At 45.8% G+C, this 288358-nt stretch overlaps 1 protein-coding gene across 1 annotated transcript; it reads right to left on the bottom strand.

Annotated features, from left to right (window-relative positions):
• Positions 1-55440: 55440 nt before the first annotated feature.
• On the bottom strand, positions 55441-214678 carry LOC144754198 (E3 ubiquitin-protein ligase TRIM39-like). The gene is made up of 6 exons (XM_078641783.1): positions 214132-214678; positions 164484-164579; positions 114405-114539; positions 99101-99123; positions 88925-88974; positions 55441-57119 (listed from the first exon to the last, which is right to left on the bottom strand). The coding sequence occupies exons 1-6, from the start codon at positions 214546-214548 to the stop codon at positions 56608-56610; spliced, it is 1233 nt and encodes a 410-aa protein (XP_078497909.1). The 5' UTR covers positions 214549-214678; the 3' UTR covers positions 55441-56607.
• Positions 214679-288358: the final 73680 nt, after the last annotated feature.

Genomic DNA, 288358 nt, shown 5'->3' with positions numbered 1-288358 from the left:
GTGACGGGCGGGGGGCGGCGGGCGGCTGTCCGGGGTGCGTTCGGGGGGTGGCGGGGGGTGCGCGGGGGGGTCCCTCGGGGGTCTCTAGGGCGGCCCCGCATATCTCCGTCTGGTGGGGGCTCTACATTCTCGCCCCCACCGTTGTCTTTTGCCATCGACACACGCCTGTTCCCTGCGCTGCCCATACCTTTGCTCCTGCTGCTACCTCCTCATCCTAACGGCCGGCTGGTGGCAGGATGGGCCCACCAGCCACAACGCGATGGAAGGACCCCGCTCAGAAGAAGCTCAGCTTCGATAAACCCCCCGTCTGCTCGGCCGACAATCAGACTGCCAGACCTGCTGCTTCGGCTAGCCCTGCGCCACCGGACATGGCGGGGATGGTGGCCGAAATGCTTGGTGAGATGCGGGCGGGGTTCAAGGCCATTGACTCCCGCTTTGACGCCCTTGATCAGAAGATGGCCGAGATGGGCGCGAAAATTCAGTCTCACGACCGGCGTCTGGATTTGGCTGAGTCCCGAGTCTCTGATCTTGAAGATGGTGCTACTTCCACGCTGAAACGACTGGAGCGTGTGGAGAAGATCCTCAAGGAGGTGGCCATTAAGAACGAGGATTTGGAGGCGCGCAGTAGGCGCAATAACATTCGCATTCTTGGTGTGGCGGAGACGACGGCCACTGGCCGCTTTGATACTTTTGTGGAGCAGCTCCTGATCGAATTGTTTGGCAGGGACACCTTTACAGCTAGCTTCGTGGTGGAGCGGGCGCATAGATCATTGGGCTCTCGTCCTGCCCCGGGCCTGCCACCTCGCCCCATCATTGCCAGGCTCATGAATTTTAGGGATAGGGATGCTGCCCTGAAAGCCGCTCGTGAGGCGGGCGAGGTGAAATGGCAGGGTGGGGTACTTTCTTTCTTTCCTGACTTCACGATGATGGTGCAAGACGCCCGTCGTAAGTACACTGGTGTTAAAGCCTCGCTGCGCAAGCTGGGACTGCGCTATGGCATGCTGTACCCTGCCAGACTGAGGGTGGACGTCGATGGCAAGTTTCGCATTTTTGACTCCCCCACCGAAGCGCAGGAGTTCTGCCTAGCCTATAAAAACAGAGGGTCTCCGCGGTCCTCGGACAGAGCGCAGCAATCCCCTACGAACATGGACTCGCAGGCTAGCGCTGACCTTTTTGCTGAGAGCGGGCAGGGCTGACTTCTGCCTATTCTTCGATAGGCCACTCGTTAATACACTGCACTGCTAGCTGCTCGACTCCTCTGGCAGGGCCCTTACACGTTGATATGATTTGAATGTCGACCTGATTGTTGCGTCTGCCCGGCGGAGCGTTGCCTCCCCCCATGGCGCGAGCCGTATGGCGCTCATTTCTGAGACTGTTTTTCTTTTGCAGGATTTGCATTGGACTCCTGCTTCTTTCTACTACTGTTGGTATTGTTTTTTGGGTCGGGTGGTGCCTCCGTGGGGTTTCCGTGAGGCTGGGTGGTGGGTGGGTAGGGGAGGGTGTTTCACGCATTAGTTGGAATGTTTCTGTGCATGCTTTGTTTTTTGTTTCGAGAGATGTCTGTTTTGCGGGAGGGTGGCGGCGGGTACACACAAGACTGTTCACTGATATCCTGTACGGTTTTGCATGGCTAGGGTAGGCCAGCAACCTGGTCCGTCCAAACTGGTGCTGATGTCGTGGAATGTCCGGGGACTCAGCGACACTAGAAAACGGAAGCAAGTCCTGAACTATGCGGCCCGACATGGGGTTGATGTGTTGTTCCTCCAGGAAACACACCTGGGACAGGCTGATTCCGCTATGGTTGCCAGGGGTTGGGGCGCGCACAAGTTCTTCGCCAACTACAGCAGGTATGCGAGAGGGGTGGCCATTTTAGTGCACCGACGGGTCCCTTACGTGCACTCTGATTGCATTCTTGATAAAGAAGGTAGATATGTGGTGGCCACTGGGACCCTTCTCGGCTTTAAGATTACTTTTGTTGTAGTGTATGGGCCCAATACTGACTCCCCTGCCACGCTCCAGTGTCTTCATGACGATTTGCTACGCATCGACACTGACATGTTGGTGGTAGGTGGAGATTTTAATTTGTTGATGGACCCAGCACGGGATAGCACCTCTACATCACCGGACTGCAAACCCCGCTCCCGTGCTGTGCTCTCAACCATGTGTGCACACTATCCCCTTATTGATATCGAGGCCCGGCTTCATCCCCAATCGCCCGCTTACACACATCATTCTGGATATCATAATACTAGCACCAGGATTGACTATTGGCTCCTCTCCCCGGGTGTGGTGGGTTGGGTGGATACTCACTCTACGCTCCCCCGTACCTTTTCAGACCACTCTCCTCTACTTTTGACTCTGCTTGTTCCTAGACTGGGAGGGTACGAGAGACAATGGCGCTTTCCTGGCAAGGCATTGGCTGACCCGGTTTTTAGGGAGGACATTCGCGAGGCGATTGAGGGCTATTTTGAGCTTAACCCCCGGCACTGTCGACACATGGGCCACACTGTGGGAGGGTTTCAAGGCCACCATCCGGGGGGTATGCATCACGAAATACGTTGGGTCATTGCGCGAGATCCGCGCCACCATGTCTCGTATCGAGAATGACATTGCGGCGCTGGATAGTTCTGGCCTCCCGGACCCTGATGGCGCCTTGGAGGCCAAACGTCTGGGATTGCTGCAAGATTTCAGGGATGCCCCAGACAGGGAACTACATTACTTGCACACTCAACACGCAGCTAGACAACACGGGGAGGGTGACAGACCTGGCAAACTCCTAGCACAGCTATTACGCCCCCCCCGGCAGGCCTCCTATATTACCGACTTGCTCGATGACTCTGGCGTTCGCCACCAGACCACTCCTTCCATATGCGCCACTTTCCTGTCCTACTATAAAACGCTATACACCTCCTCCTTGCCTGATGACCGCCGTGACCCTGGCCCGTACATTGATGAGATCGCTATGGTGTTTTTGGAAAAGGGCATGCAGGATTTCCTTGCCGATCCCATCACGCCCGAGTACATTATTGAGGCTATCGACGCCTTGAAGGGCTCCTCGGCTCCTGGGCTGGACGGCTTTTCGGCTGACTTTTATAAGGAGTTCAAAGACGAGTTGGTGCCCCACCTTGTGGAGATGTACTCAGAGGCATTAGAGACTGGCATCTTGCCTCCCACACTTCGGGAGGCGGTGATCGTGCTGCTGCCCAAACCTGGTCGCGACCCGTCCCACTGTGGCTCTTACAGGCCCTTATCGCTGCTTAACCTTGACTACAAAATCTTGGCCAAGGTTCTCGCTATTCGCTTGTCGCTCCTGATGGAGCAGATTATTTCCCTGCCCAATCCGGGTTCGTCCCCCACCGCTCCACCTCCCTTAACCTTAGAACTCTCTTTTCTGTCCTACACAGAATAGACCCGGACACACCGGCGGCGGCGGTGTTTTTGGACACCGAGAAGGCCTTTGACTCCCTGGAGTGGCCTTTCTTCCTGTCCGTCATGCGGCGGATGGGCATGCCCGCAATGTTCATTGCCACTGTTGAGCTGCTCTACACCGCCCCTCGGGCGAGACTACGCCTCAATGGCACCATCTCTGATAGCTTCCCCCTCTCGAGGGGCACCCGACAGGGCTGCCCTCTCTCCCCGCTGTTATATATCCTAGCCATGGACCCTTTGGTTCGGCACCTTCAGGAGCGGCATTTGCATCGTGGCCTCCAGTTTCGTACTGGCCCGCTCCTCGTCTCTTTATATGCGGACGACACCATACTTTATGTCCGGTTCCCTGAGACGAACCTGGAACCTCTTCTCCTCGAGATAACCCGGTTTGGGGAGTACTCTGGCCTTCGTATCAACTGGCGCAAGTCTGATATCTTCCCCCTTACGCCCGCCACGGTTCGTTGGGACAGTCCATTCCCACTGGACTGGAACACGGACTCGGTGAAGTATCTCGGTGTCCACATACACCTAGATGCGGTCTCCATGGTCCGCCTGAACTACGGTCGGGCCTTGGACTTTCTGGAAGATAGCCTTGCCCACTGGCTTCGCCTTCCTCTTTCCATGGCGGGACGCATAGCTATCATTAAGATGGTGGTACTTCCCCGCTTCCTATACCTGTTCCACAACTTGCCGATCCCACTGACCAAGACTTTCTTCACCCAGCTGCGCTCACTGTTGCTGCGGCTAGTCTGGGGGGACAAGAACCCGAGAGTCTCCTGGCAAACCCTGACTCTGCCCTATGAACGGGGCGGTTTTGGAGTACCGGACTTTCACCTTTATTATCTTATTGCCCAGTGCGCTTACGCACACCCCTGGTTTCACCCGGATGCCCGGATACCCCATTTGCGGCCGGAGGCGGACATGGCGTGGCCAGTTGCCCTCAGGCTGCTACTGCCCAAGGGACTGCCCCGTGACCCTCAGGATATCCAGACTGCCTCCACTACTTCCTGGGCTTGGATGCAGCTGCGTCGACTGCTCCGGAAGGAGGTGTTATACTCGCCGGCCCTCCCACTCCCGAACCCCCACTGGCTCCCCATCACTTCTGAAGCAGTGGTCTGTCGTACTCTTTCCAAATACCAGCTTAACACTGTGGGAGATTTGTTCCCGGAGGGACACGTCTTTTCGGTCTCAGAGGACCACCGTTTTACCGATCAAACGTTCATGGACTCATTCGTTCTTACCCGGTTGAGGTCCATGCTCAGAACTCAGTTTCCTACTTTCCCACTCCCTCCCGATGACTTGGAGGCCCTGACCTTCTTGATACAGTCCCCCAGCGGTGCGCATGTTGTGTCGAAACTGTACAAAATATGTGTGGCTGCTCTTCCTGCCCCAGACACGCGGGTGCGTGCAGCGTGGGAGACTGATCTGGGCGGACCCATTACTGACGACCAATGGTCCGCTTGCTGCCGGGCCACCAAAGACGTCTCCATCAACACTAGACACAAACTGATTCACTTCAAGTTTTTACGGCGGTTGTACTTCACACCTGCCTTGGCTCACAGACTCGACCCATCGAGGCCGCATCACTGTCCCAAATGCAATGCCCCACACGCTGACTTTGCCCACCTCGCCTGGACGTGTCCCAAACTGCAGGACTACTGGTTGCAGGTACACCATATACTGGGTAACATTTTAGATTGTGTCCTGAGTCCCCTGCCCGAGATTGCGTTGATGGGGTATGTTGTTGAGTTTCCCCGCTCCACGAGGAAACTGGCTGCCATTGGTTTTTTGCTCGCGAAAAGGGAAATTGCTATGCTCTGGGGTTCTAAGCGCATTCCCACCTCGAAGGCATGGCTCCGCAGTCTGGCCCAGTGTAACATGAATAATGCGGAATACTCCGCACAGCTCCCAACCGCTTCGCGCCCAATCGACATATGGGGCCCCTACAGACAATACATTTGCAAGCTAACACAGGCGGCACAGTCCCAGGCGGCGAGCTCTCTGGTTCCGGAGGGGGTGGGTTAGCTGCTCTTCCCCTGGCTGATCTTCATTGTCAGCTGTGCTCACGTTGGCTACTGTTTGCCGTGCCTGCTCTACTTACACTCAACTCTTGGTCACCCAGACATCTTATGACCACCCATGCAACCGATGTTACCATCTTGTCATGTTCGATGTGTCGTTGTCCGCTCCCTCTCCCTTGTAGGCGTCTCTCTAGTTGATGGTTTTTTTTTTTCTTGCATTTATCTATCTCTTTGCATCGCATGTGTACATGTACGTATTTTTGGCAAACTGGAAAACGGAAAAATGAAGTTTCTAGAATGTGTTGCTCTGCTCATCATATTGTTGGTCACATCTACCTATGTTTTCATTTTGTATTCCTGTTCATATTGTCACTGATTTTCTCTACACGCTTCATGACTGTTTGCTCCTATGTACCAACCTAATGCGAATAAAGAGATTTAAACAAAAAAAAAAGTAACCGTCACAGGCCTCGATGCCTCTCTGGCTCGCAGGGCGTCTCCAGAAGCTCGTCAGCTTGGCGCTCAAGGGAGCGATAAGTAGAATTCTGCAATGGATCGCACTCCGCTAGCCCCTCCTCCGGGTCGCCCCTAAGCACTCTGGTATTTGAAGTGCGTGTAGTTCGAAGAATAAAGTCAAGTTCATAAGTGGTTCACCAAAGTTGGTGCGAGTAGGTACTCGTTCCCAAAATCTCTAGACCCAAGACATGGCTCGGGTTTCGGGATAATTTCCCTCATCAGTAGAGAACAAGTATGGGGTGGATGAGAAGGCCGCCAAGTAACCGTCACAGGCCTCGATGCCTCTCTGGCTCGCAGGGCGTCTCCAGAAGCTCGTCAGCTTGGCGCTCAAGGGAGCGATAAGTAGAATTCTGCAATGGATCGCACTCCGCTAGCCCCTCCTCCGGGTTGCCCCTAAGCACTCTGGTATTTGAAGTGCGTGTAGTTCGAAGAATAAAGTCAAGTTCATAAGTGGTTCACCAAAGTTGGTGCGAGTAGGTACTCGTTGTTCCCAAAATCTCTAGACCCAAGACATGGCTCGGGTTTCGGGATAATTTCCCTCATCAGTAGAGAACAAGTATGGGGTGGATGAGAAGGCCGCCAAGTAACCGTCACAGGCCTCGATGCCTCTCTGGCTCGCAGGGCGTCTCCAGAAGCTCGTCAGCTTGGCGCTCAAGGGAGCGATAAGTAGAATTCTGCAATGGATCGCACTCCGCTAGCCCCTCCTCCGGGTCGCCCCTAAGCACTCTGGTATTTGAAGTGCGTGTAGTTCGAAGAATAAAGTCAAGTTCATAAGTGGTTCACCAAAGTTGGTGCGAGTAGGTACTCGTTGTTCCCAAAATCTCTAGACCCAAGACATGGCTCGGGTTTCGGGATAATTTCCCTCATCAGTAGAGAACAAGTATGGGGTGGATGAGAAGGCCGCCAAGTAACCATCACAGGCCTCGATGCCTCTCTGGCTCGCAGGGCATCTCCAGAAGCTCGTCAGCTTGGCGCTCAAGGGAGCGATAAGTAGAATTCTGCAATGGATCGCACTCCGCTAGCCCCTCCTCCGGGTCGCCCCTAAGCACTCTGGTATTTGAAGTGCGTGTAGTTCGAAGAATAAAGTCAAGTTCATAAGTGGTTCACCAAAGTTGGTGCGAGTAGGTACTCGTTGTTCCCAAAATCTCTAGACCCAAGACATGGCTCGGGTTTCGGGATAATTTCCCTCATCAGTAGAGAACAAGTATGGGGTGGATGAGAAGGCCGCCAAGTAACCGTCACAGGCCTCGATGCCTCTCTGGCTCGCAGGGCGTCTCCAGAAGCTCGTCAGCTTGGCGCTCAAGGGAGCGATAAGTAGAATTCTGCAATGGATCGCACTCCGCTAGCCCCTCCTCCGGGTCGCCCCTAAGCACTCTGGTATTTGAAGTGCGTGTAGTTCGAAGAATAAAGTCAAGTTCATAAGTGGTTCACCAAAGTTGGTGCGAGTAGGTACTCGTTGTTCCCAAAATCTCTAGACCCAAGACATGGCTCGGGTTTCGGGATAATTTCCCTCATCAGTAGAGAACAAGTATGGGGTGGATGAGAAGGCCGCCAAGTAACCGTCACAGGCCTCGATGCCTCTCTGGCTCGCAGGGCGTCTCCAGAAGCTCGTCAGCTTGGCGCTCAAGGGAGCGATAAGTAGAATTCTGCAATGGATCGCACTCCGCTAGCCCCTCCTCCGGGTCGCCCCTAAGCACTCTGGTATTTGAAGTGCGTGTAGTTCGAAGAATAAAGTCAAGTTCATAAGTGGTTCACCAAAGTTGGTGCGAGTAGGTACTCGTTGTTCCCAAAATCTCTAGACCCAAGACATGGCTCGGGTTTCGGGATAATTTCCCTCATCAGTAGAGAACAAGTATGGGGTGGATGAGAAGGCCGCCAAGTAACCAACCGTCACAGGCCTCGATGCCTCTCTGGCTCGCAGGGCGTCTCCAGAAGCTCGTCAGCTTGGCGCTCAAGGGAGCGATAAGTAGAATTCTGCAATGGATCGCACTCCGCTAGCCCCTCCTCCGGGTCGCCCCTAAGCACTACTGAACTACAAGTACCAGAATCCCGAGGGGCGATCCGGAGGAGGGGCTAGCGGTGTGCGCTCCATTGCGGTGGTTTTTACTAATTGGCTCTCTTGAGCTTTGAGCCGACGGGCTCCTGGATGCTGCCCTGCGTGCCGGTTTGGGCATCGAGGCCATTGACTGTTGTTTGGCGGCCTTCTCCTCCACCCCTAAACCATTTTCTCTACTGATGAGGGAAGTTATCCCGAAACCCGAGCCATGTCTCGGGCGATACCCAAAAACCCGGGACATGTATCGGGTCTAGAGATTCATCAGTCCAACAAGTACCGACTTGCACCCACCTGGGTGATCCACTACTGAACTACAAGTACCAGAATCCCGAGGGGCGATCCGGAGGAGGGGCTAGCGGTGTGCGCTCCATTGCGGTGGTTTTTACTAATTGGCTCTCTTGAGCTTTGAGCCGACGGGCTCCTGGATGCTGCCCTGCGTGCCGGTTTGGGCATCGAGGCCATTGACTGTTGTTTGGCGGCCTTCTCCTCCACCCCTAAACCATTTTCTCTACTGATGAGGGAAGTTATCCCGAAACCCGAGCCATGTCTCGGGCGATACCCAAAAACCCGGGACATGTATCGGGTCTAGAGATTCATCAGTCCAACAAGTACCGACTTGCACCCACCTGGGTGATCCACTACTGAACTACAAGTACCAGAATCCCGAGGGGCGATCCGGAGGAGGGGCTAGCGGTGTGCGCTCCATTGCGGTGGTTGCTACCGCCTTCATGCCTTGGGAGAACGAGTTCTTAGTCTCGGTAGTGAGGTGTTTAAAGGGGAAGAGGAGCTGGGTATCGTCGGCGTAAGACACCGGAATGAACCCATGAGTTAGCCTGGGGTGCCACGTAGATGTTGAAAAGAGTAGGGCTCAGACAAGAGCCCTGTGGCACCCCTTTTGAGATCTCAACCTCCTCTGAACAGTATGCCCCCATGGACACACGTTGGGTCCGATTGGACAAGAAACTCTTAAGCCAATCTAAGGCCTTGCCTTCCACACCAATACCGGACAGCCGAGTTGTCAAGATGTTATGTGACACGGTGTCAAACGCCGCAGACAGATCCAACAGTACCAGGACCACGGAAAAACCCTTGTCCTGATACATATGTAGATCGTCTGCGACTGACATCAAGGTGGTCTCGGTACTGTGCTTGGGCCTGAATCCTGTCTGAGAATAGTCCAATCCTCCAGCTACTTCAATGTAGCTGGATAGGTGGCGGTTGACATATTTCTCAATAAGTTTGCCCAAGAAGGGAAGAAGGGATATGGGCCTGAGATTGTTGAGTTCCGTCCAAGGGAGCGCAGTGTTTTTCCTAATAGGCCGGACCAGGGCTCTTTTCCATTCCTTAGGGACCACCCCGTTGTTAAGGGAGATATTAACCAGCTTTTGAAACCCGGGGCCAAGCTCCTTTGCGAGCATAGGTACAAGTCTTGCCGGGATGATGTCAGCTGGGCAGCCACTCTTAATCTGAGAGATTAAGGATGTTACCTCCTCTAGGGAGATAGGGGGAAACCGGTCAAGGGAAGGAATAAGTGGGGTTTCTGCAACCAGCCCTACAGCTAGACTGGGAGGTGGATTTCTTCCGCCCAAGGGGATCATACGACTGATAATCTTGTCATAGATTCCCTCAATTTTTTGGGTGAAGAATTTCGAGATATCGTCGCAGAGTTGTTGCGACGCCATCTCAGAACTTTCGCAAGCAGTAGGTTTCACGAAGGTTTGTAATATTTGAAACAGCACTCTGGGAGAGTTACCTTCAATCATAAGCTGGGATGCAATGTAGTTCTTCCGTGCAACACGAATGGCTTTATGATATGTGGTAAGAGATTGCCAGTAGCATTGTTTATCCTCAGCCAGCTTGGATTTACTCCATTTCTTTTCCAATTTTCTAGTTGTACGTTTTAATGATCTCAGGTGCTGTGAGTACCAAACTTCTTGTTTGTGCGCGGGGCGAGTTTTAAAATGTTTTAATGGAGCAATGTTGTTTACTGCTGTTGTAATTGCTTCTTCAAAATTGGCCAGAGCAGCCTCAATGCTTTCACTAGGAATCAGGTTAGGTTCGACATAACTATTAGTGAAGGACTCTAGTGTCATTTTGTGCCATTGTCTTCTTTCACTAGGTAAGGAGACATGACTAGATGACGGGGGTTTTACTCTAGGAGTATAAAATTCAATAATAAAATGGTCAGTCCACTCTACCTGGGAAGGAGGTAAACATTTGACCCACTGAGAGTTGGTCAAGACCAGATCTAGTGTGTGACCTGCCTTATGTGTTGGCCCGACATTGACTTGTTTCAGCCCCAATAAAGACAGATCTGTTAATAAGGATTGTGCCTCTTTATTTTCTACTAATTCACTATGAACATTGAAGTCCCGTACAAGCAGAAAATCTTCATGTTCTTGTACGTAAGGAGCTAGACCTTCTAAAAGTAACGTGGAGAAATTGGTACATGCACCAGGGGGGCGGTATACCAGTGCTCCTTTCCTGCTCCCTTTAGGCGTAGTTTTTATTTTAAAAATCATAAGTTCTAGTTCAGAGGTACACATTTCTTCAATCACCAGGATGCCTATTTCTTCTTTATGAACAATAGCAATTCCCCCACCTGTCTTGATGGGCCACTCTAGTCTAACTATTTTGTACCCTGCTGGAATTCCGAGGGTTATGGCTGGGACAGAGTGGGGCTTTAACCATGTTTCTGTCAGGAAACATATGTCTGGTTTTTAGAGTTAATAAGATCCCAGACCTCTGAAGAGTGTTTGGGCAGGGATCTAATATTGCAAAGTAAATTTTTACTCCCTAGAGAAATATCCATATCTGCCCTGCCACTATGAACAGTGTCACAGTGTACCAGCTCCTTCTCTAGTGCCTGAGACTGGCTACCCCTGGAGGTATGATCTCTCAGTTGTGTATTATACTGAGTCTTACAGTGAAGACAGGAAAATGGACCATCTAAAATAGTGTCTGCCGTCCTGCTACAACCTCTTGGAAGGCAATTGCTCATACCCAGCAATGCCTGGGCTGCATATGACCTCGGTGTGGTAGGCCATTAATGAAATGGGATGACCCAATTGATCTAGGACCTGGGTGACTAACGATATTAAAAAACAATGGTCCACAGATTATTATTCACAATGTTGCAATCAGTCAACAGTTTTTACTTTTTAGTCAGAGTATAGTCATCTACTCAAATCCACTCAATTGGATAAACTCAACAAAGCAACAGCTAAGATCAAACGTTCAGTGGTGATCTATTTATCCGGCTTCATCACGAGCCGGTTTCCATTTGGAAACCGGCTCGTGACGAAGCCCGGGATACTCTAAACAAATTATAATTTATTTATAATTTACTGAGCACTCATGGGAAGAGACCTATACGTGAAGGGGTTTTGCCGTATTGATGCCCAACTTATGCTCCCCTTGGTGAAAATTAGCTAAATTAAATATTGGCTCCAGCTGGGGGGTCTCTCTCTCCGACTGGAATACCGACTGGATGGACATTGATTGAATTCCATTCATTTGATAAACACAGAACCCTTACCGATCCTCCCTTTGGTTACACATATGACAAGGAGGACGTTTCGTTTCATTGACTGATCAATAAGAAAAACACATCAGAATTTTCTGCATCATCAGGGGTCACTCACTGGTGTAAGGTTGCCCGATACAGTCCTGATGAAGACTCGCAAGGCCCAGGTTTAATCCACCGCGAGGCCATAAGCCGAGTCGAAACGTCGACGCCTATTTAACATTGGCCTGGACCTATAGACTTTCTTTCGTGCATTATAAATTACCAATTTTTTTTTTTTTTGATCACCGTATAATTGATGTTTTATTTTTGGAAGGCCAGGGTTTAGTCTAAGGATGACGAGTGTATCCTTGTGTTCAATTACAATAATTGTTTTTATGTCACCAATCTTTGCAACTCTTTTCTTTTCTTATCACTGAATCTTTATCACTCCTTTCTATCTTTGCACGCTCCCTTCGGGGCAACCAATTTGACCCAGATGTATTTTTATAATTTTGTATAATTATGTACATCTCTGAAGAGTGGTAGTAAAATAAATAGATCACCACTGAACGTTTGATCTTAGCTGTTGCTTTGTTGAGTTTATCCAATTGAGTGGATTTGAGTAGATGACTATACTCTGACTAAAAAGTTAAAACTGTTGACTGATTGCAACATTGTGAATAATAATCTGTGGACCATTGTTTTTTAATATCCTCGGTGTGGTAGGTGCAGGGGAGTTTGCGTCGGCGGTGAGAGCCATAGACCCTGGCTCCTGGCCCCGTCCAGTCGCAGACGGGCTGGTCTTTGGCTCGTCTTCGGCGCGTTAGAAGGCGCCCCCCTGCGCGCAACCGCTGCGCGCTAGTGCAGACGAGTGGCTAAATAGCCCTTTGTGCAGAAAGGCTAGAGCGCTAACCGCTCGACTCGACAAACAGGAAGTGTGTGGGCGTGTCTCTCTGGCTCGTACCTGTCCCGCCCTCCGCTCAACGGTATTGGATACCGAGTCGGACCGGGGCGGGCAGGCTACAACACTGAGCACAGAGTTCCAAAGTGCGTCCTAAAGCCCCTGGCAGCTCCGTGAATGAGCGGGATACACAGAGGGTGAGTGTATTAAAATTTGTAGTCAATTAATAATACAGCAAAAGATTTTAAAATTCGCAATCAATTTAAAATCAATTTAAAGATTTAAAATTTTGAGATGAGAAGAACCTGCAAGCAGAAGGGATAGAGACTATGCCACTCAGGAGTGACCAGGAAGCACCGGAGACAAATGCCCACCAATTTCGATAGATGTTGGAGAGTTGACGGTGCCCTTAAGGTTGCAGCTGTGTGGACCAGGCGATGCTGTGGAAGACCAGGAGCCGTTTATGAGTTGTCCCATGTTGGATGTCGAGAGGTGGTCACACATCCAGGTAAAAGGAAACCTATTCTCCCGGCTTTCCAAGTGTGGCTCAGCAGCACAGGGGCAGAATTGTGTCTCTAGTCGGCAGCAGCCATAGCTTGCTGTCCAGATCTAGAAGACTGGTAACAGGAGCACTGAGGGCCTCTTGAAGGAACTTTACAGTGCATGGAATCATACCTCCAACACCGTGTATGATGTTGGGGTTTACGATGTTGGGGTATGATTCCAACATGTTTGATACGAAACATGACAGGGTTCGTTACAGCCAGTTTAGAGATGGTCATCACGCAATAACGCATGGCCACTCTATATGTCGTAATGGCTGATGCATTTAGAACCCGGGAGAATGTACTCCGAAGTTTGTAGGGGTGCCTGCTCATGCAGGGCCACCCTCTCACTTAGGACCCAGCACCCTGCCTTCAGGATTAAAAGGCCTGCCTTAGGTGTGACTTATAGGTTTTAAGCGCTGTGACCTCAGATATAAGGAAACATTTATCTGTTGTAATTGGTGCTAGCACCAGCTTACACAGGCTGCAATGTCAGGCTTGTAGTCTCAATTTGAGTGATGGGACCTAAGTACTCACCATGTCCAATTTACAGAGGTCTGTATGAGCCTGTGCCTCTGTGAGTTTTGCATGCTTAAGTCTGGAATTATAAATCTGTGAGATTTTAAATGCATCTGTGTGAGTATGTGCATGCGTGAGTGTGTCTGTGCCTCTGTGAGTCTGTGTATGCATGAGTCTAGAGTTATATATCTGTGTGATTTTAAATGTATCTCTATGTGCATATGTGCAGGCATGGGTGTGTCTGTGCCTCTGTGCATCTGTGTATGCATGGGTCTGGAGTTATATATCTATGTGATTTTAAATGCATCTGTGTGTGCGTATGTGCATTCATGGGTGTGTCTGTGCCTCTGTTAGTCTCTGTATGCATGGGTCTGAAATTGTGTATCTGGATTGTAAATACATCTGTGTGTGCGAATGTGCATGCATGCTTGCATGGATGTGTTTGTGCCTCTGTAAGTTTGTGTATGTATGGGTCTGGATATACATCTGTATGATTTTAAATGCATCTGTGAGTGGATATGTGCACGCTTGGGTGTGTCTGTGCCTCTGTGTATCCATGGGTCTGGAGTTATATATCTGTGTGATCTAAAATGTATCGGTGTGGTTTATGTGCATGCATGGGTGTGTCTGTCCCTCTGTGCATCAGTGAATGCATGGGTCTGGAGTTATATATCTGTGTGATTTTAAATGCATCTATGTGTGTGCATGTGCATGCATGGGTGTGTCTGTGCCTCTGTGAGTCTGTGTATGCATGGGTGTTAGACCTGGCATAGCTTGGCGTGATTACCCCTGACTTTTTGCCTTTGCCTCCTGTGAAGTTAGATTCTGTAGGTACTTGCCACTGCTAATCAGTGTGCAAGTACAGATGTTCCCTGTATAAATTGTAGTGGTGATTGGTTGTCTCTGATTGGTATGTTTGCCTTACTAGCAAGATTCCTAAGTGCTGTGCACTGTGTGTGCCAGGGCTGGTACTAAAGAAATGCGCAGAGAGGGAACATAGGTCTTCAGTGTAGGAGCTGCGTGCATTATGCTAAATTAGCATGTTGTCCTGACAAGTGCTACCACTTGTCAGGCCTTACTTTCACTTTTGCATACACATGGGGCACCCCTGTAGGACGTGCTGGGTAACCCCTAGGCAGGGTGCAGTGTAGATAAAAGACAGGACCTATGCCAGTGTGGGTACTAGGCCCTAACAGTGGAAAATACTCCATTTCATATTCCCTGGTGAAAGGCCATCCTGCCCATAGGACAGAATGGAGGAGGCTGGGTGTAGTATTGTTAGCCTAGTTTCCCAAGAATTGGAAATGAAACAGTGAAGTTTGGTATGTCTGAACTAACAGAGTCATAACACATCTTTTTGGGTAGATTGTTTTGTCGCTGGGTGTCCAGAAACCGCTGTTTGAGAAAATGGCAGAGTTTGTGCTTTAGACCTTTATGTGAGTCTCAGCAGAACATGAATTGCCTGCCTGGATCTGGGAGAGGTTAGAAAGGCTGAGGGAGGTCGTGCCCCAGGGGATGGGTGAAGAAGGTGCCAGGCTGCCCTGCACCTGGAGCGGGGAGAAGGAGAGGTTTTGCAAGGTGAAGAGGCCTGGTTTAGAGCCATAAAACAATAGACCCATCTCCCTGTGAGTGATTAAAGATCCAGGCCCCCCAGTATCAAAGGGAGGACGGTGACACTGGGATGGAGATAATCAATACTGATTTAGGGAGGGGTCAGGGACCCCTGAGCAGAAGGAAACTTCAAAGACAATGAGGGGTATAACTAGAAGAACTGTAACCCCAAGACTTTGGTTTTTATGTTGATGATGTCATCGAGAACAGTCTCTGTATCATTCAGAGAAGTGCTAGTAGCGCTTTGCAGACGCTGTGGACTGGTCGAGTCTCTGGCGGCTTTAACCTGTCCGTGATACGTGAAGAAAATGTATTCATCAGGAAGAGTTGCTGAATAGGCTGTGGGAGACACTTGACCCTTGCTTCGTGATCTGGGGCTCATGGCCAGTTTGTAGCTCTCGACCGAGGAGAGACTTAAGGGGCGCTGCCTGTATAGTAGTGACATAACTCAGGAGCACACCCCTCTACCTTAACACTGGTGACAATTCGCAGGAGCGCACCTACCTGTGTGCCTGTATACTTGTGACCCATCACAGGAGCATGACTCTCTACCTGTATACTAGTGACACAGCCAAGGAGCACAATCCTCTACCTATATACGAGTGACACAACCCTCTACCTGTATACTAAAGAGACATGACAGAAGCGCAACCCTCAGAGCTGTATACTAATGACACACCACAGGAGTGCGTCCCCCAATCTGTATACGAGTGACCTTCCTATTCCTGCTGGGAGAGACATACCTCCACTGATAACACACAGGCTCCTGCTCTAAGCCACAGAGTGACATCCCTCACCTGATAACACACAGGCTCCTGCTCTAAGCCACAGAGTGACACACTTCACCTGATAACACACAGGCTCCTGCTCTAAGCTGTGGTGTGACATACCTCACCTGATAACACACAGGCTCCTGCTCTAAGCCACAGTGTGACATACCTCACCTGATAACACACAGGCTCCTGCTCTAAGCCACAGAGTGACATCCCTCACCTGATAACACACAGGCTCCTGCTCTAAGCCACAGAGTGACACACTTCACCTGATAACACACAGGCTCCTGCTCTAAGCTGTGGTGTGACATACCTCACCTGATAACACACAGGCTCCTGCTCTAAGCCACAGTGTGACATACCTCACCTGATAACAAACAGGCTCCTCCTCTAAGTCGCGGTGTGACATACCGCACCTGCTAACACACAGGCTCCTGCTCTAAGCCACAGTGTGACATACTGCACCTGATATTCTGGAAGGAGACGGTGTAGTGAGCTTTGATGTCCTGGCCCAGCACTACAAAACAGTGTTTAATCTGTATTACACGCCGGCTAAATTATTTGCCTGGGGGGTCAGGGAAGATGATAGTTGTCCCAGGTGTAGGGCTGGGCAAGCAGATCTACTGCATATGTTTTTTAACTGTAGTCTGCTGATCCCAGTTAGGATGGAGATAGAGAAATTCTAGGAGGGGCTGCTAGGTCACAAGATCGATCTATCCCCTACCCTCATGATTTTGGGCACCGATTCAAATCTGAAGTTGGGAAAAGAAGAGGAAGCCCTGGTCTTTATCTCTGTGGCTGTGCTCAGAATTTTAATTTCTGCGTGATGGAAAGATTCTGTGGCCCTGTCCTTCCAAATGTGGCTTTCCATGTTTCTCGGAATACACAATATTGAGTCCTGTCTCTATGAACAAAAGGGTGTGAAAACTCGGGATTTTGGAAGAGGGGTCTGGGCTCCGATCACAAAAGGGAGGGAGGCTAAGTTGTAATCACCTGATTTGGTATGTTGCTTTTAATTAACTAAGTGTTTCTTGTTATTACGTATTAACTATAATGATGATTTGAATCCTCCCTAATTGCTATTTATGTATTCACCACTGATTGTATGACTCCAAGGACAAAGTTTGAAAAGCTTTTTTAATATCTAACCAGCTTTTCTTTGCTTCCGACAGAACAAGCTTAGAACTGAGAAGAATAAAATTGAATCTGATTTTCATAAACTGGAGCAGCTCCTGAAAGAAAATAAGCAAACACTGCACGGGAGACTGAAGGAGATTGAGAAGAAAAATACCATGGTAGAAAACACAAATATCACCAAACTGACCAATCAAGTCACCTCTCTCAATGCCCTGATTATGGAGATAGAAAAGAAGTGTGAGGAACCAGCTTGGGAACTCCTGAAGGTGAGATGCTGTTTGGTAAATACAACAAAAGAAGGAAGTAAAATATTCACATTTTCTGTGCAACATTACATGTCCAATTGGAACACATATGAACTCCTGGCTGGGTCAAGGAACAGTCACCCCATGCACTCTGACAGCTGCACACAATATACAGGCATGGAACATTTAAATTGTATATTGAATTGGGCTTTCAGTATCAAGTAGGGAAAAATAGTTGAATTTACAGTGTCCTTTTACAATGTTATATACAAGTTATTGCAACACACCAAGCAATTCCAGTGACTGTAATGAACATTTGGAGAACAAGGTGAAAAAGCTGGTAAAAATGGAAAGCATAATATGAGCCAACATCCTAGAGAATTTGAAAGAAACCAAATTCCTCCTTTTCTGAGAAGGTTGAAAACATTTCTGTTCTAAAGCCATTACTTTTCTCCTGAGACAGGTGGCCCTTTTACATTTGCCTGCACCGATCTCTTGTTAGGGTAAACAACTATATAATGAGGCATTTGGAATAGGTAATGGCAAGCTCACTGTTTTGTTGACACCCAAGACAATTTTATTTTGCAGGTAACCCATGATTATACTACAGAGTGTGCAACATGAATGTTGGCAAATTACTGCCTGGCAGCAAAATAAATTTGATTTGAAACTGAATTATCCAGACACCCTAAATGGCACCACCAGTATGGTTTAGGTTGGGATTAGAGGGATAAACCTCCTTATTGTTTTCATTAGCTGTCGATTCAATTCAATTCAAAAAGACTTAATTCGGCCCATAGCAGGCCTTAATAGTAACAGCAAGAGATAAAATATCATGTTAAAAACAGTTGCAAAAATAGTAGCAGAAAATCTTTCTCTCAAAGAACATTCTAATAAACAAGAATACACTAGTACAAAGACACATTTAGTACAGCTTGTGCATTAACTGCCCATATCCAACGCTTATATTGACTAACGAGTCTACAACAAAAAGCATATACAATACCAAAGGGTAAAGTATCATGACATTTTAAAAGGGTATGTCTAATCTCTCCCTATTGTCTCTCTATTATAAAAATTATATTATATAAAAGTGCAAACAGTGCCAAAATACAGAGTTTACATGTTATTTACTCACCATAGTCACACATTTAAAAAATATATATCTCTATTCTTTCACTAATGTCTGTCCATTTTACGGCTCACCATCATAATTAAAGTGTGAAGCGTGCTAAAGGGCTTTTATTTAAACCAAACCAACAGTTAGCCTTGCCGTTATGACGCACAAAGCCATCCACTTCAATACTCCCAGGTACCTGGCGCAAAAGCTTGAACTATCCTGTGGTGTAAGAGCCTCAAGAAGTGCCACAACTTTCCTCCTGAAACCACTTATCCTGAGCAAAAAGAGAACTTGTCACAGAGCCTTCGCTGGAGCTTCCCCAAAGATATGGAACTCTCTACCACCAGAAGTACGCAGAATCTCCGTAAAAACGGTGTTCAATTTGGAAGTGAAAAGGTTCCTTATGAATAAATTCCTTCCGTAAGTGGGCTAGGCTCTCCTTCCCGATGATTTTGTTCCTACTCCCATTGTACCATCATTTACTAATATGTTTCTTTATGACATATTATGCCCCTCCTTTGCTACCCTACAATAGTTTAATATGACCTACTTGTGGAATTTTTAGTGTAATCTGTGATCATGCTTGTTTTATCCCTACCTGTTGATGTACTTGCATTATTGTTCTTCCTATCCTTCCTAATGTAAAGCACTCTGATATCCTATGGGATCTAGTTCGCGCTATATAAAACTTTATAAATAAAAATAAAAATAAATAAATATCATCCCCTTTGGTATATAGGAATATTAGCGTTGTTGACCGTGAATGAGTCACAATCCGTACCTTTACCCTAGTTGCAGCGATTGAGTAATACAATTCAAAACAGAACAACAGATTACGGGGGATTTAAGACACTGTAGAAAGAGCATACCCTCCTGGTGATTCACAAAGGATCTTAATATGAATACTGGGCGGAGAAATTGTTTTCTATAGGCGGTATACAGGGTGCAAAATAAGGCAAAGTTGCATGGTAAACATGGTAATGAAAGAAGAAACCAAGTGCCTGTGACCGAAAAGGCTGCTAAATAATTTATAGTGTTTAACCTCAACCTCATAAGATAAATTCTATGCTCTGGTGTCTTTGTCCAGGTTAAATAACGCTTCATACCTTGAAGGGGTGAAAGAATTTATCTTCTCTGGCTGTTCAAAAAGGTCACTCATTCCTAAATCAAAAAGATTATTTTTAACATATTTTAACTAAGGAATAGCTCTCAGGGTATTTTTGGAGTAAAATCTAGCTCTTGAGTTACCCAAATCTTAATCCAAAGCAAATCAGAGACCAACCCTATTTTATCTTCCAAGTAATCCATTCAGAGTTCATTAAGAGGTATAAAACTTGGAGTAGGATTTGGGACCCCTAACAATCTATTTTAAAAAAAAATTCTCTGCACCTGTAAGGTCTTTGCTGGCGTGTGCCCCCAATCACCTGCACCGTACATGCTGGCGTTGAGACTTTTACTTTTATAAAGCATAATCATTTCTTTTATGGGGTTTTGTCCTAAATTCTTAGCAAACTGAAGATTGCTCCACAACAAGTCCTCCATCATCTGAGACCTCTTCGTAATTAATCTATCCCGAAGCATATCTTCATTGAAAAGGATTCCTAAATAACTAACATTCTTCATCTTTAGGATTGGAGTCTCCCCAATACATAATTTTTTAGAGTGGGTGTTTTTTGGGCCACAAGTCATAACATAAGGTTTTGAAAGATTCACCTTAAGCTTCAGCCCCAGCATAACATTATGAAAACTATCTGAAAAAAAACTGAAACCCATTTGCTGTACAAGCTATTAAAGCCACATCGTCTGCATACAAGAGCACAGGGCCTAGTCCAGAGCATTAATATAAGCTAATAAAAGGAAGGGGGAGAATATGCAGCCTTGTATAACGCATCAGCTAGCTTGAATGGGAGAGGTAAGGTCTCCATGCTGAGAGTAATGTACCCTCATATGGGTATCTCTACAAAGGTACTTTAAAATATGCATTAGAAGAGGATCAGTTGCTATCCACCCAAATGATATCCCAAAGGATGTCTCTGTCCACTAAGTCAAAGGCACAGGAGAGGTCCATGAACGCCATGTGAATGGCCCCTCTCCTGGCCCTGGCATAGTTACCTAGGATCAGAGACAAATAAAGGACTTGCATCTGTGGTACCCAGTCCCGGTGGAACCCATATTGTGTTTCTGCAAAAAAAATAAAATCTTCCGCCCAATCTTCCAATTCCATTAAAATAATCCTTCCAAATATTTTAACTGAAGCGTCAAGTAACGAGATGAGGAGGTAGTCGGAGGGGGAGCTTCTACCTCATTTCTTGAAGATAGGAACTATTATCAATTCCCTCCGTGACTCTATAAGTCCCTCCTTAACTACAGCTCTAAAGACATTAGTAGCCAAAGGAGCCCAGAAATCAAGAGTGGCTTTAAAGAGCTCCACTGGCCCCCCTTCAGAACCGGTGCTTTTCCTGTTGCAGAGTTCTCAATAGCATTATGTACATCCCCTACTGTGATGGAATTGCCAAATTCGTAAAGGTCTGAGAATAGAACAGATAAATCTGCTAATTCTGGGGCCTTTGAATCCCCACATGCTGGGTTAAGAATGTTTGAGAAATGATTAACCCAATCCCGTTTTAATATATGATAATCAATATTTGCAGACGTTTTATTGGAAAAGAAAGACTTGTTCACAATTTCCTAAAACACTTTTACCCCCATTAGGATGGCGGGCGGACTTTGCTCGCGGAAAACGGGACCGCCCGCGAGCTGTGCGGCGGTCCCGCCTAGCATATTATGATGCGCCCGCCACAATGGCATATCATGCATTTAGAACATTGCGGCGGACGGGTTTCACACCAGCACCCGCCGCAATGCTATAAATGCTTGTGATGCATTTGCTTACACAAAGCGGCAGGCACCGCGCGGTGCCTGCCGCATTGCGTATGCAAATGCAGGGGGGTACCACAGGTACCCCCCATGTGCACCCCCCTCGCCTTCACCATGAGGGACCACAGGGGGCCCCCAAAGTAAAGATCGCATGCCTTTCCGTAGCGGCAATGCCGCCACGGAAAGGCATCTGATCCTAGCCATCCTAATATGGCTGGCGGTGTCTTTCAGACACCGCCAGCCATATGAACCCTTTTCCGCGATCCGCCTGACATCCTAATGGGCCCCTTAATCTTTTAGACACATCGCACATCCTAAGTGGCTGCTTTCCTTTTCTCAATGACTTGATTATATTCCTGCCTTGCGATTTTCACTGCTACTGGTTCAGGTGGGATTGCATTAGCAGTTCTTTTTAAAACTTTATAAACCTTAGTAGAATCATGGTCGAACCAAGCTTTCCTTAGGCACTCTTTCTTAGGCTTAGCTTACCACAATGTATCTGGTACGGATATACAAATCTTAATAAAACTTTCCTGTATACACGCTGGTTCGACCATGTCCAAAAGACAGCATGAAATCTTTCCTTGATTTGTTAGGTCGAGCTTTAGCACTCATGCACCGTTTTCAAGACCTTTTGTAATAAAAAAAACACTTTTTCCCCGCCTGCTACTTACCATTGGCTAAATCCAGTCTCTTTTTGCTGCCTCCTAACTCATTCGCTTTACCGGTATGTCACTTCCGTTCAAGGTCGTGGTGGTGCAACGGTAAAGTTCAGTATCATTGCGTCTTCCTTCCTCATCTGTTTTGTGGGAGAACTTTTTTTTTTTATTTGATTTCTGCCTCCTGCTCCTCCTATGCTATATGTTCAATGTGGAGGTTTCTCCTGATATTATATATAAGTATATATATATATATATATATATATATATATATATATATATATTCACTCAGCAAGTTCCTACTCCTCACAGGAACCACTCGGACACTCCAGATGCTTGCAGTAAATTTATTTCGGCAAGGGAAAAACAACGCGTTTCGGTAATAAACCTTGATCACGCTCGTAAATTGAAGTGACCACCATGGTGGTCACTTGAATTTACGAGCGTGATCAAGGTTTATTACCGAAACGCGTCGAATAAATTTACTGCAATTTACTTATTCGACAGCCCGAAGTCTCTGTCCGGCATTAGTGGAGTGGGGATATATATATATATATATGTGAAAAAAACACAGGTTTCAGGGATGTTATAGTTAGTAGGACATTACACTCGTACAAAACCAGAGATATTCAGCCGTTATACTTAGTTGAGCTAACTATAACTCGCGCCCCCACAATGCACTGCTGATGACATCACATATTACTATCATTCATGAAATGGTCAGTGACATCACTGATGACATCATCCAGTGACTGTGTGTTTCTGTAAAGTTTAAATATGTATATATATATATTTATATATGTGTGTATATATATATATATATATATATATATATATATATGTATATGTCCTTCACCAAACACAGCAGCCGCTGTGTCAATGCACATCCAAACCAGTTTCTCTCGCAAAAATTTCCAAACGAGATAGCGTGAGTGCTCAATATGGTTTATTTCTTCATTCAAATTCCAGCATTTGTTATACGGAGAACATGGAACCAAAAACCCAACGCGTTTCGGCGATTTAGTCTCGCCTTGCTCACGGGTAATTCGTGTAACAGAAATGAAGTTTTTAAATAAAGTTTACACAAAGTGCACATGTGATTAGTGAAAACATAGACAAAGGACTTTAACCTTGTGACTGTGGCGGCCATCTTAGCCTAGTCTTTCCATAATTGATAGCAGGGATGAATTGTAACAAACAAACCATATAAGTTGAAAACTCTTGTCTGAATATTACTATCATATTCATGTACTAGCATAGTTACAATTTACATTCAAATTCAATTTCCCATTTGCAACATAATCCTCCAAGTCAAGTGACTGGCAGCGGAGCTTTTATGGTCATGGCATATTCATGTCATACCTGACTATAATACCTTCCTGGCATATCCATTTATATGAATATTATTGTCATATTCATGTCATCATGGCATCATGGCAGATGGGTCCCCATAACCACTTGGTATCTATTGTCCAAGTCCAGTGACAATTGGACCGTATAGCCATAATGTGCTACTTCATAACAGACTCAAATTCATACTCAGTCAAGTGACTATTGTTGTCAAGGTCCATATATCAAACTATAATGTTGGCTATTTGAGGCCCCCACGTATTCATATTCCAGGAATTACGTGCGTGTCGCTACAGAGCGTTTCTATATCTTCAGGTGACAAATCTTCTTAACCTGTATGGTAGCAGGAAAAAGTAAAAGAAAAGATAGCCTGTCAGGTATAGCCATTACATGCAGTGCCACAAACTCAAGACCAACCACGTCCAAGGTAGTTAACATATATGTCCTATGTCAAACTGATACTAGTGTGTTTAAAACAATAAAACAGTAGTTTCTTCGCAGGAGAAAAGGCATACAGTGTGAGTACTTAAAATCAAGTGAATTTCGCATTTTCAGAAGACAACATTAGTACCCCAGGAATAGATCAACTAAATCCAATACACATTAGGAAATTGAGATAAGAAGTTCAGACTATCGGTAATGTATAGAGATATAATGAATTGAGGTGCTCTATTCTCCCAGGTGCCATACCATTTCTTCCTCAGAGTTAAGGCCTCTTGGGATCAAGGTATCGAGGTTGATGATGTACCTGTTTTGTAGTTGCCGTAGCTTCCGGATTTTATCCCCCCCTCTTTTCATTTGTGGTAGTTTGTCCACCACAAAGAACTTGAGGAGGTTGCGGTTCCCTCCATGTAGTTCCTCGAAATGTCGAGCTACAGGTGAGTTTTGTTCCTTATTTTGTATTGCTCTCATATGCTGCAAAACTCTAGTCTTAGCAGGGAACATGGTACTCCCCACATACTTTTTTGGGGCAGGGACATGTAAGTACATACACGCAGTATTCTGATAGGCACGTCAGGTGTTTTGTGGTGGACAAACTACCACAAATGAAAAGAGGGGGGGATAAAATCCGGAAGCTACGGCAACTAGAAAACAGGTACATCATCAACCTCGATACCTTGATCCCAAGAGGCCTTAACTCTGAGGAAGAAATGGTATGGCACCTGGGAGAATAGAGCACCTCAATTCATTATATCTCTATACATTACCGATAGTCTGAACTTCTTATCTCAATTTCCTAATGTGTATTGGATTTAGTTGATCTATTCCTGGGGTACTAATGTGGTCTTCTGAAAATGCGAAATTCACTTGATTTTAAGTACTCACACTGTATGCCTTTTCTCCTGCGAAGAAACTACTGTTTTATTGTTTTAAACACAGTAGTATCAGTTTGACATAGGACATATATGTTAGCTACCTTGGACGTGGTTGGTCTTGAGTTTGTGGCACTGCATGTAATGGCTATACCTGACAGGCTATCTTTTCTTTTACTTTTTCCTGCTACCATACAGGTTAAGAAGATTTGTCACCTGAAGATATAATTATAGAAACGCTCTGTAGCGACACGCACGTAATTCCTGGAATATGAATACGTGGGGGCCTCAAATAGCCAACATTATAGTTTGATATATGGACCTTGACAACAATAGTCACTTGACTGAGTATGAATTTGAGTCTGTTATGAAGTAGCACATTATGGCTATACGGTCCAATTGTCACTGGACTTGGACAATAGATACCAAGTGGTTATGGGGACCCATCTGCCATGATGCCATGATGACATGAATATGACAATAATATTCATATAAATGGATATGCCAGGAAGGTATTATAGTCAGGTATGACATGAATATGCCATGACCATAAAAGCTCCGCTGCCAGTCACTTGACTTGGAGGATTATGTTGCAAATGGGAAATTGAATTTGAATGTAAATTGTAACTATGCTAGTACATGAATATGATAGTAATATTCAGACAAGAGTTTTCAACTTATATGGTTTGTTTGTTACAATTCATCCCTGCTACCAATTATGGAAAGACTAGGCTAAGATGGCCGCCACAGTCACAAGGTTAAAGTCCTTTGTCTATGTTTTCACTAATCACATGTGCACTTTGTGTAAACTTTATTTAAAAACTTCATTTCTGTTACACGAATTACCCGTGAGCAAGGCGAGACTAAATCGCCGAAACGCGTTGGGTTTTTGGTTCCATGTTCTCCGTATAACAAATGCTGGAATTTGAATGAAGAAATAAACCATATTGAGCACTCACGCTATCTCGTTTGGAAATTTTTGCGAGAGAAACTGGTTTGGATGTGCATTGACACAGCGGCTGCTGTGTTTGGTGAAGGGCATTAATTACAGGGCGACCTCCGCCCCTGGTTTGCACCGCAGTCAAAAGGTCCCGGTGAAACGGAGGAAGGAGATTTATGGATATATATATATATATATATCTCCCTCGAACACCAGGCACTTCTTCAGCTTGCAAGAATGAATGGCACACACGGAGTTCTCATTTAAAGCTTAAAAATGCTTTATTCGGTGTTTTAGCCTTCTCCCCCCTATCGACAGACGCGTTTCGCTTCGCGGCTTTTTATAAAAAAAAAATATATATATATATGCGCCAAGGTGTATTGAAGAATGAGTGGGTGTATAAGTGTCTGAATGGATGATTTAGTAGGTGCGTGACTGACATTATAAGTGAGTGATTAAATGTGTATTACTGAATACATGGGATAGTGACTAAACTGTGTGAATGTCTGTATCAGTCTGTCAGTTGATGTGTAAGGGGCTGCATGGGTTGGTGAGTAGCTAAATTAGTGTCTATATGGGTTATTGATTGGTTGTCGGAGTATCTGCATGGGTGCCTGTGTGTCTGTGTGGGTGGGGGTGTGCATAAATGTGTGAGTGGGTGATTCACTGGGATTTTGGGTTCAAGAGTGCATTTGTGAAGGGCTGTATGGGTGGGTGAGTGTGTGATGGGAGTAGGAACAAAATCATCGGGAAGGAGAGCCTAGCCCACTTACGGAAGGAATTTATTCATAAGGAACCTTTTCACTTCCAAATTGAACACCGTTGTTACGAAGATTCTGCGTACTTCTGGTGGTAGAGAGTTCCATATCTTTGGGGAAGCGCCAGCGAAGGCTCTGTGACAAGTTCTCTTTTTGCTCAGGATAAGTGGTTTCAGGAGGAAAGTTGTGGCACTTCTTGAGGCTCTTACACCACAGGATAGTTCAAGCTTTTGCGCCAGGTACCTGGGAGTATTGAAGTGGATGGCTTTGTGCGTCATAACCGCAAGGCTAACTGTTGGTTTGGTTTAAATAAAAGCCCTTTAGCACGCTTCACACTTTAATTATGATGGTGAGCCGTAAAATGGACAGACATTAGTGAAAGAATAGAGATATATATTTTTTTTAAATGTGTGACTATGGTGAGTAAATAACATGTAAACTCTGTATTTTGGCACTGTTTCCACTTTTATATAATATCATTTTTATAATAGAGAGACAATAGGGAGAGATTAGACATACCCTTTTAAAATGTCATGATACTTTACCCTTTGGTATTGTATATGCTTTTTGTTGTAGACTCGTTAGTCAATATAAGCGTTGGATATGGGCAGTTAACGCACAAGCTGTACTAAATGTGTCTTTGTACTAGTGTATTCTTGTTTATTAGAATGTTCTTTGAGAGAAAGATTTTATGCTACTATTTTTGCAACTGTTTTTAACATGATATTTTATCTCTTGCTGTTACTATTAAGGCCTGCTATGGGCCGAATTAAGTTACTAATTTCTAAACATTTATTAAAAAATGTATGAAAATACATTAAAAACATGTTTAACATACATATAAAATACATACTAAAATACATAACACTATTTTTTTAATATTATTGACAACAATATTTTTGCTTACGATACTACTTACTTCGATATTAAAATAAATGATAATATGTACCTCGGGATCGATATTCTGGTCAACGATATTCTTGACTTTGATATGCTGTCCCTACGATATTAAAAACTTGATAATAATGTAGGTCGATATTTACAAATCGATATTTTGACTGACCACCATGCAGAAAGAACCAACAGAGGTGTAGAAAGAGGCCTTGTAGCAAATTCATCTTTTGCCCTGGGTACTCCCAACTTTTTGCTGACTGGTACTGGTGGTAACTGACTCTGACTGACCCTGGGCACAGCCTAACCAGGCCTGGAGCCAGTGCTATGCTAAAACAAACTTAGAATACAGTGAAAACACCTATATACACTAGGGTACACTATGGGTTGGGGTACCCCTATGATTGGCAAGACCTCCCCTGTAAGGCCCTAGTTCATAATAGGGTGGGGGGATTACAACTACCTCTAAGTCCCTGGCATATATTAGGGCATGGCAGTTTAGAGGCCATCATCCCATTTCTGCACTTGCATGTTTGCACTGCTGAGCCTGAGTTCAGTTTACAAGTAGCCCTGTGTGTGCAGAAAGAGGCAAGAAAGGTGCAGAAAGAGGCTAGAGAGGTGCACAAACAGGGAAGAAGGGTGCAGAAAGAGGAGAGTGAGGTACAGAAAGAAGCAAGAGAGGTGCAGAAAGAAGCAAGAGAAGTACAAAAAGAAGCAACAGAGGTGCATACAGGCAAGAGGCGTGCAGAAAGTAGCAAGAGAAGTACAGAAAGAAGCAACAGAGGTGCATAATGAGGCAAGAGGGGTGCAGAAAGAAGCAACAGAGGTGCAGAAAGAGGCAAGAGAGGTGCAGAAAGAGGCAAGAGAAGTGCAGAAAAAAGCAAAAGAGGTACAGAAAGAGGCAAGTGGGGTGCAGAAAGAGGCAAGAGCAGTGCAGGAAGAACCAAGAGACGTGCAGGAAAAGGGAAGAAGGGTGTAGAAAGAGACATGAGGGATGCAGAAAGAAGCAAGAGAGGTGTAGAAAGAAGCAAGAAAGGTGCAGAAAGAAGCAACAGATGTGCAGAAAGAGGCAAGAAGGGTGCAGAAAGAGGCAAGATAAGTGCAGAAGGAAGCAACAGAGGTGCAGAAAGAGGCAAGAAAAGTGCAGAAAGAGGCAAGAGAGTTACAGAAACAGCAAAAAGATGTAGACAAAGAGGGAACAGGAATGCACACAGAGGCAAGTGAGATAGAGAAAGAACCAACAGAGGTGCATAAAGAGGCAAGTGTGGTGCAGAAATATGTAAGAGAGTAGCAGATAGAAGCAAGAGCTTTGCAGAAAGAACCACCGGTGGTGCAGAAAGAGACAAGAGGAGTGCAGAAAGGGGCAAGAGAATTGCAGAAAGAAGCAAGTAAGGCACAGAAAGAGGTACACAAAGAGGCAGGAGGGGTGCAGAATGAAGGAAGAGAAGTGTAGAAAGAAGCAAAAGAGGTCCTGAAAGAGGAGCGAAGGGTGCAGAAAGAGGCAAAAGAAGTACAGAAAGAAGCAACAGAAAGAAGCAACAGATGTGCAGAAAGAGGCAAGAGAGGTACAGAAACAGGCAAGAAAGGTGCAGAAAGAGGGAACAGGGGTGCAGAAACAGGCAAGAGAGGTGCAATAAGAGGGAAGAGTGGTGCAGAAAGAGGCAAGAGGGGTGCAGAAAGAACCAAGTGAGGTACAGAAAAAGGCAATAGAGGTACAGAAAATGACAAAAGAACTTCTGAAAGAGGCAAGAGGCATGCAAAAAAGGGAAGAAGGGTGCAGAAAGAAGCAAGAGATGTGCAGAAAGAAGCAAGAGCAGTGCAAAAAGAACAAATAGAGAAGCAGAAAGAAGCAGGCGGGGTGCAGAAAGAGGCAAGAGAAGTGCAGAAAAAAGCTAAAGGGGTACAGAAAGAGGAAAGAGGGGTGCAGAAAGAGGCAAGAGCAGTGCAGAAAGAACCAAGCGATGTGCAGGAAAAGGGAAGAAGGGTGCAGAAAGAGGCACGAGGAATGCATAAAGAAGCAAGAGAGGTGTAGAAAGAAGCAGGAGAAGTGCAGAAAGAGGCAAGAGAAGTGCAGAAAAAAGCAAAAGAGGTACTGAAAGAGGCAAGAGCAGTGCAGAAAGAACCAAGAGACGTGTAGTAAAAGGGAAGAAGGGTATTGTATTGTATTGTATTTATATTTGTAAAGCGCAAATTGCTGCCCTGAGGCGTCCAAGCGCTGGTGAGACCAAAACCTGTCAGAGACGTAGGTTGGTAGCAACAGAGGTGCAGAAAGAGGCAAGAAAAGTGGAAAGTTGTAAGAGAGTTGCAGAAACAGCCAAAGGAGGTACACAAAGAGGGCACAGGGGTGCACACAGAGGCAAGTGAGGTACAGAAAGAATAAACAGAGGTGCATAAAGAGGCAAGGGGGTGCAGAAATATGCAAGAGAGTAGCAGATAGAAGCAAGAGCAGTGCAGAAAGAACCAACAGAGGTGCAGAAAGAGGCAAGAGGGGTGCAGAAAGAGGTAAGAGAAGTGCAGAAAAATGCAAGTAAGGCACAGAAAGAGGCAAGAGAGGTACACAAAGAGGCAGGAGGGGTGCAGAAAGAAGGAAGAGAAGTACAGAAATAAGCAACAGAGGTGCTGAAAGAGGAGCGAAGGATGCAGAAAAAGGCGAGAAGTGCAAAAAGAGGCAACAGAGGTACAGAAAGAGGCAAGAGAGGTGCAGAAATAGGCAGGAAAGGTGTAGAAAGAGGCAAGAGAGGTGCAAAAGTAGGAAGAGTGGTGCAGAAAGAAGCAACAGAGGTGCAAAAAGAAGCAAGAGAAGTGTAGAAAGAAGCAACAGTGTGCAGAAAGAAGCAAGAGGGGTGCATAAAAAGGCAACAGAAGTGCAGAAAGAAGCAACAGAGGTGTAGAAAGAGGCAAGAGTAGTGTAGAAAAGAAGCAAGAGAGGTGCAGAAACAGGCAGGAGAGGTGCGGAAAGAAGGAACAGGGGTACAGAAAGAGGCAAAAGAGGTAGATAAAGAGGGAAGAAGGGTGCAGAAAGAGGAAAGAGGGGTGAAGAAAGAGGCAAGTGAGGTACAGAAAGAAGCAACAGAAATACATAAAGAGACAAGAGAGGCACAGAAAGAATCAAGAGTGGATTGCACACCATTGGTACCAATTTAATGCCCACATTTAGCAATAAGTAACAGGTGATCATTCTAGGTCTGCAAAGGGCCTTCCACCACTCTGTAACACTTGATGCCGATTAAAATTACAGGGGCACCCTACTTACTAAGAACCAGGGTAATTATATTATACTAAAGAGACAGCGGTTCTTATAGACACAATGAATAATAATGGAATAATAAACGCACAATGGCAATACATTTGTAAGGAAGGGGATAATGCAAGAGGGAAAAGAAACCACTACACAATTAAACACATTCAATGTTTATGTTTGCAACAGAAAAGAAGACATTGATATGTGAATATATTATTTTTTAAAGATTTTTAACAGTTCTAATATTTTGTGCAGTGCATCAAGTGAAACAAGGAACCAGTGCTCAATTATGTACAGTGATTTAGTAAAAAACGGTTTCCATATGTACAAAAAAAGAACCAATAGATATAAAACAGCGAAGATGTCTGATAACACCAGCTATTTGAGGTCTTTTTGTACTCGTGTCTACGGCGTTTCAACCCCTTGGTGGGTGTGGGGTTTCCTCAGGACAGTTGGTATTGGGGATATCTGAATTATGGGAACAGCCCAGGCGAAAGTGTGATCTCCCGTGTTTGTGGAAAATAATCAAAAAACACTCACGTGAGTACCCAGCCGTCATCGAACCGGATAGAGTCTGACTCGACCATACGCCAATACCTCATTGCAGGAGACCCCATCAATAGCCAAATTAAAATACACCATCTTGTGTCATTACTATCAAGCCTATAAGGCATACTTCATCATGGAGCATTCACAGAAGGCAGCTGGGTACTCACGTGAGTGCTTTTTGATTATTTTCCACAAACACGGGAGATCACACTGGTGGTGGTATTGGTGATGGTCGTATTGGTTGTGGTTTTGGTGGTTGTGGTATTTGTGATGGTGGTATTGGTGGTGGTGGCATTGGTGGTGATGGTATTGGTGGGGTTGGTATTGGTGGTGATGGCATTGGTGGTGGTGGCATTGGTCATTGTGGTATTGGTGTTGGTAGCGGTATTGGTGGTGGTGGTATTGGTATTGCTAGTGATATTTGTGGTGTTTGTATTGGTGGTGGTAGTTATATTGGTGGTGGCATTGGAGATGGTGGTATTATTGGCGGTGTTATTGGCAATGGTGATGGGGTATTTGTTGTATTGGTGGTGGTGGTAGTTGTGGTGGTATTGGTAGTGTTTATGGTGGTGGTGGTATTGGTGATGGTCGTATTGGTTGTGGTTTTGGTGGTTGTGGTATTTGTGATGGTGGTATTTGTGATTGTGGTATTGGTGGTGGTAGCATTGGTGGTGGTACTTGTGGTGGTGGTATTAGTGGTGGTGTTGGTGGTGGTGGGATTGGCGGTGGATGATATATGGTAGTGGTATTGGCAGTGGTGGTATTATTGGTGGTGGTGGTATTGGTTATGGTGGTATTGGTTGGACTGGTGGTGGTGATAGTAGTTGTGGTGGCACTGGCAGTGGTGGTATTTGTGGTGGTGGTATTAGTGATGGTGGTATTGGTGTTGGTGACTTTGGTGCTGGTGGTATTAGTGCTGCTGCTATTGATGGTGGTAGTGGTATTGGTGGTGGTATTGGTAGTGGTATTTGTGGTGGTGGTAATTGTGGTTGTGGTGGTATTGGTGGTGTTCGTGGTAGTGGTATTGGTGGTGGTGTATTGGTGGTATTGGTGGTGGTGTTGGTGGTAGTATTGGTGGTATTGGTGGTGGTGGTGTTAGTGGTAATGGTACTGGTGGTGGTGGGGTTGGTGGTGCTATTGATGGTGTTGGTGGTATTGGGGTGGTGGTATTGGTGTCAGTAGTGGTATTGGCGGTGGTGGTATTAGTGCTGGTATTGGTGGTGGAATTGGTGATGGTAGTATTGGTGGTGGTATTGGTGGTAGTTGTAGTGGTATTGATGGTGGTATTGGCAGTGGTGGTATTGGTGATGGTGGTATTGGTGCTGGTTTTGGTGGTGGTATTGATGGTGGTGGTATTGGTGCTGCTATTGGTGGTGGTGGGGATATTGGCAGTGGTATTAGGGTAGTGATGGTATTGGTGGTTGTGGTATTGGTGGTTGTGGTATTGGTGGTGGCAGTGGTATTGGTGGTATAGCTAGTGGGATTGGTGGTGGTGGTATTGGTATGGGTGGTGGTATTAGTGGTGGTGGTATTGGCGGTGGTGATAGGAATGGTGTTGGTGGTACTGGTGGTGGTGATGGTATTAGTATTGGTATTGATGGTGGTATTGGTGGTAGTGGCGGTATTGGTCATTGTGGTATTGGTGGTGGTGGTATTGCTAGTGGATGTATTGGTGGTGGTAGTGATATTGGTGGTGGTGGTGGTGGTGGTATTGGCGGTGGTGGTATTATTGGTGGTATTGGCATTGGTGAAGGTGGTATTGGTTGTATTGGTGGTGGCAGTTGTGGTGGTATTGGTGGTGTTGATAGTGATGGTGGTTTTGGTATTTGTGGTGGTGGTATTGATGGTATCGGTGGTGGTGGCATTGGTGGTGATGGTATTGGTGGAGGTGGCATTGGTGGTGATGGTATTGGTGGAGGTGGCATTGGTGCTGGTGCTATTAATGGTGGTGGTATTGGTGGTGGTGGTATTGGTGATGGTGATATTGGTGGTGGTTTTGGTATTTGTGGTGGTGGTATTGATGGTATCGGTGGTGGTGGCATTGGTGGTGATGGTATTGGTGGAGGTGGCATTGGTGCTGGTGCTATTAATGGTGGTGGTATTGGTGGTGGTGGTATTGATGGTGGTAGTGGTATTGGTGGTAACTGTGATTGTGGTGATATTGGTGATGGTAGTGGTTGTGGTATTGGTGGTGTTCATGGTAGTGGTATTGGTGGTGGTATTGATGGTGGTAGTAGTGGTAGTGGTATTGGTGGTAGTGGTATTGGTGGTGGTGGTATTGGTGGTGGTGGTATTGGTGGTGGTATGGGGGGTGGTGGTATTAGTGGTGGTGATATTAGTGGTGGTGATATTAGTGGTGGTGATATTAGTGGTGGTGGTATTGGTGGTGGTGGTATTAGTGGTGGTATTGATGGTGGTATTGGCAGTGGTGGTATTGGTGCTGGTTTTGGTGATTATGTTATTTGTGGTGGTGGTATTGGTGGTGGTGGTATTGATGATGATGGTGGCATCGGTGCTGGTGGTGCTATTGGTGGTTGTAGTATTGGTGGTGTATTGGTGATAGTGGAGGTGGTGGTATTAGGGGTGTTGGTGGTATTGGGGGTGGTATTGGTGGTGGTGGTATTGGTGAGGATGGTATTGGTGGTGATAGTTTTGGTGGTGGTGGTACTGGTAGTGATGGCATTGGTGGTGGCATTGGTGGTATTGGTGATTGTGGTATTGGTGGTGGTAGCGGTATTGGTGGTGGTGGTATTGGTATTGCTAGTGATATTTGTGGTGGTTGTATTGGTGGTGGTAGTTATATTGGTAGTGGCATTGGAGATTGTGGTATTATTGGTGTGTTATTGGCAATGGTGATGGGGTATTTGTTGTATTGGTGGTAGTTGTGGTGGTATTGGTAGTGTTTATGGTGGTGGTGGTATTGGTGATGGTCATATTGGTTGTGGTTTTGGTGGTTGTGGTATTTGTGATCGTGGTATTGGTGGTGGTGGCATTGGTGGTGATGGTATTGGTGGTGATGGTATTGGTGGTGGTGGCATTGGTGGCATTGGTGGTATTGGTCATTGTGGTATTGGTGGTGGTGGTATTGGTATCGCTAGTGATATTTGTGGTGGTTGTATTGGTGGTGGTAGTTATATTGGTGGTGGCATTGGAGATGGTGGTATTATTGGTGGTGTTATTGGCAATGGTGATGGGGTATTTGTTGTATCGGTGGTGGTGGTAGTTGTGGTGGTATTGGTAGTGTTTATGGTGGTGGTGGTATTGGTGATGGTCGTATTGGTTGTGGTTTTGGTGGTTGTGGTATTTGTGATGGTGGTTTTTGTGATGGTGGTATTGGTGGTGGTGGCATTAGTGGTGATGGTATTGGTGGTGGTGGCATTGGTGCTGGTGGCATTAGTGCTGGAGGTATTGGTGGTGGTATTGGTAGTGGTATTGGTGGTAATTGTGGTTGTAGTGGTAGTGGTGGTGGTGGTTGTGGTATTGGTGGTGTTTGTGGTAGTGGTATTGGTGGTATTGGTTGTGGTTTTGGTGTTTGTGGTATTTGTGATGGTGGTATTGGTGGTGATGGTATTGGTGGTGGTGGCATTGGTGGTGATGGTATTGGTGGTGGCGGCATTGGTGTTGGTGGTATTGGTGCTGGTGGTATTGGTGCTGGTGTTGTTGAAGGTGGTTGTATTGGTGGCGGTAGGGGTATTGGTGGTGGTATTGGTAGTGGTGGTATTGGTGGTTGTGGTATTGGTGGTGTTCATGGAAGTGGTATTGGTGGTGGTGGTATTGGTGGTGGTTTTGGTGGTGGTAGTAGTGGTGGTAGTGGTATTGGTGGTATTGGTGGTGGTGTTGGTGATATTGGTGGTGGTAATGGTGGTATAAGTGGTGGTATTGGTGATGGTGGTATTGGTGGTGGCAGATGTGGTGGTATTGGTGGTGGTATTGGTGATGGTGATATTGTTGCTGGGTATGGTGATTCTGTTATTGGTGGTGGTGGTATTGGTGGTGCTATTGGCGGTGATGGTGATATTGGTGGTGGCATTGGTGGTTGTGGCATTGGTGGTGGTCGTGGTATTAGTGGTGGTGGTATTGCTAGTGGTATTGGTGGTGTTGGTATAGGTGTTAGTGGTACTGGTGGTGGTGATGGTATTGGTGGTGGTGGTATTGGTATTAGTGATGGTATTGATGGTGGTATTGGCAGTGGTGGTGGTGTTTTTGGTCATTGTGGTATTGGTGGTGGTTGTGGTATTGCTAGTGGTATTGGTGGTGTTGGTATAGGTGTTAGTGGTACTGGTGGTGGTGATGGTATTGGTGGTGGTGGTATTGGTATTAGTGATGGTATTGATGGTGGTATTGGCAGTGGTGGTGGTGTTTTTGGTCATTGTGGTATTGGTGGTGGTTGTGGTATTGCTAGTGGTATTGGTGGTGGTAGTTATATTAGTGGTGGTATTGGCGGTGGTGGATTTATTGGTGGTGGTATTGGCATTGGTAATGGTGGTATTGATTGTATTGGTGGTGGTGGTATTGGTGGTGGTGATGGTGGTATTGGTGGTGGTTTTGGTGGTTGTGGTATTTGTGGTGGTGGTATTGATGGTATTGGTGGTGGTGGCATTGGTGGTGATGGTATTGGTGGTGGTGGCATTGGTGGTGATGGTATTGGTGGTGGTGCTATTGATGGTGGTGATATTGGTGGTGGTGTTGGTGGTAATTGTGGTTGTGGTGATATTGGTGGTGGTGGTTGTGGTATTGGTGGTGTTCGTGGTATTGGCATTGGTGGTGGTGTATTGGTGGTGGTGATATTGGTGGTGGTAGTGGTATTTTTGGTGGTGGTATTGGTTGTGGTGATATTGGTGGTGGTATTGGCGGTGGTGGTATTAGTGTGGTATTGGTGGCGGTATTGGTGATGGTGGTATTGGTGGTGGTAGTTGTGGTGGTATTGGCAGTGGTGGTATTGGTGATGGTGGTATTGGTGCTGGTTTTGGTGGTTCTGTTATTGGTGGTGGTGGTATTGGTGGTATTGATGGTGGTGACATTGGTGGTGGTGATGGTGTTGGTGGTGGTGGTATGGGTGGTGGTGGCATTGGTGCTGGTGGTATTGGTGGTAGTGGTTGAGGTATTGGTGGCGGTGGTAATTGTGGTGATATTGGTGGTGGTGTTGGTATTGGTGGTTGTGGTATTGGTGGTGGTAGTGGTATTAGTGATGGTAGTGGTGGTGCATTGGTGGTGGTATTGGAGGTGGTGTTGGTGGTATTGGTGGTGGTGGTATTTGTGGTGATGATATTGGTGGTGGTATTGGTGGTGGTGGTATTGATAGTGATGGCATTGGTGGTTGTGGTATTGGTGGTGGTGGTATTGGTAGTGATGGCATTGGTGCTGGTGGTATTGGTTGTGGTGTTAATAAAACAGGCTTTTGAAAACGACCCGTCAGGTGACTTTAGTGCAGATGACATGTAACACAGGTGTGCTGTTTTCAGCTTCAGCCCATTAGCACAGGATTATGTGCTACCTGGAATTCACATGAATTAATTTGTTTCTAAATCCATTTTACTTGGGGTGGGGGTGGAAGGATTGGGTTGATAAAGACACGGGATAATGATGGGTTAGATTTATGCAACGTGGGCGCCCGCGTTATGGGGCGACCGTGCTGCTTAAAAAAACACAACCGGTTTCAGCAGAAGCAGCGCATGTCGGGCCTACAGTAGGAGAAATTCAATAAAGTAAATAGTGCTTACAGACTAAATAACAGGTCCCGAGTAAGAACAAAAGTAAAAGGGCCAGTCGCCAGGGGAGGGTACATATGAAGACAAGGCCGTACTAAGGAGGGACTAACCAGCCTATTAACGAATCCGAAGGCAGCATTTATGAAAGACAATGACACAAGCCAGTGAAAAATATGGGAGGAGTGGGCACGGCTTCTCTCCCATACACTACAACAGCAGTCTCTCAGAGTGAGCAATACATGCGCGCTGCTGCTAGGCTCAACCTAAAAAGATAGAGGGGCATATAAAAGACATGGTAGAAAGAACAGTGAGAAAGCTTGAGGGAGAAAAGAGAGAGAATTGCAGAGACAATGGCAAGGTAGGGGAGAGGAGGAAATAGATACAGAAAAGGGAAAAGGAGAGAAAGAGGTTGAATAGGGAGTGAAGAGAGAGATTGTGTGATGGTTCACTTTGTAAGGTGCATGTCAGGCCTTTCACTCCCACTATTATACTTTGCAAGGGAAGCTGAGAGGGATAGAACACAATATTATCTGTGTAGACCTCTGCTTGAGGGTCTCGCACAGAGGCCAAAGTAAATAAAATATAATTGGAACAGCATTCCCAAGCTTTCTTAAAATTACAAAAACAGATTCCAAAATCTTGGTTAAACAACAACTGCTTCTCAACTGTTAACCCTGATCTGGGGTTGTGTCAGACTGAAAAGGAAAGAGAGGGTCTCCTGTGCTATGAAGCAAAAGAAGGGATAGTTAAAGAAGAAACAAGCCTTCTCTCCAGGGTTCCCGCTACCTGAAATAATAATCAGCAAGTCTAAAAGCTGTAGGAGAACCCATCTTATACTGTGTGAAGTGCAATTGACAGACAAGCTTACCAGACAGTTCAAGAACTTACAAGGAGTTAGAGCCTTACCACTGCCTATATGTAATTGCCTTTATTGTCAGTCACATTTGTTTCCTTATTATTCAATGACTTTCCTTGTCCCGGATTGTAAATCTTGTATCTGTCCCTCCCACTGAGCAGAGCCTGCCTACCATCTTTCTTATTAGCTGGCTTCAATTCTTCCACAGATAACTTTTAAGGAACCTTTTTCCTTTTCGGTTAAGCACTCTAAAGTGCATGTGTTTTCACCTCTCTTTCTGGCCCCTGTGTGCTCGCCCCACATGCCCACCACTGTGCTGTGCTTCTCTTTTGTGTACTTACTAACCACACTTATAGCGCTCAGTGTTTGTAGTGTAGTTCCTAAATCACCCATACAGGACCTCTGCTTTTGGATAACATAAACTGTAGGATTGGTGGCAGACTAACTCTGAGCACCCACACCGAGTATGTTAGCCTGTTTGCATTAGCTAGCTTACAGTGCCACTAGAATCTCCTCTTATAGGGGAGAGAATAGTGTCTAGCAACATTAGAACATGACAACAAGAGTCCTTAATAGCGAATTTTTATTGATTCGCTATTAAGGACTAGCAAAATTGAATGTAGGTAGGAATCGCTAGATTCCTTAGAATTCCTTAATAACAAATCGCGAATTGAGATTTGTTAATAAGGAATACCTACTCATTCATTCCTATGGGCTAGGAGGCCCATAGGAATGAATGGGCAGATATTCACTATTTACGATTCGGTATTAAGGAATCGCAAATAGCGGGAGCTATTTCAAGGGTGCCAAGGTGTCAAAAGGACACCCTGTTGCAATCCTGAAAAGCGCATGTGTGCACATGTGGCGCACATACATGCGCTAAGGGCATGAATGTGTGCCACATGGCACTTTTATAAAGCAATAAAGTGTTTTTTTAAAGGAAATCGCTAATTACCACCAACTTGAAGTTGGTGGTAATTAGCGATTCCTTAAGGCTGAAGTGTACTTTTTTGTGCTACATACATTGCATTTAAAGAACCGATATTTCCGATTCCTTAAATGCAACAGCAAAATAAGGAATCGCAATTTTGCGATTCCTTATTTTGCTAGTAGTATCCATCTTGGATGTAAGGCTTTCACATTTGGAACGCTAGCCTTTGTAACAGCTTCTAAAGCCGGTACCGGGGTTAAGCCGATGATACGTTTCCCCTGAGCCAGTGCTCTTTCTTTTGCTACAGCGGTCTGAACTGCTGTGAGGATTTTCTCTGTAGAAATAAAATGCATTTCTGCGTTTGTGTACAGGTGTGATTTGTATGCAATTGGTACTGTTTCGCCTTCATTGAAGGTTAAGTATGTGTACCCACATTGACCCGCTAATGCCCTGATCACCAAGTGGTGTACGTTTACGCGTGTTTGTAAGTGTTTTGAAGCTATCATGTCTTCTTGGAGTGAACGTAGGATATTTGGGTGCTGCTGTGTCCAATGTCTAACTGAAAAGTCGTGGAAATGTTTTACTCTTTCTGCGTAATCTAAAATGTATGTTCTGCTGAAATTTAGGGATCCCAGTATTGATTGTAATTTTTTTTAATGATTTTGGAGGTTGGAGCAGCGCACACTTTTCAAAAACTTTAGCTGCCCGGCTTTTCACCGCACTTGACAGCTCATATCCTAAAAACAGGACACTGAGGTGGTCTATTTTCAATTTTGTAAAGTTACATTTGTAGCCCTTAGAGGCATAATCCCATATTTATGGTGCTCACCCTGGTCAAGTGCCTCTCTAAGTCGTCGTCCGTCAGATAAATATCATCCACATAGGATAACGCTTCTTCATCAAATTTTTGGAGTAACTCAGTTACCCTTGCTGAAAATACCCCGGGGCTGTTCTTAAACCCCTGGGGGAGACAGCAAAATTGGCGCTGGGACCCTAATGCTGAGAATGCAGTCAAATACCTGCTTTCAGGTGCAGAAGAATCCATTTGAAATATCCAGTGTTGTTTTGAATTTTTTTCTGCACGTTATTCATTAATGCAGCACTGTGTGCATTCTGAACTGCAAATGTTTTAGTGCAAGTGTTTAAATGTCTGTAATCTAAAACTAGACGATATGTATTGTTCGGTTTGGATACGGGAAACAAAGGATTGTCCATTGTTGAGGTACATGTTTCAATGACCCCTTGATATTCAAGTTGATCTAAGATCTCCTTGACCTGTTTTTTAGCTTCTTGCTTTATAGGATATGGACTCTGAGCATTTGGTGAAACTTTTAACAGGATCACATGGTGGGTTGAATTCTCATACCATCCAGCATGATTTTAGTATAATACCGGAGCTGGGGCTACTGCCCACTCCCGTGCATATGTGTATTTAAGGTGAACGGAAACCAGGTCGGAGAGAGTTGGAAAAATTATATCTTCTCCCCTGAGGCACTCCATAATGAATGCTGGCGGCTAATCTTGTTCAGCTCACAGGATGTCATAACCAGATGATAAGATCTTCCAAAAGAGACCTTTTTATTTATCAGGGCCTGTTCCGCTCCATCCAGAGTGTTATTTCATGTAACTTATGTGGGACACTCACCCTTTTGTCTGGTGTTTCCACTGTGATGTAATTATTCAAGTCCGCTGTGACCAAAAATTCCTTCAGGTTCCGGCGAGCTATTGTTACCTCTGCCCCACTGTCTAGCATTGTCTGAGCCCATTCCCCATTCAGAAGTTGTGTCCTCAGAATTCTGGGCATGTTTGATGTTCAGGCCTGTAATTGTCTTCTTTTTAAACTGAGATTTTGATTTTGGCTTCTCTTCTTTTTTGGAAGTATAATCTTAAGCGTGCTGCTTGTCTCTGGACTTTGTACGCTCTGCTTTGTGTTCTGACCATCCTTCCCTCTCTGAGTTTTTCGATGAACCCTGAAAGGAACGAGAGGAGTGTGTAACAGTATCCTGATACCTGTCAAATTTCCTAATGTTATCCCTATTCCTAGGGTTGTACCTTTTTTCAGAGAGGTGCTGTTGAGGAGATCTACCTCTAAATTGAGAATGGTATTTGTTTGCGTTTCGTTGGCATTTTGCCCATTACTGCGTCTGATGTTTTGTGGAGTGATTTTAGTTGCTGTACTCTGAGATTGAGTTCCATTTGTTGCAACTGCTGGTTGGACTGTGAAAGTCCTCATGACTAATTGTGTCAAGTTTCTGTAGATTTTAATTAAATCTTTGTGTTGAGTGAGTAAGTCTGGCTCTGGCATTGTTTCAATGTCAGGATGAGGTGTGTAGCCTGCTAATATCAGCCATGTTGCTCCTGGTCTTCCTAATGGACCAGGTCTTACTCCTCCTCTTAAGTGGGGTAGGGTGCCATTAAACCAGTACATGTGTTCCTGGTAAGTGAGCGGAACCTCTATGTCTTAGAGCGGACAATATTCCGTTGGTGCATCTCCATCTGTATAGTAGTGAAATGTCTGTCTTCGTGCATCCGCTGCTGGGAATGTAACCCACGAGTAGAATACTTCTGTTTTATTTGATTTGTGTGCCTCAATCACGAAAGCTACTAAGACACCCATAGCTTGTAAGTCATATTCTAATAGTCTTAGGGTGATTGTACGTCTGTATTTAGGTGCAATTAGTATTTCGTCCACCTTGTCATCCCTTGTTGAGACGTGTCGAGCCACCACCGGGATATGTTCGCCCTCAGTTATTTTGTAACAGAGAAGAAGTTTGTTCAAGGGAACTAAGATAAGGCTTTATTGCAAAATCTTTAGGAACACTGTGCCCTGTCAAGCTTGATTACCCAGCAGCCAATATATAGGATATTTCGCCTACTCAGCTGTGGCGGAGTATTTGCCCACCCACTTCAGACGTCCCTGGCGTTTTGTGAGTAGGGGTCTCTGAGAATAGGCATGACTGAACAACTCAGATTCTACTGTTAAATAAGTACCCAACCAATGTTGGTGGTGCATGTAGTGTAGTTCCTATATTACCCATACAGGACCTGGGCTTTTGGATAACATAAACTGTAGGATTGGTGGCAGAAAAACTCTGAGCACCCCCACCAAGTATGTTAGCCTGTTTGCATTAGCTAGCACACAGTGCCACTAGAATGTGCTCTTATCGGGGAGAGAATAGTTTCTGGCAACCTTAGAACATGACAACCCTGATACCCCAGAATTGTGGAAACAATGTACCTTTCGCTCAGTGACTCGTGCTCACTTAGATTCTCTCAGAGAGTTTACACAGAAGAAACAGTCAGGCGTGTTTACAATAAGTATTTATTGTGCAGTTGTTCTTATAGTGTAAAATATATGTGCTGCAACAACTGTTAGACAGTAGAGGAGATATATCAATAGCAGGACAGTGAATATAAAAGGATAGTACAGTTCTACCATTTTGCAATAATCATGAATACATATATGAATATAAAATGCATGATAAAAGTGTGCATTCTCGTACGATATCTATCTAGATGTACTTAAGTGTACCTACCATGTGAGTAGGTGTAGAAGCCAAGAATCCCTCTAGGATTTAGTCATCCCCCATTACCTGAATAGAGAGAGTTTGAGACCCAGTCCTGGTCTCGAGTTGGACACCTCGCAAGGGATGTGTTAGACTGCTGTCAGCTGGAGCGACTAAAAGACCTTTGAACAGGCAGTGGTATTGAGCTAGGTGAAACTGCGCCACTCAGGAAAATTGCACACATATTAGTTTCAATAGATCCTAAATTCTGGACGATGCTGTAAGGTGAGAAGAAACTACCAACCTCCCCCAAAATTGCGGTCGAGGCCACTGAATACACAAAGGAAATCCTCAACCCACGTCTGTAGTGTATCTAAACAATTATCTGCACATTGCATGCATAAATATTAACACAGTATTTTGAGTTTGTTTTTCGTTCTTTATTCTTATAGTTTTTCTTTAGCCAACATGTGTTTCATCACATACACTAGGAAATCATCCAGCGACTTTCTCAAGGCTGTATAAACACAAACAAAAGACCGATGTAACACCATACATACACTGGTGTACATTATCACATTAGAAGTTCCCCATATCAAGAGGAATAATTATACACCTCTAAGGAGAAACATGTAATAAACACGCACAAGGTAGAAGAATTGAAAATGAAACTACTAGTAAGCCAAACCATAGGGGGTAAACAAGTGACATCCCTGATCACCTGCTGATTGGTGATGGAGGAAAACATTTGTGACGACAAAGTGAAAGAGCTAAATACCAATCTATGACTGTGTGCTGGTCAAAAAACCGTGATGACACTTATCTGACATTGATTAAAGAACAGCCTAAAATAAGAACTGTTAAATTGTCAGAAAACAGACAATAGGTGAAGGAAGTGATCAATATATCCACCTTAAAACCCACAGTCATGCGCATGTGAGAACGTATTTCAAACACCTCTACAATCTTTGGTATATTCGTCTGTAAAATTACAGAAACCTATCATTAGAACAAACTCCTCGTACACATGCCTACTTCCATTTCTAAATCTGACACACAGATGGAAAGCCTACTTCTTACGTGGTGATGATTCCAACCCACAATGGGTAAAATATCTGTCTTCTGCGTTAAAATCGGTTCTTCATTCAGGAAAGGTCTCCATCTGACCAATCAACAAGCCTGAAAATATATATATATATATCCGGGGATGTAATAATGTATAAACTCCTCCAAAGACAATACTCGTATCAATCATTAGGTCCGATCGATATAATACTGTAAACGCACATATATCAACTCTAGAGCCAGAAAACACTAGACACCAGAGCGCAACGCTGCCTTATTCATCTCAATAACTCAAGGGAGTGTAATAAACTCACTAACATAACACACCATCCAGCCACAACCTCTATGCGGTCATTCTTACTTGTTCAAAACGCAAACGTGTGTCCCAGCTTTGCATATCCATTACATTGTCAGAGTTGCAACACGTGTGTTAACATGTCTAACAATTGCTAACATCTCAGAGAGTGTCATCCATCACCACTATCCGACTCAAAGTCCAAGACTTAGCCAATGGAACCATGTATGTCCCATCAAGATCACAACACACATCCATATATCAACTCTCGACCCAGAACTATATCGGCACCTGTGCGCGATGCCGCCCTGTTAATCCCGATCACTAAAGGAAGTGTAATAAACTTGCTATCATAACACACCATCCAGCCGCAACCTCTATGCTGTCATGCTTACCTGTTCAAAACGCAAGTGTGCATCCTTGCTTTACATATCCATTACATTGTCAGGGTTGCAGCACATGCACTCACGTATTAAACTATTCCTAACATCTCAGAAAATATCAACCGTCACCACTATCTGACTCAGTCATCCGAGACTTAGCTAATGGAACAGTATATGATCCCATCACAATCCCAACACAAATCTATATGTAAAACAGTGACAGAGCACAGCACACTCAAGTGAACCGCTGACTATTCAGTCAGATTCGTAAATTTTTAAATACAAACACAAAATTAAAAAACATTTTTTGTAACACTTTGTTCAGCACATAAATCTTCACCACTGTTGCTAGGTTGATACAGCAATGGCACAGCCAACACGTGTTTCGTCGCCAATTGCGACTTTTTCAAGGCTTAACTATATGTAGTAGATGGTCTTTCTTAAAACCACGACCTCTCTATTTGTTCTAAAACAGCATGGAATATGGATGTTTGTCCAGATCCCTGTTGCGGCGTCAAAGTGTGGACCGACATAAATAGTAGCATATGTGCGGTTCACAACGTATAGTAGATGAAGTATACAGCTCCAGCTGCACGCAGTGTTGTCCCCGTCGCAGCTGCACAGGTATCGTAGCTTGTAGTGACAGAGGTATTGGTACTGAGTGGCTCAGTTATGACCGTTGCCCACCACCATCTCAGTATATGCTGCTGTTACTCGAACATGTGTGATGCTCTTTCTGTTTCCGACTTTTACCTCGCCTATTGGCAGGGCTTGCCTACTTGCTTTGGCATGATCTTATGCCTTCTTGTATACTGCCGTTGCTCTTTTTCGGGCCTTACGGTCTATACTCGAGCCATGCCATGTTCTCTTCTGACACCATTTGCTGAGCCTCTTCAGGTGAAAGGCAATGTTTTAGCTTCCATGTATTGTTTGCTAGCAGTGAACCAGAGAGGACCTGTTCTTATTGGTGGAATGTGCTCTCTTCGCGCTGGAGCCATTACAAACGCTTGGCCAGCTGCTGTTGTGTGCTTGGTACGAGGTGGTACAGGAATCCTATGAGAACAGTAGGCGGGATCTTCCAGAAGCTTCGAAAGAGAGCTACATTCTATATTCGAGAAAGTGGGTCCAAGTGAGGGTGAGATGCTGGTCTGGCGGTTTTGGCGGTCTGATGAAACATCACGGTGCAGACGTGCAGTCGTGTTTGTGGTACAGAGAGTCCTGACCCAACCAGAGAGGGAGAGACCCCTTTTCGACTACAATATGCCTAAGATTATGGTGAGGTGTTCCATGTATGTCTAACTTTTATCTAACTCTACCTTCATTTTCAGGTTCTATGTATATGTATGTGTTGATGATTGACAAATGTCTACTGTGATATTTAGTTATTTCTTCTTCCTTGGCATTCTGTTATCATGTAATAAAAACCCTTGGAGCATATAATTCGTCTTTATTCTTTGTGGAGGAAGGTCGGGCCCCTTTTGTACCAAGTACTTTCAGAGGGATGGGCTATTTCCCCTCTAATGGGCAATTGTAGATACGGAAGGGAAATCTACTCCGAAGCGGGAGTATCCAAATTGCAGGTAGGCTAACCCAACATAGTGTAAGAGGTATGTACTCATTTTCACCGGAAGGTGTTGCTCTCGCAGGTATGCGTTGTTAGTCGGGAGACGTTGCTATTCGTACTTAGGTGCGTTGCTCGTGCTGGTGTACGTTGTTCATCGGTAGACGTTGCTAATCGTACTTAGGCGCGTTGCTCGCGTAGGTGTGTTGCTCCTGCAGGTGCGCGTTGTTCGTGGGGAGATATTGCTATTCGTACTTAGGTGCGTTGCTCGTGCAGGTGCGCGTTGTTCGTTGGGAGACGTTGCTGATCCATCGGAAGACGTTGTGGTGCTATACATACCCTCGGAGCTATGATCTATAGTATCTTTAGCTGTTAGTATTATTTGTTTCTCAGATAGGTATTCTAAAAGTGTGGTGTTTCTAGGCATTCTGAGAAGGGACTGTGGTAAGTGATGACCCTATAGCTAACTAAGACACCTATATTAGAGAAAATAGTGGTCATTACATAGCTCTAGTGGACGGACTCCAGTTCCAAGTATAGCCAGAATGTTACCATTCTGACTGTGAATAGTCAGCTGTTCACTTGAGTGTGCTGTACTCTGTCACTGTTTTGTATTGTTTATATATATATATATATATATATATATATATATATATATACATATATGTGTGTGTGTATATATATATATATATATAGGAATATGTATATATTTGTTAGCGCTGTGGATGGCACGGTGCAAAGACATAGTGCACGCCATAAAGGCTTTGTAACTATTTAACCTATACGCAAACAAAATAGAGGTGCTGGCTACTATTCTAAACCACTGCCATAATTTTTCTATGTTTAACAAATCCATTTGTACTGCACCCAATTGGCACCAAGATATTTAAAAGATGCCTTCATAACACATGCCCAATTCGTATTTGTCCATCTCACAAGTATACTATCTCAAACTACCCGCGTAGTCCTTCAAAGTTTAACAATGTATCTATAGTCAATTATCTCTTACCGTAAGGACAGCTCCGTCATTGACGAAGCCCAAAACAGAGACTCTCGAGTGCGAGAACACAGAGGAAATGAGTGTTCCTGCCTTTTTACAATCTCTCACAACTAGGAGCCGTCAAAATAGAAGGACACATATTGTCTCCATCTTGAAATTCCCAATAGTCACCAAAATCCTCACGCAGCAGCACTGTATTCAAAGCTCTTACAGTGCTAACTGACCCCAAATATGTCATATGGTAATAATACTTATATTCTTCTGGGTAAGGTGCAAAATGTTCAGCAAATTAATCTTGCATTAAAACTGTACCAAAATGAGCAACTGCATGCAGGAGCCTCAGCGTCTCTGGTCAGTGTATCGGCCTAGAAGTCTCGGTTCCCTCTAACTAATACTAGCAAAAGATACTGTATTTATACAGAAAAGTATCTAGGGTTCCTTTGTTTCTTGTTAGCCATTGTTGGGTTTGAGGATGACGCATGGGATGAACCTTGTATGTAGATATTATGCAGGTTGATACAGCCCCTGCCTGGTTTCCAAGAACCCTTATGACTATTCATTCATACTGTGTAATCTAAAGATGAAGTCATAGAACACTATTGTTCAGGGAGACCCTTCTTCTGCGCCCAGGACTAGAACTAGGTAAAGGTTCAATCCTAAAAGGCTCTACTGTGTAGTGTAGGGAAGGTGATGTAGGTGAAAGGGTATGTTACCCGGGCCTATATTAGGATATCTATATGAAACATAACATGTTGTTACCGCCTCCATGTGCAACTTCCCCCTGCTTGTGATGCTTCTCCCCCAGCGTTTCGTGTTCTATTACCCCATTTCCTTGTACTGTGATTTTCACTTCTTGTGTGCTGCTTTCCCGTCTCCCATTGTTGCTCATGCCTGTGTGCGATGCTTCCTCTTCCTTACATTTATTCTCCCCTCGATTCCACAAACATCCTAAAAAAGTGGCTCAGATTTGCAGATTGCAACCTTGGGTGAAAACTACCTGGTATTCATCAGGAATATAAACTCATTTCCACTCTCTGGTCCTTGGAGACTCCTGCTCAGGGACACATCCCTGAGAATCCTACTCGCGCAATGAACCCAAGAGGCCTCTGCTCACTTTTAGGTGTCTTTGCAATCCTGCTCACTACCTGGTGTCTTGGAATCCTACTCACTCCCTGGTGTCTTGGAATTCTACTCAATATTAGTTTCTCTTGTATCTCTGTTCACTGTTAGCCCTGTATCTCCTGCTCACTCTTACCTAGAAACTCCTGCTCACCCTGAGGTCAGTGAAGGCCATGCCACCATGAGCTTCCCCGATGCTTCTTTAACTCTGTGCTCTGCTGGTACTCTACACACACAAAGGCCCTGAGGCTCCCACTCACCACTAGGTTTGCAAAGCTCCTGTTGACCACAAACCCCTGACGATTCACTGGTAGGTTACCAGCTAACGTCACACTCAATGTAAGTCCTTAAGGCACAAACATACACTCAGGCCTCATAACTGTGGACTCAATCATAGCTCCAAGAGGCTCCTGCTAGCCCTTAGTTCCAAAGAGCTTCTGCTCACCCTGCTTATACTCAACTTCTGTAACATCCCTCACGCTAAGGTTTCTGAGACTTCTCTTCATCTTCAGACCCTGAGGAAACTGCTCACCTGTGGGTCAATAAAGCTCCCCTCTTTCCTGTCCCTGAAGTTCCTCTTCACACTGAACTTCTTGGTCACTTATACATGTCCACAAACTCCATGCTGACACTATACACTCAAAGCCTCTACATGGTCTCCAGCTATTCCTTTACCCACCTCCCAGGTATTGACTGAAATGTCACTTCACTGCATGAGAATACCTTGTGGTCATCCTACAGTGCAGCAGGGCTGCTGGCTTCAGGCTGCTTGTCCTGTCTGAAGGGGCTGTGAGAATACCTTCTGTTCACCCTACAGTGCAGCAGGGCCTCAAGCTGGTTGTCCTGTCTGAAAGGACTGTGAGATCTACTAGTTAATATCATCTGCCTGTTATAGTTGGCTGCCGGAAGCTGGAAGCTTCCAAGACTCCCGTTCAAGTTGATGGAGCTGCTGAGAGTGTCCAAGAGCGGGACTGGTCATCTTCCCATTTGAATGACTGAAGCAAACTACACAAAATCCTGCGACAGTCAGATATATTAGAAAGCGATGGATAATACAGGTTATCCAGAACAGATTCATTACATTATTGAACAAATGCAAACACCCTGCATGATTTAAGTATCTGTTGCAGAAGTTTCTGGGCAAATTGTAGGTCACAGTTTGGCTCTGGCAGGGCCAACTCATCCTTGCAAGCCTGAAATTGTTACCACTGAAGAGAGTGATGCCAACAGATATATGAAGAGATTAACGATGACCATGCTAAGCAGCTGCATGTCATGTGTGACACCTCTGGTCATACACGAAAGTGAAACTACAATCAACTGCATGTCCCAGAATGCAACGCTCCAGTTGCGTAACAGAAAATAACAGCCCTTCCCCCTCCGCAGAACGTGATGAGGCAATTTAAAAAAAAATGAAATCCATCCAAGTCTCCAGCACAAGGCACTTGTCTGGCAGGTTGCAGGGCAGCATTAGAAGATTTGGAGATTAGTGCACACCACTGTGTTCTTTGTTCTCCATTAACACTAAATGTTGAAATAAAAACTGGACAGAAACAGGGATTACAATAAAATGAAATCCCTCCATTCATGGGCTATGCCTTCCTACCAGTCCATCTCACACTCGGCTCCTGAGGTGCTGTGACCTCAGGGCCTGGGGCACTGCCTAGGCTGCAGGAATGATAGCTACGCCCCTGGCAGGCTGGCCTTACTGCTGGTTGCACCGTCCGACAATCTGTTCTGGCAGCGCCCTCCCAAAGACATCCTTCTCCAAGGATTCCATCAGTGACAACACTCAACAGTGCCCCTCATCTCTCCATAGACCCTCTCCCATTGTACATCTAACTTCTTTTATAATGCAGCTCATCTCAATGTAAGGTGTCAAGAGTGCTTTACATCACACACACACACACACACACACACACACGCACGCACGCACGCACGCACACACACACACACACACACTTCAGAGACAATGACTAATATAAGTGTGTAAGTCAATGTAGAGGAAATGCTATTTAAAAGAATGAGGGCTGCAAGGTGTAGGAGTTAAATGCCATCCATACTGGTAAGCATTTTATGCAGGACCCCTGAACTTTTACGGCAGGGGTGCTTCAAATTATGCTGCAGGTTTAACAAAATGATGCAGCAAGAAAAGGCAAATTATGCCGCATAATGCAGCACATTTTATGACAGAACTGCTTTATTATTTTTTCATTTTAATACATGATAATACTGTCTGGCAAGATTTCACCTCATTAGTACCAGTCTCACTAAATACAGAAATAAGCATTTGAAAGATGACCAGTTAGCCTTTGTGAAGGGCCTTCCACGAAGCAGTAGACTGGAATACATATAAAGCTGAACAGGAAAAGGCTGTGGTAGACTTGCAATGGAAAGTGGAGGAGTTGGAGAATCGCCAGAGGCGCAATAACGTCAGACTTCTTGGTATAGAGGAAGGGGTGGAACAACAAGATCCAAGAGGCTTTGTCATCAAGTTGCTAAAAGGTTCTTTCCCCGATGTGCCATGGCAGTGGGACTTGGAAGTCCAAAGGGCCCATAGATTTCCATTTACCAGAAAGAAAAGACAGGAAGGGGGCCCAGATATACTTCCAAGGGCTATGCTGGTGTTCTTCGGGAACTTCCTTGCGAGACAAGAACTGATGGACAAAGCGAGGCCAGATTCCAGGAAATCTTTTGACGGGGTAACATTCTTTGCCAGACCTGACTTTTGCCACGTGACTGTGGAGAGGAGATGGCGCCTCAGACAGTTAATCCCAGCATTTCAGAAGCAAGGGGCAGAGGCGTACCTAATGTTTCCGGCAAAGTTAAAGATTATATCTGCAGGACGTATGAGAATGTTTTTTTCTGAGATAAAGGCGGGAGAGTACCTGACAGAGCTGACAGAACAACGTAGAGATAGGAACAAGGAATTGGTAAAGTGAGGGAGTGGGGAGGGCTAGGAGATGTTGTTGCTTGTAAGATTACCTGAGTCACCGTGGGTATTAAGAGAGGAAAGCGGGGAGGAGAGGGGGGGCGACACTGCAACGCACAGCGATCACGCATAGGTCAGTTCTGACCTATTTGCCTGTGTTGGGGGGGGAGGGGATCTCGTGGGAAGAGGGGTGGGAGGGGGTTAAGGGGGGGGGTGGTGAGGGGGGTGGTGGTGATGGAGTAGGAGAAGAGAGATATGCAGTACAGAGATGTAAGATATACAAAGGAAAGACACAACTAGTGTTTAAGTCTGTAAGAGGAATGGAAGCGATGGCAAAACTAAAATTGACCAATGGCCGTTAGGATAGCCACGCTTAATATATGTGGGCTAAATAATGCAGAGAAAAGGCAAAAACTAGCCGCAGCATTACGATTTTGGAGAACTGACATAGTTTGTTTACAGGAGACGCATGTGGCTAGGAAAGATAACTATATGCTTGAGCAAATGGGGTTTGAGGTGCTTGCCTACACAGGACAGGAAGACAGGAAAAAGGGGGTGGCGATATTGGCTAGAAAAGGAGTTTTAAAAGTTAAAAGGAAGAAAGAGGATCGAGACGGGCGATGGGTATTGTTGGATGTGGAATCAGAGGTCGGGAGACTCACAATTACCTCAATATATGGGCCAATTGAAGATGAACCTGAACTGATGGAATTTCTGGATGGGGAATTGGCACTCTGGCCAGAGCCTGTAGTATGTTGCGGGGACTTCAATATTAATGGCCTGGATGGCTTAATCAAGGGGGAGGGGGTTAAATACCGGGGCAGGAAGATAAGGACATACAAAGCAGTACAGAATCTTGCTCGACACAATGCCTTGGTGGATATGTGGGCTGAGAAAAACCCGATAGGTACAGGCAGCACCTATTACTCAGCTCCTCATAGAAAGGTTTCAAGATTGGACTACTTTTTCATTTCGAGTTCACTTTTGGGGAGAGCTGATATTGAACGACTTCCTAGATTAGTGTCGGATCATAACCCGTTAATTCTAAGTCTGATATCTGGTAGAGAAAGGGATAGGACGCCTAATCAATGGACGTTTGAACGGGGGTTACTAAAAGAGGAGGAGTACGTGAAAAGGATGCAGGAATGGATTGTACAATATTGGGATATAAATAGATACTCAGCATCGGCAGACATGGTGTGGGATGCTTTTAAAGCTGGGGTAAGGGGGGAGACACTAAGTTATACTATGCTAAGAAACAAGAAAGAAAGGGAGAGGACAGAGGGGAGTCTTAGAAGCCTGGCAAGCTTGGAGGAGGGCCTCGTGGGCGCAATAAGTAGACAAGCACCTATTGAACAGATATTATTAGACATAGAGTTACAGAAAGCAGAGCTAGGGGTAATGCTGGCGCAAAAAGCAGCAGGGAACTTTTTAGCTAAAAAAGAAAAATGCTATGAGTTTAATGAAAGAGTAGGCCACTTATTGGCAATAAGAACTAGACAAACGTTAGCTGCAGGGGAAATAAAAGAAATTAAGGACAGTACAGGGTCTATAGTTAATAAGGTGGAGGAAGTGCAGGAAGTCTTCAGGAAGTTCTATGAATCACTATATGCTCAGGAGGCAAGTAACGATACGCCAAGGATGTCAGAATATTTGTCACAAATACCAAACAGAGGGTTAAGTACGGAAGAAAGGGAGAGATTGGATCAGCAGTTAACACTACAGGAGGTAAGAGAAGCAACATTTAGCCTCCCCCCTGGAAAAGCAACAGGGCAAGATCAAATTCCGGTAGAATTTTATAGGACTTTCTGGGATGTATTGGGTACAGATCTCTGGTCAATATGCTGTATGGCACAGGGGGGAAGGGTGGTTCCACAGTCTTGGGCCGGGGCAGATAGAATCATAATATTAAAAAAGGATAAGCCACCAGTAGAGCCAGGGTCATATAGGCCAATAACGTTATTAAACGCAGATACAAAAATATTCTCTAAAACATTAGCGAAAAGACTTAGTAGGGTTATTGAGAGTTTGGTGTCCCCAGAACAACATGGCTTTATACCAGGTAAGGGAACCACCCAGCACACCAGACAGATGATCACCGTTCTGGATGCAGCAGAGGTGGCAGGAGACCCTGTCGCGGCTATTTTTCTGGATGCTGAGAAGGCCTTCGACAGGGTCTCCTGGGACTATCTGTGGAAAGTTATGGAATGGGCTGGGATAGGTGTAGGCTATATAAAGGCAATTCAAGCACTGTACAAACATCCAACGGCTAGAATAAGAATAAATAAATCATACACAGAGGCGGTACGGATCCGAAGGGGGACTAGACAGGGATGCCCAGCTTCACCTCTGTTATTCGCCTTATATCTAGATCCACTGCTAAGAAGACTAACATGTAACAACAGGATTCCCCCAGTTAGGCTACACGAACAGGAATATAAGCTGTTTGCCTATGCAGACGACGTAGCAATTATAACTCCAGAGCCAGAGGGGGCCCTAACAGAAATAGAACAAGAGGCAAAAAACTTTGGGACTTTTTCAGGGTATCTCATAAATAGTGGTAAGACGCAGATAGTGCAGAATAGGTTTGCCAATTGTCAGGATACTAGAATAGTCCCGGAAGCAACGTATTTGGGGATTAGGGTCTCAGCACAACTGGACAGAATCGTAGAGCTTAACATAGAGCCACTCTTAGGGAAAGTTAAAAGAAATCTAGAGAGAGTTAATAATCTACATCTAACGCTAATGGGGCGAATCAACATGATTAAAATGGTCACGTTTCCGAAAATTCTATATATCCTTAGAGCAATCCCATTATATATTGAGGGCACATGGTTTAATAAAATAGAAGCAGTTATGAATAGGTTTATCTGGGCTAAGGGGAAGACACGAAGGGCTTATCGTTTTTTGACACTATCAAGGGAGAAGGGGGGGTGGGCTGCACCGGATTTTAGACTCTACTATTGGGCAGCAGCTCTACAATATGCACAAGGACTATTAGGCGATAGTAGCCAGGGTGGAGAGAGCTCGGGCAGGGCGAACGCTTATGAAGCAGTCCTGGGCGAGGAGGCAGGGAACGCCTTGGTGAATACAGTGGACTATGCGTATTTTAAACATACTAGGTTTAAGACACTGAGTGCAATCTTTAAAATCTGGAAGGCTGTCGGGAAAAAATTAGGAATCGGGAGATATAATAGATATCTTAGGTTGCTCACGAACATTGACCTCCCCGCAGAAATCTTCAGAGATACAGTTATGAAGGAATGGGACGGAAAGGGGATTAAAAAACTAGGAGACCTGCTGGACGCAGAAGGGATATTTTTGTCATTTCAAGAGATTCAAATTAAGTTTAATATTCCAGGATGTAATTTCTTTAAATATCTACAAGTTAGGAGCTATTTTTATAAGAAACAGGGTGGGACAGCAGGGATGTCTCATTGTAGGATAATGGATTACTTGGAGCGTAGTACACGGGTAACAATTAGACAAATTTATGCGGAACTCTCTGCATTAAAAGCAGATGATAGAGAGAAATTCTCCAAGAAATGGGCGGAACAATTAGGGGCGCATCTTGACGGCCTACAAATCTCATTAGATTTAGGACGTTCGGTGCTGTGCTCAGCCACGCTGCAAACTCAGCACTACAAAACGATTTATTCTCTTTATCATACGCCGGCAAGAATTGCTCAGTGGGGGGGCATGACGGGCATAACATGCCCAAGATGTAATTCAAGTGGTGCTAACATTGTACACATGTTCGCACAATGCCCACAATTGTATACACTAAAGCTGGCAATAGAAAAATTTATGGAAACCTCATTAGGGATAAAGACTAAATTGTCGGAAGAACTGATAATACTAGGGGTGAATACAAGAGATTGCAATGAACACACTGAATTCTTGTTTATGGCCACAGCAGTGTTAAGGATTATTATGGCAAGGGCTTGGCTTGACAAGTCTGCACCCACATTTCAGACATGGATAGCAAGACTTCTCTCCACTTATAACCTAGAGAAGGCCATTTATGATAGGAAAGGTAGAAGGGCAAGGGCATTGGGGGGTAGGATCTGGTCACCTATAGAGAAATGGAAGAATAGGAGTAAGTAGAGGCCAAAAATTTATGAAGGCTGATTTTGATTGTATTTAAGTTTTGAATTTTGTACCTGTATCTGAATTTTGTGAAATGTCTCTATTGATATTCTTACAGTCATCTTCTGTACTGCTAAAATATATTGGTATTATTGGGAAAAAATGGGGAGTAAAACTCAATAAAAAAAGTTTAAAAAAAAAAAAAAAAAAAAATAACAGCCCTTCCCCCTCCGCAGAACGTGATGAGGCAATTTAAAAAAAAATGAAATCCATCCAAGTCTCCAGCACAAGGCACTTGTCTGGCAGGTTGCAGGGCAGCATTAGAAGATTTGGAGATTAGTGCACACCACTGTGTTCTTTGTTCTCCATTAACACTAAATGTTGAAATAAAAACTGGACAGAAACAGGGATTACAATAAAATGAAATCCCTCCATTCATGGGCTATACCTTCCTACCAGTCCATCTCACACTCGGCTCCTGAGGTGCTGTGACCTCAGGGCCTGGGGCACTGCCTAGGCTGCAGGAATGATAGCTACGCCCCTGGCAGGCTGGCCTTACTGCTGGTTGCACCGTCCGACAATCTGTTCTGGCAGCGCCCTCCCAAAGACATCCTTCTCCAAGGATTCCATCAGTGACAACACTCAACAGTGCCCCTCATCTCTCCATAGACCCTCTCCCATTGTACATCTAACTTCTTTTATAATGCAGCTCATCTCAATGTAAGGTGTCAAGAGTGCTTTACATCACACACACACACACACACACACACACGCACGCACGCACGCACGCACACACACACACACACACACACACACTTCAGAGACAATGACTAATATAAGTGTGTAAGTCAATGTAGAGGAAATGCTATTTAAAAGAATGAGGGCTGCAAGGTGTAGGAGTTAAATGCCATCCATACTGGTAAGCATTTTATGCAGGACCCCTGAACTTTTACGGCAGGGGTGCTTCAAATTATGCTGCAGGTTTAACAAAATGATGCAGCAAGAAAAGGCAAATTATGCCGCATAATGCAGCACATTTTATGACAGAACTGCTTTATTATTTTTTCATTTTAATACATGATAATACTGTCTGGCAAGATTTCACCTCATTAGTACCAGTCTCACTAAATACAGAAATAAGCATTTGAAAGATGACCAGTTAGCCTTTGTGAAGGGCCTTCCACTGCACACCAACACATCTCGCAATTTTTTTTGTAACTTTTGATCCATTTCAGTTAGAAACACATTTTCTTTTGTTAAAATCTGCAGATTATGTTACAGATAAGGCTTATATGGCAAATGCAGAAAATCAATAATTATGTGGAAAACAACACAGGATCTGAAGTGCATGATTCCAGTTGCTCTTATTATGTTTAGAGTGCTTGGTCTGGAGAAATACAAACTCAAGGTTAAAAACATAACATAGTGGTTGGGGTTGTAATTACTATTAACTATTTATTATTATCCAAAGGATCACACTGAACTATCTACATAAAAATAATTATTTAATCTGCATGTTACGCTTTGTTTTTTGCAGGAGGCCCATTATCCCTCGGGGCTACTTTATGATGAGTCAAAACTGAGATTAGTCAAAGCTCAGATATCTCTCCAAGACATACTTAATAACCAGAACTAATTTGAAATTTTTATAATGGCCTGAAAATTGCAGGCGGGCAAAGAACTCAGAAGTCCTTGTCGTTAGCCCTGTAAGACACTTCAAAGGTCAGTGCACCAGGAACCCCAAAGCATGGCTCCTGTTTCAGTGCCACTGGTCCCTGGACAAAAGCAGTATGCTGTGCCCTAGGCCGGTGCAGATGCACCACGTATTGTAACTGCAGCATGGCCCATTGTAAGCCTCTTCAGTTCAAAGAAGTGCGATCTGCCCCCTACAGAGAGTGCTCAAACTCTTGAGGCTTCTCACAGGGGGGCTGCACAGCTTCCTGCAATCCCCAGATTTACGGACAAAAGGCGTCCTGAAAAGAAATTATAATGAACAACGGACTTAGCACCGTAATAACTGCAGGTCTGTGAAATCTATGGACGGGTGGTCACCCTAGCCCTCCCATGAGACTTATCTCCAAACAGAGAGTTTCTTTATTTAAAGGCTTCTCTGCTTGTGCTCCTGGTCATATTGTTATCAGAGCAGGGGTGTGAGAGGGGGGGTAGGGAGTGAGGGATGAGGGGCTAACGCCTTCTGTAGCTCTCACATCACCCTCAGCTCCGCTCCAAACCAGAGGCCGAAGTATGGGAAGAGCCTCTCTGTGAAGGACACCTGCGGGAAGGTGTAGAGAAGCTTCATGGAGTCAGCATTGTACAGGGACAGCCGACCCCCCTCGTACTCTAGAAACATCCCCAGCTTCAGGGGCTTCCCACGGGGGAACAGTCGAGTTATCGGAGAGGTCATAGCCTTGTAGTGACCATCAAACACCTCCACAGCCCAGACCCCCTCCTCAGGTGACGATTTGAAGTACTCCTTCCTGTCCACAGACTCTGCTACAACCCCCACGGTCCACGCTACTCGCGCCGGCAGCAGCTGGACTTCCCAGTAATGTCTGCCAGAGGTGAACCCCTCACTCCCCAGCACAACGGTGTATTCAGTGAATCTCTTGGGGGTGTCTGAGAGGCGCTGTGCTTTGCCTTTGTCTCTTACATGTCTCCGCCCCTCAGACAGGCGGAGCTTAGGATGAGCTGTGTCGGGATCCAGAGTCACCATCACTGCAGAGAAGAGATTCAAAATTAGAGAATTTATGACAGAAATAAAGGCTGTAATTACTGCTTTCTGTTATACTTATGATTAATTTACACCACATCTGGAAGGAGCACGCTATACTAGAGAGCGCACAGCACTAGACTGCTCACTACACTCAGGCATGCATTCATCTAGAGCACACACTACACCAAACAGCACACAGCGCAACGTAGACAGGACATTCTACTACACTGCACCATATTACACTACACCACACTATAACACATGAGGCATATTACACTATATCACACTACCATTTCTGAAGAATACTACAATACACCACACTACCATGCATGAAGCATACTACAGTACACCAAACTACCGCACATGACGCATACTACACTACACTAGCACCTGACACATACTACACCAAATATGGCGCATTCTACACTACACCAAACATAAACAAAACTACACTACACTACCACACGACATACTACACTACCACATGAGAAGTATGCTATACTTAGGCTTTCCTGTTTTCAGTTTCTATTTTTGGTAAATTCTGGTGGTGTTTTGTCAGTGTTTTCCAGTGATTTCAATACCTGAAAAAAAACAGTGCTTTTCAGTGGTTACTCATTTTCGCACCATAAAAAACAACAGTGTTTTATCAGTGTTTATGGAACACTTTGCTTTTATTATTGCTGGCTTTCTTCAATGATGCATGGTATATAGACAGTGTACGTACAGTGTATATGAAGCCCAAATAAATGTTTAAAGGTCAAATTTATTGTAGTACACCATACAATATTTCTTCAGTGATTCTTTGGTCATTCGCACTCTCTCTTTCCTTCCCATGTACACTTTTATTTGTGAAAAGGCCCTCTCGACATTGGCACTTGAGACTGGCAATGCCAAAACAGCCAGTACAAAATTTGCCAACTCTGGCCACTGACGTAGCTTTCCATGCCATTACTGGTGCACCTCAAGGTTGACATTCTCTGGGCCAGGTTTTGCGACATATGTATTGAACTGGGTGCATATGGCCTCAGAGGTATTAAAGCGGTCAAAAATTAAGCTGTATTTTTCAAAGTCCGGAGAAAATTCCCCTTTACGGAAGGGATCTAACACTTGTGCAGAGTACCACAGTGAGGCTTCATTGGCTTCAAACGCCATGGTTGGTGAAGGGACATTTCTATGCATCATAGCTAGCCATTTCTCATGCATGGTAAAATAAAATTTCCTGAATTGGTCCTCAACACTTCTTTGCTTACCAAGTGGCAAGCATTCTAACAGGGAACATGTTGCAGTGCCAAAGTCACTAAAAGTGTAGCATAGCCTACTCTCGAGGAGATGTTTGACATCGACACCAATTATGCTGAACACTTGGTGGACAAGGGTTATTTCGGACTATAGTTTTTTGATTATGTCCACTACAGCAGTCATGTTTTCCTGTAAAAATCTAAGGATGCAATACAGTGTACTTTTTTTGACATCACTGTCAATATGCACCCGAAGATCCTCACATTTCTTGCCTTTTGCATCATCACTAAGCAAAAATTCAGTAAATGGTCGCCACATAGATAATATTGCATTCACAGCCTCTAGGACTGAGAACCATCGACTAAATGGCACAGTTGGGATGACTCTTTCTTTGCTGCCATGCAAAACACAAAATGAGAAATATTTACGTTTGAGTTCCTGCGCATAAAGAAACAGTGCGCCTGAATGGACTACAAAATCAATAGCATTCTTCATTAGCTCAGAAGATTGTAAAGATGACTTCTGCATACCATCTGGCAAGTGGCAAGGATCTCTCAAAGGGAAACACTTCAGCTCAGGTATTGCTTTTGACAGGTCATCCCATAACTTTTTCATATAAGTAGCTGAATCGCTGCAAATACAAACAATATCTCCCCAATCTTTGTTAAACTTGGTAAGAAATCTCTGCAGCAGCATTCCAAGTGACACTGCATTGCATGTTTCCAGTACATCTAGATCTGCCACGATGGTATGTCTGTACCATCTATTTTTTGCATCACAAAATGTGATTAGCACTGCCACTGCTGGGTCGCCATGCATCTCTGGGGTTTCATCAATGGTAACAGAGATCTTCACATCACTTGGAGTAACTCTGAAGTAAGTTCAATATCTGCAAGGAACACCTCTGGTAGGTATTTCTCATACATCTGTGTTGCTTTTGGTAATGTTTTGCATGCTGGTGCACGCTTCCGGAACAGATTCCCAATCGGTCCATCGGCTTGGGGTAAGCTGGTTCCAGATTGCACTAGGGGACGTACAAATTCATGTGCTACATCCTTTTCTTCCTCACGTTTTCTTTTGAAGCGTGTCATTGTTTCAGCAAGAGACATCTCGCATAGGCTGTCGCTATTAGGTGGCTCTTACAATTTCAAGTGAGTCTGGTGACAAGATGTTCAGCAATTCGGCTTGCAGTCTTCCCAGTTACTATTGAGACAGTCACTCTGCAAAACCTGCAGATTAACATCTTTTGCCCACGCACTTCTTCAACCATGAAATCTTTGTTATCCAGCACATAATCTTCTGCCGTCTTTATTCTGCGGGGCATGTTGTTCTGGGCAAACTAGATCAATAAAAAAAACACTTAGAAACCGGTTGCGTACTGTTGAGGAAATAATGAGAAAGACAACATTTTCATGGTCAGGTGACTGCTGTCCAAACAGGGAAAAGCGCACTTGTTTTGCAGTTCTCATAGTTCATTTTAGAATCAATGTGTTGTCATTTGAAGAAAGTGAGCATGATGGCACGGCTCTGAGTAAAGCTAGGCTGGTTTTCACTGCTGTTTTTTTCCCCTCAGAGATTTATATGGTGCTAACTCGACCTGAAGGTATTGAAGCACTTTACATGAGCACCTGTTGCGTTACACAAGGGCACATTCATTTTTGTTTTTGTTAGGGACGAGTAGATGTGATTTGTGATTTGCCCAGAATCACAGGATGTTGAGCGTCATTGCCGATATTCAAACCCCGCTAGATGTGGGGTCAACTGCCCTTATTATTATGCCTTCTTATATAGCGCTCGATTACCCGTAGGCATCTCGGCGCTTGCCTTGGGAACCCGTCCTGGTTTTTCCCTGTGAGATACCCGTACTGGGCATCCCCAAGGTGAAAGCCAGGCATCCCGCCGCGGGGGGCCGTAGTGGAGATTAAGCAAGCTATTGCCCAGAGCTGCAGAGTGTGAACCCGTGATTCAAGTAGGCACCGAAACGAGAATTATCGAGTCCGTGGATATTTGGGCTCAAGACCCTGCCGCGTCGGGAATTGAACCCTGGTCCCGGGTCTGACCTCTGCTTCAGGGTCTGCCTCCTCTAACCAGTGAGCCACACTCCTCCACACTGACCATTAGACTACATCCTCTCCTGCTGTTATTTTCAACGTTTATGGGAGAGTCTATGCTTTAAGTCTTGGAGTTTGTGAAGTTGAAATCTTTCCAATTAGCTAAACAATGCCACTGTTTTGGTATTGATGGTTATGCTGTTTATTGCTCTTCTGCATTCCACTTCCCATTATCTTTCCATCCTGCATGCTGATCATCTTAATTACAGACGCTGCATTTGCAATTACTCTGTTAGTGCGGCACAGGGCAGCCATTTGGCCGGAGCCCTGAAGTACACCATCCTGCTGTTGGGCCCAGCTTCTCTCCCCCACGTTAGCCAGGCAGGGGGCCCTTGCTCACAGGCCACATTAAGAGTTTCAAGGACACCCCCCCCCCTCCCTCTCTCTCTCCCTCTTTCTCCTTTTTCTCCCTCCTCTTACTTGGGGGAAAACGAACGAAAAGAGCGCGCATCCACAAATGGACTGTAGATAGAAAAAAACACCAATGTATACTCCACCTATATATATATTTTTGTATGGTTCTTTATTCTTGCTGATGCCAATAAAAGCTTTTGAAATAAAAAAAAATTAAAAAAAAGTAGGCAAAACACTTGAGCGTGATGCCGCTTTCCCCGGTACCCACCCCCCCAGTCGCCCAATAATTTATGCATTTCCTGCCTACTTAAAACATTGCAGGGGCTCGACGAAGGGGTGCAATAACAACAAAGCCTCATTACGTGCATGGTCATTTTACAGACCTGTGAATTAACCGGGTCCGGCAGACAAACGGCAGATTACAACAGCTCCTCTCCCCCACGAGGCTGCATAATACTAATGTAGAATACAATTCAAACAATCTACTGAGTACTCACCTTTTCTGTAATTTACGTGCAGAATGGACTAAAGGGTTTGAACTTCACTTAAAACTGCTCATTTTGCTCAGTACAGAAACTAGGGCGAAAACTCTCAATTTAACTAACTTAGGAGTTTGCTTTCTACAAGCAAAAATGATTCCAGCGCAGACACTTTAAACACGGTGAACGCACCGCACACTTCATTCATGTGAAGAGAGCTACCATAACATCGGCTCCCTTCACAGCAGAGAGATCTCAGGTAAAAAAAATCAACAAATAAAATCAACCAATAATAAGAAATGGTCAATGTCTTGGCCCGTGACGGACTCTTTGTTTAGTGAAAAGATGTCAAGTTACAAAGCAATCCTTCAAAATATTAATTCTGAAACTCTAGTACAATGGGTTCTAGGGACGATTCATGCCTGGTCAGCATTTGTAAGGCTGAACCCTCTTTGCCGAGTTTACAGCCTCTGGGCAATGAATGGCTCTGATATGTGCCCCGCTTTTCATTCTGAAGTGCCTGGAAATGTATATGCATCACGTTACGCACTAACATTACAAATACTTTGGACTTTGATAAAAAAATAAAAATGTATTCTGGGCTTTCCTATACTGAAGGTGGGTTACAATCTTTCAGAGTAGAAGGGTGTCGCAGTCCAGCAGCCCGCTGACGTAAAACACCCCAGGCTGATCTTCAAGGGTGTGCGGGGGTGGAGAGGGTTAAAATGTGCCCTGGCAGCCAATAAAGTAAACAGACAGGAGGCGGAGCAAACAGCTAAAGATCTACCTTCGAAAATACTCGGTAAATGAACAGCGAAGCCCTTTACCATAATTTCACACAATTAGATGCACACTCCGGGGCGGGAGAGGGTGCTGGGGGGCGCAGTGGGAGACATGCCAAATATGTTTTACTGTTGGTTGAGCCGAAGACACACATATAGAGGCACCAGAACATGGTTAAGGTTAATTAAAAAAAGTAAACAATTTTCTTAAGTAGAAGGTAATGCATTCTGTCAGCTCAGTATTCTTCACAGAAGTCCAACTTCTTCCTACCCTAGTAACCTCGGAACACGCCATCTAACAACAAAGCCTCGTTACGTGCATGGTTATTTTAAAGACCTGTGAATTAACTGGGTGCGGGCCACAGGCAGACAAACGGCAGATTTCTACAGCTCCTCTCCCCCGCGTTAGCCAGGCAGGGGGCCCTGGCTCACGGGCTGCAATAAGAGTTTCAAAGACATTTTAAAATGTAGGCAAAACACTTGAGCGTGCTGCCGCTTTCCCCAGTGCCCACCCCCAGTCGCCCAATAATTTATGAATTTCCTGCCTACTTAAAACATTGTCAATCCACTGCTGCCTAATTTAGCGGTCCTTTCGCAACTCCTATTTTGCTTCTTGTCCATTTATCCTTCACATTGCCTGCACATAAAAATTGGAACTGCACAACTCACCATTTGGGTGAGCCCTCGCGTCCTCTCGGCTCCCGACCGCCATTTTGGGTGAGGAACCAGGGACTCCTGCACGCTTCCAAGACGCCATCTTGGTTAGCGCACTAGTGTTGCAGGGATTAATGCCCAACACTATTTAGGGACCAAGAATGCAAGCGCGCTGACATAGAGAATTGTTAACACGCTGTTGCTAGCTGGAACGCTGCTCTTGCACTTTGTAACGCTGCTCTGGCACTTTTCTTATTGATGAATTAGCCGTTTTTAAGAGACTTTTTAATTTGAACTGTCAATCTTCTTAACTGCTGCCTAATTTAGCGGTCCTTTCGCAACTCCTATTTTGCTTCTTGTCCATTTATCCTTCGCATTGCCTGCACATAAAAATTGGAACAACACAACTCACTATTTGGGTGAGCCCTCGTGTCCTCTCTGCTCCCGATCGCCATTTTGGGTGAGGGACCAGGGATTCCTGCACGCTTCCAAGATGCCATCTTGGTTAGCGCACTAGTGTTGCAGGGATTACTGCCTAACACTATTTAAAGATCAGGAACGCAAGCGCGCAGCGGGCGTGCCGCTGGCGCGCCGGAGGCGCACCAGAGGCAAGCCCATCTGCGCCCGTCCGCGCCCCAACGGGCCCAGGGGCCAGGACCCCTGTCCAACACTATACTTATTCAGCAGATACACTTCTGGCATTAAAAACTGGCGGCGAGGTGTTAGAGGGCACCACGCGAGACAGGTTACGAGAGGAGTCACTACTGAGGGGAGTGAAAGGATCTACACTGACTCAGAAACATTCCCATATGAATACGATCCAGGGTCTAAAAGTAGCAGTGCTCAATACACGCTCTCTGCAAAAACACCATCTTGAAGTGTTCTCTCTCCTCTTTGAAGGGGATATTGACATCTTAGCCCTTACAGAAACCTGGCTGGGGGATACCTCTACCCCAGATATTCTGGCAGCATTACCTTTAGAATTTGATGCGCTATGGTATAACCGACCTGGGGATTCCAGAGGTGGGGAAGTTGCAGTCTTATTTAAAAAGACTCTCATGGTGACTCAAATTGTAGCAGAAAACTGTGACAGTGCAGAGCTTCTGGGAATAAAAATCTCCCTGAAATCCTCCTGTATTGTGTTGCTAGTAGTGTATCGCCCCCCCCCCCCCCCCAACCCCCCCATAGGCTCGCCAGATTTCAATGACGCTTTTCTGGAGCTCCTAACAGATCTTGGATCAAGATATAAACATCTCCTGGAGGTAGGGGATTTTAACTATCACTGGGATAAGTCACCCAGAGACCCTGTAGAGGCAGGGTTTGAAACTAACCTGTCCTCTCTGGACTTACTACAACTGGTAACAGGCCCAACTCATGTTAAGGGCCACACTCTTGACTTGATCTGGTCTTCTATTCCTCTGGTAGAGATAACCGACATCAGCCCTTGTGTTTGGTCAGACCATTCCTTGATTAAATGCTGGGTCCAGTGTGACTGCTTACCTCTACTGTCAGATCCTCTATGGAAGAAGGTTAGATCTTGGAAGAGAGTGGAGGCTGAATCTTTAGTCTCAACGCTTCTCTCTACTCCACCCCCAAGTAACTTAGACCATAAAAGTACAGCATTAATGTCTTGGCTCCAGGCTGCAATTGACACACTAGCCCCTGAACGGATAAAGAGGACCAGAGCGAAAGGGAAAAAAGCTCCTTGGTTCAATGACACTCTGAGAGAGAAAAAACAAGCTCTGCGCCAAGCAGAGAGGAGGTGGAGACTCAACTATAACCTAGCGAATTCTGATACCTATAAGGCGCTCCTGTCTAAATATAAGGCTGATATCCTACTCAGGAAGGCAGCCTTTCATGAGGACAGAATTGGCCGAGCTGGTAATAAGCAAAAAGAGATATTCTCTATCCTGAAGGAACTTATGCAGATGGAGGGTAAAGTCCCAATAAATGATCGCCTGGACTGTGACACCTTCCAGAAGTTTTTTCTTCAGAAAGTCCGGGATATCATCATGGACATTATTAGAACCTCGGCTGACCTCAGCGTACTAGATCCATCTAATCCCCCAGACCTGAGCTGGAATGTGAACAGCATTCCATGCCTCGATGAAGCGAGTTTGGCGGCAATAGCTCACCAGATCAAATCAGGCTCTAGAATGGACCCTCGTCCCCCGAGAATATTTCAAATGCCCTTGCCGGGCTTGGAAAAGCAGTTGCTGGATCTACTAAATGAGTCATTAGACTCAGGGTACCTGCCAGTGAATCTGAAGGAGTCTAGGGTTATCCCCTCCTGAAAAAAGTAGGGGCGGATACAAAAGCTTTAAACAACTACAGGCCCATCTCCCAACTTCCTTTCCTAGCAAAGATCCTGGAAAAGCAGGTGCTGAATACTCTGGTCAGTTACTTGGAGGAACATGGACTTCTCCATCCCAGACAGGCAGGTTTTAGATCACAGCACTGAGCTGGTGATGGCCTCTGTTGTTGACGACCTGAGAATCAGGGCCGATAATAAACAGCCTTGTGCCCTGATTCTCTTAGATCTGTCAGCAGCATTCGACACGGTCAGTCATGCCATCCTGCTGAACCGTTTATCGAAACTGGGATTAACGGGTCAAGCATTTAAATGGCTTAAATCGTTTTTAACTGGCCGGATTCAGAGAATGCAAATGGGAGATCAACTATCCGCTGCTAGTTCTGTGACCTGTGGCGTACCCCAGAGATCTGCCCTGTCCCCTCTTCTATTTAATACTTATCTGCAACCTTTAGTGGAAGAACTTACGCATAGAAACTGTCAAGTTTTTAACTATGCGGATGATACTCAATTGTTGGTCCAACTTGATGACACCAGCCAGGCGCTAGACTCAGTAAAGAATCTTCTTAGATTTACAGTTAACTGGATGGCAAATAATCTCCTGAAGGTTAACCCAGGTAAAACTGAGGTGCTCATCATCGCAACACAAGACAGCCCCTGGTGTGAGCTTTTCTGGCCCCCCGAATTAGGGGAGGTACCAACTCCGGGAAGAGTAGTAAAAAGTTTAGGACTAAAAATTGATGCAGATCTGTCCATGGCCCCTCAAGTCTCTGCGGTGGTGGGCTCCTGTATAGGCCTACTTAGGCAACTCCGGAAACTTGTTCCTATTCTCTCTGTTCCAACACTGCAATCCATTGTGTCCGCCACAGTCATCTCGCGGCTGGACTATGGTAACGCTCTTTATTTGGGTCTTCCTCGGAAGCTCCTTAGGAAATTGCAGGTGGTTCAGAATGATCCGGCAAGGCTGATTTTCTCCCTATCGAGGAGAACACGAGCGACGCCCCTTCTACAGAAGTTGCACTGGCTGCCCATCGAACATCGAGTGCAGTTCAAGTGTCTCTGTATAGCCCATAAAGCCATCTATGGAGAAGCCCCCAAATATATTAAAGACCGTCTGAGAAAGTACATCCCGGGCAGAGCCTTGCGCTCCTCCAAAGCCTGTAAACCACCCCCACTGAGATTTAACCTTAACTGAAAGGGTGGTAGAGCTCTGTCTGTCCTCCTTCCTCAAATCTGGAACGAGTTACCTGCAACCTTGCAAAGGGAGCCAGTGCTATTGCCCTTCAGAAAGGCGTTAAAGACCAACTTGTTCAAAAAGATAACATCTTTACTTTAAATCGTCAGTGTGGTCGCGGGCGGTCTACCGGTGGCTATTTGTTGTGTTCCTTTTCTTTAAAAGCGCTTAGAGACCAGTGGTGATTTGCGCTATATAAAACTATAGTAACATAACATAACATAGCATAACATTGCAGGGGCTCCACATAAAGGTGCAATACCAAGAAAGCCTCGTTACGTGCATAGTCATTTCAAAGACCTGTGAATTTACTGGGTGCGGGCCGCAGGCAGACAAACGGCAGATTACAACAGCTTCTCTCCCCCACGTTAACCAGGCAGGGGGTCTTGCTCATGGGCCGCATTAAGCGTTTCAAGAAAAACTACGCAAAACACTTGAGCGTGTCACCGCTTTCCGCGGTGCCCACCCCCCCAGTCGCCAAATAATTTCCTGCCTACTTAAAACATTGTAGGGGCTCTACGAAGGGGTGTAAGAACAACAGCATCACATACATTACAGATGGCGAACGCTTTATAGAACTGCACAACACTTCCAGCATTTACCTTGGATGGCTCAAAATAAAATAGGCCTTGGAACACTGGCAGTCGTCGTCTGGTCGTCGTCTCGTCCTGTTGCCTGAAGTATGGTGAGGAGTGTGGGGCTAGACAAACTCCGGAGAGTATTTTCAAGGCACCTGGCCACACCCTACAATCGTGCCAACCAATGTGTCTCCCCTGAATTTAATGGGGGTGACGCACGTTCGGAGGTGCTTCCTTCTCGGGCCTAAATTGCAGTTTGATCTGCAGTGCTTTGGCTCCATCAAGTGGACAAGTGGTGCAACAGCAATGAAAATCAGTGACACTCGGTTTCAACCGGGTCAGCTGATTTTCATTCGGTAGTGTACTTTCGGGCAGATTTGGTTTTAACCGAATTCCGGACAGCCTAACTATACTGTACCACACATGAAGCATACTCCATTACATCACACTACCACACATGATGCATACTACACTACCACACATGATGACTGCTACTCTACACCTCACTTCCACACATGACATGCTACATTACACCACAAATGACTCAAACTACACTAAACCACACTTCATCGCATGATAAATACTACATGAGAAACAGGGTCAGACTGATTTGCATATCTGAACTGGGGTGGTGGAGTGAGCTAAAGAATGGTGATGGATTAAACCCAGATCAGTTGACTGGGGGTGAGTGTTTGATTTGCTCAAACGCTCCGTCCATCATCCCCTTTGGTATCACTTCATTTGCCCCAAGTTGGCAGGGTATGCCCGTACGTGGGTCCCTTACTCACTCTACCACTGGATTCAAGATAGCCTGGCTGATGAGGATTATGAATCCGAAACCGGTCTCAGGATGCTTGTTTCTGGTCCAGGGAAGACATGGCTTGGCAGTTCAGGCTGGACTGTTCCCATGAGGCACAGGGTAAGACTGATTTGCATATGGCCATGTCTGAACTGGGGTGGTGGAGTGAGCTAAAGAATGGTGATGGATTAAACCAAACCCAGATCAGTTGACTGGGGCTGAGTGTTCGATTTGCTCAAACGCTCTGTCCATCATCCCCTTTGGTATCGCTGAATACTACAGTACACAACACTACCAATGACACATACTGCACTGCACCGCACATAATATACTACACTCCACCCCAAAACCACACATCAAAAATAATACAATACTACACGACTGTCTACAAGCCACTACTGAACACAACATACTACACTAAACCCACTACCACACATGAAGCATACTACATTACAAAATATATGTACTAAACTACACCACCCCACACATGGACCAAACTACACTAAACCACAACAGTGCATCACATGAACCCACTACCACACACGACACATGACACATTGCACAACACCCCACTACCACACATACGACACCACACTACTACATGATGCATAATACACTTCACCACACAGCCACACATGACATATACAACACTACACCCCCTACTACACATGAAGCAGACTACACTTCAGAATACATGGACCAAACTACACTACACTACCACACACAGCACATACTACACCACACTCCATTACAACACATGTTGCATATTACACTACACCACACACGGAGCAAACTACACTATGGGCAGTACCTTTGTGCCAAGAATAGCTGGTATGTATGTCCATCGTCTAGAGACCCACAGAATGGAATATGCTACTTACCAGTATGCATCTGTTCTTGGCATAGAGGGCTGCAGAGTGGTACATTTATGAATAGATCGCCATCTGGTGTTGGGCTCGGATGATTGCACTTTGTTTTTCTTCTGGAGAAGTCTTTGTCGTCATAGGTGACTCCTCCTCTCGGTGTTAGTGCGCATGGGCATCGGCTCCATCCTTAGATTGTTTTGCCATAGTAGGGTTAGATGGAGTAGTGTAGTATAGTACATAAAGATATGCCCATGTAAATGTATCTAAATAAGATAATGTTGGGACAGACACAGGTTTCCGGGGAGGCAGGGAGGGCATGTACCACTCTGCAGCCCTCTATGCCAAGAACAGATGCATACTGGTAAGTAGCATATTCCGTTCGAGGCATATGGGCTGCAGATGGTACATTTATGAATAGATTGTACAGCAGTTACCTCCCTAGCGGTGGTCACCAGTGTCTGTCGCAACTGTCTGAAATAGAGTTTTTAATACAGCTTGGCCCACTCTGGCTTGTTGTGCAGCCTGTACATCAACACAGTAGTGCTTTGTGAATGTATGTGGTGTAGACCAAGTTGCTGCTCTACATATGTCACCTAGGGGAATGTTCCCTAAGAATGCCATAGATGCTCCTAGTTTTCTTGTGGAATGAGCTCTAGGAGGAACAGTTAATGTTCTCTTTGCTTTAATGTAACATATTTGTATACATCTTACAATCCATCTTGCGATGCCTGCTTTAGAGATAGGATTGCCCTTATGTGTTGGGGAAAACGCTACAAATAGTTGTTTAGTTTTCCTGAAGTCTTGTGTTCTTTCTATGTAGTACAGAATGGCTCTTTTAACATCTAGTGTATGTAGAGCCCTTTCTGCCACCGTCTGTGGCTTTGGAAAGAAGACTGGTAATTCCACTGGCTGATTGATGTGGAATGCTGAAATTACTTTAGGCAAGAACTTTGGGTTTGTTCTAAGAACCACTTTATTCTGGTGTAACTGTAGGAATGGTTCTTGTATTGTTAATGCCTGTAATTCGCTTACTCTTCTGAGTGAGGTAATAGCTATAAGGAATGCCACCTTCCATGTAAGGAATTGTATTTCGCACCTATGCATAGGTTCGAAGGGTGGCCCCATTAGTCTGGTGAGTACTACGTTGAGGTTCCAGACTGGGGAAGGTGGTAATCTTGGTGGAATGACTCTTTTAAGACCTTCCATGAATGCTTTTATCGCTGGTACTCTGAACAGTGATGTGCGCTGCCTGTTTTGCAGGTATGCTGCTATAGCTGCTAGATGTACTCTGATAGATGTGTACGCTAGATTACATTGCTGTAAGTGTAATAAGTAGCAAATAATCTCCCTTGTTGATACGTCTAGAGGGTTGATCTTGTTATTAGTACAGTGTATAGCAAACCTCTTCCACTTAGCTGCATAGCATGCTCTGGTGGTTGGACGTCTCGCTTGTTTAATTATTTCCATGCAATTTGGGGGGAGATCTAAGTACCCAAATTCTAGGATTTCAGGAGCCAGATCGCTAAGTTCAATTGAGTTGGATCTGGGTGCATTATTTCTCCATGGTTCTGTGTAAGGTGCATGAGTAGAATTCGTAGCTTTTGATGTGGCACTTGTGAGAGTTGCAAGAGCGTGGTGAACCACGGCTGTCTTGCCCACGTGGGTGCTACTAGTATCATGGTCATTGAATGTTGTTGCAGTTTCCTGACCACTAATGGGATTAGTGGGAGAGGGGGAAAAGCGTATGCAAATTTGTTGGACCAATTTATCCATAACGCATTGCCCTGCGACAGGTGATGTGGGTACCTGGACGCGAAGCTTTGGCATTTTGCGTTCTGATGAGTGGCAAATAGGTCTATCTCTGGTTGTCCCCATCTTTGGAAGAATGGCTGCAGTATTTGTTGGTGCAGTTCCCATTCATGTATTTGTTCCGACTGTCTGCTTAAGATGTCTGCTATCTGGTTTTGAACTCCTGGTAGGTGTTCGGCTAACAGATAGATGTTTTGAGGAATGGCCCATCTCCAAATTTCCTGTGCTAGTCTGGATAATTGGAGAGAGTGCGTCCCCCCCTGTTTTTGAATATAATACATTGCTGTCATGTTGTCTGTTCTGATCAGGACTGCTTTGTGGATAACATGTATCTGAAAGGCTTTCAATGCTAGAAACACTGCCAGTAGTTCTAGGTAGTTGATGTGTAGTGTTCTTTCCTGCACACTCCACCTTCCTTGTACTGTGTACTTGTCCATATGTGCTCCCCATCCGGTGAGCGATGCGTCTGCTGTTATTGTCACCTGTGGAATTGGCTCTAGGAACGACCGCCCCTTGGTAATGTTTGTTCTGTTCCACCACTTCAGAGAGCGGTGTGTGCGGTCGTCTACCAACACCAGATCCGTAATCTGCCCTTGAGCCTGATTCCACTGTGTCGCTAAGCATTCTTGTAGCGGACGCATTTGTAGTTTTGCATATGGTATTAGCAGTATGCAGGATGACATCATGCCTAATAGCTGCATGAACACTCTTGCTGTTAGTGAGTGTTGTGGCTGAAATCTCTGAATGATTGTAAGCATTGCTTGGACCCTGACTGGGTTGGGGTACACTTTGGCTTTTTCCGTGTCTATAGTAGCCCCCAGATATTGTTGAACCTTTTTTGGTTGTAGGTGTGACTTTGTGTAGTTCACCGTGAACCCTAGCTGGTGTAGTAGCTGAATTGTCTTTTGTGTGTGTTGCAGACACTCCTCTTGCGACCTGGCTTTTATTAGCCAGTCGTCCAAGTATGGGAAGACATGAATTTGTTGTCTTCTTAGGTGAGCTGCTACCACTGCCAGGCATTTTGTGAACACCCTTGGTGCCGTCGTGACACCAAATGGAAGGACTTTGAACTGATAATGTTGTCCTTCTACCACAAACCTGAGGTATTTCCTGTGGGCTTTGTGAATAGGGATATGAAAGTAAGCGTCTTTTAGATCCAGTGTAGAAAGAAAGTCCCCTTTCTTCAGTAAAGGAAGTACTTGTTGGAGCGTGACCATGTGGAAATGTTCCGAATTTATGTATGCGTTGAGAGGTCTTAGGTCCAGTATTGGCCTTAGAGACCCGTCCTTTTTGGGGATTAGGAAGTATAGGGAGTATACTCCTGTTCCCTGTTGGTGCTGTGGAACCTTCTCTATGGCATGCTTTTCTAGCAGTGATATTACTTCCTGTTTTAATAGTGTCAGGTGATCTTGTTTCATTGGACGCTGTTTGGGGGGGATGTTTGGTGGGGTAGCTGTGAGTTCTAGGCAATAACCATGTTGGATAATTTGTCTTACCCACTTGTCTGATGTGATGTTTTCCCAGACAGGTAGGAACTGTGATAGGCGTCCCCCTACCGGTGTTATATGGTCTGGGGGAAGCTGTATGAAGTCACTGTTTTGGGGTTGGAGAGTTGCGGTTGTTGTTGTTTCCGCGACCTCTACCCTTGTTGTTGTTACCCCTGTATCCACCTCTAGAATTACCTCTGGGTGATGTAGGTGTAAAAGAGGTTTGCTGTTGGTTTGTGCCTGTACTTTTGGATCCTCCTCTATAGGTGGATCTACGAAAGGAACCTCTTTGTGTCGGCTGTTGCAATGCTCCCATTGATTTAGCCGTTTCTGTATCCTTTTTCATCTTTTCTAGGGCCTCATCTGTCCCTGTGCCAAAAAGTGTTTTCCCATCAAAAGGTTGGTTCAGTAACGATGTTTGTACCTCTTGTTTGAACCCTGATACTCTGAGCCATGCATGTCTTCTTAACATTATGCTTGTATTTGTCGACCTTGCCGCAGTTTCTGCCGCGTCTAGGGCGCACTTTATTGAAGTGTTAGTAATTAACTTCCCTTCTTGTATAAGTTGATCTGCTTTCTTTTGATGTTCTTTAGGGAGATGTTTGATGAGTGTTTCTAACTCATCATAATGCGCTCTGTCATACCTTGCAAGTAGTGCTTGCGTATTAGCTATGCGCCAACTGTTTGCCGCTTGAGATGCTACTCTCTTGCCAGAGGCATCTATTAGTTTAGACTCTTTGTCAGGAGGTGGAGCTTCTCCTGTAGATAAAGAGTTTGCTCTCTTGCGAGCGTTTGTGACCACTAGTGAGTCTAGAGGAATTTGTCCCTTAATGTATATTGGGTCTTTTGGAGCTGCCCTATATTTTTTATCAATTCTTGGGTTCAATACCCTAGCCCTCACTGGGTCTTTGAATATCTCCGATGTATGACTGAGAAGGCCCTTTAGCATTGGTAGTGTTCCTGATGTTCTTTGTGCAGTAGGTAGTGTTTCTAATAAGAAGTCCTGTACTAGAGGTTCTGTATGTAGGTCTACCTTATGAAATGTTGCTGCTCTAGTAATGAGTTGTGCAAACCCAGTATTGTCATCAGGAGGTGAAGGTTTTGAGGGATATGACTCAAGGTCGGTATCATTACCTGATCCCACATTATACTCCTCCCATGGGTCTGCCTCCTCTGGGATTGTGTCCTCATCATCCCCAGGGTGTCCCCCCTCCCCTGTGTCACTCTCTCCATCTGTTGTAGGTGTAGATGGACGTGTGGGAGGGATATCTGGCCTATTGTGAGGAAGAGGTGAAGATGGTGTGTGAGGTTTGGGAGAAGGGGGAGGAGTTGTATTCGTCCCCATTGTTCTCTTCTTTGGATGAGCCTTGTCGTCCAAATGTTCATGTTTCCTCTTTTTAGGTAGTTCTGTGGCTACCTTGCCAGTCTTTGGGTCAATAAACAAAGTCTTTTGTTTAGGATCCGTTCCGTGTTCCTGTGTCGGTACCGCAGTTTTCGGTTCCGAAAGGTGTTTTTTCTTTGAACTGTCCATTTGTATTTTCGGTGCCGAAGTTTTGTTCGGATCCGACTTCTTCGGTATCGCAGATGTCCCCGGTGTCGGGGGTGTTTTCGGCGCCGAAGCGTGCTTCGGTGTCGACATGGACTGCTTCGACTTCGAGCTTTCCTTGACCTGGTGCTTCGGTGTCGATGTGGCCGGTTTATCGGAACCGGAACCACTATGATGTGGGACCGAGTGTTTCGGTTTCTGTTTCGTTGCCGGGCTCGAAGGCGGGGCGTTGGAAACTTTTTTCGGTTGTCTGACCGGGCTCGAGGGTGGGGTCGACACCGTGCGGGGTCTGTTTTTCGGTAAAGGGACGTCGTCACTCACGGTTTGTTGGACGTCGATTTCCTCGACGTCGGACTCGTCCGCTTCTGACCCCGCCTCGTCGGCCTCTTCTTCCTCCTCTTCTGGGTGCTGGTCCTCGGATTGCTTGTGACTGCATTCTCGATACCTCGTGTCTTTGGGCTCGACGGTTTCTAATCGTCGATTTTGACGAGAACGCTGCACAGGCCTCACAGTCCCTGGATTCGTGTTCAGGGGACAAGCAGAGGTTGCACACCTCGTGTAGGTCCTTGTGTGGGAACTTAGCACCACACGTTGGACATTTTTTGAATGGAGTCCTTTCCATGGACCCCGGGCTGGACTACGTCGAGTTTCTCGTAGTCGTCGTCCTTCGAACCGCGTCGGTATGGAGTGAAGTCGCGTTCGATAACGATACCGTTGATTTGGAAAGGAATACGCGCCGGTTATAACCTTCTTTGTTGAAGTCGGTCCGGAGCGCTTCGATCCTCATCCGAACCCGATGGCGGAAAAAAACAATCTAAGGATGGAGCCGATGCCCATGCGCACTAACACCGAGAGGAGGAGTCACCTATGACGACAAAGACTTCTCCAGAAGAAAAACAAAGTGCAATCATCCGAGCCCAACACCAGATGGCGATCTATTCATAAATGTACCATCTGCAGCCCATATGCCTCGAACCTTAAGTTCCCATAAACCTTTTCTAAACAGGATCGTCCTTTGGAAAAGATAAATTGATGATGTCCTGGTCATTTGGATAGGGGATAAAGGGTCTGCGATGTCTTTCATTATGTGGTTAAATACACAAAATGAACTCCTTAAGTTCACACATAGCATGAGTAAGGAGGAACTGGTATTCCTCGATCTGAATTTAATTGCAGATCAGGGTGGTCTGAATACCACCACACATGAAAAACTTACGGCCAAGAATTGTCTGCTATTATTTAACAGTTTCCATCCGCGTCATGTTAGGGAAAACTTCCCTTTGGCGATACTCAGACGCAACTGCTCTGACGTGATTTTAAGACACAGGCATCCAATCTAGCTAAGAAATTCAAAGCTAGGAATTATCCCAAGAGGACAATGACTAGAGCAATGAAGAGGGCCCAGAACAACAACCGCAAAGCCCTATTAAAAGGCACACCACTAAAGAAAAAGAAGACTGATTTGTGTCACCACGTTCAATATGCTATCTGATCAAGCGAGTAAGATCATCAATAGACACTTGATGATCCTCAACAGTGGTTCCCCCAAATTACCCAAACCCATTTTCTCGCATAGACAAGGCGTGAGCTTGAGCGATGTCCTTGTCCACATACGTCCATACAAACAACCAGTCAATGTACAACAAATGGAGAGTACACTTCCCCTACTGTCAGGTCATCCCCATGCAGCAGTTGTAATGTGTGTGTTATCTCACAAAAGCGACAAGAATTTTGACTTTTCAGAATAACACAAGATGGGAATTATTATTTTTTTCCAACTGTAACACTCCCAGAGTGATTTACATGATCACTTGCGCTTGTAATCTTTATTGGTGAATAATCGAGTAATCAGAGTTGCGGCAAAGCCACTACCAAAATGTCAACACATTTCATAGAAGCGAAACACACAGCATTAGACTATAAGTGGGTCATCCTTGAATGTGTATATGATGTGGCAAACTGTGAAATGAGACTCTTTGAGAAAGACCAAAGATGGGTCTTTAAGCTGGATCCCAGATGATTCCAATGGGGCAGCGATGCTAATTCCTAAATCCTCCAGAGACTTGCCCTTGATTTAGTGGAGGAGACACTACTCAGGTGGCCAATTCCAGGAGGAAGAGGGTTGGGATGGGGAAAGCCTGTAGAGTGAAAGATGCTGTGGCTCGTCTACTCAACAGCAACACTGCAGCAGGCATTCACGCCAGTCTGATGGATGGTACCAGCACATATGAAACCTCTAAACAAACATTTAATAAGGCTTTGGTGTAGTATTACGTCTATCTCTTAAGGTACCACCTCACAAAAGCTTTTAAAATCTCAACAGATCTTTAGTTTTGTTTGTTTTGTTTTCATTTAGATTGTCCTTAGAGGCCCCTTCATCAAAGTTCTCAAAACTGTAGTGAGTATGGTTTCAGCATCGAACCCACAAGCAAATTTGGACGGGGTTAGCTTCACCCAAGTCCTCTCTGGCAGAGCCCTGCCAACAATATGTACAAGTTGAACAAAACACTGGTTACCTTTTTTTGCAGCATGATGTTGCGACTGAGCTCAGCGCGTAGTAAAATCAAGTCTGTTAATGCTTTTTTTCCTTTTCTTCTTGTTCTTTTTTCCATCCAGGCGCGAGATTAATGCGGGACGTTCTGAGCAGTGAAGTCGAAGCGAGAGGATAAGTTGGCAAGACAGAGTCTTGGAAGCCGGTAAACAGGTAAGTGGCAGGAAAAGAGGCTGAGCAAAGGGGAGGAGCATGGACGGTCTTTAAATAAGACTGCTTTAGAATGTCCATAAAGGTCACATTCTAATTGTTTGTAACAAGGAACAGGTGCAGATAATTAACGTAATGAGGCTGCCTTCTAGAAGGAGCTTTAGAATGTCCACAACGGTCACATTCTAATTGCTTATAGCAAGGAACAGGTGCTAATGATTAATTTGATGAGGCTGTCTACTAGAAGGTGTTTGAGAATGTTCACAAAGGTTACGTTCTAATTGCTAATAGCAAGGAACAGGTGCAAATTATTAATTTGATGGAGCTATCTTCTATAAGGTGTTTTAGAATGTTCACAAAGGTTGCGTTCTAATTGCTTATAGTAAGGATCAGGTGCAGGGCATTAATTTGATGAAGGCAGTCTTCCGGAAGGTTCATGTTGAGGTCATCTTTGCCAGTTGCTTGATGCTTATTCTGGTGGATTTTCTGAATGTTTCCGTGGCACCTGAAACCTGTCCTTGCATATGCATGGTAAAACATTTGTGAAAGCTATTAAGCCTTTTCAAACAAACCGGAGAACACCAGCTGCAGCTAGCTATTACCCTCACTCTCAGCGCGAATCTTCACCTGAGCAGGACACGCTCCCCTCGACTCCCAGGCTTTCATTTATTGAAATTTGACCGGCGCATGCACATTGCCACTCAGCGGCAAAGCGAGTCCTTGTTTCCGCCCCATGTTACCAAGCTAATCCCACCCCCTCGTTCCCCGGGGCAGCACTAACGCGCATTAACACGCAGGCTATCCTGGCCCCGTTTGGAAGCAAAGCGCTCTGCAGATGCCTACAGACACGTACAATTATTACCGTTGCAACACGCCTAATTCTAGTTGCTCACACTCTGTCCTGAAGATGAACTCGAATAATTGAGTTCGAAACGTCGTCGACCCCTTACAACATGAACTCCATAAACTGTGTAAAAAATCTTTAAAGGAGGTTCCACTACTGTTGTCAATGCGATATTTTTATTTTAAGTTCACCCTCACTTTTCACGTCACGCTTGTCACTCATTGTGTGAGAACCTGAATTCCATCAATGTGTAATAAATACTTTTCATACATTGACCTACATGTCCCTCCTTATATTACCTACTGCTCTCTCTTTTGAGAATTAAGTTCCTACACCTCTACTGACCTCATTACCCCTTACAGGGTAAATTCTCCCTGGACCTTTTAAGGCCAACTAGAACCACTGTTCCTTTCTAGAACTACTACCAACAGCATGTAATATGTTCAAAAGTCACTGTACAAGACGTTTGATTCATTCATAAGTGTTGGGAGGAATGATATAAGTCATGCTGGTATATTTAGATAGTCAAGAGAGGTGGGCTGTGGCAGGAATCCTGACAGGCTTGAACGACATTACATGGGGTCAGGTCGCACACTAAAACAATCTTCTTTATCTGGCTAGGAGAACTCCCATATATGTTTTCAGATATTTTTTCAGCTACTGCGTTCCTTTTTGGAAATACCTTATAATGGCATAATTGTTTCTGAATTTCATAGTGATACAAGTATACACTGCACATCTCAGATAACTCAGCACCTATGGATATTTGTGGAATTGTTGATTGCCTGAAATCCAATTAGGACTGTGAGGTGATTCATCTTTTCTAACAGAGTAAAATAAAGGTCTTTTTATGTGCAATTCCCCCTTCCTGGTACAGATTCCCAATCTACTGATATTGCTCCCTTATTGGCCTCACGGACAATACTATATTGATGATAAGTCTGTATTGTATTTATGGCTGGTAGTTGCGGTTCCCCATCCCTGTAGCTTTTTTCTTGAAGGAGATGCTTGTACCAGGAAGTAGTCCCGTGTACCCATCATGGTGTGCAGCAGTCTAGTCCTTTAACTGTGTGCACGCAGTGATGCCCGTCACGCGTATCAGCCGTGTCAGGCCTTGATTCTCGTATATATCTTGCTTGTGAGGGGCTGAAAAGGTAACACACTGATCCTGGTGGCCATTTTTAGACTAGCAGGCCAGGATGTAACCTTGGTATAGTAAGTACGACATAGCCGGTATTGGGGAACAATTACGAGCGACCACGAGTCATTTCCCTCACCATGCTTGGATGTTCATTTTAGGGTTTGACGACAAGTTCATCTTGCCACAGTTGGCCCTATGGGGCATTATTTATGACCTATTTTTGTATGTATTTGACTACTATATGTTCTTTTTGTCCATAATACCCAGTGTGTTATATATGGATGTGATCACTGTATATCACATCAAGGGTTGATCACAAGTGTTTAATAGATGTGTTCATGTGTTACACTTTTGATGTGAACATGCATATGTGACGCAGGTCATAGGTGGTATTCCATTTGTCACGAGTATCAATATGATCATATTTATGTGGGACCCTTCGGGATCTATTGCTGGTTAACCTCTCTCATTATCTATTCCAGATACCTACACCATACCCTATCAAGTAGGTGTTTATGCTTAAGCATGCAGAGCGTATGTATTGCTATCACCCTGCTATTTTGATTTAAGAGTGGATTCAGTGAGTTTAATTCCTTGACCTTTAAGATAGTCACTGGGAAGGGTTGCTTGAAACAAGTAGACTATACACAAACCTGGTGCATTTTAACCGTGAATACAGCAAAGTCTGCACATCCAACCCCTCCTACTCCTATTCCTCTGGTCTCCCCTTTCTTTCTCTATAGCCAAACTACACTACACCACATTCCCACACATGGCACATACTACACTACACTACCACACATGAAGGTTACTGCACTACATCACACTACCACACATGAGGCAACTTACACTACATCACAGTACCACACATGACGTACACTACACTACAACACACATGATGCATATTATACAACACCACAGTACCACACCTGAAGGTTACAACACTGTACAATACATGTACCACACTACACTACACCTCACTTGGCATCACTACTACACATGACACATTCCGCACTGTAACTACCACACATGAAGCATACTACACTACACCACACATGAACCAAACTACACAACACCACTCTACGACATACTACACTACACCACACTACCACACATGAAGCATGCTACACTACACCACACATGATGCATAACCCACTAAATAAGCACAACAGGCTGGACTGATCCCATGAGGAGCAGGGTAAGACTGATTTGGATATGGCTGGGTACAAACTGGGGTGGCATAGTGAGCAAAAGAATGATGGATTAAACCTAGATCTGTGACTGGGGTGAGTGGTTGAAACATTTCAGCACTCCGTCCATCATCTTGTGGTGGCTTGGTGGCTATGCCCGCCCTAAGTGGCCAAGGGTATGCCCAAACGTGGGTCCCTTGCTCACTGTGCCACTGGATTCAAGCTAGCCTGGCTGAAGAGGGGTAATACCCTGAAACAGTCCCTAGGATGCTTGCTTCCTGGTAAACTGAAGATTTAATTAGTAGAGTTGCAGCTTCTCCACCTGCTGCGGCGCTAAGATGCTGATGTGAACGTGCTACGGAAAAAGTAGCGAATAGGCATGTGGGGGAGCACGCAAAGTGATGCAAGCCGCATCTGGGTCCAGCCCGGCCGTCTGTGCACCACTCTGGCTCCATCCTGGGGTGTTGATTCTAACGCCGACACTGCGCTCATCTCTGACTGAGCTCACTCACGCTGTTGTACCTCACTTGCCGCGCAGCCTTTCTGGAATCTTCTGTGACTCCACTTGATCTTCTTTGTGGGATATAAAGTAGTCGTCTGCTCAGGGGCGATCTCGCAAACGGCTAGCGAGAGGGCGGGGGCAGGTGAACAGGTGGGGGACGGGTATGGAGGTCGGTGCAGTGACACAAACACAGCACAGCAAACAGGTGATGGCGGGCAGCAAGACACGTTTATGTAGGAGGGGAGCTCACCCCCAAGGAATACAGGAAGCGTAGTTGCAGGTAAGTAATAAACTTTATTTTACATGTGGGAAGAGCGCCGGGAGCACGTCTGTCTCTCTCGCAGGCTCTGCGCTATCTGCCCAAAATGGCCGTCTCGCTCTACGTCGTTGCGTCATACGCAACGACAGGAGCACAACACTACATATCTCCTTCCTTTACAGGGAGAACAACAAGGGAAGGTAAGGCTGAACAACCAAGGAAATAATGTCTGAGTCTAATAACCAGCTCACTCATTCAGCTCGCCCATCTCAAAGTCTCTGTACCTCACTGGTCTTACCACAGTTCTGCCAGAGTGAGTACGTCTCACCGGGGTACTGTGGGCGTCCTCCGTATGTTCACAGGGAGATCTTGTTCTCATTCTCTCCGCCCTCGGTGTGTTCTCCCTCTGTAGTGCTTCGCTAGAGCTTCCCTGGTGTTCCCGGCTGACCAGATCGTCGCTCTTCTCCAACTCTTCTTCTCTCTCAATTATTCCGGAGTTCGCTTCTTCCTCTCCCGCAGGTAGATCTTCAGTATGTTGATCATTGGGGTCTTCTGTCTGCGAGCCTTCCACTTTAGTCCACTGCAGTATCTTGTTGCACTTGGACATCCGATCTTGAGGCCAAACCTTACCATCACTCAGCAAGGCTGCTCTGCTGTAAACCTCCTTTACTTGAAAGGGTGCACTGAACTTACGGTCTCCCTTCCTTCTCAACTGGGCCAGTTAGACTCGGACCCACTCTCCTCTCTCTAACATCGCATCCTTCACGTTGCGCCTTTTGTTGAAGTGTTCCGTATATATTTTCTGTGCTTTTTCCAAGTTGTAGTGGACAACCGCAGGGGACCATTTTCTCGTGATGGTGCGTTTCTTCCAAGCAACATTGTCCTTCGTGAAAGGCTCTTGAGCTCTTAGGATTTTGAACGGGCTGTATCCCGTGCTGGTTTGGGTGATCCTGTAAGTCCATAACGTGCTTCTCAATTCTTTTTCCCAATTTTCTCCTGCTCCTATTGCTGATTGTATGGAGCCCAAAATTACCCTATTGAACCTTTCGGCCAAGCCGTTGCCGGCAGGGTGATATATCGACGTGTGTTTGATCTTGATGCCATTCCTTCCCATGTAGGTGTTCCATTTTTCTGACGTGAACTGAGGTCCATTGTCACTCAGGATGGAGCGTGGGCTCCCTTCCCTCAGGAATGTGGCAGAAAGGAACTTCAGCACATGCTCCATGTCCATGTCCTCTTGTACGTCGATTTCCGGCCACTTGGAATACCTCTCCATGAGCACCACAACATATTTAGGGACACCTTGTGCATCCAGCACAGGACAGAGGATGTCTATCGACAACTCCTCCCACGGGTTAGAGGGGTTGTCGAACTTACCCAAGGATGGGCGCATCATGCTTTGTGACTTGTCTGCATTTTGGCATTGTGAGCACTCTCGAACATGCCTTTCTATCTGCCTGTCCATTGCCGGCCACCAGTACGTTTGTTTCGTCCTCTGCTTCGTTTTCACGATGCCTAGATGCCCTTCATGAAGAATGGCAAGTAAGTGCAGTACCAAGGAAACGGGGGAATCACTTTATCTCCTCTTTGTAGGAAAATCCCTTGGTTTGAAATGGACAACTCATCCCTCACTTCAAAGAACTTCCTGTGTTCCGCCTTCAAGTGCCTCTTTTCCGGCCATCCTAGCAGTATGAATTGCTTGACCTTTATGATGTCTGAATCATTCTCGTAAGCTTCTTTCCACTCCTGTGCGCTTATTTTATTATTATTTTTTCAATTCTTTATTCACAGCTGGTAGACATCGATCTTAACATTACAGTAATTATTTTGAGTGTTACAGCCGGGTTTTATGTTTTCTCCCCAACTCAGATCTCCATTTCGTACCACATTAATCGTCATTTAGTGTGTAAAAACATTACATAGGTATCCTTCTCAAATTGTTTTCAACATTCACTGTACAAGGTAAGAAAAGATCATCAAACAACCCTCCATCCGCCCCCCACCCCCCACCCTCTTACAACCCAAAAAAAGCAACAAAAAAAACTGTTCGTCTCCCGGCAATCCTGTACGGGCAATCAATGAGATGATAGGCCGACCAAGGAGCTCGTCCCGGTAAGCATAAGTGCTAACGTGTGTTAATACGTGGACCACTTCACCGTATAGTATTGTGTGACATAGGGGTATATAAATGGGGGCTGGGCCAGCTGTTGCGTACCCAATGCAGCAGCTATTTCCAACTAAGTCTCTCGTTCAGTGTTCCCCAGTTGTGTTTGGTCTTCCCCCTCCATTGCAATAAGCATAGCCTCCCACTCCAAGGATATAGGGAACTTCCTGAGGCCTCTTGCTTCCTCCCTCCTGAGCATCGTCCCCTCCACCCGTCCCCACTTAAGTACTCCTGAGTGCCAGAGGTGTGCAGCGGGCAACCTGCGCAACTTCCACCTCATGGTGAGCGTTCTAAGGGCAAGCAGCAGTGCCATATCCAATAGTTTCAGCTGAGCCATCAGTTCTTTTGGCCTTCTGCGCATCCCCAAGAGGCAGCACTGTGCCTCCTCCGGCACCGCGAGGGTCGTAACTGCCCTCAATGTCCGGCACACTTCCATCTATCACGGAGTCGAGGACACGACCATAGCATGTGAAGGAGCCCGGCCTCGCTCTCGTCACAACGTGGGCAGGTATGGGGGGAGTTGGGGAACATTTTGTTTATGCGAGTGGGGGTCAGGTAAGCTCTATGTAAGATCATCCCTTGGATAAATCGGAACCGGACATTTCGGGAGACTCGTCTGGGATGCTCCAGCATTGCGGTCCACTCCGTGTCCGAGATGTCGCGGTTCAGATCTTGGGCCCAAGTGTTCCGAAGAGTGTTGAGTGATACCACAGCATGGGCCCTAACACCCACATACAACCAGCGTACCAAGTGCCCTCCCACTCCCATAAGATACAGTAAGTATACCAGTTGATGTTGTGGGGGCTGAAGGCGTTGAGGCACCCATCTGTGCTGTACATAGTGTGTGACTGTGGCGTGCAATAAGTACATTCTGGGGGGAGCTCCTGTGGCCTGTAGGAAGTCGTCATGTGTAAGAAGATGGTCGTCATTAAACAAGTCACCTACCACTTCCACGCCTGAATCAGTCCATGGTCTCAGCGCTCTATCCGTCAGTCTGCCCTGCGGTGTCAGTATGCCCAGTAGGGGAATATTGGGTGCATACGGCGCCGTCGCTCCTGCGCGCTTATTACTCTTTCATGATCCTCCATGAAGGCCACGCTGACCTCCTCTTCCTTAGGGCAATATGTAGCCTCCTCCATGGCGGATGCTCGGCTGAGGTAATCTGCTACTTTGTTTCTCGTTCCTGGGATGTATTCTACTTCATACCTGTAGTCAAGCAATTTTAATGTCATCTTTGCTATGCTTGGGGTTGCGTTCGCATGTCCGCCAGATGTGAGTACTTTGACCAGAGGTTTGTGGTCCGTCCTGAATCTCGTGCCCCAAATGAATTGGCAAAACTTCTCCACGCCCCAAACTGCTGCCAACATTTCTTTCTCAATTACACTGAACATCTGCTCTGTCGACGACAGGGACCTGGACGCAAAGCTAATGGTGGACACTTCTCCCTCCTGCGTCTCCTGTATTAGGACTGCTCCCAGTCCCCTTTCACTCGCATCCGTCGTTAGTATGGATCTTGCTAGATTATCAAATCCATGTAGGGGAACCGCCGTTCCGATGTCTGCTTTAATCTTATGGAATTCTTCCTGTGTCTCCTCCGTCCACACGAAGGATGCCTTGTCTCGGGGGAGTTGGCGCATGTGGTGCGTCTTTGTGGCGTAGTGCGGAACAAATTTACTATAAAACTCGGCCCTTCCTAGGAACGAGCGAACTTCTTCCTTGTTTTTCGGTGGGGTGCGTCACTTATGGTTTTGGCATTGACATGTTTGGGCGTGACACGCTGATCACTGATCTCGTGGCCCAAGTAGGTGACAGACGACATTCCAAATCGGCACTTCTCCCATTCTGCTGTGAGTCCATTACGTTCCAAGACCTTCAACACAGTGGACAGTTTTGCATCATGGTCAGCCTTGTTCTTGCCCATTATCAAGATGTCGTCTTGAAAGTTATGTACGCCTTCAGTGTTCTTGAACAGTTTGTGCATAGGGTTTCTGAAATACGGCCGACGCTAGTCCAGACGGCATCCTGCGGAATTGATACCACCCGAACGGGGTTATGAAAGAAGTCCATTTCCGGCTCGAGGGATGCAAGGCTATTTGATGGTATGCCGACGCAAGGTCGATGGTGGAAAACTATTTCACTCCCTTTGTTTTCGCCAGCTTTTCATCTATCCTCAGTAGCGGGAACTTTTCCACTATTATGTTCTTGTTCAGTTCTCTCAGGTCCACGCACAGGCGGACCTTGCCTGTGCGTGACGTTGGGTTTCCTCGCCACCACCAGCGGTGCCAACCACTCCGCACTATCTATTGGTTCAATGATGCCATTGTCCTCTAGCCTCTGTAACTCCGATTGCACCGTTTCCCTGATTGCCAACGGGATGTTTCTCACCTTGTGGCACACCGGCTTGGCGTCTGTTTTAATGTCGATCTTGTGCGTGAACATTTGTCAATTTTCCAACTCTGCCACCGAACACTGCGGGATAGTCCTCCTTCATTCTGGTGACATCCGGCGGTGGTTCAGGACTGGTAATCAGAACTTGCATTGTGCCACCCGGATTCAGCTGTATGCCTAAATCGCCTTGCTCCACCCATCCTAGCACTGAAGGGCCCTTTTCTGCCATGTATAGCGTGCATTCCGCACTGCGATCCTTGAAATCAAATTTCAATGTTCGATACCCTACCATGGGGATGGGTTCTCCCGTGAACGTGACCGGTCGAATGTCTGGTGGTTCCAGGTGAGGTCCCAGTTGTTGTTTGAAGCAATCCTCCCATACCTTGCGTTGTATTATGGTATACGGGGATCCTGAGTCCGCTACCATCTTTATTTGTCCTCCTCCAATGATCAAGTCACATTGTGGTTTCTTGGAGCGGTTGCAGTCGATGCCCAGTATGTGTTCTTCAATGCACAACACATTGTCTTCATCTTCTTCCGCTTCCCCTTCCACTTCTGACTCCTGTGCAATGTATTTGACTGCCGGTCTTCTCTGCTTGCGGCGGCACACTTTCTCATAGTGTCCCATTATTCCGCAGTACAAGCATTTGGCCCGGAAAGCCGGGCAACGTTTGTCTAGGGATGCGTGGGAGCACGTGTTCTTTCCGTCACTTGTGGATCTCTTCATTGGCGATGGCTTGGGCATCCATTTGGCCTGTGCCCTCGTTTCTCCTGCCTCCCCCTTGCCCCTGTCAGGTGGATCTTCTTCGGAAACCCTGTTGACCATAGGTCTTGTGGCAGTTTCCCTTTTTGACGCCTCTGCGCACCTTTTGGATAGTTCTGTTTCACCATGGCAATGACTTCCTTCAGGGACGCGTCTCCATTTACCCACAGCTTGTCTTGGATCGCCGAATTTGTGGTGTACATGACAATTTGGTCTTTGATGAATTGATCGTGCAAAGTGCCGAACTTACAAGTGATGCAGTACAAAAGGGGGTGGTGATAGACGGAGCATCACACCCAGTCAAAAGATCTGGGTTTAATCCATCACCGTTCTTTAGCCCACTCTGCCACCCCAGTTCAGACATGGCTATATGCAAATCAGTCTGACCCTGTGCCTCATGGGAACAGTCCAGCCCGAACTGCCAAGCCATGTCTTCCCTGAACCGGAAACACGCTTCCGAGGACCGGTTTCTGGCATTCCAGCCGTATTCAGCCCGGCTTGCTTGAATCCAGTGGCAAAGTGAGCAAGGGACTCATGTCCCTTGCTCACTTATGACGGCCAAAAGCGGTACAAAAGGGGGTGGTGATGGACGGAGCATCTGAATCAATCAAACACTCAACCCCACAAGTGATGGCCAGTTTCTTTAACGCTGCTACGTATTTGTCTATAGACTCCCCCACATCTTGTTTTCTTTGTTTGAAGTTGTACCCGTCTATAGACGTGCACACCGCCGGTCTATAGTGGTTGTGCAAGTCCTCAATCGCATGTTGGAACACGTCATCGTCAGCTGCCTGTCGTGGTGTGGGGACTAGATTCTGGAAGACTCTGATGCCTTCTGGGCCTAAGTTGTGGAGTAGTATTCTCCTACTTCTTTTGCTGGGAAATGCTTCCCCATTCTCATCCTGTAGCGCCTCCAGATAGGTCATGAAGTATTCCCTCCAGTCCTCCCATTTCATCGAGGGATCACCAGACTTGGGTAGGAAGGGAACCGGCGTCGTGAGCGAGGAGGCTTGGGCGCACATCACAGCTTGTCTATCAGGTATTTCTTCCACCCCTCCGGGACTCCCTGGCACTCTCTGTCCGTTCTGGCGTGTGGAGCTCTGAGGAAGCGCAGATCCGCCCCCGCGCCGTGCTGGGCTTGTTCCGCCAGGGCTTTAGGCGGGGTCGGTGGACTACTCTGGGCGTGGTGCTTGGTGTCACCGTGCTCTGATGGGTGTCTCTCCCTTTCCCTTCTCCTCCTGTGCGGGCTGACCTACTCACTGTGGGTGCTCTTCGCACTTCTGGATGTCCACGAAGAGTCTGTGCTCCTTACGCTGGCCTGGCGGTAGGCTGGACTCACTTTCTCCGCCCTCACCGGTGGGCACGACTCCCCCCCCCTTGTAATCATGGCGGGCTCTGCTGGCCGGACCCGGGGGCAGCTACCGCTTGTGGTGGGGCTGCGATGGCGGTGTGGCCGCGCTCTTCTGCCGCGCTCTCCTCTTCACACGGTGCCTGCCTGCAGCTTGTTGTTCCTCGTGGCCGTGGTTCGCGGCAAACTCCGGGGGACGCGGTTGCATGGGGCGCCTCTCGAGGTCCCTTCCAGACCTCGTCGCCAATTGTAGGAGGGGAGCTCACCCCTAAGGAATACAGCAAGCGTAGTTGCAGGTAAGTAATAAACTTTATTTTCCATGTGGGAAGAGCGCCAGGAGCACGTCTGTCTCTCTCTCAGGCTCCGCGCTATCTGCCCAAAATGGCCGTCACGCTCTATGTTGTTGGATCGTACCGCAACACTACAGTTCCCTCTCGGCCGACACCACACCTCAGCCAAGCGAAGCGGCTTTTGACCCCTTACCTCAAAGAAAAGAAGGTTTGTAGGTGCGATGCTTTGCGACTAGGATGGTGCCACAGATCTGGCCTCCGTACCCCTCAAAAGCCCTCAGGCCCCCTTCCCAAGAAATTCCCCATGCTTGGTCCTCGGCGCAGCAAGCTCCGTGCTCCGCTTCCCTCACCAGCTCTCCGACTTCTTCGGGGTCTGGCGTCAGGAGCAGAAACACAAAGGTAGGACTGGACACAGAATCTGTCCTAGAATGTAAACTGTACTAGAAATAATACTATACTAGTCGCCACAGACCACTGCACTACAGAGCACACAACTAAAGGTAGAACACTGCTTTAACAGCATTGTACCCTACAGAGTATACTTTACTACAACACACACTATACTAGACAACATACTACACCAGACACAACACAGTTACAAGTTGCACACTATATTATGCGGTAAACTGCACAGGACCATACCCACTCTGTATGAATTAGCCAAACACAGAGCTAGACAGCACATAGTACTGGATAGGGAAGTATACACTGCACTACAAAGAACACTACTAAATACAAAACAGTGCTAGATTGCACACTGTACTAGTAGCACACTGTGCACAGCACTAGTGAGCTCACTACACTGATTGGAATTCTGCATCATATAATACATTGTAATGGATAGCATTTAGGGCTAGACAAAACACTCTACGTAACAGAATAATGTTCTAGATGTTAGTACCAGACAGCAAACTGCACTAAACATCATAAAGTGCTAGGAAGTTAGTACAGCACACTGTACTGGAAGGCACAATGTACTAAAAAGTCACTATGCACTAGTCCTCACTTTGCACAAGAGAACAGAATGTACTAGAAGGTGCACTGTACTAGAAGGGACATTGCTCCAGGCAGCACAGTGCAACAGCCAATAATGTACTAGATGGCACATCGTACTGGAAGCCAAACTGAAATGCACAGAACACTGTAGTGGACAGTATACTGCACTAGTGACCCTACAGAACTTGGTGGTACACTGTACTAGGCAGGGAGCATACAGGAATCTGCAACCCGCACTAAAAGGCACACTGCACTAGACAGAATACTGTGGCACACTGTTCTAGCCGATACACTGTACTGAATAGCATTCTGTATTAAACTGCACACTGCACAAACCAGCAACCTGTATTAAAAAGCCTACTGATGGTGCAGAGAACTAAAAAGCACAGCTCACATGCCAGAAGTCTGTAGTAGATAGCAAACTGTGCAACAAAGCATATCATATTAGACATGACTTATATTAGGTACACTGTACTAGACTACACTGGATGACACACTGCACTAGACAGCACAACACACTAAACAGAACACCACCCTGCACAACACACAATACTACATCAGGCAGTGAAAAGCAGCATTCACAACAATGTATTTACCACACATTGCCTTTACCATTCCATTCCATGCCATACACTACCATACATTGCCATACTATACCGTGTCATACCATATTATGATATGACATACCACACCACATGACACCATACCTTCCCATCACATCCCGTCCAATCATACCATACAAAACCATAGCACACTATCCCATTCTATCATACCATAACATACTATCCCATACTATATCACCATCCCATCTTGTAACATACCATACCATACCATCCCACCATAAAACTCCATACCCTCTCATACCATGCCACCCCATTGAATCATATACAATACCATACCAACCCAATGCATACATACCACACGATTTTATGAACAGTAACATACAGAGCTAATCATCACAATGATATTTACCTTTATAACTCTTCACTGCCTCTGGGCTCTGAATCATCACATTATTACACCTGTAATAACACAAAAATCAACTTTGTATTAAAGAGCAATGATTTCTTGCAGGAACAAAGGATAAATATCACATAAGACCTGTATTTGAAATAAGATTCAGTATTAAGAGCAGCGGCTGCGATCAAGTGCTCAGTGTGAGTTACTGTTCATACACAACAGTCAAAGCTCTAACGATATCCAAAAGTGACGTTACTATCTTATGGCAGAATGTGGTGTTCTAAGGCAGATAGCTGAGTGAGACAAGCGTGCTTCATGTGATGTAATGGCGTGCCTCGTTGTGGGTCTTCTAGCATCGGCGGTTAACTTAGTGAGAGGGGGGCTGACTAACAGGTTACATATGCTCCTGGTGGGGTCTAGAGTATATACTTAATAAATACCTTCTCAACTGGGTCTCAAGTGTAGTCCTGTCAGGACCCACAACACCACACCCAATCACAGCCAGTGTAAACCTTGTCACTATTCCACTACAACCTTGGAGGGATTAGCACACAACCCCTGTTGCTGCAAACTCCATCATCCCTGCTCCAGAACTTTAAAGCACAAACCCATCTAAATGCTGGCATCTGTCTGACCTGTAAGACACAACTGTGAATTTCAGCAAGGTAAAGTCATCTTTTCACCCTTCTAGGGTTGTCACGCTGCACACCATCAATGTGGAAAATATCTATTTTATTAACAGCAATGATAAATGATAGAAAGCTGCCGTACTTTAGGAGAGCTCTGGCCAAATACCCTCACTAGAGAGAAAGACAGGAACACAATCACTGCCACTGTAATCACAGTCATCACTGCTCTAGAACCTTGGTGTGATTAGCACACAACCGCTAACAAGTATTCACTATCAATCACTGCTCTAGGACCTTGGTGTGATTAGCACACAACCGCTACCACTGTAATCACCGTCATCCCTGCTCTAGGACCTTGGTGGGATTAGCACACAACCGCTACCACTGTAATCACTGTCATCCCTGCTCTAGGACCTTGGTGGAATTAGCACACAATACCTACAACTTTAAACCCCTTCATTGGTGCTCTAGAACCTTGGATCAATAAACACACAATCCCTGTCACTGTAAACTCTGTCTTCTCTGTTCTAGATCTTTTAATGGGATTAGTGCACCATACTACATCTGCAGAGAGGAGAGTTCATGTCACTATACACTGTAACCTCCAAGCACTATTAAAGTCTTAGAGCTCAATGTAGCAGCTCTACCGGCCACTAAAGGCCCGCTCCACCGATTAACAAGTTTTAGCGGGCCTTTAATGGCAGGCATAGCCCACTAGGAGGGCTCTGAGTCGATTAGAAAATTCCGCCTCAAGAGGACAGAATGTTCTAATTAGTACAAGCAAAGGCCTCTCGGAGGCCAAAGGGGTTTAAATCCCCTCGGGCTCCGTGAGGCTTTTGCTCACAGCAGCAGCTGTGAACAAACATTGGAATGTTGATGCTTTGGGCTTCTACCAGCCATTAGAAGCCCGGAGTACGCCATTGTCTCCAATGAAGCGTTCAACATTCCAATGTTCTAATACTTCTTAGGATTCTTCCTTTCATTGTTGACTAAACTGGTCTACAGGATCTATCTGTTCATTTATCCTATGGGGGATCTATAGGATAGGCAAGGGCATTAATTTTATTAATGATTTCTATTACTCTCTGGACTCCTTCTTTATATATATAGTTGTGTATAACGAGATGTGTTAAATAAGACCCACCACTGTGCACTGGAAGTCCCTACGTGCACGAGGATGTGCATCCAAAGCCCGGCTGCGGTTATGCTACACTTAAAATGCATCCATCGGATTAACTTTAATGGGCAAAAAGTGGGGTGCAATCCATTGGGCTTTTATCTTCTTGGATTGTGCAGTCAGAACCCCCCAGCTCCCACTGATGCTCTCTTGATAACATATTGACATTGTTTTACACCTGATTGGTACATTTAATTAACTTGTAAGTCCCTAATAAATGGTACTATCTGTAGCCAGAGCCTGTAAATTAAACTCTACTACTGGTCACCAGCACTCGTTTCAGCCAGCCACTGCAGTTTTAAACTGACATTTTTAAAAATAATAAACTTTTTGCCAGGCCTAAACCTACTTTTCTTTTACTATAACCTGGTAACCAGTGCAACTCTAGTAAATACAAGGAAATGGCAGAGCGAGGGGAAACCTTAAATAATAGGCAAGCACCATTCTGCACCAGTTGCAAACACTGAAGAAGATAGTCTGGCAGGCCCAAATAAATAATGTTAGCATAATTAAGGAGCAAGATGACTAATGCCCGCACAACTGCCGTCTGAGCTTCCCAAGGAAGTATAGTAAGGAACGTATTCAGCATTCACATAATCCAAAAAATACGATTTTACTACAAACCGGTCAGTGGAGTAGCAATGGGGGCGGGAAGGAGTCCTCCCTAGGTGGCATGAGTTTTGGGGGGGGTGGCCTTCCAGATCCCTGGCGCCCAGCACTCTTACCTGCGGCAGTCGCGGGGCGGCCGCCACAGGAATCGCAGGCACCCCTCAGCGCTCTCACCGACAACCGCAGGGACCGCCACGGGCGGCAAAATAATCTAGCTACATCACTGGAAACGGTCCTGGTACTTAAGAGAGAAGATGGTCTCATTGAATGTCCTGATATCCAGAAACGACAGCTGGAGACGGAGGGCAGGAATATCTCTAGGCCAACAACCGTTCCAACCAGGAATCTGGTCAGCACCTGATAGAGCTCAGATTTCACCTATAAAATGTATGCATCATTATATGACAAACAGCTGCAGACAGCATTTCTAAAATGGCACACAGATTTTAGCGCAAGCAAAATGTAAACATAACATAAGGCCTGGTCTACAGCTGGAGACGGAGGGCAGGAATATCTCTAGACCAACAACCGTTCCAACCAGGAATCTGGTCAGCACTTGATAGAGCTCAGATTTCATCTATAAAATTTATGCATTATTATATGACAAAAAGCTGCAGACAGCATTTCTAAAATGGCACACAGATTTTGACGCAAGCAAAAATGTAAACATAACATAGGGCCTGGTCAAATGTATTCTTTTTAAGTTGCAGATTTAGTGCATGAAAGGTGAAAACATGAATCAGATGCTTTTAAAGGGTAACACTTTTGGTGCCTACAAGTGAAAATATGTTTAAAGGTGCTTTCCTTTTAAATCCATGCTCAATTAATTAAACAGCCATGTTTAAATGTGATTAATCAGTATGTAATCTCACTATAGAATGCACATTAATTAAAAAATTATATTAGTGTTTTCAAAATAGCATATAATTGAACTGAATTAACATGTATTTTTCTTTGCAAGAGTAGAAATGTGCTGAAATGTGTTTTTGCAGGGGAGAAAACCATGTGATTTCAGTTTGCTTTAGTGGACTCAGCTTACTGCAGTTTTTGCCCTTGAAGATTAGAATGGAATGTACTCCTCTTCCCAACCAACTTGCAATGAAAAGGCTTTGTTGATAAATCACGCCCTCCTGTTTCCGCTTCGACCTTCACTATGTTGCATATTTTTTTTGCATCCAGTTTAAACAGTGGAGTGAAGAGAAAACTCACAAATAATACTTTTTGTTACAGAAAAATGTAATTATTTTTAAAGTATAAGGATGTTAAGTCATTTGGCACAAGACTCAAATGTGAACAGGAACACACCTGATTAATGACGTATCCAGTCACCCCATGGGGAGAAGATATGTTTTGAAATTCTGATTGGACCAGCTACAAGGTCCAAGCAGGTGGACTTTTGCTGAAATATATCTTACAAGTGGAAGGGATGGCTTTTGGCTCATTTTTGCTGAGGGTCAGTCCCAGCTTCTGTGCTGGACACAGAAACAGGGAAGAGAGAGAAGGAGGGGCTGCGTCTTTGGGGGCTCTTTTGCAGCTCCTGAGTCAGAGAGACAGACCAGCACAGCGAGGCAGAGAGAGGGAGCTGAGAAGATCAGAACAGCTTTAGATTTTAGGTGCTAAACTTTAAATTTCATGCTTTGACTAATTGCTTTTGAAAAGATTAATTTGTCTTATGCATTTATTTCTCTTTATTGGAGATTTTTGCCAACTATTAATTATTGATTAGCCGTGCAAAAAACTCACTCTTTCCCTAAGGAACTCTTTAAGAGTTTTGACTGACATTTTGCGCCACATTTCCTTCCTACATGGGATGTTTTATATGCAAACTGTAATATGTTCTGTATTTTAATGCTATTTTTTCAATTCTGTAACCTGATTGATATTTGACTAATGAATAAAGAGTCAGAGAAAATTTCACTTTTAATTAGGAAAATAAAACTCTTTAAAATACTCACCAACTCTCTTCATTGACTTAAATAATAATTGTATTTTGATTTTTCATGTTTATGTAAAGTCTCCTGAAGGTAATATACAATGTCAAGGGCCCAACACCTTTTCAGCTGTAAAATATAGGTAGTTGAGGTTTTCCATTGAGAAATTACTGTTGAAATTATCGCTGGAACACAACAAATAACAAAACCTCAGTTTTGCTAGTGTTGCACTGAACATTAATGATTCTCATCTAATCCATCGCCACCCATGCAGGCAAAAAAAGCCTGCGTTACTCTACCAGCTCCATCCTCATATTTAGCAAGAGCTGCGTATCATCAGCCTATGGTATGATTTTGATGCAAAAAGATTCCACCAGCCCAGCCAGTGGATACAAATATTAAACACCCAATTTAAGTGTTTTAACATCTGAGGGAAAAGGATTCATTCAGACCACCTGCTCTCTATGGTCCAAAACTACTTAAACTGATTCAAGGCTGTCCTCCCCTCCCATTCCCAAATTAGTAAGGCGGTTCAACATTATCTCATGAGCGACGGTCATCAAAAGGTGTCTAGAGATCGAAGAGGATAAAGGCAGCCTTGTGGCCTGGATCCAGGGTCAGCTTAATCGAGTCCGCCGTTTCCAATAATGCTGCTTCCGTACCATTTCGTGGGCAGAAGCCTGACTGAGAGGGGTGTACTCATTTATTTGTCTCCAAATAATCTGAGAGCTGAACACTGACAATTTTTTGAAGACTTTTTGGAGCAGCAGGTAACAATGAAATAGGTGTGTAGTGAGATAACACTGACCTATTTGCTGATACCTATTTTAGCAGGAGAAGACCTTTCGCCTGTTTCCAGACAGTGGGGACTTCTCCTGTGCACTAAGAGGTATTGAACTAGTTGACGTATATATGATTTATGATATCGATAGCCTGCTTCAGAATGTGAGGCGGACCAGGATCTACAGGAGAGCCATATCAACAATTCAGAAAACCAGCCCTTAGCTCCTCCTGCTCAAATGTCTTAAATTGCAACAATATTAGTTTACCCAAAAACAAAGGATATTCAGAAAAGACAGAACTAAGGCCACTATCAACCTCATGTCTTAGCCATATACAATTTCAAACAAACAGTTTATACATATATACAGTGAAACAAACATGTATTAGACATTATAACAAAAAGGAAACTTTTTACCAACATGTATTGGACATTATACCAAAAAGGAAACTTTTTACCATAAATAAATATCACCATAAATACATTTAAAGAGCATGGACCACATGACCTTCTGTCTTTTCTGAATATCCTTTTTGTAAATTGAGCAAAAATTGAAAACATGAATTGTTTTTGGGTAAACTAATAAATTGTGGTTTACTTGCACATGAATCAGTGTGTACTCTAATTAGCTCGGAGGCATAGGCAATTGTTTCTATTTCATATTAGTGTGGCCCTGCCTACCCTCCTTCCCATTGGGCCCAGCCACCCTTGTTTTTTCTGATTAAATTGCAACAAAGCACATTCTCGGAAAGGCGGCGAGTTAAAAAACACAATGCCTTACACTCGAAGACTGAACTTTATAAAATTATTTCATCAAAGAAATCTCCATTCTTTGCATGTAAGTCTTCACTGACAGTCAGAGGAAGGTGCGCGATGAGGGTGGTATTTCTTTGAGAGCTCACCACCTTCAACTCCAATACAGCGGAGATAAAGACATTGGAGAAGCGTCTCATCCCTGGAACCGCTCAAAGAAATACCACTATTCGTGTTAAAAAGGAAGAGAGATATAAAAGACAGATTGGTTCATTCCAACACTGAAAGCAGGGATCCCAGTAAACCTGAGGAAACTACTGGGGCTACCGCCGATCCTGGGACCAAACACACTCGCTGATGTCTGCCATGCAAAGGATATATTAAAGGCCCATAAGTATATTAGTGACAATCAAAGATGATTCAAACGGTCAGCCATTCTGGAAATATGTCATATTGAGGAAAATTGTATTTTTTTATCAGAATAATAATGCTTAATATAGGTAGGGTTCAGGTAGCATAACTAACTAAACTGCATCAGGTTGGATATGTCTTTGTAGCTGGGACACTTTATGGGGAATCCCTGGTTGTGGGTACGCCGCCTGCCACTCGGCCAGTCATTTGTGGACCGCATCATAGGCCTATGGAGAGAACTGCCAGATGGCCTGGCTGTAGATGGCGTAGATTGGAATGACGTAATGTGTCCAGAAAGAGATAGATAGCGTGCGGACACGGGTGGTGTGGACACATGGGCGCCTCGGTTGCGGTCATTGGTGGGAGGAGTGGGTTGGACAGACACATGGAGGATTTACCATCTGGTAGAGGCCAGATACACCTATTACTCTGCGGCACATGGCTTCTTTTCTTGATTAGATCGTCTGTTGTTGCCGGCTGGCTCTCTACATAGAGTGTCAGGAGTAGACATACTACAGAAAGGGCTATGGTTCATTCCCCAATGCATTGTGGCTTCATATGGGCCCGCGGTGTCCCATGTTTAGATGACGACTGTCACCCTGGCACCTAAGAAACCCAATATATAGGGGACACATGTAGAGTACCTTACTTTCAATCTTGAGTACACCTCCACCCGGATTGTCTTATGAGAAGCGATGAAGCCTACTCTCAGTGGTGAAGGTATTAGCTTCTGTACAGCCAAGCGTAGGCATAGAACCCAGGAACTGTCCCGTCTGGAGGCACAGCTGTCTGATGTGGAGCAGCATAGCTGTGGTGTGGGAAATGCAGCGGCATGCAGACAGCTGGGCTTGACTCAACAGAATTTTCAACTGGTGCTCCGGGAGTAAGATAAGTGTGCATGGCAGGCGTCCAAAAGCCGAATATATCAATTTGGGCGACAAGTCCAGTATAATGTTGCACAGGCTCTGCCGGACATCCCTGGCGATTCCTCCGGTTCCAATTATTCATGACAGATGGAGTTATATATTATCTGACCCCGCAGCGGTAGCTCACAAATTCACAGAGTACTATGAAACCCTTTATGCAGAAAGCGAGGTCATCACAGTAGCCCACATTGACAACTTTATAACTGCCTTGCCCCCCTAGATCCCTTTTTCGGCGTCTGCCAGAGGACATCAGGAAAGTCCGAAGAGTTAACTGCGGCCCTGGCGGAACTATGTCCTGGGAAGGCCCCTGGACCCAATGGGTTAGCCTGCAAATTTTGAAGAGCATTCATGCCACAAACTGAATCACACTTGCTGGAGGCAATTAGGATGCGTTCAAAGAGATGTGTATGCCTCCTGCTTGGCGACATGCAGAGATTGTCATGTTTCCCAACCTGGGACGTCCTCTTCTTACCTCCCGATTTCTCATATAAACATAGAGGTCAAGCTTCTCGAGAAGGCCCTAGCAAACAGACTGATAGTGCATATGCCAGATCTGGAACACCCAGACCAGGCAGGTTTATGCCTCACCGTACTACCCGTCAAAACATACGTCGTGCATACAATGCCATGGCCCTCTCCGGTTTTTTGGTCCGACCGGCAGCGCTTTTATTAGCAGACATCAATAAGGCATTCGACCCTACAAGCTTGAAATACCTGTTCGCCCTTCTCTGTGCCTCAACATGGGGCCCAGATATCAATCTTATGTCTGTGTGGCAGGGGCAATTTCTACCACATTTCCGTTTAAGCATGGCACCAGACAGGGCTGCCCGCTGTCCCCCATGTTGTTTGCCTTGGCAATGGAGCCGTTGACTGCATGGGTCCGGGTGGACGCTCAGGTAAGGGGCTTCGAGCGGTCCCTCAGCTTGTTGGATAGAATAGCTCGATACGCTACTTGATAACATCTGCTGGACTTCTCTCTAGAGCTCTACACAAGCCACGTGCCACTCAGAAGAGTTGCGCCATTTGCCCGCCGAATCCACCCCCTGGTTGCAAGTAGTACAGGCGCACAGCAGCATCCCAAAGCTGTTGCGATCCACAGGAGAAAAGTGGGCCAGGCAGTTAAACTTGTGCTTAGGAATCTCGCTTCACTCCTCAAATCTCTAGGAGACAAGGGCATTCCATATTTCAAATCTCGTTCACATATAAATGTTGGCCAGCAGGAAACAGTTGTTTCCACGCTCGCTGATGGATCTCCCTTACTCTGCACTAAACAGCCAGGCTGTCTTTGAGCTCCCACATCCCTGCTCCGGTGAACAACACTTACAACGCAACTTTTACATCGCAGAGCCTTTACAACGCAACCATTACAACGCAAACTATTACAACGCATTGCTCTGGGGGGCGCTCTAGGATAGGGAATAGGTTAATTTACTATCCAATAACCTTCCCTAGTGTCCACGGGGACTGGAGTTGGAATAGTAAATTAAACTATTCACTATCCAGCGCCCCAAAGCACTATGCGTTGTAATGGACTGCATTGTAAAAATTGCGTTGTAAAGGCATGCGATGTAAATGCATGCGTTGTAATGTCATACATCCATGTAACTATTTTATGTGGTTCACCACCATCTTTATTTATTTCGTTAAGTGATCCAGAGGGCGTGTAGCTGTTCAGGCTTTGTGGAGATTGTTTTGTTAGCTACACAACAGAATACATCGTTGAGAAGTACAGTGTCTCATTAATCTCGATTAATAATGTTTTACAAGACCAGCCTGTAAATAAGCAGCACATATGTGAGTGTCACCTCATGGTGAAGGTTTGGAAACTTATTCACAGGTTTAAGGATTGATATGAGGCCGGTGGAAGGATCCCTCAGGAGTGGAGACACTCCACAGGAAATTAAGATGTGGGGGCAGACTCTGCAGGTGAGGGAAGGTGGGTGAGAGGGCTGGAGTCAACCCCTCCCCCTCATCCCACAGGAACGGAGACATGTGTGGAGTGACACCCTCGACAACAGCGTGACCACGATGCAATAGTTCCAAAGAAATGTCTCTTTAACTTATTTCATAAATGAAAAATGACAATGATTTGATGACTCAGAAGCATACCCCATGTTTTTAATGGTAGAATCTGTATTGTTACCAAACAATGATAAATAAAGTCCTTTAAAAACAGATTGGAATGAAATTTAGGAAGACACACAAGGACGTCTCCGAGGACTTTAAGACGGGTTTGGTGCCTGGGATGAGTGGTCAGGGACCTGGGCAGAGGTTTGAGGGTTGAAATGAGGCTTCTAAAGACTCAAGAGGATGTTACAGACCGGAGGGAGGTCACTGCAGACCGGAGAGAGATTTCTTAGGATTAGAAGCAGATGATGATTACAATGAGGTTTGTGAGAACTGGACGAGACCTTTTCCTCGGACGGAATTTACTAATGGTTGAGGCCTGAACATGGCTTTAAATACATTTCAATGATGTTTGGAAGTACAGAAGGGATGTTTTGAAGACTGGCAACGTAGTTAGGAAAATTTGAATGAGTTTATGCACAACTCAGAATTGAGGAAAACCCTAGGGGACTTTTCCAGAACGTGCTTGCGTTTTCTGTGTGTTCAATGTAAATTTTTAGAGTTTCAGGTAAGATTTAAAGATACAAATATGTTTTGTGAGGACAACAGCTCATTTCTGTAGCAATTATTACAGGGCTAGGAGGTGTTTTCTGATGCCTCTCAGGGTTTTCTGAAAATGTAAGACAATTTCCTGATGACGCAAGGGAGTTTCCAAGGACTTAACTTTTCAGGGAAATCAAAGGTGTTTCTGAGGACTTAAGGGGCTCTGTGAGTTTGCAAAGTGATTTTATGATGATCTGGGAGTTTCCTAACACTTCATGTGAGCTCAGTAGTGACATTTACACACAGCAGTAGCCGGGTCTGGTCCTTACACACTGAGAAGAGGATAATAAACCAGCCTTACCTGCTCAGGGTGCTTCCGACATCCTGCAAAACAGAGAAACAAACACAGTAAAATCAGTTTCCACAGAACATGTTAAAGTTATGGCAGTATTTTTAGGGGTGACACACTTATAACCATCTATGGTTAGAAAACAGTGACTTGGGTCACATGACGCAGCACATTCTGTGGCATCGCATGACTAAGCACAGACTGTGACATTCTGAATTACATCACATGACATAGCAGAAACTGATATTCTGAATGGGAATGACACAGCGCAGTGTCATTCTGAATGGACTCACAAAATTCAGCACATTCTGATATGTGGAATGGGTTCACTTGACACATTGTATGATGTTCTCTACAGGGTCACATGCACGGGCATCATTTAGGGATTGCCAGGGGTTGGAGCTAGGACTCCTGGATTTCCCCTTGTGACAACAACACTGCTTGTGCGACCCATTACTTCAGAGGTAGCAAAATCAGTGCCAAGACGAGAGAGCCAGTGCACCCTTATGGAAGTTGTGTTCCAGCTTCGTTTTCTGCCAAAAACCTATTACACTAATAGTAAACAATAGTTTATTATTCACTATTAGTGTAATAAAAAAATGGAGCACCAAGATCTAGAATGTGAACTTAAGTGGCAGATGTTGCAAGTAAAGAACAAGTTACTTACCTTCGGTAACCTGTTCTCTGATAGAGATACAGTCTAGTCGCAGATTCCTTAACTTGTGAATTCTCCCCCCCATGAAAACATTCTAGCCCTAATGTACTAGATGTAATTTAACATGAGGGTAACCTAAGGTAGGTGATGGCATTATTTGCAAAATTCCGATACTGGAATATTGTAGGTAATATGTGGCATACAGTGGCATGCATTGCATATCAGGGCACCCCTGGCAAAATGTTGGCCCTGGCACAATGGATGTGTTTTTCTACTTAAGGGGCATCCGTAGCAAATTTAATGTAATTTTATTTATGACGTTTATAAAGCGCATCCAAGAACATTTCTGTTATCAGAGCGCTGTACAATCGAAAATAACAGAAAGTTCACAGGGTAAAACATGGAATCATAGGATGGTAGCAAAGCGCTGTACAATGGGGAATAGCATGGAATGTACATAAAGTGACGCAAAGAGTCACAGGGTGATATCAATAAGCAAGACTATTTCAGGTAGCATGATTTTGTGAAGCAGTGTACCCCTAAGTGATGATGATCGGAAGATCGGCTGCAACATAATTGGCAGTGGCATAAAGGTAAACGTTAGAATGTCATACAACGGAAAACAACAAAAGTAATTGTCAGGAACAACTGGATTCAAAGTGGTACAATCCATTGAATGAGATGGGAGCATCGCTTTTATTTTATTTTTTTAAGAGAGTTCTGGAAGGGTTGGTCCTGATCTCCGAAGCAAGAGAGTCCCACATTTTTGGGGCAATTCCGGAAAAGGTTCGGTTGTAGGTTTTTCTTTTGTTAAATTTTTGGGGCTTCAGCAGTAGAGTGCTTGTGCTATGAGAAGTTCTATTCCCACCCAATAGAACCAGTTTCTGGGCCAGTTAGCAAGGAGTGTTGTGGTGAATGGCTTTGTGCACCATGCAGGCAAATTTTAGACAAATCCTGGCCTCAAACAGTAGTCATTTCAGAGTTTGTAGGACACGGGTGATATGATCCCTTTTTTGTGTGCCTGTGATGAGGCGAGCAGCCCCATTCAGGGTAGTTCTTAGAGTTTTCAGTATGCCCACAAGGGTAGCATTCCCTTATTCGAGTTTGTTGACCACTATTTTGAGATCACCAGTGGGCAGGAAGGGTTTAAGTTTTCTTAATGAGTCAAGTTGGTGATTGGCCTCTCTAGTGGAGGCACTGACGTGGTTCTGCATGGAGAGGTTACTGTCCAGTATAATTCCTAGGGATTTTGCGGATTCGAACATATAAGGTGATGCAATTTGCATGTAAAGCTGCGTATTGTCAGCATACATATGTTAGGATATGTTAGAGTTTGAGGATTTCAGTCAGGGGTTCATTGTAGAAGTTGAACAGAGAGGGAGGAAGCGTAGAACCTTGGAGTACGCCAATAGAAACTGGCATCTGGTTGGATAGGGTGTGGTTGATGTTGACTCTGAGGTCCGTTTTGCAGGAATGAAGAAAACCATTTTAATACGGAGCCAGAGATACCCATCCTGTGTTCTAAGAGGTTCACGAGAATCTCAGGTGTGACCATGTCAAACGCCACTGATAGGTCAAGTAGGATTAGTAAGCAGGGACTCGTTTTGACAGATTAAACGTAAAGCGTTGTCGACAATGTGGACCATGGCAGTTACAGTACTGTGACCCAGTCTGAAACCATATTGATGTTGGAATTGGGCAATATGATGCAGAGTTGCTGATGAACACATTTTTCCAAGTGCTTGGCTAGGGTTGGGAACCTGGAGGTTGGGTGGTAGTTATTGGGATCAGAAAAGTCGAAGTCGGACTTTTTTAAGATAGGGATGACTTAGCCACTTTTTAGGAAGTCTGCCATGGAGCCTTGTGTAAGAGAGGCGTTAATAATCCTGGTCCATAAGGGGAGCAGAAGGGGTAAAGTTTCATGGAGGAATTTGGAGGGAAGAGGGTAATTGAAGTGGTTAAAGTATTTTATAGAAGTCAGTAGTTTAGAGATGTCATTTTCATCAAATATCTAGAAGATGGACCAGGAAGTATTGTTTTTAGGTTTGAGGATATAGCTACTAGGGCATTCTTCAGGTGACATGGAGGAGCCAAGTGGTGGGGCTTCAATCAGTAGGAGATTCACAGTGTTCCGTAGAACAACATTGATTAACTTTGTTCACTAAGTATAGTGCTCTTACTGATGCAAAAGTAGGGGTCTACTATAACTGTTTTTGTATTCAATGTAAGAATTTTATTTTTGAAAGTTTCAGTAGCATGTTTGGTTAGATTTGGAAGGTAATTGATATGGAACAAATTGTGTCCTGCTGGGAACATTATGTGGTTCAATCTATTGATATAGGGTGGTTCCATGATAAGAGTTGAAGTGGAGAGATGAGAAGAAGTAGAGGAGGTTGAAAAATAAATAAGGAGGGGTCCGCTACAAGATGGCTGCCAATGTGAAAACAAAAGAGATGGCTACTTCTAGGTAGGGTGTGAGAAGGCATCTTTAAGTTTTTGTCTGGTGGTGGTTAGTCCTATTTCGCTGCTTACTTACATTAGGAAGGGAGAGGGTTAAAGGATAGAATTGGGAGCCATCTTTGAAAGTGTAGGCAAAGCCAGCAAAAGGGAGTAGGGGAGAGGGGGAGAGCTTAGGTGATAAAACCAAATGCAAATACACAGGATGGCAGCAAAACACTTGTAACACTGGGTCAAAGCAGCAGCATCGACACATCGACCATGGGCTTGAAAAACACAAAAAAACAAAAGTGACTGTAGGTCCAGAGCAAGTCAAGAGTATATAAACATGCTCCCTAGATGAGTGAGGGCAGCCTCCCACACAGAGGTCACTCACAGTGCACAAGCCGACTCACAGGTCGGGAGAGGCAGGAGTGCCTCCCTCTCGTCAACTATAAACCAGGGGGAGCGGTCGGGTTCAGGCAGAATGGGCTTGGCAGAAAGTTGGGGCGCCCTGCAGCTCAGGGCACCCCCACACCGCGGGAGCTGCGGGGGTCTGTGTTATGCCACAGGAACAAGCACGAGATGTCACAAAAGCAGTGCTCCGGGACCTTACATGCACCAGAATACCTCGTCCCTTCCGTTCGCGCACTGGAGGGGCAAAGCCACCAGCAAGCCCAGAGGATCAGCAGGAGTCTCGGTCAGGGGGCAGGGTGTGGCATCGGCGCCATGCCAGCAAGGAGTTCCGAGAATGCGGAGGGTCAGGGGTCATTGGCTTGACACACCTTGAAAGTACTTGAATATAAATGAGTGTCTTTTCAGTACTGCTGACTTTTTAACACATTTATGTGAAAATTGGGCTTTTTAATAGCTCAAATTTTCTTTAAAGTATTTCTTGGTGGGACAATCTCCCTCCACCCCGAGCCCACGAGTTGAGGTCTGGCTCACCTCAATTCAGGGCAAGTATTACATTCCACCACTTTCAAAGATCAGGTCTCAACCCTAATACAGGTGGATTCTAAAACGCCCATGTGTCTGTGTTGTGTATTACTAGCCTGCAGTTACTACAGAACTGCAGTGGTGTCAACTATTGTAATGTCTTCAGGGTTAAAGTCATGTGACAACTTCCTTGGGACATTTAGCGTCAAAGGTCATATGATATCACTTCCTGTGATGTCATTAAGGTCAAAGAGTGTGATGTCACTTCCGCTACCCAAAGCATTTTGGTGAATCAACATCCTTGGTCACACGACAGAGCCGTGGGTAATATGAATGAGCTCACTTGACACTGACTGATAGTCTAAAAAACAAGCATTTGCAATGCAATTAGTCTCACATTTGTGAAAGTTAGAACTATTGGCATTGTAAATGACAATGTTTTTTACTTTTGTTTTTTTTGTTTGCAGTGGAGCGGATTAACAAAAGAGACAGAAGGGGAGAAGACAGTGTTCTAAGGTGGCTGTAAAGAGAAAGGTGTGAAGGGAATGGACAGAGAGGGGCTATAGGGACTGCCTGGATGGAAAGAGTAGAATGGGAGTGGTTCAAGGATGTGGCTCGGCAAAGAGGAACAAGAAGTGGTTTGGGAAGAGAGTGACGGAGGCTGTGCATGGAAATGGGTAGAAGTGACAGGGAGAGGTTTGCAGAGAAGTGACATGATGAGGCTGGGCAAAGAGGGACAGGGGGAGTTGAGTGGTTATCAGAAACAGGGGACGCTGGTTAGAGTAGAACATAGGGTGCTGATAAGAAAGGTACAGGAGTTGGTAAGACAGTCATGAGGTAGCCTGACAAAGTTTTGAGGATTAGATTTGGGGGACTACGACGCCTAGGAGTTAGACACGAACAGATTGTTTTTGAAGGATAGACATTGTGTGAGTCCAGTCGCAAGGGCAGTAACTCGGCTGAGCAATGAGGGACGTGCAATATTATATTATTCACATATGCAGTAAAACCCTGATTTAGAAAATCTGAGGAGTTGTTTCTGAAAACGGCAGAGCTCAAAATGCAAATACATGCTCTTGGGGCATTTTTAACCGAGGTCTGCACATCTCCTAGCAGCAGTAATATGTCAACTTCGGACATATATGGACAGTAGAAGGCTCAAGACCCCGGAACTGGCGAGCCCGCACCAGTCACCGTGGTAAAAAAAAGAAAACAAGCATTTGCAATGCAATAGGTCTCGCATTTGCGAGAGTTTTAGCTATTGCCATTGTTAAATGACAAGGCCTTTTATTTATGTGTTTTGAAAACCTGCAAGCGGTGCGTAAACACACACTTTGTACTTTGCAGGTTTTCTTAACACATACATAAAAGGCATTGTCATTTACAATATATAAGCATTTAGCCAGTCAGGATTTTTTCTCTGCATTCTGGTAATTGTAATCAGGATTATATGAGCTAAACAGGACAGTACTCTATCAGGTAGAGTCATCAAGCATTTTTGCGAGCGCAAACGGTGCGAATCTCAAAAATCGGCCGTTTGCGCCCGCAAAAATGGCATTTGAGATTCATCAATGGTTCATGTAATGTAATGTAATGTAATGTAACCAGTTTTATAAAGCGCATGGTTACCCAGAGGCATCCCAGCGCTGCACTAGAATCAGGCTCAAGAAGGAGAACGGAAGACAGAAGGTCACTTGGGAAAAAGAAAGGTTTTCAGAAGCTTCCTAAAACGCGAATGGCAGGGTTCCATGCGCAGTTTAGAAGGAAGGGAGTTCCACAGTGAGGCCTCATTAACGGAGAAACTGCGGCCTCCTGTGCGTGCCTTCTTGAATCTTGGCACTCTCGCCAGGCACTCATTATCAGAGCGCAGGGGCCTATTAGCCGTATAGGGCGTGACTAGACTCTTCATGATAGAGGGTCCCTTACCTTGCAGAAGTTTATGGGCGATACACAAAGATTTAAACTTAATCCTTTCACGAATGGGGAGCCAGTGAAGCGATTTGAGTGCTGGTTTTGCTGACGTCCTAGCTGAGGTACCCATTAATAGCCTAGCTGCGGCATTTTGAGTCTGTTGAAGTTTATTAATGGTGGCTTCAGGGGCCCCCAAAAAGATGGCATTACTGTAATCTAATCTGGACAAAACTAGTCCTTGTACTAGCAGCTTCCTAGAGTACTGCGGAAGGAGGGGAAGAACTCGCAATTTGAAAAATCGCAAATAATTGCGATTTTTCAAATTGCGATCGCATTTAAGGAATCTCAATTTGAGATTCCTTAAATGCAATTCATGAACCATTTCAGAATTGCGAATTCGCAATTTTTGGCCGCTATTTACCACGAAGTCTGACTTCGTGGTAAATAGCGAAAACTTAGAAAAGTGCATTTTTCTAAGTTGTATGTTACACACACACATGTCCTTTGGACATGTGTGTGCGCAACATCAGCCTACATTTAAATTTCAAGGGTGCTACAGGGTGTCCTTTGGACATCCCTGTCACCCTTGAAATCACTCGCATCCTTATTTGCGATTAGCAAATTGCTAATCGCAAATAAGGAACAACTCCCCATTCATTCCTATGGGGCTTTAGGCCCATAGGAATGAATGGGGAGTTAGTCCTTATTTGCGATTAGCAATTTGCTAATCGCAAATAAGGAAGCTGTAGAAATCGCAATTTATTTTGCGATTTCTACATGAATCCCGTTTTGCGAGTCTTTAATAGCGATTCCTAATAATCGCTATTAAGGACTCGCAAAACGGGACAACGATGAATGTGGGGGTATATTCAGTATTTATCAGGACTTTTTTGGAGCTGTGAATTTGAAAATCATAACTTTAGGTAATTTAAGATAATTATCTTTCAGTAGCAGAAGGTTTGGCTACATAAGCGATATTGATTACTATATGTGGAAATACTTGCTTTGTCAATTGAACCAGTATGTATGTAGAGAGCAGGAAAGTGCATGGGTAGGGAGGGAGGCAAAGTCAGATAAGACAGAGCAGCACATGAGGGATAGAGTAGCATGAAGCACAAGGTTAGCGTGAGAAGCGAACATGATAGCAGCACACGAAGAGCGAGCAACACTGAGCATGTGCATGGGTGAGTATTTTAGGGATGGAAGCATCACATGCAGGAGAGAACTAGACATATGCTCTCTGATGAAGTGTTAAAGAAACAAGCGCGCGCGCCTTGCGTGCGCAGTCTGCTGCTTTTGGAAGCACTGCACTTGTGCATGTGGCGCACTCCTGCTCGCTCCCGCATCCTGGATGCCGCCACAAGCACAAGTGTGTGCTTGCAAAAACAGCTGAGCCATGGCTAAAAGTCTCCTATGCGCTGCATAGACAAGATCTAAAAATTACTGCACTGCTATGGCAGTCCCCACAAGGTCCTAAGAGAGCCAGGCTCCTTCTTACACTGTAAGGCAGGGGAAGGGCACCTGCTGGCGCCTGTGGGGAGCTCAGCATAGCACTATAGGCAGAGAATGGCTACCAGAAATATGGAAACACGCATGCGCCCCACGTGTTATGGCCTTCTTCTGGTTCTGTCGCAGTGAGGGCAGGATCGCTGTTTGCTGACAAGGTCCTTAAGAGTAGCTGTCGGAACTCACAATGAATGCAGCCAGCACGGGAGGTGTGGGGTCTCGGCAGTGGAGCACTAAGACTCATCCCTTACCTAGGGCACAAGTGCTAAAAAAAGAAGGGGGGGGACTAACCAGGTTAGTCAGTATGCAAGTGAAAGCATGACGCGTGCCATCACAGCACATGATGTCACGAAGCGTGACATTGCACGTGACGTAACAGGAAGTGACCTCACTGGATGTGATATCAGATATTAAGACCTCATACATGTTTATCAGGTATACAATGAGAACATTTCAGCACATGATGAGATTTGCCGTTGGGGTTGTGCCAAACAAGTGGCGCAACCCCAATGCAAAATCCGGGCCTCAACTAATATATTTATTTCTTTAAACCCTAACACAAAGAAATTGGCAACAAGGAGAAGCATGGCAGTAGATCTGTTCCGCTTAATTGGTTGCAAAGTCTGCATTTTAAAATATTTTATGGGTTAAGGCATCTGCTGTAAAGGTGACCAGTAAATATAAGGGAACAGTAATGATGGTGAGATCACTCTGGAGGCGAACGTGTTTGTTGGACAGGTCTGTGTTTTGTGAAGTCTCAGATTTAAATCAAAGTAGCATAGCAGGTTAATGCGTCCCCTGCAAAGCACATCACGTAACATGCAGATGACAGATTTTTATTTTATGTAGATAGTAAAGTGGGTTACTGCTTTTAAAGATGAGATCCTTTTGTTACATGCTGTTCATAAATTGTAATCCTTGTAATATAGCACAGTGAGCTAGAAGGACATGTGACTCCTACACCTTGTAACCCTGTCTCATGTAACTCGTGTTGTACATTGATTTACACATGTAGATGATTTATTGCCAATGTATAATGTGTATAGAGCTCCAACACCCTGCATTGGGTTGTGTAGCACTATAAAATAAAGCTACTGAAATTGTTATTTGTGTAACTACTGGGACAGACAAACCCACCTGACATTCTTACAGTGCATGCATCTCTTATGTACAAGAACTGAATAAAGGCTAAAGCAAGCCTCTCCTAAGTACCTGTGAAGAGATAACAAGCTGTGTGCCTGTGTTTCCCTTATGTGGTATTTACATTTAAGTGTGAGGTTCCCTGGTCACCTCCATTCAGGATATTCAAACAAAAGGAGGACTGATGGCCCCTTAACTTCAGTCCAGCTGGAGGTGAAAAGAAGCTCCCTCGCTACCTGCACGTTGCCGCTGGGAATATAAAGTAGACAACGTACAGGCACTGCTGAATGTGTGTACCGTTGTCTGATGAATTACACCCCGACAAGTTCAGCATATTTCTGTGGAGCCCAAGTTCTTATTGGCAGGGAGGACGGCGTCCACCCTTTGAAAATAGTGGGTGGACGATGTGCACCTGCGTGTACCCCCGACTTGTGCCGTGCACTTACCGCTACGGAGTTTCAAGCGGTTTGGACACAGATGACTGCGTCACCAGAAAGAAAAGGCCAAGCTGACTGGTGGGGCAAGGTAGAGGCGCAGCAAAGCGAGGAATGAGGTGGCCGAGGAGGCAACTTGTGGCAGACACAGACACAAGCATTCTATGGCCACTTCTGTGAAACCCTGCGCGAGCGCACAGCCCACTACTGCACAAGCGAAACGAGGGGGTTTTGTAGTCATTATTCCCAGCCTGGCAGACTAGCCACCCTGGGGAAAGGGGAGGGGGATTGCGGTTCATGGCTTAAAAAACTACTGCCTCATCTATTTACTGCCTTTTCCAGCCAAAGTGCTATAGAAAGGATTAAACCTCTAACTCACTGCCCGCCTGGAGAAGAACAACCTTCTAGCCACGTCCCAATCTGTTTTTCGCACAAACCGCAGCACGAGACCGCCCTGATTGCGGCCACTAATGACATCAAGACCCTACTTGACAGGGGAAAGACCGCTGCCCTTACACATCTCAGCATTCAATACTGTGTTTCACCACACCCACCTGCACAGTCGCCACCTAATGGGAATCCAAGGGAAAGCACTCACATGGGTCTACTCCTTCCTCTACGGATGAACCCAAAGTATCCGCCTCACACCTTTCACTTCGTGATCAAAAAACATAATCTGCAGCATCCCACAACGATCGTCACTAAGCCCTACCCTCTTGAACACTTACATGGCACCCCTGGCCACCCTGGTCAGATCACACGGCATGAACATAATCTCCTATGCTGACGACACTCAGCTCATCCTGTCACTATCCCCAGACCTGACCAACGCCAAATCTAATTTCCACAGGTGCATGACCAGTGTTACAAGCTGGATGCACAGTAGATGCCTCATACTCAACACAGACAAAAAATACTCATCTTCGGAACTAGCAACTCCCTGTGGGACAACTCCTAGTGGCCAACAGAGCTCAGCCTCCAACCCACACCAACGCAAGAAATCTCAGAATAATACTCGACTGCAAGCTCTTGATGAGGAAGCAGATAAAAGCTGTCTCATTCTCCTGCTTTCTCACCCTGCGCTTGCTCAGAAAAATCTTCAAATGGCTCACCTTCGACATCAGATGCACCGTCACCCAGGCCTTTATCACCACCCGCCTGGACTACAGCAACTCGCTCTACGTGGGAATCCCTGCACAACTACTAAACAGACTCCAGACCATCCAAAACGCAGCAGTTAGGCTCATCCTCGACCTTCAGAGGCACACCCACACCCCACACCCACCTCAAAGCCCCACACTGGCTCCCTGTCAAGAAACAGTGCCAGTTCAAACTGCTCACCCTCGCCTACAAAACAATCCCAACAAAGGGTCCAGCCTACCTCAACCACAGGGTAAACTTCCAACAACCTACGCGCATACTTCGCTCCTCATCCCTCTTCCTGGCCCACTCCCCCCACATCCACAGAAGCAGGAGCGGTGACCGCGCCTTCTCACACCTGGAGGTCAAATCCTGGAACAGCCTCCCCCTCCACCTCTGCACCTCCCTCCTCCCTGCAGGAGTTCAAGAAGGACCTTGAGACCTGGCTCTTCAACTAACTCGGCTCAGCAGCAGCATCATCATCCTACCCCCAGTGCCTGAATACCATCAGGAGCGCTATATAAATCCTGCGTGATTGATAGATAGAGGAGTGGCCTGCAGGGGGAAATATAAACAGAAGGGATGCTAGCATAGTGTTCTTCAGAAGAAGGAGGTACGAACGGAAGTATTACTAGAAGAGTGCCCTGAATTAGTAGTTAAGAGCTGAAAGGGTACTAGAAGAGTGCCCTGCAGGAGGAGGTACAGCCAGAAGGGGTACCATAAAAGTAGCCTACAGAAAGAGGAGGTACAAGCAAAATGGGTCCTAGTAAAGTGCCCTGCAGGAGGAGGTACGAGTAGAAGGGGGATAAGTAGAGTGCAATGGAGGAAGGAGCATGAGCAGAAGGGGCACTAGAAGATTGCCATCTGGGAGGAGGAGGTATGGGTAGAAGGGGTACTAGAAGAGTGCCCTGCAGGAGGAGGTACAGGCAGAAGGGGTACTAGAGGAGTGCATGTAGGGTGGCAGTCATCTAGGAAATGAGAACACAGCTGCAGAAGAAGAACAAAGAACTGTGACCACCCCTTTTGCAATTATAGACTGGTAAAGGATCAGCTTTTGTGAAGCTCCAACCAATTACTGGATGAATTCATCCCAGAATGGGGTGAGCTTTTGGAGTGAAGAGCTTTAGATGGGAGGCCCTCTATAAAGTTTTGGGAGAAGAACCAGGCATGAGCAAAGGATTTGGAATATTTCACTCTTTATGATAAGTTGTCTAAGGCCTGCGTGCGGCGCAGCTAAATTACAAGTTCCTCTCCGTATAAAGACTCAAACGCACTGTTTAGAGGATGACAGGTGGTAAATGGGAAGTATCCTCTTTAGAAATAACTAGAGAATAACTCTAAGAGAGTATGGAAACTACTAAAGAAATTATTGGAAAGGACTTTGGGTTCAATGTTTACAACCATGGAACACATGTTGGCTGTAGTGTCTATATTGATTCACAGCAAATGACTAAACCCTGATGACCACTCTAAGAGGACCAGCATTTGTGATATAATACTCTGTGACATCAGAGCTTTTAGGAAGAGCTGAACATAGGACTACTATAGTAATTCATGACCATCAATGATGTAATGGTGTAACCAGAGAGAGAGATGCTCCCTGCCACCCTTGGAGGGATACCCTGTGTCGCCCTTGGAGGGATGCTCTCTGTCACCCTCGGAGGTACGTCCTGGAAGTTCTCTCACCATCCTCTAATGCCCTTTACATGGAGCTACTTCACAGGAAACATCTTGGCTGTAAACAATTCAACCTATTTGAGCAGAGCATCATTGTTAAAGTGACAGCGTATGACCACAATAAGGAGCTCTATACCTCTAATCCTATCCTAAGCCATATGGGTGACGAATCAGGTTGCCGTTCAGGGTGTCATGATAATCCAGTAATAAATTACATGTATTTTACTGCCGGGCAGCAGTTTGCCGACATTCATGTCGCACACTCTGGAATATAATCAAGGGTTACCCGTAATATAAAATTGCCACTATTCTTCAAACTAAAGTTTTCTGTGGCAATCTCCGTCTTTATCTGGGGTGAAAAAAAACAACAGTGAAGCTTGCCATTACCTATTCCAAATGCCTAGATGTACTGTGGGCAGACAAAATATCGAAATTTAAATATCGACCTACAATAATATCGATGTAATAATATCGCAGGAACAGAATATAGAAGGTAAGTAATATCGATTTTTTTAATATCGAAGGGACATAATTTTGAAGGTTAGTAATATCTATTTTTAGTAATATCGATGTTCCTAATATCGATTTTTATATGATTTTATATGATTTTGATGTATATTATTATGGATTTAATATGTATGTGTTCTTTTTTTAAATGTTATTTTAAGTTAATTTGGTATTTGAGTACCGTAGCGGGTTGTGGGTTTAAAGGGGAATAGGGTGGGAAGTAATTTAATTATACTAAATTAATTATTATTTTTTAGGAATTATAAACTAATTTTAATTAATGCTTGTGTGCAAGTTCTGGGTTTATAGGGGAATATGGTGGGAAGTAATTTAAATGTAATTAAGTATTCATTTATTTTCATTAATTGGTATTGCTAATTATATTATTGTTAATTATTAATTGGTAATTAATTTTTATTAATTGGTAATAAATTGTACTTAATTGACTAACTGATAATTATGTTAAGTGTTTTATTTTATTACTGGAGTTTGTTGTGCGTTTATAGGGGATAGTGTGTAAAGTAATTGATATGTAATTAGGAAATTATTAAATTTATAGTTGGGTATTGAAAATTTCCTGGATAATAATTATTAATTGGTAATTATGTAAAAGTATAATTGTTTGGTTATGAAAATTAAATTAATGTATTGTTGTTTAAGCATTAATTGGTAATTAAATATTACTAAATAATATTTATTGGTATTTTTAATTAATATATTAATAAGTAATTATTAATCGGCAATTAATGTTTGATCATTAATATTTTTTGGTTTAACAAATTATTTAATTGTTCAATATTAGGTAATTGGCAATTACGTTTTAATAATTAATATGCTTTTGTTATAAAAATATGTTATTGTTCAATGTTTATTAATTGGTCATTAATATTTATTAATTATTATTATTTGGTATTCATTATTAATGTATTGTTACTTAATTATTCATTGGTAATTATGTTTTTAATAATTATTTATTGGTATTTGTAAATAGGTTAGATGTATTTAATAATTAATTTATTAAATATATTAAATATTAATGTATTTATAAGTATGATATTTTTAACTTCTACGCTATCCAACACTTTCCTTACTGTTGCACTCTCTGGAGTGGGAATAGTAATTTTTACCCCTACGCTATCCAACACTTTCCCTACTATTGCACTCTCTGCAGTGGGAATAGTAACTTTTACCCCTACGCTATCCAACACTTTCCCTTCTGTTGCACTTTCTGGAGTTGGAATAGTAATTTTTACCCCAACGCTATCCAACACTTTCCCTACTATTGCACTCTCTGGAGTGGGAATAGTAATTTTTACCCCTACGCTATCCAACACTTTCCCTACTGTTGCACTCTCTAGAGTGGGAATAGTAATTTTTACCACTACACTATCCAACAGTTTCCCTACTGTTCACTCACTGGAGTTGGAATAGTAATTTTTACCCCTACGCTATCCAACACTTTCCCTACTGTTGCACTCTCTGGAGTGGGAATAGTAATTTTGACCCATACGCTATCCAACACTTTCCCTACTGTTGCACTCTTTGGCGTGGGAATAGTGATTTTTACCCCAACGCTATTCAACATTTTCCTTACTGTTGAAATAGTAGTTTTAATTCCTCTGTTATTTAAACATGTTTGTATTATTTTAGCTAATGTAGTATATAATTAATTTTAAAAATATTAAAAGTACATTTTTTTATTTGCTTTACATAATTACTTAATTATTTATGTTATTATTTTATGTGTACAGATGCATTGTAATTTATAATATTTTTAATTTATTAAAATAATTATTAAAACTGATTATTAAGTATATATATTATATATTATATGTATGTTTAATACATTTTTAAATAAATTATGTATATTACTTATTAATTTGAAAAAGTATTATTCAGTTTATTTTACATATTTTTTTAATTTAAAAAAACGATTTCAAAACAATTTTTTTGACATCGATATTTTTTTTCTCGATTTTTTTGTACTTACCATGTTGTAGATAGGATGTCGATATTGTTGACATCGATATTATTGCTCTGATATTTTTGTATGTCGATTTTTGTGTCTTTCGATATTTTGTCATACTTTCTAGATGTACACCCTAAGAAGAGAGCAATGCACGCAAAAGTAAGTGGTCCCCTGCCTCAGGAGAAAAGTAACCACTTTAGAACAGAAATGCTTTCAAACTTCTGAGAAAAGGAGGAATTCTGTCCAAAGCTCTTACGCTTGTCCATGGTGCGCTCTACAAGTCTGGGCCTCAGTATCTCAGAAGTCGGTTCTCGTTTTATGTGCCACCCCGGCAGTTCCATTCTACTGGTGAATGCCTCGCTCTTGTTCCCAGGTATCGCCTGGCCAGAATGGGAGGCAGCTCCCTCTCGGTCAGAGCGACCATGGCTTGGAATGCTCTGCCCTTTGAACTGCGGAACACCGGCGACCTCAGGTTGTTTAAAAAACACCTGAAAACGTTGTTATTCAACTTTGTTGTTCAAGTAATCCTTCAGTCTGGCAGGTCTATCTCCGCCGACACCACTTGGCTATCGCGCCGGGACACTTACGAGTAGCTGTGAAGTAGTGGATACATAACATAACATTTGGTATAATTCTCCAGGATGTTGACTACCATTATGTTTTCAATTTCTTCCTGCTTTTTTCACATTTTGCTCCTTGGTCGCCATATGTTAATTACTGTCATTGGAATTGCTTGGTGTGTTCCATTAACTTGTATATAACACCGTAAGAGGTCACTGTACATTCCACTACTTGTATATTGAATCGAACTTTCAGCATCAAGTAAAACAATGTAAATTATCGAGGACTGTATATTGTGAGCGGCTATTACAGTGCATGGGGTCAGTATGCATTGACCCTACCCGAGAGATCATGTGTGTTCCGTTCATACATTTAATGCTACGCTCAAAATATGAATATTTCACTTACTTCTTTTGTCTTATTTCCCACACAGTATCTCACCTTCAGGAGTTCCCATGCTGGTGCCTCACACTTCTTTTCTATCTCAGTTATCAGGGCCTTAAGAGAGGTGATTTGATTGGACAATTTGGTGATATTTGCATTTTCTTTCATGGTCATTTTCTTCGACAGGGGTTTCTAAAACAAATAAAATAAACAGCTCAGCTGACCATGCAATACTGAGTATGCAACGAACAAAACATGAAAATGCATTCTGATTCTACTGAAACATTCTCTCTTTCCTCCTGATCGGCCCGTAATTTCAGGTGTGTGCGCTCATATGATCCAAAGTAAACGTGCTATCAACTAATTAACTCCCCGCCCATCACCTTTGACTCAGTTCCTAATTATCAAAACCGTTCAAAACTCAAACTCCCACAGTGCATTCGGCCAGAGTAACCAAAAACCACTCTCTCGTTTCCCAATCATTTAAACTCCCAAGTGTCCAAACGTAAAATGTCAAAAATAATATATTCTAAAAATACAGGCAGAAACACATAAATCCATCCATTTAACGAATCCACTGGTGTTGAGTTATATATGTTCCAGATACTGAATTGTGACTGTTCATTATAAATGTTCAATGGTGACACAGTGAACACCACTCCATTTTTTTCTGTCTCCTAGGTGACAAATATTTAAATTTCTCTGTCTTCAAAATCCCTCTGTTCTCATCATCGATGGGGTGTAAAACTCGTTGAGGCGATGAATTGCAAAAGCAGAAAATCTCTTGTTGCTGATGCACTCCTTCCCTTTAGTGTTGAAACTGTAATTTGAAAACTGTTTAGTAAGTGCGTGCGAACAGTGACTGAGCATCGCTTAGTACTTTCCCTTCTACTATCTTCTGCCCTTGAGCTATGAAGTGTGGTATGTCACACTGTGGCTTAGAACAGGAGCCTTTGTGTTATCAGGTGAGGTATGTCACACCAGGGCTTAGAGCAGGAGCCTGTGTGTTATCAGGTGAGGTATGTCACACTGTGGCTTAGAGCAGGCGTCTGTGTGTTATCAGCTGAGGTATGTCACACTGTGGCTTAGAACAGGATCCTTTGTGTTATCAGGTGAGGTATGTCACACTCTACCTTAGAGCAGGAGCCTGTGTGTTATCAGGTGAGGTATGTCACACCGTAGCTTAGAGCGGGAGCCTGTCTGTTATCAGGTGAGGTAGGTTACACTGTGGTTTAGAGCAGGAGCCTGTGTGTTATCAGGTGAGGTATGTCACACTGTGGCTTAGAGCAGGAGCCTGTTTGTTATCAGGTGTGGTATTCACACTGTGGCTCAAAGCAGGAGCCTGTGTGTTATCAGGTGAGCTATGTCACACTGTGGCTTAGAGCAGGAGCCTGTGTGTTATCAGGCGAGGTATGTCACACTGTGGCTTAGAAAGTGAGTGTGGATAGCGCACACCAATGGTAAACTGTATTTCTCTAAATTTAATTATTTACCAAAAATATTGCGTGCTTTGTGTGAATCATGTTAGCCTAACGTAGTGAACAGTGAAAGTGGCCAAGTCCCAACAGGCGACTTGGGCTGACACAAGCACAGCGTAAAGGGATAATACTGTCTAATCTTTCAGCTATTCTCTGTGTTTAATGCAATTTAACATGCAAGACTACGATAGTTACTTCATGGAATTTTAATCATTTCAGTATTGTTCATTTCACTTTTTTCTAAAGCATATTCAAAAGAAACAATTGTTATACATGTTTCAGTAAAAGTACAAACAGTCGAAATGCATTCAAATCAATGTAAAAAAACAAATCAGAAGAAGCCCAATGCATTTCGGGACTCCTGTCCCTTCCTCAGGGGCGAATCTGTAAGAATATGAAGGCATGAATCATTGATACATCTTCAACGCACAGAATTAAAAAGAAACAGAAACAACATCAGAAGACACTTGTATGAGCAATGAGCTAGTTAAATAAAATTAAATTAAATATGTTGGTTAAGTTCTCTGCGTGTCAAAAATTCTAGTTGTTTTAATTGTTGAGAAATTGTTCCACTCTGTGCGTCAATGGCCTTAGTTTCTTCGATTAAACCGTAGATGACATCTGCCTCCTCTGAAGAATAGGCTTTTGTATTCGCTCTATTGTCCGTAATATTGCCTATTGTTTCAAAAGACATTTTTAAGATTGGGGTGCGCTGGTCCAAAGCGTGGTTAGACAAATAATAGAAAGTGAGTGTGGATAGCGCACACTTATGGTAAACTGTATTTCTCTAAATTCAATTATTTACAAAAATATTGCGTGCTTTGTGTGAATCATGTTAGCCTAACATGTAGTGAACAGTAAAAGTGGCCAAGTCCCAACAGGCGACTTGGGCTCACACAAGCACAGCGTAAAGGGATAATACTGACTAATCTTTCAGCTATTCTCTGTGTTTAATACAATTTAACATGCAAGAATACGATAGTTACTTCATGCAATTTTAATCATTGCAGTATTGTTCATTTCACTTTTTTCTAAAGCATATTCAAGAGAAACAATTGTTATACATGTTTCAGTAAAAGTACAAACAGTCGAAATGCATTCAAATCAATGTAAAAAAACAAATCAAAAGAAGCCCAATGCATTTCGGGACTCCTGTCCCTTCGTCAGGGGCGAATCTGTAAGAATATGAAGGCATGAATCATTGATACATCTTCAATGCACAGAATTAAAAAGAAACAGAAACAACATCAGAAGACACTTGTATGAGCGATGAGCTACTTAAAAACAATAAATTAAACACGTTGGTTAAGTTCTCTGCCTGTCAAAAATTCTAGTTGTTTTAATTGTTGAGAAATTGATCCACTCTGTGCGTCAAAGGCCAAATAGCCAGCTTCATCAACGGAAAATCGTCTCGCAAGGGCCAGATTCTCAGAATCTGGCCCTTTGCGAGCGCAATTTTTGCATTTGGGATTCATCACCCCAAATGCAAAAATCGCAAATTGCGAAATCGCTAAATTGCGAGGAATTGCATTTAAGGAATCTCTATTTGAGATTCCTTAAATGCAATTCATGAACCATTTTTGAATTGCAAAATCGCTATTTTTGCCCGCTATTTACCGCGAAGTCTGACTTCGTGGTAAATAGCGAAAACTTAGAAAAATGCACTTTAGTGCATTTTTCTAAGTTGTATGTTACACACGCACATGTCCTTTGGACATGTGTGTGCGCAACATCAGTCTACAAATACATTTATGGGGTGCTACAGGGTGTCCTTTGGACAACCCTGGCACCCTTGAAATCGCATCCTTATTTGCGATTAGCAAATTGCTAATCGCAAATAAGGAATGACTCCCCATTCATTTGTATGGGCCTTTAGGCCCATAGGAATGAATGGGGAGTCATTCCTTATTTGGGATTAGCAATTTGCTCATCGCAAATAAGGAAGCTGTAGAAATCACAAATAATATTGCGATTTCTACATGAATCCCGTTTTGCAAGTCTTTAATAGCGATTCCTTAATAATCCCTATTAAGGACTCGCAAATCGGGACATTGATGAATCTGGCGGAAAGTTTCTTCGATTAAACTGTAGATGACATCTGCCTCCTCTGAAGTATAAGCTTTTGTATTCGCTCTATTGTCCGTAATATTGGCTATTGTTTCAAAAGACATTTTTAAGATTAGGGTGCACTGGTTCAAAGCGTGTCTAGACAAATAATAGAAAGTGAGTGTGGATAGCGCACACTTATGGTAAACTGTATTTCTCTAAATTCAATTATTTACAAAAATATTGCGTGCTTGGTGTGAATCATGTTAGCCTAACATGTAGTGAACAGTGAAAGTGGCCAAGTCCCAACAGGCGACTTGGGCTCACACAAGCACAGCGTAAAGGGACAATACTGACTAATCTTTCAGCTATTCTCTGTGTTTATTGCAATTTAACATGCAAGAATACGATAGTTACTTCATGCAATTTTAATCATTGCAGTATTGTTCATTTCACTCTTTTCTAAAGCATATTCAAAAGAAACAATTGTTATACATGTTTCAGTAAAAGTACAAACAGTCGAAATGCATTCAAATCAATGTACAAAAACAAATCAAAAGAAGCCCAATGCATTTCGGGACTCCTATCCCTTCGTCAGGGGCGAATCTGTAAGAATATGAAGGCATGAATCATTGATACATCTTCAAAGGACAGAATTAAAAATAAACAGAAACAACATCAGAAGACACTTGTATGAGCAATGAGCTAGTTAAAAAAAATTAAATTAAATACGTTGGTTAGTTCTCTGCCTGTCAAAAATTCTAGTTGTTTTAATTGTTGAGAAATTGTTCCACTCTGTGCGTCAAAGGCCTTAGTTTCTTCGATTAAACCGTAGATGACATCTGCCTCCTCTGAAGAATAGGCTTTTGTATTCGCTCTATTGTCCGTAATATTGGCTATTGTTTCAAAAGACATTTTTAAGATTAGGGTGCGCTGGTCTAAAGCGTGGCCAGACAAATAATAGAAAGTGATTGTGGATAGCGCACACCTATGGTAAACTGTATTTCTCTAAATTCAATTATTTACAAATTCGTGGCTTAGAGCAGGTGCCTGTGTGTTATCAGGTGAGGTATTCACATTGGCTTAGAGCAGGAGCCTGTGTGTTATCAGGTGAGGTATGTCACACTGTAGCTCAAAGCAGGAGCCTGTGTGTTATCAGGTGAGGTATGTCACACTGTAGCTTAGAGCAGGAGCCTGTGTGTTATCAGGTGAAGTATGTCACACTGCGGCTTAGAGCAGGAGCCAGTGTGTTTTCATGTGAGGTACGTCAAACTGTGGCTTAGAGCAGGAGCCTGTATGTTATCATGCGAGGTGTGTCACATTGTGGCTTAGAGCAGGAGCCTGTGTGTTATCAGGCGAGGTATGTCACTCTGTAGCTTAGAGCAGGTGCCTGTATGTTATCAGGTGAGGTATGTCACACTGTAGCCTAGGGTAGGAGCCTGCGTGTTATCACGGGATGTTATTTCTTAGGCCCATGCAATAATGCTGCACGTTTTCCTTACATTGCCTGCTTTTTACAATAACCTTTGCCATTTTTGGCCATAGCTGCATGCGTGACAATCTTGGACCAGTTTCTTCACCATGGAAGTTAAAGTCTCCCAACAAAAGAAATGTGTTTGAGGCGAGTACGTTGATGGCTATTTGTTCTATCAGCTGGTTCATGAAATTGGCTCTGGGTCCTGGAGGCCAATATATTAGTGCTCCATTCCAGCTATCTATGGGTGATAAAGTGATCTTAAAAATTCCCAATTCTATACTGTCGTTACTTAAGGTGGAAATCCAGTTCACAGTGAGGTGGTGTTTAAAAGCTATGGCTATACCTCCCCCTGTTTTTCCTTCCCTATCCCAATGTAAAAATGTATAGTTCTCTGGGATAGCCAAATTTACCAGTGGGTGATTGGAGGGATTCAGCCAAGTTTCTGTGAAGAAACATATTTCAGGGGAATGGGAGGTGATCAAATCCCATATTTCGAAAGGGTGTTTTGCTAATGATCGCACATTACATAATATACTGTTTAGTCCAGCTGCTTCTCGATCAGCACTCTGCCTAGAGTTCAATGAACTAACTGCCATCAGATCTCTTTGGAATAGACAGTGTCTACAAGCTACTGGACCTTCCTGCATACTAGGGAACTTCCGAGTACAGCATATGTCTGCTTGACGTTTCGCTTGTTCATGAGCTCTGATAGTAAGCAGGATTTTGGCCGAATATGATATGTGAGTCGAATATGAGGAATTTACCTTAGTTTGGGGAAAATCCCTGGCCTCTGGGCTCGGTTGGGCGCGGACGGGCGCAGACGGGCTTGCCTTTGGCACGCCCGCTGCCCGCATCTGCTGCACGTGCGCATTGATGCCCTTATTTATGTCGTCCGCTGTTGCCAAAAACTAGCCGGCAACCCTTCGGTAGCCTCAAGATGGCTGCTTGCTCCACCGGCTGAGTTAGGGGGAGGGGGGGGGGTACCAGACTGCAATTGTAGAGTTTCAATTGTGACAGTTTAAAAATAAGTGCAAAATACAACAACACAGTGCGGTTTAAAACAGCTCCCGGCTTTCCGCCTCAGGAGTTTCTAGTACAGTGCGTGCGCATTGGCGCCCTCATTTATGTCGTCCGCTGTTACCAAAAACTAACCCGCAACCCTTCGGTACCCTCAAGATGGCTGCTCGCTCCTCCGGCCGCCTCTGGGGTCGCACAATCCTCTCACCCCCCAGGCGCCTTAATCGGCTGAGTTACGGTGAGTGGGGGGTTACCAGACTGCAATTTTAGAGTTTCAATTGTGACAGTTTAAAAATAAGTGCAAACTACAACAACACAGTGTTGTTCAAGTTTGAACCCTTTAAAAGGATATACTCCTAAGTGAGCATACCTTCTTTATATTTCATTTTTTATCATGCCGAGGATGAAAATTCCAGGGCACTAAACATTGCAGTGAACGTCTGACAAGCGGTTACTCTAAAATTATTAAACTATGGTCTCCCAGCTAGGGGGGGAGAAATTACCTTCGTTGTTGAGGTACACGAAGCATACAGGACAGAGGTATTATATTCCTGGGTTACATTCCCGACTGCTGATAATGTTACAAAACTATTTCACACCTACACGGAGGATGAACTACCGGAGTAATACACTCCATACAAGGACATAGAGGTTCCTCTCACTTACCAAAAACATATTAATTGGTTTGAAGGTGCCCTCCCACACACTACAGAAAATGTGAGACTCAGTCCGCTCAGTAATAATGGAGCAACATGGCCAGTCTTAGCTGCATATACACCTCATCCTACTGCTGCCAATTTACCCACAGCAGAGATACAAACACTACACAAAGATCTAGGGCCAGATGTACAACCCTTTTTTGCGGCCGCAAACGGGTGATTGGCCCGTTTGCGACCGCAAAAAAGGTTCCAGTCATGTAAAAATGCTATTTTGCGAGTGACGGACTCACAAAATAGCATTTGCGACTCTTGCTATTAGGAAGGGGCATCCCTTCCTAATAGCGAGTCACCATGCCATGTACTGTTCTTTTGGGGCTGCAAATTACCACCTACTTCAAGTAGGTGGTAAAGCACTTGCAAACAGGAAGGGGTCCCCAGGGGACCCCTTTCCCTTTGTGAATGGGTGCGTAAAGATGTTTTAGGAGCAGGCAGTGGTCCTACGGATCACTGCCTGTCCTTACAAAAATGAAACTGAAAATGTTTCATTTTTCTTTTCTAAATGCATCCTGTTTTCCTTTAAGGAAAACGGGCTGCATTTAAAAAAGATAAAAACTGCTTTATTTAAAATGCAGTCCCAGCCAAGGTGGTCTGTTGACCCCAGCGGGCCAAAATCCCTGGGAGTGCTAGCCATTCCCAATGGGGTCGCAAATTGCGACAGCCTCATTAATATTCATGAGGAATGCAATTTACGACCCCATTGGGAATCGCACACAGTGTCTGAGACACTGTTGTATATTAAGTTTAGCGAGTTGCGAGTCGCAATTTTGCGCTATTTGTGACTCGCTAAACGTAATAGTCGTACATCTGGCCCCTAGTTACTATATATAGAAATCTTACACAATTCATTATGCGAACACTAACAGTTAACCCTGCAGAATTGGCTAACGCTGCACAACCACATTTAGCCACTACAGGTATCAGCCCACAAACACTGAATGCAGTTAGGGGAAGAATTCCCTCCAGTCAGGAGCAGATTCCGTTCTGAATTGCACAAAAAAAAGTCAACTTGAAGCAGTATTTCCTCATATGGAACAGCAATAAAACACAGAATACTGACTATTTGCTTGCTGATGGGGATGGCTCTCCCTGGTGAAGATTGTACAATTTGAGGTGCAGTCTTCGCTGCAGTGTATACCAGAACATATGGTACACCATCTATAGCTGTGTTACCTGAGGAACTGAAGCAGGTTCAGAATGAGTACAGAACAGCACTTGCCCTGGACTTGGGGATGAAACTGATGGCCAGCATCGCCACCGTATCACCATTATGTTGAGCAACGTAAAGGGGGGAGGCAGCAGCATTGGCTATACACCAACGCTTGAGGGATCTTACACCTGCACGACAGGAGTGAGAATTACAAAAAAACTATCAAAGAAACCTATGCTACGCTAGTTAGAGATAATTTGGGAGCCAAACCAGGGATACCACAACTAAAGAGTAATTCTGTAAAGGATAACTCTAAGCAAGCACCAGATTCTTCAACTAAGAAGAAGTGGGATAATAAACAAATGAATAATACAGACAAGACAAAATCACGGGTGAGTCTCCTCAACAGGAAGACACTGAAAATAAATATATTCTCAGAAACCGTGATAACAGACAGCCTGACAGGTATCAGGATACCAATACACATTCTTCTCGTTTGTTTCAGGAGTCATCCGATAAACGTTCGGAGAGACGTGGGCGGTCAGAGCAAAGATCGGAAAAGCATGTGAAACCGAAGGAGAAGTCACAACACTCGTCTGACATTACCATAAAACAGGAAGGTAAATCAAAGCCTCCATTTAAAAAGAAGAAGATAGCCGGAATTAAGATCAAGCATGCCCGGAACACTGAAGACTCTGCTTCTGAGCGGGGAATGGGCAGTAAGTTCCCCAGAACCTGATAGATTGTCTGCCCTTTTGTCTGTCCCTCATCACTGATTCATGAACACAGATGACAGTCAGGTGCAGAGATCTCACACTTCATTGTGCCACTCTTTTGGACACTCTTGCTTGATGACAGCATCTTTGCTGCCTCCTGTGAGTGTCATCACCTTGCACAAAGGCAGTGTCTTGGAGATAGCTAAAAAAAACAGTTCCAAACTCTAAAAGAGCGGGTCTGCATCCCCAGTCTGCAAAATGAGTACACAATAAAGCAGGACCCACTTTGTTTGGATTTCAAGTTCTTCTTGAACAAGGATGGGAGTGATTTGTACGGTACTCAGATTGCTGTGTGACCAGAGATGTTATCTGCAAAACAGACAGTCTTCCAGAGACGACGTAATTTCAGCCGAAGTCTGCATCGACTTGTGGGAAGAGCCGAAGACCTGCCTAGCACCTAGAAGTCAAAGCGATACAAAAGGGGATGATGGACGGAGCGTTTGAGCAAATCAAAGACTCACCCCCAGTCAACTGATCTGGGTTTAATCCATCACCATTCTTTAGCCCACTCAGCCACCCCAGTTTAGACATGGCCATATGCAAATCAGTCTGACCCTGTGCCTCATGGGAACAGTCCAGCCCGAACTGCCAAGCCATGTCTTCCCTGGACCGGAAACAAGCATCCTTGGACCGGTTTTGGATTCCTAATCCTCATCAGCCAGGCTATCTTGAATCCAGTGGCCAAGTGAGCAAGGGACTCACGTCTGAGCAAATCCTGCCACACTTAGGGCGAATAAAACGATACAAAAGGGGATGATGGACTGAGCGTTTGAGCAAATCAAACACTCACCCCCAGACAACTGATCTGGGTTTAATCCATCACCATTTTTTAGCCCACTCAGCCACCCCAGTTTAGACATGGCCATATGCAAATCAGTCTGACCCTGTGCCTCATGGGAACATTCCAGCCCGAACTGCCAAGCCATGTCTTCCCTGGACCGGAAACAAGCATCCTGGGACCGGTTTCGGATTCATAATCCTCATCAGCCAGGCTATCTTGAATCCAGTGGTTAAGTGAGCAAGGGACTCACGTCTGAGCATACCCTGACACACTTAGGGCGAACAAAGCGATACAAAAGGGGATGATGGACGGAGCGTTTGAGCAAATCAAACACTCACCCCCAGTCAACTGATCTGGGTTTAATCCATCACCATTCTTTAGCCCACTCAGCCACCCCAGTTTAGACATGGCCATATGCAAATCAGTCTGACCCTGTGACTCATGGGAACAGTCCAGCCCGAACTGCCAAGCCATGTCTTCCCTGTACCGGAAACAAGCATCCTGGGACAAGTTTCGGATTCATAATCCTCATCAGCCAGGCTATCTTGAATCCAGTGGCCAAGTGAGCAAGGGACTCACGTCTGAGCATACCCTGCCACACTTAGGGCGAACAAAGCGATACAAAAGGGGATGATGGGCGGAGCGTTTGAGCAAATCCCTGGACCGGAAACAAGCACCATAAGTGTGGCAGGGTATGCTCAGACGTGAGTCCCTTGCTCACTTTGCCACTGGATTCAAGCAAGCCAGGCTGAAGACGGCTGTAATGCCAGAAACCAGTCCTCGGAAGCTTGTTTCCGGTCCAAACCCAAGGAGTGTCCACCACTCTCCCCATACGAAGGGGGGGGTAACAAAAAGGGAAGATGCTGGTGACCACCAGGGCTTGTCCCGAAGCGGTCGCTCCCACACGCTCCCTTACTTGCTGCCTGGATTCGCATTCGCGTGCCTCCTTGCTGCCTGCTACCTTGCTGCCTGGACCCGTGACCGCACGCATTCACATAGCGCCTGGTATCGTAGCCTGCACATAGCTAATAGTGCCTATTTGCGCAGCATTGGCGAATCATAATTAACGTAGCCTGCTTACTTAAAAATTGTTATTGTACCTGCTGATTTGTATTGTGCACGTTAGCGCTGCATTGCTGTGAATAGCATTGCCGTAGCCTGCTATTATTATTCATTGCCGGTCCCCGGCTGTGCCCCGTTTCGCTTTCGGTTTAAGCAGCCATTTTGTTGTTGTTGTGTCCACTCCTGGCCCGTGTCTCCTCCCCGCTCCCGCCTCCCAGCTGACCCTCCCTCGCCCCCGCCCCCTCCACCATCCATATATGACAGATGCTCCCGCGGGCAGCGTCCACGCGCAGCGGTCGCGCCCCATGCGCGCCGAAGGTGCGCCAAAGGTAAGCCCGTCTACGCCCGTCCGTGCCTGGACCGCGCCCAGCGCCAGACCCCCTGGCCCCCGCAAAACCCACCCCACTCACTTAACATATGACGCCGCTACTCTCCTTGCCCTTAACCCCGGACGCACCCCACAATGCTGCGCAGCTACCCCAGGACACACCCACGGACCTTTCGCCTGCTACTCCTGCAAGTTCGCCTGCATCAGTACCCATGTCAACTCCTCCCCCTCCAAACAAAACTCCGTCTCAAACCACCTGAAGTGCATCCTGCTGAACACCCGATCGATCCACAAACATGCCAATGAACTCTGGGACCTACTCGACACTACTTCACCGGACGTCGCCTTCCTTACAGAAACCTGGATGAATGCCTCATCAGCGCCCGACATCGCCATAGCCATCCCGGACGGCTACAAGATCATCCGAAAAGACCGCACCAACCAAACAGGAGGAGGCATCGCCATCGTCCATAAGAACAACATCCAAATCACGACCAGGTCCGACGATAACCTCGCGACCGCCGAACACCTTCACTTCCAGCTCCACACCGACCCCAGGACCACACTCAGAAGCACCCTCATCTACAGACCACCAGGAACCCGCACACAATTCAATGAAGACATCACTGACTTCATCAGCCCACATGCCCTCACCTCCGAGAACTACATTCTACTAGGAGACCTCAACTTCCACCTTGAAAAGAAAAACGACAACAACACCACCACCCTTCTGGACAATCTGGCCAATCTCGGACTCAAACAATTTGTTGACACCCCCACCCACCTCGCCGGCCACACGCTCGACCCTATTTTCACCTCCAGCAAACACATCTCCTTCAATCACACCACAGCTCTCCATTGGACGGACCACAGATGCGTTCACTTCAACTACAAAAAGACCACGACCCACATCCCACCACAACCTATTCCTCGAAGAAACTGGAACAAAATCACCACCGACCAACTCTTCACATCGCTTAACCAAAACCCCCCCGCCATATCACCGGACCCAAACCAAGCTGCCACCAAACTAACACAATGGATCACCCACATCGCTGACGAATTAGCACCCTTTAAAATCCATCAGATCAAACAAGGTAACAAAAAGGCCCCCTGGTTCAACGATGACCTTAAGAAATCCAAGAAGTTATGTCGTACCCTCGAGAAATCCTGGAGAAAAAACCCAACCACTGACAACCTGACCACCTTCAAGGACGCCACCCGCAAACACCACCAATTGATCAGATCCACCAAGAAATCAGCATTCAAGGATCGACTCGACAACAACGCCCAAAACAGCAAAGAACTATTCAACATCGTCAAAGAATTTACCAACCCCACCGCCGGCACCAACGACATCACTCCCTCCCAAGACCTCTGCGACTCCCTATCCTCCTTCTTCCACAACAAAATCATCGACATTCATAACAGCTTTGGAAACCTGTCCGAAGAACAACCCACTCCACCCACCTCCGATCCAAAACAGCACTCTCACAACCTCTGCGCCTGGAACCCAATCACTACCGAAGACACCACCCGTCTGATGAACTCCATCCACTCAGGTTCACCAACTGACCCATGCCCACACCACATCTTCAACAAAGCAGACTCCATCATCGCACCCCATCTCCGTGATGTCATCAACTGCTCCCTCAACTCCGCTACCTTCCCAGAAAGCTGGAAACATGCCGAAGTCAGCGCCCTTCTGAAGAAACCCACAGCGGACCCCTCTGAACTCAAGAACTACCGCCCCATCTCACTCCTCCCCTTCCCGGCCAAAGTCATCGAGAATGCCGTCAACAGCCAGCTCACCGCCTTCCTTGAATCCAACAACTCACTCGACCCCTCACAGTCCGGCTTTCGAGCCAAACACAGCACCGAAACCGCCCTCATCGCTGCTACGGATGACATCCGAACGCTACTGGAAAACGGAGAATCAGTTGCCCTCATCCTACTTGACCTCTCCGCCGCCTTCGACACAGTCTGTCATAACACCCTCATACAACGCCTCAACAAAGTCGGAATACAAGGAAAAGCCTTAGACTGGATCATCTCGTTCCTCCCCGGAAGAACACAAAGAGTCCGCCTCCCCCCATTCAAATCAGAGGCCATCGAAGTCATCTGCGGCATACCACAAGGATCATCACTCAGTCCCACCCTCTTCAACGTGTGCATGGGTCCCCTCGCAGCCATCGCGCGACAACACGACCTCAACATCATCTCATACGCTGACGACACCCAGATAATCCTCTCCCTCACCAAAGACCCCAACACCGCCAAAACCAATCTACACGAAGGAATGAAAGAAGTAGCCGAATGGATGAACAACAGCTGTTTAAAACTAAACTCAGACAAAATGGAAGTGCTCATCTTAGGATCGTCCCCTTCTGCTTGGGACGACTCATGGTGGCCACCGGCTCTGGGTACAGCACCCATACCTACAGATCATGCACAGAACCTGGGCTTTATCCTAGACTCCTCCCTTTCGATGACCAGACAAGTCAACGCCGTTACATCATCATGCTTCAACATCCTACGCATGCTCAAAAAAATCTTCTGCTGGATCCCCACCGAAACAAGAAAAACAGTCACCCACGCCTTAGTCACTAGCCGACTAGATTATGGAAATACCCTTTATGCCGGAACCACAGCCAAACTACAGAAAAAACTACAACGCATCCCAAACGCCTCAGCCAGACTCATACTCGACATCCCCCGTCAAGCCCACATTTCCGGTCACCTTAAAGATCTCCACTGGCTTCCCGTCAACAAGAGAGTAACGTTCCGTCTCCTCACCCACGCACACAAGGCCCTCTACGACCTAGGACCCGAATGCCTCAACAAACGACTGTCCTTCTACACACCCACCCGCCAACTACGTTCATCCAATCAAGCCCTCGCGACTATTCCGCGCATCAATAGATCCACCATGGGAGGAAGATCTTTCTCCTACTTAGCGGCTAAAACCTGGAACTCTCTCCCCACTCACCTCCGCCTTACACAGAACCACCTCTCCTTTAGAAAGCAGCTAAAAACCTGGCTATTCGATAAGTAATGCACCCACCCTCCCCCAAGCGCCTTGAGACCCTCTGGGTGAGTAGTACGCTATACAAATTTCTGAACTTGAACTTGAACTTGAACTGGTCTGTCTGGAGTAGTCACGCTGTAAGAAAACAGGGCAGAAAATAATACTACTGAACAATAATGAAAATGTAGTCAATTTCTATCACATTGCCATGTGCTTAGTACATAGGTTCACTTACCCCAATTTAGTCCAATGGTGACTGGGAAGGATGTCCATGCCCGAAAGGAATGCCTGGATATTTTAACTCAAGGCCAGATAGAAAAACACCAGGCCCAGTAGTGCAGAACTAAGGAAAGGACGCATACATACACCATACACACATAACGAAATAAATGGGGAAAAAATGGAATTGAGGTGCACTGGCCGGCTCTCCTGGGAAGGTACAGCCAAGCGGAGCGAGCACACACTCATCAGGGCATACATAAATAAATGCTATGCAGAATTGTCCAATATGTCTAACAAATGCCCCAGAAGAGTGAGGAAATGAACAGCCAGAGAATCAAAACACCGGAGGGTGCAACCTCCGATGAACTCTGAGGGCGGTGACACTGAGATGCAGGTGTGGACGTGAGTTCAAGAGCATTGGTGCAAGCTGTGTACGGGGAACAAGCGCATATGGAGGTTTTAGAGGGAGACTCCGCACTTAGAGGTAAACGGGACCAGAATACGCTTCCGACAAATAGGAAATGTCGGAAAGCCAACCAGAACAAAATTACCCCACAGAAACAGGGCAGGATTCCGCTGTAGAACGGTAGCAGGACGAAGCAGGAGCAGAGCAGAGAGGCTGAGGGAAAGGCGCTGCTCGACAACCTGGAAGCAAGGAAAGGGGCGTGGTATCAATCCGAAGCCAAGCAGTGACTTGCGTTCAGACGTTCCCTTTACATTTATAAGGGAGCGTCTTGAAATAACGTGCTCCGATAAAAATGTATAAGGAGCCTAAGGGAGCGTATCTAAAGGCAATAAGAAAAACCCAAACCAAACACATGTCAAGGTCTGCGCCGCAAAACCCTAACACCCACTTTTGGGTAGCTTAACAACACCAAGTCATCGGCGTAAAGTAAATTGGTGATGCGGGTCCCGTCTAGTTGAGGAGGGTGGCAGTTTACACTGTCGAGTACTGGAGAAAGGTCAGATATAAACATATTAAAAAGGAGTGGGACCAATACACAACCTTGTTTGACGCCAGTTTCGGTTTAAATCTTCCTGGAGACGTGGAAGCCTTCACCCACCTTAATTCTTATCCATGTTTCCGTGTGGAGTTGGATTATTGCTTGAAGAAGAGGCTGTGGTATGCCCACGATTTTAGTTTCTGCCATAACAGACCTCTGGGCACATGGTCGAAGGCCGCTTTGAAGTCTACAAAGCAACAGTGCAGCTGGATTTGTTGGTCTGTCGCTTTCTCCATCAAGACTGTTAGTGTTAACAGATTGGTTGTAGTACCGGTGTTAGCCATAAAGCTCGTCTGATTAAAAGGAAGGCACGTAGTTGTTTCGGCCCAGGCCTGTAACTCCTCCAATAGAATATTTGCATAGTACTTAGACTCCACGTCGAGAAGTGAAACCATTCGGTTATTTTTTGGCTCATTTCTCTTCCCACTTTTGTAGATTGGGTGAATTATTGCACCTCGCCAGGACTCTGGGACCATGTTGATTAGACTGCAATAGAGAAACAAGGGGGTCAGGTATTCTGACCATAGGCTGACATCGGATTTGAACATGGCTTGGGGGAAGGCCATTCGGGCCTGGGGCTCCTTCGGCTCTGGCTTTCGTTATGAGGCGCGAGATCTTGTTTTTTAAGACATCAGGAGTCACCGTGGGCTCTAGTAAGGTATTGTTCCTATTCGTTGATTCCTTGTGTGTCGGATCTTCAGATGTCAATTTTACACTCCAGTCCTGGGGGGGGAGATCATATGGTTAACATGGCTGAAGGAATTTTTGCAAAGTTCGTTTATAATGGTGTCCCCAAAGTGAAGAGATAAAAACTTACTCCAAACGGCTTCACTAATATTTGTACTGCCTTACCCACTTGTACTATGTTTGCTAGAGACCAGAATTGCTTCGGGTTAGGATTTTTACTTTCATAGATGAGCTTTAGCCAGAATTGATCCGAGGCCGTGAGTTTTTCCTTTCGTGTAGACATTCTAAAAGCTGCTTGGGCTTGCTTATAGTTATTGAAGTTATTTTATTGCTTGGGTTCTTGCTTGATGGATGGAGTGCTCGGTTCCTTTCAGTTCTTAATTTCATTGTGGCTTTTGGCTGCTCTCTGTACCTGTTTCCCACCCCCCCTGTGCTGCTGACCTCTGCACCCGCTCCCCGCTGCAGATTCCCGCCGCCGGGGAGTGTAGCCTCGCCCCCTTCCTCCCCGCTCCCGCCTCCCACTCCCTCCCTGCACTTCGCCATAAATGGGCGCGCTGATTGTGCTTCGAAGGCGCGCCAAAGGTAAGCCCGTCTGCGCCCGTCCGCGCCTGGCCCGCACCCAGTGCCAGGACCCCTGGCCCCCACCGACGGACCTACGACGCCGCCGAACTCAACGCACTCAACACCGCCCGAACCCCGGGCTGCTACCGAGCCACACCGAGACGCACCCACGGACCCTTCAGCTGCCACTCCTGCAAGTTCACCTGCAACCGGACCCACGCCACACCAGCTGCCGGACCCACCAAGCCGAACACCAACAGCAGCCACCTGAAGTGCATCCTGCTCAACACCCGCTCCGTCCACAGACACGCCGTCGAGCTCTGGAACCTGCTCGACACCACAGCCCCAGACGTCGCCTTCCTCACGGAAACCTGGATGAACGCCTCCTCAGCGCCCGACATCGCCATCGCCATTCCGGACGGCTACAAGATCATACAGAGGGACCGCGTCAACCAGACAGGAGGAGGCATCGCCATCATCCACAGGAACACCATCCGCATCACGACCAACGCCGACGACACCCTCGCACCCGCCGAACACCTGCACTTCCAGATCCACACCAACCCCAAGACCACCCTCAGAGGCACCCTCATCTACAGACCCCCGGGACCACGCACACAATTAAGCGAAGACATCACAGACTTCATCATCCCGCACGCCCTCCTCTCCACTGACTACATCCTCCTCGGGGACCTCAACTTCCACCTGGAGAACAACAACGACCGCAACACCACCACCCTGCTGGACAACCTCGCCAACCTCGGACTCAAGCAACTGGTGACCACCCCCACCCACTACGCCGGACACACACTCGACCCGGTCTTCTCATCCAGCAAGGACATCGCCTTCAGCCACGCCACTGGACTCCACTGGACGGACCACAGCTGCGTCCACTTCAGCTTCAGAAGGACCACGCTCCACCATCACCAGCAACAGGTTCCCCGCAGAAGCTGGAACAAGATCACTGCAGACCAGCTCGCTACTTCCCTGAGCAAGAACCCTCCCACCAGCACAACGAACCCCAGCCAAGCGGCCACCAACCTCACGAAATGGATCAGCGACTGCGCAGACGACCTCGCCCCTCTGAAGACCCCGCCGAGCAGACCCGGCAGCAAGAAAGCCCCATGGTTTAACGACGAACTCAAGAGCTCCAAGAAGAACTGCAGAGCACTCGAGAAAACCTGGCGCAGAGACCCAACACCGGACAACATGACTGCCCTCAAGCTCGCCACCCGAAAACACCACCAACTGATCCACGTCACCAAGAAAACCGCATTCAAGGAACGACTGGACAACAACGCACACAACAGCAAGGAACTCTTCAACATCGTGAAAGAGCTCTCCAACCCCAACGCCGGTAACAACGACATCACCCCTTCGCAAGACCTCTGCAACTCCCTCGCCTCCTACTTCCACAACAAGATCGCGGACATCCACAACAGCTTCAGCACTCAACCGACGCACGCCACGACCGAACCACCGCCCCCCACCACCACCCTCCACCGCCTGGACCCCGATCAGCACCGAAGACACCATCCGCGCGATGAACTCCATCCACTCCGGATCCCCGATAGACCCCTGCCCTCACCACGTCTTCAACAAGGCCGACGCGGTCATCGCACCCCACCTGCGGGACATAATCAACACCTCCTTCGACACCGCCACCTTCCCGGAGAGCTGGAAGCACGCCGAACTCAGCGCCCTACTCAAGAAACCATCAGCAGACCCCACCGACCTCAAGAACTACCGCCCAATCTCACTGCTCCTGTTTCCAGCAAAAGTCATCGAGAAGACCGTCAACAAGCAACTGGCCGCCTTCCTCGAGACGAACGGTTCCCTCGACCTCTCGCAGTCTGGCTTCCGGGCCAACCACAGCACCGAGACCGCCCTGATCGCAGCCACCGATGACATCCGAGCCCTGCTCGACAACGGAGAAACAGCGGCCCTCATCCTCCTGGACCTCTCCGCAGCCTTCGACACTGTCTGCCACCGTACCCTAGTACAGCGCCTCAGCAATGTCGGAATCCAGGAGAAGGCACTGGAGTGGATCATCTCCTTCCTCGCCAGAAGGACACAGAGAGTCCGCCTCCCCCCGTTCAGATCGGAGGCCACCAAAGTCATCTGCGGCGTTCCTCAAGGCTCCTCGCTCAGCCCAACACTCTTCAATGTCTCCTACGCCGACGACACCCAGCTGATCCTCTCCCTCACCAACGACCCCACCACCGCCAGAGCCAAACTGCACGAAGGGATGACAGACGTAGCCAAATGGATGTCGAACAGCCGCCTGAAACTGAACTCGGACAAGACGGAAGTCCTCATTCTGGGATCCTCACCCTCCGCCTGGGACGACTCCTGGTGGCCCCCCGCCCTGGGCAGCGCACCCAAACCAACAGACCACGCACGCAACCTGGGCTTCATCCTGGACTCCTCCCTCTCCATGACCAGACAAGTCAACGCCGTCTCCTCGTCGTGCTTCAACATCCTACGCATGCTACGCAAGATCTTCCGATGGATCCCCTCCGAGACCAGGAAGACGGTCACCCAGGCCCTCGTCACCAGCCGTCTGGACTACGGCAACTCCCTCTACGCCGGAACCACCGCCAAACTCCAGAAGAGACTCCAGCGGATCCAGAACACCTCAGCATGACTCATCCTGGACATCCCCCGCCGCAGCCACATCTCCGGACACCTGAGAGACCTGCACTGGCTCCCGGTCAACAAGAGAATCACCTTCCGGCTCCTCACCCACGCACACAAAGCCCTACACAACCAAGGCCCAGGATACCTCAACAGCCGCCTCAACTTCTACGCTCCCAAACGCCAGCTTCGATCGACCAGCCACGCCCTCGCCGCCGTCCCCCGCATCCGAAGAGCCACCACAGGAGGAAGGTCCTTCTCCTACCTGGCCGCCAAGACTTGGAACTCCCTTCCGACCCACCTCCGCCTGACCCAAGACCACCTCGCCTTCAGGAAGCAGCTCAAGACCTGGCTGTTCGAGCAGTAGCGGACCCCCTCCCACCCCAGCGCCTTGAGACCCTCCGGGTGAGTAGTGCGCTATATAAATGCTTTGATTGATTGATTGATTGATTGAGATGTAGAATTGAGAAATTTAATTTCTCGGCCCCTCCTTATTGGCAGTTCATTCAGAAGGAGGTTTATAAGAGGTCCAGCCACTAACAACATGAGTATTTAGCTCTAAGGATTGATGTAACAGGGCTCTGCTTTTTTCCATTAGGGAAGGGGCCGTGGAGTCTGACCACTTTATCCGCTTTAGGTCCTCTGTGTGGCTGCCTGAGTGAGTATGGGCAAGTTTGTGTTATTATTTGTGCCCGGTGGTCACTCTCTCCTTGTGGTGCAATTTGATAGCTCTTGATGCAGGGCAGTATTTCTCTACTCCCTAGAGTCAAATCCAAAAACGAGAAGGATCTGCCATCTGACCGGGTCCATGCAGGCGGGATGTCGGTGGAGGGGCGCCCATTCAATAAGGTAAATCCTAAGCTGCTGAACTGCATTGCCACATATTCGCCCAATATTGAAGATTTGTTTCCAACAGTAATTGACTGGGATGCAAAGTGTGGAGGGACTCTTGGGGGGTCCGGTCCTGTGTCATCGGCAAGATTGCAGTAGAGATTGGTATTGAAATCACCTGAAATTATGCTTGGTGTGCTGCCATACTTGCCAATTAAGTCAGAGATTGTGTTGATCATGCTGTCCATTTTGGGTTTTTTCTTGGTGGTGCAGGGAGAGATATAGACGTTGAGGATGAGCAGCTGAGGATCCGTAAGTGAACTTCCCAGAACTATTCCAGAGAGCCAATACCCCTCAAATTTAATCTGTTTAATACATTTGGATAGTTTTGTTGATACGAAGCTCGAGAGACTGCCACTTAGTCTACCGAACTTGGACTGCCTGGTGGCGGGTGTCATAAACTCCAGGAAGCCCACTATTGGGATACATTCTCCTGCCCATGTTTCCTGTAAAAGGAGGATGTTGTATTCTTTTAAAAAGTCCAGGATGGTGGCAGATTGTTTTTCCTGCCCCAATCCATTGATGTTCCAGGAGCATATTGTTAGACCGTAATTAATGGTGGTTCAATCAGTCCGGTTTCTGGATAGAACCCCCGGCAGCCATAACCAATCTGCTCCATCGAAGTTTCACTGGTCGGTTGCGGACCCTGGGATTACTGTTGGTGAGCTGCCTCTTGCGGACCTCAGTACTGAATAGGGGGCAAAGGAGGAGCTAGATGTATGGCCTGATTGTTTTCCAGTATTGAGGAGTAACAAGGAGCACTTGGTATTATTGTTGTTATAACCCAGGATTTAAATTGGTCAGTTTTTGTCAGGACCAAATCCCGGGTTACTGGGTTACCAGTGTTACTTGCGTAGCTTCTTCACCCATATTAGATCCGGTAGATGTAATGAATTCAATAGCGATTATGTCTCTTGATTGTAGGTGGCTTAGATCTGGTAATGATTTGAAAAGTTTTAGTATATTCCCTTGATTGAGGATGTCGTGAGGGCCTCTAGAGGTAAATTCTGGAATGAGCAGCAGTTTGGTGTTTTGGGGGCTGCTTGGGGGCTCACAGGGCTCGTTAGACATTACTGGCTGTGTTCGCTTTTAGTTTTCTTTGATGGGATTTTTTGATGATGTGGATATAGTGAATGATTGAAGGGGCAATTCCCTATGATGGGTGATTGGGGATGGTGAAAGATGACTTTTATTTGTGGCCACCAACTTGCGACAGCTTGCTGAATTCATGAGATTCTTACGGCCAGGTTCTGTGGCTATACTCTGTTTACGTGATTTTTTGTCCTCGACGGTAAGAAGACGAGATAAACTAACTTCTTAAGCTGACATCTGGAGAGTTGCAGGACTCGGTTGCCCTGCTTCCAATGCTGGGTGCTTAGTTGGTGGTTGTTTAGGGCCGGGTTTTGCTTGTATTGATGGGTGCAGGGGGTGTCCCAAAGCTTTAGGTAGCCCTGACTGCTGACTGGTCTGGTGTGGAGTAACCCTGGGCGTAGTAGGCGTAGTGGGGCTACGAGAAGCTACACGAAGTGGGCAAGAAACTACGTCCACCTACGCACTTCGTGTAGCCCCACTACGCGCCACCCGCCTCCCTCCCGCCCTCCCTAAATACTACCCGCCTTCCTCCCGCCCTCCCTAAATACTTAAATAACATTTAAAAAAGAATAAAAACCACTTACCTTGTCCGCTGCGTCTCCGGGGCTCGCTCTCGTAATCGCGCCGCCATCTTGGATACTAATGCGCATGCGCAGCCGCCCGCGAATGCGCATTTCTCGTGAGAAATGCACATGCGCGGGCGGACGCGCATGTGCATTAGTGTCCGAGACGGCGGCGCGATTACGAGAGCGAGCCCCGGAGACGCAGTCGACAAGGTAAGTGGTTTTTATTCTTTTTTAAAATGTTATTTAAGTATTTAGGGAGGGCGGGAGGGAGGCGGGTGGCGGGCAACTTCGCTACGCCTACGGAGTGGGCGTAGTGTTGCCTGCTACGCCTACTTTGTAAATGGCGAAGTAGGCAACACTACGCCCAGGGTTAGTGTGGAGGTTCTGTCTATGGGGGCAACTGATTCGATGTTAATAGCGGGCTCGTCTGTTCTCCTTTCGAAGATAATGTCGAGGGGGCATTTCCTGGAAGCGCTGTGTCACTCATAGAGGGGTTACTCATATTTGAAGTTGTAGTGTCAATTTTTTGTTTATTCCGGCTTTTTCGTTATCTTTTCTTTTCCCTTTTCGACAGCCGATGTGAGTTATGATTTTGGATGGCTCGATAGGGAATGATTTAGCATCTGCTGTCTCCGTGAGGTACAAGGAAGGGGGTCGGGTTTGAACTTTCGGGTGAGATTGGCCCTGTGCCGGGCTTAGAGCCTGAGGTGAGGGGTCTGGGGGCTCGGACACCGAGGGCTTCTTTATTTCCGTTAGGACAGCTGAGAGAAATTGAGGCAGAGATGATAGGGAGTCAATTATAGGGGAGCACCAGCACACTTATTGCACCAGTTGAGTTTGGGATTGGGATTTTTTGATAAGAACGTTAAGCGCCTCCAATATTTAGTCAATCCAGGCGGTGTACACTACGAGTGTATTTAGTAGGTGCACCTGCAGGTCCATCTTGTCTGAATGATATGTTAGTGCAGCTGACGTTGTTTGAAAGGTTTGTAATAATTGGGACCATAGGTTATTAAGGTTGGCCGATGGAGAACTGTCCTGCCTTACAGACTCTTTGGGTTCAGTAGTAAAGAACGACAGGTCTAAAGAATTGTGGATTATGTTGTTGTTTGACTCTTCTCCGATGACCGTTGGGTCAGCTTGATCCCCTTGATCCACCTTGGCCAGAAAACATTCCGACTCTGGTTGGTCTGGATTGCTGAAAAAGGCTTGCGGATAGGCCATGACCTGTGGTAGTAAGACTTTAGGACTCTTTTGTAACTTGTCAGGTTCAGATTCAGTTGAAGAGTAAAATACAGATGGAGAAAGCAGGCTTAGGTTTAAAAATGGTTGAAAAGTTGACAGGTGGACGTCTTTAGAGATGATTACGTTGGGAGAAGTTTGTTCTAGTTGAGCTGTGTGTTGAGCTGGGGGTTGAAAGGGAGCCTGGTGCGATTGAGTGATGCTCAGGGCTTCAAAGGCGCCTTTGTATAGAAATTCGCTTGTTAAAAAAGCACTGGATTGCATTGAGTTATCAGGCCCTCCGGCGACCCCGTGGATCAGTGGCAGAACCATAATTTGATGTGGCAATAGCTCGGAGGCTACGAGGGGGGGTACCAGCGGAGGGGGTACCTGCTGTTTGTCCAAGGTGCTGGTTATTTTCTTCTGTGCTATCGCCAGTACTGTGGTCCTAAAGTAGTCCCTTAGTGAGCCCTTGATTTTTGTAGGTTTGGATTGTTCTTTAGAGCCATGTATTGACTCCTCGGCGGTTGGATGGGCATGTACAAGCCCTGGATCGGAAGCTGTCCTTGAATTTGCAAATGTTTGGCGAGGCGAAGGCGCCATTGAGGGTTCTACCAGAAGTTCGCAGAGGTCCATTTTCTTTGCACCTTTTTTGGGGGGTTTTGATGGAGCTTTCCTTACTTGCCCTGATCTCATCCCAGGAACCTTTTTTTTATTCTTATTTATTTTTATTTAGAGGGTGGTTCCTGGTGATTCCTATTGATTGGTTAAGGTAACGATCCGGGTTGGTTGATTGATGAAAACAAGTGAGGTTAGTTAAGCGAATAATTAATTGATCGATTGGATTAATATGAGCCCTTGGTTTTTTGCTGTAGCTTTATTGTATTGTTGATATTATTGATTATTTACTTGTTTTTATGGATTTTTTCTATCCGGTGGATTTATTGGTTGCCTATTAATTGATTTGATAAAATGTTATTTTATTATATATTAAGAGCCTGACTTCCAATGCCTGATGACTCTTAGACGAGTCTTGGATAGCCGGTTTTCTAGGGTCTCGAGCGGTCGGAATGTATAATATTTCCTAGTTTTTCCTTGTCCTTTCCTTGTACTTATCCTTTTTTTTGTCCTTCCAGACCTTCAAGACCTTCTTATGCGTTGGTCGCAGTGTTAGAGCTGGTACTGATGTCCGTTATTATTTATTATTATCTTTGATTTGCAGGTGATTTTTTCCAGGCAGTCTTTTTTGGGTGATTAGTAAAAGGTGATGGGAGGTCTGGAATGGGCTAGAGGAGATAGCAGGGCGCTCTGGCTGAGTTGCCAGCTACGCTTCTTCTAGACAGACCACCTCTGCGGGGATTCACAGTGGTCCGCAATCGGCCGATCTCGCTCCTCCAAATTTCACTGGCTCCCACTTACTAGGTCGCCGTTGCTATTTCCCCCCCTGGGTATCTTGAATCCGCTGCTCGGCTGTGTGTCCACTGTCCACGCGTCTACTGTCTCTGCTGTTTCTGCTGTCCAGTGGTCCCACTGTGACTTGCCTCTTCTGCCGGTTCACGACTGTAGCACCTGGGCTCCCCACACCTCACCCTCACCTCGCCGTCGCCGCCCTGCTCGCAGCCTTGCAGTGACTGCTGCTGGGGGCAGGGGGCGAGAGACTAGGGTGGTGGATGGAGGGCGGAGGGCAGAGGTCAAGAAGAGAGGGTGGTGGACTGCCACCGTGCCCCCCCCCCAGGCCAGAAGCCACAGGAAGGGCACTGGAGTCACAAGGAGGATCACAAAGGGGGGCCCAAGGAAGGAAAGACTGCTACATGGACCAGCGCAGACACCGCCGCAAACACTGCAATCCGCCAACCGCTAATGAAGGCGGAGGTCGGGACAACGGAAGCGGGTGCAGGAGCCGCGGAAGCAAAGCGTCTTCCTCGTCGTGAGCATTGCAGGGTGCAGACGATACTGCCAGCTGCGAGTGGGGGCCGCGGCCGGGACAGCACTGCCGCCGCCTCGCCTCCGCTAAATGCTAATTGCAGGATGCGGACGCTCCAAAAAATCGGACTGGAACACTGTGTATCTGAGTATCGACAGGTGTAAAGCAGGGGCATTTCAGAGGGCAGTGGGTGTATTAAATATTAGAGATGGTTCTCTTAATGCTGATTCTTCTGGTGCCAACATAGCACCAAGAGCCAGGCTGGTTGTCAAGAAAGACCAAAATAACAGTCACGTGAAGGCAAGACCGCTCCTGCTCGGTGACCAGAGCCCAGAAGAGCATCTTTTGTAACACCAGGTCTCAGTCCACCTGCAGCACTGAAAAAGAGCAGATGACGCGTCTCTGCAAGAAGACCCCCCCTCCATCTGTCATCAACACAGAGCCCCCACCACCCAAAATAGACTTCGAAGCCCACTCCTTGCTTCATGTACGCCATCTTAGGTCATCTGTCAGACTCTCTCAGTGCACCACCATTCTTGCCTCTGTAATACTTACCATCACAAAATACATACATATACCCACCTTTGAAACCACATAAAGGAACAAACTCCAATGCCAAGCTTTCACTCTACCACCACACCTAACACAGATACAGCAATAAAGCACCTCTCTTCTAACCACCTCTCATCCATTGGACAATTTAGAACATTACAACATGATCCACATTCTGCACCACCTCCCCTGACTCATACACCTTCAGCTTTAAACACACGTAAAAAATATAAGCAACATGCCACACCTCAAAACTTTGCTTCCCCAAGTCTACCTCACAACAATGTTACACCACAAAAGCAACACAGCACATCAACTCACTCTCAAACACCATCTCCAACACATACAAATACAGACCCATCAAAATGCCTTCTTGGCATGCTGGATGAGGAACACGATACAGACCAGCTACACGATTGCTATCCTAATACAGCTAATACCAGCACTAAAAACCCACCTGCTACACACCCACACAATACTGATCACTCTTCTACAAAACAAAGTCCCACTATCACCAAAGGCCACTCTCTACACTGTCTACTAATAAATGCTCGATCCCTCTCTAAAAACAAGCATCACATCTATGACATTCTCATTGATGCAAAACCAGACATACTATTCATAACCGAATCATGGTTGGGAGAGGATATGGCTCCAGTCCTGCATGAAGCCATTCCTCTAGGCTATCAAATAATCACCCAAAATCGTGTTGCCAAAAAAGGAGGCGGTCTAGCTGTTGTATTCAGGCAAACAATACATATCACTAAAGTTGACAACATCTCCATAAAGAATTGTGAGGCTCTTCTAACAAGATGCAATCCTACACCGTCTTCCACCTGTAACTTCCTGCTCCTTTACAGACCTCCACCAAGCAAGGCAACATTCCCAGACGCACTTCTAGACACAGTTTCAAACCTGATAACAATACACTCCAACCTATGTGTTCTGGGTGACCTCAACATTTGGGGGCCTATTATGATTGTGTTTTTTCCGCACCCTCCGGGCCGGCGGAAGCCACCGCCGGCCCAGAGGATGCGGAAAAACCGCAGCGGACCCACCAAAGACCCACCGCCACATTAGGATGGCTGGTGGGTCCTGGTTTCCGTCCGCAGCTTTTCCGCCGAGGTTGGCTTACAACCGCGGCAGAAAAGCTCTAATATGGTGGCGGTGTCTCTCAGACACCATCCACCATATTAGGAAGGGCTTTAAAAGATGCTTTTCCGCAACGGGTTTTCCGCCGTGGAAAAGCATGTGGAACTTCACTGCGGGGGCCCGTTGCGGGCCCCCTAGGTGAAGGGGGGGTGGGGGGTGCACATGGGGGGTACCTATGGTACCCCCCTGCATTTGTATGCAGAAATCGGTGGGAACCGCGCGGTGCCTGCCGCTTTCTGCATACAAATGCAATGTATGCATTTTTAACATTGCGGCGGGTGCAGCTTGAAGCTGCACCCGCCGCAATGTTAAAGATAAAGGATGTGACCGCCACCCTGGTGGTCACATCCTAATCTTCACGGAGGGAACGCCGCTGCCCATGCGGACGTTCCCCCCTACTCTGGGGTCGCGGACGGACTCAAGTCCGTCCGCGATCCTAATGAGCCCCTTGGTTTGATAAAACCAATATGACCCATCCAAAAACAATTATCACCGGCCTAGATGCATTGAACCTGCATCAGATTGTCCACAATCCAACACACACCATTGGACATATCCTAGATGTCATTTTTGCTAATACTGAACTAGTTACCTTTCAAACTATAACTCCAGTCACATGGTCAGACCACCACTTGCTTGCTTTCCAACACAAAACAACACTAAGCGACTCACCTAAAACTACCTTACAACCATCCACCTATCGGCCGTGGAACAAACTCAATTTGGAACACTTGGGAACACAACTAACATCCAGTGTAAGTCTGGAAACCATAAATTCTGTTCGGAATCTATATGAGTGGCTACAGGAAGCTTTTGACATCCTGATACCACTCAAAACCACACCATAGAACAAAAGAAAAAAAGCGCCTTGGAGAAACATAGAAATAAAAGACATAAAACAACAAATTAGAAAGCTGCAACGTACCTGGCTCAAAACAAACGCCAATCAAGACAAACTTCACCTACAGAAAATTAACAGATTATATAAGTCGGCTATCAAAAAAGCTAAGAAAAGGTACTATTCAGACAGAATTCAAAACGCTAAATGAGCAAATAAAGAATTCTATAAAATACTCAATGAATTTTCAAAAACCAAATTGCCTAGAAGGAACTCATCCTGTTACTCAAGATTTCACAGACAAACTGGCAAATCATTACAGGGACAAAGCAGACACGTTGGACTCTTACTTAAAACAGAAACAAACCACCAGCACTAACCCTTGTACAAAACAACTATCCAAGAATGCTCTAATCAAGCCTCTCCGTTCCTTCCAACACATCTCACACGATGAATTTATGGAGCTGGTCAAAGCAAGCAGGCCTGCCGGCAGCCCTTCTGACCCTTGTCTGCCACAAACTTTCAAGACAATTCTTTTAACAACCTGTGCTGGCATTCCAGTAAGAAGAATCATCAATGATTCCTTAACTACTGGAATATTTCCACAAGAACTCAAAAAGTCATACATACGCCCTTTACTGAAGAAAACAAACTTGGACCCGCTGAACCCTGACAACTACAGACCCATTACAAATGGACCCTTCCTGGGCAAACTGATAGAAAGAGCAGCGTTCGCCCAGATGTCAAAATTCATTGAAGAGTATGACATACTTTCAGATTCCGTCCGGAAGAGGAACAGAATCTGCCCTCATTGCCTTCTGGGATGACCTAAAGTATACAGTTGACCGCAATGGGGTTGCTGTGCTACTCCTCTTGGACCTCTCAGCTGCCTTTGACTCGGTTGACCATGACACTCTGAAAGAGAGACTTTATGAAGCCGGCATAGAGGGAACTGCTCTAGACTGGATCGCGTCCTACCTTCGAAACAGAACTAATGTCATCCATACCCCACCTTACTCGTCCAAACCGTACTCCACAAAAGCAGGGGTCCCTCAAGGTTCTATTATCTCGCCCATGCTTTTCAACATCTACAAGAAGTCTTTACCAGTACTGATCAATACATTTCACCTCACGTGCTACAACTATGCAGATGACACGCAAATACTCCTTCAACTGGAATGCCCCAAAGACATTGGAAAACCACCAATTTTCAGCTGTCTCAGAGCCGTGGATCAGTGGATGACTTGGAGTCATCTCAAATTGAATGCTTCAAAAACTGAAATACTCACATGTGGTGATAGGAAAAATTACAACCCGCTTGCCGCATGGCCTGATGAACTGCGATCACTGCCTAAAGTATTGAAGGAAGTAAGAAACCTCGGAATGACCATGGACTCCAAGCTGTCGATGAATGCCCAAGTGGATAAACTAGCAAGATCAAGCTTTGCTACTATAAAAACGCTGCAACTAATTTTCCCTCATTTGGGATTTCCACACAAGGTGCAAGCTACCATAGGGGTTACATATGTAGCTCCAAATGTATTAGGCCTGACACTCGGAGGCCACTTCTCCTTAATTGCTGTGTCTTATGTCGGGTACAGAGAGGTCGCCCCGGGGGTATGTACTGAGAATTGGACCCATTTGAGACATGATGCTATGTGTACGTTACCGTACTATTGATTACTATTTTTATTATATACAATGATTGATCGTCTCTGGGCTCATGTGCTACCACCCTGAAATGTTGAACTACATGTATTATTGCGGACCTGATCATGTCGCTTCCTTCCAGATGGATGTCATTTATGAGACTGTATAGTACATCTGTATGTGAATGATGAGTAAATGTACTGTTCATGTTTTTCTTAGGTCATAAAACCAATAAAAAAAAAGGTCCAAGCTACCATCTCCCTTGTTCTATCCAAACTCGATTACGCCAATAGCCTCTACCACGGATCACCTGTAACGACCATGAAAAGACTACAACGGATTCAGAACTCGGCTGCCAGACTACTCTTGCATATCAAACCACGAGACCACATCTCCCCTGCCTTGAAAGCCCTGCATTGGTTACCGGTTGCCAGAAGATTCACGTTCAAGCTGCTTTGTATCACCCACAAAGCAATACATGGAATAGGACCACTCTTCATCAGGAATAAAATCACCAAACACATTCAACAAAGGAACCTCCGCTCTAAAGGAGCATCGCGCCTCAACATCCCACCATACAAGAAAAAACCATGGGTGGCACATCCTTCTCTGTTCAAGCAGCCAAACTATGGAACTCTTTACCCCCAACATAAGATCCACTGACAACCACCTTATCTTCAGAAAACTACTCAAGATTTGGCTCTTCCCCACATAAGCACCATACAGAAAACATATATTTACAGCACATCCCTCTGTATCTTTTTTTTTTTTCTTTTTTTTTTCAAAACCTTTATTGGAGTAAGCATAGAAAAGTACAAGAATGGGCCTACAACCACACGGGCTGGCCGCTAATAACAAGACAAAATGCATGTAAGAAAATATACACCCGTGGATAGGTACAGCTCAAGTACAGAGCGTTACTCTATAGACATCACAGAACAATTTGTATTTTTATTTTTTACAAAAAGAAAACATAAACACTAAAGGCGAATGGACGATAATTAAGGTCAGCCCAAAGAGCGGAGGGGACGGTTCCACGATCAGGAGAACACACCCAGAGCCCGGAGGCTCCAATCAAGTCGGGGAGGGGGGGGGAGGGGAGCAGCGGGGAGAACCGGAAGTATAAAAAAACCCTTACGGAAAGGTTCCGGGAACTCTAGTCTAGGGAGAAAGGACAATCTCAGCAGTGTTTTCAAGGGGAGGGGTGCAAATATCCCCACGATAATCATTCCACTGGCCCCAAACCTTCGTCCACGCCCTGGGTCTGCCCCATGCCACATAAACCGTCTTTTCACGAAACATGGACCAGTCCATATTGTCCTCCCACCTCGAGACCTCAGGGGGCCTGGAAGCGCCCCAGAGTTGCGCGACATCCCGCTTCGCAATCATGTAACCAAGGGTAGCCCATCTGGTCTGGGCCACAGAGTAGTCAGTGGGTTCCCATACATTCAACAGACATCTGCGAGGCTCCGGTCGCAGGGCCACCTCCGTAACAGCAGTCATCACCTCAAGCACAGCAGTCCAATAAGCAGCTATAACCGGGCACTCCCAAAGGATATGCAAAAAAGTCGCACTCAAGCCACATCCACGCTTGCATAGCCCATCCGAAGAAAAGCCCATCGTAACCAGACGCGGACCAGTGACATAGACTCGATGAAGAATCTTAAGCTGAACCAAACGGAGACGGGCAGGAATGGCCACCTCCTTGGGAGAAGAGAGCGCCGATTGCCAATCCTTGTCGTCCAGTTCCAACCCATCGCGAACCCAAGCCTCCCGAAGTCGGATCAGTAAGTCCACCCGATTATTAATCAATTTCTTGTAAATCAGAGAAATAGTGCTATCGGGAAGATGCCCATCAAGGATACGGTCCTCGAGGGGGGAAGAGTCAGGCAAGGCCTCATCAGGAACCAAGACTGAGACGAGGGCATGTCGGACCTGCAGGTAGCGAAAAAATTCCCTACCACTCAAACCATATTCCGCCTGGAACGACTTCACACAACCATTCGAGTACACGTCACCCACCCTACAGATCCCAATCACATCCCAGCGGTCGAAACCCTTGGTAGACCAGAGTCCGCCCAAACGTTCGGATGCATAAAGCGGTGTCGCTAACGTCAATCGATCCTCCCACCCCAAACTCACACTCGCAGCCCGCCACACCGTTACTGCAATCCTGGATGGGCCCACAAGATGGCGCCCGGCCGATCGGGAATAAAGCGCTCTAGTAAAGTCCCCACCTGGAAGCTGGAGTCTGTCCATCTCGAATGCAGGATTACGACCCGGGGAAAACATCACATGATTAATGGCAGACAACTGGGAAGCCCAATAATATCGCTTGATATCGGGGAGCGCCATGCCCCCGTCATACCAGGGGATGGTGAGCTTTGCGAGTGCGATACGGGGTCGCCCATCCCATATCAACTGCCGTTGAAGACTCTCAATCTCTCGGAAATAGGTCTTAGGGATAGCGTCATAAGAGTTGTGAAGCGCGTAAAGGAATCGCGGCAAGGACATCATTTTAAACAGGGCCGCCCTGCCCAGCGGTGATAAAGGAAGCTTGCGCCAACGGGCCACATCCAGTCGCAGTCTAAGCAACGGTGGGAGGAGATTATGCTCAAAACGGAGCGTCGGGTCCAACGTAATAAAAATCCCTAAGTACTTGAAGCCCGAATGGACCACTTGAATGGGAAGTCTACTCGGCAAGGGGGGCAAAACCCCCGAAAGAACATATACACAGGACTTGGCCCAATTAATAACGAGGCCCGAGTTGGCCCCAAAAGAAGCAAGAACATCAAACAGAACAGACAGAGATTTACGCGGGGATGTGAGGTATAAAAGGATATCGTCCGCGTAAAGCGAAACGCGGTCCTCAAAGTCCGGAGACCAGCGAATCCCCTTGAGAGACGGTTCCCACCAGAGCCAGGCAGCCAACGGTTCCAAGGCGAGAGCAAACAGTAATGGAGACAAGGGGCATCCCTGACGGGTACCCCTGCCGAGGGTGAAAGGAGCCGAGACCCTACCATTCACCACCACTTGCGCCAGAGGTGCCGCGTACAGCAACTTGACCCAACCAATAAAATCAGGCCCAAAACCAAATTTCTCAAGAGCCGCCCAAAGATAGGGCCACTCCACCGTGTCGAAGGCCATAGATGCATCCAACGATGCCAAAATGGCCGGCTCCGTCAGAAGCCCCGCCCTCGCGATCGCGCCATGAAGACGACGTAGGTTCAGAGCCGTGTTGCGATGTGGGATAAATCCAGATTGATCCGGATGGACCAAGTCACTAATGACCGTCAAGAGACGGGTGGCCAGGAGTTTCGCCAACACCTTGGGTTCAACATTTAGTAGGGATATGGGTCTATAGGAGGAACAAAGATCACGTGGTTTGCCCTCCTTGGGGATGACAACTATCGTGGCTAGTCTCTGATCATAAGGGAGAATACCCTGTTCCCGGGACTCCAGAAACATGGCGCGGAGATACGGAGCAAGCCTATCCGGACGCAATTTGTACAATTCGATTGGCAACCCGTTCGGGCCCAATGCTTTGCCAGAACGGAGGGAACGGATGGCAGTAGCTATCTCATCAACCGTAAAGGGGGAGTCCAACGCCACACGGTCCGAATCAGAAACAATGGGCAGAGCTATATCACGCAACAGAAGGCGAGAGTCAACCACATCCCTCACAGACACAGGGGTATACACCACACGGAAGTACTCGGCAAACCGGTCAACTACCCCAATCGGGTCCGTTACACTCACACCACAGGCAGACTGAATCACGGGTACCACACGATTAGCTCTCTCCTTCTTATCCAGCCACGCCAGCAATTTACCCGCTTTATCACCCACATCATACAAACGTCCCTGTTGCTCCCGAAACATCACTTTGGCGGCATCCGTGACCAAGGACTTATAATCAAATTGTTTCAGACCCAGGGCATGGAGCTTCTCAGGCGTGACACCAGATTCCAAGCCCTCCTCCAGTACAGAAATTTCCCCCTCAAGATCAACCACTTCTCTATTCCTCGCTCTCTTAGCCTCAGCAATAAGGGAGAGGGCCTGCCCACGAATCACAGTCTTAAAGGCCTCCCACAGGGACACAGCAGATGAAACCGACCCCTCGTTATCCAGAAAATACGAGTCGAGGGACTTGAGTAAAAGGGTGCGGGTCTCAGGGGAGGTAAGATACCACGGATTAATGGGAGCCACCCTGCCCGCTGCTTCCACCCCAACCTCAAAACGAAGCCAGAGCGGAGAGTGGTCAGAGATACCCCCAGGCAAGTGCACAATCTCACGCACAGCCGGGGACTGAGCCGCAGGCATCAGGAAATAATCCAGCCGAGACAAACTCCCATGGGCCCCGGAGTGAAAGGTGTACTGCAGCTGCGTAGGATGCAAAAGCCTCCAGCAGTCCACTAGGCCGAAGGTATCCAAAAAGCCACCCAACCACTGCTGAACCGCCGGGGTATCCCTAGGAGGGTGGCGATCATGATTGCCAGAGACTACCGAATTGAAGTCACCAGCCAGAAAGAGAGTACTATCAGGAAGGTCCAACAAGACACGGCCCAAATCTGAAAAGGTGGAAGTCTGCAAGCCGGGGGGCACATAAACAGATAATAAGGAAAGGGTACGGCCTTCATACCGACCCACAAGGACAGCATACCGCCCCCGGTCATCCTGTATAACATCATCAATAGCCAGGGGGAGGGAAGCCCGAATGAGGATACCCACACCCCTGGAACCCGAGGTGAACCCCGAATGTGCTACGAGGCGATAGCCCCACCTGTTCATTGCATGACAGACATTGCCTATCAAATGAGTCTCCTGCAGGAAAACAACGTCAGGAGATAAACGTCGTATACATTTCAACACCACACTGCGTTTGATACGATCACCCAGACCATTAACGTTCCACGAAACAAATCTCAACCCGCTACCCCCCATCCCACCCGACAAAGCCCAAACCCCCCATCAATGAGCACGACCACAAAAAGCAATTCAAATACAGAATAAAGTCGCCTTGAACACAGAACATACAAACAATGAACTTCCCAACCACCCACCCCCCAAATAACAGGAAAACACCCCCCACCCTGCACCCCTGCAAAAAGCTAAAAAGCCACCCCAACCTGCAGTGTGCCTGTCGCCCAAGAACCCCTATTCTACACGAAGACCCCGGAGGCGGAAAGGCTCCGGCCCACCCGCCCCCCGATCAAGAAATAACGAGAATAAGACCATACATCAAAACACATATGAGGTAGAGGAACATAGGCTTACATCCCTGGAAAAGTCATACAAAACAAGGCATCAGTCAATAACGAAACGTTTAGCTCTCAACACCACCTTCAGCACCGCCCGGGTGGGCTTCGGACTCAGTCTCAGGAGGTCGATTAGGCAGGGAGTCCAGCCAGTCATTCACAGCCTCTGGCCGATCAAAAAAGAAAGTTCGATCACCATGTTCCACCCGCAGCCTGGTCGGAAAGAGCATTGCGTAACGCATCCCCAAGTCCCTAAGACGTTTCTTGGCACCACGAAATCCCATCCGCTGCTTCTGGACCTGTTGGGAAAAGTCCGGATAAAAGTTCACCGTGGCATTTTCAAAGGCTACTGGGCCCTTCGCCCGCGAGGCCTGCAGGATAGCGTCCCGATCTCTGTAGTAGAAAAGCTTGGCAACAATAGGTCTCGGCGGGGCGCCAGGCTTGCCCTGGCCCCCCGGAACACGATGTGCGCGCTCCACTGCGAAAAATTTACTAAGGCCAGACGGTGAAAGGTGATTCTGGATAAGATCTTCAACCAGGAGATCAACCGAGTGAGGTTCTGGATTCTCCGGCACACCAACCACGCGAACATTACAGCGACGCGCCCTGTTCTCAAAATCCTCCAAGCGCCGGGTCATGAAATCGTTCACCCTGCGGAGATTGCCAATCTCCGTCTGAATATCAGAGACGTCTGTCGTGAGGCTGGAAGATTTGATATCCAACGATTTCACCTTTTCGTTCGTCTTGGAGAGATCGGCTCGAATCAAATTGACCTCAATCGCCACAGTGTCCAATTTGTGGGCCAAAGTTTCATACTGGTGGCCGATGGATTCCCTCATGCCAGAAATGGCGCCCATGACGTCTTGCAAGGAGGGCTCCGGCGACGCATCTAGTACTTGGTCCGACGCAGTGGGACCGGGCAGGGCAGCTCCGGGGGACCCCTTAGAGTGGGTATAACGATCCATGACATTAGATTGAACCGGACCCCCGCGCAGAGGTGCCTTCGTCTTGCGCGTCTCTCGGTCCCCTCTGCCCGCCATTTTGAAGATGCGTCACAAGCAATGTCACCAGGGTCGACAGGCCGAGCACCAGAAACGGAGGCCCCTGGACCAAAGGACTACAAGAGATGTAGCACCAGAATAGATGCAGCCCACTCCCGAAACAGTGCAGCCAAGGGCCAAACAACCTACGTGGAGAGCGGCCGCAGCTCTGGCCCAGCCCTCTCACCAATGTCCCAGTCCGAGGCAGAAACGAAACCGAAACTTAAGAGGGGGTCTCACACGTCCAATCCCCCTGCCGTTGTTGTTCAACTCCAAGACGGCCACCAAGCCTCACCCAGTCCCGGGCGCACTTCGAGGGCGGAGCCCAAAAGTTCAAGTGAACATAATTCAGACACCCAATGTCCAAATTCGTTTATGAAAAGTCCAGGTAGATCAGCCCAACGTCCTCTATATGAATCCTCGCAAAAATCAGGATTAAATCAGGATATTAAGCCGGGAGCGGCGGGGGTCCGGGGAGCGCTGTGCTCACGCGGCCATCTCGGATGCCCGCCAAGCTCCTCCTCATCCCTCTGTATCTTTATGTATTACTTTATAAAACATGTAAAAAATTTATGTTGTTAAGAGAAAAGAAAAAAAATAATAATAATTATATTAATCAACAAATAAAAATCATCTTTGGTCTACATGTACATACTTCCATTGTGCATCTATGTACCTTCCATGTACTTGGATCTGTGAGTCTGTTACTTTTCTCCTGAAAAAGCATATCTAATGCACTACCCTATTTCTCATCCTGTGCCTCTATCAATATCTTTAATCTACATATACTTACTTCCTTTATGTATCTATATACTTTCAATGTACTTATGGATCTATATATTTATCACTTTCTTCTAATTTAGCATTTCCAATGCACTAGCCTATTTCTCAGCCTATACTTCGCTCAATATATCTTCTAGCCCAACCTTCTGACTCATCTCAAACTTCTTTCTACTACTCTTTCCAATGCACTACCCTATCTCTCATCCTATACATCTATCAATATATCCTCTACATCCACACTCTCATTTATCCTAAACCCCATACCACTACTATGATCGCCAAAATAACCCTTACTAGACTCTCTCCTGCTCTACCCCTCCTTGCATCATCTGACACCTCTTTTTACTACACCGATCCCCTAAAACAAACCTTTCTAAACTCTCCCCTCTGACTCCTCCCCTCCCAAACTCCTTTTTTTCTCACCCAAAAGCCTCTTCCTACTGCTAAGACCTAAAAAAAAATAAAAAAATCCTTCATTCTTTTATCCCTCCACTATCCTTTTCAATCAAAATTAACAGACTAACATGTTCACTTCTCAAATTCCATACTCAACTATACTAATATACTGCCCAAATAACTGAATAACATATCTACTACTTAACTGATTTCATATTTATACTATACTAATTTTCAACACTAATCCTTAATGGGTTCCGGAGTGGCGTGCTACTCGCCAGAAAAGCGCTTCAACACCCATCAGGGGTAACAAGTGCTATAGGAATGCAAATGTTTCTTCCCCTTCTATCCCTCCGCTATCCTTCTCACTCCAAGTAACAGACTAATATCCACCACTGAAATTACCTCATATTTCACCATATTAATTCACCACTAATCCTTTATAGGCTTCCAGAATAGCATGCTTTAACAAGCGATAAATAAATACAAACCTTTGTCCTCCTCTATCCTTCTGCTATCTTTCCAAATCCAAATAACTGACTAACCTATCCACCATGTGGTAAATAAATAATTAATTACCGGTTCTATTTTTCAGAAATAATCAATAAACAGGTAGCTCAATAAATAAGAGTCAAGATTCGAGGTAGCTGGAGTTTACAGGCTTTAATCAGGCATAAAGGACAGGAACAGGACAGCCTGTACGGGAATAGGATGGCAGCTGCCGGGGGCAGGATCTGGGAGCATAAGGGATAACTTTTAATAACAGTGCACAATATATATAGTTAAACAAATACATTACATTCAATACAGTAGGCGTGGTTCGTAACAGTCGCGAAAGATAAGGGCAAAATGATGTAACAAGAAGGCGTGTACAGGGCGTATACATAGACATGTGAGGTAAACGTAACAGAATATGTCATAAAAGGGGCGGAAACATGGAGGGGGCTACCTGAGCAGCTGGGACCTCTAACCTAGTGGTGCGCGCAAATGGGCAATGACGTGTTACCAGGGAGAACTGGGGGCTATGACTTCTGCGCTAGAAGAGGAGACTAAAGTCTGGAGTGTCAGAGCGACATGTACCCAGGCATATCTAGTATCTGATGTTTATAGTACATGTTGATAGAATCCAAAAGTTATCAGGGCAAAGGCTAAATAGACTCTAAGACTGGTGCATGCATAATTCTATATGTATTGTGTGTGTGCGAGGAATATTCTATGAATATTAATACAGTATTTCTCTTACATGGAGACATAAAGGCTAGACCGTGACGGAAACTATTGATACGATTCAGTAGCTTAGGAATGCAGAGAAGGAGGGTTGGACTGATAACTAGAAGCATAACATACTCTTGGCAGACTGGGAGGCAGAGCCAGGCCGGGCCAGGCACTGCGTGGCAAGAAGTAAGCTAAGGGTCAGGGATGCAGGTGGGGGCTGTATCGCTCCTCGGAGAGGGTTCAGGAGACAGGAGCTGAATCTGAGTCCGGGCCCTTTTGAGGCCTAGAAACGGGGACAATTCAATGAATTAACGTGTACACTGTGAAATGTGGCAACGTAGATTTACATAGGCCTGATATTCGTTGCTTTCACGAAGACTGGAAACTGGCATACTAGAGATGGACACAACTGTAATTGCGTCTTTAATCGATCAGGAGGGAATACATGCATATCGATCATGCACATATAACATAAGATGGGGAATACGTAGGCACATACAACATGGCAAAATTTACTTTTCCACATTCCCTCCTTGTGCCCTACGTTTCCATCAGGAAACATCAATATTCATGATACCATCTATCATTTCATATAGCATCATTTGCTCGTCTCGAATTGTCTTGGAACGGGACTTAGGACTAGGAATACAAGAGGTAGCACAAATGCCGCAAATCGCAGGGCCACATTGTATACAGAGGCAGCAACTGAATATGATCATTACTGCAATACCTAGGAATGACAATACTTTCCATCCCCAGGCAGATATAATACTCCAGAGCCAACCGGACCATGTCCAGGTGCCTGGATTCTGGTGTAACTGATGGGCAATTTTATGAAGTCTGGTTATAGCTGAATAAACAGACGGCGCGTTATTAGGAATGAAAATGCAGCAACTAGATCCGATGACTCTACATGCTCCTCCTCTATCGGCCAGTATGACGTCAAGAACGAGACGATTTTGGAGCACGACAAATCTCATAGCAGATTGCTCTTCAGTTAAGTTACCTAGAGCAGAAGTAGTCTCATTCACTACTGCTTCAAGGGTTCTGGTTAACCTACGTATTAACTTACTATTCTGGACAGGGCCTATAAAGAAGAAGAAACCTTTATTGAAGTCTTGATACTGTTCTAGAGCAGTTTCAGTTTGATCGACAATCGGGGACTCGATCTCCCTTCTATGTCTGACGTGTACTAGATGTGTGTTTCGGTGATAGTCTGATGGGGCTAGAAAAACTGGTGGCAGTAGGAAGGCAATGTAACATGTTCCATCCCAATCGAGGGGCAGACGAACATATGCGGTCTGACCACAAACAAAATAAGAATGACGTGAGGCTTTGAAAATAGATTTCCCACTGTCACTATACTCGACAATAGTAGTACAATCACTATGTCCTACATGTGCGGAACCATTCTTTCTGACACATAATTCGCCTTTGACTGGTAGTACTGAAATAGCAGGCAAATCTGGAGTAGTATCAGACTGAACATTCAGGACCATAAAATTCGAAGAATAATTACCTAGATCATATACTTCATTTTCTAGATCTAACCCTGTTCTATGGGAGAGACCTTGCTTGTCTGGGAAACATGTTCTGTTCAGAAGGGACATATCATTGGAGGAGGACGTTAACGTGGACCACGCTCCACACGAACCATTATGTGAAAACGGATAAGGAAAGAGTGGCAGAACTCCCTTCGGTGTCTGGAAAGGGGGGAGTCGACCACACACCCAACAATTAGTGGCATTGCTGGTCTGGTGTGAATAGTGTAACATTCTGATGAATGTATTATTTCTCATAGCAAGACGATAAGATAGTTCGTGAGGAGGCAGATCACTAAATGTGTGCTCTACTGTAGCATTAGAAAACTTATTTACATGTGAACTTGGAAAACATAAATGTAATGCATAACTTGTGCAGGTAACCATTAGACTTAGAAACAATATAAAACTTAGAAAAACGATACATCGTATAGAGTTTTGACTAACTCTCTCACTATGGGGGTCTATCTCATACATGTCAGAAACCTGTCTAACCGTTTCACCCGAGAGGGACTTAGACAATTAAACTGGCTGACTTATTTTACTAGACCGGAGTTTCTTTTTATACTCCTGTTGCGGAGTTTTCTCTAACAGAGGAACTTTAAGTTCGGAATCAAGTTCAGAGTCTGTTTTTAGGCAGTCTTTAGTAATGGAACAGTCCTTTGCAAAAGATTTTTCACGAAGTCCATGGAATTTTTTGACATGGGACACGTGGACCCATCCCTTCCTGCCTTCCAACTTCACGGCGGTCCTTGTAGTTAATAAGACTAGGAGAGGCTCCTTCCAGCGGGGTTCCAGCGGACTTGAACGATCAAAATTACGGACCAACACGAGGCTTCCTGGAGTGACTTCATGCGGTTTCACCTCGGTGTTGTCTGGAAATGCGGCGGCAACCTGTGAACGACAAGAGTGTAGGGCAGACATCAAGGAAGCTAGGTAATCTGTCAACATATTACTGGAAACATCTGTAATACTGCGGGGTCTAGGTGTACCCCACATGTTTGGGGGGCGGCCGAATACGACCTCATACGGGGACAGACCTGATCTGGAATGTGCAACCATCCGCATATAAAATAGAGCTACTGGCAGGGCAACTAGCCAGTCTACACCTTTCTCTTTGCATACTTTGGCAATGCGAATTTTCAGGGTCTGATTATGTCTCTCTACGAGACCGGCTGCTTCAGGATGGCGCACACAATGGAACTTCCACTGGTACCCTAACAGAAGGGAAACATGTTTCATAAGTTCAGATGAGAATGGCTGGCCGTTATCAGAATACACGACTCTAGGGAGTCCATAGCGGGGAAAGAATTCACGAACCAACTGCTTGGCAGTGGTCGCGGCTGTGTAATCTGGAACTGGATATGCTTCTGTCCACCTGGACAAAGCGCATACAACTACGAGGACATACTTGAAACCTCGACATCGCTCCATCTGAATATAATCCATCTGGAGGACTTCAAAAGGGTGGTCAGGAGGTTGGAATCCACCTTGTTCCACCGGGACACTTTTACCTGGATTGAACTGGCAACATATCATACAGGTACGGACTTTCTGCTTGGCTGCAGCTCGTAAGTGCTTGTTGAACCAAAGGTTCTGAATACTGTCTAACATAGCTTTTTCTCCTAGATGTGCTGGACTATGTGCGGTATTGATAATGACTTGAACCATAGAGTCGGGGAGAAACCATGTGGCTTTTCCCTTCGTCACCCATCCCTGATCTGTCTGGACCCCTCCTTGTTCGGACCATTTCTTGATTTCTTCGGGAGTAGCGTGTAACTGTATGTCTATGACATCTTGTGTAGGGTCCTTAACTGTCATACAAGTAGTCGGATCTAGACTAAATGTCTGTGTCGTGTTAACTGGAATGTCGGGAGTCTGAGCTGTAAGCTTGGCTGTTCGATCTGCTAGATCGTTACCTTGGGAAATGATGTCAGTAACTTTCGTATGTGCTTTGCACTTCATGATAGCAATAGCTGTCGGTAAATGTATTGCATCTAACAGAGCTTGAATGAGGAGACCATGCTGAATCTTGGTTCCATGAGAAGTCATGAAACCTCTCTCCTGCCAGAGCACTCCGAAGTCGTGTACGACTCCGAATGCGTAACGTGAATCTGTATATATGTTTACTTTCAGGTTCTTTGCACGTATGCAGGCTTGGGTCAGAGCAACTAGCTCTGCTGCTTGAGCAGACAGGGTGTCAATACGGTGTGTTTCAATAACTTCAGTTTCAGTAGTTACTGCATACGCGGCTACTAGTTCTCCTGTACTTGTTCTCATACATGAACCATCCACATAAAGTGTCAGGTCGGGATTAGGTAATGCAATATCTGTCAGGTCCTGTCTTGGCTTTGTCATAGTGTTAACAACTTCCACACAGTCATGTGTGGCAGGATTTGAAGTAACTGAGGGTAACAGTGTAGCAGGATTTAAAATGTTGCAGCGTCTGATTTCTATGTGTGGCTGGAACAGTGTCAGTTCATAACCTGTTAAACGTGCAATTGTCAAGTGCTGAGTCTGTGTTCGGTTTAAAAGAACTTCCACGGAGTGTGGAACTTGTACTGTCAGGGAGTGTCCTAATACTATGGAATCACTTTGTCTGATAGCTAGAGCTGTGGCTGCAACTGACTTGAGGCACGCAGGCAAAGCCTGGGCTACTGGATCTAATGTGCTCGAAAAATAAGCACAGGGCTGTATTGTCCTGCTTGATCTTGTGTGAGAACAGATAATGCAGTACCATCACGTTCTGTGACAAAAAGTGTAAAAGGCTTACTGTAGTTCGGTGTTGCTAGAAAAAGGTGCTTGGCATAAGGCTTTCTTTAATTCATTAAAAACAAGTGTATGTTCAGATGTCCAAGGGAGGACAGTCGATACGGCTGCCTCCTGTGTCGTTAACTGTATCAGTGGCTTGGCTAGAAATGCATACTGAGGAATCCATTGTCTGCAATAAGAAGTGAGGCCAATAAAAGCTCGTACCTCCTTCTGTGTCTTGGGCTGTGGAAGACTCGCTATTAACTGGATACGGTCTGGTGTCAACTGCCTACCCCACTTGGACAGTAAGTGGCCTAAGTAGATCACTTGCTGGACACAGAATTGTAATTTGGAAGGGGACACCTTGTGCCCCTGCTCGGCCAGAAAATACAGAACTGTAAGTGACGCACGCTCGCAGTCACGTTCAGAACGGGCTGTGATCAGTAGATCATCGACATACTGGAGCAGGGCAGTGTCAGTTGGCATGTGAATATTGTCTAGTTGTCTCTTAAGTGCTTGACTGTACATACTAGGACTTTCTGTGAAACCTTGAGGAGCTCGTGTGAATTTATAGCTCCTTCCATTTAAACAAAAACCAAAAAGGTACTGGCTGTCTGGATGAATGGGGACACTGAAAAATGCATTCTTGAGGTCGATAACAGTGAAAAATGTAGCTTCAGAATCAATGGCTGTTAATAGGGATGAAATATCTGGGACTACTGGATACTGGGGTATAATACATTTATTAAGCTCTCGAAGGTCAATCACTAATCGATATACTGGAGGTGCATTTGGATCAGTACGTTTCAAGACTGGAATGATAGGAGAATTACATACATTGGAGTCAGTTTCTACAACCACTCCTTGAGCAATAAGCTCGTCAATAATTTTGGATAAGGCTGCTACAGCCTCAGGTGGCAATCTGTACTGTCTGATTCGTGGCAAAACTATACCTTGTTTGAGAGTCACACGATAGGGTGTGATGTGCATACATCCTACATCAGTTGGACCTTGCGCCCATAAATGCTGCGGAACATTCAGTAATCTTGGATCAAAATCACGTAATACATAGTGACCTTTAAAGTCGCGTAAGAACAATCGGACTCCTTCTGGGGAGCAGCAAATTACTGCACCTAGTTCTTTCAGTGTCTTAATACCTAACAAATTTTCTGGACATGATTTCGTAAGTAACAAATCAGTAGTTCGGGACAATGGACCAACTTCTAGGGAAACTGGTTTCGAAATTTCATTAACAATAGGCTTTCCTGAAAATCCAAGGGAAACATTTTTAGAGCCTGAGAGCGGAGCCCCTGGAACCTCGTCATGACTGATAGTAGTCCTACTTGCCCCTGTATCAATCAAAAACTTTCTGTCTTTCCCTAATACTTGACTGTGTACATAGGGACCCTCTTGATCTACAGGTATCTCGATGAGAGGCAAGCCTACCTCCCTCTCTAGGCTGTTTCATGAATACTGTTGATACTCTGGATACTCTGACTGAGCATACTGGTACATTTGCTGTGTAACATGCTGTGTTGCAGCAATGGGCTGCGGTGCTGGAACTGTCTGTTGTGCATTCTGTGGTGACTGAGAAGTCTGTGAAATTTGTTCTTGTCTAGATGGACGTGGTCTTTCTTTAGTCTTACCAGTAGCTATGTTGTGTTTCAGAACTGCACACTCGTTTATAAAATGACCTGGCTGTTTACAGTAATTGCAAGTCCCTTTAACGGGAGCTGCAGGATGACTGGCTTGATTCGGACCCCTCTTCTGACTGTCTTGTGGAACAGATTGTGCAACTAATACTTTCATTTTCGTATCTTTCATACGTCTCCTTTCGTGTTCTTGCTCTTCCCTGATTCTATTCTGGTGATACTGGAGCATCTGTAACATTTGGGACGGAGTATTAGCTTGCCAACTACTTTCGACTTTCAAAACTCGATTTTTAACTTGTGGACTTGAATTCTCGACTAGTTTAGTAACAAAAAGATGAGGGTACGACTCACTACTCGTCTTCAAACCACTGTTGATAATAAAACATTTTTCAAATCTAGAATAAAAATCACTAGTGTCTTCATCCTGTTTCTGTTTACATGCTGAGATTGCATCCCAATCTTCCTTTTTCGTGGCTAGTAACCTTGGCAAGACCTGTATCAATAACTCGGGCAATTCTTTAACTTTAGCCCCTAGACCGGTACCTGGTACTCGTGAAGTATCTTCAGTTTCTAGAGCTGTCCAATCAATCTTTTTCTCTCCCACCTCCCAATCTTTTTCCTTGAGTTTTTCATATACCCCTGCGGGCAACAGGACCTTTAACATTTTAATGATATCAGGATACGTGTATTCTCCCATACGGAGCATGTCTTTTAATTCTCGATGGAACCCTGCTGGATCTTTGTCGTGACAGGGAATTAATTTCTTCATCTCTAAGAGTTCCATCTTTGTAATAGGGGTGTAAACAAATACTCGTTGCATTTCACCACCCGCTGTCCTAACTGGGTGTACTTCTCGTAACGGATGCTGTCTATCTATGTAAAATGATTTACTTTCTGGAGGTGAGACATGAGCAAAATACGGATTCAGAAACGTTCTATAGTTGTGGCGCTGTTCTAGAATGACACTAATTAAATCGGTACCTAGACCTCTCCATCTATATTGGAGTAACTCGTTCAGAACATCATGTAACGGACCTGGATCAGAATGCTGTCCCTCATACAGTGTAATGAGGTGCTGGATCATATACGTACCCACCAGTCGCTGTTCGGCTGGGGGCAGTTTCAGAAACATTTGTGCCACTATTTCGTCAGGAAAAGTGGTAGAATCGGTAGTCCACCGGACTGCTGATCGGGCTAGTTCTTGTTCATGCATGGTACTAGGTTCACTATAACCGATTCGTGATTTCAGAATGTGATCTGTAGCTTGAAATACTTGCTCAAGAGAACCTTGTTCTGGTGCTGGAAGAGGAAAAACTTTCTTGTGTTCTAGGCGTGCATGTCGGTCGGGAAGTCTAGTTCTACCTACATACGCTATTCTGGTGGGATTCTCGTCGTCTACCTCTTCGGTAGGAGAGTCGTCTTCTTTCTCGCTTACTTGTGCTGCTTTGCGTTTCTCGTGTAACCTTATTATTTCCTTACGAATTTTCTTGTACATACTCTCTATACTACCTAGTGTCTTGTGTCTTCCCTCGGCTATATGATCACTCCACCTGGTCAGGACTTTCATTTCGGTCGGATCTTTATCTGGATAATCTTGTTCCCTTATTAAACAATTAATTAGAAACTTTAATAGCATGAGCTGAGTCTCGGCTTTCCTTTGAGACATGGCTTCGCCAATACTTTCTGGATCTATTCCTGTACGGATGAAACGATATATTCTGTCTAGATCTTCTTTCATATTCGGTAGGGTGTCCAAATATTCGGTTACCCGTCTTACACGCAATGAATATATGACCATATCATTATCCCCTGGGACTGGATCATAACGGCATTCGGTAAGAGCTCGCTTGATATCTGCAACGGACTGGGGTCTGGGCGTACGCTGTAACGCACGTTCATGTAACTCGAGAAATGACAGAAATTTGTGTTGCGGCGGGGTACAAGGAGGACTTCCCCCCCCCGCGGCTCCTAAACTAGAATCGTCGACGGGTACTGTACGGGCGGGCAGAGTGACTGATGTAGCGGGTACTTGTACTGTGGGCTGGACCGGGGGTACCGTAACAGGTGCTGTAACAGGTGCCCCGGTGGCTGGAGGAACAGGAATTACATTATTTACAGGAGCTGGCGGAACAGGATTTGCATATTCTGGGACTGTGTCGTCCAAGTAGGACGAGAGAAAAATATCAGCTGCGGTCGGTTTGTGACGTAGCTTAATCGGAACTAATGGTGGCGGAAAATTACATGGTGCTTCCGGGGTTGCTTTTGGCAGTCCCTCGGCAAGAAGAGGATACATACCCTTAATAAGGGCATTTCTCTGTCTGTCTGACTGTTCGGCTTTAACTCGTTCACCTATTTCGATTAATTCCCTTTCTTGGGCTCTTTCTGAGGATTCCCTACTTAATTCTGTCTTTCTGATTTCTTTTTCTGTTCTTTTATGAGATTCTTTGCGCCATAACTCGATGGCATCTTTCTGGGACTGTCTGGCTTTCTTTTTCCATAATGCTTCTTCTACTCGCATGATGCACTCGGCATCCCATGTACCTGATACGGGCCATCTATATTTCTCTTCTAATTCCTTGGTGTACTCCACCCATAAGTCTAGATATAATATGGCACTTATGCCATGCTTATGATACATGAAATGACCTGGACTGTCCCTAGGCGGGACAGGAACTGCTTCCTCGAGCAGACCTTTTCTGGTTTTTAACTGACGTAATTTCGAGAACAAAGGCATAATTTAGGCAGGTGTCTGGACACAATACAATACACGATAAACACAATAATAACTAAGAAAACAAATCACTCATACCACGACATTGAAAACACATGAAATAACATTTATAATAACAGTTCGGACAAAATACATGAATTTTCTCGAGAACAGAACTTACTGGAACAGAAACTTACTAGAATGACTAGATGTACTGCTAAAACAGTACGAAACTTACCGGTCCCATAAAGAGACACATCAGGACCCGCGTCCACCTAGGTGAACACTTCGTGTTGGATCTGTGTACCCAAACCCACGGACCAGAGACAAATTAATTTGACCCTGTCTAGATACTACCCCAGCAACGGTACTCACCGGGCAGCAAGAACGGAAGGCCTCGGACTGGACTGGACTGCTACGACGACGGACGGACGAACTTCGGACTTCAGTTACAGGTGGGCCTCTGGATACCTCGGACCTTGGACTCTCGGCTTGGGCTCTGGTCGGGACTCGCCGCGTTCCTCCACCGCCTCGTCTGGACGCTGGACCGCAACCTCCGTCTCCTCCGTGGGCCTGAGGGATACTTGAAGCAGAAATATCTGCACGTGCACGGTATGGTTCCGTCACGGCTGCAGAGGATCAGGGGGCCTGCGTGGCTTCTCCGGCGCGTGGGGAAAGGGCAAGTCCCTATTCGGGCGCCATTATGTGGTAAATAAATAATTAATTACCGGTTCTATTTTTCAGAAATAATCAATAAACAGGTAGCTCAATAAATAAGAGTCAAGATTCGAGGTAGCTGGAGTTTACAGGCTTTAATCAGGCATAAAGGACAGGAACAGGACAGCCTGTACGGGAATAGGATGGCAGCTGCCGGGGGCAGGATCTGGGAGCATAAGGGATAACTTTTAATAACAGTGCACAATATATATAGTTAAACAAATACATTACATTCAATACAGTAGGCGTGGTTCGTAACAGTCGCGAAAGATAAGGGCAAAATTATGTAACAAGAAGGCGTGTACAGGGCGTATACATAGACATGTGAGGTAAACGTAACAGAATATGTCATAAAAGGGGCGGAAACATGGAGGGGGCTACCTGAGCAGCTGGGACCTCTAACCTAGTGGTGCGCGCAAATGGGCAATGACGTGTTACCAGGGAGAACTGGGGGCTATGACTTCTGCGCTAGAAGAGGAGACTAAAGTCTGGAGTGTCAGAGCGACATGTACCCAGGCATATCTAGTATCTGGTGTTTATAGTACATGTTGATAGAATCCAAAAGTTATCAGGGCAAAGGCTAAATAGACTCTAAGACTGGTGCATGCATAATTCTATATGTATTGTGTGTGTGCGAGGAATATTCTATGAATATTAATACAGTATTTCTCTTACATGGAGACATAAAGGCTAGACCGTGACGGAAACTATTGATACGATTCAGTAGCTTAGGAATGCAGAGAAGGAGGGTTGGACTGATAACTAGAAGCATAACATACTCTTGGCACACTGGGAGGCAGAGCCAGGCCGGGCCAGGCACTGCGTGGCAAGAAGTAAGCTAAGGGTCAGGGATGCAGGTGGGGGCTGTATCGCTCCTCGGAGAGGGTTCAGGAGACAGGAGCTGAATCTGAGTCCGGGCCCTTTTGAGGCCTAGAAACGGGGACAATTCAATGAATTAACGTGTACACTGTGAAATGTGGCAACGTAGATTTACATAGGCCTGATATTCGTTGCTTTCACGAAGACTGGAAACTGGCATACTAGAGATGGACACAACTGTAATTGCGTCTTTAATCGATCAGGAGGGAATACATGCATATCGATCATGCACATATAACATAAGATGGGGAATACGTAGGCACATACAACATGGCAAAATTTACTTTTCCACAACCACTTAAAATGTACTTGCATGTTTCACTATACTAATTCAACACTAATCCTCTATGGGTCCCGGAGTAGCGTGCTACCCGCCGAAAAAGCGCTTCGACGCCTCGTCGGGGGTAGAAAGCGCTATATAAATGCAATTACAATACAATACAATAACTCTTGTGACCAGAAAAGAAGATTACCTGAGCTCACCCCAAGCCCACCTGTTTCCTTTCCCGATAAGGGCATTGGGTTATGAGTTCTAATATAATATTTGCATTTCCGTAATTCTAAGCACCGTTGTTATGGCATTTGTCTACGCCAGCATTGCCATTCCTGGGGGAGAGCCGCAATGGGCTTCAACCGCCCCTGCTGGGGACTGCATGTCCCATAATCCTCCAAAATGAAGACACCTGAGGCTAATTACTAAGTGATACAAAAGGCGCGCTGCTGTCCCACAGCACTGGACGCACGAGCGTTGTGCCTGGGCAAGGCCAGGCCCGTGTGTGCTCGCATCTTCAGATTTTCCAAATTTCAAGGGCAGTTTTGTAAAAACCGCAGCATTTTTACAAAACTCCCTATTTTGCAATTGAGGGTCTGACTATAGACACCCCTGCTGAACCTTTCAATATCACGACCAATGGCAGTATCCGGGTGGTGATAAATGTGCACCACTGCTGAAGGGGCTTCTACGTTCTAGTCCAGCCATTTCTTCCATTCTGATTCAGCGCCAAATGCAGTGTTTCTTCTGGGGCACCATATCGGCTACGGCGAATCCCTATAAGAGAAGTTTAATGAAGGTATAAAATAAAACTATGGCCAATTAATGAGACTGTTGCAGGAAAACTTTGCAATGATGACTGAGCTGAACAGAGAATGTCCGAGGTCAGTGGCTGAAGAGGAGCTGTGCCCACGTCATTCCAAAATTAGAAATGTAAATGTCAGAAGAAGGTAATATTGTACATGTCCAGAAACCAATTAAGATTATAGGGAATTTGTTTTAAAATAAATTAACTATTCACAGGTTAAAATTCATCAACACGATATTGGGGCATCCATGCTCGATGTATTACCTAGATTAACTTTGTCAGATGTTCTGTGGTTCGAGGATGTATGTGCAATACCATAGCCTGAGTGTATTGCTAAAACCTTGGTTGAGTGCCTTCCACCAGGCTTGCTCAGTCTGATGGATGGATAGATAACTCCAGATCCATGCATAAAAACACCCACATAGGTACACACTCATACAGATGCACACATTAATGTGCAGACTCAATGCTTGTACAAACTCAGAGCTGGATATCTTCAATTCTTGCATAACCAGACTCATAGAGGCACACACTCACAGACACACCAGCACATACACATACTCACATACAGATGCATATACAAATGCATGGATGTACCTCTCCAGGCTCATGCATACACAAACAATGCAGATGCACACCTGTATTTACACACTCACAAATACCATCAGACTTTGCGATGTGCATACCCACAGACAGTCATTCACATATGGAAGTACAAACCCACAGTCAATAAATCCAGACTGAAGCATACACAACCCTCAAACACACATGCACACATATGCGCATATGTATTTGCATATTTTAGGGATCAAAATCCATATGTACAACATACGAAGATACACACTCATGCACGCCCACAAAAACACATAAACAGATACACAGTCCTACATGCACTACCACAAATAACTCCAGGACCATCCATACAAGACACATAATTGTAACCATGCATGCACACACAAACACATGATCACGGTCATATAATACCACACCTGAGCACACACAGTCTAACACATACCTTGTCATTATTTAAATACTACCGCAAGGTCAGAATAGTAATGATTGTTTTTGTTTATATGGCGAGCCCTTAGACGATATAAACCCCAATATCCAAGCGCAGTGACACCGGTCAGTATATTTATTTTTTGGGGAGCATGACCCAGTCTGTAGTGTGACTTATCAGCCTCTGTCTGTCCACACAACCACAAGGGCACAGACATATACAGATAAACAGAGACACAGCACTCACTGCAGCCACTCACCCTCATGGTTTTATATTGTTCCTCTTCCTTGACTTTAGACTCCAGAATATATTCCTCCTCTTTCTTCAGAAGACGCAGCCACTCTTGAAGTTTTACCTGCAGGGGTGAGAGTGCAAGAAATAAGTGTAGATCGGTAGAGTGTGGCATTACTTACTAAACAGGAGTGCCACAATACCTGCCACGCATTCCCAGACTGTATGTACCAGCCATACATTATCGCGGGGTTTCTGCACATACCCAGAACTATGCACAGGAGAAACAGGACCTCAGTAATAGGGGTGTACCACCTATCACCCAGAGCCCCAAAACCCAAACCGACTAGCAAAAGTGTCTCACACGAGCTTCTCTAAACATACAAGAAGTTACGAGTGATTAGACAACCCAGAACATAAGCACTCCTGACCTACCTCAGGAGGTCGCGGGATCAAGAACCACCTTTTCACTTACTCAGACTTGTCCACAACAATAATTGTCAGTCACTGAAACAGTTCAAAATGTTTCTTTTCTCTCTAGTGCTCTACAATAGATTATTCTAGCCACGACCAGTAACAGAATACACAAGCTTAAGATTACAACCATTGACACGACACCATAGAATACAAAAGGAGAAATCATATTGTTTAGATTGGGGGAATTATTAGGACTTAAAGCCTAGCCCCCTCCCCTTGATAGAAAGAAGTTTATTCTAAAAATGAAGACCTCTGGGCTTTGACAGCAGACTCCTTACATGCAAACTAAAATGATTTAGTGTACATCATGTGGACCGATGCTCATGTCCAGAGAAAGTCTTGGTTCGAGTGTGTCTGAGAACATGTTACCGTGCCTTATTAAACCTGAGAAAAACCATCAGCGCAGCTGCACCCCGATGTTATGGATAGGTACGAAGGAATGACCAGTAATCAGAAGAGAATAACTAGCGGCTTTGCTTATCGACAGTGTTCTCAGTGTGCAGACATTTGTTCAAGGCAGAACTGGGAACATTTAAACATCGTTTTTAGGTCTCGGCCTGCGATGGCTGCGCCGACATGCGCAGTCGAGCTGGTGAGATTTAATGAGGTAGGGTATTTTCTACTAGCGAGGTTAATCCCCACCCCTCTTCTCCATTGGCCTCAGTCATCCAATTTAGCGTTAGCAGCAAGGGGTTATGGTCAGACAGCGTGCGAGTTAGGTACTCGGTACGCGCCACAGCAGAGATCACGAGCGGGGAGCACAAAAAAGCATCAAGTCGGACATGGAGGTCGTGTAGGCTAGAATAATACGAGTAGTCCCTCACAGTTGGGTGTTGCGCGTGCCAAGCGTCCTCCAACCCCTACCTCTCTTGCCACTCAAGCCTACGCTTCGCCAGTCGGTGCACCGGGGATGTTCCTAAAGGTGGGTGGGACCTATCCTGTGTGGTGTCTGCCACTGAATTGAAGTCTCCGCCCACCATGATAGGGCCCGTTAGGTAGCTCGCTAGCGCACCAGAGAGCCTCGTCAAGTAAGACACTTGGTCGACATTGGGTGCATACACGCTACAAAGCACTATATCCCGGCCCTTAAGTTTGCCCTCTACAGCCACAAACCTACCCTCTGGGTCTATTGTATGCCTAACCGCTTGGAAAGGAGTCCCCGCCCTTATCCAAATCAACGCGCCCCTTGCAAATGCAGAATACGTGGTGTTGAATAGTTGCCCTCGCCACCTACGCTGCAGCGCAATACCCTCCTGCTTTGTCAGATGTGTTTCCTGCAATAGCGCAATCTGAACCCCCCTACGAACTAAATATGCGTGAACCTTTTGCCTCCTTGCCATAGTGTGTAGCCCCCTCACATTCCAGGTTACACATTTCACTGTTCCAGAATTAGCCATAGTCCCATATTAACCGACATGATGCAACACAAGACCGTATCCAAGCGCATGTGGTGGCACTCTCCCAACCCAACCCCAAAGCAACTATCCCCCCGTCCCCGCTTCCAGCACACTCAGAAGCCGGTCAGTGCCAACGTCACAGAAGTTGCTCAACGCCCTGTCGCCTCAGCTCCCAGCTCTGAGGGCTCGCCCACGAACCAGGCACAAGCAGCGTTCCACATCAGGGCCCAGCCTGCCCGGCACGTCGTCCGGCACTCCAATCCCTTTCCAGGCAAGCACTCCGCTAGGGCACAGAGGATCCCCCAATATCACGCACTCCCCGCTCCGCTCACCTCATACGTGACTTCAGGCCGGCACCGTGTCCCAACTATTGCCGCTGTCCCACTTGTAGGGCCCGCTGCCTCCGGGGCGCTCTAACGATGTCCCGGTCTGGGTCTCAATGGCGATCAGCGCCAGGACATCCTGTCGCAGCTCCAGGGCCCCCCTGTCAGCGATGATTCCTGCGGCTCAGCTCACGCAGGGTGAACCATCGCGGGGAGCGTCCTGCCACTTAGTCCCGCTCCAGGCAGCACGGGTGCCGACGGTACTGCCGGTGACAGGGCCCCAGAACGGTCTCGGTCCAGGCCCCCTCACGGGGCTCTCCCCGCCTCCAGGCCGGCCAGCACACTCGTCCCCAGTGCCCCCAGAAGCGTAGGCAGTCTCAGTGCAGCCCGGGTCCCGCACCTCCTCAGTCTTGGTGCACCAGCGGGTGTCAACCCTCACTCTACCATTGCCAGCAGCCCACTATCGGCCATCAGCCCTGTCAGGTCCGTCGTACTCCGGCCGCTGGGAAATCCGCACCCCGTTGGGCAGATGCGCCGTCCTTCCCGCAGCCAAGCCCCAGTCAGGATATCCGCTGTCTGCAGTGCTCGCGGCTCTCCTCCTCCGCCCCAGCTCACGGCAGCTCCTTTATTTGCTGACTCTCGGGGCGGCCGCCATCTTACGGTCCTTTGTGACGGCCGGTCAGCGGGCGAGTCAACCCCCGCCTGCAGAGCCCAAAGTCACGGCTCCCGTCGATATCGGTGCTCGGGTTGACCCGAGCGGCGCCGCCACACACCCCAGCCGGTCCGAGGAGGTCGCTGTGCACCATCGATCTTCAGCTGTACCGGCTCTCAGTGCCAGCCGCCATTTTGGGCCAGACTGCCCCGATGTCCCTTTGTTCCCACCAACGGATCGATCTACCGCCGGAGTGGCGTTATTTCCGGCTCCTGGGTAAGCATGGGCGGATTTTGCGGATCCACGATTCACGAATTTGCGGATTCACGGATCGTGGATCCGCAAAATCCGCGGATTATGCGGATCGGCGGATTTGGGGGCGGGGCTTCCTCGAGTGTGTGGGCGGGGCCAAACGGACGGGCTTCCATGCGAGCGCACATGCCTCTTGTGTGTATAAAAGGTCAGAGACCGATCGGAGCAGCAGATTAAGAGACAGAAGCGCCTGGTCACAGGAACAGCACGGGGATTGCGCTCGTGAAAGTCAAAGATGCAAATGCCTCTGGCCAGCATCACAGAGGATTTTCGATGGTATATTTGGGAAGAAGGCACACCTGCCCAGCACCCACAATGCTCACGATTGTTTTTGGGCTGATGAATGAGTCACTGAATTTAAGCTTCAACTAGGGCACATGCTTTATTGATATCTGCAAGTGTTCCTCGAGTGTGTGGGCGGGGCCAAACGGACGGGGCTTCCATGCGAGCGCACATGCCTCTTGTGTGTATAAAAGGTGAGAGACCGATCAGAGCAGCAGATTAAGAGACAGAACCGTTTGTCACCATCATGAATAATTTACGATGGCGCCGGCAAGCTGCCAGCGCCATCCTGCAAAAGTTACTTAATTAGCTTCAACAGGAAGCTCCAACTGATAAAATAAAGCAGGCGCTCGAGCCCCTGCTTTATCTTATCTGTTAGAGCTTCCTGTTGAAGCTAATTAAGTAACCATTTGAGGATGGCGCTGGCAGCTTGCCGGCGCCATCATAAATTAGGCATTAGGCTTGAACTTTTGACCGCAAAATCCGCTCCGATCGCGGATTGCGGATTTTCGGTGAATTCGCGAGAGTTCGCGGACCGCGGATTTACCGAAAATCCGCAAAATCCGCGATCGGAGCGATTTTGCGCTCATGCTTACTCCTGGGGCGCCGCCACCGTTCCGATGCACGGTGCTGCCAGGATGGCACTGTTCACGCCAGATTTCGTTCCGTTTTCAGGATGCTATCGGGGATCGGGCGCGGAGCTCCGGGCTCACGTCGCCATTCCCCTCGGCATCCAAGCCACGCCCCTCCCCGGGTGGTACGGGATGTTAAGAAAAAGGTAGAGTAGTTGTGGGAGTATGACCATTTTGATCAAGGACGCCCGTCCAGCCAATGACAGGGGGAGTTTTATCCAACGGGATACTTTATCGGTGATACGGGTAAGTGCCACTCCATAATGAAGTCTCATAAGTTCTTCTTTATCCCGTGTGATGCCAATCCCCAGGTAACGGAACTCGTCATCACACCACTCCAGCGGGTAGTCTAAAGGAAAGCGTGGCGTCGAGGCCATGAGGGGAAAGAGACACGATTTTCCACAATTAATCTGGACTCCAGATATACCGCCAAAAACAACAAACTCTCGGAGGAGCACATTGAGGTTGGAACCGGGATCTCGAACGTAAAGAGTGATGTCGTCGGCATACATAGATATAAGGATCTGCCGCAGATGACAACGTAGAGCCATGTCGTTATGCCGTTGCCTCAGTTGTGCTGCCAGCGGTTCAGTGACCAGCGTGAATAAAAGAGGCGACAGGGGACAACCCTGTCGGGTGCCCCGGGCAATCGGGAATGGCGTGGACATGTGCCCATTAATCAGCACCCTAGCGCCTGGTTGGCAGTATTCGAAGCTTAATTCATGAAATAAATAGAGGGGGGAAGCCCATCCGTTGCATGACCCGAAATATGCAATCCCATTCGACAGAGTCGAAAGCTTTGGTGGCGTCAAGAAAGACCGCCGCCAAATGGAGGTCTGGGGAAACGGTATCTAAAACCGTGAAGAGCGTGCGCAGGTTATGAGAGGTGGACCTCCCTGGGACGAACCCAGATTGATCCGGCAGTATTAAATGGTCAAGCAATAAAGTCAGTCTGTTGGCAATGAGCTTCGCTAATATCTTTGCATCGCAATTGAGCAAGGAGAGGGGACGATACGAGCCGCACAGGTGGGGCGGTTTTTCAGGTTTCGAGAGGGAGACAATAAGCGCTTCTCTCATGGATGGCGGAAGTATACCCACGTCTAGGGATTCTTCAAAAACCTTGCGCAGAATATGCGCCATCAGATCTATGTAGGTTTTATAGAATTCAATCGGGATTGCCCGATTGCATGCCCATAATGGCTTCCCGGACCTTGTCTAGTTCGAATGGTGCACATAAGAATTTGCGGTGCACATCGCTAAGCCATCCCAAGGCCACATCACCTAGATAGGAATCCAAATCCAGATCGCGTTGACCAACGCTCGTATACAGGGTGGCGCAGTGGTTGGTAAATTCATCTAGGATGGTGGCGGTATCCCAGCATCTCGTACCGTGTGATTTTTCTAATTCTATAATATAGTTGGAGTGTCGCGGATGTCTGATCACATCTGCAAGAGCTTTGCCGGGGCGTTCCCCTTCCCTATATCTACGAGCCACCCAGTGTTTATCACGAAAGCACACTTCTCTGTGTGCTTCTGCCATGTATTCCGTTAGTGTCTCTCTAAATTTACCCTGAGTATCTCCATCTGGATGTCTAGCCAAGTGAGCTTCAAGCCTACGGAGTTCCTGCTCTAGTCTATGGAGGGAGGAAGTGATGCTTTTTAAAACTCCCGCTCCCTTAGATATGCAAACTCCTCTAATGGTAACTTTGAATGCCTCTCAAATCGTTTCTACATTCTGCACAGATCCCTTATTGTTCTCGAAAAATTCCCTGATCTCATCCTCCAGTTCCGTTAGGAAGACCTCATCAAGCAGCATACGTGTGTTTAACCGCCATGCGCTGCGCGGGCATTCAAAGGTCGCGGAGGAGAGAGTGAGCAAGACAGGTGCATGGTCAGAGTATGTCCTGGCTAAGTGCTGTAGCGTACTAATCAGAGGGCCTAGGCCCCGAGATAGAAGCCAGTAGTCCAGCCGCGCCCAAGAGACGGCTTGAGCAGTGAAGTGCGTGCCCTCACGTCGTGCGGATATACGTGTCGCCAAGCATTTAACAAACAATTATCAGTGATGATATCGTGGAGCATCGTGGCTGCTTTGGTACGGTGGTGTGGCGCGGGATTAGATCTGTCAGCAGCAGGAGCATAGGTGACATTAAAATCCCCCCCCAGATAACACTGGTCGAGCCAATCTCCCTCACCTCGTCCCACAGGGAAGAGACAAATTCAGGGGCATCTGTTTTGGGGACATAACAGCACACAAATGTCACCGATTCAAGTCCCAGTCGCCCCCAGGTGAGGCAGAATCTCCCCTGCTCGTCACTGAAGGAGCCTGCCGCAGCAAAAGGCACATTATTCTTGATCAATATGGCGGTGCCCCTGGCATAGGTAGAACAGGATGAAAAGACCCTGTACGTTGACCAGCTGGAAGCGAATGCAGGGGCCCATAAGGGGCTGAGATGAGTTTCCTGCAGTATCGCTATTTGGATGAGGTGGCGGTCCAGATAAGTTATGACCTGCCTTCTCTTTCGAGGGTCCCCCAATCCTCGGATATTCCATGTAAGGACATTCAGCGGTGTCCCCCTATGAGTCATCATGTGTGTGAGAAATTACATGTAGCATATCCAGCCAGACAAAAGCGCAGTGTGCAAGAATAAAATGAAAACCACCATGTGCAATGTAGAGTGCACCAATCCACTCAATAAGTGCAGTCTTAGGAACAAGAAGTGCGTGGAGGTGCACAACCAACCATTTAATATAAGCAACCTAGGATGGCACAGTGGCCTTCTCCTTTGCTAGGCTCCAAGTTCAGCAGGTGCAGTCCACACCTTTGCAGCCTCTCTTTGCAGGTCCTCCGTGGAGCAGGGCAGTCCTTCAGTGCTTTTTTCCAGTCCATCAAGATCTGGGTTCTGGGTGCCAGAGGTGCCCTATTTATACTCTCTCAGAAAGTGCCCAATGGGTAGGGTGTGGTTGGTAGCCATTAAGCTACCAGGTTCCCTCTCTCCTGATGACCACTTCCTTTGTAGTGTTGCATCTGGCTATGCCAGAATGCACCCTTCTGCCCACTTCCAACATGGCAGAACCACTCTTTTGGTGTCTAGACCTCTATAGTACAACCCAGAGGTGTGGCTACAAACCCCTGGAAAACTGGTTTGGCAACTGGTTGCACTTCTTCTTCCTGAGTGCCAGCCTGTCTACCTAAACAATATAGCAGCCCCTCTCTCAAGTGTTCCCCATTTGCTTTTCAATGGCAGCTTCACCTTCGAAGCTAGTCTTTTGGGTCAACACGTTTGGTTTTCTGCCAGGGAGAGGTAACACCTCTCTCTCGCGCAGGCTGCTATTGTCTTCTTTCCTGGTAATCGCTTGCACTTCTCACCAGGATGGAAGCAGGCTGCCTCAAAGAGAAACCCCATGTGCAGCCGTGGACGGGCACAGGGGAGTTAGGGCAACAAGGGCAACTTTGTTGAAGTTGCACTCTACAAAAAGATACATTAATTTCAACTTGGGCATCAAGTCTGGCTTAACATAACGAGCTGTTTGATACCTTGCAGTATCAACTTTAGTGGTCCAAGTAAGGAGTTAGTAGGACTGTGGTGGCAGTCTGCTAATCCGCACTCATCAATGGGGCTACAAGCCTTTTCCTCTGTAAAAACGACAATAGTAGGTTTTTCCTGCTGAAACATGTACAACACTTGTTCCAATTGATAACCTACAGCTCCTTGCATTAAGGCTCGCTAGACCTCCCTCAGGGATGAGTTATGTACATTACACAGGAAGACTTGACTTTGCCATGACTTTAAAATTTCAAAGTGGAGTCAGCAGTTCGAAAATGCCCTTCCAGTCTGCAGTGGCAGGCTAGGAGCCATGTTTTTACCTCAGTCATATACAGGGTGTCACAATCAGTGCTGTAGTCCCTGGGTTGTCCCTCCAACTCACAGGCCCTGGGTACCCGAGTACCAAATGCTGAGGACCTACATGTATTAATCAATCAATCAGGATTTAAAAAGCACGGCCAATCATCCGATAGGGTATCCAGGTGCTTGCAGGTCCCAGAGGATTATTCGAAAAGCCAGGTATTGAGGGCCACTCGGAATTCTGGAAATGATGTGATGGTCTAGAGGTGCCTGCGGAGGCTGTTCCAGGTCTTTGCTACGAAGGGAAAGGGAAGGAGTGTCCTCCACTTCTGCTTCAGTAGATACAGGGAGTATGGGCAAGTGAAAGGGAAGCGGAGCGCAGTCTTCGACAGTTGGTTGAAGTTCAGGCGGTGGTTAATGTAGGCGGGTCCATGGTTGTATAGAGCCTTGTGTGCGTGGGTCAGCAGCTTGTGTTGGCATCTCTTCTGTACGGGGAGCCAGTGGAGTTGCCCGAGGTCGGGGTGGATGTGGGTTCATCAGGGAGGGCCATGGGGAAGTGTGGCTGCGGAGTTCGTTCTGTAAGGTCTAAAGTCTCTGTAGGAGGTGTGCGGCAATTCCTACGCAGAGGGCGTTGCCGTAGTACAGTCAATTGGTGATGAGGGCCTGTATCACAGTGTTTCTCGTGTGAGGGGGTAGCCACTAGAAGATCTCATGTAGCATACGCAGAGTGAGGAAGCAGGCGGAGGAGACAGCATTGATGTGTGATTTTATTTGAGATTTTTGTCAATGATGATTCCGAGGTTTCTGTCGTGGTCGTAGGAAGTGGGTGCGTTTCCTAGGCCTGGTGGCCACTAGGAGTCATTCCATGTGTTGCTGATGATCAGTTCTTCCATATTGATTGTGTTTAGCTGCAGGCAATTGTTCTTCATCTTCGGTGATGTTTGTCATGCATCTGTGGAAATTGGTTCTAGTGGTGGTGAAGTCGTCGGTGAGTGAGAGGATGATTTGGGTGTCATCTGTGTAGAAAATTATGTTGAGATTGTGGGATCTGACAATGTTGGCCAGGGGGGGTCATATATGCGTTAAAGAGAGTGGGGCTGAGGGACACAGCAAGTGCTCACCTTGGGTTCGGAGGTGAAAGGTGGATCCTTCGGGTTCTTCCGGTGAGGAAAGAGGTGATGCATAAGAGCACATCCACTTGGATGTCAATGTGGTGGAGTATTTTTATCAGCATGTGGTGGGATATGATGTTGAAGGCTGCTGAAATGTCGAGGAGAATCAGAGCTGCAGTTTCTCCTATGTTGAGGAAGGTTTGAATGTCGTCAGTTGTTGCGATCAGGGTGTGATTGCTGTGGAAGCCATATTGGGAGGCATCGAGTAGCTGGTTCTGCTCCAGGTGTGTCATGAGTTTCTTGTTGATGATTCCAGTACCTTCGCTGATAATGGGAGTAGGCAGATTGGCCTGTAGTTTTGGAGTTGGCTGGGGTCGGCGGAGGGTTTTTTGAGTAGTGTTCCCTCTTTTGTGTTTTTCTAGGTGTCAGGAAATGGTGCAGTAGTGATAGCGGTGTTGAGCAGGGTGGTGGAGTTCCTGGCCAATCCTTCGGTTTTTAGGATTAAAGATGTGGTGCGGGAATGGGTCTGTGAGAGTTCCCAAGTGGATGGATTTCATGATGTAGGTGGGTCCTGGGTGGAGAGGAGGTTCCAGGTGGTTAGTTTGTGGTTCGTGTTGGTTGCGGTGGTGGCGTATCTGTTGAGGAAGTCCGTAGGTGAGGGTTAAGGGTTTGAAGTTTCTGATATGGTGTGATCTTGCAGTAGAAGAAGTCGGCAAGGTTGTTGAACAGCTCCTGTGAGGGTGAGAAGTTGTTTTTACTGGCAGCCCGGTTGGAGGATTCCTCAACAATGTTGAAAAGCTTCATGGTGTTGTTGGCGCTGGTTTTAATGCGTGCAGCTAGGGTTGTCTTCTTTGTTACCCCCAGCAGGCGGTGGTAGATGTTGAGGGAGGCCTTGAAGGCTGCCCTTGTTGGCGTGCCCTCTTCTCTCCAGCTGTTTGTTGTCTTGTTGCGCTGTTCTGAGTTCTTGGGTGTACCAGCTAGCCTTTTTGGAGGATCTTCTCTGGATGTAAGTAAGCTCATGCCAATTCGGTATAGGCCAATTAAACATATACAGTTTAAGGTCAAGGCACAGTAAATGAGTACTGGTTAGCAGCTTTCATTGCACTCTCGTGAGTCGAAAAACCAGCATCATCAGTTTCAAAAACCTGGGGTTGAACTTACAAAACAGGCATTTCCTTACAACCATCACCAACAGAAGCAAAGCCCTCCTCAAGGCTGTCAAACATTGAACCAATACTCTCCTAGAACCCACAGTCCCTGCATCAGCCAACAAATACAATGCCATCAAACTCCTCTTTACCAAGATCAACAAATCATATCCAACACTGTTTCCCTCGACACGTTCCCCAGCTTCTAACCCTCACCCATTGCCTCACCACCACATGGACCTCCTTCAATCAAGTCTTGTGGATGGATCTCTCTAATATACTGAAATCTCTTTAAGGCAACCTTAAACAAATACGAGGCCCTCTCTTCATCCTTCATCAAATTTGTCCAAGAAGAGGCCCGTAAACCCTCCCCCCACATTTTCAACATCGCCCTCAGCCATGGAATGCTCTCAGACACAGTTGAGATCCTTCCACTGCTAAAGAAACTATCCCTGGGCTCACCAACATCTAACCTATAACCCACCTTCCACTTATAGTGACACTCATCAAGTAAGCTGTTGCCACATGCTAAAGGAGCACATCCGCAAGAATACTCATCTATAGTTCCACCAATCTGCCTTCAGACCACGCTGCTGCCCTGAGACAGCCACATTCCAAGTAGTAGATGATGCCCTCCCCCTCAATGACAAAGCCACCCCTGACCGCCTTCCACACAGACGACCAGCTAGCTCTGATCAACACCATGAAACAAACATCCAATATTCAGACACTGTCTTGAAATTGTACACATCCAACCTTACCAACAAGATCAAAGAAATCCCCCAGTCTCCTACGAAGTACCAAGGATCAGTCCTTTCTCTAATCATCTTTAACCACTACAAGGGATCTCTTGGATCCATTCTTACAAACATCAGCATCAAAATCCATTTATATGCAGATGATGCCCAACTCTACCTAAAAATATCCTCACCCAATAACATCCTCAAATACTGCCCCAAACTCATCCAGTTTTGGATGTCATCTAAAGGTTTTTTGTTTTTTATTAACATTATTGCATACCAACATAGGACTTACAATACTGATTCAGCAGCACAAGTACGTCGTCATTACATATTAGCCAGCATGTCAATGCAGAGAGGCAACTAAAAAAAAAAAAGTAAAAAAGAAAAAAGAAAACAACAGCCGACCCAGCCATCATACATCATTGCATTTTAGGTCATTAATGTGCAAGGCCCCCTCCCAGCTATCTTGCCTTCTCCCAGACCCCGGGTACACATGCCTCCCCACAGCCTACTCAGGCCAACCGCTGCGTCCGTAGTACGATTTCTGAGATGCGTGACGAAGGGTGCCCAAATGTCTAATAGTCTGGATTCCGCTGGCATGAAATCCCAAAATTTGTTGAGCTGCTCCTGGCAGTGGGCAGCATCCGCCTGCCACGCAGCATGTGTGGGTGCAGGCTTCCGGTCCCAATGTATTGCCATCTGGCGCTTTACCAGTAACAGTAGCATCGCCACCAGGCGGCGATATCCCATCAGGCATGTCACAGAGTGCGGTGACAGGCAGGCCTCTGTGATTCAGCTAATTGTGTCACAACCTTCCCCCAGAATTTCGCCCACCCTCGGGGATTCCCAGGCCAAGTGAAGGAACGTGGCATCTTCAGCTGAGCATCGGCTGCAGTTCGACGTGTCCCGCAGCCCCATTTTGTGCAACTGTAATGGTGTGCGGTAAAATTTGTGGAGATACTTAAAATGGATCAGTCACAGCCTATAATTGGGGTATATGCACCACCAGCTCTTGCTCCCACTCCTCCCTCGCCAGAGACGTGTCCCACTGAGATGATTGCATTTTGATCGTGTATAACCTAGTGACAAGTTTCCGCTGGGATGGGGTGACATACAGGTGCTCCAGCGCAGCAAGGTTCGGGGGTGGCTCAGGCAAAGTGTCATAATTCGCCCGGCAGGTCGCTCGCAGCTGGTAATATAGCAGCACATCTATCGTTGTGGTCTCCCTCACCGAAGGGATGGACAGTGATCCCAGGAACCATCCTTCAGGGAACAGATCTGCAATGTTTTTTACTCCCAGCTCGGCAGCCCGTCCCGACGACCCCCTGCTCTGTAACGGGGGTAACAGTGCATTTTCAGAGAGACGAGACGACGGGGCATGTAAAGCCGGGACTACCTCCAGTCACTAGAGGCCTTCCAAAGCCCACCACACACATTCTACAGGGTCAATTTTGCCATGACGTGCTTTGTATTTGCAAAACAGGGCAGTTGTCAATGGCAACGACGCCATCAGGTCCCGTTCCACTGCCATGTGGGGATGAAAGGGAGTGGGGTATAGCCAATGGTGCAAGAAACTCACCTGTGCGCTTAGAACATATAGTTGCGGGTCTGGTACCCCCAACTGTTGAATTGTAAATGTTATGAATTCATTCTGTTAGTGTAAAGTTAGCATTCGCTGCACCATTTTAAGTTGAGCCGCCATTTTGAGCCATGACCAAAACACATTTCTGGCTCATTCATATGTCTTCCTCAGCGAAAAGCAGCTGCTGCATTCTCTTTTTCCCTCCTCCTTGTATTTTCCCAAGGTTGAGCTTTGCTGTGCTAATGAATAGGCTGTTTTTTGACATCGCATACTTTTCTTGCCAGGTAGGCCTGCTCCCACCCTTAGAGTGGCAGGTAATGGCTGAGTAACCTTGGCTCTGAGATAACATGTACCCAGTCCAGGGATTGCAACTCATCCTTCTGCATCTCCATTGTTCACTAGCCACCAACTGGAACTTTTCAGGGGTGTGGGCCCCACTTTTTATAGCCAACAATCCTTTTGTCCTCTTTTATTTATTTATTTAGAGGTTTATATAGCGCAAACGTGACTCTTGGGTATCAGAGCGCTTTACAGTTACATGAGGTAGGTTAGAGATACATCTTGTATGGCCGAACTTTTCACAATGATATGAGGTAGGTTAGGTATACAGCTATACAGTATTAGCATAAATATATACAATGACATGAGGTACATTTAGGATACGACTTGATATCAGAAATAACATATCTATATAATTCCTGTATATGTCTATCTTCAAGGTTACAATAAAAGTTATTGGAATTGCTTACTGTACAAGGTGTACTGGGACCCAGTAAAAATAGTTTCGAAGTGTCTTTTTCCGTGCATTCTACATCCATATGTCTGGATTAGTATAGTACCGACAAAGGTTATCCCCAGTATAACTGGTGACTTTCTCTTTACTTACATTGTTGTTCTGTTTTGGAAACATCTATATCACAGTGCTAGTGATGAACTGTCTTGCCTATGTAAGGAACTTACTCATTAGGAAGATCTTAGCTTCCCTCTTGAATGTTGCAGTGTTTGGAATGTTCCTAATATTTGGAGGGAGGGAGTTCCAGATTCTGGGGGCTGCTCCTGAGAAAGCTCTATCATACGTTTTCTTCTTACGGAAGATGGGTGGTCTCAGCAACAGCTCCTTGGCACTCCTGGCTGGTCTGCTTCCTCCTGATGGCTCGATCTTCTGGGCCAGGTATCTTGGTGTTTTGTAGTGGAGCGCTTTGTGGGTCATACATGCCATTTTAAGTTGAATTCTGGCTTTGTATGGTAGCCAGTTTAACGCTTTCAGGTGTGGAGAGACATGGTCGAATTTCCTCGATCTGGTGATGAGTCTTGCAGCTGCATTGAGGCATGCTTTTAGTGGTGCCGTGGATATTTTTGGTAGACCTGCTAAGGTTGTACATCCATATTCAATCCTTGACATAACTAAGGATTGGTCTGCCAATTTGAGAACCGCCGTAGAAATGAATGGTTTCACTTTTCTAATGTAGTTCAAGTGAAAACTGTCACATTTTGCCATTGATTTGATGTGGGCTTTTCATTGTCTAGGTTCTTATCCAGCGTGGTTCCTAGTGATTTCGCTAGTCCACTAGAGTAGGGGTGCAGTTTAGTGCTGTGATCAGTTTGGTCCATTCCTTCACTTCTGTGTGGTTCTTTGGTGGTGAAATTAATAGGAATTTTATTTTTTGTGCATTTAGCTTCAGATGATTGCAAGTTAACCAGAGTAATGATACTTTTAAGGCCTCATTCATTAACTTGATGTCTTCCAGAGACGCGATCTTGATGTTTAGCTGTGTGTCGTCCGCGTACATGTGATAGGATATGTTTGCGTCTCAGAGAATTTCTGTAAGAGGTTCGACATACAGGTTGAAGAGTGATGGAGATGTGTAGATCCTTTAGGGACTCCAATTGAGTTAGGGCATGATGGGGATAGCGTCTGGTTGACCAGGAATCTTTGCGTTCTATTCTGAAGGAAGGATTCAAACCATTTCAGCACATTTCTATACAATCCCATCCTGTCATGAAGCCTGGCATTAATTTTTCATGATTTACCGTGTGAAATGCAGATGACAGGTCAAGAAGGACTAGTAGAAATGTTCGATTGTGATCTAGGGCCTGTAACGCATCATCAACAATATGTAGGATCGCTCAGTTAGAGAGTGTCTGTGCCCAGCCAGTATCAGTTCTGTCCTCTCTGGTGTAGCTTCCTGGCAGGAGGTGGAGACGGCATTGTCAGAGGCAGACCAGGCCCATTCAGGTGAAAGGAAGTCTCACCCCCCTACTCTTAATGCAGCCCAGGTCTATTCAGCCCTTCCCTGACCCATCTAGACTCTCTGGAGCCACTACTCCTCTCCAGCCCCGCTAATCCTAAACCCAGACAGTCAATCCACAACCCCAGCAGAGGCCTACTGGATGGCTGAGCAAGAAAATACCTACTTTCTAAAAGTGGTATTTTTAAACAGAGAATGTAAAAATCACCTTCACTAAAAGATGCATCTTTAGATCCTGAGATCAGGCATACTAAACTTTATTTTTCTACCTTGTTCCCAGGGCCAGTTATGTTTATAAGATGTTATAAACAAATTACCCTTTCTCTCCTATGGGAACAGGTAGCCTTGCAACAGTGAAAAACTAAATTGGCAGTAATTCACTATCAGGACATGCCACACACACACAGGGGCATGTCCTAGCTTTCACATACACTGCACCCTGCCCACAGGAGTACCTTGGGCCTACCTTAGGGGTGACTGACATTTAAGACAAGCATTTGCAATGCAATAGGTCTCGCAGCATTAAAGTTTGAGTTATTGGCATTGTATATTACAATGTGTTGCATGAAATGAAATTTTTCGCAAACTCTGTATTGGCGCATGAAGATGATTTGCAAGCTGTTAGTTGCTGTTGAATAGTAAGCAATGTTGGGAATAATATTTGCAGTGGCTCTTGTAGTTATAAGCATTTATTGTTAGTATGTTTTCTGTGCAATTATGTTGAGTGCAGTTATGTTGCATTGAGTAGAGTGTAACTCTGTGGAGTGTAATTCTGTGGTACTGAGTGGTATTATGTGGAGTGCATTTATGTTGCATTGAGTAGAGTGTAATTATGTGGCTTGTAATTGTGTGGCACTGAGTTGTATCAGAGGTGTATTTATGCTGCATTGAGTAGAGTGTAAATATGTGGTATGTAATTATGTGGCACTGAGTGGTATTATGTGGAGTATATGTTGCATTTAGTACAGTGTAATTATGTGGCGCGTTATTACGTGCTACAGAGTGGAGTGCGAGAGTGAGAGGGAAGAGAGATAAAGAGAGATAGGGAGGGAGAGAAAGAGAGCTAGAGAGAGAAAGACAGAGAGGGGGAGAGAGAGGGTTAGAAAGAGGGAGAGAGAGAGTGAGTGAGAAAGAGAGAGAGATAGAAACAGGGGGGAGAGAGAGAGGGCGCCGCAAGATAGCATCCTGTTTTGCAAGCTTTTGCAGGAGGCAACAATGGATTCAACTTGATCCTGCGCAGCCTTCTTTTGTGACTACGTAAAGAGAGACGTGACATCACTCCATTCAACCACCCACAGGTGAGAGAATGCGAGTACAATTAAAAAACAAGCGTTTAGCCAGATCTATTGGCTTTGCCAACAAAGCTGTGTTGTAGAGAAGTTAAGTATTGAAATGGTTAATAACCTGTCACTTAATTCCAAGGTTTCTTTGGTGACAGGAGAAAGAATGTAACTGCATCGCAGGGATACATGGCTGTACAAACAATTCACAATTAAGGAAATGTATACATAATTGGCAACAATAAACGGATCTGCTAAATACAAATATCATATGTGCCTCCCTGGCCAGAAAATATAACAAATGTGCTTCCTTTAGTAAGCAGAATTACCTTATGCCACTTTTTCTTAACAAACTTTTTTATTTGTAATTTTTAAATTGTATTGTGAGATTATGTAATGTTGACTTAATTGATTTCTGTAGCTGATTTGTTACATTTAAGAATCAATTTTTTAATTGTGTTTTATTTTTTATGTTAATAAAATTTAAGTCACTAATTTGATGTCTTATAGTAATTTTCGCTCCTTTGTCACTTTTCTCATGAGTACCAAGTTTTGAATTGCCTAGGTGGTTACATTCAAAGAGTCCTTTAGTAAGCAGTGCACATTGGAATATAAATGCACAAATCAATTGTGCACTAATGTAATTGTTAAAGAAAGCAGAGCTGCCTTGAAAACGCGTTGTGATGTCCGACCAGGAGGAATCGCTGCGGAGGAGGTGTGGACAAACCCTGGCAAGAAACTGTGGTGAAAATCGACTTCAGTCCCCATTTATTAATAAAATGCCGTGAGAAAAAAATTGCACAAATCGTACCTCAATGTATACAATGGTTAGCATGCAAAATTGTGCTTGTTGGTTAAGCCTTACAATTCTAAGCACACTTATGACAGATGGTATGAAAACACGCAGTGCGAGGAGGAAACTGTCAATAGTTGACAGGGATACGCTAAAAGGGCCTGCTGCGAGGGTAAACGTGTATTGTAAGCACAGAAAACGGGATACAGATTGCTGGAATGGTGATAAGTGGGGTCGAACAGAACATATGGTTACCTGCCATCCGCACTCCAGTCCCAATATGCTGCTGGGCCTGCCTGGTGTCAGCGAGGTGCCAGGCCTATTCCATGGGGCCTCGGCAGCTACTTTGGTCAGACTCCTGCTAGCCACATTTACACATAAATGCCAGTTGATCTCTGGGACAGAGGAGGTTGGTGTGAGTGGTGGGGGGGGGGCTCTTCATCACAGACCTCTGCTCTTCACAAGCTATTATCTTTAACCCCTTTGGTGCTAAGGCAATTCCCACTATTACTCTAATTTCCATTGAAATTACATGGTCAGCTTTGCTGAGGTGCATGACGAGCTGACCTTGTCATGAGCATGGAAGGGGTTAAAATGCCCAAAAAGTTGGCCAAAACAAATATAATGAATATATAATACTGCAGGAAAACGGGCCAACTAGTCACGCATTGAGTAATTAAATCAAACTCCTTTTGGGTGACTCTGGCTAGTGTCTACAGTCATTCACGAACTGTTCCTTTCTAAAAAAAAAAACCTAGCATGATTATATAGCATGGAATCGAAGCACTGCATGTGAAACTAACCTCTGGACATTATCTCAAAAGGCAATGCTTAGGGAAGCTTGAACACCAAACGGAATTTAGCCTGTAAAATAAGGGCTCTTTATAGGCAGAATGGCACAGTAATTAAATTACATGGAAGGATAAAAAGCGGAGCAGAGACACCTGGCATTTAATCATGCCTGCAGGCTGCACGCGGAACTGCGTTCTACCCACAAGCTCTGTCCCAGCTTAGACAGACACCTGAAGCTGCAGTCTTTTCAACCAGACTGACATACCCACACGGCTGACCAGATAACAGAAGTGTGATCATACATACAGGGCAGAGAGCCCTAAACACGCGTGTCACGGCATGCCAACAGTGAAAGAGCTGCACCGCCCTCCCCACAGGGGCTTCTGGCGCTGCCATCCCCCTTCCCACAGACCCCTAGCATTACCAGCCTTGAGTTGCATATGAAAGCAGCGCTTCTTCAAATACAAGTGGTCTTGTGTAACTGCCTGCTTTCCCTTGCGGTTCCGTCAGTGCAAGGAGTAAAAATGTGGCACGATGTGTCTAAAAATTAAACTGTTAACAGTAACGTTTCATACAACAACTGACACAAACAACAAGCATTACCCCTTCCTCCAGCGCTTCTGCCGCCTCCGTTGCTGCACACGCACGACTAAAACGACACCTACAAACAAAACCGAAACCTACAAGGCGCGCGTCGTGAGCCAGCTACTTTACAAGCTCACGCGCGCGACCCAATCCGAAGGCGTGCCTCTGAATCTGCCTCTGCCATTGACAATGCTGCGCGCGTGGCCAGCTCTTGTCTCCACTCGTTGTCGGCTGAGCCGACAGCTATAGTCCTCGCGGCGAGACCTAAAAAGGGAAGGTTAGGGCCTGGCAAGTGGGTACACTTGCCAAGTCGACATGGCAGTCCCAGACTGCACACAGGCTCTGCAATGGCAGGCAAGAGTTCCATTTACAGGCTGCTTGGCTGGGTGGCTAAATCCAGTGCTGCAGGTCCACTAGCAGCATTTCATTTACAGGCCCTGGCACACTCAGTGCACTTTACTAGGAACTGACAAGTAAATCAAACATGCCAATCATGGAAACACCAATCCATAATAGCAATTTACAACAAGCGCACTTGCACTTTAACACTGATCAGCAGTGAGAAGTGTGCAGAGACACTAAACCAGCAAAAACAGAGTCAAAACAGGAGGTCAGAAAGCAAAAACTCAGGGGAAACACGCCAAAAAATGCCGAGTCTAACACCAACTCTAAATGGTGCTGCCATAACCTTGCACTAATGGCTCCATGGTGATAGCAAACAGAAGAAGGGACAGATGGCAGCCCTGCCTGGTCCTGCTGGTTATTTTAAAACGTTCGGATATTTGTCCATTTAGGCACACCGAGCCCCCCGGCGTGAAGTACAGAAGTGGGACTTTCTGAATGAAATTTGTGATGAACCCCAGCCTCAGGGGGAAGAGAAACGACCACTCCTGCGTATCAAACACCTTTGTGGTATCAAGGTGAGCCGCCACCGCCGGCACTGAGGGGTGAATGTGACGTTCCGCGCCCAGGTATGAAGCCGAACTGGTCCGGGCGCACGGACAAGGGCATGAGAGGCAACAAGCGGTTTGCCAATATTTTTGCGTATATTTTTCCCTCGATATTGATTCAAGAGAGGGGGCAGTAAAAGTCACATATCTCCAACGGTTTGTTCGGTTTGAGAATGAGGGCCTCCTGCAGAGATGGAGGAAGCTCCCCCACTGATAACGACTCGTGATACATCTCAACGAGGTGTGGAATTAGTAGGTCTGCATTCCCCTTGTAAAAGGTTGGGCGTGAGCCTGTCAGATCCTGAAGCCTTACCAGCCGGGCAGGCCAGCAATGACCTGCGCTATCTCGCTATCTCCTCCGGGGTTAACAAAGCGTCTAGGTAGTCCCTGTGGCCTGGCCCCAGTTAAAGCAGCTCTTGGTATCTAGGTACTCCTGCAATGCCCGTCGGTCTGCAGTCGTATTCACCGTGTACAGCTTGGCGTAAAAGGAAGACATAACCTCCGGTAGTTCAGCCTGAGAAGAGATCAAGTGGTCGTTACAGTCTTTCATTTCTGCCACTCTGCCCGAGGCATGTGGTTTGCGCAGCAGCTCCGCCAAGATCTTACTGAGGCTATTTCCCTCCCCATAGTGCCTCATCGTCGCCTCTCTCCCTAAATATTTCACCTCCTTTTCCTCTTTAGTATTGTTTCCGATATCTTGTCTCTTATGTCTGCTAGCGCGGACCTGCTGGGGTTAGCAACCTTTAATACCCTATCCGAAAGAATGCAGCACTTCCATGGACGGACCTTTCTAACCTCCGACCCATCTCCCTCCTGCCATACCTTAGCAAAATGACCGAGAGACATGTGAACACCCATTTGTCAAATTACATCGAGGCAGCGAAGGGCCTGGACCACTCTCAATCTGGTTTCAGGCCCAATCACAGCACAGAGTCGGGGGAAACAACCTTTACAACGCAACTTTTACAACGCAGTACCATTACAACGAAACTTTTACAACGTAAAAACTATTACAACGCATGTATTTACAACGCATGTTTTTACAACGCAGGTACCTTTACAACGCATACCATTACAACGTAAGTATTGGTAAGTATATAATTATATTTAAAATGTTATATGTTTGGGTTTTGTTAAGGGGTATTTTTAGGGTTCAGGGTCAGTTTTCAGTTTTTGGGTAAAGGGGTATTTTTAGGGTTCAGGGTCAGTTTTCAGTTTTTGGGTAAAGGGGTATTTTTAGGGTTCAGGGTCAGTTTTCAGTTTTTGGGTAAAGGGGTATTTTTTGGGTTCAGGGTCAGTTTTCAGTTTTTGGGTAAAAGGGTATTTTTAGGGTTCAGGGTCAGTTTTCAGTTTTTGGGTAAAGGGGTATTTTTAGGGTTGAGGGTCAGTTTTCAGTTTTTGGGTAAAGGGGTATTTTTAGGGTTCATGGTCAGTTTTCAGTTTTTGAGTAAAGGGGTATTTTTAGGGTTCAGGGTCAGTTTTCAGTTTTTGAGTAAAGGGGTATTTTTAGGGTTCAGGGTCAGTTTTCAGTTTTTGGGTAAAGGGGTATTTTTAGGGTTCAGGGTCAGTTTTCAGTTTTAGGGTAAACGGGTATTTTTAGGGTTCAGGGTTAGTTTTAGGTTTTTGGGTAAAGGGGTATTTTTAGGGTTCAGGGTCAGTTTTGGGTTTTTGGGTAAAGGGGTATTTTTAGGGTTCAGGGTCAGTTTTGGGTTTTTGGGAAAAGGGGTATTTTTAGGGTTCAGGGTCAGTTTTGGGTTTTTGGGAAAAGGGGTATTTTTAGGGTTCAGGGTCAGTTTTGGGTTTTTGGATTAAAGGTGTACAGGATAAATTAAATTAAATTAAATAATTAAATTAAATTAAATTTAAAAAAAATTAAATTAAATTAAATAAAATAATTAAATTAAATTAAAATTAATTAAATTAAATTAAATTAAATTAAATTAGAATAAATTAAATTAATTAAATTAAATTGATTAAAATAAACTAAATTAAATTAATTAATTTAATTAAATTACATTAAATTAATTAAATTAAATTAAAATAAATAATTAAATTAAATTAGAATAAATTAAATTAATTAAATTAATTAAAATAAATTAAATTAAATTAAATTAATTAATTTAATTTAATTACATTAAATTAAATTAATTAAATTAAATTATTTAAATTAAATAAATTACATTAAATTACATTAAATTACATTAAATTAATTAAATTAAATTAAAATAAATTAATTATATTAAATTACATTAAATTAAATTAATTAAATTAAATTATTTAAATTAAAAAAATTACATTAAATTACATTAAATTAAATTAATTAAAATAAATTAAATTAAATTAAATTAATTAAATTAAATTAAATTAAATTAATTTTAATTAATTTATATTTCAAAAAATATATACTTACTAATACTTACGTTGTAATGGTATGCGTTGTAAAGGTATCTGCGTTGTAAATACATGTGTTGTAATGGTACTTCGTTGTAATGGATCCTGCGTTGTAAAAAATGCGTGGTAAAGGTAGTCGTTGTAAAAGTATGCGTTGTAACGTCATACATCCCCGAGTCGGCCCTCATCTCAGTGACCGATAACATCAGGATGTCACTGGATGGAGGGGGATCAACGATTCTGTTGCTGTTAGATTTATCCGGGGCCTTCGACACGGTGTCACATGAAATACTTCTCGGTCGTTTGAGGGAGGTGGGCATAGGAGGTACAGCTCTGTCCTGGTTGGAAAGTTTTCTTTCGGGTCGCCTACAAGGTGTCAAGTTGGGCTCCCATAATTCCATCCTAAGGGAGCTCACCAAGGGAGTGCCACAGGGCTCATGTCTAAGCCCCACGCTTTTCAACGTGTACATGGCCCCCTTGGCGGACATTGTAAGAAAATACGGGTTCACCCCGGTGTCGTACGCCGACGACACCCAAATCCTATTCCCCTTTCAGACCCTCACGCCCGCAATTCAACAATCTTTTGCAGATGGGATGAGAGCAGTGTCAGATTGGATGGCACAAAACTGCCTCCAATGCAATGTGACCAAGACGGAAGTCATGTTGTTTGGTGGGGCTACTCTCCTATGGTCCCCAGATTGGTGGCCCTTGGAGTTAGGACCTGTCCCCAGCCCGAAACAAATTGTCAAAAACCTTGGAGTACGTCTGGATCAAGCACTCCTGTTCAAAGAACACATCAATCAAGTTACAGGAGCATGCTTCCGTGTTATCGGCATGTTACGGCGTGTTTTTCCATTCTTGCCCGATAACTATAGGAAAACATTAGTCCAGACGTTAGTAATCAGCAGGATGGACTACTGCAATGGCTTGCTAATTGCAGCCAATGCGGAACAACTAAAAAAATTGCAAGTAGTCCAGAATACTGCGGCGAGGCTGGTCCTCAATGCCCAACCCAGAACCCCATCTCGTCCTCTTCTACATCAGCTTCACTGGTTGCCAATTAGGCAACGTATCGAATTTAAGACGTGTTGTACCATACATAAATGTCTGTTTGGCTCGGGACCCAGATATTTGAAGGAAAAGTTTTTACCATACATTCCAGGACGCTCTTTACGCTCCAGCAGTCACCAATTACTTCAGGTCCCAAGATTTAGGAGAGTAAGACAAGGTGGTCGTGCCCTATCATATAAAGGCCCAGTTCTATGGAATTCACTTCCCTCCACACTGAAGCAAATTACCAATCTGGAATCCTTTAGGAAACATCTTAAAACCTACTTATTCACTCAGCTATAACAGTTCTCTGCTGACAGTATTTGATCATGTCTGAGCCTTTCCACTAGGAGCGCAAGCGCAGAGATATCCCTGCTGGGATTGATTCAGGCGCAATATAAGAAAATAAATAAATAAATAAAATAATACAATGGGGTTAACCCAGTGAGTCAAAGGACCTGGGTATCAATTAATATATATAACAAATTGGTCCTAGACAAAGAAATCAAAACACCAATTAATGTTTACCTTATTATTTTAAAGGAAAGTGGATTTTATCCACAAAGGAAAAGCGGGAGATGTATTTATTTGTATGTCCAAAAAATGGTAATAATTCAATATACCCAACACATACTAGATCAAAAAAAACATCAATCTTGTTTGATCATTTTTGTAGAAGACAAAATGTATTTACATATTCATAGATTAATTACACATTAAAAGAAAACTGCAGAATGCAGTAAGAGTAAGAGAAAGTGGGTGCTCAAGTGAAATGAGAAGGAAAATAGTTCAAAGAACAAGATTGTAATTAATATGTACAACTAAAAAAACTAATTTTTCAGTTGAACAAACAAAAGAGAGCCTAACCATACAATTTATATATACATGATTTGAGGACAAGGGGCAGGGAAAAATAAGGTCTAGGCCTCAAAACAAGAGGACATAACCGTCGACGTTTCGACCCTAACGCAATAAGGGAATTTCCGGGCCTCTGCTGCGGGTCTTCTTCAGGACTGGGTTCAGAAGGGGGAGGGGGGTGGTGAAAACCCGGGAAGGGGTACCATCGGTAATGGAAAAGGGGTCGCGGCAATGAAACTGGACCGGCCACCTATTAATGATGTGTCCAAAGTCTCTCCAATGATAAGTTTCTAAATGAATACACAATTCCACAGACGAAAAACGAGGCTCCCCACACGTTGTTCCGGACCTGTATCCAATACAAGGGTAGGCAGGGGAGAGCTGTTGCTCATATGCAATTGGAAGAATCCCGTCTCAGGCCAAGGTCCTGATGCGCAAAAAATGTCCTCGTTGTTCCGTATGACCGCAAGGTATTTCAAACGGTAACCGAGAGCAGCGTCTTGCGAAAATTCAAGAGCCGTACGCGTCATACACTCACGCGATAGCAACCTGGGCAAGCTCCAGTCTGACGATCTCCGTCTCCAACGTACTCAGGGTTCCCTGTATTGCCTTCAGCACCCTGCCTGTTTCACAATGCATTCTCTGCGTAGCTCAACCTTAAAGGCCTCTCATAGCGTGGAATGCGATTCCACTGTTCCCTCGTTGTTCGCAAAATAAGCCCTGATGGCAGCGCGTATTTCCTCCAGAAACACGGCGTTGCGCAGGGCATGTGGAGGAGTCACCAGGAGAACGCCCGCGTGGACGTCTGTGGTATTGTCAGCACCAGATGCACCGGGCGTGGTCTGAGAGCGTGCAGGGATGGGGGTCCACCGGTTTAGTCCAAGTGGCCATATGTTTGGTCACCCACCAGAAATCTATGCGTGACCGAGAGCCATGGTATGTAGAGTGGCATGTATTGCTTCTCTGTGTCGTGTGAGTGTGACCCCAGACATCAATCAGTGCATTATCTGCTAATATAACTCTAAGGGTGTCCGCAGCCTGTGGGTGGTGTTTGGGGATGTCATCTAAAGTTAAACCCCACAATGACTGAATTCTTCCTGTATGGCAACAGCCCCAGATTTAAGGCTGGCTCTCTAACTTAAACCTACCATGGTTTACCCCGACCCTCGACACAAGCCTCCCATTCAAGCAACACATTGCAAAGACCAAGGAAAAACGAAGCTTGGTTCCAACTCTTTCTTGCAGAAAATGAAGCGGTTTCTCCTGGAAGATAACTTTAGAATAAATTTAGAAGTCCTCTCCCATGGGGGCAGAGGCAAGGCCCTGTTCAACAGTGTCCCAAACACCACCCTTGCACCCCTGAAAGTCAGCATACATGAAGCGGGGCAGCTTTTCATAGTATTGAAGAAATCATATTACCATAAAAGACTTACACTGGCTCCTCCTTCCAGCCCAGATCATCAAGAACATTTGCATCACTTATAAAGTGCTCAAAACCCGAGTTTACCTAGCAAACAAACTAGCCAGGTCTAAGGGACAACATCAGACTCGGAGTGTGGATATCACCAGACTGAAGACAAAACAATGTAAGAAGGAAAGCAACAGACGGCAAGCCTTCTCCTTTAATGCATCCCTATTGATATGACATCAACTTCAACTCTCCCACAATTTAGGAAAATGTTGAAGACCCATCTCTTCAAGGAGCACTACCCCTGACCAGACAGTGCACCCCTGACCTGCCCTCAACTAATGTATCTACCCAGGGGCCATGGCCCCGGTTCAGTGCTTTGTATCCAGACTGTAAGTACTGCCCATATATATTGAGACTGTAAGTACCAATGAGAGATGTCCAGACTGTAAATTGTGGTCACACATATCCATTTTGTTCTTGAATATGTTACATCTACATGCCATTAACTGATTAACCATATCAGGACCTTACAGGTGCCAGTCCCAAACAAAGAAATGATCACAGTCTGTGATAGGAAAAAGACACAGGAAAGGTACAGGCCCCAACCCAAGACAGGGCTTGTGATAGAGAACAGACATACACACCCAGAGAGCAGGCACCAGTCCCATATAGGGTCTGTAACTGAAAAAAGACAACGGAAATGAGACAGCAGGCACCAAATGTGTACATGGTCTGTGAAAGAGAACAGTCATAGGCAAAGAGTAGTTACCAGCCTCTTACAGGATCCCTGATGGAGAACAGACAGACAAGGCCAACGTGAGAGCAAACATGAGCCCTATACAGGGTTTGCCACAGAGAACATACAGTCATATCAGGAAAGCAGACGCCAGCCTCATACAGGGCCTGTGATGGAGGACAGTCACAGTAAGAGAACTGGCACACATCATACAGGGTCTGTGAGAGAGAACAGACAGCAGGCACCATACACAGTAGAAGACATGAAACAGACAGCGAGAGGGAGCGCAGACATGAAAGCTGATTTATCAAAGCAGATTTATAGAGTGCTGATTATCACCCGTGAGAGTATCCAGGCTCTGTGGGGTGGAGGGCATGGGGGGGGCGGAGTGCTGCTGCTCAGGGCGATCTGCAGAATAGCCAGGTTGTAAGCTTCTTCCTGAACTTCTGAATGGTTGGGGCTGTTTGGAGTTGGAGAGGAAGTCGCTCCAGTGCTTGGCGGCCAAGTGGGAGAAGGAGTGGCCGCGGCTTCTACTTCTGAGGTTGCGTGGAGTGTGGGCAACATAGAGGGATGTGGAGCATAGTTATCTGGTGGGTTGGTGGAAGTTTACTCTGTGGTTGAGGTAGGTTCGTCCAGTGTTGTGGAGGGGTTTGCAGGTGTGGGTGAGGAGTTTGAACTGGCATCGTTTATTTCCGTGCTGTGGTTATCGTGGAAATTCTGATTGAGGGGGGTCCAAGAGTTTGTTGGTTTCCAAATGGTTGGCAAGTTGGATGTTTTGCTTTTTCTAGGACTTTGGCTGGAAAGGGTAGTAGGGTGATTGCTCAGTAGTTCTTGAGATCTTCCAGATCTGCAGAGGGTATTTTTAGGAGGGGTTTTACCTACGTCTGCTTCCAGGCTGCTGGAAAGTATGCTGACGCGATGGAGGTGTTGAGGATGATGGTGAGCTCCTGGCTGATAGAGTTGATTGCTTTGTTGAACAAATGGTGGGGACAAGGGCCTTTGGGTGCTTCTGAGTTTATGGAGCACATGATGGTGGTGGTGGTCTGTGTTGGGAGAGTGTATCATGTAGTGATTGTTGCTGTGTTGTGTTCTTTGTTGGTGGGGAGAGTGTTGATGATGTCTAGAGGTGATTAGTGGTCATAGACGGTTTTGTTATGAAAACACAGAGAGGGAGTTGCAGAGGTCCTGGGAGGGTGTGTGTAGGAATCTAGCTCTGTATACACTATGTCAAAGTAAGGAACAGTGTACAGAGAGTACAGTGGACCCCCTGGGGCTTAGAGAGGCTTAAGCAGATAATACTACAAGCTCTATTTGTGGTAGTGTGGTTGAACAGTTAGGCTTACACAAGGAGATGATGGACGGAGCGCTGAAACTTTTCAGACACTCCCCCCCAGTCACAGATCTGGGTTGAATCCATCACCGTTCTTTAGCTCACTCTGCAACCTCAATTCAGACACAGCCATATGCAAATCAGTCTTGACCCTGTGCCTCATGGGAACAGTCCAGCCCGGACTCCCAAGCCAAGAGCAGTTAGGCTTATCAGAGTTCTGTGTTAAGCATTTATTGTATTCACCCAATCAAGGGCTCATACACACACTCAATGACTGAATGCAGACCAATTGTTGTTGTATCAAAATTATTACTTTGTAATTTTATTTTAGAACCTAGAAACCTCAATTGCAGGAAACTAACAGTTTTAAAAAGTAGCAATACTTTTGAAATGCAGTGTGAATTCTTTTGCAAGGCAGTAACCAATGCTTTAGAGTAACTAGAAATACTTTCTATTGGATTGAAAATGATAGAACTTTGCAGTAGTACAAGATAGACTTTTGTATGCAATAGATTGAAACGGTTATGCAGTCCTACGGAAGGAAAACAGTTATATGCATTAGCAGGTAAGTACACAACTTACTCTCTTAGTTCTCAGGGGTTTCGCCCAACACTGGGCAATGTTCGGTTTAAGGTAAGTACTGCACCACCAGCAGCACGGGGAGGCTGACTGCAGAGGTCATTGTGCCCAATGGAAAACAATGGCGGCTGGGTGCACCTGAAAGAGGCACGGTTTGCAGGTAAGTACCTGCGGTTTCAGGGTAAAGGCCCCAGGGGTTAAGATCAGCACAGGGGTGGCCACAAGCCAGCACCAAAGCTATACCACCACACAGGGGAAGCTGGGAGCAAATCAGCGCTGGGTGCCCAATGTGTTTCAATTTGGAATCTTGGTCGCACAAAGAGTTTTCAGGCTTTGACCATGAGGCTCAACGAAGGTGATCATTGGCTGGGTCGGTAAGCTGGAGAGTTGCTGGACACAATCAGTGGGGCTCCCTAAAGCCGGAGGGCTGAGAATGTTGGGGTGCCTTTTGGTTTTGGGTTTTCTGTACTGGAGCCCATCGCGGTCATGGGGACCCTTCGTGAAGAGGCTGCAGGAAACTTTGTAAAGTCCAGGAGAGGTCAGCCACAGAAGAGTTTAGGATCGATGGGGAGACTTCACAGGACAGATGAGCCATTCAGACTCGGGCCGTGGGCGATAGGTGCAGAGAGGTGCAAGAGTCGTAAATCCATCTGGATCCGGAGTCCTTGGAGCAGATATGTTTGGACAGAGCCGTTGTTCTCAGCAGATCAGGCCTTTGTTGCAGAGTGTCAATCTTCCTGGGGTTCTTGGAAAAGGAAGAATGGAAGTTAAACAGCAAGAGGACATAAAAGCAAGGGGGCGTGGTTAAGGCGCCGATGTAGTTGGAAGCGGGACTCCGGAGCTCCTCCGTGCCCGCCTCACACCACCACATATCCTGTGCCCCGGCTCGCACTCCGACCCCCCAAGGGTGCTCAAGAGGGCATCAGGGACGCGCAGGGAGACTCTGGAGGTCTGGGGGCCTCTGTAACTGCCCCCGCCGTACTTTGAGCGGCGAGCGCGGCACCCGGGGAAGAGAGCGCCCAAAATGGCGGCTGCCGTCCTGCCCTGACGCGCCTGGTGACGGAGCTCGGGAGGCGAAGAGGAGCCCCCTGACGCTGTGGTGACTGACCGATTGCAGGCGGAGACCCCGGAGAACAGGCGGAGGTGAGGGGTACTGGCTGGCACCCTCGCGAAGGGAGCTGCAGGACGGGAGACGGCCACCCACCCTGCCTGACCCTAAGATGGCGCCGGCTGGGACACTGTGACCGACTTGGCGACTGATTGCGGAGCCACTGGGACTGCGTGGAGCTCTGGGTCTGCGCGGAGCACCTGATCCGCCTTCCTGGTGGTGGAACTGCCGGGGAGCCTGCGCCACAGGTGGGTGGGCGACGCACGAGCGACGACAGCGAGGAGAGCAGGGGGTGAGGGGCTGGCTGCCCGCCCCCACGAGGCACTGACTCTGCAGACGGGAGGGAGCGCCTACCTGCCCGGAGACGCCCGAGACCAGCGTGCCGCATTGGGACTGGGGCTCATAGGCGCACACCCTGCCTGAGCCTTCTGGACGCGGGAGCCTCGCCAGGTGCCCAGACCCGGGACACTTGTGCCCCACGACCCTGGTGGAACGAGCCCTGGCACTTGGACAACTTCACGGACTGGTCCCCACGAGGCGCGGGCCCAGAGATCGGAGTGGGCGACGGGCTTGAGGCGGACCAGGGGCAGAGAGCGGGAACATCGGCGTCCGCTGCGGGGCACGCAACACTAGCTGCCCGCCAGAATGACACGTGGCAGCAGGAAGAAGGGCTTCGAGGCCCTGAGGCTGGACGACCCGGGGCACCCTGTTGACGACGTCCCGCCGGGGGCGGGGGCCGGGAGTCCGTCCCACCCGCGGGACCCCTCCCTGGGGGACATAATGCAGGCGATTGTGGCGTCGCGGGAGGCTCTTGAGAAGCGCATGGACACCATTGGGTCGGACCTGACCCTGCTGAAGGATGACCACAGAAAGCTGAAGGAGCGGGTAGCGACTTCCGAGGGTACCCTGAAAAGTTTGCCAGGGGACGTGGCGGAGCTAAAGACATCGCTGGCGGAAATGGCGCAGAAGGTACGGGTGCTAGAGCTCCGAGCTGAGGACAGTGAAGGGCGCTCTCGGCGCAATAATTTCCGCCTCGTGGGGGTCCCCGAAAAAGCGGAGGGGCGGGACGCGGTCGCCTACCTGGAGGGCTGGCTGCGATCTGAGGTGGCCCCGGAGGGACTTTCGACGTTCTTTGCCATTGAACGTGCACACAGGGTCCCTGCGCGTCCCCCCAAACCGGGGGCGCCTCCGCGACCGATTGTACTGCGTCTCCTGCACTTCAGAGACAGAGACCATATCCTGCGGAGAGTGAGAGACATCCCGGACCTGAGAATCGACAACAGTAGGATCATGGTCTTTCCGGACTTCACCAGAGATGTGCAAAAGCAACGGGCCTCCTTCCTGGCGGTCAAGAGGAAATTGAGATCGTTACAACTGCCCTACGCTATAATGTTCCCGGCGCGGCTGCGGGTGGTCGCTGGAGAGCACACCCACTTTTTCCTGACACCACGGGAGGCTTGGAGCTGGCTGGATGCAAGAGGGGAGTCGGGCACGGACCACGCGCCACAGACCCCTCCCAGGAGACACTCCACGGAGACGCCGCCGACGAGACGATCTGGCTCCCCATCGGGCTGGCAACAGGAACGAGCCAAGGCGGTGCAGGCAGTGGCGGCCATCAGCCAGGGAGACGCCAGCCCCTCCAGTAGCGCATCGGAGCAGTCGAAGGCCAGCGCTCCCAGCCCTGGCTCCAGCAGTGGGCACGAGTTATCAGAGACAGACCTGCCGGTTGTGACTCCCCAGACTGCGGATGGTATCCTGGGCTGAGATGGTTCGTGGGACACTGATCACATAAGTAAGGTACTGGGATACGCGGGCGGAGGGGGGCCGCTCAAGGACGCTGTGCGGTGGAGTGCGGATGCCCCCCGGGACTTCTTACTGAGACCTTGGGGACGGGGAGAGTCGGGGGACCTCTCCTGTTTGTTGCTGGGGGAGGTGGGGCGGGGGCGGGGGACTTCGGGCCTGTCTGGAGCCGGCATCGCTGCCACTCCAGCCCTATTTTGTAGTGATACGCTTTTTGATACTTGAGTTTGGATGGGGTTTCCATGTTGGTTGTCTGTCCGGGGGAGTGGGAGTTGGGGTAGGTTGATCATACAAGTTGGGGGGGGGGACGAGGGTGGGGCCTAGGCGTGCTGGAGGGGTTGCTGAGAAGGTGATTAGGGTATGGTGGACTCTACCATGGGATCCGACTTAGGCTATAAATGTCTCACGTGGAACGTAAGGGGGATGCACTCGATGCATAGGCGTCATAAGATCCACTCCTATCTGGTCAGGCGGGGCATTCACATCGCCTTCCTTCAGGAAACGCATCTGCTGGATAAAGAGGGGAGGGCACTGCAGCGGCGCTGGAGGGGGCAGGTCTTTCACACTGGCTACTCTGCCTATGCTAGGGGGTGGCCATCTGGATACGGGCGGGGGTACCCTTCCAGTGTACACAACAGGTAATTGACCCAGAGGGGAGATACATAATGGTGCGAGGCAAGCTGGACGGGAGGGACCTTAACCTGGGTTGTTTGTACGCTCCGAATGTGGACCAACCTGCTTTCCTCTCACTTCTGTCCAGAAAACTAGCCCAGTTCTTAGTGGAGCCCTTGCTCCTGGGCGGCGACTTTAACAGTGTGGCCGACATTGCCCTGGACAGATCCCACCCCCCCTACAGCTTGCACCAGCTGGTAGACTTGCACTTGCGCGCTCCGCCTGGCAGCGCCGGTGGGGACTGGTCGACTCTTGGAGGGCTAACCACCCATCGGACAGGGACTACTCATTCTTCGCCGGTCTCCACGAGTTACACGTCCGCATTGATGCCTTCCTGTACTCACAGGACGTGCATGCGGAAGTGAGCCACAGTGAGTATCTCACGCGCTCGATCTCTGACCACAACCCGCTTCTCGTGCGGCTGCGCTGGTCGCAAATCCGCCCGAGGATTCCGGCTTGGAAACTACGCCCTGAGGCACTGGACGATCAGCTCTTCCGGACCACAATTGCATCAGGCATCGATGAGTATTTCCAGGTGAATGCGGGCACGGCGGGGTCAGCTGCGACGGAATGGGACGCGTTCAAATCGGTGTTACGAGGCCAGTGCATTGCGACGTCATCGGGAGTGCGGAGAACGTTACTGGAAGAAATTGGGAAAGAGGACGAGACCCTGCGGAGACTGGAGAGGGCGAGGCCTGAGCGGCCGGACACTCACGAGGCCCTGCTGGGGGCGCGAGAGGCGGCGGCGGCATCGGTGGAGCGCCTCCGGTGCTTTGACTGCAAAGCCTACCTCACGCGAGCGCACTCGGAACGCGACAAATCAGGGGCCCTCCTGGCCTGGCTGACCAACCCAGCCCGTCGGAGCTCGGTCATCCTTGAGCTCAGGGACCACGCGGGGGCGGCGAGATTCGACCAGCAGGGGATCAACGCGTTGTTCTACGACTACTACACGGAACTCTACCGCAGCAGGGTCCTCCCTTCGTTGGTGGAGTTCCAGACCTTTATGGAGGGTCTCGACCTGCCGGAACTGGGTGAGGAGGACGCGAAACGACTCGGGGACAAGATCGCGGAGAGAGAGGTGCGGGTCGCCATCAAGAGCATGGCAAGGAATAAGACGCCGGGCACTGACGGATTCCCTATGGAATTCTATCTCACCTACGTAGATCTCCTTGCGCCCCGGCTGACGTGGCTGTACAATGAGTCGAAACGATTGGGCTGTCTCCCCGAGACCACGAGGGAGGCGTTGATTGTCCCCCTACTGAAGCCGGGCAAGCAACCATGGGACAGATCGGCGTACCGCCCACTGTCCATGCTTAACCTGGACTACAAGATTCTGAGCAAGATCTTGGCGACGCGATTGCTCCCTCACATGCCCATGCTGGTACATGCGGACCAGTCGGGTTTCATCCCGGCCCGCAATACGGCGCTTAATGTGCGACGACTCTTGCATATTCTAGAGGCCGACACCTATGACGGTGACGAGGCGGTGGTGTTTGCTGTCGATATGGAGAAGGCATTTGACAGCCTGGAATGGCCTTATCTCTTCCATGTTTTACGAACGCTGGGCCTTGGTGAAGGCTTCGTAGATTGGACGACGCTGCTCTACCAGAACGCGGCGGCGAGAGTCAGGACAGGGAGGGTTATCTCTGAGATGTGCAGGGTGGGCAGGGGCACCCGTCAGGGATGCCCTCTTTCCCCCTTGCTATTTGCCTTGGCTGTCGAACCCCTTGCAGCACGAGCCCGGATGGGCCGGGCGTATCAGGGACTGGACGTCTATGGCCAAGTACACCACATCGCATTATACGCAGATGATCTGCTGATGTTCCTGGCGGACTCGGCGGACTCCCTGCGTGGTTCTAAGACTCTCCTGCAATCGCTGAGCAGTATCTCGGGCCTCCGTGTGAACTGGGCGAAGTCCCACCTATTCCCGGCCCGCCCGCGGAGAGCATGCCCGCAAGCTACGGAGGGCGTGACTGGGGAAGAGAGAAGCCTACGGTACCTTGGCACCTCGATCTTCCATGACAGGGCCGATATCCTTGAGGGGAATATCGGGTTGGCGATCAGGCATACTAAAGGGAACTTCGACTTTTGGGGCACGCTCCCGTTATCACTCATGGGGAGGGTGGCGCTACTAAAGATGGTGACCCTACCGCGTTTGCTTTACTTCTTCGGGACCCTCCCGATCTGGATCCCGGCGAGCTACTTTCAGCGGCTGCGATCGATGGTCATCGGCTTTCTGTGGGGGGCGGGCAGGCGCAGAGTGGCCCATGCTACACTTCTCCGCCCTAGAGCGGACGGCGGACTGGCAGTGCCGGACTACGAGCTCTACTACTTGGCGGCGCAGCTGCAGTGGCTGACGCAGTGGGTAGCACGGGCCAGGAGAGGGGCGGACGGATCGGGAGAACCGGCGGGTCCGGTCCAGGTGTTGTCCCGGATCGTCCTGGGACTACCGATGGGGGATTTCCACCTCACTCAGGAGTTTGCGACGGCCCGAAAATGCTGGAACAGATATCGCCGGAGATGCGGTATTGCGGTTCCGTACGCACCTGAGATCCCTCTTGGACTCTGCGGGGCACTTCCGCACGGGGGCTCGTGGCGCGGGCTAGACGGATGGGATCAGCAGGGGCTGTCATCCATGGGTGACCTGTACGAAAACGGGGCGATGTTGCCCTTCGATCTCCTCCAGGACCGCTTTGAGCTGGCGGGCAGGGACTTCCTCCTGCATGCGGCTCTAACGGCGGCGATCCGCAAACACTGGGGAACGGGCATGTCGGAGCCGCCATTGTCCCTGGGCTGCCAGTACATCGTGATGATGATGGGGACGGTCAAGGCTGTCACGTGCCTGTCTCGTCGCATGGTCTCGGAATCCGTCGCTCCACTGATGGCCTTGAAGGCGAAATGGGAGGCTGATTTGGCGACTGAGATCCCCGAGGAGGCATGGAAGGGCATACTGGAGGGGACCCGGAATGGCACGCGCAACGCGAGGTTCCAGCTGGTGCACTTTTATGTCCTGCATAGGGCCTACCTGACCCCTGACAAATTGCATAAGTACTTCCCGGCCCACCCGGCGTCCTGCCCGCGTTGCCCGGCAGATCCCGCCGACTTCCAACACATGTTCTGGTCCTGTCCTGAGCTGGGGCCCTTTTGGGAGGAAGTAGTGGAGGTTCTAAGGGAGGTGACGGAGAGGGACCTGCAACTCACCATGGCGCATTGCATATTACACTGGTTCCCACACACATCAAAAAACAAAGTCACTAGCAAGTTTCTGGACTTGGGGCTCATCCTGGCGAAGCGGGCCATCACGTCCCAATGGAAGGCGTCACGGGGCCCCGTGGTAGGGCGCTGGAAGGCTGAGCTGCATAAATGGGCTAGATGTGAGGGTGAGCTTCGTCTGCGGGCCGCGCTCAGGATAGGCAACGACACAGCACTGGAGAGAGCCAGGGCGTGGGAGGGGATGGTCCTAGGTCTCACGCTCATGGACATGGAAGAGGAGGACTCCCCGGTACAAAGTCCGGCTCCGGCGGAGCACCCACCAGACAGGGGGACGGCTTAGGCCTGATTTGCTGCTTCCCTACCTTTGCGTTCCATTGTGAGGACTTACGAATGGTCGCTGATAAATCCTGGTGCTATGTTCCGGATCTGGTCTGGTTGATGGGATTGAGAATTTGATTAGGTGATACTCTGGCACGCCTGGGGGGGAGGGGGGCCTGGGCGGGGGCGGGAGGGCGGATAGGGGTGGTCCTGGACGAGGGTGGAGGGGTAGGTGGGGATGAGGGTGTTGCGGGGGAGGGGGGGGTTTGTTCAAGTTGGGTGAAAAGTGACTCCTGGTTTAACTGGACTTGGGACAGGGATAAGGGAATGTTAGGACCAAAAGCAGCCCTGCCATTCCTCACCCGCTTGGTGGCTATGGACATAAGCAGAATGCTCCAGCGCAATTTCTATTCCCACCGTGATATTGCCGCTCAACCTCCGGGATGTGAGCTGAATGGCTGTGTGATACTGGGGTGAGGGGGCGACACATCAACTGAGAACCAAGGAGAGAGGGTTGAATATACTGTATGCTTTTCTGATCTTGCTGCAATAAAAAAATATTTGCAAAAAAAAAGAGGACATAAAAGCAAGAATAAGGGGAGATCTGAAAAGTAAGAGTGAGAGTTAAGCAGGGGGAAAACTGAAGAGGCAATACAATGGTACGAGCTGAAGCGTGCAATGTGAGGGAGCATGTGAGAGCGGCCCAGAGAACCTGCTCAATTGGACAGTGCTGCGGCCTCCATTAAGTAGGTTACCTGGGCGGGGGGAGGGGAGGCGCAGGGCGTGGTGACTGTGAGGCAGGAAGGCCAAGAGGGATCTGAAATGGAAGAATGGAGGTTAAAGAGCAAGCGGAAATAAAAGCGAGAATAAGGGGGAGTCTGAAAGTAAAAAGTGAGAATTAAGGGGGGAATCTGAAAGTAAAAAGTGAGAATCTGAATGTAACAAGCATTGACATAGCCAATACGTCTCGCCTTTGGGCCCTTATAAATGTTTAGCCAGAGCTATTGGCTTTTCCAATGTCTTTAAGCTGCGTTGTAGAGCAGGGTGGCAGCTGTGTAGCACGTTGAAAAGTTATAATAAAAATGTGTTAAAAGCATTTTTGTTATCTTACATATTACTAAGAAAACATTATGTACAACTGAACAACCCTATTAAAAACCAAGCATTTACAATGCAATAGGTCTCGCAATTGCGAGATTTTGAGCTATTGGTATTGTTTTGAACTTGTTAAGGCACACTGTATACGTGTTTTGCAGGATATGGGAGACTGCATACCCTGCAAAACACTTATACAGTGTGTATTTAGGTTTCAGGCAATGTGTTTGGTAATATTAGGGGGACAGATGATGACAACTTGGGACTGTCCTAGCCATTCCAGGACGTCCGGACGCCCTATCTGGGCATCCTTGGTAATTCATCGGCCCGGCTCCCTGCAGCACCGCTAGTGGGCTCCTGAAAAATACTTTGGGCCCCTACACTCAATTAGTAATAAATTAGGCCCAGACCAAGCACGATGGAGCAGAAGTGTTTTACTCGACTGCACTCCATAGACTAGGCCTGAGCGCAGTGAAAGCGCTTCATGCCAGCACCCCATCCACTCAAGAGGCGCTGGAAGGGGCTCACATACAGTGAGAGGTGCGGAATCAGCACTCTGGTGGGGCCGGTAACGAACTCTTGTAAAAGGAGCTCATTCCTGCGAGTGAGTGGTTGCACCCCCGCCAACAATGTTTGCAAAGGCCTCCAGGGGTCACTGGCAGACCTCAGAGTGGGTTACTCTGGATATGGCTAAACGGAGTGCATGTCAGAAATCATTAAAAAAAAAACAGACTGTAGCGCAACACTTTTTTAGGTCGAGCCTAGCTATCGCTGTTAAGAGATCGCTATGCGAGAGATTTAGTATGGGGCACCAGAAAATGCTCCTGAAGACCTTTGGAATGCGGTTTATGGTCAGTGCATGTGAGGCATTCAAGCGCGAAGCTGGCATCTGGCATCGGACTTGAAAGCAGCAGACTGCTTTCGCCAGCGCGCGCTTGCCTCACTTCCTGCTCCCCCTCTTACAACAATTAACTTTCGTTATCGCTCACACCCCATATGCTCGTTCCCTCCCACCCTTCCTCTGATGTCTGCTTTTCTTGTTACAGAGGGATTCCGCCAGTTTGTGCTGCCAGATGAATTCATAACAAATAAGCCTGTGGGTTAGTTTGAGCGTGCGTTTTATGAAGGTGTCGCGTCTTTATTTAGACTACATACATATACACACAAGCATGTTTGTGAAAATATGTTCTTTTTCAAAAATAAAAAAAAAAGCACCAGGGACCCATGTTTCCACGTGTAATCTGCTGCTTTAGTGATTGAACACGACCATCACAACCTCTACGTAATCTCTACACATTGTGTTTATTTTCTGGAATTTTTCTCCGTCTTCTGAAAGGGAGCACCTCTTTCACTTAATCATTTTGCCCTGGCGCTTGTGAAAGAATCTGTCAAAAAGAGGCCTTCCTTCTCACCAACCGTAGGCGCTACTTCCTGTTTTGCCTTGAATGCCTTGATCAAATGGCTGCAGCTTGCGCCAGAACAAATGCCAACTAGCGCATCACTTTCAGAGCTGCATCACTTCCTGTGAGTACATGGCTCTGGAGAAATAACCTGCAGCATTCAAGTTGCCAAAGCAGTTCAAGGAAGAGTGTGCAGGCTCAAATACACTCGCTCAACACGCAGTGGGAAATGTGCCGTGTAGGAAGGTGGATACCCGACTATGGTTACCCCAGATTTTTTGCCTAGTGTTTAGCTATTTTTCGACTTAGTTGGCCTGGGATCCTGCTAATCAGGGCCCCAGGCTATCTGCTCTCTCTTTAAAATGGAATCCATGTACCCTAGGTACATCTCCAATTAGATACTGGGTCTCCTTATGAGCCCCTGTACAGTGTACTATAGGTACCCAGGGCATAGGTGCTTCCAAGGCCTACCAGGGGCTGCAGCATGTATTATGCGACCCCTGGCTGGCCACCCAAATTGACACAACTGGCTGATCACTCAGCTGGGGCAAGGTGGTGTAATCACCCTTTTCTTTAGATATAGTATACCTATATCTAACCTTATATCTAGACACATATACACTTATAAGTCACTCCTATGGCAGGCCTTAACAACCCTGGAGGCAGAGTGCTTGGTGTTATGTGAGATGGTGCTCTAGCATGAGCTGAGCCTGTCTGCAGCTTTCGGAACCATGGCCTTATAGCTGTGCTAGGATATTGCCATACCATATACTCTTAAGTGCATTATGAACCTCGCGGTCAGATGCTAACTCTGGTTTGGCTTTATCAAAACATGTCGAATAAGGTGTCATACGATTTGGAATACTGCCCCCTCGCCAGTCCTGGTGACGGGGGTAGCATTCCACCCTTCTAGAGGGAGAAGACATGTTGTTCCTACTATTCCCGGTTAAAGTTAACCAGAGCCTCAGCATCACAAAATGGATGCTGCTGCCACAGACACAAGTCTGACCTCCTGCTGCTGGGAGTCCTTCCAGCGAGGGAGGCTTGGACAATAGGTTTCCTGCCTTGGGAGGTGGTAGCACCACCCCAGACAGGCTTTTGTGTATTGGGGCAGGGAGGGCTGAAAGAAATGAGACACTGCCTGGGGCACACAAGGAGTCCCATGCATAGTCCAGTTCAAACCGGTGCTGGGGCACTCCAACCCCAGCTCTGGCGCGAAACTGGACAAAGGGAAAGGGGTGTAACCACCCCCGTCGCTGGTCCCACCCATAGGAGGGACCTAGTAGGTAATCTAGCCCCTAGATTTGGTGTATAGGTAGGAGCTGAGTCCCAAGAGTTTAGATTAATCCTGACTGAAACTCTGAAACGAAACTCTGGATCTTCGACGATCTACTTGAAGAAGACCACTGAAGAATCTCCCTTGTGGTCAAGGAGTGACCACCCTGCACAAGCAGGCACCATCCAGCGATCAACGGCTTACTTTGTCGCCACCTCCCGCTGGAGCTGAGCATAGAGCCCGACAATAACCGGATTCCCAGACATCCAACAGCCCGATCCACAGTCCCTGCAAAGCTGAGACCTGTGGAGGCGACGAGAGACGTGGGACCGGCCATCTTGAAAAGTCTGCGACCTGCTAACTGTGCAGCACCCGAGGCCTCCTCGAAGCTGTGCATTGGGGATGGAGAAGCCCCAGCCCCGAGCAGCATCTGCACCAAAGATCAGCCCTGCACACTCCACGAGTTCTGCGTGGGGCCCCTTGCATTTTCCTGCTCGACGCGTCTGCCCGGTCACTTGCCCGTTGGCTAGTGGCCATCTTGGCGATGATCCTTCGAATTTACACCGCTGGTCTGGTTGCTCCAGACCGGCCCTTGCTTCCCTCAAAAGAAGCAGCCCCTCAGACCTTGCTGCCAAGGCTTGTTGACTCCAATCCTGAAGCCAACACCGCTGACAGCGAGAGCTTTCGTGGGACAGTCCGTGCCTGACTCCGGGTCGTCGTCGACGCCTCCTGGTCCACGTGGCTGCAGAGACAAGCTTCCCATCAGCACCTGATTGCTTCGCGACATTGCCTGGTTCCTTCCTGTTTACTTCCTGGTCACTGGCTAGTGACCCAGACTCTGTCCCCTCTGCTTTCAGGTCCTCTTCATCTTCGATCCACCCTTGGATCCACCCGGACACTTCTCTTCTGGTCGCCTGCAGCATCTTTCTTCCAGGCTCCATAGGATTCGACAACGAAACCCAACACACTTTGACACCTATGCACCCGCTTCCTGTGGGTGAGGTAACGCGAGTACTTCGGTGCTCCTGTGGGTATCAACTATCCAACTGTCTAGGTTTCAAGTAACTTTCACCGAGTCCAGTCAGAAGTGCCCTAAAAGAACTAGTTTGTAACTTGTACATTCCCATTCATTCTCTATGGCAACTTGTGTGTGTGTTCAGACACTGCACACGCATCCCATGGGTCTCCTGCATCCTAACTCTTGGTAGCTTAGTGTAACCCCAGCGATTCTCTAGGCCCTAGGCCTATTCACTTTCCGTGTAGTGGTCCTTATACCACTATTTTAGTATATGGTTTTGCGTGCCCCTAGGGTCCTACTGTATTTTGTGCAACTTATTGCATTTAAATTGATAATCTTGTATTGTGCTTAGACCTCTGACCTCATAAAGAGTTCAGAGGGTTTGTTTAGTAATAAATCACATATATATTTTATACATATCCTGTGTGGTGTCCTTTCATTTGGTATTAAAGGGGTTACATATGGTAAAACAGCTGGCTTCACATGCCCGCTTGAGTTTAGCCTAAGACTGCTTTGTCCATGCTACCCCTAGGATAGCTGGTCTATAAGGTTGACTTTACAACTATCACCATAAGGGTTGTTTGGACTGGTGCAAGGTGCTCACTAGAATAGTGAACATCATATACCAGGCCAACTTCTCATATGCCGTATTTACTGTTAGAGGTACAGAAGGAGCGCACAGACACCGTTTTTCAGATAGAGCTATACTATAAGAACCCTGTCTGCAGTAACCGATACCCGCAGCGTTTTCACACCCTGCAACCGCCACAGTGGCTTCTTCAAATATCGGGAATAAAATGTAGCCTTGCCGCGCTCGGGCCAGAACGCAGCACCGGGAAGGGCTACCCTTTAAACACTTTAATCATGCATGACTCGACCAGTAATAATTAAAACAGGCACTGGTCGTGATTTCGTTTCTACTGGGAGTTTAAGAGAGAATAAAACGAAGAAATACCTTGAATTAAAATAGCACTAATGTACTTTTGTTTTTCTCGATCTATTTCAAAAGGCTTTATCCTAATATAGGTTTCAAGTGTATCCAGAGCCTCAAAAATTAAATTTTAAACGATTTCAAATTTTAATAATAATAGACTACAGTGTTTGGGCAAGAGACATTTAAAATAATACTGTCACGGACCACAATTTAGTACAGAGACAGTCACGTTTGGATTGATTGGTGAACGCACAAAGATAGAACTGCTTGTTGAAAATTACCCAGCGCATCAATGGGCGCGCCGAGGTCTAAATCTCCGGGGACTCCATTCTCCTTTGCTCGCCACATGCAAACACAGCACGCTTCCTAAAACTGGAAGAGAAGAAAAGCATGCCCTGCGTGGCTGCGCTAAGTTTGAGCTGGTGGCAATCTGCTTTCCAATCTCATCTGCTTCACAAATATGAGGGCGATGTATTCCTATTTTTCTCTTGCTTGTTCAGTTACAGGCCAGCGATTTGTTTTCTGAAAAATCCCCAGTTTGTAATTGTGCATCCATACTATATTTATTCAAAGATTCGGATTTAGTTTGTGGGTTTTAAATGGTCTCGACATTTTCCTATTTAACTTATATTTTCCTCCTGAAAAAAAAAGGTCGATTTTCGCTTGTAGATGTTGCCTGTGCTGTCGTGAATTGGCGGATTGTGGTCACACGTATGGTATTTGATATGCCCTGTTCCAAGCGTTCCAAGGAGCAGCGTACCGCCTTACTGGGAGCATTTTTAGGTCTCAACCTACAGCATTGCTTTAGATTATAGTGAGGCTTTCAAAAGTCTACCTAAACTGCTGCGGATTGGGTACAGTTCATGTGAGCGAGGCGCATGCACAAAACACCACAAGTCACGGCATCAGACTTCAAAGGGATCCGCTCCCCCGCCCCGCATCAAACTACAAAGGAATGCGCTCCCCCGCCCGCCACAGCAATGCCGAGAGCTTCTTCACACTCTCCCAACGAGTCTTCCTTCTCCCGCATGTGACCCTACTTGCACCCTCTCGGATCCATCTTCATTCTTTTCTGCTTTTCCCTGTTTCCGCCACACACTCCACTCCTTTGTATCTCCTTTCTGGCCTCATTCCTACTTAACTTTTCATTCTTTCTCCTTTAATTCCATTTCCACCTTCTCACAACCCCTTCGAGCACTGTTATCTTAACATTTGTGTTTCTCTCTGTCTTATAATGTCTACTGCCACCATTTACTTCGGACCCTCACACCCTCTCACACACCCTCACACACCATCACACCCTCACCCACCCTCACACACCCTCACACACCCTCACACACCCTCACCCACCCTTACACACCTTTATTCACCCTCACACACCCTCACTCACCCTCACCCACCCTCACACTCACACCATCACACACCCTCATTCACCCTCACACCCCCTCATCCTCACACCCTCACCCTCACCCCCCTCAACCTCACAACCCTCTCACCCTCACTCACACTCACCCTCACACACCCTCACACCCCCTCGCACATCCTCACACCCTCACTCACCCTCACACACCCTCACACACACTCACCAGCATAGCATAACAAAACATAGCATAGCATAACAAAATACAGCATAGCATAGCATAACAAAAAAAGCATAGGATAGCAAAACATAGCATAACAAAACAAAGCATAGGATAGCAAAATAAAACATAGCTTAACAAAACAAAACATAGCATAGCAAAACACAACATAGCATAGCATAACAAAACACAACAAAACATAGCATAGCATAACAAAACATATCCTAACAAAACAAAGCATAGCATAACATAACAAAGCATAGCAAAACAAAACATAGCATAGTATAACAAAACATAGCATAACAAAACACTAAAAACATAGCAGAACAAAATATAGCATAACATAACAAAACATAGCATAACATAACAAAACAAAGCATAGCATAACAAAACATAGCATAACAAAACAGCAACACACAACAAAACATAGCATAGTATAACAAAACACATCAAAACAAAGCATACATGACAAAACATAGCATAGCATAGCAAAGCATAGCAAAACATAGCATAGCATAGCATAACAAAACACAACACATAGCATAACAAAACATACCACAACAAAACAGCATAGCTTAACAAAACACAACAAAACATAGCATAGCAAAACAAAACATATAATAGCATAGCATAGCAAAACATAGCATAGCATACCAAACACAACAAAACATAGCATAGCACAGCATAACAAAACATAGCATAGCAAAACAAAGCATAGCATAATAAAACACAACAAAACATAGCATATCATAATAAAACATAGCATAGCATAACAAAGCATAGCATAGCAAAACATAGGATAGCAAAACAAAACATAGCATAGCATAACAAAACATAGCATAACATAACAAAACATAGCATAACATAACAAAACATAGCATAACAAAACACAACACATAGCATAACAAAACATAGAAAATACAACAAAACATAGCATAGCAAAACAAAACATATAATAGCATAGCAAAACATAGCATAGCATACCAAACACAACAAAACATAGCATAGCATAGCATAACAAAACATAGCATAGCATAACAAAACCCAGCCTAGCATAACAAATCAAATCTAGGATAGCAAAACATAGTATAGCATAACAAAACAAAACATAGGATTGCAAAACAAAACATAGCATAGCATACAGCATCACTCAGCACCACCACAGAATAACTCAGGGGCACCACATCACTATGCGCTACCACAGCATCACTGAACGCCGCAGCATCACTCGTTCGCCATCACATTACTCAGCGCCACCACAGCATCAATCTGTGCAACCATTCAACAACAACTGGTTCAAATAGGTTCTCTCAATGTTTCAATCTTTATTACAAATGTCACAAAAAGATGTTAATATTTCACTTCTGTTCTTGGATTTTCTTCACAATAAAATACACTGAACATAATCTTCCCAAAAGTTGTTTACAGAAGTTTAAGCTATTGCCATTATAAATTACAATAACATTTATTTAAGTATTAATGATTTAAAAAAAATTAAAAGCCATTGTTATTTGTAATATCAATACATGTAAATCACGTAAATACAACACATATTGCATTACAAATGCTATAGGTGTCACATTTGCGAAAATTATAACTTTTGGCATTGTAAATGACAAAGCTATTAATTTCGCTATTTTCAAAAACAAAACATAAATAAAAAATGTGTCATTTACAATACCAATAGCTCAAACTTTCCGAATGCAAGACCTATTGCATTGCAAATGCTTGTTTCCAAAGTCGTAGGCGTTCCAAAAGGGAAACTATTTCCTTTGCAGAGGAGAATCCGTCCGTCTTCAGAAGCCTCTTTGGCTGTTGCTGTTTGAGAATACATTTGGAGTGTTTGTTTCTGATGATTATAGCTCACCCACCACTCATGGACGCTTCTATTTTCATATTATCAGCGACTTTAAGTCACTTCCCACATGAGCTTGTCCTGATGTTATAGTGATATATACAAGCGTCCCATCATGTTTAAGCACTTGCAATTGTTCGAAATAAAGGTAGGTGGGCGTGGGGAGTTGACGTGATGAAGGCGGGTCATGTGGGGTGATACCTAAACTCTTCAAGCCCCACAGATGGTCATTCTCCCAGGAGGCCGTGTCACGTAACGCCGCCCTGGCTTGTTACATCATGGGGAGTCGGTCGGAGCTGGCAGTAGTCCTTCTTATCGGCCTCTTACCTGGGGTTCACGGAATCCCCAAGTCTCGGCTGACCGCAAGCACCTTTCTCGCCCCTCCACTAAAGGGAGATTGCGGAACTGCCCCCTTGTCTATACTGTTGGTGTCTACATGAGGCCACAACTCGCAAAAAAGTTGCTCCGCGTGAGGCCCGTAAGATATATGGGCAAGATGCAAGGACTCTCAGGAATATATAAAATGCAGTTGCACTCTATGAAAAATGGAATATCCTAGTATGTGGTTACTTGGGCAAATACAATCAGTTGCATTTCTAACCGTTCAAGGAGGAGTAAAGACTGTGAATGTGAGGGTGGGCATAGTTTGGTGGGGGACTCAGTGAACAAAAAGGGCAGCCATTCCAGCTACCTGTGAGAACAGCTGAGTGTTCCACAGCCTTCAAAGCCCAGCCAAAGGCATGCCTGTTCTCAGTAACGCTCTGACTTGCCCTCGCCATTCACTTGTCATTCAACAACCTGCCCTGGCCCTGAAGTCACCGTAGCATGACATAACTTGAATGGTATCTTGCACACGCACCAGCAGCCTTTTTATCACGTTCGCCTTCCAGATGCTGTGACGCGGCGCGCTCCTTCTTACATGTTGGAAGGTTATTCGAGTCTCTGCCTTTTCCACTCCTTCCAGTGTTTTATATTTAAAAATCTTGCGTTTGTCTTGGTGGGGGTCGAAATGCGCAGGCTGTTGGCAGTACACATGCTCGTCTGCAGTCTGTGAATCATCTCTCCTTTTTTTCTTTTTTTTGCCTGTAAAGTTCACCGAGAAGTGAGGAAATGTAAGTTTGAGTGTTGACGAACAATACACAGCGTCCCTGCCTGCCTGGTGTGGTCAGACCGCACCGCAAGTTTGTTGAAACAAGGCTGGGGCCTTTGGTATGAGACGCACCTGCCAGGAAGTGGAGAAGGCGCCTTTTCCTTGTTGTGTACAAGCTGGAATAAAAACAAGCAATTGCGCAACGGCAGCCCCTTGTTTATATTTGCATCTTGCTTTCACTTTAACAATAGCTGCTACCCCACACAGCACTTACGGGGTGAGGCGGCAGCTATTGTTAAAGTGAAAGCAAGATGCAAATATAAACATGCGGCTGTCATTGCCAAAGTCGACTGAAAGAAAATAGTGCTTTCCGACTAATGAAGTAGACCGTGTAACGGCGTAAGTAAAAGATCCAGTCCTGATGGGCGGTCACAAAAGGAGACAGGGCGGTAACAAGGCGGGACTAAGAAGCCTCATATTGAATCGGAAGCCAGCGTTTACCATGGATAATGACATCAGCCGATGAAAAATATAGGCGGGGCTTCCATGGCACTTCAACATCTAACCCTACTACAGTATGCCTCGCAGAGCGAGCAGCACATGCACTGCAACGCTAGGCTCGACCTAAAGAATTAACATAAAAAATATCTTCTAGTTTTCTTGTCCTTGCAATGCTGGCAGCTTCTTCCTGTCTGTTCTAATGTTGGTTTGTTACAGTTTTTGTGTTTACGGGTTGGGGGCACATAAACAACGGGAGGATGGAGGATTAAAAATAGTACCTGAATTATAACACTAATGCAAAAACAACAATTGATGGACAAAATGCAGAACAATGTCATACATTCACCCCAGTACAGAGATCTGGGCCTAAATCCATCGTTTGTTTGCACTCCACACACATGTTCAGACATGGCCATATGCAAATCAGACTTGACCCTGTGCCTCATGGGAACAGTCCAGCCCGAACTACCAAGCCATGTCCTCCCTGGACTGGAAACAAGCATCCTAGGACTATGCTGATGCTGCGCTCACGCAGAGGAAGTGCTGCACTGATGCTGAAGTGGTGCTGCATTGGTGCTGAATTACTGCTGGGGTAGGCTGTGCTGGTAGTGGTACACTGATGCGGAGGTGGTGCTATGCTGATGGTGCTGAGGTGTGGCTGAGTGATGCTGTTGTGGTGCTGCGTTGGTGCTCAGGTCGTCCTAAGCTGCCGCTCAGGTGGTGCTGAGTTGGTGCTGTGGTGATGCACTGAGGTGGTGTTGCACTGGTGGTGGTGCAGTGCTGATGCGGTTCTGTGTTGATATTGAGGTGGTGCTGCGCTGGTGCTGAGGTAGTGCTGCGCTTGTGGTGGTGCACTGATCAGGAGATGGTGCTGTGCTGATGCTGAGGTGGTGCTGAGCCATGCTGTGGGGCTGCAAAGGTGCTCAAGTGGTGCTGAGGGATGCTGAGCTGGGGCTGTGCTGCTGCGGAGGAAGTGCGCTGTGCTGATGAAGTGATGCGCTGATGCTAAAGTGGTGCTGCGTTGGTGCTGAATAACGGCTGGGGTGGGGCTGTGCTGGTGGTGTGCGCTGATGCAGAGGTGGTGCTGTGCTGATGTTGAGGTGGTGCTGCGCTGGTGCTGAGCTGGTGATGCACTGGTGGTGAATTGATGAGGTGGTGATGTGCTGATGATGAGGTGGTGATGTGCTGATGATGAGGTGGTGCTGTACTGATGATGAGATGGTGAAGTGGTGGTGCTCAGGTGGTGCTGTGCTGATGCTGAGTGCACTAAAAGAGTTCTAACATGCTCAGATAATTATAGCTTTACAAGTGTACTCACCTTTGCACGTATTTTCAAACATGTAAAAGTAAGTGGAGAACAACTACACATGTCTAAATAGCTATAAAGTGTGTATTAGCACTTGCAAACACTTTTTTAAAGTGAAAAAATAAATCCATTCTCCTGACACCTCAAGTAATTTTGACAGTGTTCCTGCCCCATTCCCACTTAAAAACAAATTTGCTCCTGACAAAGATAAGGATAAATGTTAGGTCATATCCATAGTGGAAATGCACCTTGCAAAGTTTGTTATTGCCACAAACTTGCTTGCTTGTTGATGTTAACCAGCCTTCCAAGGTATGCAGTGCCTGGTAAGACCACTAATTTCTGTTAACCAATTTGACTACATGTGATATTGCAGTGGGCAGCGTAAGCAGTTAGCACTGATGCATAAGTATATCAGACCTTAGTGACTTTATTTCTTGCAGTTTTATAAAGGGTGAACTTGGCCCCAAAGGCATCAGAGCGTTTTATAGGGAGGCAGCTTGCATTCAAATTGACAACTGTAGCAGCATATATGAATGTATTCATTGGATTCAGTGGTTGATCGCTGCCATTCGGAAAGGTTCTGAACGGCATTCGATTTGTTCAAATCCGATTCGGAAGCCTTGTTTCCGAGAGACTCGAAAACATTTCCGAATGACTGATTATGATGCCCGGAAATCGTTCGGACTGTCCGAATGGCATTCAGAGTAACCGGGTCATTCAGAGCCGAGTCGTACAGATCTACAGACCACGCTTCCGTCCGAGCAATACGGATGTCGGATTCAGACAGCTTTTCTGAATCGGTTGTTCCGACACGGGTCAGAATCTGACTTTGGGGGACCATAGCAAGCCCCCCTTCTGCCGGGGGCCTCCGAATCAGACCTGTGGGGGTACTCATAGGTCACCCCTTTCCAACCATGCACAGTGTGGCAGGCACCTTGTGATACCCATCACAGGGTTCATGATTTCCCGCAACCACCCCTTTCTTCAAAGTGAGCCTGTGTATTTGGTCGGAACATAGGCTCCCACTGAAGTCAATGGGAGTCCAACTGAACGGTGTTGGGAACCATCCTAATCGTTCTGATGGACTCCCAGAATGCAATTCGGTCAGAACCCATTCCGAAACCGATTCAATCAGAATAGTTTGCGAATGACATCGTAATCGACCCCTCAGTACAGATTGCATCAGAATGCCAACTTTGTAGAACAGTTTACACCAATAAACCAGCGCAAAAAACTGTGGTTGTCAAGTGTTGTTTGGTCCTGATGAAGTATTGCGCGATCCCTGGGCTCTAGAGGCACGAAACATGTTGACCACTTTTTACTAGAAGCTATCCTGGTACTTGACAACCACACAATAGCACTATTATTTTTACCAAGACGTGGTACCCTTGGTCTATAAAATTGGCTTTAAGGATAGCAGAGCCTATTTTAGCCAGCCACCACTCACTCGCACCACTAGTTACACGGTTAGTTAGCTCCCTCACTTGCACTTATCTACACGGCATCTTCAGATCAAAAGATCTCCGACAAAGAGCCTCCAGGCCCGTCATGCATTCCAGCGCCGGCCTGGCGCGGAGTGCCCAATGATGAAGCATGACACTGTATCTGACTTTCAGGTCTTCATGCGCAAGGACTACCGGCCACTTGGATCAACCTTTGACGACCATTTTGGCTAAGGAGGAACTACCCCTAGATTGATATTCACTGATCTGTTCCCTGGGAGGAGCTTGGGTGTAGAACCTCATTAAAATATCTTGATCTTTCTTCCCTCTTTTGATTTTGAGTGTTTGTATGTTCAACTGTTCTTGGCTTTGCAAGAAATTTACTAAACTTTGGATTGGAGTCCGTGTTCCTTTAGTAACATGGGCAACTGGTAAGGTAATGTATATTTGGCTAACGGTTTTTATCCCCTCTACACTTTTAAGCAGGCAACAAAGAGCCATCGACCAGGGGTTCCAGAGTAAGTCTAGAACGTGGAACCCGGTTCTTTTAGAGGCAACAAATTCATTAAGGGTCTGTGACAAGCAACATGCAAGAAAGAGACAGCAGACACCAGCCCTTTACAAGATCTGCAACTGGGATCAAGTGGGACTAGTGAGAGAGCAGGCAACATGCTGATGCAGATTCTGCAACAAGGAACAGGCAGCCAGGAGAGCAGGCACGGATCTCAGGCATGGTTTATGTCAGGATAGCAGCAGTCAGACTGAGGGCGTGAACAGTAGGGCCAAACGTGTTAGCGCAGTGTCCATGTGACAAACTGCTTCTGTTTTACTATCCTTGCCCGGGTTATTTTCTCGTGCAGGGGATCCGGACTACGAGTCCCCTGACAAGAGCTTTACATCTGGCGTTTTGCTCTTCAGCAGGGTATGAGATTGAGGTACACCCAGAGTGGACCTACTTTTAGCCTGGGTGCATCCCCCTCCCATTAAACTACTAAAGATTTGTGGCAGCTGAACACAGGAGTGGGGTAGATGTTGCCTCAAACTTAGAGAGGAGAGCGTCTGCTGACACCATCCTCAGAATCTGCATAGTTTGTCACATCTCGGCTCCCTCTGAATATATGTATGTGCAGCATGCATGTTTGGGCCAATATGTGTACAGCGCAGTATTACCATGTGCAGGGCCTCACAGAGATGTCAGGCTCAGGTACCTTCAGGTCAGGCCCAGGTCTATAGGATGAGGTGCTTGGGACCATGTGAGGCGAGGTTCCCATATGCAGCGATGGGAGCCTCGGTGTGAGTGAAATGCTTTCTGTTGTAGAGTGAATCAAAGTCTTAGTTGTAGTCTGGGCCATACAATTAGCTCGTGTTCTCAGGCAGCCTCCTTAATGGGGTTCACAGCGTGACTTTGAGATCCCTGATATTCCACCAACATACCCTGTAACCTTCATTTGTAATTCTAGGACCCCCCCCCCCCAACACACACACCATGTGCTCCTCTGCAGGTTGTTCAATGGGGCTCACAGGGGGACTCTGTGATCCCTGACTGCCCACAGACTCACCTTGTGCTCCTTTGCAACCACCTCTACAGGACTTTCTGAGTGAGTTTTATGCTCGTTTGACTCCCGGCACACCAAACATATCATCCTCTGATCCTCTGCACAGAACAGCCTCAGCTTCTCTTCGTGTTTCTCACACAGATTCTCCTCTGAGGTCTTCACAGGGGGCAGATGAATTTGTTTAGCAATTTCCACCATGTTCCTCAGTTGTCTGTTGGGTCGGATGTTTTTCTCAGCAGATGCTGCTCTGCATTCTGGACAGGGGAAGTTTCCATCTCTTCCCTCCCAGCTCTGGGTGATGCAGGAGCGGCAGAAGTTGTGTCCACAATCAATAATTATCACTGGATCAGTAAAATATTCCAAACAGATGGAACACGTGGCCTCTTCCTTGAGGTTCCCGAGCTGAGCTGCTGCCGCCATGATGCAGAAATGCAGGAAGCAACACACTTGCCAACTTCTCTCCCTGTTAAAAACTGAGCTGTAGACACTCTCGGAGTTTAGCGGGGGCTGGAATTGCCTCACAGTCTCCTGCCTACCATTGGTTCCTTTAGTTGTTGGTGCAGGTCAGCACAGCCTCGGATTGGCTGGTAGTTCGGTGTCTCACATTAATTGCTACTAATATCAGCGCAGAGTCGGATTGGCTGATAGCCTGCCTGTCCCCATTGGTTGCTGTAGAGGATGGGGCAGGCAGGGATTGGCTGGCAGCCTACCAGCCGAAGGAGAGAGCAGCCTCTTCAATATGACTAAAATGTATCACTTTTCTAGTGTCAGTCACCGACCCGAGGTGACTAATGTGCTGAACTAGTTCAGTTTGTGTTCAGTGCCGCGCCTCTCTGATCACTGTCGCTTCCTTTTCATTAGAGGGAGAAGGGAGAAAAGTACAGAAAATAAAACATAAAACGGAGAAGGAAAGGAAAGGAAACTTACACTTAAGACTAACCAAGACAAAGGGAAAATACACAAGTGGAAAAAAATAATGATGGAGTGGATTGAAACTGAGTAAAATAAATATAGAAGAGGCGGCGAGGCCACGTTTTTTTTCTAGCGTCAAGCCATGCTGCTCGGCAGCCGCACTACTGCACAGCATTGTTAAATAAGCATTGGAAATGCAATAGGTTTCGAATTTCCTTGAGTTACAGTTATTGGTGTTGTAAATGACAATGTCTTTTCCATAAGTGGCCTGGAGTGTATGTATGTGGCGTGTAGTGGAATTTTGTCGTTTTGATTGAAATTGTTAGGCATGGAATTGGGTGTTGTGGAGTGGATTTGTGTAGTGGAATTATCTGACATGGTTTGCAGTGGAAATATGTGAATAGTAATTAGGAGACAATGATTTAAATACATAAATACACATGTTTACGTATAAAGGTGCACCTAAACAATCATGCAAGCAAACATAAAGGCACAAGATATAAGATGTGTGCACATAGAAGTAACACTCATACGGAAGTCTATAAACAGACACTAACATAACGCAACAAGACCAACGCTGAGAAGTATTTCTATTAAAGCAAAGCGGCACACTCCTTTTTGAAGTAGAGAAATGTTGGCCATGTATGTTTTGGGCACACAGGCGCCAGTGTACTTTGCATTCTGGAACATGTCGTTTGACATTAATGATTAAATGTAGGACATTAAACATTCAAGCAAGCAAAGTGTAGTTGGGTTTAGAGCTAGGCTTTAAAGAGGGTATCACAAAAACGAAACTCCTTTTCACAACATTGCTTTTCTTTGCAGTTTTTATAATGCGCAAACTCGATCTGAAGGTATTGAAGCACCAGTTACATTACACAAGGACACCTTCACTTATTGTAGGCGCAGGGAGAGTCCCTGATTTGCACAGAATCACAGGATGTTGATCCATCGCCGGGATTCAAACCGGGTTCACCAGTTCCAAAGTTGGAAGCTCTGCTGTTTTGCCACCACTGTAGCAGTTTTCGTTGCCAATTTGTTTAAGGTCAGTGCATAAAAGATGATAATAATATTGACCCCACCCAGGGATCCCCAATTATGGGACTCTGAGAGATGTGCTCCCATCACCAGCAGAGTTTGTGTGTCTGCCTCTTCCCGGGCCCAGCCCTGCACGAGAGGCATCACACAGAAGAGAGGCGGAAGCACAGAGCCAGTGATGAGTGAAGACAGGCAGGGGGGCTTCCCCTCAGAGAGGGAGGTGGAGAGACAGCGGGTCCCCTGCTGTGGCCCAGGCTAAGAGACTGCTTCCCTTCCACAGACTTCCCAGGGCTGGAAATAGTCCCCGGTGGCCAAAGACCCGGAGAAGGGCGCGGGGAGGGAGGAGTAGTAGCTGTCTGCGGTGGAATCCCAGGATGGGAATGAGAGTGCTATGCCATGAGCCAGGAAGGGAGTGGGTCATGGTTTGAATCCCGGCTTCTCCTCGACAGGCTCTGTGATGTAAGGCATGTCGCCTCTCCTGTTTTCTCTGCACTAGAGGGGTCTTTCTGGCCTGTGCCCAAGTGCACGGATTCAGTAAAGACCCTAACAGCATCCTCTCGAACTTACTGAGGGTAACACTGAACATCAGAGCACCCGTACAACATCTGGCACGTGGCGTGAACACTTTGAAATGAACTGTAGATGAGGGCAACAAAAGGCTGCAATAAAATAACATCTGGTGTTTTATGTTCTTTCCTTTTGATAGGAAACTAGATTCAAAGTTACCATCACGTAATCACTGAATGTTCAACATGCCTCCAAGTAAATTAATTTAATTGTTTTGCTCAAAATATCATGTACGCTTACTTCACACCTCCTTTCATTTGTAAATGGATCACCCGCAATACGCCACGAGTAATATTTCGTTGTAGAAGTTGCTCAGTCATTAAGTTATTTTCCCAGACAAAATCTGAATGTTTCTTTGTTTGGAAGAGCAAGCACATTACAAACAAGGAGAAAGCCAGGGGCCTGGTGGTATGTTGCTAGACTTTGTATAGCACACAGTCTGCCATTAGTACGGTCTCGTGGCGCTGTTGGTGGTCCTTTTTGTATCTCGGCACAAGAGTCTTAGGTTTGCACTGCAGACTGAAGTCTCTGGCATTCTGATCTGGTTCTGTCTTATGGGCAGACTCTGGATGGGTGGCACGTCATGTTCAGTGGGTTATGTGTGTGTGATTTTGGTGCCTGATGAGTGCAGGGGCAGCATTTCACACCTGTATATATGTCAGCCAAGTGACCCCTGCCGGTAATGAGTGATGGTGCAGGCATTTCCAGATGTTTGTGCATGGTGCACATTGGAATGACGTGCCAGCTGACTGAGGCATGTGGGTTCTGTGCTGGACGCATGTAGGATGATGTCTAGCGTGCACTGCTGGCTGTGGTTGTGTTTATATCAACACTGCACAGCTTCTCAACAGGTGTCATGCTTCCCAATGCAACAATAGTATAAAACTCTTCACACTCCCAGCTGGGAGCGGCGTCTGCAAGTGTAACTAATCCCAGCATGATTGTTAAGGGGAATGGCCACTTCCTCTCTCCTCCAGTCTGGCCAGCTGCTCCTTGTGGTACTCGTCCTGCTTCGTCAGCTGGTGCTGCTTCTCTTCCAGCTGCTCCTTGTGGTACTCGTCCTGCTTCTTCAGGTGGCGCTCCATCTCTTCCAGCTGCTCCTTGTGGTACTCGTCCTGCTTCTTCAGCTGCTCCTCCTTCTCTTCCAGCTGCTCCTTGTGGTACTCGTCCTGCTTCTTCACCTGGTGCTACATCTCTTCCAGCTGCTCCTTGTGGTACTCGACCTGCTTCTTCAGCTGCTCCTCCTTCTCTTCCAGCTGCTCCTTGTGGTACTCGTCCTGCTTCTTCAGCTGGCGCTCCTTCTCTTCCAGCTGCTCCTTGTGGTACTAGTCCTGCTTCTTCAGCTGCTCCTCCTTCTCTTCCAGCTGCACCTTGTGGTACTCGTCCTGCTTCTTCAGCTGCTCCTCCTTCTCTTCCAGCTGCACCTTGTGGTTCTCGTCCTGCTTCTTCAGGTGGCGCTCCATCTCTTCCAGCTGCTCCTTGTGGTACTCGTCCTGCTTCTTCAGCTGCTCCTCCTTCTCTTCCAGCTGCACCTTGTGGTTCTCGTCCTGCTTCTTCAGGTGGCGCTCCATCTCTTCCAGCTGCTCCTTGTGGTACTCGTCCTGCTTCTTCAACTGCTTCTCCTTCTCTTCCAGCTGCTCCTTGTGGTACTCGACCTGCTTCTTCAGATGGCGCTTCTTCTTTTCCAGCTGCTCCTTGTGGTACTCGTCCTGCTTCTTCAGATGGCGCTCCTTCTCTTCCAGCTGCTCCTTGTGGTACTCGTCCTGCTTCTTCACCTGGCGCTCCTTCTCTTCCAGCTGCTCCTTGTTGTACTCGACCTGCTTCTTCAGCTGCTCCTCCTTCTCTTCCAGCTGCTCCTTGTGGTACTTGTCCTGCTTCTTCAGCTGGCGCTCCTTCTCTTCCAGCTGCCCCTTGTGGTACTCGTCCTGCTTCTTCAGCTGGCGCTCCTTCTCTTCCAGCTGCTCCTTGTTGTACTCGACCTGCTTCTTCAGCTGCTCCTCCTTCTCTTCCAGCTGCTCCTTGTCGTTCTCGTCCTGCTTCTTCAGCTGGCGCTCCTTCTCTTCCAGCTGCTCCTTGTGGTACTCGTCCTGCTTCTTCAGATGGCGCTCCTTCTCTTCCAGCTGCTGCTTGTGGTACTCGTCCTGCTTCTTCACCTGGCGCTCCTTCACTTCCAGCTGCTCCTTGTGGTACTCGACCTGCTTCTTCAGCTGCTCCTCCTTCTCTTCCAGCTGCTCCTTGTGGTACTCGTCCTGCTTCTTAAGCTGGCGCCCCTTCTCTTCCAGCTGCTCCTTTTGGTACTCGTCCTGCTTCTTAAGCTGGCGCCCCTTCTCTTCCAGCTGCTCCTTGTGGTACTCATCCTGCTTCTTCAGCTGGTGCTCCTTCTCTTCCAGCTGCTCCTTGTGGTACTCGACCTGCTTCTTCAGCTGGCGCCCCTTCTCTTCCAGCTGCTCCTTGTGGTACTCGTCCTGCTTCTTCACCTGGCGCTCCTTCACTTCCAGCTGCTCCTTGTGGTACTCGACCTGCTTCTTCACCTGGCGCTCCTTCTCTTCCAGCTGCCCCTTGTGGTACTCGTCCTGCTTCTTCAGCTGGCGCTCCTTCTCTTCCAGCTGCTCCTTGTGGTACTCGACCTGCTTCTTCAGCTGCTCCTCCTTCTCTTCCAGCTGCTCCTTGTGGTACTCGTCCTGCTTCTTAAGCTGGCGCCCCTTCTCTTCCAGCTGCTCCTTTTGGTACTCGTCCTGCTTCTTAAGCTGGCGCCCCTTCTCTTCCAGCTGCTCCTTGTGGTACTCATCCTGCTTCTTCAGCTGGTGCTCCTTCTCTTCCAGCTGCTCCTTGTGGTACTCGTCCTGCTTCTTCAGCTGCTCCTCCTTCTCCTCCAGCTGCTCCTTGTGGTTCTTGTTCTACTTCTTCAGTTGGCGCTCCTTCTCTTCCAGCTGCTCCTTGTGGTACTCGCCCTGCTTCTTCAGCTGCTCCTCCTTCTCTTCCAGCTGCTCCATGTGGTACTCGTCCTGCTTCTTCAGCTGGTGCTCCTTCTCTTCCAGCTGCTCCTTGTGGTACTCGTCCTGCTTCTTCAGCTGCTCCTCCTTCTCTTCCAGCTACTCCTAGTGGTACTCGTCCTGCTTCTTCAGCTGCTCCTCCTTCTCTTCCAGCTGCTCCTTGTGGTACTCGTCCTGCTTCTTCAGCTGCTCCTCCTTCTCCTCCAGCTGCTCCTTGTGGTTCTTGTTCTACTTCTTCAGCTGCTCCTCCTTCTCTTCCAGCTGCTCCTTGTGGTACTCGCCCTGCTTCTTCAGCTGCTCCTCCTTCTGGAGTTCTGGACTTTTTGGTTCCGTCCAGAGGTGTCAGGGATAACACCCGAAGACCCCGGAGTTCCACCTGTCTTGGTGCACAAACAAACAGAAACACGGGCTTCTCGATGGTGGCGTCAAAGACCAAAGGTTTATTACTGCAGGGACACAGAAGTCACAGAAACTACACATGGGCAGTATCTAGGAGCCTGTTCGATTTGTACAAAGAGGGTTGTTCCTTATATACTAAATATTCTGCTCGGGGCAAATTCTTTACATGTTACCACAGTTCTAAACATTCGTGTCTTGAACAATAAATATTTGGCGTTGCACAGGAATCGTCAACAGTATCTGATGTCAAAACATTACGAATGAGGGGTTCCCACTAGTCCATCATAATCCCATGTCAATTCTTCATTCAAGACCCGGACCGCCTCATCGTAAATTTCGTTACCTCCCCCTAATAAAGGCCCAGAAGGAAAAGAGCAGAGCCAGGTGTAGAAGATAGAAAGACCGGATAAGAAATGTTTGTGGGTCATAAATGGGCACGGTTACCAGCTTCGGCCGCCTAATCATGATCAGGCCAACGTATACAAGAACCAGTATAGCAGGACTGGCCTCAGGCTGGGGAGGCAGTTCTTGCCGAGTCATGCTGCCACAGAGTTGCTGGCCTAAGGTGCACGTGTCACTCGCAAGGTGAATCGCCGGTTAAAGCCTACGTGTCCTTAAATAAGAAGAAGTCATTGCGTGTCCATTGACTATGTGAGGGCAAGGAATACAAAATGGCTTCCGTGTTCTAAAATGGATGCCATGGGTAAATCACAAATGTGTTGGTAACAGGAGTGCTCTTGCTCGTAGCATAGCGAAAACATCAGGATATACTAAATGGATCATTTGCGGTTCACTGATACCAAAATTATGTATTTACGACAATGTTATAAACACGAGTAAAATCGTCACGGAACCTCAGACCCTCCTTTTGCCCTTACATAGGCAATTACTCAGTCCATATCAGAGTCAGAGTCTAATTCTATGCTCATTAGGTCAGTGACATGTTGTTGTATCATCATCCTGTCTCGTGCCTTTTCTCCTAGTGCAGGTGGTTTTCTGAAACAGGTTGCAGCACAGAGGCTACACAGAGCGGGACCGCATTGGATAATAAGACAGCACGAGAACAGAAATACTAGGATGACACCAATAACCATCAGAACCTTCCATCCCCACGCTGATACCAGAGTCCAAAACCACTCCATGAAGGACCAGTTTCCTTTATCTACGTGTATAGAGTCGGAAATCTTATGTAGCTTAGAGATTGCTTCATAGACTGTTGGAGCATTATTTGGAATAAAGACACAGCAGCTCGATTGGATCATTCTGCATACCCCACCTCGATCTGCAAGTATTACGTCTAGAACCATACGGTTCTGCAACGTCATGAGACGATCCGCCTGAAGCTCAGCTGTTAGGTGGAGAAGCGTGGCTCAGTGGTTAGAGGCGGCAGACCCGGAAGCTGAGATCGGCCGTGGACCAGGGTTCGATTCCCCGCCTCGGCGGGTCTCGGGCTCAAAAATTCCATGGACTCGACAATTCTCGTTCCGGTGCCTACTCGACTCACGGGGTCACACTCTGCGACTCTGGGCAATAGCTTGCTTAATCTCCACTACGGCCCCTCGCGGTGGGATGCCTGGCTTTCACCTTGTGGATACCCTGCTGGGGTATCTCACAGGGGAATACCAGGACGGGTTCCCTAAGCAAGCGCCTTGATGCCTTCGGGTGATACGTGCGCTATATAAGTCGCAATACATACATACATACAGGTTACTAAGGGCACCTGCAGTTTCTGTGATTGTAGATTCAACTACCCGTGTTAGTTGACGAAGATTTCTACTATTGGCCATAGGCCCCCAAAACGGAAGGAAACCTTTGAAAAAGTCTCCAGCTTCTTGACCAGCGGTATCTTCCTTGCTGAAGACACCTCTTGCTACTCTGGTTTTGTGATAATCTGAAGAAGCAGTGTATGTCGGGGGTAACAATCGAGCAATATAACATGAACCTGAAAAGTCAGCAGGCAGCCATGTATATGCTCTGTCCTGACAAATGAAGTAGGTACCCCTAGTAGTCAGAAAGGCAGGGGAGGAGTTAGACGGAAATACGTAAGTCTCAACGCACTCACTGCTCCCTAGCTGAGCTCTCGGATTTCTCCCATTTCCTTGCAAACAGACCTGACCTCGGTGAGGCACGACCCAAACTGAAGTGGAGCTTTTACGCTTGCTTTCTCCCAAACTAAGGCGATACTCTGTAGAGTTCCAACTCAAATACACCAGTAATTCATCTCTAGGATAAGATGGAGTATTATTGACGTCTTTAATCATGTCAATAATTCCCTGGACTAAAGCTTTGTTGGCTGAGTTGTATTTAGTGGACCGTGGTGGACGTGGAGGATAGGTTTCAAGGGCATATGAAAAAATGGTCTGAAAGGCCTGAAATGATCCATTATAGCTGAAAGGCAAGACTAGATAGGGAATGCCTTTATCCATAGTGTGGGGTATCAAGCCACACACCCAGCAGTCTGTAGTATTAACTATCAGTTGGTGTTGATGCAAGAGCTGTACAAATGTATTGTTAATAAATTCTGAGCGTCGAGCTTGTTCGTGTTCAGGAAATGAGTGAAAAGAATGCATAGAAGAAACCGTAGAAGTAGTAGGATCAAGGGGAGGTACTGTAGTTACTGGCATAAAAATCAAATGTACACCAAAGATGATTCCACCCACCAACGTTATCAAAACAATTAAAAATGTAACTGCACATTGCATTAGAAAGCATCTGCTGTGAAGTATTCTGTACAGTCTATTTCTGCGAACATAAATTACATTTTCTCGTTGTAGCTCAGGAAGCTCCATCTTCTACGACCGTTCGCGACCACTGATGATGTGTACGTAGATGAAAATGCCTCTATCAGCCCTGGGAGTTCCCAGAACTAACAGAAAGATCGACCTTGTGTCAGACCCCCGCAGATTCAACTAGGCACACAGCCACGACCCTACGGCTACCCAGACGGCAAGGCAATTTTAAAACAAAAAACAATACAAAGTATTAGCAAACTTCCTGGCTGGAGGCAATGTATAGCAAATTCAAATCTGAAAATAGGCAGTTTCCTGCTTTATTTGTCCATATTGCGAGAACGTAAGTTGTATCTCAGTTTTGCAGGAGCTGTCTGATCTGGAAACAATGTATTTTCAGCTGACGTTGCAATGTTCACGTTCGCCGATGGCAAATGTTCTTTTGATGCAGATAGCAAATGTTCATTGGGTGTGGATGCCAAATGTTCAGGGTTCAAAAGAGCAGTTTCAGGAGGAGAGTCAGAATTTGGTAAATCCGTGATTAGTTCTGCATCGCTGAAAGGTATGAACCTGGGGGCTTGTTCCGTTTCAGAGGCACCGATTCCTTTCTTTACCCAGTTGTCGTAAGGAAGTGGCAGAGGCACACGTTTAGCATGTGTCGTATGGATCCAATTTTTCCTTCCGGCCACACGAATAGCAGTTCTCGTTGCTAGCAGGACTTGGAAAGGGCCAATGAATCTGGGCTGAAGATTTTTCGTTCTTGCAAAATTTCTGATGACCACCTGATCACCCGGTTTCAGCTGATGGCCTGGACTCTCCGGTGGCTTTGGCAATGCATCGAAAACCTGTTGGTGAATAAGACTCAATTTAGCAGTCAAGTCGAAAAGGTAATCAATTAACATTGGGTATTCCAGCTGCTTAAATTCTTTCGGTCTAGGTACCCCCCAAACATTTGCAGGACGACCGAAAATTATTTCATAAGGACTAAGCCCTACTCTAGAATGCACAGTTGCTCTTGTTGATAGCAAAGCCAAAGGCAATGCGTCTGGCCAGGACAAACCCGTGGATGCTTGTATCTTAGCGAGTTTCAGTTTAAGGGTACCATTGTAACCCTCGACTAAACCCGCGGACTGGGGATGATTCGCACTATGAAATTTTTGTCTAATCCCTAGGCCGGCACACACACTCTGCATAACTTTCCCTACGAACTCACTTCCGTTATCTGACCATACAATCCGTGGCATTCCGTATCTGGGGAAGTATTCTTTAAGAAGAATTTTGGCAGTGGATAAGGCAGTATTGTCCTTCAGTGGGTATGCTTCGATCCATCTGGAGAAAGCACAAACTACCACTAGGACGTATTTCAGATTATTGCAACGATCCATGTGAATGAAGTCTAGCTGGATCACCTCAAAGGGGCAGGAAGGAGGAGCGAAGTGACCTGCAGGTGTGGGGATTCCCTTGCCAGGATTATGCATCAAGCATACCATACAATTCCTCACCACTCTCTCTGCACACTTACTAATCCCGTCATTCTTCCAGACCGGAGCCAACATCTTACAAATCCCTTTTGAACTGATGTGCGCTGTTCCATGTGCCATCGTTACTACTGCAAGCACATACGCATCAGGCAACATCCAACGCTGTTGTTCCGACAAATCAATCCAACACCCACTCGAGTCCAATTTACCCGTGCTCTCTCTCCATGCAAGTTTTTCCTCCTCAGTCGCCTCTTTCTGAATTTCCTTCACGCTTTCCACTGTGTCCTCGCACATTCCAGACTCAGAAATCCATCTTGCAGACGTTGCAACATACATTCTACTCATCATATTTCTAGCTGTCTGTTTTGCAATCTCATCAGCAAAAGCATTCCCACGACCAACATCATCCGTGATTGTTTTATGAGCACTGCATTTCACAATCGCAACTTCAGTCGGCCAGGTTAGAGATTCCAACAAGTCATTAACTAGCTGACCATGTTGAATCTTAGTCCCATGGGACGTAATGAAACCTCTTTCTTTCCACAAACGGCCAAAACTATGGGCCACGCCGAACGCGTATTGACTATCTGTGAACACATTCACTCTCTTTCCCTTAGCTAAAACGCACGCTCTTGTTAGCGCGATCAATTCTGCAGCCTGGGCAGAATTCTGACTCACTCTTGCAGTCTCCACAATCGTACTCAAGGTCGTTACTGCATAAGCAGCAGTCACATCACCATTCTCCAATTTGAAGCAAGACCCATCAACATACAACGTGCCATCTGGATCTGACAACGGAGTATCTTTTAGATCGATTCGTCCTTTTGTTTCTTCCTCAGTTTTGAAACAACAGTCGTGTGGTTCGGAATCACTCGACTCTTGGCTAGTCGGCAACAATGTTGCTGGATTCAATACATTGCATCTTTTGATCTGAATATGACTAGCTAACAGTGTCAGTTCATAACCTGATAATCTAGCACTGGTAAGGTGTTGCGTCTTGGTTCGGTTCATGAGTGTATCCACAGCATGGGGAACCATAACTACTAGCATGTTGTTCATTACTAAACCAGCAGATTGTCGAATGGAGGCTGCAGCTGCGGCTGTAGCTCTCAAGCAACTAGGCAACGCTCTAGCTACTGGATCTAATGTTGATGAAAAATACGCACAAGGGCGTTGTTTATCACCAAATTTCTGCATCAAAACACTCAATGCACAACCTTCTCTCTCGTGGACATAGAGCGTAAATGGCTTACTGTAATCGGGTGTACCCAATACAGGAGCTGAACATAGTGCATTTCGTAACTCAGAAAAACTCTGTTGACATTCAGCAGACCATGGTACCGGACTCGGAACACCTTTCCCAGTCAAGGCTACCAATGGTTTTGCTAGAAGAGAAAAATTTGGGATCCATTGCCTACAATATGAGGTAATACCTAAAAAGGCACGTACTTCTCTCTGCGTGCTAGGAACATTCATCTGTGTAATTGCTTTTATTCTCTCTGGGGTCAACTTCCTTCCCTCCTTTGACAAGAGATGACCTAGGTAGGTCACTTCTTGGCAGCAGTATTGCATTTTTGAAGGTGACACCTTGTGATTCAAATCTAACAAGTGATGCAATAAAGAAATCGTAGCTGTTTTGCAAGTTTCCTTGTCATCGGCAGCCACTAGAAGATCATCGACATACTGTACTAAAGCAGAACCACGAGGAAGTACGAAGGAATCTAACTGGCTTTTTAATGCTTGACTGTAAATGGATGGGCTTTCACAATAACCTTGTGGAGCGCGTTTAAATCTAAAACTTCGTCCTCCTAGAGAGAAACCGAAGATATCTCTGCTTTCCTCGGCTATCGGAATGCTGAAAAAGGCATTTTTCAAGTCGACAACTGAAAACCATGCTGCTGTAGCAGGAATCAACGTTAATAATGCAGTAATGTCTGGTACCACAGGAAACTGTGGGATCACAATTTTATTAACCTCTCTGAGATCAATTACAAACCTATATACTGGAGGCTTTGTTGGGTCAGTTCGTTTCAAAATAGGCAGTACAGGACTATTACAGACATTACCTCTAGTCTCTTCTACAACATCTTTCTTGATCAGGTCTTGTACTATCAGTAGGAGCGCACGCTCACCTTCACTAGAGATTCTGTATTGTGGAATTCGTGGAAGTTTAACATTTGCTTTCAAAGTTACTACATAGGGTGGAATTTCCAATAGACCTACATCATTAGGACCAGTCGCCCAAAGAGTATCAGGGAGTGAACGCAGCTCTGGTGGGAGCGCATCCATCGACAAGTACATCGGGGAGATTATTCTTTTACCCAACGTAAGCTGTACTCCTGCTGGAGAACAGTACAATGTCGCGTACAGGCGTTTTAACAAGTCTAAACCAAGCAGATTTTCGTTACAACCTGTCGTCAAAATCAGGGGTGCTTTCAATTGACGGGGTCCAACAGAAATAGACAAAGGACCAGAAACAGGGTTATGAACAGGGGCGCCCGAAAAACCTACTGAAACGTTTGTTGAGCCAGACAAAGGTGCGCCAGGGAGTTTCGCATAAATGATAGAACTTTTTGCTGCACCAGTATCCAACAGAAACGGTTCGACTATACCTGATGTTGCTACTGCGACATAAGGCCCACTCTGATCTACTGGTACTGATACTACTCCCTCTCTTTGTCCATGGCTGTCCTAGTATTCATCTTGCTGAACTTCCTCACTAGTTTCATAATAGTCTTCGACATGATACTGCGGAGACCTATTCTGTTGGGCAGATTGTCCATTTCGCTGGTCGAAATAATTAGAGGGGCGATCACTTGTCTGTGGAGGCATAGCACCTCGTCCTCGACCTCTAGAGTTTTGCATAGAACTACCACGACCTCTCTGAGCTGCCGCAGCATTATTTTGCGTTCGAACTGGACATTCACTTTTGTAATGACCTTCCTTTTTGCAATAAGCACATTGATTCCATTGGTATTGTGGCCTTTGAAAATTAAAATCCGTCCTTTGATATGACCCTTGCTGCATATTAGTTTGATTCATGCGAGGCGGATAAGCTTGCTGTAAAAGTACTTTAGTTTTTAAATCTTTCGTCTTTTTATCTGATTTTTCCTTCTCTTCTTTATCCCTATTTTCATAGTACTGAGCAGTCGCAAGTATTTGCGCAGTCGTAGAGACAGCCCACGCACTTTCAGAATTCTTTAATTTACTACTAAGTTCTGGCAACAGATTGTGCACAAATTTATCAACAAATAATCTCTGGCCTCCTTCTGTGCTCATATCCTGACCACTATGATCCACGAAAGTCTCTTCGAATCTTGTGAAAAAGTCGGAGACGCTTTCGTCTTTCTTCTGTTTGCACGCGGACAATTTGTCCCAGTTAACGCGCAATGCAGGCATCAAGGTTTTCATTAAATCGATTATTCTACCAGGCAAATTAGCAATTAAAGGTTCAGGTTTGGAACCCCCTATTTGTTGACCATCCGCTGCAGTTATAGCTGCCCAGTCACCACCTAGGGCAACTGGATGATTCTCTTTACGAATTTTAGCCCAAATTGGTTGCGGTACTACATTACCAAATAGCAGATCTATATCAGCCAAATTCAATACACAAGCGTCAACTGTTTGAGCCAACTCTTTGTAGTACCCTGCAGGATTTTTACGCGGATCTGGCAAGGCCTGTTTCACTGCTAATACTTCAGCTCGTTTCCATGGAATATGTATCCATACTCTCTGGAATTGGGCCGGAGCGGCTGCAATACCAAGGTTTGCATTAGCTTGCACAGCTTCTCGCCAAATTGGTGGAACCTCTCTCATTGGATATTGACGATTTTGTTTCGTACTACGTTTCTCTAATTCTCTCGGTGAACGAAAGGATGAGTCGGTCCTATAACTTAGAACCAGTTCCATCGCTTCTTTTATATTTTGACCAACTATCATTCCTGCAGCAAACTCTTTCTGAACATTAATTAATTCCCCTAGATTTGATTCAGGGTCATCCTCTTCCAATTCCTCACGTAGAAGGAAACACATTTCATCGAACACATATCGTTGTGTCGGTTCGTTCCATTGCATAAATGTATCTAATACATCTTGTACATTATATCTTCCAACTTTCGAAACCCATCTAAGAGCCGTGGAATCTAATATTCCTTTTTCTTCAGTACTGGGAAGCTGACTACGTCTCTGCACAGCGTCAGAGGTAGGAGTCTTAATCAGAGTTTTATAGAAGGGAGATAGAATATTAGAGACAGAATCAGTGATTCTTCGACGAACAGAAAGCGGAGTCATAATATTAACAGAGGCAGTGAATAGAGTAGCAGTTGGAACAGATAGATCAGGAACAGTAGGAGTAGCAGGCAAGATAGCTTGTGAAGTAGCAGGTGTGAGCGACACAGGTATAGGTAAAGAAGCCGGCAACCCTAGAAGAGGGGTTGTCGAAGGAACATTAATATTGACCACAGGAGGTACAGGAACTTTATTCAGGGGAGCGGGAACAGGGACACCAGGTTGTCCAGCAACCGGTAATTGAACATTCGGTATAGGTGGAGCCGTAGCACCCTGTGCATACGGTGGGGGTGATCGTAACAAGTAAGACAACAGGGGATCCTTTTCAGGGTCCTCTACTATCTTAGCCGTACTCGATGGCAAAGCAGGATAGCACTTGTCTATCGCTAAATTACGCTCTCTACCAGCCACCTCCATCGCTTTCTCAGACTCGTTGAGTTTCAGCTGCCTAGCAGACTGTTCTAAAGTCAACTCTTGCTCTTTCTGTTCTTTCTTCAACTTTTTAATTTCTCTCTGTTTAGATTCTTTTCGCCAATAACGGAAAGAATCAAACATTGCCGGCCGGGCTTTCTTCTTAAACAACCTTCTTTCTAGATTATCGAGAACTTCAGGTTCAAAACTACCATGTAGTGGCCAACTAAGGACACCATCTTTCTCTGTGTAGCGGATCCATACCTCGTTATAAGAGATAGGGCCCACACCAAACTTGCAATAAAGATCATAAAGGGGAGTTCCAATCGGAGGAACCAAACACGAGTCCTCCAACTGGGAATCACTGTTGCAACTAAAACAAGACAACATACAATTTTTCCGACTTACCATTTTATAATCCGGAACACAAAACAAACAAGACACAAACAGAAAAGATGCGCACTCGAACCAAGAACTTAGGCCTACCAGAACTGACAAATGTATCGATACCTGAACTGAACAGAATGATTATCGTGACCAGAATAACCAGTGATAACCTTACAGAACTGAACTGAACTGAGAACTAAAAAAGGATTATCCAAATAGGAGCAACCCTTACAAAATAACCAACTAGCAACCACTGAATACTTAACTGAGGCACTGAAGACGTCACCAAGGAGAAACCCGTCACGTTTCGCCGTACTGAGGACTGCACCTCGGGTCCAAGACAGGGCGACGGTCAAGGCAACGGACCACTGCAGCCGTCTGAACGGGAACCCTCGTGGAAGAGAACGTCGGGGCCACTTTTGCGATATGCCGGGATCGATGAAGTGGGGCGCCTCCCTCTGAAATCTTCACACGAAGCTCCTCGAACTCTTCAGGCTTTTGGACCGGTACCGAATGACGTCGCCCCACGTTGGGCGCCAATTGGAGTTCTGGACTTTTTGGTTCCGTCCAGAGGTGTCAGGGATAACACCCGAAGACCCCGGAGTTCCACCTGTCTTGGTGCACAAACAAACAGAAACACGGGCTTCTCGATGGTGGCGTCAAAGACCAAAGGTTTATTACTGCAGGGACACAGAAGTCACAGAAACTACACATGGGCAGTATCTAGGAGCCTGTTCGATTTGTACAAAGAGGGTTGTTCCTTATATACTAAATATTCTGCTCGGGGCAAATTCTTTACATGTTACCACAGTTCTAAACATTCGTGTCTTGAACAATAAATATTTGGCGTTGCACAGGAATCGTCAACAGTATCTGATGTCAAAACATTACGAATGAGGGGTTCCCACTAGTCCATCATAATCCCATGTCAATTCTTCATTCAAGACCCGGACCGCCTCATCGTAAATTTCGTTACCTCCCCCTAATAAAGGCCCAGAAGGAAAAGAGCAGAGCCAGGTGTAGAAGATAGAAAGACCGGATAAGAAATGTTTGTGGGTCATAAATGGGCACGGTTACCAGCTTCGGCCGCCTAATCATGATCAGGCCAACGTATACAAGAACCAGTATAGCAGGACTGGCCTCAGGCTGGGGAGGCAGTTCTTGCCGAGTCATGCTGCCACAGAGTTGCTGGCCTAAGGTGCACGTGTCACTCGCAAGGTGAATCGCCGGTTAAAGCCTACGTGTCCTTAAATAAGAAGAAGTCATTGCGTGTCCATTGACTATGTGAGGGCAAGGAATACAAAATGGCTTCCGTGTTCTAAAATGGATGCCATGGGTAAATCACAAATGTGTTGGTAACAGGAGTGCTCTTGCTCGTAGCATAGCGAAAACATCAGGATATACTAAATGGATCATTTGCGGTTCACTGATACCAAAATTATGTATTTACGACAATGTTATAAACACGAGTAAAATCGTCACGGAACCTCAGACCCTCCTTTTGCCCTTACATAGGCAATTACTCAGTCCATATCAGAGTCAGAGTCTAATTCTATGCTCATTAGGTCAGTGACATGTTGTTGTATCATCATCCTGTCTCGTGCCTTTTCTCCTAGTGCAGGTGGTTTTCTGAAACAGGTTGCAGCACAGAGGCTACACAGAGCGGGACCGCATTGGATAATAAGACAGCACGAGAACAGAAATACTAGGATGACACCAATAACCATCAGAACCTTCCATCCCCACGCTGATACCAGAGTCCAAAACCACTCCATGAAGGACCAGTTTCCTTTATCTACGTGTATAGAGTCGGAAATCTTATGTAGCTTAGAGATTGCTTCATAGACTGTTGGAGCATTATTTGGAATAAAGACACAGCAGCTCGATTGGATCATTCTGCATACCCCACCTCGATCTGCAAGTATTACGTCTAGAACCATACGGTTCTGCAACGTCATGAGACGATCCGCCTGAAGCTCAGCTGTTAGGTTACTAAGGGCACCTGCAGTTTCTGTGATTGTAGATTCAACTACCCGTGTTAGTTGACGAAGATTTCTACTATTGGCCATAGGCCCCCAAAACGGAAGGAAACCTTTGAAAAAGTCTCCAGCTTCTTGACCAGCGGTATCTTCCTTGCTGAAGACACCTCTTGCTACTCTGGTTTTGTGATAATCTGAAGAAGCAGTGTATGTCGGGGGTAACAATCGAGCAATATAACATGAACCTGAAAAGTCAGCAGGCAGCCATGTATATGCTCTGTCCTGACAAATGAAGTAGGTACCCCTAGTAGTCAGAAAGGCAGGGGAGGAGTTAGACGGAAATACGTAAGTCTCAACGCACTCACTGCTCCCTAGCTGAGCTCTCGGATTTCTCCCATTTCCTTGCAAACAGACCTGACCTCGGTGAGGCACGACCCAAACTGAAGTGGAGCTTTTACGCTTGCTTTCTCCCAAACTAAGGCGATACTCTGTAGAGTTCCAACTCAAATACACCAGTAATTCATCTCTAGGATAAGATGGAGTATTATTGACGTCTTTAATCATGTCAATAATTCCCTGGACTAAAGCTTTGTTGGCTGAGTTGTATTTAGTGGACCGTGGTGGACGTGGAGGATAGGTTTCAAGGGCATATGAAAAAATGGTCTGAAAGGCCTGAAATGATCCATTATAGCTGAAAGGCAAGACTAGATAGGGAATGCCTTTATCCATAGTGTGGGGTATCAAGCCACACACCCAGCAGTCTGTAGTATTAACTATCAGTTGGTGTTGATGCAAGAGCTGTACAAATGTATTGTTAATAAATTCTGAGCGTCGAGCTTGTTCGTGTTCAGGAAATGAGTGAAAAGAATGCATAGAAGAAACCGTAGAAGTAGTAGGATCAAGGGGAGGTACTGTAGTTACTGGCATAAAAATCAAATGTACACCAAAGATGATTCCACCCACCAACGTTATCAAAACAATTAAAAATGTAACTGCACATTGCATTAGAAAGCATCTGCTGTGAAGTATTCTGTACAGTCTATTTCTGCGAACATAAATTACATTTTCTCGTTGTAGCTCAGGAAGCTCCATCTTCTACGACCGTTCGCGACCACTGATGATGTGTACGTAGATGAAAATGCCTCTATCAGCCCTGGGAGTTCCCAGAACTAACAGAAAGATCGACCTTGTGTCAGACCCCCGCAGATTCAACTAGGCACACAGCCACGACCCTACGGCTACCCAGACGGCAAGGCAATTTTAAAACAAAAAACAATACAAAGTATTAGCAAACTTCCTGGCTGGAGGCAATGTATAGCAAATTCAAATCTGAAAATAGGCAGTTTCCTGCTTTATTTGTCCATATTGCGAGAACGTAAGTTGTATCTCAGTTTTGCAGGAGCTGTCTGATCTGGAAACAATGTATTTTCAGCTGACGTTGCAATGTTCACGTTCGCCGATGGCAAATGTTCTTTTGATGCAGATAGCAAATGTTCATTGGGTGTGGATGCCAAATGTTCAGGGTTCAAAAGAGCAGTTTCAGGAGGAGAGTCAGAATTTGGTAAATCCGTGATTAGTTCTGCATCGCTGAAAGGTATGAACCTGGGGGCTTGTTCCGTTTCAGAGGCACCGATTCCTTTCTTTACCCAGTTGTCGTAAGGAAGTGGCAGAGGCACACGTTTAGCATGTGTCGTATGGATCCAATTTTTCCTTCCGGCCACACGAATAGCAGTTCTCGTTGCTAGCAGGACTTGGAAAGGGCCAATGAATCTGGGCTGAAGATTTTTCGTTCTTGCAAAATTTCTGATGACCACCTGATCACCCGGTTTCAGCTGATGGCCTGGACTCTCCGGTGGCTTTGGCAATGCATCGAAAACCTGTTGGTGAATAAGACTCAATTTAGCAGTCAAGTCGAAAAGGTAATCAATTAACATTGGGTATTCCAGCTGCTTAAATTCTTTCGGTCTAGGTACCCCCCAAACATTTGCAGGACGACCGAAAATTATTTCATAAGGACTAAGCCCTACTCTAGAATGCACAGTTGCTCTTGTTGATAGCAAAGCCAAAGGCAATGCGTCTGGCCAGGACAAACCCGTGGATGCTTGTATCTTAGCGAGTTTCAGTTTAAGGGTACCATTGTAACCCTCGACTAAACCCGCGGACTGGGGATGATTCGCACTATGAAATTTTTGTCTAATCCCTAGGCCGGCACACACACTCTGCATAACTTTCCCTACGAACTCACTTCCGTTATCTGACCATACAATCCGTGGCATTCCGTATCTGGGGAAGTATTCTTTAAGAAGAATTTTGGCAGTGGATAAGGCAGTATTGTCCTTCAGTGGGTATGCTTCGATCCATCTGGAGAAAGCACAAACTACCACTAGGACGTATTTCAGATTATTGCAACGATCCATGTGAATGAAGTCTAGCTGGATCACCTCAAAGGGGCAGGAAGGAGGAGCGAAGTGACCTGCAGGTGTGGGGATTCCCTTGCCAGGATTATGCATCAAGCATACCATACAATTCCTCACCACTCTCTCTGCACACTTACTAATCCCGTCATTCTTCCAGACCGGAGCCAACATCTTACAAATCCCTTTTGAACTGATGTGCGCTGTTCCATGTGCCATCGTTACTACTGCAAGCACATACGCATCAGGCAACATCCAACGCTGTTGTTCCGACAAATCAATCCAACACCCACTCGAGTCCAATTTACCCGTGCTCTCTCTCCATGCAAGTTTTTCCTCCTCAGTCGCCTCTTTCTGAATTTCCTTCACGCTTTCCACTGTGTCCTCGCACATTCCAGACTCAGAAATCCATCTTGCAGACGTTGCAACATACATTCTACTCATCATATTTCTAGCTGTCTGTTTTGCAATCTCATCAGCAAAAGCATTCCCACGACCAACATCATCCGTGATTGTTTTATGAGCACTGCATTTCACAATCGCAACTTCAGTCGGCCAGGTTAGAGATTCCAACAAGTCATTAACTAGCTGACCATGTTGAATCTTAGTCCCATGGGACGTAATGAAACCTCTTTCTTTCCACAAACGGCCAAAACTATGGGCCACGCCGAACGCGTATTGACTATCTGTGAACACATTCACTCTCTTTCCCTTAGCTAAAACGCACGCTCTTGTTAGCGCGATCAATTCTGCAGCCTGGGCAGAATTCTGACTCACTCTTGCAGTCTCCACAATCGTACTCAAGGTCGTTACTGCATAAGCAGCAGTCACATCACCATTCTCCAATTTGAAGCAAGACCCATCAACATACAACGTGCCATCTGGATCTGACAACGGAGTATCTTTTAGATCGATTCGTCCTTTTGTTTCTTCCTCAGTTTTGAAACAACAGTCGTGTGGTTCGGAATCACTCGACTCTTGGCTAGTCGGCAACAATGTTGCTGGATTCAATACATTGCATCTTTTGATCTGAATATGACTAGCTAACAGTGTCAGTTCATAACCTGATAATCTAGCACTGGTAAGGTGTTGCGTCTTGGTTCGGTTCATGAGTGTATCCACAGCATGGGGAACCATAACTACTAGCATGTTGTTCATTACTAAACCAGCAGATTGTCGAATGGAGGCTGCAGCTGCGGCTGTAGCTCTCAAGCAACTAGGCAACGCTCTAGCTACTGGATCTAATGTTGATGAAAAATACGCACAAGGGCGTTGTTTATCACCAAATTTCTGCATCAAAACACTCAATGCACAACCTTCTCTCTCGTGGACATAGAGCGTAAATGGCTTACTGTAATCGGGTGTACCCAATACAGGAGCTGAACATAGTGCATTTCGTAACTCAGAAAAACTCTGTTGACATTCAGCAGACCATGGTACCGGACTCGGAACACCTTTCCCAGTCAAGGCTACCAATGGTTTTGCTAGAAGAGAAAAATTTGGGATCCATTGCCTACAATATGAGGTAATACCTAAAAAGGCACGTACTTCTCTCTGCGTGCTAGGAACATTCATCTGTGTAATTGCTTTTATTCTCTCTGGGGTCAACTTCCTTCCCTCCTTTGACAAGAGATGACCTAGGTAGGTCACTTCTTGGCAGCAGTATTGCATTTTTGAAGGTGACACCTTGTGATTCAAATCTAACAAGTGATGCAATAAAGAAATCGTAGCTGTTTTGCAAGTTTCCTTGTCATCGGCAGCCACTAGAAGATCATCGACATACTGTACTAAAGCAGAACCACGAGGAAGTACGAAGGAATCTAACTGGCTTTTTAATGCTTGACTGTAAATGGATGGGCTTTCACAATAACCTTGTGGAGCGCGTTTAAATCTAAAACTTCGTCCTCCTAGAGAGAAACCGAAGATATCTCTGCTTTCCTCGGCTATCGGAATGCTGAAAAAGGCATTTTTCAAGTCGACAACTGAAAACCATGCTGCTGTAGCAGGAATCAACGTTAATAATGCAGTAATGTCTGGTACCACAGGAAACTGTGGGATCACAATTTTATTAACCTCTCTGAGATCAATTACAAACCTATATACTGGAGGCTTTGTTGGGTCAGTTCGTTTCAAAATAGGCAGTACAGGACTATTACAGACATTACCTCTAGTCTCTTCTACAACATCTTTCTTGATCAGGTCTTGTACTATCAGTAGGAGCGCACGCTCACCTTCACTAGAGATTCTGTATTGTGGAATTCGTGGAAGTTTAACATTTGCTTTCAAAGTTACTACATAGGGTGGAATTTCCAATAGACCTACATCATTAGGACCAGTCGCCCAAAGAGTATCAGGGAGTGAACGCAGCTCTGGTGGGAGCGCATCCATCGACAAGTACATCGGGGAGATTATTCTTTTACCCAACGTAAGCTGTACTCCTGCTGGAGAACAGTACAATGTCGCGTACAGGCGTTTTAACAAGTCTAAACCAAGCAGATTTTCGTTACAACCTGTCGTCAAAATCAGGGGTGCTTTCAATTGACGGGGTCCAACAGAAATAGACAAAGGACCAGAAACAGGGTTATGAACAGGGGCGCCCGAAAAACCTACTGAAACGTTTGTTGAGCCAGACAAAGGTGCGCCAGGGAGTTTCGCATAAATGATAGAACTTTTTGCTGCACCAGTATCCAACAGAAACGGTTCGACTATACCTGATGTTGCTACTGCGACATAAGGCCCACTCTGATCTACTGGTACTGATACTACTCCCTCTCTTTGTCCATGGCTGTCCTAGTATTCATCTTGCTGAACTTCCTCACTAGTTTCATAATAGTCTTCGACATGATACTGCGGAGACCTATTCTGTTGGGCAGATTGTCCATTTCGCTGGTCGAAATAATTAGAGGGGCGATCACTTGTCTGTGGAGGCATAGCACCTCGTCCTCGACCTCTAGAGTTTTGCATAGAACTACCACGACCTCTCTGAGCTGCCGCAGCATTATTTTGCGTTCGAACTGGACATTCACTTTTGTAATGACCTTCCTTTTTGCAATAAGCACATTGATTCCATTGGTATTGTGGCCTTTGAAAATTAAAATCCGTCCTTTGATATGACCCTTGCTGCATATTAGTTTGATTCATGCGAGGCGGATAAGCTTGCTGTAAAAGTACTTTAGTTTTTAAATCTTTCGTCTTTTTATCTGATTTTTCCTTCTCTTCTTTATCCCTATTTTCATAGTACTGAGCAGTCGCAAGTATTTGCGCAGTCGTAGAGACAGCCCACGCACTTTCAGAATTCTTTAATTTACTACTAAGTTCTGGCAACAGATTGTGCACAAATTTATCAACAAATAATCTCTGGCCTCCTTCTGTGCTCATATCCTGACCACTATGATCCACGAAAGTCTCTTCGAATCTTGTGAAAAAGTCGGAGACGCTTTCGTCTTTCTTCTGTTTGCACGCGGACAATTTGTCCCAGTTAACGCGCAATGCAGGCATCAAGGTTTTCATTAAATCGATTATTCTACCAGGCAAATTAGCAATTAAAGGTTCAGGTTTGGAACCCCCTATTTGTTGACCATCCGCTGCAGTTATAGCTGCCCAGTCACCACCTAGGGCAACTGGATGATTCTCTTTACGAATTTTAGCCCAAATTGGTTGCGGTACTACATTACCAAATAGCAGATCTATATCAGCCAAATTCAATACACAAGCGTCAACTGTTTGAGCCAACTCTTTGTAGTACCCTGCAGGATTTTTACGCGGATCTGGCAAGGCCTGTTTCACTGCTAATACTTCAGCTCGTTTCCATGGAATATGTATCCATACTCTCTGGAATTGGGCCGGAGCGGCTGCAATACCAAGGTTTGCATTAGCTTGCACAGCTTCTCGCCAAATTGGTGGAACCTCTCTCATTGGATATTGACGATTTTGTTTCGTACTACGTTTCTCTAATTCTCTCGGTGAACGAAAGGATGAGTCGGTCCTATAACTTAGAACCAGTTCCATCGCTTCTTTTATATTTTGACCAACTATCATTCCTGCAGCAAACTCTTTCTGAACATTAATTAATTCCCCTAGATTTGATTCAGGGTCATCCTCTTCCAATTCCTCACGTAGAAGGAAACACATTTCATCGAACACATATCGTTGTGTCGGTTCGTTCCATTGCATAAATGTATCTAATACATCTTGTACATTATATCTTCCAACTTTCGAAACCCATCTAAGAGCCGTGGAATCTAATATTCCTTTTTCTTCAGTACTGGGAAGCTGACTACGTCTCTGCACAGCGTCAGAGGTAGGAGTCTTAATCAGAGTTTTATAGAAGGGAGATAGAATATTAGAGACAGAATCAGTGATTCTTCGACGAACAGAAAGCGGAGTCATAATATTAACAGAGGCAGTGAATAGAGTAGCAGTTGGAACAGATAGATCAGGAACAGTAGGAGTAGCAGGCAAGATAGCTTGTGAAGTAGCAGGTGTGAGCGACACAGGTATAGGTAAAGAAGCCGGCAACCCTAGAAGAGGGGTTGTCGAAGGAACATTAATATTGACCACAGGAGGTACAGGAACTTTATTCAGGGGAGCGGGAACAGGGACACCAGGTTGTCCAGCAACCGGTAATTGAACATTCGGTATAGGTGGAGCCGTAGCACCCTGTGCATACGGTGGGGGTGATCGTAACAAGTAAGACAACAGGGGATCCTTTTCAGGGTCCTCTACTATCTTAGCCGTACTCGATGGCAAAGCAGGATAGCACTTGTCTATCGCTAAATTACGCTCTCTACCAGCCACCTCCATCGCTTTCTCAGACTCGTTGAGTTTCAGCTGCCTAGCAGACTGTTCTAAAGTCAACTCTTGCTCTTTCTGTTCTTTCTTCAACTTTTTAATTTCTCTCTGTTTAGATTCTTTTCGCCAATAACGGAAAGAATCAAACATTGCCGGCCGGGCTTTCTTCTTAAACAACCTTCTTTCTAGATTATCGAGAACTTCAGGTTCAAAACTACCATGTAGTGGCCAACTAAGGACACCATCTTTCTCTGTGTAGCGGATCCATACCTCGTTATAAGAGATAGGGCCCACACCAAACTTGCAATAAAGATCATAAAGGGGAGTTCCAATCGGAGGAACCAAACACGAGTCCTCCAACTGGGAATCACTGTTGCAACTAAAACAAGACAACATACAATTTTTCCGACTTACCATTTTATAATCCGGAACACAAAACAAACAAGACACAAACAGAAAAGATGCGCACTCGAACCAAGAACTTAGGCCTACCAGAACGGACAAATGTATCGATACCTGAACTGAACAGAATGATTATCGTGACCAGAATAACCAGTGATAACCTTACAGAACTGAACTGAACTGAGAACTAAAAAAGGATTATCCAAATAGGAGCAACCCTTACAAAATAACCAACTAGCAACCACTGAATACTTAACTGAGGCACTGAAGACGTCACCAAGGAGAAACCCGTCACGTTTCGCCGTACTGAGGACTGCACCTCGGGTCCAAGACAGGGCGACGGTCAAGGCAACGGACCACTGCAGCCGTCTGAACGGGAACCCTCGTGGAAGAGAACGTCGGGGCCACTTTTGCGATATGCCGGGATCGATGAAGTGGGGCGCCTCCCTCTGAAATCTTCACACGAAGCTCCTCGAACTCTTCAGGCTTTTGGACCGGTACCGAATGACGTCGCCCCACGTTGGGCGCCAATTGGAGTTCTGGACTTTTTGGTTCCGTCCAGAGGTGTCAGGGATAACACCCGAAGACCCCGGAGTTCCACCTGTCTTGGTGCACAAACAAACAGAAACACGGGCTTCTCGATGGTGGCGTCAAAGACCAAAGGTTTATTACTGCAGGGACACAGAAGTCACAGAAACTACACATGGGCAGTATCTAGGAGCCTGTTCGATTTGTACAAAGAGGGTTGTTCCTTATATACTAAATATTCTGCTCGGGGCAAATTCTTTACATGTTACCACAGTTCTAAACATTCGTGTCTTGAACAATAAATATTTGGCGTTGCACAGGAATCGTCAACAGTATCTGATGTCAAAACATTACGAATGAGGGGTTCCCACTAGTCCATCATAATCCCATGTCAATTCTTCATTCAAGACCCGGACCGCCTCATCGTAAATTTCGTTACCTCCCCCTAATAAAGGCCCAGAAGGAAAAGAGCAGAGCCAGGTGTAGAAGATAGAAAGACCGGATAAGAAATGTTTGTGGGTCATAAATGGGCACGGTTACCAGCTTCGGCCGCCTAATCATGATCAGGCCAACGTATACAAGAACCAGTATAGCAGGACTGGCCTCAGGCTGGGGAGGCAGTTCTTGCCGAGTCATGCTGCCACAGAGTTGCTGGCCTAAGGTGCACGTGTCACTCGCAAGGTGAATCGCCGGTTAAAGCCTACGTGTCCTTAAATAAGAAGAAGTCATTGCGTGTCCATTGACTATGTGAGGGCAAGGAATACAAAATGGCTTCCGTGTTCTAAAATGGATGCCATGGGTAAATCACAAATGTGTTGGTAACAGGAGTGCTCTTGCTCGTAGCATAGCGAAAACATCAGGATATACTAAATGGATCATTTGCGGTTCACTGATACCAAAATTATGTATTTACGACAATGTTATAAACACGAGTAAAATCGTCACGGAACCTCACTTCTCTTCCAGCTGCTCCTTGTGGTACTCGTCCTGCTTCTTCAGCTGGTGCTCCTTCTCTTCCAGCTGCTCCTTGTGGTACTCGTCCTGCTTCTTCAGCTGCTCCTCCTTCTCTTCCAGCTACTCCTAGTGGTACTCGTCCTGCTTCTTCAGCTGACGCTCCTTCCTACCATTTTTGCAAAATGAATGTCTGAGACTATTTACAAACAATAAGGGAAATGGGCTTTGAAAGGCAGCAGTGGTGGGGTGGGGGATTCCGGCTTTCTTTCTTGTCGGAATATGCTTTCAGCGGGCCATGTAGTACCCTGATAAGCCCTTAGCGACAGATTTCAGGTGAAAACATCCATTATAAATATTGCCACTTCTGTTAGCGATAATTACGTGCAAGGGAGGCTTCCTGTGCAAAAACGGCCGCTAACCCCACTTCGCGATCTTTACAAGGGGATTCTTGAAGTTTGTAGGACCAAAAAGACCAGAAAATAGCTGGTCTTTTGAAAATGGAGATAACCATTTTTCAGGTCCAGTGAGGCATCCATGCTCCAGGCGGATCCTGGATGTTGGGTGGCTTGAGGGGGTTGTTGATGTGTGCTGCAATTGATACTGGCTGCTACATTTTGCATTTCATTGTATTTTTTGCTTATTTTCTATTGCTGGTTGACTGATTGGCTATTTTGTCCATTAGAGGCAAAAAAACTCATGTTGGGCTGACTAACGTGCGTTTCTTTGCCGATAATGGGCCTTTCTTTGGTTTTCGCACACTAACGCTGGAATTCCTATTGCCATCACGCTATTTTTAGCGGCAGTTTTCACTGGCGATCCATGAAGCGATTGCCATGTAGCGAGGTGTTGTAAATACATTGCTAAGATGGCGATAGTATTCTGCTGTACACGGCGATAAAAAAACCTGCCGCTACCTAGAGCTAGCGATAGTTATCGCTAGTCCTTGTACATATGCCCCTGTGTTTCCACATCCTCAGGCAGGGAGTATTGTGCAGTTGCAGGAGAGCTGCGTATTACCACTAAGGCTGACGGGAGCATCTTTGCATTCTTTCCAGTTCCATTTTGCTTACACTCGATTGTACCCAACTCAGTGCAGATGGAGCTGCAGCAAAATTGCTAAATGTTCGTCAGATAAAGCGATGGGCTGGTACAAAAGTGTTGGTTTATTATAACGTGCCTGTCTCTTCCTCCGCCATGCCAGCAGTGAACCAAAGGTGTCTGACATGAGTCCTTACATCAAGCCCAGGTCGGAAAGGAGAAAGAGAAAGCATGGAGCAGGCAGGTAAGAGGATCGAATTGTGTAGTTATAGAATCTGCAAACTTGGCAATATAAAATGTAACTAGAGCAGACGGAGATAACATCTCTCCACATACACGTTTGAAGGCTTTGTAGCAGCAGAAATAAAAACTGTTTGATTTTTAAACTAGACCAAATTGCTTGGATGAAAGAACTTGCTTTCATGGATACACAACCTACTGCAGCTCTTTAATTATGTTGATTAGAGCTTTAAGTCTGATGGAAAGGGGGTAGGTCTCCAGCATAGGCGTGGCTATAGGAAATGTAAATAAGAGGGGCGGCCTATGTCATTAAGATTATGGATGAAAAGATGTGACCCAAAATCCTGTGTTTCACACAGCATGCCACCTAACAAATATAATGGCATCTATTTGTGAGTTTTCTGTCATGAAACCTAGACATATAGATCATGTCAAAGGACATATACCTAAAATAAAAATAGACGTATTACCTTTGCCAGTGCCTGTTAACAATATCAAATCAATTGGCAACAACAATAATTTTGGTGTGGCTAAGTAGAACTGAAAATGTGAGAACTTCATGAACACCAAGGTCTGTGGAAAGGGTTGTGATCTTCATAGCATATAAATCTCTCCTTTCTCCCCTTTACTTTCCTCTGCAGTCTCTCATGCAATTAGACGCTAACATACTTTTCCTCCCCTCCATCTTGCTGAAATCCTCTATCTACATATCTAGCAAGCTGTCTCTTTCCTCTTCAACGCCAGTTGCACGCTCTCCTGCAAGCAAGTCCTTTTATCTCCCTCACTTCACCATCTCTCCCACACATGCAACCCACACCCTCACCTGTAAGGATGCATTTCTATCCTTTTGAGCTGTCAATATTTAAACAGTGGACCATCACTTCACACTCTTTACCATAGAATCACAAATACGGTTGGTACATATGTGAACTTCGCTGTGCGCTCTCTGCAGAGAGGCCAAAGTCTGGATGTGCATGTAGTCTGCACACTTTTATGATGTGCTCACAGCCTCTGCAAGAAATTCCCACCGTCTTCAGCATAAACACTCACCCACAACCTGAACTCGGCAGGACACCTAGATGGTAACTCTGTTCACTGTATGCTCTATACAAAAGTTACATCTTGCATGATAAAACAAGCATTTGCAATGCAATAGGTCTCACATTCACACCAGTTTGAGCTATTGATATTGTAAATGACAAGGCCTTTTATTTTTGTTTTCGTTTTTAAAACATAAATAAAAGGCATTGTCATTTACAATGCCAATAGCTTAAACTCTCGTTTACCGAACACGTAGGTATTCTATATATCTGCAGTGATCGTGATTTTACACCTATATCTGCAGTGATGGTGATCTCACACCTATATCTGCAGTGATAGTGGTCTCACACCTATATCTGCAGTGATAATAATCTCACACCAATATCTGAAGTAATGGTGATCTCACACCAATATATCTGCAGTGACAGTGCTCTCACACCTATATCTGCAGTGATGTTGATCTCACACCTATATCTGCAGTGATGGTGATCTCACATCTATATCTGCAGTGATAGTGATCTCACAACTATAGCTTAAGTAATGGTGATCTCACACCTATATCTGCAGTTATAGTGATTTCAGACCTATATCTGCAGTGATGGTGATCTCACACCAATATCTACAGTGATAGAGATATCACACCTATAGCTGCAGTGCTATTGATCTCATACCTATATTTGCAGTGATAGTGATCTCACACCTATATCTGCAGTGATGGTGATCGCACACCAATATCTACAGTGATAGAGATCTCACACATATATCTGCAGTGATAGTGATCTCACATCTATATCTGCAGCGATGGTGATCTCACACCTAGATGTGCAGTGACAGTAATCTCTCACCTATATCTGCAGTAATAATGATCTCACACCTATATCTGCAGTGATAGTGATCTCACACCTATATCTGGGATATATGACGTTACAACGCGGACTTTTACCACGCAGACCATTACCACGCATTTTTTACAACGCAGGACCCTTTACCACGCATACCATTACAACGCTGGTATTTACAACGCAGGTACTATTACAACGCATACCATTACAACGTAAGTATAGGTAAGTAAATAATATGGTAAAATAATTATTAATAATATTTTTTTAAATTAATAAATTATTATTTTAATATTTAATATTTTAATTATTTATATTAATATTTAATTATTAATTTTTAAATATATATGTTAAAAATACCCCTGTACCCCAAAACCCAAACCCAGCCCTAAAACCTAAAAATACCCCTGAACCCCAAAACCCAAACCCAGCCCTGAACCCTAAAAATACCCCTGTACCCCAAAAACTGAAAACTGACCCTGAACCCTAAAAATACCCCTGCACCCCAAAAACTGAAAACTGACCCTGAACCCTAAAAATACCCCTGTACCCCAAAAACTGAAAACTGACCCTGAACCCTAAAAATACCCCTGTACCCCAAAAACTGAAAACTGACCCTGAACCCTAAAAATACCCCTGTACCCCAAAAACTGAAAACTGACCCTGAACCCTAAAAATACCCCTGTACCCAAAAACTGAAAACTGACCCTGAACTCTAAAAATACCCCTTTACCCAAAAACTGAAAACTGACCCTGAACCCTAAAAATACCCCTTTACCCAAAAACTGAAAACTGACCCTGAACCCTAAAAATACCCATTTACCCAAAACCCAAACCTAAAATATTTTAAATAAAATGATATACTTACCAATACTTACGTTGTAATGGTATGCGTTGTAAAAGTACCTGCGTTGTAAATACCAGCGTTGTAATGGTATGCGTGGTAAAGGGTCCTGCGTTGTAAAAGTTGCGTGGTAAAGGTAGGTCGTGGTAAAAGTTGCGTGGTAAAGGTTGTATACCCTATATCTGCAGTGATAGTGACCTCACACCAGTAGTTGCAGTTATAGTGATCTCACACCTGCATCTGCAGTGATAGTGATCTCCCACCTATAAGTGCAGTGACCTCACACCTATATCTGCAGTAATAGTGATCTCACATCTATATCTGCAGTGATACTGATCTCACACCTATATCTTCAGTGACTGATCTCACACCTATATTTGCAGTAATAGTGATCTCACACCTGTATCTGCAGTGATAGTGATCTCACACCTATATCTGCAATGATAGTGATCTCACACCTATATCTGCAGTGATAGTGATCTCACACCTATATCTGCAGTGATAGAGAGCAGTGATAGAGATCTCACACAAATATCAGCAGTGATGGTGATCTCACACCTATATCTGCAGTTATAGTGATCTCACACCTATATCTATCCTATATCCTATATCATGCGCGCCGAAGGTGCGCCAAAGGTAAGCCCGTCTATGCCCGTCCGTGCCTGGACCGCGCCCAGCGCCAGACCCCCTGTTCCCCGCCGCACCCAACCCACTAGAGTCACATATGATGCCGCAACTCTCCTCGCCCTCAACCCCGGACGCACACCACAATGCTGCTTAGCCACCCCAGGACGTACCCATGGTCCATTCACCTGCCTCTCCTGCAAGTTCAATTGCTCCAGGACCCTCACCAAACCCTCCTCCGCCACACGCCGCCCGACGCTAACCACCTGAAGGGCATCCTGATCAACACCCGCTCGGTCCACAGACACGCTACGGAACTCTGGGACCTACTCGACACTGCTTCACCTGACATCGCCTTCCTTACAGAAACATGGATGAACACATTATCAGCACCCGACATCGCCATAGCCATACCGGACGGCTACAGATTACCCGTAAAGACCGCACCAACCAAACAGGAGGAGGCATCGCCATCGTCCATAAGAACACCATCAAAGTCACGACCAGCACCGATGATAATCTTACATCCGCAGAACATCTCCACTTTCAAATCCACACAGACCCCAGGACCACACTTAGAGGCACCCTCATCTACAGGCCCCCAGGCACCCGCACTCAATTCAGCGATGACATCATGGACTTCGTCAGCCCACATGCCCTCGCCTCCGATAACTACATTCTTTTAGGCGACTTCAACTACCACCTTGAAAACAAACACGACAGCAACACCACCTCCCTTCTGGACAACTTGGCCAATCTCGGACTCAAACAACTCGTTGACGACCCCACCCACGCAGCCGGACACACGCTCGACCCTATCTTCACCTCCAGCAAGCACATCTCCTTCAATCACACCACAGCCCTCCACTGGACGGACCACAGCTGTGTTAACTTCAGCTACAAAACCACCCTAAACCACAACCGCCCACAACCCATTCCTCGGAGAAACTGGAATAAAATCACCTCTGACCAACTCCTCACATCACTCAATCAAAACCCTCCCACCCTCTCATTGGACCCAAACCAAGCAGCCACCAATCTCAAGCAATGGATCACCCATAGCGCTGACGAATTAGCACCCCTGAAAAAACACCAGATCAAATCAACCAACAAAAAGGCTCCCTGGTTCAACGATGACCTTAAAAAATCCAAGAAGCTATGCCGCACCCTGGAGAAAACATGGAGAAAAAACCCGACCACAGACAAAATGGCCACCCTTAAGGCAGCCACCCGAGTACACCACCAACTGATCCGATCCGCCAAGAAATCAGCATTCAAGGATCATCTCGACAACAACTCTCACAACAGCAAGGAACTCTTCAACATCGTTAAAGAATTCACCAACCCCACCGCAGCATCCAACGACATTACTCCTTCCCAAGACCTCTGCAACGCGTTATCCTCCTTCTTCTACAACAAAATTGACGACATCCACAACAGCTTCGAGAATACTCCCAGCGTTCATTCCTCCCCACCCCCCTCAGATCCAACCCCACCAACTAACATCCTTAGCGCCTGGAACCCAATCACCACTGAAGAAACCATCCGCCTAATGAACTCAATCCACTCTGGCTCGCCAACTGACCCCTGCCCCCAACACATCTTCAACAAAGCAGACTCCATCATCGCACCCCATCTCCGTGATGTCATCAACTGCTCATTCAACTCTGCCACCTTTCCGGAAAGCTGGAAACACGCCGAGCTCAGCGCCCTCCTGAAGAAACCCACAGCAGACCCCTCTGAACTTAAAAACTACCGGCCCATCTCCCTCCTCCCATTCCCGGCCAAAGTCATCGAGAAAGCCGTCAACAGCCAGCTCGCCGCCTTCCTTGAATCCAACAACTCCCTAGACCCATCCCAATACGGATTTCGAGCCAAACACAGCACCGAAACTGCCCTAATTGCAGCTACTGACGACATCCGAACTCTACTGGACAACGGTGAAACAGTGGCCCTCATTCTACTAGACCTCTCCGCCGCTTTCGACACAGTCTGCCACAGTACCCTTATACAACGCCTCAGCAACATTGGAATACAAGGAAAAGCCTTGAACTGGATCCCCTCATTCCTCGCTGGGAGAACCCAAAGAGTCCGACTTCCCCCTTTCAACTCTGAAGCCACCGAAGTCATCTGTGGCGTACCACAAGGATCTTCACTCAGTCCCACCCTCTTCAACGTTTACAGGAGTCCACTCGCTTCCATCGCGCGTCAACACAACCTCAACATCATCTCTTACACCGACGACACCCAGCTTATCCTTTCCCTCACCAAATAATAATCCACATTTGTATAGCGCACAATCACCCGTTAGGGTCTCTAGGCGCTGGGGGCCGTCGGGAAGATTAAGCAAGCTATTGCCCAGAGTCGCATGGTGCTGGGCTAACCTGCCGCCGGAGCCGGGGATCGAACCCTGATCCCCAGATTCCAGCGTCAGTCGCCCTGGCCGCGTCGCCACACCAAAGACCCCAACACCGCCAAAACCAATCTTCACGAAGGCATGAAAGATGTAGCCGAATGGATGAATCATAGCCGCCTAAAGCTCAACTCAGACAAAACGGAGGTGCTCATCCTAGGATCTTCCCCCACTGCCTGGGACGACTCTTGGTGGCCTTCCGCTCCGGGCACAGCACCCACACCCACAGACCACGCACGTAACCTTGGCTTCATCCTAGACTCCTCTCTCTCGATGTCCAGACAAGTCAACGCAGTCTCATCCTCTTGCTTCAACATACTTCGCACTCTCAAAAAGATCTTCCGCTGGATCCCCCTGGATACAAGAAAGACTGTCACCCACGCACTGGTCACAAGTCGACTCGATTACGGCAACACACTTTACGCCGGAATCACAGCAAAATTACAGAAAAAACTCCAACGCATCCAAAACGCATCAGCGAGACTCATATTGGACATCCCTCGCCAAGATCACATCACCGAACACCTAAAAGACCTCCACTGGCTTCCCGTCAACAAAAGAATTACATTCCGCCTTCTCACCCACGCACACAAGGCCCTCTACAATCTAGGTCCCGAATGCCTCAACACTCGCCTGTCCTTCTACAAGCCCACCCGCCAACTAAGATCGTCCAATCAAGCCCTTGCCGTAGTCCCACGCACCCGAAAATCCACCATGGGTGGCAGATCCTTCTCCTTCCTTGCCGCCAAGACCTGGAACTCACTCCCCACTCACCTCCGCCTTACTCAAAATCACATCGCCTTCAGGAAAGATCTTAAAACTTGGATATTCGACAAATAATGATCCCCTTCCCCAGCACCTTGAGACCCTCTGGGTGAGCAGTGTGCTATACAAATCCCTGAACTTGAACTTGAACTATCTGCAGTGATGGTGATCTCACCTATATCTGCAGTGATAGTGATCTCACATCTATATCCGAAGTAATATCTGCAGTGATAGTGATCTCACACCTATATCTGCAGTGATAGTGATCTCACACAAATATCAGCAGTGATGGTGATCTCACACCTATATCTGCAGTGATGGTGATCTCACCTATATCTGCAGTGATATTGATCTCACACCTATATCCGAAGTAATATCTGCAGTGATAGTGATCTCACGCCTATATGTGCAGTGAGAGTGATCTCACACAAATATCAGCAGTGATCTCACACCTATATCTGCAGTGATAGTGATCTCACACTTATATCTGCAGTGACAGTGATCTCACCTATATCTGCAAAGATAGTGATCTCACACCTATATCCGAAGTAATATCTGCAGTGATAGTGATCTCACGCCTATATCTGCAGTGATAGTGATCTCACACAAATATCAGCAGTGATGGTGATCTCACACCTATATCTGCAGTGATAGTGATCTCACACCTATATCTGCAGTGATGGTGATCTCACCTATATATACAGTTATAGTGATCTCACACCTATATCTGAAGTAATATCTGCAGTGATAGTGATCTCACACCAATATCTTCAGTGATGGTGATCTCACACCTATATCTGCAGTGATGGTGATCTCACCCCACACCTATATCTGAAGTAATAGTGATCTCACACCTATATCTGCAGTTATGGTGATCTCACACCTATATCTGCAGTAATAGTGGTCTCACACCTATATCTGAAGTAATGGTGATCTCATACCTATAGCTTCAGTGATTGTGATCCCACAACTATATCTGCAGTGATGGTGATGTCACACCTATATCTGTAGTGATAGTGACCTCACACATATATCTGAAGTAAAGGTGATCTCACACCTATATCTGCAGTGATAGTGATCTCACACCTACATGTGCAGTGATAGTGATCTCATACCTATATCTGCAGTGATAGTTATCTCACACCGATATCTGCTGTGATGGTGATCTCACACCAATATCTACAGTGATAGAGATTTCATACCTATATCTGCAGTGATAGTGATCTCATAGTGCAGAGCAAGAACATCGACTGAGAAATGTCGACATAGATATATATTGAGGTAAGAATATTGTTTGCTTTAAATATCAATGTAATTAATATCTATGTTAAAAATATGGATTTGTTAGTTGCGCCAAAATATCGAGTGCCAAATATCGATGTTATAAAAATGGATGGAAAAAATATCGATGTAAATAATATTGATATTATGTTTATGATGGGAATTTTGTTTAGTTTATTTAGTTTTTTAATAGTTATTTTGTTATATTTAAAAAAAAATTGATGTTTGTATGGAAAGAATAAATGTGAAAATATTTTTTTTGATAATTTGTGTATTCATTTTTAGGAGCAGGATGTTGGGTTTATAGGGGATACGGGTGGGTAGTAATTTAAAAATGTTGTCCAAAATTAACTAAATTGTTTAAATTTGTATATATTTTAGGAGGTGATGTTACGTTTTTATGGGCTACGGGTGGGTAGTAATTTAAAAATGTGTTTAAATTGTCATTTTAAATCATATTTTGAAAAAATGTAATTTGAAATTAGAAATTTGAAGTTTTCAATTTGGTAAAATTATGTTTTTCATTTGAAAATGATAATTTGTTATTAAAAAATGTAATAAAATTTGAACATTTGTATAATAATTTAAAATATTTGACATTTAAAAATAAAATAAAATAAATTATGAAAAATATGGTAATTGATATTATATTTGAAATGTACACATTTAGTTATGAAATATATGAAAATTATATTTTTTCATAAGAGAAAATATATTAATGTACATTTTATATAGATTTGTATACAAAATGTAATATACATGTAGATACATTCTCTGTTTTCATAATATTTCGATTATATTTTGATAACTTTTGGAAATATAATGTTTAAGGTTATTTTTTCAATTTTAATGAAATAGTTCAATATAAAACAATTAAATATATATTGAATTTGAAAAAAAATAATAAAGATTTTTATATTTGTTGTTTTATTTTTATTTTTATTTAAAATGTAGAAAGAACATTTGTATTAATTTCTAATATGTAGTTTTAAGGCTATATATTTTAAAATACTGTAAATGAAGTACTGTATATTAAATATTTGTTTATGGTTTATGCGGATTTAGATTTAGAATAGTAAATTATTATGGTCAAATATCTTGCAATTTCCCTGAATTTTAATGGATTTGGAGTTAGAATAGAACATTTTATATGGCTTAATATGCAACACTTTTCCTGAGTTGTATTGTATTTGGAGTTAGAATAGTAAATTAATATGTTTTACTATCCAGCACTTTCCCTGAGTTTCTATTTCATTTTTTTTCCTTTATTTATCATTTTACCTGGTACAGTATATTAAATCTATTGATTCATAAAAGACGAGCAAACATTTCGACCACAGAATATCATAGTAAAATTGATTACAAATTGTAGAAACAAAATATACAATTCGCAAATTGTTAGAATGAGGATAAAAGGATAGAGAGACAAGATTAGTCTTAGGGTAGACATTCATAAGTATCCACAAACAAATTAATAACCTTTCAAGGGGTTTGCCTCCACAAAGCAATGGGAGCCCAGATGCGGAGCCCCCACTCCCTCATCTTTTTCCCCCTGTTTTTATAAAGAGCGGCTTCAATGTTATGAATGCCTAGCAATCTAGCGAGACACATTTGAAAAGTAGGTGCCGTATTATCCTTCCATCCTGCCGCCACCAGGATCCGAAGAACTGCTAAGGATATAAATACGAGAGCCTCCTTATCCCATTCTAGGTAAGGGGTGTTACAAATACCAGATATCATACAGGTTGGGGATAGATTTACCTGAATATCTAGCAGCCCCAGAAACGTCTCTATCTCTGCACAGATTCCCCTCAATTTTTTACATCGAGAGAACATATGGATTAAGTCAGCCGGTACCTCCTGGCATCTTGGACACTTATCGCTCTCCCTTTTACCCCATTTAAAAAGCTTGTCCGGGGTAAAATATAGATTAAAGAGGACTTTATATTGTTGTGCCCTTAGGTTGGTAGAGCAAAATACTTTATTCGCGAGCTGGAGAGCTTTATCTAGGTCAAAATCGGGGTCCCCTCATTTTGTCATCCACGATGTTTCAACTTTATCCATATCATCTAGTATTGAGTCGGTTAGGGATTTATAAATTATTTTAATGCAGGCTACGCCTCCGAGCAAGTGCTTGATTATTTAAATTTTCTCACCTAGATGGATACGCGGCCTCATCCCATTCATTATTTGGTGAATCTGAAGGTACTTGAAAGTGTGGGTAGAAGGGATACCATATTTAACTTGAATATTAGTAAAAGTAAGTAATTTCCCTGTGCCCTTATCGAAGATGTCCCCCATTCTTCTGATTCCCTGTTGTTACCAGATAGCCCCCATCCTATCATTGCTTTAGAATCCCATAATGCGGTATAATAGTTTATTTTAGGGATTAGTAATGTTTTCTGGATAGCTTTTCACATTTTCCAAATGCCATCCATAATTTTGTATTTAGTTTTATTATAATACCCTCTTTCTGTTTGCCGTAGCAATAACCCTCGAGCATTGCCACCCGCTAATAGTTCAAAAATAGAGGGGGGTTCTGGAGGCTGAATGTGGTTAGGAGAGGTATCCCATAATATAGCCATGTGACTCATAAGGCATGCCCATTGGTAGAATCTAATATTGGGTGCTGCCAAGCCACCTCTCTCTTGCAGAAGTGATAAGTATGTTAGGGAACTTCTGATTTTGCCATAGGACCATGGAAAATTTGAGAATGCTACTTCTATACTTTTCATCCACTCCTCACCAAGTAAAAGCGGAATTGAGCAGAGGAGATAAATAATTTTTGGTAGCATGGTCATCTTCAGCACATTAACTCACCCAATTAAAGAAAGGTGAATAGCATCTTTTCTTTTTAATTCCTGCGTAATGGAGGCAACCAATGGAGCGAAATTATCCTCGATTATTGAGTTGACTGCCGGGGTTATCCTGATCCCTAGATAGATTGCAAAGTCGACCCACCTAGTATCCTTTCTTACAATATTGGTAGTGCAAATTATTTGAGTCTTGTTTCCATTAAGACTGTATCCAGAGTAATTGCCAAAATCCCTGGCCATGTCCGTAGGAGCTATTATTGCCAGTTCTGGATTTGGAGTTATAACAGCCAAATCATCGGCATAAGCCAACATTTTTGTCTCAAAGCCCCTACATACAACTGGATTAATTGCCTCGCATCCTAAAATTCTGCGAATCATGGGGTCAATATAAAGGGCAAATAGTATTGTGGAGCATGGGCACCCCTGTCGTGTCCCGCTAGATATTAAAATTTCTTCCGAACTTCCCCCCATCATCTGGATCCAGGCCCTGGGGTCGCGATACATCACTATGATTGCACTAATTATTTTAGGACCAAAGCCCCTTCGTACCAATATCCCCCACAAAAAACACCAAGTAACACGATCAAACGCCTTCTCAGCGTCGAGAAGAATCAACGCCATCCGATCCCCCCCCGGGCAGAATGGATATCAAATAGAGTAATTACCCGTCTCACATTGTCCGTTGTTCCCCGACCCAGGATAAACCCATGCTGCCAAGGGGACACCAGACCGGCGATGACCCTTCCCATCCTATTAGCCAGAACTTTGGCATAGATCTTTGTGTCTGAATTTATGAGGGATATTGGTCGATAAGCTCCGGGTTCATCCTTAGGTTTACCGTTTTTATGGAATACCACGATGTTTGTTTCCTTCCATGAGCTCGGGATATCTATATTATGAATTATTCCATTAAATAAATCCATTAATAAGGGAGTTATGACATCTTGTAGACATTTATACACTTCCAACGGGATGCTGCCTGGTCCTACCGCTTTTCCTATTGCTAGGTCAATTATAGCCTCTATTACGTCCCCCTTGATATCTCTTCCTCCAACCCAAGTCTATCTTGTTCAGTCAATTTTGGTCCCAGATTGCCCCAGCTTGTGTTAGAGAAGTCCGACCTTATCTCTTCTTTATACAGTGCCTGATAGTAATTTTTAAAGATTCCTTGGATCTCTTCTGGTTCCAAATAATTCTGGCTTCCCTCACGAATGTTTTTGATGATATTTTGGCTACTCTTTTGTTTAATTCTAAGAGCCAATAATTTACCCGCCTGCTCACCAGTTTCGTACACTGAGCTCCTATCTGTTTGATATTGATCGGCCGCTCTTTGGGATATCAACTGATTTATTTCTGCTTTAATAACCATAACTATCTGTTGTGTTTCTGTGATCTCCCGCCCATAGCTATATCTCTAACCAATAATTCTTCTGCATCTGCTAGCTGAGTCAGGAGATTCTCATTAGGAGCCTTGATTTCCTTCCTAAGGCTGGCAGAAAAACTGATTACCTCCCTTCTTAACGTCGCTTTAAATGAATCCCATACCATGTTACGAGATGCACTATAGCGATTAATATTGAAGTGACTTTGGGCCCAGTTCTTTAGTTGGTCCACAAATTTACTGTCAGCTAGTAGCTTTCTTTCAAAACTCCACCTTGATGATGGTCTAGTCAGGGTATCGATATGGTATTGAAGTATCAAAGGGTTCTGGTCAGAAATTACCTTGGGTACTTTCTTAATTTCCACCCTACTGGAAACCAAAACAGATACAAGAAAATAATCTAATTTAGAGAACTTTTTAGCCGGACAGGAGAAATATGTATGTCCAGGGTTGTTAGGTTCCTTTTCGCCCCAGACATCCTGTAGCCCATGAGTTTTTATTAATGAAGTTATAGCACGAAAAACCCTAGGCTTCCGTCCATGATACGGGGTAATTATCCCTGATTCTGTAAAATCCACAGAGATATTAAAGTTCCCAGAGACTACAAGAGGGGATGGCCAATTCAATAATTCAACCTCTAGGTCGTCAAACATTTCAGGATCATCGTGGTTTGATCCATATATAGTGCATAATGTGAGGCCCAACTCCAACTCCATTTCAACAACTGCCCAACGACCATGAGTGTCTGCCAGGTGTCGTCTACTCCCCCCCAAACCTGACTTAGCCAATATAGCTACTCCTCTAATATTGGAGATTTGCGAGGAGCTAGCCAACAGCTTGTATCCTCTTATATTCAGAAGATGTTTCTAAGCCCATGGTAAATGGGTCTCTTGTAGACAGAGTACATCAATTTGGCTTAATCTTATGTATTGGCCCAACCTCTGTCTTTTACCCCAGTCATTAAGACCCCCGACATTTGCCAAGCAAATACTAGGTCTCCTCATTGTGTGTTTGTGATTCCATCTCTAATAACATTTCTCTTCTTTTCAAACAGCTCAAACAGTTTCCAAAACTCCCTTTGACCAAAACTTTATACCAGGTATAGTGAATTTTTAAAATTCTTTTCCCCCCTTTATAAAGCCCACCCCCCCACCTCGAACCCTCCTCCAAGCCCCAAGCCCATCACCCTTCCCATGCCCCCTCCCCACCCTAGCACTCCCATTCACCCTGCTGTGGTGTTCAGACACGAGTCTGAGCATGTGATATAAACTTTGGTTAGAGAGGGTAGTGGCTGACTTATAGTGCGCCTATACCTTCACAGTGACCCTTACTTATCGTTGATTGTCACAGGTCTAGCCTCGAGCATTGGGGGAGAGTGGAGTTCGACTCAAATTCTACCTAATTAATGGCTTAAACTCACTAACCCCCATTAACGCCAAATTCACTGTCCCCTTTTACTTGAAGTTACAGACATAGACCTAGACCTTCTTTTACTTTTCCCTGCCCCATATGCCCCCTATTCTCCTCTAGTGCATGTAAAATTTAAAATAACCTTCCACTCTCGGTAAACCGATTGACCGACAGCTCTATAATTTGAACGCTTCTTATTAACAGGACCTAGAGCAAGATAACCTCCTATTTACCCAATGTGTCCAGGTATTCTTTGGCCTTTATCTCTGATGTGAAATATACCAAAGACTTTAAGAATGTGGGGCAAAATAGCACCCCACTCCAGACGCACAGCCATCATTTATGCATGACAAAGATGCACCAATTGCTCCAATTTTGTCCAAAATATTTTTATTCCATTTAGTCCAAAGGTTCTCTTGTATTAACCTAATTTCGTCCAGTCACACGAAGGACTCTTATTTTTACATAAGCCTTAATGTAATAGAAATGCCGATACGGGCCTTACTCTAGTGCATGGCATGTTGCATAAATCCTCTTTTATGAATGGTTTTCAATACCCAATGCATTTCGGGCCATTTTTCAGCCCTTCGTCAGGGGTTATCTACAAAATTTAAAACATAATTAACAGGTTTTGTGTATTAACAATTCATGTTTTGCCACATTATGCTGAAAATGTAAAACATGCATGCTGGTGACCTAAATGAACCCCATAATCAAACGTGTTGCCCGCTGAACTCCTGGATGCATGCTCGATCTTTCCCATGTCTATACTAAATTCCCATCAACCCCTCAAAACACTGGTTAACCTATTTCTATGCATACGCAATTCCACATAATTAAAGAAGTCCCCCGTTTTTTATTACACAAAACCAGCTCTTACCTCGAGCATTTTAGTGACTGCTTTCTCTCCTGTTCGAAAACCGATCTTGGGAAAGATCGAGCATGCATCCAGGAGTTCAGCGGGCAACACGTTTGATTATGGGGTTCATTTAAGTCACCAGCATGCATGTTTTACATTTTCAGCATAATGTGGCAAAACATGAGTTGTTAATACACAAAACCTAATAATTATGTTTTAAATTTTGTAGATAACCCCTGACGAAGGGCTGAAAAATGGCCCGAAATGCATTGGGTATTGAAAACCATTCATAAAAGAGGATTTATGCAACATGCCATGCACTAGAAAAAGGCCCGTATCGGCATTTCTATTGCATTAAGGCTTATGTAAAAATAAGAGTCCTTCGTGTGACTGGACGAAATTAGGTTAATACAAGAGAACCTTTGGACTAAATGGAATAAAAATATTTTGGACAAAATTGGAGCAATTGGTGCATCTTTGTCATGCATAAATGATGGCTGTGCGTCTGGAGTGGGGTGCTATTTTGCCCCACATTCTTAAAGTGATTATTCATAACACGTGTCTTGGGCAGGCCACGATTCCAGGCTTGCACGCCGACAGAAAACAAACGAATGAACTTTTGAAAAACATGGAATAATCGGTGTGCACTCTGTCACTTCTCTTTCTTGTGAAATATACCAAAGAACCATTAATAATTACTTTTAATTGTGCTGGATTAATCAAGAACACCTATACTTTTTTGTCCTGAAATGGCTTAATGAGCTGTCTGAGGCGCCAGCGTCTCTCCACTGCCACATGGCAGTAATCAGGGCAGACGAAGAAGGAGACCCCACCAACTGATCTCTTGGCATCTGGCCTCGCCTTTTCATATATTGCCTGCAGCAGAAGAAAGTTGCCGAAAAAGACGAGTAGGGCTCGGGGTCTCTCCCCATCTTTAGCTGGTGCCCGCGGCTTCATTGAGACGCGATGTGCCCTTTGAATTTCTGCTGGCCAGTTCCATTCTGATAATTCTGGGAAGGCCCCTTTGAAGAGGTCGATTATATATCGTCTGGGGTCTTGTCCTTCAAGGCCTCTTGTACTCCGAGAACACGTAGGTTATTACGTCTCTGCCTGTTTTCTGATTCTTCAAGTTTCCACTGTATGTCCCTGATTTGCGCCGAGTGTTCCTCTGCCATGGATGTACCTTAGATGTGTCTGCCTCAGTTCCAACAATTCTCTCCTCCAAGTTAGAAACTCTGTCACCCAGGTTTGAGAAAGCTTTTGAAAGCTTACTTACAACGCCCTGCATTTTCCTCATCCCTGCTTGCACCTTTCGGCTATCTTGCCTGGCCTCTTCTCTGTGAGCCAGAATGGCCTGATGTATTGTATCTAGTGTTGAGGTCTACTTTCCTCAGCTGGCATCATTTCCTTTGATTTCCGCACAGGGGTGATAGAGCAATTATCCTGAGCTGGCTCAGTTTTTCCCCTAGACAGTCCCCTCCTATACTGTGCACCTTTCAGTACGGATTTAACGGCTGTTTGAGGCGTTTCATCTTCGTCTTCATCTTCTGAATCTTCGCCATTTGAATCTGAACAGCTCCCGCCTAGTGAGGTGCTTTTTCTATCATATGACCATTCTGCCCCTTCAGAGAGTGAATAAAAACAGTCACTGGACTCCTTATCCTTTTTTTCCCCCTCCTGCCCCTCCTGCTCCTTTTGCTCCGATTACCCCCACTCCTTTCTTTTCATCTTTTGTACTGCTCTTTGATAGCCTGATTTTAATGACTGGGCCTGAAAGTTCTTAGAAAAAGAAGAGTTCATCGCGGTATCTGGTACTGTCTGATGATGGGTAACCTGCAGGGGTGTATCCGCATCTATTTTGCCATTGCCCCTCCGTGACACCTCATCAATCTCCAGACTGTCTGTAGCAGGCCCCCCTCTTAGGGCCGGGGCAATATCCAGGTGCATGGGTCTGACAAGCTCCTCATTTGCCTGGGTAATGGTGAGAGCGATGAGTGGGACACCCTCTTTGTCTTCTTCCATGATTCCCTTTGTAGCAGCCAGGTCTGCCAGGCTTTCCTCGTCACCTAGGGGGGCGCCCACCTTATTTTCTGCACCAGTGTCCTTGCCCATATCCATATCACTGACAGTCTCCTTGGGTATCTGTTATATCCTACATAATTATATAACATGTATTCTAGCCCTGCTGCCTCTAGCTGCTCAGCCAGAGTGTGCTTTGGTGTTAGAATGTTGGCGTGCCTGTGATGCTTGGAATGCCTGGGTGACTGAGTGGGGTGAATGTGGCAGTTGGAGATGGGCTGAGCAGCTAGGGAGGCTGCTCCTGGTGGGGCTGGTACCACACTAGGCTCGCTGGAGTCATCTAATATGTAACCTGATCTGAAGACTGAATAAACTAGTCTTGAACATACTACCTGGCTCCTGGTAACTTTCCACTAAGGATACAACAGTATCCTCACCCTCTGCAGAAGTTCCACTACAGAAGGCCCTGTTGCACGATCCTTGGGAAGAAGGGAACCCTTCCCTCTCCTTGGGAGTAATGGTGTCAAACGGCCTAGATCAGGATTCCGGAAGAGCAGCAGGTTCTGACCCGGTGATCTTGGTGGGGGGTCCCAGATATCACTCCTCCAGCTCCCCCAGCTGCCATCTCCACCGCTTCTGCATCCTCTCCCTCCGCACGGGGAGCTCGTGAGCTGTTCTAGAAACGCCAGAAACTCCAGATAGCCATCTTCACTGGAGCGAGGAGGTCACGGTGCCGTCTCAGCAACCGCAGACTGTAAACTGAACCCGCATCCGCAACCGTATGACCTTGAATGAGCTAAGGAGCGCAGGAGCCTAAGAGACACGCAGCATCAGGCGTGCGGACGAGGAGCCCGAAATAGCCCCTATCACCGCCACTTCGCCCGTCTGCTTTCCTGTCTGCGGGCTCTTTGATGGACCGAGCGCGGCTGGGCATAGCGGTTGCTGCAGTGAGGCGAGACGACGACACGGTGAGCCGGCGGGCTGGAGGGGGAGCTGGCTGCACGCTGCAGCGAACTGCAGGCAGGCACAGGCGGAAGGCTAGAGCACCTGCTCGTGTACCTGTGCACCTGTGTGCTCTAAGCCCCGATCTAGGCACTGCGTCAGGATCAGGATTGGCCGCCACTTCAGTAAATAAAACATTTAAACATCCAAAATACTCTCTGTAACCCCCCCCCCGCAAAAAATCAAACAGGCGCAAGGGCTACGGACTAAGGTCCGAGGTCTACGGCGTCGCAGGGGCTGCTGGCAGGTGTGAGCGCTGTTCCAAGCACTGCGATAACAACGCCTGCTAGCAGGGGGGGTAAGGGTGTTGTTACATTTTGGTCCCTCGCATAACCACCCAGCGCCTTCGGGGCCAATGTTCTAATGTGCGGTAGGCGGCCGTGAGCACTGTGTGGAGCTTGAGCGCTGCGATAATAACGCTGCCACCGACACTGTTCAGTGCAGTTTGACCACCTGGGCTACACACCGACACTGTTCAGTTCAGTCTGACCACCTGGGCTACACACTTATTGAGACAAGACTTTAAGTCCCTAATCTCAAGTGAATTAGAGCGCAGGAGCACTACGAACTGAAGGAACACAGAGAGTCGGTCTATCTTTGGGTTCTCCTCTAGGGGAGTGCGGGAGCATTGCCTTCATCTTCACTGCTCCGACCTACCCAGAGTGTACAAAGCAATCCAGTAGGAAATTAATTATTAGGAAATTACAGGAGAAAGGAGAAAGGAGAAACAATGAGGACTAGAAAATCGACCTTACTGCAGGACCACACACAGGCAAAGCCGCGCCCTCATAGATCTGCCAGAAGACGGAAGGCAAAACTCTTCTACCCCCGGGAGTGGGGGAGTTCTACCCTGGGCCAGTGCTCTTGGAGGGGGCATTCTTGGAATCATCTGGAGCCACAGGGGCCACTCCAACGCTCCCAGTCTCATTTACGGCGTCTCCAGCACGGACAGTGATATTGAATAATGCACCGCCGCAAACAGGTGAAGAGGGGAAGCGCTATAATCAAGCCCACCTAACCCCCAGCCCGGGTGCTACTGTATCCATCACTGGGCCCTTAGGCAACAGAGACATAAGAACTTTCTTGCACCCTCTGGTAATAAGTTCTGCAGCACCTCTTAGGACCCAGAGCGGTACATTGCCTACAAATTCGCCTGAGGACGGACAGGGCCAGTGCTTGAGCTCCACCGTGGGGCAGGCTCCAGGGCCACCCCTTTCACCAACAATAATCACGTTTCAGGGAGGTGATCTGCTCAAGTTAGAGTCAGCCGACAGGGCAGTATCGAGGCCCGAGCACATCAGAACAACAACCCCATCCCCTCAAGCATTAGAAAATCTTCAATTTAATTTGGCCCCAAATGGGGCCCCAGCGGCTGATGCGCGTAACGGCCCACGCCGCAGTGCATCAGCAAACGGAGTATATACTTGACGCGTTTGGTAACAGTAATGGCCCTGACGAAGGAGGAGTAATCAAAGAACTATCGGCCCGGCACACCCAGTCTCCGATCCGGCTGAACTGGAGTTTCCCTGGTCAAGACAAAACATCTCAGTCAGCATCCCCAAGACACAAGTGTTTGTAGACCACCTAACATTGATCAACGAGACCCTAATTTCCATGACTGGAGCCGCAATCATGCATGTCGATAAGCTTGATAGCCAGATAAATATATTACAAACAGTGGCAAATTTAATCTCTGGGGTCGATGCTAAATTGGATCATTTGAACTCCTTGATCCGCAGAGCACAGGATAGTACAAATTTTAAGCCGGAACCATGTAGTTGCGGTCCTATTTTGAAAAATCTAGAAAAACTTTCGCATATTATGACTACACTAATTGAGGATCTTAAAATAGAAGCTGGCAAGAACAAGGACTCAAATGTAAAGGTACCAGCGCCCGACCCGCCTAAAGAAGAAGGCATAAAAGTCTCATCACTAGACAGAACAGAAACGAATGAAAATAATGAAAACAAATTTGCTAGAGCGGGGCTCCCCTCGGTGATTAACGCAAATACCGTAGAGGCCTCACCGACCATAACAATAATTCACGACCGGGAGCAGATTCCCATCTCGACCAGCCTAGACTCCCAAAAGAATCTATCGAGAAAAAACAAGAAAAAATAAAAAAAATTGAACAAGGCGAACAAAAATAAATCCATACGGGAATGGCTTTGTCCCAGCAATCAGATGCAAGGCTATACAGAGACTGCGGAAACGACTGTACCAGATGTTACCCTCATAACATCAGAAAGCTTGGAACCAAAGCACGAAGTTCTTCATTTGACTGACGCAGAAATAATTCCAGGGCCGGTTGCCTCTCTGGTAGCGCCCTGGCCTGCCTCACCAGTTCCAATAATATGCTGAGCAAACAATTTACAAGGTCAACATACCGGGGAAGCGACTCAAACTCGTTTCATTGAATATGATGCTCGTTTAAATTATCTTCTGGTCACTGTCCCATTAATGTTGACGACGCATGGTGCGGCTCAAGGGTCACGGGCCGTCTTTGATACCAAGAATATCGAAAATATTTCATTTAATAATTGCCCTCCCAGTTTCCCACTTACGGTGGCCCCTCAACGAGCTATGGGGCCAAAAGGGCAGGCAAGTGCCCTCCCATCTGGCTTTTCACAGGCACCACAAACAGGCGGTCAGGCCGCGGAGTCCGTTGTTTACTTAAATCATGCCCAATCCCAGGATCGGGAAATCAGACTATATCCTGAATATGTCTCGCAGGGGAGGTGGGACGTTCTCAACAGCAGCAACCTTTTGACACTCTGTGCAAACATCCCAGGGCTGGAGGGAATAAAAACTACTGACATCGAAACCATCTCCTTCCTATCGCCGGACGCGGAAGAGAAAAACAAAACCACGGAGCTAACCTTCATGAACTCGGTCATGGCAGAGGCCTTGAAAAGCCAGTATAAGCTACTGGAAAGCTGGGGTATAAAGATAAAACCCAAGCGGTTACAAAAATATCCTCTCATATTAAAAACACAGTCTGCACAGCCCCAGATGGGAAACATGGCACAAATAGTGGGAGAGCTTCCACGTTCGCATGCGCTCCCCTTCCATGCACCAAAAATGTCTCCTACCCTCCAGGTGTCCAAAGGCGGCTCAAACCCTGGCCAACCTATTAGAGCTCCTATAAAGATAACCACGAATCCAACCCAGGGTACACGCACATGCGCAACACTCTGACATGTGAATAAAGACTGGTCCTGGGTGCCGCTTGCTTTAAATTCCAAGACCTAATGGTCCTCGCCTTAATGCCTGGGGCCAATTTTATCAACGCTCGATAAATATGCACCTTAAGCCCCCTGAGAAGGAATGGTCTCCGATGAGTTTGAAAATCATGTCTTGGAACGTCGCTGGGCTCAGGAGGTTGCTTCTCAAGCAAACTGCGGTGTAATTTATGGAGGAAGCAGACATAATTTGCACACAAGAAACCTGGCAAATCCATCCTCTCTCCCTGAGAGGATACGCTGAGTATGGAAAACCCGCAAAAAAGTTCAACATTTTCCGTAGACCCTCGGGCGGGATATGCGTTTATATAAAACACTCACTCAATCTGGAATTTGCAGAAATACCCAACCTGCCGGATACCATCCTGGCAGGTATCCTCAAAGGCTGTCGCCTAACAAACAGCAATTTTTCACTTCTATTAATCAATGTTTATCATAACCCTCATGGGCTCTCACCCAATACGGCTACGCTGACACGACACATCGAGCGTTTACTACTTCAATTCGTGGCCCTTGAATGCATTATCCTTGGTGATTTTAACATTCATAACATTGGGGTATCAACCACACGCAGGCTCCAGGTCCGGGCCACCGACGCTTTGAACGACCTACTAAAAACCTACAATCTGGCGACGGCGCACTCAGTCCTTCTAAAGAACAGCCCTGGCTGACTGTCGGTCCCACATTTAACAACCAAACCACGGTCGACTATATAATCCTAAGTGGCAAACTCCAACTTTTAATGTCAAATTTTTCAGTGCATTCACGTAGTGATAGCGACCACGCTGCCCTAACCGTCACTTTGAACCTCACAGCGGACCATCGATATAAGCTTGAATTCATCAGAGAAGCAGATGGAGAAGAACTAATAAAGCTGCCTAGAAGGATCAAATGGGAACAGACCGCAATTAATGGATTTAACAGCTGGGCAAATCAGTGGACAGGTTGGCCTCCGAGCGAACATAAAAAGGGCGCCATAGAAACCTGGAACGCCATAACAGAGACTCTGGCGGTGATTCTTCGCGGGAGCACGAACAGTATATCGCACAGGCGCCCTTTACCCACATATGGTCACAATATTGAAATCAAAATAAGCGCCAAAGAACTAAACAAGCAACGCAAACTCTTCTGTAAAATCGGGACAAGTCTAAACAAGAACCAATTACAAGAAGCCAAAAAAAGCCATGCTAAGAAGGTTTGGGCAGCAAAACGTGCCCATTGTGAAGCCCAATGGTTAATAATTTTCAACTTGCTGAGCCCGGGAAAATCACAGGAGTTTTGGAAGTATATATGCCATTTGGGCCGAGGCCCGTACCATAGAGAAAATTCCCTTGAAGCCTCCATCTGGGTCGCCCATGTTAGAGCACTCTATACTAATGCTGGCTCTGCTCACATGCATAATGAAACATCCACTGCTGGAGACAACCTAGACCTGTTCGTCGAGGCTCCACCGGGAAAATTGCTTGTTGCTAACATCATAAAAAACATCAGACAAAACGCCGCACTGGGTCCTAATGGACTCCCTGGACACTTATTCAAGGCTAACATCGACTTTTGGTCCAAAAATCTGACCCGTCTGTACTCTGAATGCTGGCTCCAGGGGGACGTACCAGATTCATGGAGAGGCTCGCTTTTACAGCCTATCCATAAAAAAGGCCCAAAATCTGAACCTTCCAACTATCGTATGATTGCCTTGTTGGACATTGAGGGAAAAGCTTATGCTAGTGCCATCTTGAGGGACCTTGCAGACTGGTCAAGCGCTGAAGGCATCCTTCCATTCTGCCAAACGGGATTTAGACCTGGGTCTGCCACAGTTGACAACATCACTGCACTTTCTTTCCTGGCGCATCGCGCACGGACACGTAAAAGTCTTCCCCTCTTTGCCTGCTTTATTGATTATTCGGCGGCGTTTGATGGGGTAGACCACGCAATCCTGTGGCACAAGTTGGCCCAATGGAACATCAACCCGGTTCTGTTAAGAGCGATACAGTCCCTTTACCAAAAAACATGGGTGCGAATCAAACTTTCGAGGGACCACGCATCTGCCAAGATCAACACAGACAGAGGCCTAAAACAAGAGTGTGTGCTAGCCCCATTATTATTGAACTTATACACAGTGGATATGGAGAAGGCCTTGACTGGGGCCGCCTTGGCTACTCCAAAGATTGGTGAGTTCAAAATTCACTTTATGCAATATGCCGATGACTTGGTCCTTCTGGACCACACGAGAATGGGGCTACAAAAGATGTTGACGGCACTCGCCGTATACAGTGACAAAAATAGGCTTGTAGCAAACCCAACCAAGTCTAAAGTAAATATTTTTGGACATTACCCAAGGAAAAAATCTTTAAAATGGAGGCTAGGCAATCTCCTGCTGGAAAGCACGCAGTGGTACACCTATTTGGGCATTTGTTTTCAGGAATCAGGGCGCGCAAGCGCCCATCTTAAGTCAATCCAGGCTAAAGGTAAATCCATCACCTATGCCATTTGTAAGCTGCAAGCCTCCTTATACAGTCCGCCCACCACGGCCATTAACAGAGTACTTAAAGCCAAGCTCATGTTGGCACTCAACTATGCTCTACAGGCATTTCGGGGCAAACTAAGTAATGAATTAGAAAAAATCCACTGTAGAGCATATAAGAAACTTTTCCATCTTCCAAGGTGCACTAGAAACACCCTCGTTCACCTGGAGTTCTCACTTAACCAGCAAGAACTGGAAGAGCTGGACGCCTTAAGTAAATATTACTTTTTAACAACGGCGGCACAGGAGAACACACTAAAGGCAGTTTTGAAAGGTATCTTCAGAGAGCCAGGGAACCCCTGGTTGGCCATCCTCGAAGTGGCTAAGGTCCACCTCAATCTCGCAATAGATTCATGGAATCCTGAATACATCAAATATTCTGCCATCAAAAATGCTATTAAAAAACAAGTGCATGCGAGGTCACGGGAACTTGATCTGGAGTTGCTGGGAAGAAAAAACTTGCATGAGACCTTGTGTTCCTTGCATACTCTGCATACCTCTAAACATCATCTCACGCAGTCTGTGGGCCGTGCCGCTCTTCACAAGATCTTGGCTTACAGATTACACCCATTGCCCCTCGAAGAACTACACGTGGTCAGGCCAGCTCAGGAGTCTGGGAATGTAGGCTTTGTATGTATAAACGTGAGTCTTTGGCCCACCTCCTTTTCTACTGCCCGGCCCTGCATCTGGCCCGCAGTCTTTATCTCAGGCCATTACTAAGACAATCGGGCTTACGTACCGCAAAGGAGGGGATTATCCATCTTTATACCCTGTCCACGGTAAAACATATGGCGGCCTTTGTAAAGTTCATCTTTCAAGGACGGGCAATGTTGATGACTTCTACTGGTCGGAGTATGGAGTCTCCTGCCGGCCCATGAACTAGATAATCTGAACTTTTGAAATTTTCTTGATTTTAACTTTTGTAATGTTGTTATCTTGTATTTTGGTTTTATGTAATGGTTTTCAGTAACCAAACAATAAATATCATTCATTCATTCCCTCCACACGGGCCTTATGGGCCGCTGCTGCTGCAGCCGCTCTTGCCACACCCGCTGAGAGTGCTTTTGGAGGCATTGTTGCATTCAAGGTGCTCCCACCCCCGCTGGTCCTATGCTTAGATGAAGTGATAGTGAAGTTAATGAGCCTCTGTAGTTGTTTCCAGACTTGCTCTCGTAATGTCCGTGCAACTATCGCAGTAATGCAGGCTTTCCAGAGCCTTTCCTGCTTTCGTCTCTGCCCTTGCCTCTGATGATGCACCTGACCCGCTCCTACGGACATCAGTAGAGGAGGCGTAGAACGCAGAGCAAGGGAGCAGGAGAGGTAAGGCAATAGTGAGGAATGAAGACAGGCCGATGAGGCAAGAGCGAGGCAAGAGCAAGAATAGATGGGGGATCAGCTTCTCCTGATTGTGTGCTAACGTGATGACCAGGTGAGTGATCAGGATGCAGGAACCAAGCAGGGGGGAGAATCGGTGAAGGAGCACTGTGCGTAAGATGCGCTGTAGAGATTTGCTGAGCGGTGTTATGCACTCAGTGGTAGCTCGGCGGCAGCGGTAGTTTTGCGGTACTTATGGCGGCAGTTAGGAAGTTCTATTTCAGGAGCAGGAGCAGTTCGGCAGGGTGAGCAGCACAAAGAAGCGGTTAGATATGAGGTCCGATGTGGTTAAATGCGGTTAAACGCACCATGCCGTAGGAAAATGTTTTGTGAATCACGTTTGTGAAAGTCTTAGAGAGTCTTAGAAAGTCTTAACCCTGGGGGAACATCGGCACAGCCAAGCTGGGGGGGTTGCGGGCTGCGGACTGATCAAAGCCAAGCAAAGCAGAGGAGAGGAGTGGTGCACAGGCACAGGTCTTTGATTTCAAGCTCCAGCCCCCGGCTCTCGGCTCCGTAGTCAGTCAGAGCTGTCAAAGGCTGTCAAAGGCTGTTGGCTGCTGTGCTGTGCTGATAGGTGCTAGTCAACTGCAATATCTGACAACATCACACAGATCCTTTCCGCGGCCCTGGCATAAACGCCTGGTATCAGGGCGGCACAGGGCGGCACAGCACAGCTACAGCAGGCAAAGACAGAGAGGCGGACAGGGAACCGGGTCACATAGTGCTGCTGAATCAGGACGCCACTGCCACCATCCCGACAGTTGGCCGACTAAGCATCGGCCGCCATCTTGCCTCCGTCCCCCACTTCTGCCATTCCTGAGTAAATTACTAGAGCACTTTCCCTGAGTTTCATTGGATTTAGAATTAGAATAGTAAATTATTATGGTTTGATATCCAGCACTTTCTCTGAATTTTATTTTATTTGGAGTTAGAATAGTAAATTATTATGGTTTAATATACAGCACTTTCCCTGAATTGTATTAGATTTAGAGTTAAAATAGTAAATCATATGGTTTAAAATCCAGTACTTTCCAACAGTTTCATTGGATTTGGAGTTAGAATAGTAAATTATTATGGTTTGATATCCAGCACTTTCTCTGAATTTAATTTTATTTGGAGTTACATTAGTACATTATTATGGTTTAATATCCAGCACTTTCCCTTAATTTAATTTCATTTGGAGTTAGAATAGTAAATTATTATGGTTTAATATCCAGCACTTTCCCTGAATTTTTTTGGATTTGGAGTTAGAATAGTAAATTAATATGGTTTAATGTCCAGCACTTTCTAGGAGTTTAATTGGATTTGGAGTTAGAATCGTACATTATTATGGTTTAATATCTAGCACTTTCTCTGAGTTTAGTTTTATTTGGAGTTAGAATAGTAAATTATTAAGGTTTACTATCCAGGACTTTCCCTGAGTTTTATTGGATTATGGAGTTAGAATAGTACATTATTATGTAAATGTAAATGTAGTGTACTTGTATAGCGCACAAATCGACCCCAGCTGGGGTATCTCGGCGCTTGTACGAATACCGTTGTAGAACCCTTCCTGGCGTTTCCCTGTGAAGTGCCCACTCCTGGGCCCCCCCAAGGTGAAGCTAGGCATCCTAGCGTTGTGGGGGCCGTTGTGGAGATTAACCAAGCTATTGCCCAGAGTTGCAGAGTGGGACCCATGATTAGAATAGGCACTGAGGCGAGAATTATCAGGTCCGAGGAAATTGAGCCCAAGACCCGCCGAGGCGGGAATTGAACCCTGGTCCCGGGCTAGACCTCTGCATCAGGGTCTGCCGCTCTAACCATTGAGCCACACTTCTCCACATTATGGTTTAATATCCAGCACTTTCCCTGAATTTTATTGGATTTGGAGTTAGAATAGTAAATAATATGGTTTAATATCCAGCACTTTCCTTGAGTTTAATTTTATTTGGAGTTAGAATAGTAAATTATTAAGGTTTACTATCCACCACTTTCCCAGAGTTTTATTGGATTATGGAGTTAGAATAGTACATTAATATGGTTTAATATCCAGCACTTTCCCTGAATTTGATTGGATTTGGAGTTAGAATACTAAATAATATGTTTTAATATCCAGCACTTTCTCTGAGTTTAATTTTATTTGGAGTTAGAATAGTAAATTATTATGGTTTAATATCCAGCACTTTCCTGAATTTTATTGGATTTGGAGTTAAAATAGTAAATTATTATGGTTTAATATCAATGCATTTTCCCTGAATTTTATTGCATTTGAAGGTAGAATACTACATTGTTATTGTTTAATATCCAGCACTTTCCCTGAGTTTTATTGGATTTGGAGTTAGAATAGTAAAACATTTTTTTCCTTTCTTTTTTATTGGAAACCATACAGAATACATACATTTGAATCCAAATATACATCCATTAAAACCCATCAATGACATCCGAAGGGGTAATAAATAGCACCAATTAATCAAGAAGCAACACATCCGGAAATCAATAAGAAGGGGGATCTTAAAAAAGCATTTTTAAGCCGTAAGATAAAAAGAATGCCTAAAATCCTTCAATTTATGTCCACTACCTCAAATCAATACCAATTAAGCGAAACGTTAAATTTAAGGTATCTAAATTGCATGTAAAATCGTAAAAACACATGTAACTTAGTCCGATAAGACTGATAAAATGACATGAAAATACTATGCATGTTAAAGTGCCAAGGTCTGAGATTCATAAAAGTAAGGACAGATTAAAGAAATACGGCAGGTTATATACTAACTTTCAGAAATCACAGTCAAAATACATTGCCCAGATCTTCTCAAACATCTAAAGTCCACCAATTCGTGAAGCATACACTCGTTTGCTTCTTTTAACCTGACCCATTTTCCGAACCCATTCATTTTTAGATGGAATTAGATCCGTTCGCCAAATTTGAAGTACAAGTGATCTGGCAACAGCCATTCCAATATATAATAGTTTATTCAACTTCTCTGGTAGCCGAATATCTGAGTCATAACCGAACACTATCAGCTGAGCATTAAACCCAATTGTTATTAAACATTCTGTTGCCAGATTATCAAAAATATTGTTCCAAAACTTCTGGATCAAGGGGCACTGTAATATTATATGAGTCCAGTTGGCTGAAGGGTAAATATGGCACCGGAAACACTGCCCCGAATGATTGGGATAGACCTTGGCTACAAAGCAAAGGGTTCTGTAAAGTAACCCCTTGCTGAAATATAACATCCTTTGCCAGTTAGCCCCTCTAACTGAGCTAAAATTTAAGTTATTAACTGTAGACCACATATTTGCTGTAATTTCCAAGTCCTCATATTTACCCCATGTTGTTATGGCCTTGGCCTCAAGATCTATTTATTTAATTGAGGATAAACACTTTTCCCATTCCCCTGGCTTTTTCGCAACCCTATCTTCAAGCAAGTCATAAACCAACTGTTTCTGGGCAATAATTTGAAGCAGATCAAGTTTGCTAAGGAACTTACTGAGAATATTATATGACCCAAGATGGAGGAAATCGCCAGAGATTCATTGAGATATTTCACTAATATTCAGCCATCTATCATTCTGAAGAAAATCGGAGAGTTTGTGAAAGCCGGCTTGGTCCAATTTTGTATAATTAAAAACGAATCTCTAATTCCTGCTGACACGAAAAGACCAGCTATTGGAGTTGCAACATTAATAACTGGGATGGAATACCTTCTAAAAAAAAGCCTGACGTTTATGAAAAAACCAATGTAAACACTTATATTTTACTAATTTAGGAGATCAAAATATTGATAGTGGGCAGTGCATCTGATTTTCTTTATATATTAAATTCATGAAGAAGTTAATTAAAAGACCTGGATGTGGTCCCTGCTTAAATTTAGACATCTATTGTGCAAAATATGCAAAGTAGTATTCCCTCAAATTGGGGAGGGCTAAGCCGCCTTCTTCCAGCTTCTCACATAAAGTGCTAAGTGCAATTCGGGGAACTTTCTTGCCTCACAAGAACGAGGCAAACATTGACTCTAATTTCATAAAAAAGGAGTTCACTAAAACACATGGAATTGCCGAAAAAAGGAAATAGAACAGTAGAAGCACCAACATTTTGATCAAGGCGACCCTACCGAGAATGGTTAAAGGGAGAGAGTTTCATCATGAAAATAAGTCCAGGACTTTACGTAACAATGGAACAAAATTCAGACCATATAATTCCGAAATTAATGGTGAAAAATAGACACCTAGGTATCCCTTGGGATTTGAATTTAAGCAAGGAAGACTATCAGGGTGTCAATCCCTTGATGTACAATCATACAAAATTATTTCTGTTTTCCTTTTATTAATTTTGTAACCGCCAAACGACTCACAGAGGTCAAAAATCTGGAAGGCTTTTGCCTGCACATCCTCCTACAGCTTCATAATAAGCATAATGTCATCGGCGCATAATTTAACTTTACCCATGGTTGAAAGTGGAAGGCAGATATCCCCATTATTCCTGATAGCTATCGCGAGGGGCTCAATAAAAAAGGCAAATAGCACTGGGGATAACGGACATCATTGTCTGGTTCCCCTTTTAACTTTTACTTGGCCAACCTCAGTAGTGTTAATAATAATATTCACCTCCGCATTCCAATATAATTTCTCAACCAACCCTGTCATTTTAGAGGGTATGCCAAATTTTGCTAAAATACAAGATAAAGTCTCCCAAATCACCAAATCGAATGCCTTCTCAGCATCTAAAAAAAGTACTATTGCTGGTATCTTCCGGGTCTCAAAACAGTCTAGTGCCTCCACTAAAAAATGCGTATTGGTTCCAAGTTGCCTCCCGGCTATAAAACCATTTTGGTCGGGATGGATTAAATGTGAGGCAATCCCCTTAAATTGATTGGCTAAAAGTTTAGTAACTATTTTGTAGTCAGAAATTAAAAGCGTAATCGGGCGATATGAATTGGGGTCTTCACTATGTTTGCCTTATTTTTAAAAACTGACTACATTCCTTTTTCTAAAAGACAGAGGAATGAACCCTCCTTCAAGAATTGAATTTACCAATAAAAGGAGATAATCCACAATTACACTAGCGAATGTTTTTAAAAAACTCGGCAGGGAGGCCGTCCAGCCCTCAGGCTTTACCATTCGGGAGATTTTTAATAACCTCCCATAGCTCTTCTTTTATGAATGGTCTCGCCATGTTCCTTTATTCTAAGCCTGTTGAGACCGGTAATTCATATTCCTGGAGAAAATCACCCAAAGATGAAATATCAATCGATTGTTGTTGGCCATATGTCTTCTTATAATGTTGTACCATTATGTCTCCTATCGCTCCCAAGTCCTCCAAATGAGAACCAGAAGTGGGGCATCTCAGTGTGACTATTTGATTACTTGCAGCCCGTTCCCTTGCCTGCCATGCTAGGAATCTACCTGTATATTTGCTTTCCTCATAAATCTTTTGTCTATCATGCTGAAATAGGGATTCACTTTTACCATAAAAATTTTCGGCAAGGTTCCGCTTAGCCAATTCCAGCTGTCGTTGGTTCACCACAGAGGGGCTAGAAAGGAATATATCGAAAGACCTTTGCACTTTTTGCTCGAGTTTTCGCTTCTCCTCCTTCCTTTTCCTTGAGTTCTCTGCATCTTTGCCAATAGCAAGCCCTCGGAAAAAGGCTTTAAACGAATCCCAGACCACATGCAGTGGAAATGAGCCATGATTTTGCTCAAAGAACTCTCTGATTTCTGCTTTGATAAAAAACACCGAATTCTCCGCTAATAAATATTGTTGATTTACCAGCCATCTTTTGGAGGTTTTTACTACATTCACCCAGTTCTAACTCTAAAATGATCAATCCATGGTCCAAGAACCCATTCTGAAGAATTTTCTGCAAACTAAAAACCAAACGCCTGGAGATAAGAAAAAAATCAATACGCGAAAAAGTATGGAATCTTCCTGAGAAGCAGGGGTAAGTCATTTCAGTGGGAAATGCAGCCCGCCACGAGTGGGCTTTATTAAGCATAGAGCTATAGCTTTGTACAATTTAAAAAATCTTCGCTGTAACTGTTTTTTTTGCATTAGATGAGGAATCCATTTTTGGATTCATTAGCAAATTGAAATCCCCGCCCACAATTAAATCACCTGATACTTGGATTAATGATTAGAAAAATTCCTCATATGGGGTGGGATTATCCTCTACTGGGGCATATATACTAGCGAGCGTCAAAGGTCTGTGTCCTAGATTACAGGTGACCCAACACCATCTTCCACGTTGGTCACTCGCCGAATTAACTACCTCAGCCTGAAAATGTTTACTAAGAATAATCGCTGTCCCCCTGTGGGCTGCAGAGGATGAAGAGAAATCCCTACACGCTGACCATGATTTGAACATTGAGGAATCTGCTATTTTCCCCGCTGGTATATGGCTCTCTTGTATGAGGATAGCAGAGGGATTCTCTGCCTTAATGCAGGCCTCAATGACCCGCATTTTCTTTTTATTATTGAGGCCATTTACATAAAAAAAACACCTTCAATATTTCCTTATTTCCCAATTGCCTTATTTCCAATTTGCCATTTACAGAAAATGAGGCAAGCTTCTATACACCCCAATAATCTGATAAAGAAAATAGATTTCCCACGTTGGAGAACAACTTCGAACATAAAGCAGGCAAAATAAATTGTCTCCCCTTCTTCCTTTCTTGATAACGATGGACAGATGTATTGGAACTTAGAATATGGATTTTGTTTTTTCCTGCATGCTGCCTTTCCACCCCTGTGTCCCTACCCTTGACCGATTGTCGCCCTGAACAGAAGGCCGCCCCTGCTCAGAGTTAGAAAACCTATCCCACCCACCCTTCTACTGGCACAATGACTTGGGGCCTAGTGCTGCCAGACAGACTACCCCCCTCCCCTCCCCTTCTTTAACGAAAAAGTAACATTGAACAGCATTAAACATCTAGACAACAGTCCTCCGTGAACAAGTAGCTCTTTGCCTTTCCAAGAAAGGAACAAAAAAAAAGAAAAAACCCAGACACCTAACTGAAGACTAACATAATGCCATTAGGGTTTATCCATAGAAATCTGTTGCAATACCTCCTGTTCCTCTGGGGCACTGCAAAAGATGTGGAATCTACCCTTGACTAGCACCTTCAGCTTACTCTGCTGGGCTATCATAGCTTGCGCCCCCTGTGCCTTAAACAAATGTAGCATTTTAATTAATTATTTCCGGCTTTTAGCTGCGGAAGCTGACATGTCTGAAAAGATGTGCCATAATGGGACTTCTGCTGGGGAAAACTGTCTATGTTTAATGGCTTTTGATAAAATCTGTTCCTTGACCCCAAAGTCCCCGAAGTTGACCAAACTAGTCAGTGGGAATTTAGCATTAGGAGGAAGGTGTGCTGGAAAGCAATGGTCTCTCATTATCGTCAGGTCACCATTAGATTCTGGGAGGACTTTTTCTTTACAAATGAATCAACCCATTGTAGAGTCTGCTGGCCCTCAATGCCCTACGGGATACCCAAGATACAGAGATTTGAGTGCCTGGAATGTATTAGTAGTAGTAGTAGTAGTAGTAAAGTTTATTTGTTGATTAATTAAAACCATTACAAACAGCAAAGAGCAAATTTAGTTTACAACCTGATTTGAAAAAAGCAATATAAACACAGACCCAACACTCATATACATACTTAGTTCAGCTGTAGTAGAATGATCAATAAACAATTTAGCAGCAAGAGTGAAATAAAGTTCAACGAGTTGTTAATAAACTAATTAGCAGCAAAAGTTAAATAAAGTGCAATGTGCAATCTAGTTCCATAACAAATACTTTAGATGCTAATCAAAGAATTCTGATAAAACCATTTTAATCTAGAATAATGATTAATATACTATCTCCCCAACTGATTTGATGTACTTTAAGGCAACAAATTAGAAGATCATATACTTACAGCAAATATTATCTATAAAATGAAATAATACATTTATAACAATTAAATTTAAAAATTTCTATAAAATTTCCTCATGATCCCTAAAAACATTTACTATTATAGAGTCATTGACATTTTAGATAGCATTCGTTACATGGATTTCATCGATTGCAGTGTCTTCCTTACATAATTTTGATTCCACTATAAGGATATATTTAACAAACTGATGAACTAATCTAGGTGTAATACCGCTTAGACATACAATGATTGCAGTTCTGCACGTTCTTACTCCCATTTCCTTATAAAACGGTTTTAAAAACATTTTTCGTTCAGCAAGCAATTTTGGGTACAAAGTTACAATATGCTGTAGAGTTTCTTCGTTTTTACCACATAATCTACAGACATTAGAGGGCCAATTTTTTTCCCATTTTGGGATTCCATCTTTGGTTGGGTATCTCCCAAACCATAGCAGCATAAATTTATTTTTGATATAAGCTTTTAGATAAAATTTCAAATAGGGCTGGGGATACAAATTGTTAAAAGATGTTTTTTTCCCTTAAATCGTCTTTATCCGTTATACAAGACAAAAGTGCTGCTAATAAAGACCATTTTACACCTTGTTTCATCCTCTAAATTCGGGCAATCAAAGGCAAGCAAACACTCATTTAAATATGATCGCCAACCTCCCGAATAGGCCCCTCTTTGAATCTCTAGCCAACAAAGGTTGGCCAGCGAGCCTTCCTCTGATCTGGATAATAACAGTAAAGATTTTAAAAATGTAGATTGCCTAACGAGACACTGTTTCTTCAATCCAAATTCTAGTCTAACATTCGCTCGACTGATGTTTTTTGGGATTCTAAATCCCGATTTCTATGATCTTATTTCAATATCATCTAAAAGTTTTGCATCTTTGCCCCGAAAAATAAAAGAACCATAGTCCAATGAAGGAATTAATTTGACTTTCATGGCCTTCATCAAATGGTCATGATTTGGGCATAATAGCTTATCCCTCAATTGTCTAAAGGCAAATGTAAGAGATGAGCCTTTAGCTTCTAGGTTGTTAAAATGTTTCCTGAAAGATAAATTGTGATCAAATGTTATACCCAAATATTTATAGGTTTTTACACAGTCAACAACCATACCGTTGACATTCCATTCTTTAACACCTAGTTTACCTTTTCCCATGGTCATTATTTTTGTTTTTTTAATATTTATTTTTAGACCATTCCTTGCGATATAGACGTTAAAAGAGTCTATTAATCTTTTAAGGCCAATAACTGTCTGACTTAATAAAATAGTATCGTCAGCGTATTGTAAATATTTAATCTCTTGGCCCAGCACAAAAGGGGAATGAGCATTAATATCCTTAAAATGGGCAGGGAGATTGGACATAAAAAGATTAAAAAGGCAAGGGGTCAAAACGCAATCTTGTTTCAAGCCGATGTTTGTTTCCAGGCATCGGGTTATATGACTACCGTCGCCTACTTTAATCTGGACCCAAGTATCCGAATATAGCAGTTTAATCATTTTCAAAAGTGCATCAGATATTCCCCAAATATCTAATTTTGACCATAATATGTTGCGGGGCACAGAGTCGAAGGCTGCTTTTAAATCAATAGAACATATATACAGATTTTGTTTCCTAATTTTGGCTCTTTCGCCTAATAGAGTTAATAAAACTAAATTTGAGTAGGTTGATTCTCCCTTTCTGAAGTCGGTTTGTAAATTTGGTATCAGTTTTTCTTTTGAGGCCCATAATTCCAATTCCTCTAACAAGCAGGTTGCGAATATTTTAGCGTCAACATCAGTTAGAGCTATTAATATATAATTTGCTGGATTATCTTGAGGGCCGCTTTTATAGATTGGTTGGACGATAATACCCCGCCAAGAGTCTGGAATTTTACCAGTTTTAAACACATCATTAAATAGCAGGGTAAGGACCTCTGGCCAATCCTTCAGGGCAGCTTTAAATATGGCATTTGGCATTCCATTAGGTCCAGGCGCACCATTTGATCGAATCCTATGTACCAATTTTTTTACTTTATCAACTGTCCAAAGCTCAATAACCGGGATATTTGTCGGGGGTTGCCCAGATATTACGGATATCTCTGGACATTTATTACGCATAAGAACAGATTTGTCTTGGACAAACTGAGGGCCTAATTGAGCCGTTTTAGAGTTATTTAGTAAAGATACCCAAGTTGATTCATCAATATTTGCGCTATTGCTTCTATTATTTCCATTTTCTAAATTATTAATTAAACTCCAAAAGAGCCTAGGGTCTTTCGATTTGCAGGCGTGATGTAATTTGGCCCAAATTGTTTCATAATAGGCTTGTTTGGACTTCCAAATTTCATTCCTGTAAATCTTTTTTAATTGTCTAATTTGTTGAGCGACCACAGCACAAATGGTCCCTTTCGCTTTCCTATATAATGATCTTATGGTTTTATTGAGTTTTCTTTTAAGATGTTTTACGCGAGGGGAAAACTATCCTGGGTTCTTTTTTATTTAACATCTTACCACCTGTAGATTTTAATTTAGTAAAATTTGACAAAAGTGCAGTACATAAACAAGGCCAAAGGTCTACCGTATTTTTCCCCTCAAGTATCGCATCTTGTAAATCAACAATTAGGCCAGCTAGAAAGTCCAAGATATCCTTTTTAATGTTATCATTCCATATGAGCCTTTTTAAATTAAAAGCGGTAGTTAATGTTCTAATTGTTTTTGACTCGGGCAGATAATTGAACGCTAAAGCAAGAGTAATAACTTGTGGGTTGTGGTCGCTCTCGATTCTTGGTACAACTTGATAACTTTGGACTGCCTTTACAAGATTTTCTGAAATTATGCTGTAGTCAATTATCGAAGGACTAGCACTTTTCCTAAATGTAGGAGTATTATCAGCATCTATGAGAATATTTAAGTTATATTTTCTGAACTCACAATTAGACCATTCTAATAGGGTGGATGATGGTACCATTCCTTTTTTATATGAAAAAAGATGCATATTAAAATCCCCAGTTATAATGATCATTGAGTCCAAATGGTCGTAATATAACAATTTTACCAATTCCCATAATAGATCGAGTTGTGAGGACCTTATCTTTTTCTTTGAACTCAAATAGACATTTAGGAAGATAAATGATTGTTTGGCAATAAATTTAACACACAAGATCCATTTTACTTGGAGGTCTATATCAAAGTGTTTAGCATCAAGATTTAAGGAGACATTTATGGAGAGACCTCCACTAGGGCGACCTATAGAGGCCTCACGAGTTGCCACGTTCAGATATTCGTAATAACCAATAATAGGTCCACTACACATTTGCCAGGTCTCCTGCAATATTAAGTTATCAAAGAAGTACAAAAAACTCGTTACACTTGGATCCTCAAGAAGAGTTTTGAGTCCGTTTACGTTCCAAGAACAAAACTTTAGAGATTTAAATGTTTTTTTAGACGAAGATAGGCTTCAGTCCTTCTTTGCAGAGTTAACCTTTGATAGTATTGATGGAAGCCAACTCCAATCCTCAGTTGGATTAGGTGTGGACCGTAATTCAACACAAACTCGGGATCCAGACTGGCAGCTCTTAATCTTAATACCCTGCATCATATTCACCTCAGTTGATGGGCCTGAGGCACCTTTCAGTACTCTAACAGGTGAACCATAAGCTGTTTTTTGTATACCCTTTGTTTGTATCGAATTGCAAGGTGATTTAACCGAAATCAACAAAGTTGGGTATTGAGTTTCACAAATTGACCTAAGTTTAATGCCCCATTTTTCAAACGTATCTGCATTGGCCAATATTTTACTGACAATATCCTCAGTTCGCCAAGTAGTCACAGATGTTTCAATATTGCGGTCGATCTTAAACTCCACAAGTTCCAGATCTACCGATGTTATGTCTGTCAGATCTGGGGTTGCAGTGAATAGCTTCAGGATATTGCCACGGTTCATAACATCATGAGTTCCCCTCGTGATGTACTCAGGGCAGAAGACTACTTTCCTTTTATCCATTTGTCCTTCTGGGACAGCCTGGACCTTCCTCACAACAACCTGGTCCAATATAGGCTCTACCTGTTGACGTGAGATAGGCAACTCGTTGGATTTTTGTACTAAAGTGCATGGGGGAGCAACGTAGGATTTTGTACATGGAACATGCAGATTTGTTAAATTTACAGTTTCCCCATTAGGGGTAGTTTGCACTCCAAGTTGTTCCACCGATTTACCACATGGATGGTTAGACATGGGATCACTTTTTTGAGCAGCCTCGGGACATGCATTAAAAAGGGCATCACCCTGTGTTGAGTGGATATCATTTTGTACATTCCTTATTTTAGGTTGAGGTTTTTTAACACGCCTAAAAATTGGAAATAGGGCTTTTTTTTCGAATTTTTTGGTACGGTTTGCAGTAAGTGCATGGAATGGTTCTCTAACTCCTCCAGCTTGTATTTCAACGTGGTTTTCTGGGACTGAAAGGTGGCGACTTTAAGATTCATAGTTGACACAATTGTGAAATCCTGGTTTCGGCCTCCGACAGCCGCACCGGGGTCTGAGCCATATTTTCCTCAATCTTTGTCAGGCGGGCATGGACTACCGCCATCTCAGCAGATTGGGAGTTTTTTAATTCACAAATTACTTCCAGAATCAGATTAAGAAGACTCTTAGGGGCCCATTAGCGACCACTGCGCCCTCGGCCTGGTCGCCCCCACGCTCCTTACCTCTCCTGCTGCCTCCTGAGAATCCTGCTGCCTGTCTCCTCTGCCGCCGACGCTGACCCGCGCCCCAGCCGCCACAGGGCCGCCCGCCCAGCCTGCCTGCTCCCGCTTTCCCGCCGCTGCCTGCCTGCGGCCCCGCCCCCTCGCCGGCCGATTGGTCAGCAGCTCCCGCCTCCCAGCGGACCCTCCCTCCCGTCTCCCTTCTTAAGGGGACCTAGCCTACCATTCGGGAGCGACCACTGCGCCCTCGGCCTGGTCGCCCCCACGCTCCTTACCTCTCCTGCTGCCTCCTGAGAATCCTGCTGCCTGTCTCCTCTGCCGCCGACGCCGACCCGCGCCCCAGCCGCCACAGGGCCACCCGCCCAGCCTGCCTGCTCCCGCTTTCCCGCTGCTGCCTGCCTGCGGCCCCGCCCCCTCGCCGGCCGATTGGTCAGCAGCTCCCGCCTCCCAGCGGACCCTCCCTCCCGGCTCCCTTCCTATGACGCCCCCTCAGCGACCGCGCAGCGGATGCGCACAGCGGGAGCACCGAATGAGCGCCGACGGTGCGCCAAAGGTAAGCCCGTCTGCGCCCGTCCGCGCCTGGACCGCGCCCAGTGCCAGGACCCCTGGCCCCCACCGACGGAAGCCGACCAGACGGACCTACGACCCCACCAAACTCATCGCACTCAACACCGGCCGAACCCCAGGCTGCTACCGAGCCACACCGAGACGCACCCACGGACCCTTCAGCTGCCACTCCTGCAAGTTCACCTACAACAGGACCCACGCCACACCAGCACCCACCAAGCCGAACTCCAGCAGCACCCACCTGAACTGCATCCTGCTCAACACCCGCTCCGTCCACAGACACGCCGTCGAGCTCTGGAACCTGCTCGACACCACAGCCCCAGACGTCGCCTTCCTCACGGAAACCTGGATGAACGCCTCCTCAGCGCCCGACATCGCCATCGCCATCCCGGACGACTACAAGATCATCCGGAGGGACCGCGTCAACCAGACAGGAGGAGGCATCGCCATCATCCACAGGAACGCCATCCGCATCACGACCGACACCGACGATACCCTCGCACCCGCCGAACACCTGCACTTCCAGATCCACGTCAACCCCAAGACCACCCTCAGAGGCACCCTCATCTACAGACCCCCGGGACCACGCACGCAATTCAGCGAAGACATCGCCGACTTCATCAGCCCGCACGCCCTCCTCTCTGCCGACTACATCCTCCTCGGGGACCTCAACTTCCACCTGGAGAACAACAACGACCGCAACACCACCACCCTGCTGGACAACCTCTCCAACCTCGGACTCAAGCAACTGGTGACCACCCCCACCCACTACGCCGGACACACACTCGACCCGGTCTTCTCTTCCAGCAAGGACATCGCCTTCAGCCACGCCACGGGACTCCACTGGACGGACCACAGCTGCGTCCACTTCAGCTTCAGAAGGACCACGTTCCACCATCACCAGCAACAGGTTCCCCGCAGAAGCTGGAACAAGATCACCGCAGACCAGCTCGCCGCTTCTCTGAGCAAGAACCCTCCCACCAGCACAACGAACCCCAGCCAAGCGGCCACCAACCTCACGAAATGGATCAGCGACTGTGCAGACGACCTCGCCCCTATGAAGACCCCGCCGAGCCGACCCGGCAGCAAGAAAGCAGCATGGTTTAACGATGAACTCAAGAGCTCCAAGAAGAACTGCAGAGCACTCGAGAAAACCTGGCGCAGAGACCCAACACCGGACAACATGACTGCCCTCAAGTTCGCCACCCGTAAACACCACCAGCTGATCCACACCACCAAGAAAACCGCATTCAAGGAACGACTGGACAACAACGCACACAACAGCAAGGAACTCTTCAACATCGTGAAAGAGCTCTCCAACCCCAACGCCGGAAACAACGACATCACCCCTTCGCAAGACCTCTGCAACTCCCTCGCCTCCTACTTCCACAACAAGCTCGCGGACATCCACCACAGCTTCAGCACTCAACCGACGCACGCCACAACCGAACCAACGCCCCCCACCACCACCCTCCGCGCCTGGACCACGATCAGCACCGAAGACACCATCCACACGATGAACTCCATCCACTCCGGATCTCCGACAGACCCCTGCCCTCACCACGTCTTCAACAAGGCCGACGCTGTCATCGCACCCCACCTGCGGGACATCATCAACACCTCCTTCGACACCGCGACCTTCCCGGAGAGCTGGAAGCACGCCGAACTCAGCGCCCTACTTAAGAAGCCATCAGCCGACCCCACCGACCTCAAGAACTACCGCCCCATCTCGCTGCTCCCGTTTCCGGCAAAAGTCATCGAGAAGACCGTCAACAAGCAACTGGCCGCCTTCCTCGAGATGAACGGCTCCCTCGACCTCTCGCAGTCTGGCTTCCGGGCCAACCACAGCACCGAGACCGCCCTGATCGCAGCTATCGATGACATCCGAGCCCTGCTCGACAACGGAGAAACAGCGGCCTTCGACACTGTCTGCCACCGTACCCTAGTACAGCGCCTCAGCAACGTCGGAATCCAGGAGAAGGCACTGGAGTGGATCATCTCCTTCCTCGCCGGAAGGACACAGAGAGTCCGCCTCCCCCCGTTTAGATCGGCGGCCACCGAAGTCATCTGCAGCGTCCCTCAAGGCTCCTCGCTCAGCCCAACACTCTTCAACGTCTACATGAGCCCCCTCGCAGCCATCGCACGCCAGCACAACCTCAACATCATCTCCTACGCCGACGACACCCAGCTGATCCTCTCCCTCACCAACGACCCCGTCACCGCCAGAGCCAACCTTCACGAAGGGATGACAGACGTTGCCAAGTGGATGATGAACAGTCGCCTGAAACTGAACTCGGACAAGACGGAAGTCCTCATCCTTGGATCTTCACCCTCCACCTGGGACGACTCCTGGTGGCCCCCCGCCCTGTGAGGTTCCGTAAAAATTATTACGACGTTCTGGGCATTACCGAATATGGACGAGTTTGATATCTATGAACCGTAAAGGGTGAGTTCGGTAAGTGTACGCATTTTTCGCTACACTACCTGGTAGGGTTCGCCTAATATTACGTGTTCTTCATCTGAACCCTCGGGTTCCATTTTAGATACGGCATCCATTTTGTTTCTTGCCCTCACGTAGTCAGCGAGCAGGTAACTGTTCACCCCCTGACCCTCTAGTTCCCAAGCCTTGCGGAAGACGCATACTCCTTTCATGCGTCTTTATGGCCGGAGGAATGACACAACGAAGGCAGATGGCTCAGCTTGAGGGTAATCTGGCCGTGCCGGCCTATTGTGACAGCCGTGCAGGCGATGGGATCCAACTCTTTGATCCTACGATCATGCTTCCGATATTACCCCCACACTCTTTTCTCTACACGTGTCTGACTTCCTTGCAGCTGCTCTTGTCTCTTCTTCTTGGTCATTTACAACTCTAATGGGTATGCCTAATGGTGGGAAGATGGGCTTTTACAGTTGGGAACCGGTACTGCTATTGTAATTATGTTCCGGGATTCTGAAAACATGAAAGCGACCCTTTTGAAGTTTACTGTGGGAACTGGATTGTAACCTTTTGTTCACATGTTGTGCAATGGCAACATTTTGTATAAAAGAGAGCGACCTACATATGCAATTTGAAGCAGACTCGCAGAACCTACATGCCGATGTACTTCTAATGACTCTTGTTTCCCTGCAGTAAATAAACGCTGATCTTTGACGCCGAAGGAAGTGTCCCGTGTCTCTGTAGTTGTGCGCCGAAACAGGTATCCCATGAAGGTTATAGGTGTTGTTCCCTGGCACCGCTGGTTCTGTTAAAAGTCCAGTCCTTCACCTGGGCAGCGCACCCAAACCCACAGACCACGCACGCAACCTGGGCTTCATCCTGGACTCCTCCCTCTCCATGACCAGACAAGTCAACGCCGTCTCCTCGTCATGCTTCAACATCCTGCGCATGCTACGTAAGATCTTCCGATGGATCCCCACCGAGACCAGGAAGACGGTCACCCAGGCCCTCGTCACCAGCCGTCTGGACTACGGCAACTCCCTCTATGCCGGAACCACCGCCAAACTCCAGAAGAGACTCCAGCGGATCCAGAACACCTTAGCACGACTCATCCTGGACATCCCCCGACGCAGCCACATCTCCGGACACCTGAGAGACCAGCACTGGCTCCCGGTCAACAAGAGAATCACCTTCCGGCTCCTCACCCACGCACACAAAGCCCTACACAACCAAGGCCCAGGATACCTCAACAGCCGCCTCAACTTCTACGTTCCCAAACGCCAGCTTCGATCGACCAACCACGCCCTCGCCGCCGTCCCCCGCATCCGAAGAGCCACCTCAGGAGGAAGGTCCTTCTCCCACCTGGCCGTCAAGACTTGGAACTCCCTTCCGACCCACCTCCGCCTGACCCAGGACCACCTCACCTTCAGGAAGCAGCTCAAGACCTGGCTGTTCGAGCAGTAGCGGACCCCCTCCCCCCAGCGCCTTGAGACCCTCTGGGTGAGTAGCGCGCTTTATAAATGCTTTGATTGATTGATTGATTAGGATGTCGGGCGGATTGCCCCCGCCAGGCTTGCGATAGCCACCGCCGGCCTGGCGGGGGCAATCCACCCGACATCTGCTACTGAATTCCCCCCGCCATATTAGTATGGCGGGGGACCGCGGCGGACGGAAAGACCGTCCGCCGCTTTTCCGCCTCGGTCGTCTTGCGGCCAGGGCGGAAAAGGATTAATATGGTGCCACGGAAAGGCATGCGGGCCCCCAGAGTGAAGGAGAGGTGGGGGTGCACATGGAGGGGTACCTGTGGTACCCCCCTGTCTATGCAAATGCATTAATGCAATTTTAGCATTGTGGGGGGCGGTGCAGAGAGCAACAATGCTGAAAATGCAGGATGTGCTCACCACTGTGGAGGGCACATCCTAATACCCCCCATGGGACCCCCACCCTTATAGGGGTGGTCCCAATCCCCGTGAGGATGGCGGGCGGGCAAAGTCCGCCCTCCATCCTAATGACCCCCTTAGCGTCCCATTGCATAGAAAAAGAGCTACTGTCTAGAGAAGAATAAATCTGCTTTACATTAGCCCTGTCCTCCGACTGCAAATGTGCTTGATCAACAAGCACAGACTCCACTGGTGTAGTCAAGACAGACACCTCTGGGGCCAACGGAATAGAATGATACATGGACCCTCCTCCAGCTGATGGTTCTAACAAACCTGAGGAAGGAAGGAAGGAATGACTACCAATCTCAGAATTTAGAGTCCAATGAATTAGCAACTAATAGGAGGTCATTCCCTACCATCTCCTGCTCCGCTCCACCAAAAGCTTTAAATAATACAGGGTACTTTCTAGAATCTGTAGTTTCCCCCACTGCTCCATCAGGTGTCAAGTTTAGCTTATTCAGTAGGGAAGGGAAATGTCTTTTCTAAAGGCGGCTGCGTAATTTGACCAAGCTGCGGCCTGTCCAAATTGCTTTTTAACCTTTTGGCCCAAATTCGGAGACTTTTGGAGAGAAACCTGGAGTTCCAAAGATTGTCCCAAATCCTCGAGTCCGGGGAACGTAGCAGTCTTTGCGTCCGTGGAAGCAGACCGAGACCGAAAGTGTCCTGGCACTGTAGCCTAGCAGAGAATATTCTGCCTTGTGTTTAACCAACACCAGTTCTAGCATAACAAATGCACACAGGGTTTTACCGCCCAAAACACCTGTAACAGCTTGGCTTTGTCTTGCCTTGCGACCCCCAGAATAACACAGCTCTAGAGTCTTCAGTTCCAGCTGTACTTCCGGCTCTTCGCACTACGTGAAACTGGCAGGATAAAGCGTTGAGACAGGGAAGGAATAGAAACTCCTTTCCTCATTGGAGATATCAAGGCTGCCCGTTGCTGTAATACAGCCTGCCGGCAGATGCATCAAAAACGGGCTGCTGTAACTCTGCGGCGCAGTAGCATCGAGGTCGGCGGCAGCTTCGGTAGCATCGCGCTGCTCTTCTCAGCTGTTTCTTTGGCATCTGACATCAAGGGGAAGTGAGGGGGTGTGGTTGCGGCCTCTCTCAGCTGATCAGTAAATTATTATGGTTAAATATCCAGCACTTTCTCTGAGTTTAATTTTATTTGTAGTTAGAATAGTAAATTATTATGGGTTAATATCCAGCACTTTCCCTGAATTTTATTGGATTTTGAGTTAGAATAGTAAATTATTATGGTTTAATATCCAGCACTTTCCCTGAGTTTATTTGGATTTGGAGTTAGAATAGTAATTTATTATGGTTTACTATCCTGCAATTTTTTTTACTTTAGTTATATTTGGAGTTAGAATAGTAAATTATGAAATTTGAATTTCTTTTACAATGTATTACAATATTGCAAAAATATTAGGATATTGTAACATTTATTTAGACATGTTCAACAAATTATATTTTATTACATTGATGTACATATGTATTTGACAGTTTTTTCAACATTTTACTATTTATTTGGTATACATATATAATGGTAAAGTAAAATAGTATAATTTTGCATGCATATACAGTATCTTTTGTATTGTTTAATATTTTTTAATGAAAACATTTCTATATTGTACATCAAATTTTATTACATTTTTATAACATGACTTATAAAAGTTGAGTAGTTGGAATATATAAACATTGTAAATTATTTTACATTATTTTTTATTATATAGCATATTAAATTGTAATTTAATTAAATAAAATTTTGTATGTTAAATAATTTTTAATTTTTTTCATGTATATTTTGAAAAATATATATATATTTTTGAACATTTGTAAAATATTCGGAAATTAAGAGTGACTGTATTAAAAATATTTTTAAATACACATATATTATTTTATTATAATTCTTTTAACATAAAATAATTAATGTACGTGCGATCTCTTTTTAAGACTGGATGCATGGTCTTCCAGGCACGTCAAGGGACTGCCCCTGCCTTTATTTCTTCTCTACTTAAAGAGTACACCCCTTTTCGCGAGCTGCGGTCATCCACCCAATCACTTCTTCATGTCCCTCGATACAGACGCAAGAAATGGGGCGGATCCAATTTTTCTGTACTGGCACCTTCCTTTTGGAATTCCCTCCCTGATCATCTGCGTCTGGCCACACACTACTCGGTTTTCCGAAAAGAAGACTCTTCTTTTTACCCAAGCCTTCCCAATGTAATTTCCTGTTCTTCCCTGTCACCCCTCCAGTTTTGTTGTGTTACTGCTAATCTTGCCTCCACAGCGCCAAGAAACAGCATGGTGAACGTTGCGCTTAATAAATATTTTAAATTCAAATTCAAATTCAATATTAATATGTTTTAAATTTTAATAACAATATTATAATAATTATTAAAATTATTTGCTAAGCAAATTGAATTCAAAGCCCTGCAACTGGCATTTCGGGAGGGTAAAGGGCTAGGGCCGGTCTATCTCAGAAGGAGACTTTGCCTATATGCTCAGACCCAACGCTACGGTCCAACACCCAATGCTGGCTGATTACACCCAGATTCCAAAAAGCCAGATCTGGAGGTAAATCATTTGAGGTGGTTGCCACTCAATGTTGGAACAAACTTCCCATGTACCTGCACCTCATTCAGTCGGGAACCCTTGTTCCGCAAATCCCTTAAAACTTGGCTATTTAGTCACTAGGACTAGTCTAGCTTGGTCAGTTGCTCTCCTCACAGTCTGCGATAGCGCCGGGACACCCTGTTGGGGTAGCTGCACGCTTAACAAATGACTAGTTATTATTATTATTATACATTTTTTAAGCATTTCTTTTATTTTCTATTAATTTAGTCCTATTTTTGTTTTAATTATGCAGCCATTTTGTTTTCCTTTATTCACGTTTTGGACTATCTACTTCGTTGTTTGGGTCATTTGTGAAGACAGAAACTCGTGGTTGGGAGCTGCTTTGTTCCTGTAAGTTTACTTTTAATTACTTTTAAGTTAGAGTTATGGTAGTGTTAAGTTAGTGGTAGTGTTAATGTCTTAGTAAAAGTGTTATTTAACTGTTTTTATGAAAGTTACGTGCTGTTTACGTAGGTTAGTGATTTCATTGTTTATTTACTCTCAAATGTTATTACAATGCAATGTTTTTTAATTATTATTTTACTATGAGTGTTTATATTTATTATATGTTGTTAATTCGATTTGTGGGTGTTATACTTAGCTTGGGTGACCTCCCTGCCACTCAGCCTGCCTGCCATCAACTGCCACTCCACACACCAGCCAGGCACCCAAGATTCTATGATGACATCAGGCATTCCAAGACCCACAACAGCTGAGCAGCCGATTTGCACATGGCCATGTCTGAACTGGGGTGGCTTGGTGAGCAAAATAACGATGGATTAAACCCAGATCTGTAACTGGGGGTGAATGTTTTGCAATTGTGCAACATTCCGTCCATCATCTTGTGTGTTTTGCTGGTACTTTTGTCAAGCCTTTTTTTGCAAGATTTCAGTGCTTGTTTGTTGGGAGACTGTGCTTCTTGTATTGTTTCGGAGGATTCCCTTACTTCAAATTCTGTCACATTCATAACATTGTTATCTATAGTTGTAGCTTGACTATAGCATGCAGTTGAATAGTATTTCCTACATTTCCAATATGTTTTATTATCTTTCACCTTTTCTTGGGTGTAGGTATAACCCATATAGCTAAGCATTAATTTTCCTTTTTGTGATGTAATAAAGCTTGCTCCTTCAGCCATTTCTAGGGTATATCTGTGAAAAAATATATAAATGTGTGTTGAGTAAATATGCTTTAGTTATATATAAATTTGTATGGTTTTTAAGTAATTTAAAAAAATACTTACTTTATTGTTTTTTCTGTTTTGTTGATGGCTTTATTTGTTGTTTTTGCAGTTTCACATATATAATTTCTGTAGATGGGGTAGAAAATTGATTATGTTAAGTATATTGGATATTATTTTTAGTTTCTTTCACTTAATAATGAAAGTATTCTTACTTTTTGAGGATGATGAATTTAATTTGGTGGTTGTTTTTTGGTGTATATGCAGTTTGTTGAAGCTGTGATGAAAAATGTATGAATTCGTTTTGTTTTATATTTTTATGCTTCTAATAAAATTAGACAATTGTATTTTATTTATAGGTAGTTTTTAATAGTTCATGAATATTTATCATGTAGAATTAGTTAAGATACTCAATCACATTTGTATTTTATTGTTTTTGCTGTTGTTGATAGGAATTTTAGTGTTAAATTAAAAAAGAAGAGAACATTTAATTAATTTAGGGAGTTAAGTTAAAGATGTTGAAGCATTTATATTAATTAAAAAATGCTTTCTCTTACCTGTGTTGTTGTATAATCTGTTATTGTAGTTATTGTAGATATTCTTTCTCTCTCTCTCCAGCAAAGTAAAGCTCTTCCTCCGTGTTTGGCCGATAAATGGTAACTTTTTTCGAGTTAGATCATCATTTTTATAGTGGTTAGTTAAGTACTTCTAAATTATAATTGGTTTGTGGTCTTGTAGTTTAAATTCATTGGTTGAAATACGTTGTTTGAATTAGACAGCAGTTATTTTTGAATTTGGTAATTATATGTGTTGTTTGTTAGTTGTTTATAATATATGTTTTGGTGTAGATATTTACAAATTTGAGTTTATAATTTTATTTGACTATTTAAATAATTGTTGTATATAATATGTATATGT

Source organism: Lissotriton helveticus, chromosome 5_1 (genome assembly GCF_964261635.1).
Source record: "Lissotriton helveticus chromosome 5_1, aLisHel1.1, whole genome shotgun sequence".
In the NCBI taxonomy this organism is placed as follows: Eukaryota; Metazoa; Chordata; class Amphibia; order Caudata; family Salamandridae; genus Lissotriton; species Lissotriton helveticus.
The sequence above is the reverse complement of the archived record's forward strand: the minus strand, read 5'-3'. Positions and strand labels throughout refer to the sequence as shown.

Coding starts and splice junctions, on each gene's coding strand:
- LOC144754198 (XM_078641783.1), bottom strand. CDS start 214,548: ATGGCGGCAGCAGCTCAGCTCGGGAACCTCAAGGAAGAGGCCACGTGT. Junction 88,975..99,100: donor GTCGGAAGCACCCTGAGCAG/GTAAGGCTGGTT, acceptor GTGTTATTACAG/GTGTAATAATGTGATGATTC. Junction 57,120..88,924: donor GGCAGTGAAGAGTTATAAAG/GTAAATATCATT, acceptor TCTTCTCTGCAG/TGATGGTGACTCTGGATCCC.